The following is a 243,793-nucleotide window of genomic DNA, read 5'->3' as shown; positions in this document are numbered from 1 at the left end:
CAACCAGCAACTTTTTTAGGTGAGCTGAAACAAAAGGACTAACTAGTGAGTTATTGCATGCCACCCTGTTGGTAACCGTGCATATATGGTACATTTATTGCTTGCATTCGTTTTTATTTAGCGATTATTCAGATGAGCGCCCCCTGTAAAAGGTACCTGTAGAGGGGAAAAGTGGTAATAAATGCAATATACAAGTCATATAATGGCCAGATATTCTTCTGAATCCACAGGAACTCTTTAAAAACGACAGGAGACAAAACTCAAGGTAAGTATTTTATTATCAAAATTATTACATCTCTTCTGAAAGATCAAATGTTACATCGTTGTGTAAAAACTCCACGTGAGTGATGATAGCGGTAGGCTCCTTTCTCTGACCTCGGCCCACGGACCTATCTTTATAAATGTGCTGCCAAATGCAAAAACCATGTCAGCCATTATGAGGCATTTGGCCGCGTCACAAGGCCTAGCAGAAAGTGGAGGCTTGCAGTACAGACCCTGTGATGTTTATACACACATAATATACAGTATACAAGACCCAAAACAAGGGTGACGTGATTTCCATCCCTAACCAGTCTCACAGTTGTACAATTGTGGAAATAAAAACAGGCAGTTTTCAAATGAAACATTGGAAAAAAGAATAAAAAATTAAAAATCACCAAAAATTTCCTTAATTTTGCTTCAATTTTCTTATAAAATTTCATAGAAGGGAAACGTGATTGCTAATCCAATGGGCGATACTCTATAACAGTCACCAAATGAAACTGAAATAGGAAAAAAATAAAAAATAAAAGGACAACTGCTGATCAGAGACCTGGAAAGAGAGAAAAGAATGGATGGGGAAGGGAAGGGGGAATTGGAGAAGGTAAAGACTCACAGTATCATCTTATCGAAGAAGGAGTCCGTGTAGCACCGTAGATTATAAGTTCCGTATTTCTTGCTAGCATACAATGCTTAGAACCGAATAGAAAATTAAATAAAAGCATCTGCCAATTCTTAAAGTAAACGAGTCTGGGGGAGGGCGGTGTAACACGTCTTACTTGGTGGGGTGGCGTTACTGTACGGCTCTAGCTTATATCCACCCCAAAGCAGTAAAACAAGAGTACAGCAAAAAAAAATAAAATAAAACAAAACATAAGTTTTGAGTACAAATGTCTGACGCTTACATTAAGTTAGTATAGGGAACAGAAGCGGCAAAATAAAACCTTGATTACCGTATTTCCAATGTTTTTACACAATATTTCATTCCGCTTTTTGATTTTGAAACTGGAGGACTAATGTTTTTATTTTTTGACGCCGAAGCTTGAATATTTGCAAATCTAAAATACTTCAAGTAATTTACTCTTGTGTACATGATTAGGGAAGAAGATTGAGAATACCGAACTGCCTAAATATCTCTTCTGGCATGTCACAAGATAATGGTAGAAAACCGTTGAATTGAACCCTTGAGGCGCAGCTCCCTGTAGAAACAGAATCCCTCCATTGCTGCTCATTACTGTCACCTCAGTTAATGCTCCCATTAAAGCACTGCTGATATCTGGGGGGCTCTAGAGAAAGTGCTGTCAGTTTTCTAGTGACAAATTTCCAAGTGCAAAGCTCAACTCACAATGCAAGAAATTCATTGAAACTATCCAAGATGTTGCAGAGTATACACGAGTGATCCTAACCTTAGGTCCCGAATGTCAGTGTATACTATCTGCTCCATCTTATCAATATAAATAAGAGAACACACAGTACTCTCACTGTTAGCAGAGGTTTATAGGAGATAACATGCCATAGTAAGAACCTGGCATGCGAGTCTCTACTACTTGTAAGACATACACTGAATGGCCACTTTATTAGAGCCCCAGGATTGGAGCTTCCCTGTTTGGAAATTATCACGTGACTTCAGAGGGCTGAATGAATTAAAAAAAATAAAATAAAATCACGACAAGTTTTTCATGGATCAGTTTGTGTGAAAAATCCAGCGATCTGAGCAACTTCCAGCAAGGCCTGGTCATCGGTGCTAGACTAGCTGGGGCCAGAACTTCACTGCCTACCTTGTGGGGTTTTCTCGCGCAGCAGTGTGGAAACTACGGAGAGTGGTGTGATCAAGGAAAGACCTCCAACGAAATGGGATCCTGTAGAGGGAAACAACTCGTCACCGAAAAGGGTCAAAAGACTGTCAGGAATTGTTCCGCCCATTACGTGCTGCACAGTCAAGCAAACTGCAGCTGAATCCAAGACTGGTCTGAACGCACAACTTGTGGTTCCAACAGCAGACAACCAGGTCCAACACAAAAGCTGCTTAAGAAAAACGAGCGTCCAGAGGGCAAAAATTGTAAGCTCTGTTGCACCGTGCTGATGGGAGGGTCATAACTTGACGCAAGCAATGTGAATAGATGAACTCTTCCTGTCAGCTAGTCAGAATAAGCAGCAACTACAAGAAACTTCCTGTCCGCAGGGGCCAATATTCCTGCAGAACAATTACATTACCTAGTGGAATGAACACTCCAATGAATTGCTGCGATTCTGAAGGCCAAAGGAGGTCCAAAGTGCTACTAGATGGGGTCTTTAATATAGCGGCCATTCATTGTAAGTAAACGGTTACACGTTAAGAAAATCCGCAAAATAAAAGTGATCAGCATTTGCATTTGGTTAGAGCTACCTGACAGTTATGGGAAAACAAATCCAAATCAGTCAAAAGTGGCCGCCTACACTTGACTGAGGTGACCATAACCAGCAGTCAATGCAAATACTCAGCCACTGCCGATAAATGGTCTCCACATGTTACGCCGCTGGGCTCCCTGCCTTCTAAATGCACGATAGAAAACAAATATTTTGAAACAATAAAAACAAAACATTTTTTCTTTTTTTTTTCCATAGAAAAATATAGATATCATTATGGTGTCAATTACTATACAGCATAGTACAATGCAGCATTTACCTGGAACATGAAAATCCTGTGTACAGTTGTTACAAGAGAATCAAGCACATTTATGTACAGCTATCTGCCTACCGTCCATGCTCAGGGCTACGCAGTACAAGATGTAGCACTGCTTCTGGTTCATTCATGGCAGATCTGCTCTATATTTACAGCAGCTATGGTAACTGGCCCATCCAGAAGTTGGGATTAAAAATAATAAAAAAAATTTATAAACTCAACTCTGCAGAATCACTGGTGTACACGAAAATGACACAGAACAACTGTTGCCAGCACTGGAATGCCTACGAGAAAACATGGAAGCCAGATGTTACTGAGCAGCTGGATGCTGCCAATTTCATGCAGATTTCTGGATTTTTAACATTTTTTTTAAACATTTTTCAAGCTTATGAATCAGTGATTTATTTATGACACAGCACCTTACAGCAGCGTGCCCAAACCTTTAAGCCCGCGGCTTTCTGAGTACGCTGGGACCTGTAGTTTTGCCACAGGTAGAGAAAGACAGGTTAGGCAACGCTGCTCCAAAGCCAGTTACTACACTGCTCTGCCAAGATCTTACACTTCTCCTTACCTAAAAATATAAAGCTGGATCCGTAATCTAACTTCAGATATTCTCTTCAGATGTCGTCATTCCAATCTGTAGTGGTGGAACCAAAACAGGAATGGAAGGACAGATCTGCAGATGTTAGGAATGACTGGCCAGAGTATGAACGCAGCATTCCCCCTTCCTTAGGCTGAACTCTACCCCCTCCCTCTGCCTGCACAAAAAAAATAAAATCTGTTATAACCTGATGCTACAATTTTTTAGGTGCTTCTTTAAATCCCTCCCTTCTCCCCACCCTTATAATTCATCTTTAATTTTAACCATTTATCTTTTATAATTAAATCATATAAATGTTGTCCTTACTGCACAAGTGACTACAGGTGGTTTCTGGTGATACGGAGAGAGAGAAACCGAGTAATTGTATGATTATAGATCTACACAACTTTTTCATTAATTTTGTTGATTTCCCAAGACGTTTTTATTTTGCTTGCAAGGTGAGAGGTGTAGAGTGAGGGAAGCCGATGTGATCAGCAAATTTAACCTCCGCCTGTTTCAGTCCTAGACCGACACACACCGGGTCCCGTCAGGTGCAGGTCTGAGCCATCTCTAGGTCTAGGCATGGCTTAGGGATAGTGCTATCCTGTTCTTCCCTCTGTAGCAGTCCTAGGAAAGGCCAGTCTGAGTTTTTACTCCTGAGGCTTGCATTTGCTGCAGCCGGTATTGGTGAACGCCAGACCCGCGTTGTGAATAATGCTGCGGACTGGACACAGCAGTTATCCTGGAGCCTGACACGGTTATAGTTCTCGAGTCTGATCTCGACCCCTGTGGGGTGGAGGAATTCGTAGAAGCCCCAGTGCTGGCTTGTGAGTCTGAGGAAACAGAGTCTGTCCTGAGCAATTGGGCTGGACTTGCCTCCCGGCTGGGGCCTCGGTGTTGGAAGCTTTTCCTTGGCGGACATGTTCCAGCATTGCTTCCGTATTGTTGCTGGCTGTTGTAATACCCAGAGCTCTGAGCAGTGGGAGAGTCTGTGGAAGTAATATGGGGAGGACTTGAGAAAGAAGAGGAAATAACAGAGGACTCAGTGTGGCTGTGTCCGGTCCTCTGAGGTGTCCTATAGGTGTAGCCACTAGGCTGAGCTGTGGGTCCACGGAAAGGGGATGAATTCTGGGAGAGGACGCTGACTGGTTCTGATTGAGGACTGTCGCACTGTAGGAACTGAGGAGCAAAAAGACAATTGCATTACTAAAAAACCTAAAAGCACGAATTAAAAGTCTCTAAGGGTTCTTTTTATAATGAAACATAAGGATTCAGATTATTGCTGGATTGTGCAAAAGGATGCTAAGCACTGCCAATGATGAACGATGATTTGTTCGCTTATCGTTCGGCATTCAGTTTCAGCAGGCATGAAAATCCAACAACATTGGATTTTGAATGAATTACTCTTGTGTGAAAGCACAGGAGCGATAATCGCTGGGACAGCTTAAAGCCCCATATACACGCAACAATTATTGCTCAAAATTCATTCAAACAATGGCATATGAATGATAATCGTTGCGTGTAACACTGCCATTGTTTACTTTTTGGCTGAATGATGATTTTAAAGGCGAGCTTAAAATCCATTGTTCAGCCGGAGAGTAGATAACAGGGACTGCATGCTGTGTTCTCAGCAAAAGTCGGAGATTACATTGCCTTCAGATGACAGCCCATAGGAGAACAAAGGAGCTGTGTGCAGAGCTCAGACTACCTGCTGAGCTCTGCAAACAGCCCTGGGAGGCTCATTTAAATGCAAATGAAGATTATAAAGTGTTAATTAATCCACATTAGAGTCCATTAGCACTTTATGCAAAACGATCGCTAAAACAGTCAATCTTTCAATCGTTTGAAAGATGGTCTTTGCGTGTAAATGGACCTTAAGCATCCGACAATCGTACCATCTTAAAGGTCCCTAAAAGTGAATGCCACCAATTCGATTTACAAATGATATATTATGCATATAGAGGACTAAGTTACCGGATAATTATATCTAGATGGGCTGTAAACTGTTGGTCCTTTAGAAACAGCCATGTTCAGCATCTCAGGATCTCCATCTTCTGTACAAGAGAAAAAAATGTAAAAAGTTTTATGAAAATTTGATTAGATAAAAATGGTCCTACAGCAAAAGGAATATGTGAAGTTAGGGAAATCAGGTTTAAAAAGGTATGTTAACACCCAGACTTCCATTTTTATATCAATCCAGTTCTGTTAAAATAATGAAAGCAGTAGTACTTCCTCGTTCTCAGACCCGGTGATCCAGCACTGCAGCCCCGCAGTCCACTCGTTCTTTGCTCTGGCACCACCTGACCACTGCAGACTGAGGTAGCAGTGGTTGGGTGTCTTTCTCGTGGCATATCCAGACACGGCACCTGATCTTATACTCCAGGAGAATGGTATTTTACCGCTGCAAACTCTGACTGGTTGCAACTCAGGTGGTAGCAGTTCCACAACAACGATTGATCAAATTAAACAAAGTACCATAGGACTGCAACGCTGGAACCGAGTACAGGCAAGTACCTCTGCTTTTTCGCTGTGTTTGTGTACAGAGCTGGAAGCATAAAGCTCTGTACACTTTGCAGTGGCCCAGAATAGCATTGCAAACAGTTCCTGTGCTCTTAAATGGGAGCTGTGCCTGCAATACCATACTGAGCCACTGCACAGTATATATTGAGCTGTCCCGGCTTTCAGCTCTATACACAAACAACTGATCAGCGGTGGTCCCAGATGATGGAGCTCTGTTGATCAGATATTGATGACCTATCTGGAAGTCAAGTTATCAGTCATTCAGATTCAGACAATCCCATAATGCTGGGACTCTCAGGGATCATGAGAATGGCCCACTGGGGAGAATGGAGCAGCAGTGTGGATGTATGACCACTGCTCTATTCACTTCTATGCACCCAGGCAACAAGCCCAAGAGAGTTGAATGGTTTAGTGGTCATGCATGCACCTCACCATTCTCTCAGATGACTTGGGGGAGTGCTGTTCTGGTGATCCCTGGTGTTCCCAGGTACCAAACATTTTCACCTATTTCTGAACAGGTGATAAATGTTTTTTGTTGGATAACGCCTTTAAAAGGAGATTTACAATCTTACAAGGTCATTACATATTAGTTTATGCCATTAATTTACGAATGGTGGGAAACTGAACTCTAGGACCCCAACTAATGCTGAGGATGAAGGGGCCACAGCAGTGATTTACAGAGTCTCCTTCTAAATTCACAGCGGTTTGGGGCAATGCCCCATGGCAAAAATTTTTTTTTTAAAAAATCAGTAAAGGTGATGCATTGCTATAACAGTGCAAGGAACCCTTCATTGTCAGGATCGGTGGAGACCCTGGAGGTCAGACCCTCACTGCTCATAAAGTGATGACGTACATTAGCGTCATGCCATTACTTTAGAAGATGGTAACATCCCTTTAAACAGTAGTGATCAACTGAGGCCCAAAGATTTTAAAAGAACCTTTTACCTGACTCTCTGTCCAGACTGCTCTCCCTTGAAGGTGACACTTCCCCTCTTTGCAACACCTTAACTCCACTTCTCAAAACCCGCTCCAGGAATCCCTGCCCCTCACGTAGTCGCTCTACTGATGTTGGAACCATCCTGTTAATAAATAGGTTTACATAAAGTCATAAAATCAAAACACATTGCATTTTGTGTTTGCCAAAAGACCTGCAGAGGCATAAAAAATATCCTAAAAACAACACACTGCAGCCTTCCATCTTAATTAGACGATCAAATCAAGCACTTATGAATCTATATTGTCTACTGAATAATGGAATAGCCAGGATCTGCGGGAACACAAGGCTCAATGAGAGAAATCAGAGGCAAGCAATACGGTTTTGTCTCGTGTTAGTTTGTATATACATTCCCATAAAGCCTACACAAATCAAGTTATAGAATAACGTGACACTGTGTTGGTGCCAAGTAAAGCTTTCATTACCATCTGCTGCTGATGCTCTCCGTTTGCTTGCTGTGGGAAGAAGAGCTGACTGTTCTTTCCGTGGGGCTAACGTCCTCAATCTGAGGCATGGAGGGGTGAACAGGAGAAGAAAAGCCGCTTGGTGGGGAAGATGGAGCTTGAAGCTGCAAAGCACTTGGCAAGTCTGTATCAGAAATAGATCCATTACTACTCTGACGTGTTGGGGTCCCAGCACAGCGTATAATGTCCCCGCCTGGAGAAGACGTGACTTCCTTGGCTTCTTGTTTTCGCTTTCGATATTCTAACAACGACACCTTCTGCGAGGAGAAGAGAGAGTCATAAATCGAGGAATATAAGTGTGGTGCAACAAAATTCGTGATCTACTAGAATTCACATTGTAAGGGTTTTTTGCAAACTGAATTAAATGTGTTTCAATAATTAGAAAAATATGGCTGTCCACTTCGCTAAGCAGCCCATCTATTGGCTGTGCATGGTATTGCAGCTCAGGCCTCTTCATGTCAATGAAGCTGAGCTGCAATATCAGGTACAAACCATTGCTAGGTGTAGTGTGCTTTCTGGCGAAAGGAGCAATGTTTCTCTAATCCTGAACCACTCCTTCAAGGAAGCTGCCAGTGCTATGATAAATGATGGATAAAATAACGCATTCTGCAGGATCTAGTCCAGAAGAAATAACGCAACACAGGCATGAGAAGACAAACCAAAAAGGACTTGGGCTCCTGGGTTTTATGCAGCTAGAAGGGTGACTGCATTTGTCTTGGCCAATATATTCGCACCAAACCATTCAAGGGCTTATTTACAGGGAAGCTGAGGGAGCACTGTGCTCATACTGGAGCTCTCAGCTGGCTTCATATCTACAAAATTTAATTTCATCATGGATACCGCCACTCTTAAGCAGAACCTCAACAATGCTGCCAGAGTTTTTAAACACATGCGTTTCTGCCAGAGTTTAGCAAACAAAAAAAAAAGTCACAAAACTGGCGCATGTAAATATATCCTTACAGTAGAGCTCCTCAGCATAGTCCATTCTACACTTCCAGAAAAGCCACTTTTCTGTTGACAGTACTGCAGACACAGGGGCGCACACAAGCAGATCTGCAGTGTGAGAACCCCACAGAGGAACAGTCCAAAACACATGACCTGGGTTGCATTGTATAAATCCAAAAAAATAGTGTTACATTAGCATTCAAAGTAAAATCACAGCATTTTGTGTAAGATGAAATTAAAGCAACCCTCTGGGCCTGGACAAACAAAGATGGCCTACCAACTGCCTGATGCATACTGTGCATTAATATGCATTGGGAGTCCAAGGGCGGATCGGACCAGGATTCCCGCAGCGGAGTTCGACCTGGTGCCTGGCCGGCGACCCCAGCTTACATCCCTGCTAGTCGTCTCCCCTGTGGCGAATGTGCTGGCTGGAGCACATGTGCAGTACAGAGGACGTCGTGCCGGCGCTATGGTAATGACGTGGCTGCCGCAACTATTCTGCAATGAGGATTGCAGAATGGGCGCAGGATGGACAGCTTCCATTGACTTCAATGGAAGCCAGCTGTGCACAGCCAGCACAAAATGGCAGCATACTGCAATTTTTCCGTTACGAGCGGGAGAAGAAACAAAAAAAATTAAAAAAATAAATAAATTAAAAATTAAAAAAAAAATTAAAAAAAAAAAATCACAATCCATTTCTGCTCGTGGGCAGGAAATTGCATATTCTCATAGCATGCTATGGGCTGAATTTGCTGCAGAATCCAGAGGGGGAATTCTGCTCCCGATTTTGTAATGCAAATCCGCCCGTGTGCAGGAGGCTTAAGACACAACATACTGATTTGACTGGCCAGAACTAGTTATGTGGACAGCACTGGTTAATCAAGGCAGGTGTAATGTCTTAGACTAATGGTGCATACTAACACACAAGGGGCATCAGATAGTCAGACAAGCAGTGTAGCCATCTTTGTTTGTCCAGGCCCAGAGGGTTACTTTATACGGCCCAGCGATCTAGCACGAGTATTCATCCAAACCTTTGTTTGCCTGACTGCTGAGCCATTTAAATGTGCCAAAGAACAAACGACAAATGAGTAAATGTCTATTTGTCAGTTGATTGGCTCATTTTGGCGAGGACAAAAATGCTCACTGGTTGTCCGCATATCTCTAGCCATGAAACAGGAAGATGTGCAGCCAACCAATAGCAGCTGTGTAGGGACGAATGAAATTGGAAACAATCGTTGATCCCCATAATGCAAATCATCTGGCCATGTGAAACAGTCAAGCACTGACCAACATGCTCAGTGGTCGGAACTGGCTGCATGGGCAGGTGACCTGTGTGTGAAAGGACCTTTAAACATCAATATTAGCTAATAAAGTGAATATCAAAAACTGACCAGAGGTATAACTGTAAAAACAGACTGTACACATGACTGCCTTCTTCAATAACATGCCTGATCTCATGGATGACAAGATCATAAACTGGCATTCGTTGCCATGCAGACACTACTACTAGGGCAGCCACTTAGTGGCCAAGATAATATTGTGGCCAAAAACCACACAGGCATGCAGTTTTACTGCAATGCAGTTTTCAAATTAATGGCCTCACAGTTCCGCAGTTACAACTGCTGTTTATAAGGTCATTATCAATCACGCATGTCCGCACAGTTTTTGTCTGCATCTTAGAAATGCTGAGTGGCCACGGTCTCATAAAGGATGCGTAATTGCATTACTAGTAGATACATTATTTTTTATGTCTGTTACCTTTTTCCTTTGAGGTTGATTTTGAGGAGATGATCTGATCCCCTCACAAGTCCTTTCACTACAAGGAGACATAGATCCTTGTGCTGATTCTTTCAAAAGTCCAGGAACAGGCCTAGTATAATAGGCCTCTACAGGAGAGCCACAGTACATATCTGATTGGGAAGGCTTTCTTTCCCCCACTAGTGGGGACCCACGTAATGAGCCATCAGCCCGAGGCATTGCATTCAAAGGGGAGAAAGCATACATTAAATTGAACTCAGTCCGGAAAGTCTGTTCCGACGTTCTTAGCAGCGTTGACCCTTCCCCTCCTTTTCCTAAAACATTGACTTCTGATGCGCCACTGTATGGTAAAGACGTGCTTGGAGACTGAGAAGCAGGATCACTGAGAGCTGTGCCGATGGTAGATTGCTGTTCCTGGCAATTCTCAATGGATATATCCAATAAATTGGCTTTTGGCAGATCCGTATCAGTACGAAGACAAGGCTGGAAAACGAAACACAGACGGAACAAAATCATCTTTTAGGACTCAATAGGGGCAGTACTAATAAATAAAGTTATTCCCTATCCTTAGACCATGGGATAACAAGTTGATCCAGGGGGTGTTGGACTGCTAGGATCTTCACCGATGTCAAAGCTCCCTGCATGAATGCAGCGAGAGTGGGACATGCACACTGTCATTCCATTCATTTCAATGAGCCATCAGAGATAGTAGAGTTCAAGCGCTTGGCTATCTCTGGCAGTTCCTTTAAAATGAATGGAAAAGCTGTGTGCATACTTGACCACTAGTCATGCAAACACATTCGGGTCCCCTATTCTCAGGATTGGTGGGGCCCCAGAGGTCAGACCTCCCCACTGATCAATCATTCCCTATCCTGTGGGAAAAGACAATCTGATGAGACAGCCCCTTTAATCTAGTCTGACACTAAAGATGTAGAATAATATTATGGTATGCATCTTCACACACTACTGTCCTACACAGAAGTCATAAATGATCTGAACAAGAGATACGAGAAACACTGGGAGTCATGTATGGTATGACATGGAATAAAGAATCAAATCCTAGTCATTTACACAAGACCCCAGTGTGTCAGTGAAATCCATTTATCTACTGAAGACCCAAATGATCAACATCGGAGTGTGTTAGTGTTAGGGTAGTGGTCGGCACAGCCACCATGCTGTGGGGTTGTGCTAGCAATGTGGCCAACAACTCCACCGGTGATCTGGCATTGTGTGGCTGACTGATGAACTGAGTCTTCACTAGCTGTTAGTTGTTTCACTGCATGGTTTTAGGCAAACCGTACAGCTCTTAACAACTGACAGCTAGTAAAGTCTTAAAGAGGCTGTCCCTCCGAAAATATTGTTAAATCCAGCCCATAATTATCAGATTCTGTTTTGTATTTCTACTTATCACAAAATGTTTCTATCCCCAGATATTCCAAGACGAATGTGAGAAGAGCGCCACCTCCTGTTTCTATCCTGAGATGTTCCAGGACTAATGTGAGAACAGTGCCACCTGCTGTTTATCCACAGATATTTCAGGACTAATGTAAGAGGCACTGTTCGATCAACTAGCCTTATGTGAAGAAAACTTTAATACATGATTTCATTACCCCCCAGCTTCCTCACATATCCACTAAGTCACACATTGAGATAAGTACCTCGGGGGACAGAGACTCAGGCCTGTGCACCGGGGAGCTTTCAGGGGAGGAAATGTTCTAGAAGGAAAAAGCAAATTGTTATTAAAATTTTTAAAAACATTCACCGCAAAGGAAACAAATGTTTAGCCAAGTCATTTAAAACGTAGATCATCCAGCATCTATTAAGGGCCATTTACACGGGACGATTATTGTGCCAAAAAATGCACGATAATCGTTACGTCTAAATGTAAAACATCGTTGTCCATTAGCTGCTCACTTTCCACCAGCAAAAAAATCATCACAGGATCTCTGATGTCTCGCTACGTGGAAACACTCCCCGCTTCACATACAATGTGAAGCACTGAACGAGAAGCCACAAGAAGTCAGCGTTGCTCTGCCTGTCTCAACACTCTGCACGAGCGTCAGCTTAGCAGTGATGTCAGCACTCCTGCAGTCGTATAGCCGATAGTCGTCCCATCTAAATGAAGAATTAGGCTAGGGTCACACAGGGCGGATTTGCCGCGGTTTTGCCGCAGCAGATCCGCCCGCGGCAAAACCGCCCGCGGCCGCTAATCCCGGGATTAGCCAGCCGTGTGGATGAGATTTCGCAGAAATCTCGTCCACACGGGGACGGCTAATCTGCTGCGGTAAATCCGGTTGAAACCGCGGCTGCGGCCGCCGCAGCCGCGGTTTCAAAGGAAGCGGCATGTCCATTCTTTGCTGCGGCCGCGCTCTCCTCTATGGGAGCGCCGGCCGCAGCGCGGCCGCGCGCTTCAAAGCCGCCGCGGCTCTCCCGTCGGAAATCTCGCGGTTTTTGCTGCGGCCAAACCGCGAGATTTCCGACGAAAATCCGCCCTGTGTGACATTAGCCTTAGTGTACACCCTTCGCTGTGATAAACCACATGTTGCAGAGTTTCTCAGCCCGATATTTCGCTCCTCCATGTGCAGTTAGGCTTAGGCCCAATGTCCATGGGCGGATTTGATTTGCAAACATCTGCAGTTCAAGTCGCTCATAGGGAAGTATGGGTGTCCGCACTTCAATTTACACATGTGGATTTGTTTTCCGCATTCCGCATGCAGAAAATAAATCGCAGCATGCTCCATTTTAGTGCAGATTCCATGTGGTAGGCTTCCATTTTCCGCGGAAAAGCAGGAGTAAAAAAACAAAATAATAAAACGACCCTGTTCTATAACGTCCATATGCCCTAATGAAGTACCATCTTTAAAACACATGACTAAGCTTCAAGAACCTGCAGTTTAGAAAGTGTACAAGGACTTGGAACGGTTTGTTAGTTTCTGAACCTAACGTCTTATGACTAAAGCCTAATGTAATATCAGTCAGTCACAAGGAGTTCATCGCCTTAGGCCAATTTCACAGGGGTGAGTGCGATATCGGGGCTGTGAAACTCAGCCCAATATCAAGCTGGCCAACGTGCAACGTCCCCACGCATGCAAGGCGTTTGTGTGTTAATGCCTCGCATCCCTTCAAGGAAGTATCGATCTACCGGCGCGGCTTACGGCCATGCCGGAGGATCAACAACCATTTCCCATTGTTTTCAACACTTTTGCTGGCCCCATTGAAAACAATCGGCAAGGTGTTCTGAGGGACTGCCCAAAAGAGGGGACATGCCGTGATTGGTCCTGCACTGCGGGATAAAGATATGGGGGTGGGGTGTGTGAGAGGGGGTATAGTTCATGTAGACGACCCTATTGAAAAGCATGGGGTTCAGATTTGTGCGCCTTGCAATGCACAAATCTCACACGATTTTCTTGGCCACATGAAAGCAGCCTTAAAAGGCAATTCTGATACAAACCCTTTATCACCCATATGATACAAGTTTGTTTGGTGAGATTCTCTCCGACCAAATTCCCAGCGCTCCCGTGAACAGGGATTCCCCCCCCCCCCCTCCCCTCTCTTCCTGTCACTGTGAGGTCATTTCACCAGCCATTCCTCCACCACATAACAGTGATATCAGAAAGAATGAACAAGTGACTTAGTATGCATCGCCGCTGCTTCATTCATTTCAATGGGGCTGACAGAAATTGCCAAGCACTTGTACTCTATACACACTGAAGGTGAATTGAGCGGCACTGTGTTTGCATGACTGTCACCCCATTCAATCTCCTCCTCACTGTACTGGATAGGTGATGAGAGGTAATTCTGGTACAACTCCTTTAGAGAAATCAGGTTACAACAATCTAAAGCATACAGAACAATTTGTTCTTTACCTCAAACTGTAGTGGAGTATTACAACGACTAGTAGCAAGAGAAGGGATGGGAGAGAACATAAGTCCATACGGATATCGGGATTCCTCTTCACCAGGAAGGGAAGAGCTGGGTGTGGTCTGCATTGGGCTCAGAGAGTCTGTTGTCACCGAGTTAAGAAGCGCAGGGGGGAACTGCACAGGACTGGATAACATTGTCGAATTTTCTTCTAGGATGTATTTCATCTTCCATTTTTTAAAGGGAGCTGTAAGGTCTGTAAAACAGAAAAAAAAAATCATAAGAGAACCAGTAATATATTCCGGGTCAAATATGGGACAGAAATAAAACAGTATTAAATCAGTTTTCAGCTCTCCACCACTTGTATTACCCAACTACTGAAGGGATGACCCAACTATGCATTTTGCATAGAGATTATACGACCTCTAGACCTAGTAAGTTCTAGCCGGGTTTCCCTGACGTCCTAGTGCTACCGCTTTTCGGACACATTTTCTCATTTCCTAACATTCAGGGATATTGGGCTCGAAGTCTGAAGTTTTTCATCGACTATATGGGGGTGTCCATTCCTGATGATCCCAAACTATGTCTGTTGTATACAAAACACGATTTTCTTTCCTAGGAGAGCCGATAGTCCATTTATTACTGAGGTTTTGTTTTTAGCCAGGAAAGTTAATGCAAAATTCTGGTTGGCTGAAACAATTCCCTACCTGAGTGACTCCATGTCCTTAAAAAGGACAGCTTTTAAAAGTAGAAAAGCAGAAGCTAGATTTCATAAGATGAAATTTGCAGCAGCAAAATCTGTGTGTCTCATTAAATGGGAACATGCACTGTAAAACTATGTGTGACATCACTTCTTGATGCAGAATCCAAAGTGTTTGAGACTGCGCTGCATGTAAATCCACAGCTGCAGTGATGCTTAGATCAGTGCTTAAATGTAGATTTCTGCTGTGTCTATAGCAAGGGTGTACATATAGCCTGGAGGTCTTCTAAGGCCGGATACACACGACTATTTGGCTGCGAAAAACGCATTGAATAGAACCCATTGATTGCAATGGGTTCGTTCACAAGCATGTATTTTGCATGCGCAATTCCACTGCTCAAAAAATATTCAGCATGTTCTATTTTAATTTTAATTAAATTTTAATATTTGTGACCGTGGTTCTGGGTTCTGGGTTCTTTTGCATGCAAAATAAGTACAGTAAAAACGCAGCTGTCTGCGCATATACGCAATGCCCAAAAAAAACTGTGCAAATACGCATGTGAATTCGGCCTTAGGCTGAAAGTTGATCTGCTGTAATAAGGGTTATGAAAGCATGCTCGTCAGAGCTTGGCAGAGGATTGTTTGTACGTAGGGTGGTCGCAGGGCATATGGGAGAAAAAATTTCCTTGCAATGTCTTTTGGGGGACCCTTCTTAAAGTTGCCAAGTGGTAAGAAAATGAGGTTCCTAAAGTTTCAGATCAGTTGGATAACATTAACCCGTGCCTCACCAACCTTGAAGTCACGATTTCAGGGCATTTTTGTTTATATAGTGAAAAAAAAAAGTGGTAAACTTTGTCTAGTTTTTTCAGTTTTGACTTTCAATCAAAATGGATTTAGAACCTTTGTTTTCCAAAGCAGCAGCTAGCATGAGTTTTAGGCCCCCTATCCACGGGCGTTGCGGTATCCCGCCCGGGAGCAGGAGCCTGCAGACGGATCTCCGCAGTCAGTCTACCCAACAGATAGGCTGACCGCGGAGAATCGCGGCAATTCGCAGCATGCGGAGAATCGCTATGATTCTTCACTCGTGGACAGGGGAGCGGCGCTTTCCATAGCAACGCTATGGAAAGAGTGCGTTGCGTTCCCTGCGGCTGGATTATCACTGCAAGGAACGCAATGTAAAAACGCCTGTGGAGAGGCAGCCTAAGGCATAAAGACAAGATTTTTTTGTTTGGGTACGCATATCATCAAATTACTAGTAGTAAGTTACCATCGAATGTTCAAGTGTTGCAAAGTTTGTTTTATAATACGCGCCAAGTCAAACTGAGCATCAAAGAAGCTTCAAGACTTACTATCCAAGAAGTATTAAATTTCTGGGAGAAATCTAAGATTCCAACAAGACACTTAAAAGATTGTGTTGCAAAGCTTGAAAAACATTATGAACAGTGGAGAAAACTGCAAAAAAAAGATGCTGGCAGAACTTCAAGTGCAGCTCAAAATGAAAAGGTGGAAGCCTTCAAGACAACCCTTGATGACCTTTTCGATATTGCTCATCAGGATGCACTCATCAATACTACTGAAGTAGACAGGGCGTTGTTACTCCAGAGACAAAAGGGAGGTCCTGGCTGCATGGGAGGAGTTGACTTAAGATTTGTGCAAGTGGAAAAACTAAGAAGAGAGAAAAATCAGCTCAGATCGCAAGATTGGAAAAATCCCAACAAGTAGGTGCGTTTGCTCTCTTTTTAATTTTTCCTTTCCACTTTTTTAATCTGTACTTTAACACGTATTTCAGACATTTTTAATTGAATGTCGTTTTATTAGAGGGGAGATTCTAATAGGCTATTTTTGCGTTGTTTATTTTTCAGGCGACAAACAAGTAGACTTAGATTTTCTTCTGAGCAGCTCATCAGAAGACGAGGAGACAAGATAAATTTGAGGACATCCCAGGAACACATCAGGAAGAGTAGCCAAGTGCAAAGAAAATGAAATACTCGAGAGGAAGTAAAGAAATTACCACCAAAAAGTTGTCGTCATTGTTGGATAGATGTAATATGTCGGACAGGGACGCAGTGCGAATTATATCAGCTACTGCAGAGGCGTTAGGTGAAAATGTAGACATTTTAGCCTTAAGTAGGAGTATAGTGCAACTTCATAGACAACATTTTCTACAGGAAAGAGTCCAGCTAATTAAGGCCCCCTGTCCACGGCAGTGATTTCGCCGGCTATGGAAAGTGCCGGCCCCGTGTCCACGAGGAGGGAAAAATTGCGATTCTCCACTCGCGGCCAGCAATTCAATCCGATAGGCTGACCTGCGGAGAACCGCCTGCCGGCTCCCGCGGTTGAGATTTGCCGTGGGATACCGCAACGCCCGTGGACAGGGGGCCTGAAAGTAGGTTTAAAAATTCTGATTTAGAGGCTGTTTTACACTGGGATGGAAAATTGCTTCCAAATATTTTGAATAGAGAAAGTGTAGAGAGGCTAGCTATTCTCATTAGCTGTGGGAAGAAGATCAATTGATCGGACTACCTCGGCTTGAAAATAGCATGGGGATCACTCAGGCAAAAGCTGTATTCTCTGAAGTAGAAGAGTGGGGGCAGTTGAAAAAAATTTGAGGCGATGTGTTTGATACCACTGCTGTAAACACGGGTCGTATCAGAGGAACATGTGTTCTGTTAGTACAAGTGTATGGGAAAAATCTTGTATACCCTGGCATGTCGTCAGCACATTTTAGAAGTCTTGTTAAAGGCAGTGTTGGATTGCAAAATTGGCTCTACCACTGGCCCTCAACCAGATATTTTTAAGTTTCAAGCTAAGTGATCTTAGATAGACAAAAAAAATACAAAAGTGGTATTGACGATAAATATATTAAAAGCAATAAATGATCCTGATGAGATTCCAAGCTTTCTTTTAGAACTAAAAAACGGAGACTGGTTCATGGAAATCTGTTTTATTGGCCAGATAAATGACTGTGGCGACAAATGGAAACCACTGGATTGTTATATAAATTCTTTGTCAAAGAATATAATATTTTTTGAACCATAAAACAGCAGCAGCCCGGGGATGACTAAAGAATTTCTCGAATTAGGTTTAATTGTTTGGTAATGTACTACTGAAGAAGAAACGTCTTTCAAGGTACCTGGTGCCATTCATCTGGCTAGGTGGATGGCCAAAGCCATTTGTTCAGTAAAAATGTATATTTTTTGGGATCAGTTTCCTTTGAATTATGTGGAAAAGAATGGAATACGCCAAATTTGTTTGTTTTTGTTGACATTTACGTGAAAGCTTCGCTTAATGCCCCCAAGGCAGCTATGGCCCCCAACCAGGATTTGCAATTGTTAAAACTGATAAAGAGGTATCAGAGAAAGCAATAGGCAAATTTATAAAAATCACCTGTGGTATCTAAATTCAGAACAAATAGCATTTGGGTTTTTTGATGAAACTTTGAAGGATGAAGTTTGGGAAAAAATGGCTCTGAAAGGAGCTTCTTGAGAGCAGTAGGTTCAAAAGGAATTAATGACAGAAATGTAAGGACACAACTCAGCCTTGAAGAAGCACATTCACTGTTGATCAAGGAAATAGTTTTTTGTTTTTTTTTATTTCTCCTCAAACTTTAGTGTTTTTTGGGGTTTTTTTTTAAACAGTTCAAAATTGCAACTTCTTTCTTGGTAAGTGATCCGAGTGTTTGGTTTGAAAACCCTGATTACTTGAAAGGTAAAATGATAGTAGAAAAGTTAAAGGTTGTAAATGACACAGCAGAGAGGGGGGTCAAATTGATCCAAGATTTAAATTCAAAGTATTACCAAAAACTAAGAACGCCAGTTGTTGTTACAAGTCGTAGCAGAATGTAGGAAACATTACCCTGATACTGCAAAAGCCGCCCTCTCTAAACCTCTTTAAGTAAATATTCTATTTCTTTTATGTTTGTTAGTTAGTACAATACCCTTTAATACTCATATTCTTCTATTTTGTAATAAATCATTTTTTTGTGTAATTCACATTTCTTGTAATTAATCAGAGTTTTGTTGTTCTCATACTTTTTCATCATGGGTTTGTCAAAATTTTTATGAAAACACATTCAGTACCATACATTGGCTGTTTTTCGATTATAAACACAACAAAAGAAATTGACATTAAAATCAGAGATAACGGCATGTAGCCATGAACTTGAGTTTTCAGGACATATTGATTTTAAGAATCCAGAACACGACCAGCAGTGAAAATGTACTATCATCTTTAAATACATGAATCATAACTAAAAGGGGTTAAAGAAATACTTCTGGACAAGAGCATCATCAATAAAATGAGACCATGATCAGGTTTCTAGGACAAATTGTTTTCATTTTATGGGTGAAGAACTGATTTTTTTTAAATTTGGACATTGATTTTTGTGACCACCCTTCCAGACATTTTATGCTTGCCATTTAATGTATCTTCACATATCAGATATATTGATTTGTAGTACCGTTCCCCCCCCCCCCCCCCCCCATCAGCTTCAATCATATAAATGAAGTTTGACTTATTATATATAGATGATGCAGAAACTCCATTCAGATCTATAGAACAGACTTTCATTCCCAGAAATTGCAGCAAAAATCAGACGTCCGAGTAAGACCTTAGGTCCCCGATAGATGACCTGGCTTATTTGCTAGTATTCCTATGTGTAAAATACATTCCCATACCTGTATTGGTTCCACTAGGATCATTCGAAGAGGAGGTGTTCTCGTTGCTTTGGTATAAAGGTTGGGGGTTTTCCTGGACAGAGCTTTCAGGCTGTGAGAAGTCATCCTCCATGGCTTGCTTAATCCAGCGCTGGGGTCAGAAATTAAAAAAAAAAAAAAAAATGTAATGGTGTAACTGTGGCATGAAATAAATATTGCATCATGGAAATAATCCTTAAACTTTTACAAATTATAAAACAGCTTGATTTAAAAAAAAAAAAAAAACACAAACTTACACTTATATAGCAAGTTAGCTTCACACAGGACATCAAGTGATAATTTAAAGGCAAATTAAACTAAACAGATAGGAAAAGAACTACACTAACCTTCTTACATGATCCATAAGTGCCATCCACCTTTGGAGGTCTCCTTCGCCTTTCTGGCATATACGGAGACACAAAGCGTATGTAGTGTTTAGGAGCGGTGCAAATGGATGGGGAATGGGATAGTCCAGGGAGCATGTTAAGGGTGGTTGCTAAAACAGTTGGGTCTGTAGTAATCCGTAAAGGGTGATCAATGGGACAGTCCTGCTTCTCCACCTTATCATTTAACCACTCTGTAACTAGGTACTGGAGAAGAAAAAGATACGATCAATTTCCAAGTGGTAGTGGGGATACATTCTAATTAAGACATTTTAACATTACATTTAACCAACCTTTTTAGTTTTATGGTATTTAAGGCCAGAACGTGCTGGCTGTGTAACCGACTGCGTAGCTGCAGGGGACTCTGAGCCCTGCTGAGCATCACCTAATCCGAGATTTTCTGTGGTCCCAGGCTCTGTTGTGGCAGAACTTGTAGTCCCTTCCTCCGGCACTGGGGGTGCCAGCTCTACTTGCTGAGCCACCGCTTGTCTTTGTCTTCTTAACCTCTGTGCTGAGGCACTTCTGTATCTAGACATGCGGCTTTTGGGGCGAGGCCTGGTTGATTTTGGTGGAACTGGTTTAGGGGTGGGTTTCTCTGAATTGATGTCCTATGAAACCAAATACAACAGATTAATGTAAAATATGTAAATATATATTATGTAAAATATTCACAGTAAATCTTTTGATCTTGCATAAAAGTTTGGTTTATTAATTTAAACAAAAAGGAAACATTTTGTAAGCCCTAAACTCCATGTACACTCCTTGTCAAAGAAAATAAATAAATAAATCAAGCACTTAGAGAAAGTTTCAGTTGATTCCTAAAACTTTTTCTGTGTGATTGTAACAAAAGGATAGAATTTATTGTAGAAAACTGACCCCTTGAAGGGAGACTCTAGCTCCACATTGTACTACCTCTAGCTTGGATGTAAAATGTGATACGGGTGGGCATGGAGTTTCTAGTCCCTGTTGTACCGCCTCTAGCTTGGATACAAGATGTGATACGGGCGGGCATGCAGACTCTAGTACCCTGTTGGGCCACCTCTAGCTTGGATTCAAGATGTGATATGGGCAGGCATGGAGGCTCTAGTACCCTGTTGTACCGCCTCTAGCTTGGATACAAGATGTCATACGGGCGGGCATGGAGACTCTAGTACCCTGTTGTACCACCTCTAGCTTGGATACAAGATGTGATATGGGCAGGCATGGAGGCTCTAGTAGCCTGTTGGGCCACCTCTAGCTTGGATTCAAGATGTGATATGGGCAGGCATGGAGGCTCTAGTACCTTGTTGGGCCACCTCTAGCTTGGATGTAAAATGTGATACAGGTGGGCGGGCATGGAGGCTCTAGTACCCTGCTGTGCCACCTCTAGCTTGAATACAAGATACGATACAGGCGAGAATGGAGGCATACAGGCTCTGCATGGTTTCCTGCTGAACATCGCCTCACATTGGCTGTAACTGAGCCTTTAAATAGAGCAAACTCATAGGCTGTTGAAGTTGGCGTCCCAGATGATCCCACACATGTTCTATTGGTGATAAATCTTGTGTTCGGGCAGCCACAGAAGTGTGACAATGTTGTGTCACCCTTGTGTGTGTGGCTGAGCATTATCCTACTGGAAAATACCTCTTTGAAGTCGCCATGAGAGGAACACATGTGGCTGCAGGATGTCCTGTACATAATAATCTTTATTTGTATAGCGCCAACTTATTCCGCAGCACTTTCAGGCATGGATAAATGCAAAACAATACAACAATTACAATGTGAGGTACATGAGCTATCATTGTCCCTCGTACCACTACTAGGGGGGACCGACTGTCATATGCGATGCCCCCCAGATCTACACACCAGCAGTGGGGGCAGTGTGCCGCTCCACACAAGGCGGGATTGAGGCGTTTACCCCTAGGTCTCTAGAGTCCAACTCTGCCATTGTCCGTGCCTAAACTAAACCTGGATTCATCACTGAAGACAACCCGATTCCACTCCGTAGCGGTCCAGTTTCATGATTCACAACACAGCAAACTGAGGCGACAGTGGGTGGATGTCAAAGGCACAACATGTAATGATTGCCATAAGACCAAAAGGTACTTCAGCCAAGCGGTTGGAAATGGTTCGGAAGACACAGGGCTTGTAACGATGGTGCCACCTGTCTCTGGATGGTGGACAACGAAACAGTGAGCTGTTCGTGATTGTAAGATGATCCTCTCTACTGGTAGTTTGTTGAGGGCCTCCTGAAACTGATTGCTTTGTGTGCGCCCTCAGACATCTACTAGTCTCAAAGGCTTTTAACAGTCTGATCAGAGTGGCCCAGGTTGTGGGCAATTAGTCGATACGACCATCCAGCTTCTCACATACCCATAATGTGCCTCCTCAAACTGTTACATGGGCAAAATCTCTTGGATTGTGTCGTAAAGCCGTCTAGTGGTCAACAAGCTCTACACAAGCGGAAGAAGAGGTCACTATACACAAGGAGCCTCTGAGAGCCTTTTTATAGGCCAAGGGGGGGAACCACTTTTAGGGACTCGGGTGACAGGACCGTTCATCTAATCACCCCAACTCTAATCATTTACATATCTGCCTGCAATGTAAGTGCACGCCAAGTTTACAGCCAAACTACAACTTTTAGGGGCCGGATTTTTTTTTTAAAATGCTGTGCTATACATGAAGCAACAAATAAAACATCCTTACAATGAACTGTGCAATAAATTGTAACATGTAATGAACCAAGGATCCTTCTAGATGGGCTAACAAGTGGACTATTGCAACAAGCACTGGTTGAGAAAGCATGTAGATCAGTGTTCATTCACTACTGTTCACAAGGCAGAGCGTTGCATGTATGGGGATGAAAGACTGCTAATACAATGGTTTGTCCCCATACACGCACATCAATTGGCTGCAGTGCACATATTCCTGTTTAAATGTGGAGATGTGCAGTTGACCAAAGAGCATTTTTATGCTTGCTAAAATGACACGCTCAGCCGGTGAACGAACATATGTTTGTTTGTTCCCTGATCGTTGACCCTTCCACACGGACTGATAACCAGGCAAAAAGAACGTTCAGGTTAACGTTGATGCCCAGTTCGACTGCAGGGTCCCCCACTGATCCTGAGAACGAGGGTCCGGGTTGGTCACCAGGTGAATGGAGCAGAGATAACATGAGCATACCGCCATTCCATTCACTTCAATGACAGCGCTGTAGATTACCAAATTCTAGCACCTGCAATCTCCAACTGTCACAGTCGTGAATGGAGCAGCAGCAGCACACTTGTGCAACCTCTATTCCATGCACTTAAAGGCCATCTGGAACCCTGCTCTCCGGGTTGTTTAGGGTTTCAGCAGTAGGACCTCCACCAATCAAAGTTATCCCCAATACAGTGAATAGGGAATAAATTTCATAACTTGACACAAACCCCTCTAACACTGTCTAACCAAGTAGTACTGCTCCTGGCAGTTCCAGAAATCATTGTGCATTTACTAACCTGCGCCTGAGAAGATCTCCGAGTGTTAACACCCTGGGTAGGATTAGGTGCAGGTTCTACATCAATGGGACTTTCAGATCTTGGTTCTGGGTCATCTGCTTGAGATGTAGGATCCAATGCTGCTTGAACTTCAGGAACAGACGGCGCCTCCGGTTCAATAGCAGCTTGTTCTGCAGGCTGCTCTTTACGGCGTCTTCTTCTCTCCCCGCTGTCCGTTGTGTGCACAGGAAGTTCTGCTTTCTTCTCATCTCTTGACTACAAGAAAAATACGTTTAAGTATCCGGAATATGGGCAAAGGGACCCTCAGAAAGGTGGTTGTCCAGATGAATGGCGCAGAAAATTACTGTAAGATGCAAGTTCAAGTGTTCCCCCAAGTATACAGAGAAACTATTATAGTGCAGGAACATGCACAATGATGAGATTTTTGTACTTACCGTAAAATCTTTTTCTAGTCTTGTTCATTGGGGACACAGCTCGGACCATGGGTATAGCTACTGCCACTAGGAGGCAGACACTGGGTATAGCTACTGCCACTAGGAGGCGGACACTAAGTAGAAAAAGTGTTAGCTCCTCCTACTAGTTATACCTCTGTCCTACAGGCACCAGGCTAATCAGTTTGTATGCAAGCAGTAGGAGCAGCAGAATAGGATATGAAAAAGGTACAACAGGTAGTCTAAAAGTATAAAACATTAACAATTAAACTGTAACATAGTGGAGAACTATGTGTAACTCCCGGGAAAATGCCCAAACAAGGAGGAAGATATTGAACAAGTCTCAGCATAGAAACTGTTTCTCCTTTGGCAGGAAGGAGGAGCACAGGACGGAGGACCACCTTGTCCTGATGTGATACAGTGAAGGGAAAACGTGAAGCGTTTAGTACCGTTAGCCAGTAGAACAAAGTGTGATTGTTCTCAATAAGAGAAACCAAGTAATCTTGTAGATGACACCTTATAATGGCTAACAAAAATACGTGATGCTATTGCAAGCTTTCGAACCTACTTAGGGTTGTTCTTCAGGCATAATGAAACAAATCTACAGACGTATTTACATTAAAACCTATACACGATCACATGGAGGGTACCGACGTGGTGACCTTAATTTGCACTATATAAATACCAGAGACAGGATGAGAGGGCACAAACATTGTGATAAATAGAACTTAGATAAATATTAGGGAGAGATGATTAAAATAGTAAATAATTAGTCCAGTGACCAGCAATGTGAAAATTTATAGTCTCTACATTGCTGTTAGGGGGGTCAACACCAGGCCAAGCTGTTTCTCATATCTCACAATCTCCACTGGTGTAAACCCCCCTCCACACAGTTTCTGATAGTATCCAAGCTAGTAATAAACGTTTATATTCCTAAATTCTTCTGTTACGTTGGGACTTAAAGCTGCCTTTAAAGTATAAGGCCTGTTTCACACGGGCTACAAAACAGCATGCTTTGCAGCGATGCAACATCGCTACAAAACGCATGTATGTTAAGCCCATGGTATCCAATGGGTTCTTTCACATAAATGATGTTTTGTAGCCTGAAAGAACCCATTGGAAACCACGGCCTTCACATACATGCGGTGTGAAACAGGCCTAATACCACTTATGAGAAATACAACCAGCTACTTGCAGGCACCGAAAACCTACTGAACGGTCAACCGTTGGTCCCCTCCCTGATAGCGCCATCCTGGCCACCATGCATGTGGAATCACTATACTCCAACATCCCAAACAAACTGACTGTCTGCCAAGCACACCATAAGGCCAATGGGGTTGCCTTTGAATTGGTGTTGCAACTTACAAGATTCATCCTCGCACACAATTATTTCTCCTTTGGCAAAGAGATTCCTGCAACTCACCGGATCCGCCCTGGCAGTAAAATGCCACCACAATATGCTAACCTTTTCATGGCAAAACTGCAGAGTGACTTTCTGGCCTCCTGCTCCAACAAACCACTGGCCTACTTCCGCTACATTGATGACATCTTAATCATCTGGACCAACACTGAACAAGAGCTAGTAAAATTCCATGACCGATTCAATGCATTCCACCCCACCATAAACCTGACATTAAGCTACTCATACATTGAAATTTTAATGGTGGTGTCCAAAAAGTTTATTTCTAACAACTCAATACAGACATCCCTATACCGAAAACCAATTGATTGGCCCACATACCTCAGATGGGACAGTTCCCATGCTAAACACATAAAAAAGTCCATAGTCTACAGCCAGGCCATCAGATACAACCGGATCTGCTCCAACCCAACAGAGGAACATCTATACCATTTTAAAAGGACATTTTTAAACCGGGGTTACCCCTCTGTGCTCGAAACATTATGTATTTTTGTTACAAAACAAACACCGCCCATGCCTGAAGATCCTTTGACCTGGACACAAATTTTGTAATCTTGCAATCAATCCCAAATGCCATGTCAACATCTGTGTGATCCCATCTGTGGCACAGGTCTTGAAAGACATCGGGATGGAGTTCCCATTCTCCCGGGTCGACTTACTATTTGCTTAGGAATTCTGCTATCCAGCTATCTCGCCTGGTATGTGGACTGCCGAGATCACTGGGAGGAGTGCTTCTGCCCATGCTAAAAAATTTTCCGCTTCCTCCGTGACTGCTGAGCTGCAGACTCCCCCTTGACGATGTACATGACTGCCGTTGTGTTGCTTATCTGGACACGGCTTCGGAACCCCTTTAGCTGTAGCGCAAAATAACGGAGCGAGAATAGTATAGCCCGAAACTTTAACATATTTATTGCGGACGGAAGACTCTTGTACTGTCCACATCCTCTGCTTTGTGAAGTTGCGCAATGTTCCCCCTAAGGGGACTGGTAGTCTTGGTCAGCACCAACCACTGAAGTGTCAGAAAGGATTGTGTCCAGTGAACTAGAGAGGAATCCAGGCCCCCAGGACCAATAACCCCAGGACTCTCATGCAAGATTAAATGGAAATCAGAATTTGCAAGGAGCGCACCTGTTTCTGGAGTAACTGAAGTTTCTGTGATGGTAGCAGAACACATGCACTTATTGTGTCAGACCAGGCCCAAAAACTACAGAGGCTGAGATAGGAAGAGAGAGGACTTTGGGTAGTAGTTAATCCACCCAAAACAAGAGAGAGTGTCTAGAGTGATGTGGAGACACTCCAGAGCGGGCGAGTGGGAAGGTTTCTCTACTAGGATGTGGTCAAGATAGGGGATTGTGACAATCCCCCTGGAGTATAGTAGAGCCATCACTGCCGCTAGGACTTTCATGAACACCTGCGAAGCCGTGGCCAAAACGAATGGGGGAGCTACAACCTGGTAGTGCTCCAACCGAACGGTGAAGAGCAAAAACACTGATGAGTTGATACGCTCTGCAGATGGGAACATAGAGATAAGCTTCATGATATAGATGGACGACAAGAATTTGCCTCGTTCCATGGATGCGATGATTGACTTTAGGGACTTCATGCAGAAATGCCGGACTTTTATATATTGATTCAGTTTCCTCAAGTCTAGAACGGAGTGGACAGACATCCTTCTACGGAAGGAAAAAAGAGATTGGAATAAAACGCTGCGATACGCTCCACGAGTGGAATTAGGCTAATGACTGGGTAAGTAGCTGGCATATTGCTTGATCCAAATCGTGGACCCATGAAGGAGATGTCGATAGTGTGGACTTGAAGAAATGGTCCGGATGCTAGTTGACAAACCATGGCATACTCTGAGGAGAGTTGGTCCCAGACCCAGGCGTCAGAGATGTGGGAAAACCAGATGTCCCTGAAGTGGGAAAGTTGCTCACCCACCTGAGTGACTGGAGTGGGGGCCGCTCTTAATGCGGAGGAATTTGTGGAGAACAACTTTGGAGCCTGTGGATGGGGTCATCAGGAGGGTCAAGGTCTGAAGGAAGGTTTCTTTCTGTGATTCTGTGTGGTTTTCTTGCCATCCACGGACTGGAGCACCGAAATGAATGAAATCGATGGTGCTTCTGAGTAGACCTTGTTTGGCTAGACCTGTTCTGAGATAGGTGGGAGCTCTTACCGTCCATGACTTCCGAAATAATGTTGACTAGCCAAGCGCCGAAGGGGCAGCGAAGGGAAGTCCAGTTAAGGACCTTTTGGATGCTGCATCAGTATCACAGGATTTTAGCCACAAGGTCCTTTGTGTTGCTATGGAGGCCACAGAGGCCCGAGCCACTAGTTTGGCTGCATCTAGGGACGCTTCACAGTGGTATTTGTCTGACTGGCTGATATGCTGCGCAATATCTGATATGCTGTGCCTCCAGTGACGCTTAACAGTGGTATTCGTCTGTTGACTGATATGCTGCACAATATCTGCAAGTTCTTCCAGTGAGAATGCTGGGGCACAATTGCTTGTCCAACTCAGTAGCTGATCCAGGTAAAGGCAAAGAGAGGTCATAGGGCAGAGCCTACTGCCTTAACCCTTTCCAATCCAATTTGAATCTTGGTTTTCCTAGGGGGCTTACTCTTTTTCTGCCGTTATATAACGGCGCTATCTGCTGGCTAAAGCCAGTACTGCATGAGGTGACACGTTGGATAGGCTTCGATAGCAGAGAGGCTGCCAATATACTGTAAGAGAACCCTGACGGACGTCTTCCAACATCGGAGCTGTACAGCCTTAAATCATAATATCTTCAGAGGTATGACAGTGGATTGGAAAAGGGTTAAAGGATGCTTTGGCCAGCGATTCTAGCTTATCACGGGCCTTCGAAAAAGAAGAGGCTTCTGCCATAGATAGAGTGGTGTATTTTGCAAAGAGTGACACTGGAAGGTCTACCGCAGGAGATGATGCTCATTTCTTTATGGGCTCTTCCTGAAAGGGGTACATAATATCCGAGCACTCCAGTTTAGTAACACTTGTCAGGAAGATTCCATTCCCTGGACAGGAAAGTCTTCAAATTCCTTGGGGGAAGTGAAGATGTTAGGGGAATATTTTGGAAATCTGAAAGACTTTCTGAAAGAGACCTGCAGATGCTTCTGGATCCAGATCTTTTACCTGCAGAGTGTCCTTCACAGCAACTATCAAGCTATTGACTAAAGAGCATAGTTTGGACAATTGCTCCTTTTCCAGATCCAACTTTTAGGAAGACTCAGACGCCTCACCTTCTGAGCGAAGGTCATCCATGGACGAAAGCTCAGCATGTCCCAGTGAGAGGTGAAGAGCATGATGAGGCTGGCGATGAAGATTGTCCTGAGTGAGATGGTCTACACTGCTTCCTGGGTCTTCCATGGGAGGGGCTACGGGGGAAGGCATCTCCTCCATTAGACGTGTCTGGAAGCGGGTGACAGGGAAATCCTCCATCGTTGATTCATTATTAAGGTCCAGGACCGCACGAGACAGAGCATGCCATTCTGGTTCAGCGGCTGAAGGGGCTGTAGGTGGGAGAGGGCAAGTAGGAAGATTACTGGCAGCCTCCCTCGATTGGAGGCATTTAACGCAGAGCGGTTCAGACTGCCTGCATGAAAATTTGGTGTGCCAGCAAGAGCACACAAAGTGCGTAACTCTAGCTGTAACATTCTGCCCTGGGGTCAGACATGGTGCTAGGGCCTAGTTCGCTTGTTGCTAAGGGTGCAGCAGAAGGGGCACAGATAAAAAGGAGCTAGCCACCAGGTAGAGCTTACTCTATTCTGTGCTAGAGCCCCTAGATCTCGCTGCTGAGACAAGATCCATGAGAGGTACCACAGGTCGCAGCAGAGGAGAAGAGATGATGCTGAGATCAGGAGGAAGGCTTTAGCCCTGGGAAGCATGGGAGCCGATGGGAGCGCAGGAAAAGGGCACCCATAGCGGCGAATGGAGGATTCACAGGACGTACCTCCTCCTCCTGCAGGGCACCACGATGGGTTGGAGAGAGGCTATGGTGCAGGCTATTCATAGCTATGTGCAGTAGGAGATAGTGTCCTACTTTGTCTCCTTGGCTTCTGAATCCAGAAGGTAGCTAGAGCTGCAGATTTAGATTACATCCTCCAGCAATGGCTCCCCTACTGGATACGGGAGTCTAGGAAACAAAACAGGACTCCTAGTGCATAGATATGAGCTGCCTGCAATGTGGACCACAGCTGGTTATGCTATGCTGGCTATTTAGAAAAATATTTGTTGTGCATATTCCTGCACTATAATAATTTCTCTGTATAACTGGAGGTACACTTTAAGCAGAATTAAGAGAACAACGCACCCTTCTTGTCCTTGGTAGTATTCCCACCTCCTCCTCTTTAGTATCTTCACATTTAACTGCAATGTCCCCTTCCGCCTGTGAAGAACATAGCTTTATTAGACTTATTTGCAGGAACAGGAAGCATTTCATAAAATATGTTCTCTGAGAAAATATGCATATGGAGATTAGAGACCACGCACGGGAACATCAAAAGCACATCATTAAATAGTTACTGTGGAGATTAGCACTAGAATGTATTTTATTAAACACTACACAGAAGTTATAATTAGGGTTTACCTCATGGTCACCAGTTCCAGCATCTGTTGCAGGAGTTTCAGCCACTTCATCAGTCTGGTGATTGGTGCTTTCATCCACCACAAAACCCTGCTGTTCTAGCTCTCTTCGCCGAGCTTTGCGATGCCTCGTCTCTGCCCCTATGGACAGTGGAAGGGGAAGAGGAGGTGGAAGTTCTCCAGTAATTGGATTCCTCTTCTGAACGGGACAGTTTCGGTTGCCTTTGTGACACGCACAATCTACCTTGTAACTACTGCGATAAGCAAGAAGAGACATATCAAGTATTATTTTACCAGATCAAGATCAGAGAGCATTCTGTTATTCTTCACACATTACTGGCTACAACATGATGTCACGTATGCATACAAGTAATGGTAGCCTGTAACAGCTTATTTACTAAAGTCACCATATACCTTAGTGACAAAATGTGGTAAATTTCTACAAGTTGTTATCTCTGTACAAATATCGCTGTATATCAGGGGTGCACAACCTTTAACCCTTTCCAATCCACTGTCTGACGTCTGTAAACATTATGATTTAAAGGGGTTGTCCCACGCCGAAACGGGTTTTTTTGGACGCTGGCAGATCAGCTGATCGCGTGCCCCGCTGTCAGCACCACTACACACATTGCAAAACAAAAATAATTGGTCAGCACGCAAAGCTTCCATAAAACAACTTTTCTACATTTTTTTCAATACAATTAAACTGTTACAATATAACAGAGATGAGTCTCCAATGTGCAGCAGGCAGGCGGAACTTGATACAACATATCAAGTTCATAGAATATTATATAAGTTCAAAAATGCATGTATGCAAAACCATATATCAACAAACATTCAATCATATAGAATGACACATCAAGCATACAAAAGATTGAACCTACATACATAACAGTACAAAATGCATAAAGCCCACCTTACCACCTACACCACGACACGTTTCGCCCCGAGCTTCCTCATTGGGTTATATTGTAACATCTTTTTAATTGTAATAAATAAAAAACAAAACTGTTGTTTTATGGAAGCGTTGCCTGCTGACCTATTATTTTGTATTGACTGTGCTGCAGAGCATGTGCTGCTGGTTGTGGGATGCAACCGTGACTCATTATACCACTACACACAGGGCTACATAGTTTAAGCTGCTGCTCCAATCCCTGTGTAGTGCACGGCATTTGTAACTGCAGATGCAGCTCTGATTGGTTTTAATCAGAGCTGCGCCTGCAGTTACAAGCGATGGCAAATACACAGGGTTGAGGGCATCATCTTCCGCTCTGTACCCGTACATAGTGACAACAGCGGACACCTGATCAGCTGATTGGGTGAATTCCCAAGTGGTGGACTCCAGCCGATCAGCTATTAATGAGCTATCCTGAGGATAGGTCATCTATTATATTTCCCTGGAAAACCTCTTTATTAACCCCTTAGTGACCAAGCCTGTTTGCGCCTTAGTGACACATGTCAGATTTACAAAATATTGCCAGGTCATTAACACAGAATCACTCTTTAAAGGTTTTGCATACCCAAGTGATTATGATACTTTTTCGCTACATATTGTACTTCATTTAGGTTGTAAAAATAGACTAATAAAATTTGTGCATAATTATTAAAAGCACCAAAATTAGGAAGATTTTGAAAGCATTGAGATATTGCTGTTGAAAATGTGAACATATGGCAAATATGAGCAAACATACTGTACAAACTTTTGATTACACATATATTTCCATTTACTCTATTCTGGACGTACATTGGAAAAATGTGAGTTTTTTATTAACCATGTAGAAGATGTACAAATTTAACACTGATTAACATTTCGAGGAACACTTTGGTTTCCTGCTCCAAGCCAAGATTGCAAAGGCTCATAGGTGTCAGAATGAAAGATATCCCCACAAAGGACCCCATTTTAAAAACTGCACCCCTTTAATATATTCACTGAGGGGGGGGGGGGGGGTCAGGAGTATTTTGACCCAACAGTTTTTTTTTCCAGGAATTAATGCAATTTGGAGGAGAAAAAGTAAAATTTCATATTTTTGCAAAAATGTCATTTAAAGAGACAGGATTTTTGTATAGTGCACATGAAAATGAGGATTTGCACCCAAAATGAATACCACTTTGTTCTGCGTTCAAAAACATACCCATTGTGGCCCTAATCTTGTGTCTCTATGCACAAAACCGAAAGCAGTAACCAGTGGCTTTCAGAACAGACATTTTGCTTGAAGATGTTTTAGGCCCCATTGCACCCTTGTAGAGCCCTTGAGCGGCCAAAATGTTGGACAACCCCCAACAAATGACCCCATTTTGAAAACTAGATCCCTTAACAAATTCATCCAGGGGTGTACGGTATATTTTTACCCCACAGGTTTTGAATGAATCTGAGCAAAGCAGAAGAAAAAAAAAAAAAAAAAAATCACAATTTTTGTTTTTTTGGCAATTGTGTCATTTTTAAAAACATTATTTTGTACAAAACACATAGGAATGAAGACTTTCGCCCTAAAATGGTTCCGCCCCATTTGTCCCGTGTTCAGAAACATACCCATTGTGGCCCTAATATGTCTGTATGCACAACAGGGTGCAAACCGAAAAGAGCATTAAGCTTCAACTGTGTTTTAACTTTTACGTAATCGCCATTATCCATTGGATAACTGCGATCACGCGACATGAGACGCTCACCGCGGCCCTCGGTCACTGCTCCAGCCTTTCTGGTACCTTTAGTAGCCAGGAGCAAGGAGATCTTTAATTTCCCGGGCCCTCCTCAACTTCTGCGCTTGCGTCCGCCATTCTACCGATGGGCGCATTCACTGAAGTTGGGAAAAGTTCCGTGGATAAACGATCCCGTCAGGGGACATCGCCGAAGGCCTTAGATAAGCAATTTCACCTCCCCTCATGGATCAGATCCGTGATGGGAGGTGAAACTAACTTTTTTTTTTTTTTTTAACCTTCTATTTTTTATTGGAAAACAGCAATCACGTGACATGGGGACTGCGTACTGCAAGAGAATGTGGGTCCCCCTTTGGCCCAAATAAGCAATCCAGAGAGGAGATCATGCATGTGATTCTCTATTGTAGATGACTATTGTGGTAACACCCCAGCATTTCAAAACTCCCATAAAACTACAATGGAGAAAGCTATACGCATCTCTAACTCATATACTCCTTTCTGGAGTGTCAAACAAGGTCATGGCGCCTCATTATCCTAATAAATGGGGGTTTCAAGGATGACTATACAGCGCACTATTGGTACTTGCCCATCCCGTGTAAGGAAGTAGCATGGAAACTAGATATTAACAGCCACACAGACAAGTATTTCTGTGGACAGACAGTTGGGGGATGCAGAAAATAGGATCCTTGGACGCATAAGGCCCCTGACCACAGGTTGAGCCTCCCTGGAGTGTATGAAGTTGCAAGTAGATTTATGAATTAGACAGTGGACTTCTGAATGATATACACTTGTGCAGAATGGAGAGTGAATACATACCAGTTACTGTAGTCAAAATCAAAGGCAATGGTGACCTCTGTATCTTTTGCAATAGCAGCAATAGCATAAATGCACAGATGAACCATCCCATCCGCAATCACATGCCTGACCTGGATAACCCAAAGTGAGAGAAAATTAATTCCCCAGAGACAACACATTTTTACATCACTCTTTATACATGGAATTTAGGGAACTTTGCTAAACCCATGTCCTATTAGATTAGGGACCTCAATACACAGTCAAAAGTTGGAGATACCATTATCAATTGCACTGGCCTTTTGAAAACGCAAAATTGTAACTGCGAGATTACAATCAGCTGCTAGACAAATGGAGATGGCATATTACCAGCTTAGCATTTCTTTAAGATGTACATAAATGCATTTACCTCAGCGTTGGGTGTACAGGAACGTCTGATAAACCTGGCATCATTACCGAAGGTCCGCGCATCCACGCACATTTCCAAACCGTTAAATTTGGAGTAAAAGAGTACAAAGGGGTACGGTCTGCCAAAGAAAAAGATACACAATAAACAAACATAGAAAAGCCAGTGGTGGGGAAAAATGACAGTCATAATTTAGATAAATGGGGCTCACACTTTGTAGTAGGATCATTGTTCTAACACTCAGGTCCACTTTACGGGTTTTTTCAAATAATAGAAATAGAAATTGAGGAAGGTAAGCTATGATTCCTATGCAAAAACTTCTAATACAATTATCATAAACTTACTTTTTGAAGAAGTGCCCGTTGACTTCAAACTGCTGTCGTAACATAACTTTGCCCCGATATTCAATTACAAGAGTGTTCACCGGCAAGTCCTTGGAGGCACGCAATATTTTTCGATGTTTTTGCACTCTTGCAACCCTTCCCAGCTGAAACTGGAACAAAAGGTTTATCAGCTACCTTGCACATCATAACATACACGAAAAGCAAGAGAAAATATACATATAAGAACACCCGTAACTAATTCTAAAGGAGTCTTTGGACAAGGACCTTAGAGTCACAGAGCTGCCCGTGAGTCATGGCAAAATAGATGTACTAATGCGACTTGCAGGCGAGCTCAAGGTTACCATATGAGGTACATAGTCATCATAGATGTGAATTCTGATGATCTCAAGGATTCTCACCATATCTGAAATCTTAATTTTGTGTCACAACTTTTTCCTCATAGGAAGACACTGCAGTTGCCATAACTATATGAATTTATGGCCATTAAAAGACAGCTCAGAACGCCTCCGAAAGATCACCAATGGAGAGGATCTTCTGATCACTCAAGCATGAGCAGCTACAACTGTTGAGTGCAATAACGTAGGAATTTTATTTTCAACCTCAGAAATCACCATTGTAAGAAAAGTAACATATCTAACTGATTGTAAGCCCTTTGTCAAGCTCAAGCTGATGTGGTGCATTGAGTGGCCTTTTGACATTGCTGAGCAGCCACTCAGTGCACCGTATTAGTTTAACAAAAGGGATTAGTTTACATGGTGGAATTCATAATGAAAAATGTGATGTTGATCTGTCTCAATCAGTGACAATATTCAGTCGAAACTGCATGCAGCAGGGCGCCATTGCATACGACAGTCGGTTACCCCTAGTAGTGTCATAGGCGACAATGACAGCTCAGCAATATGTTCAGGACATCCCGCAGCCACATGTTGACTCATGGCTGCTTCCAAGAGGCATTTCCCAGCAGGATAATGCTCGGCTGCACACATAAGGGGGTCACAGGAGCCCCCACAACATTGTCCCTTTTATGTGACTGCCAGGTCGCCAGGTTTACCGCCAATATAAAATGTATGGTACCCTCCGGGATGCCCACTTTAACAGCCTACGTGTTTGCATGATCTAGAGGAGATTATATATGTCAATGTTACAATCACACAAAGTTTCATTTAGTTCCGACAACTCCTCCTAGCTGCTTGATTATTTTTTTTTGTCACCGAGTGTATAATAGAAAAAAAGTGTTTTGTTTTTTTTACTGAGTTCACACACAGCGATTTTGTTGCTGGTTTTAACTTCTTTCTTTTACAAAACACTCTTGTGTATGTCAAGGCACCTTAAAGATAACAACTGCAACATACAATGCTCAGTGGTTAGCACTGTTGGGATTCCGGAGTACAAATCCAATTAAGGACATCTCCTCCATAGGGATTTATATGTTCTTCCTGTCGTCGAGCCGCCTTTCCTCCAGAAGGGCCAATTTAAAATTTACATTAAGCCTAAATGGGGACTGTAGAATATGTTAACACTATTTAAATGAATGAAATAATAATCACCTGCATCTGAGATCCAACGACTGTATTGTTACACGACAGTTCTGTCTTCTTTATGGTTTCAGGCAGTTCTGCTTTTCCAACTAGGTCTTTGTTAGAGCGTACATGCCTCTCCAAAAGGTTCTGCATGTCTGCACTATACTGGTTAGTAAATGCCTCCTCATACTGGTCAGTCCAAAGCCGGATCCTGTTCTCCCAGCCCTCCGTGGTATTTTCGTCCAATGTGTGAGCATCTGAAGGAGAATTCTAGAGGGCAAAAAAAAAAAAACATAGCAAATTAAGTTTGATGGCGGTAATCCATAAATATAGTAAGATGTCATACTAATAGGTATTCGCTACTACTGTTTAAAAAGAAAAATATTCAAAAAATATGTATCAATGTATGCGTGAATATGAACTATAGAGAACACATTTCATTGGCCATTAACTAGTCAGCTCCAAGTAAATGAAAGGGCTATCCGGAGCCCAAAGTTAAACACAGAAAAATTGGGGCACGATACGAAACAAAATGAGAAGTACTCATCAGTTAGATGTCCCTCCACTTTAAAGCAACCATTTTGGTTCTTGCTGCTCTGGTCCCAAAGGCTCCTGCAATGGTCCACTGTTCACAGGACTGCTGCTGCCAATCACTGGCTTCAGTGGTCAAGTGTCATTTAAGACCGCACCACCACTGTAGCCAGTAACAACATTAACCGAGTGGCAGGTTACTGCTGCAGGAGCTTCCAGAGCAAAAATGGCTGTCGTAACAGCGGGACATTAACCAGCAAGTACTGCTTAGTTTATTTTGTCCCATTCCCTGCCCATAGTATATTTTTACTCTCAAAAATCCTCTACTTGAAGGTCAAAATATGCGATTAATGTTATCCAGAGGTTTATCTTTGTGATGCATACTGTAAGGTATATGTAGGTTTCCATTTCAGTAGGTGTCCTAATTGAAAGTCAAAAAGGTTCATAACAAAACCAAGCTCATAAAATATCTGGCTTTTTTACGGTTTTAAACACTAAGAAAATGGGGGACTCGCCTTCATTCGTAAGGACTTGCGGGAACCTTCCCGAAATGCCTAAGAAAATGAAAACATAGTATAAGTTACAAATATACCCGAGTATAATCGCCAAAAGTATACACCCATGAAGGAACACCAAACATAACCAGCTTGCCAGTCTGCAGAATTTGCTCCTCAGGCCTCCCTCACACAGGCGTTTGCATTAAACGCAGCATTTCTCAATGCTGCGTTTACCGCGACTTCAGCAGTGCTGGTAAGCATTATGCCAGCGTTTTGGCTGCTTTAGCACAGCTGATAATGCAGCCAAGGAAGCTGGAAAAAAAAATTAAATACTCACCTAGTAGGCGCCGTCTGCCGTCCCTGCAGGCACTTGCCTGTCGAGCATCCTTTGCTGGTAATGGGGTTTCAAGACCACAGCTCCAGCAAGAAATTGCTATGATTGGCTGAGCCACAAGCCATTCATTCATTGAATGGCTGTGATTGGCGCACCCAGCGCTGGCTGTAATTGGCGCTGGATTAGCCAATCAGAGCAATCTCTTGCTGGAGACGCGGCCTTCAAACCCCGTCACTAGCAAAAGATGCTCTGACAAGTGCCCACAGCCCCGGAAAGCAGCGCCAGGGACCAACGGCGGCAGCATCGGTGAGTATAACGTTTTTTTTATTGGTAGTGCAGCTAGCGCTGCTCAGAGCGCGGCACGCTTTCAGCAATGCTGCTAACGCTGCCCATTCATTTCAATGGGCGAAGCAGGGCTGAAAACGGCCAGAGATAGGACATGCAACGCTGTCAAAGCGCAGCATTGAAGATTCTGTGTTTTGTCGCTTGTGTGAACAGCCCCATTGAAATTAAGGGAGCCCTGTGCAAAGTTAAACGCTGCGCTGAAAAGGCAGCGCTACACGCTGTTAAAAAATAAGAAAAAGTCTGTGTGAGGGAGGCCTTAGGCCAAATGCACACTGCAGGTCTGGATTCCGCCTTGCAATCCGTCCCTGACCGCAGCGGGTGACCCTGTGCGTACAGGCAGCGTCCACGCAGACCTCTTCTTCCGGCTTCTCCATACTGCAGCAGGTCTGCAGTGCTCGCCGTTGGACATGCGCAGTACAGATTTTTTCTTAAACTCGTGCTTTTCCCGCAGAACCCACGGCCCATCCGCAATATCAATTGCGAACAGGCCACGGGTCAGACAGCTTTCATTGCTTTTAATGGTAGCAGTCAGTGCGGGAACTGCAGGAAAATGGAGCATGCGACGATTTTTCATCTGCCAGTAGAAACCGCAATTGGTTTACACTCGTATGCATGAAGAATCTTTTTTGCATTGCATGCTATGGAGGGTTATTGCTGCAGAATCCAGAGGCGGACGCCCGCTCCAGACTCTGCAGCAAAAATCCACCAGTGCAGCAGGCCTTAGTTAGATTCAAACCCTAGACCCACAGCAAAAGGGAAGCAACGCCAACCACTGAGCCAAAATAACACACACACACATATATATATATATATATATATATCACTTAGTTTTAAATTGTAACCTTAAACAGAACAGGCTCAAAAGGAGAAGAATAAAAGATTAACGGAGGAATTGTTGGGATATTTCATCTATTGTGCATTTTCTATGTGTGGTGTTCCTTTAAATTTTCCCAGTGTAGCAGGCCTTGGCATAAAATAGACAGTACATCTATCGCAAAACTATACTATACACTGTGCGGATCAGAGGATCCTGTCTATGACCGGCTTTAAACGGAACATATCATGTATTTTTGTATGCTCATTATTAAAGCCAGGTAGTGAAACATTTGCCATTTTTGTAATGCGTTTTTGTTTTTACATTGTTGATTTTATTGCCTGCACGACCATGGGCCTGACATCTTTTCTGAGTGCAGAGATCGGCTTTATAGCAACCACATGGGCCATTGACACAATGAACAGGAGGGGACCCATCGGCTTCTATAGGATAATGTTGTGGGCATACCCAGTGAACTGTGCCAAGAGGGAGAGGAGGTGAGCTGTGACCATCACATGTGAACGTTGGATCCTGTGTTATCTATATAGAAGTGTTACCTAGAGCAGAGACTATGGAAATCTCCGCCTGAGGCTTTATTCCCCCGAGCGCATATTTGCTGCGTTTTCATGCCCGGGTGCATAAACGATACCCATGTGAAGTGTTGGTGTCCAATGCAGTCGTTCATACGGGCGAATATATGGCGCGTAAATACGCCGGCAGCGTGAAAAATAGAACATATACGTGGCTGGTGCATATATGCTCAGCCAAAACATAGTTCTGGAACTACGTTTTGGCCAATATACACTGGTGGGTCCTATAGACTACAATGGAAGTAGGGAAAGAGAAGGGAGGGGGAGGCATTTTTGCAACGTCCAACACTGCGAAAAGCTTACAGGTGTTTCTATGTAGGCACTGGAAGGCATCCCGGGGATTTTGGCAGAGTGAGGGTTTTCCATGGTGCGGAGTGCTTTTTTTTTTGTTGCTAAAAACGATGCTTGCGGTCGTGTGAATGGACAAGAAAACGCTGGCTGTGATTGCTGAAAAACACCCATTCAGGCGCTTAAATAGAGCAGGCGTGAAAATGTAAAAACGCCATTGCCATTTATGCGCTCGTGTGAAAGAGCCCTAAGGTAGTGGTGATGGCGATCTCAATAAGAGTTTCAGAGGGGCCTGCATGCCTTTCTTGAGCGTTACAATATTTTATGTTATAGTCACTAACTACCTCAGGGTTGTTGATCCAGGGATTATTCTCTGCTGCCTTCAGTGACAAATCCAGGTTTAGTTTGTGTACAGATGATTGCTGCCTTCGTGTTTGGAAACCAAGACGTGAGCGCCTCAATCCTGCCTTTGCTGTGATGGTCTGCAGGACCATTACATATGACAGACGGCCTCCTCTAGTAGTGATACGCGGGACAATGACAGCTCAGTGATATGTTCAGGACATCCTGCAGTCACATGTGTTCCTCTCATGGCGGCTTCCAAGAGGCATTTCCCAGCAGGATAATGCTCGGCCACACACACAAGGGGGTCACAGGAATGTCCCCACAACATTGTCACACTTATGTGGCTGCCCGGTCGTCAGATTTATCACCAATAGAACATGTAAGAGATTACCTGGGTCGCCAACTTAAACAGCTTATGAGTTTGCCTGATCTAGAGGCTCAGTTAAAGCAAATGTGGAAGGATATGCCGCAGGTTACCATACGGAAGCTGTATGCCTCCATGCGACCCATATATCTTATATCCGAGCTGGAGGGGGCATAACAGGGTATTAGAGCCTCCATGCCTGCCCGTATCACATCTTGTATCCAAGCTAGAGGCGGTACATCAGGGTACTAGAGCCTCCCTTCAAGGGGGGGGGGGGGGGGGGGGGTGTCACACAATAAATTATCTTTTTGCTCTGATATTATAATCACTTATTTATATCAACATTACAAACAAACAGAGGTGGTTTCCTTCTAGGTGTTTGAGAGATTTATATATATTTTATTTTTTACAATGAGTGTACGTTTTGGGTTTTGTGGCAGTAACAAACTATAAACAAATAGAACCATTATCCATTATGAAGAAAGATCACTACATGGGATGACTGTCAGGCGCTTCAGGCCATTCTCCTACAGATGCTTTCTCTGCGTTTTCAGTGCAGCGCTAAACGCTGTCAATCGCTGCCATTTATTTCAATAGGGCTTCTCAGACCAGCATTAACAACGAAGAGTCTACAGGATTATGTGGTTTCTCTTACTAAGAACAATCACTCTTTGCTCCACTGGCTAACACGGTACCAAACCTTTTTTTTCCCGTTTAACGCAGGGTTTTTAATGCTGCATTTTTGAATTGCTCTCTGTTCTATTTTTATGCTTTTCAAAACGCGATGCTTTGCCCATTGAAATGAATGGAGTGCGTTTTCAGCTGAAAACGCAATTGAACGTGGTTACCGCATTTTTTAATGCGTTTTCAGTTCTGGCACTATTAGCTTGCTTGGCTGTGTTTATAACTCCTGTGTGAGACTGGCCTAACTGTCCAACAGTCGCCCCAAAAATTATCACTCCTGTGCCTTCAGTGAATGGAGTCAGGGCGTGTGAGAGGGCTCTTCCAGCTACCTGCCTCCATTGAGTCCGAACAGACAATTGTTCAAAGATGAACGACTGTTTACACTGAGCAAGAGTCTCACTAGTCTCCTTGTTTCAGAGAGTTGAAACGAAGAACCGAGCAACAGTGATTTCTCGCTCAGTACCCTGTTGGGGCTCATTTTTTACACAGGACAGCTTCTGCTGAAAATCGCTTGTTTGAGTGCATTTTTATCCCGACTGTTGTCCCCCAAAAGGCCACCCTAAACCGGATGTGTTATCCTACCTTGATTTTTTTGGTTTTTGGGGTATTACGGGCTTTTTCTGTACTTTTCTTCCTCTTTTTTGGTTTACTTCTCCGCACTCTGTTGACAGTGAGTGTGATGCTGGTTGGCGTGTGCTGGGTGGCTGTGTAGAGAACTGTTGATGGAGAAAGTTCCTCATCCCAACTCTCAGTGGCACTGCTCTCACCTCCTAAACAGAAGAAACACATAGGCATAAAGACTCAACGTATAATATAGAACAGTTAACTACAAAAGCTTTGTAAGCACTCCAATTGGCTTCCGTGGTCGCATGCTTAGATAACACGTACTCCGCTGTGCCCAGAAGTGACACCAGTTGGACTGGAGCAGCTGGGGGAAAGAAACGCGAGCATATACTTGTTTATTATTTTATGAACAGTGAATACATGGACAACCACCTTAAAAGTTTTAATCAACGTCTTTAGTAAAAAAAAAAAAAAAAAAAAAAAAATAGCTTGCAAAAATACCAATAGGAGTAATACTCCTCTGCTGATGCTTTGTGGGTCCCCATTGTTTTCATTTAGCAGGATCCAAGTGTACTGACACATGACAGTGGGTAATCACTGTCTTTAGTAGTGACATATTAGTGAAACCGTTGTCCTGCTGCAGTGATTACCTGCAGCAGTCACAAGTTGGAAACAGGATTAACAGACTGGTGGGACGACCAGGGAAGCTTTGGCATGGAAGCAGCAGCAGATTGGAGAGGCAAGTTTTATCCCTGTCAGCTCCTTGTAATCCATCTCAAACCCCCACAATTTTTATGCACATATAAACAGGAGACTGGTCTAGACCATTTGACCAAAGGTAGTCAAAGCCAACCGATTAGGATACTGGTTACTCCAACATAAACCACCTAAAAAGTATTTTAAAGGAGACGATTATAGTATGAAAGTTTGTAATATCACGTAAAAGTCTGGAATCATTGACTGGCATAAAACACACAAGTGTTTGCGCCATCAGCAAGAAATTGCCTGTTAATGGTTGATCAAAATTTGTAGGCTATCATAAAAGATACGGTTTTGTCACATGATTTCCCTTTGTGTAAAAATGGCATCTGCTAGTCATTAGCAGACGAGATAGGAAGACAGACAAGCAATCCTAAAAGTGAACGAAAATTATGAATAAAAACATACAATTATTGTTACATATAAATGAATGTCTTGAATGTTGACTCGCTTTATCATCAAGTGACGCTTGTTTTTTCCAATATATCTGCACATGTATAAAGGATCCTCATACTTAGCACTTCCAACAACCTGGTCTATTGGTATGCAAGTAGGGCTAGAGGCAGAACAAGAATGTGATAAATGAAACCAACTTAGGACTCTTCCACACAGGTTGATTGTCAGGTGCACACCAGCTATCCCGGCGATAATCGCTCCCATGCATCTACACAGGAGCGATCACTCACTGCATGGAGGCTGGACGGGCTGAAGATCGCTCCAAGATGCCGACCTCTATTCAAAGTAAACAGGCCATAACTCATAGATGGACAGCCTGTTTATACAGACCATCATTTTAGGCTGGGTTCACACAGGGCGGATTTTCCGCGGAATTTCGCCACGGCAAATCCGCCTGCGGCCACTAATCTCAGGATTAGCCAGCCATGTGGATGAGATTTCTCAGAAATCTCATCCACACGGGACGGCCAATCCGCTGCGGTAAGTCAGGCTGGAACCTCGGCTGCGGCGGCCGCGGTTTCAGAATATGCAGCATGTCTATTTATCTTTTCTTTCCACTGCGGCCGCACTCTCCTCTATGTGAGCGCCGGCCGCAGCGGAAAAGCGAGCGGCCGGGCCGCTTCAAAGCCGCCGCGGGTCTTTCCGTGGCAGTTCTCACGGCGGAAATCTTGCGGTTTTTGCTGCGGCCAAACCTCGGGATTTCCGGCGGGAATACGCCCCGTGTGAACCCAGCCTTATATTTATGCATGCATGATCCAAAATGACAAGAATTATCGTTCACGCATTTACACGAACCATTATTCAGATTTCCATGATCCAGCGAGAATCTCAACGATAATCGTTGTGTAAAAAGGACCCTTAAATAATGGTAAACTTACCAGAGACGTTGTCTTGTTTCCGACGATTCAGCTGAATAACTTTACCCCTGTTTACACCCCTGCAGTGGGAAGGAGACAAACAGTTGGTTAATTTATTACAACTACTATATTTAACACTGTACCAAAAAGTTGCAGCTCAGCCAATGGCAGAACAACTTCTTAAAGGGGTATTCCCAGAATCACAAGTTATCCCCCATTCTATGGAAAAGGTATAACTGGCTGATCAGTGCAGATCCAACCACTGGGAATTTCACAGAACCCATTCAACAATGAATGAAGTGGTGGCCACACATGTGCACCACTGCTTCACCCATTTTAGTGAGAACGCCGGAGACAGCCGTGTGCTTATACACTGCCATTTTTTGAGCTCCCATTGTTATTTTAGGTATATCCTTTTAATAGGAAATTTAATGACCCACCTGCATTTCTCACATTTTACAAGAAACCCATCTGCAGAGTTGTTGCAGTGGCACCAGTTGGGGATCCCCTCTCCTTCTGAGGAACTATCACTGTCTCCAGAATTCTCCTCGTCTTCAGGTGAGTGAACACCATTAAGTTCTGCACGTGGGATTATAGCCTGAACAGGTGGAGAGGCAGGTGGCGTTGGTGGTGGTGGAGCTCCATAATTGTGATCCTGTAAAGTGGGTGACTGGAGTTTAACCCAAAAGTTTACAATGTAAAAGAGGAAAATAAATGGACACGTTTCCTTTGTAATACTTTTGACGCATGTTAATTTTTCACAAACCGGCAAAGTAAACAGTCATGTCGGAGTAGGTAGGAGAAAATCACGCATACTGATTTTGATGCAGTTTTTTTTTTTTTTTTTTAAAGCGAAAGCCAGGAATGTTTTCAAAGAGAAATCTCAAGGACAGACCTATAGTAATTCTTGTTGGGTCCCCTTCTGGCTTTTGATTTAAAAAAAAAACCCAGCCTAAACCACATCTCAAACTGCATGTGTGAACTAACCTAAGGGAGAAACATACTGTATAGCTTCCTTTCAGCATGTATTTTGATTTGTGTGGAAAGTCCAGGTATTTAATTCCTATATAACCTGCACCCAAACTTCAATGTTTCACAAGTTATACACCAAGGGGCAGTTCAGCCATGCCTCCTCCTGTCCCATTTCAGTAGATGTATCATTTTGTACAGCTTTAGAGGTACTGCTGGCAGCATATTAAAAAAAAAAAAAAGTCTTTTGAAGAGGTTTTAAGAGAACAGGTCGCTATAACCTATTAAAATGTGGACATCTGTATGAAAACTACTAGTTAGGATACCCATATACAAGGCGGCTGATGCGCTCTAAACGCAGGTGATCACAGTCACCTGCCGGACAGCACTGGGAATTGCTATACAAGTCCAAGTGCCATTTGGCAATTAGTGGTCATCCATTTGCAGTTACAGCACATCAACTGCAATGTGTAGGGGCGGCCTCCTACTAGTAAGTGCAAATGATAACCAGCCCCTTAAAGTGTCAAACCATGGGTCTGAAGAGAGGCACTTGGTTTTCTGTGGAGTTACAGCATCGTTTTTTAACCTGTCAAGAACTCCAACAAAAAAACACGTGACATCTGCTCCTCAGACATCCGCTCCTCAGTAAAAGTGGCCAAAATCAATGTCAGCAAAAAAAAAAAAAAGCCAACGGTCAAATGTGTGGGAAGGAATCCTGATTATTTGCCCCCATGGCAGATGTCAGGAGGGGGGGGGGGGGGGGGGGGGGGGAGTGTCGGGCACGTTGGATTTCAAAATGTTAAAATTTGTTCTCACAGGAGATAAGCTGCAGCCAGAGATGTCCAACAGCAGCTTATTTCCCTCTCCTCACTGAGAAAACATGCATGTTGAGCAGGGCCATTTGTATGGTGGGGTCAGGAGGAATAGCAGACAGCTATCTAAGGTGTCCTGCCACCTTAAGACATCACATGATCCTTTACAGAGCTGGTAACCGACTGAGGTAGCATGTAACTCTTACATTCACTGGTATATTGCACTGATGCAATCTAAAGGCCGGTCATAGTGGAAGGTTCTGGCGCAATAAATAAGACATACATTTCTTACTCAACTGCGGCTTTATTCCCCTCAGGTTTCTTATCCTGTTATTTATATAAAATGCACATAAAGAAAATCCGAGTAGCTGCAGACAAAAGTGGTTCTCCAGGAGCCCCTCCACTAGTGAGATTGGCTCATTTGCTTTAACGAGTTGCTGCCCTTTATAACCCTCAACCCACCAAAAGAAAAAACAAACTGTTGATATATCACAGCAACACGTCGAAAGTTTTGATCAACATCCGATTGAGATGGATTCCTTAAAAGCAGTAATAATGGTGCAAAGTAAAAAGCAGGACGAGTCAGAGTTTTGCTACTTACAAGTCTTTACTAGCAGGTAACTTGAGTGCAAGTGGGTGAAACCCCATATAACCCTATAATTGCATCAGTTCCACATACTTGATCTTCAGGAATATTTTCTTAATATACACAGCATTACAGATTAAAAAGAGAGGGGAAAATGCTAGAAAACACTTAGATTTAAAACCATTTTCACACTTGTAGTTTTACCATTTTCCTGCTGCATGACCAAAGTCTCATATTGGGAAATCCAATACCCTACCGGGTGTCAGTCTGCATTTCCATACTGTTCAAACATCGCAAATTTTCATTGACATGAATTAGTGGCAGATCATGCTGTTGGCGACTGCTACTACCGTCATTTACTTACATAAGGGTCACTGCGGCAATCACTGAGCATGCGTGGGATTCGGACTGAAGAGGGGACAGGTACTGGGTATCCACCCAGCTGTTTCATCATCAACATTAGGCCTGCCATGGACGCTGCGGGCACAGGTAACAAACAAGCAGGGGCAGATAGTTTTCACGTGCAATCCCAATTCCTTTCTTATATACACTCTAGTATATCATTTGCAGTTTTTCTTGTGTTAACAGGTCCCCCACTTTAAAGCATTCAAGGCCTATGCAACTGGGTTCTTCTATGTTATATGCCACAGTCAAAGTATCAGACGTTCTGTGCTGGAGCCATGAGATCATGTTGGAACGGATAAGAGTTTTCAGGAATGATGTTTTAGTAACTGGATGACCGGTATCATTGTGAAAAGTGGAGTTTTGTACTTACTGCGTACGGCAGACCTCGATATCCGTGGCTCTGGCTGCCTGGGTAATTGTGAGTTGCATAGATGGTCTTTCCTGTAACTGCTGGGCTAGCTTCAACTGATTCAGGGCTAAGGAAATAAAATAAAAGCAATTAAAAGAAAAAATCAACTACATATTGAGACTTGTAAAGTTACTGCTCTTTTTTACTCAATAGCATAGAATAGCCCTCAAAGTTTTCGTCTGGGGAGTATTACATTTACCCAAATTAGACAAAAGAAAAAAACAACAAATTGTTGCAAGGTAAAAGGGGGGGTGATTATCACCTGAGAATTTGGGCAATACCCGTCCTGTGTATACGCTCACTTGTTGAGTTGCTTGGTTTTTAGCTCACCTAAAAGCTAAACTACTACCGGCCTGTGTAAACAGGCAGTTCATCAATGAACTGCCTGTTCCCAGTGAATGGAGTCGGGCAGCTGGAAGTGATGCCCAGCCGTCCCGCCTCCATTCTCTGAACGACTCTCGCTCCTGTGTTAGCGCACATGAGCGAACCAGTGGGACAGCTGTCTGGCGCTCGTGCACCCAACAGCTGTCCCGTGTAAAGTGGCCTTTAACACAAGCAAGTTGATAGACACAATAAAAGTTGACCAGTGCTTAATTAAAAGGTCTTTGCACAGCCCGATGCAATCTATATGGGGAACGAGTGTAGTTAATAGGATCTTTTGTCAGCAGCACCTGTTTATATGGCAAAATATGCTGCCCACAACTCAGATCTTTGCGGTTGTATAAAAGATACGATCAGATGACAAACAGCAATCGCTGTCCTGCAATCATCAGGAATTAACATTTTTCCATGCAAACATTGACTGCACTATCTGCCCATGTAAAAGAGCACTGAACGATATTGAAAATGTTGCTTATCAAAAGATAGTACAAATATCTTCTCTCCCAAAAAAGGCTTGCATATTAGAATAGATGTTGAAGTTCTACTCAAAGCTCATTAGGTGTTTGTCACCCACAGCTGGGTAGAAATGTCTCTGTAAGTAAACACTTTTGCAGAAGTGACAACAGGCACAGCAACCATACTGGTTGTCACCCCTGCAACAGCTTCTCAGCAACCGAAGACAAACGGACAGCATACTCGCTAAGAAAGTGACAGTTTGTGGTCAGGTGCTTTAAAACTACAGAAGGGACAAGTTCTATATCTTAAGACCTCCATAACCCACATGGGATAGTCTCTTGGCATTCAAAATACCTCTCCTCAACCCAAATCCACTTCTGATGATATTGGATTACAAGTACATACACTGAATTAATGGCCTGAGGCCACATGCTGCTCCTGTGCCACCAGCTGGTAGCTGCAGTTACTATTGTGCAATGGTGGCAATATAGATCTCATAGCATTACTAGAGCTCTGGGGTAAAGAATAGGTCCAGTAAACCGTTAATGGAAAAGACAGGCACAAATATAGCATATTAGGTGGTCACGACTGATCACAGGACTTCCACCTTTACTCCACTGACCAAGCCGTCATGTCAATAGGGTACAGGTCAATCATGCACAATTTATAAAATACAACGCACAGTGGCAAAATTAATCCAGCATTTAAATCACTTTATAATTACCACACATTATATTTGCTTCCATATTACATAAGATAACCATATAATATATGTAGCTATATTCTTTGCTAGAAATCAATGTTTATGGACACATAATTTTCACACAATCAAAACATTTCCACGTCTCGGCCAGATTTCCAGAAGTGTTAAATAATGTTCTCTCTGTTTGTAAAAAGGGGTCTATTTTATTTAGGATAAAATGCATATGTTCCATTTTGTTAGAAAGTGAAAACTGTAGGGGAAAAGCATGCATGCCAGTAGATGGCGCTGTTAGACCATAAGACTTATCGCCTATTAGACACAGCCCTTACTCTATTGGGGAATGGCAAGATCCCCAGCAGAAAATCCATTCTTAGAAATGAGGAAACACGGCTGTATTTACAACACAAATAAAATACTTTCTGACAGGCGGCCTATTACACAACATTAGCTTGGACAAAACATCTCCGGCCCACAGTAAGAAATATTGTCCAGTATGAAATTCTCCCTTGTCTCCAACATGCCATTTGGTCCATTGACCCAATCTTCACAAGCATCCCTATAGATATGAGCCAGGGTCCCTCTGGGACTTGGAATGACTACGGCAGACCACGCTGAAATGCTCTCAGACGAGTTGCACTTTTTGCATGGTAATATCTGTGCATCTTAAAAGTTAGTTTATTAATTTCGATTCTGACTGACTCTTGTCTGTCAAGCTCTTGAGCAGCACAAAGCATTTCTGCAGTTGTCCCACCATCCTCCGTATGCACCATCTGTGCATTGCTGCAGACATTCAAGGAGCTTTTGTTTCATACATTGAAAGCCTATAAAGTTGTACTGTGGATGTGACCTATAAGCTCACGTGTTTCTATCCCATCAAGTAACAAGATTATGCCAAGACAGAAGTAGACTTACTCTGATCCGGCGGCCATGTCTGAGTAGGATGTATCTGGTGTGGTGACTCCCAGAGGGATTACAATGCTCATGACGTCCGGCACTACGGTCGGAGAGAATCACGGGGTCGGAATCGCAGCGACTGACCACACCGAGGGCGGAGAGTCGCAAAGCGACTTGATATTCTTCACGGACATGAGGAAACCTAGAAAGAGAAAAGAAAAAGAAAAAAAAAAGTTACCGGAGGTGTTTTATAAGTAAAACTACCTGGGGGGAACTTTATTGTACTACTTCATAAGTAACGCTTACAAATGAGGGGTGGTTCGTCGCTTAAAGGGACTGTCACTACAGTTTTTATCTGAAATGCATCCCTGGCATGTCCCAAAATGTGCAGCAGCAAAGGACACACATGCGTGCTTCCACTCCATTCACTTTAATGAGGCCACTGAAAATAGCCAAGTGCTTGAACTCTGCTATCTAAAGTGGTCCCACAGGAGAAAATGGAGTGGAGGGGCGCACATGCGTCCGCCACTGCCCAACACTCCGGAATGTGCCAGTGCTGCATTCCAGATAAAGGCTTTGGCGAGACAACCCCTTTAACCCCAATATACAGTGGGATGTATGATGATATTTTTTCTGTGCGCAGTATTACGTAGACACTCACTCGCACTAAAAGTTCCGCCTCAGGAGATCTATATATTTATACACACTATATAATGTATTTTTCGGTGTTGAAATTTCCTGCGTTTGTTTTAGTGTTCATAAGCAACATAGCACTTTACATAGAGTGGAACAAAGTTACTTCATGTAGATATTGTTCTGACACTTCAAAGAAGCCATCTTGTGAGGACAAGGAGTGATGCCCAAAATACTTGTGCGCCACACAGAAGCTTTAAGAAAGGAAAAGAAAAAAAAAAACAGTAATCAAGCCTGCGCCCGCGGAGATTCCTGTGGTCTCAAGCCGCTCGATCTATGAGGCTGCCTTGTGCAGCAGACATTTAAGCATGACTGGTCTAGATCCCTAATAACATCCAGATAACTTCAAAGAGAAATATCCTCCACTCATCAGAATGTAAGCGGCAGCAAATATGTCTTACAGAAACCAGTAAGGTTCCCCATACATACGAGCTGTAATATGGACCGCTAGATGTGTGCCAGAGGCTTTACAAAATCCCTTATTTTATTTGTGCCCCTCTCCCCCCAAAAAGGAGCTGGTGCATCTGGCAGTCATTTCTTCTTCCTACATAAAGATTCATATGCACATTTATTTACTTGAGCCCAACATGGATGATAATGAGAAGGTGAATATTTTAGTAAGCGTCACAGTCTAAGAGTACCTTTTTTTTTCTTGTAAAAGTACAAATTAACGCAATCTGCTATTTTGCAACTATGTACATTCTGGGTGGCGACACCAAGACGGCCCTGCTTTAAGAAAATAATTGCAACATGCTTTGTGAAGACCGAAGGTGGAGTGTACAAGCCTCCAGCGAGGACTCCGTCCACCGCCATCTTTCACGCGGCTGGCTCATTAAAATGGAAGGTCTGAACAATTATGATCCGATCTGGAAGAACAGGGACAAGATCATTTCACTTCTACAATAGCCAAGGGACTGCTATCAGTTTCTCGCCAAAGCCTTAAGGAAGGGTCTGCGCATCTGCAACTGAGAATACTGCATACAACACAGGTGATCCATACATAAGCTACAAGGCCGTCTTCTTCTATAGCAAGTGAAAAACTATGTGACCATTCAGCGATGTCTACGAGAACCTACAAAACGGTATTCTGCTGTAAAACTGAAAACACTACCAGTGTCCACAGGCAAAAATAGAATTTGTAAATCGTCGCGGGGTGTCCCGCATGCGTGATCCACGCCCATAGGGAATCATTGGACACCTGCAGGTAATTAAATACCTTCGGATGTCATTCTTCCCCGGCGCAAGTACCGCACCTGCGGGAAAGCATCCGCAGAATGCTCCATTCTGTGCGGGTCTCCCGCAGCTTCCATTGAAGCCTATGGAAGCCGTTTGGTTCCACGGTACACCCTCGCAGCTGTATTTGTGCTATGCCGCGAGACCATGGGAAAGCAGAGGTTCAGGGGAAAAAAATGCGCACAGCGCGGCACGCTACCAGGCCGGGCCAAACTAAGAAGATCCAGCTGCGATGGAGGGAAGACCTGCAGCGTCCGGTAAGTAGATCTGATTTTCTGGCCTCATGTGCATGGGTAACTGCATGAGGAATCTGTGCGGACCCAAATTTCCCTGTGGACACGAGGCCTAAAAGAGCTTATTCCCACAGGAGCATGCAATTTTGGTCTATGAAAAAAGCGCTCTCAGGGTTTGCGTTTGTGTGGGGTTTTTCACATCTGTGTTGCATCAGTGTGAATCCGTTTTTCAAGCAAGCAAAAAAAAAACGCAAGCCCCAAGTAATGCCAGTTTTGTCACAACCCGCAGGAAACAAGGGGCGCAAAACATGCAGTGAATATGGATGCTAATGTGTACTCACTTTTTTTCAAAACACCCATAGAGATTTTAAATGGACAGTTTTGGTCGATGAATAAAGACGAGGATAGGACGCGCTGCCATTTTTTTAATGCAGAGCATTTGTAAGAGTAAAAACACACTTTGCAATACAGCAATTCAATAGGTCCATAATCTGTCCGAATGCAGTCCAAAAATATGGACTGAACATGGAAAGAAAATACGGCAGCCACCGCATACCGCCTCTATAAGGCCAGACTCCCATGGGAGAACACCTGCCTCCGTCACATAACATTAGAGGTACATTGAGATACAGTATGGGTCCCAATCAGGCAATAGGCACCATATTATACATCTATACAATATGGCGGCGTGCATGAGCCGATTCCCATTGCGCCGTTTCATGAAGTACTATGAGAACGGGCGTCCTTTCTCTGCGCCGATCTGCTTCACGGCCCTCTTCTCTGATTGACAGCTGTAAGGGTTCACTCATGACTGCGGTTTTTTTTCTAACCACGTAACACAAAGTGCTGAAACCCCATAGACTTGCATTGGGGGTATTCAAACGTGTTTTTTCACACGTGTGAAAACAAAATGTAGAGTTTACTATTTGAGTCCACATTAAGGCCCAAAATTGCCCATGCAAGTCAATGGAAGCATGACCAGTGAATACATATGTGCACATTCACAAGTTATGGAAGGAGGGAGAAATTTCCTGCACCTTCTTGCGCACGTAAATACGCAGCGATCACCGTGTATCCACGCATGCAAAAAACCCTGAAATATGCAGGGAAACTTCACATTACAGTTGCACAAATACACAGCCGAATACGCTATGCCCGTGTGAGCCAGCCTTAGGCCTGTCAGAGCTGCATGTAGTGTGTTATAGACTACCGATGCAAACTAATACACAGTGTGCATGAGGTAGGCAGAGAAGTGGTCCGACCATCTACGTCCAGGACTGGAGGGTTACTTTAGGCCTCCAGCAATACAACTAGTATTAGAGATGAAGCTAGCGCTACGGGAGGCCTAGGCCAATGCGCCTCGCTCAATGTAGTTCTATCAGTCACTGGTAGCTCATATTGCCTCACCTCCTCATACAGAGGACACACAATCCGGAGACACTCAATATGCAGATCATAAGCGTTGAGTAGGAATAATTAGTTCCAATTCAAAGAATTAAGGGAATAGACATGAAATACATGAAGTTCGCAATGGTCTGGTCAATTTAGTTTACATAAATAAAACCTATTGAAAGAAGAAATATATGCGCCGCAGTGTATAAGGGGACCAAATTAAATTGGTCACATGAGAGGAAATCCTGGGGGCAGAAGATGTACGGACATGAAGAGGTTATGCGACAAGACCCGAATGAAGCAGACATCTTTTTCCTTCTCCTTTGAGTGGTAGTCCCCCATTCAGTGCCTCAATGACTATGAAAGTTATCTCTACAACACAACTATTGCATATGATCAGCCTCCTACCACAGTAGTTAGGAACCCCAGACATTTCAAGTAAAAAAAAAACACTTCTTGAATAAAACTTAAACTGAGGATTGCTGTGCAGACAAAAGCTGCAGCTCTACATGGAAGAAGCAGGAACTTGTGAAGAATCAGCAGGACACACATTTTGCTGTAACTATAAATCTGTAAACCAGTTTGCCCGCAGGAATCTTGGCCTCAATGTTCCTTGCAGACATTTCTGATAACCTTTGCCTTGATTAGGCAAGATTATAGAAAAAAGAAGAAAAAAAAAAAACACAAGACAGACTTCAAGAATAAACATGTTGTAACTGTGATACACCCTTCTCTTCATTGCCTGTATACGGAGGCCTAGAACTTCATGACGCCAGGCCGAAGGTTTACTGCTCCACTTACAACAGGCTACAATGATTAACTAGGGAAAGGCAAAAAAAAAAGCAAAAACACAATGAAAGGAACGTTCACAATGCAAAGTAGTAAAACCGACACATTGCAGGACAGAAGATCTGATCTAGCTGTGCTACTCTGTCATTTCCTTCTAGATAAGGAGCGACCAGCACTGACGTCACATCTGGGACAATACTCCATCCAATGCAAGGAAATTCTTTTGATCAGGGAATACCGAAATGCTAACATGAACAATGTGCTGGACGCGGGTCGGCTCCACGCAACATGGAGGAAAAGCTGTGGATTATGTATTTTTAGGAGGTTCCCAGTCTCTGAAAACAAGATGTGCTGTACTTGCCACTTCTTGTACTTTAAGGTCATGGGAGGAGGGGGGGGGGGGGGGTTAGAATCACCAGATTACATTAAAGGGGTATACCCATTTTACAAAAGAATGGCATATTGCTAGGATTTGCTGTCACTTTCTTGAGTATAAATGGGGCAGCATCAGCGCTTTGGGCCATCCGCCATGTACTGAGCGCCATGATCCCTTCATTCTCTGGATCAGAGGGGAGGCAACCTTTGGAACCGTAGAGTGATGGCATAGCCCCTTTATTAGCAAAGTAGTATTCTTGAACCTGTGATTAACTGTTAAGACAGGTTCCCTTTTGATCAAGATATTATATGTCTTGTGGAACTAGTCAATGCCCAATAAAAAGAAGACCCCAGTCAAACAGCAATCAGGGGAGAGACAAAGCATTTCCCACCTATCTAATATTTTAGAAAGAACCACCCATCTTATCACCTGGTGAACGACCATTCTCTGTTCCCCAAGATGGGAATCTTACTTTCTGGACTGTAGTAATCGTCTTGTAAGGTACAGGGTGGGTCACGGAAAAGTAGTCTGCCTCAGACAATACTGCGACAGGAAGAACGAGCATGTGGATTGTTTTTTCCCAAGCTTTAGTGATTTACCCACATTACAGCAGGTGCAGGAAGTGTTCCCCATACACTTCTATGCACCTCTGGACACGTTGCAGCGTGTTGGCTGACACTGCGATAGTTTGTGATTTTTCTTGCTTGAGGTATACGGATTATTGATGTACACATAAGAGTCGCACGTGAACAAGTCCGGGGAATGCGATGGCCATAACCCCCTTGCTGACAATTCGCTCTTCCGTAAACAGTTCATGAACCCGTGCCAGCGAGGCGCGGGAGGTGTGGCATGTTGCCTCATCTTGTTGGATAAAGCAGTACATTCTTCTGCTGTTAGTTGTTTGTAAAACTATTCAAAAATATTAGATAATCCGAGGTATTTACAGTTGATTAGAAGAAAATCAACTTATTGTGTTAGTCGACTATTTGTTCGCTATTTGGGTTCCTGACAATACGAATCAAAAGCCAATTTTCTGGTCATGCGGTGGCATTTTGGGAGTCAGGTGGGGATTTTCAGTAAATCAGCACATTGTATTCGGTGAAGACCGGATGACAGAAACGCTTCGTCCATCATACAAGTACAGCAGTGATCCAAAAGTCCTCTAGCAATCATAGCAACCCCATACAGTGATTACGGTGTTTAGTTTTATTGCGCTCTTTCGGTTCCTGCAAACATTCAGTATGGATTCAGGTTCAGAGACTTCAGCGCCGACACGTCGGCCGGGATACACCAGCTTGCTGCGACAGTCTACGGCTGGGTTCACACGGGGCAAATTACCACGCTGGCTTTCCGTACGGAAATTCCACCTGCAATCTTAAGCCCGAGACTATGGAGCAAAGTAAAAAAAATTTGCAAAACTTTCATTTACACGCTGCGGGCGGGCAGTTCATTGTGGCTAATCCACGCTGAAACGGACATGCTGCACGGAATTCACATTCGTGGCATGTCAATTATATCGCACTTTCCGCTGCGGGCTCCCTCCTTTTTATGAGGAGAGATTCCTGCAGCGGAATACAGACGGACAAGCCGCTTCAAGTCCGCCCCGAACTATGCAGGTTTTGAAGCTGCCTTTCTGCTGCAGAAATCTCTCGGAATTGCAGAGCGGTCTCGCTGTGGACAATCCGCCCTGTGTGAACCCAGCCATAGAGTTGATTTTTGAGGGGTATTTGCAATCCTCTGCCAAATGTCACCAAACAAAATAGAAAAAAAAAAAACAACTTTAGACGTCTGGACCGGCAGAGCCTCTGTTTCGTGTTTGCGACAGACAGGCGCCATTTTCTGAACCAGGCTCGGAATACATTTAGCAGGCGGTTTCGTACCTGGGTATTTGCCAGCAAAGGCCTCTTACGTTTCTTTAAATGATCCGCTTAGCACGTAGTGTCTTCTATAACTATTCAGTGTGGCAGGAAGAACATTATCTTTCTGCTGCGGCGTGCACAGAAGGACTAAATAGAGTAAAATAAAGCCAGAACACTGTACATGGAGGTGACATAACTGCACCATTGTGCGAGGGGCTATGGCCTCTTACAAGGAGTGTGGTAGTGGAATCAGAGCCGGCTACTCCTCTGCAGCTTACCCTGTACTTAAGAGGAGCATGACAATTGCAGATTGTGCAAATCCTGACCAGAATTAATAAATTCATCACAGTGAGGCCAATATCATATAGGATTCTCTTCCTAATCAGATCTAGATCATTATCCTGACGAAGACCACTGGCCTGAATTTCTACAATCTTTTATTTCTAGCACAACATAGCCCTGCCACTCACCATTTACATTATACTACTATAGCGATAAGTATAGCAGCATATTTTGTTTTCTCTCAAACTGGATGTCTTGGAAAAGAAAAGTTTGGACAACTCCACTTCTCTATATTAAAAAAAAAAAAAAAAACACCTCCGTTTTGGGGTCCAATGAAGGCAAACGGCATAAGTGCCAAGAACTTTCTGAAGTCATATGATGAGCGTGTTCACAAAAGGTGTGGCGAATAGAACCTAAGCATCCTTTTACATACCGTAGGATGACTGCCATATTGCTACTTCCAGCCGCACACCTCCATCCAGAGTGAATGGGCAGACATTCAGAGATGGACAGCCTGTTTAAACGCGACGATCATCATTTGATTTTTGTGTGTGCATAAACTGAATGACAAACGATAACCAAATGAATGAGATCATTCGTCGTTCAGTTGCTGACAGTGTTGACACTGAACGATCACTCAATTTTGCATGGGCCGGGTCCGTGGAGATCAGACAAACACTAGCGCAACACAGATGTGTGAATATGGGCTTCCTTGTAGCGATTATAACCAGAATGCTACATGCTTGGTAAGAATGTGCAGATTTTTGAATTTGCGTTATGATTACTTGTTACAGTATAAATATTGACTTGACATATGTAGCATTGTCATTTACATACTGACAAAAAGGGTAATGCGGTTCTGCCTTGTGTTATTGGTTGCCAGGCACTGCAGCATAGTTTGAGGCCCAGAACAATGTGCTGCTGCATGCTAAAAGTCTGTGCGGCCTCCACACAACGGTAAGACAACACACTAAAAACAAACAGCCCACACAACAACAAAGTGAACATTAACCATTTAAAGGGGTTGTCCATGATGTCTTCCATAAATTGCAGCACACCTGTGCAGCCGTTGTGTGGGATACGGCAGCTAGGCTCCATTTACATCAACGCAGACAGCCCATGGACAGGTGTGGCGTCACTTCTGGAAGGAAGCAGACATTTTTTCTAACTCCAGATATCCCCTTTGTAATTCCATTCATAGCTAGAATAATTAAATAGATTTATTTCAGCCGTTTACTAGAAACAGACGCTCTATACCCTTTAGATGGGATATATAGGTTTCAAATATCAGAACACTATTACAGCACGGCAGACCCATCCACCCTTGCAGCAAATGTAGCACATGCTTTCTTTTTGCAGTTAGGCCAAGGATGGACAATATACTGTATACAAGCAAGTTGGACCAATTCAGGAGCCAATTTGCCCCCAAAAAACAAGGGTTCAAGTAGCATCATTCCAGTTACATGAACAGACTTCTTGGATGGGTCTGGCCTTAGAGGGAATCTGTCACCATCTTTTTGCAGTCCTCACAGAGCAGCATGAGGTACAGCCTGTCACCTGATTACAGAGATATGCCTGCTGTGCGGATCTCTCAAGTAGTTTACGAGAAAACTACATTTTGCTAGTAGTATTCATGAGCTGCAGTCTAGCCACGCCCACCCCGCCCTCCAGCCAATGATTGACAGCTCTATACGAGCTAAAGGACTGAATGCTGAGCGGAAAGCGAACGTACCCCAATTTAGGCAATGGGGTCCGTTCGGTGCTGCTTGGTTGTGTCATAATATGGAGCCATTCAGCCCAGAGATTCCCCTTTTCTTGTTCCGCTAATAAAGCAGGAAACCAGGACCCCTGACGCAGATGTGTAACCACCCCTCAGCAGTCCTCCTCGCACATGCTGCTAACATTCAAGTTTCTCCTAAATTACTACACAGATACAGTGTGCCATATCGCTGCAAGCAGTGACACATGCGCTACCTTATGCTGCCCTCAGAGACGGAGGCAAGAAGAGGATAGTCTCTTTAAGAACACCGGAGTCATCATCTAAAGGCCCCCTGTCCACTTCCACAGAAATCTTTGTCAAAGTCGGGCCTGTGACCCAAGCTGGTACACCAGGATTATGTACCAGGCAGGTACTGCATTAGAATACTGCGGACGCTCACCAATCGCAAGTTACTGTGGAAAGAAAGCAAGCCCAAATATTTTATTGTTCTGGGTTTCGCACTGAAATGTGTGTCAAATTTGTCTCAGAGCCTAGTCATACTGGCATATAATCTGGCCCATAGGCAGCCTATGAGGCGAATAGCATTGCATGCCCTATTCTTGCCCATTTTCACATATGAGAATAAGGGCATCCAATGTGCACATTCCATGCAGACCACACGGCACCTGGATGGGCGACTGTGCTGCCCGATATGAGTTGCACTTGTTTCTCAGGCGCAACTTGCATAATACAGCCATGTGCAACTGAGCAGAGACTTCTTCCAATATTTGGGCTTGTAGATAACACTGTGAATTGTTTATTCTTTCTGTATAGTCTATTGAAAAACACCTGAAAAGTGTCATATCTGGAGAACATGCTGCATTGAGAAACAGGCACCAAAAGGGTTAAAAAAAGGGGGGGGGGGGGAACCTGTACGGCTTGTAGTGCACCTAAAAACTACCTATTAACATACAGTTTACATTTGCCTACAGTAGTTTTTGGCAAAAAAAAAAAAAAAAAAGCCTCTGTATGAAGCAAGCCTCAACACCTTAGTGACCACAAATACGCCTTTTTACTGCGGTCACTAATGGGCTTTACACCTGCACATACAACATTTTAAGGTAGTGACTGCTCAGATGGAAGCGTATATCGGCCAGCCCATGATAGATATTACCACATTCATAATAACCCAAAAAAATCCAACTATTTTCTCATATGATGAATGGCGTAATAATTTAATTTAAAAAAAAAGTGCCAGAATAGCCATTTTCCAATTGTTTGCCTCCAAAAAAAAAGTCATAAAAAGTAATCCAAAAATCATATGTACCTCAAAACGCTACCAATAAATTCCTGCAAAAAACAAGACCACAGTTCGCTCCATTGCTTAAAAATAGTGGGGGTAGTACAGTGTTTATGCAATTTTTGGAGCCAGAATATAAAGGAAGTACTTTATTCTTCACGATGAATCCATTTCTGGTTTTGGTTCAAAAACTGCAGCTTTTTACCTAAAAACATTAAGAAACCAGACTTGGTGCAGTTATTTTAGGTCTATTTGCTGTAGAAAATCCGCAGCAAATTCACTCTGTGGGAACATGCTCCGTCTGATGCGAATCCATAGCAGATTTCCCTCCTTATTTGGTGCGGTTTGATGTGGATTTTGTTGCAAATCAGCAGCAGACGTCCTTCAGTTGAAGCGGTGAAATCTGCTGTAGATCCGCATCAAAGGCTACAAATTTACTGCAGGTTTTTTTTACAGCTGCAGAGAATTTGCGGCAAGTACACCGTGTGTGAACATACCATAGTAGTTCTTAACTGCTGCAAAACTAGTACTGCCACCAGCATACAGAGAGTGGTAGTGCCAGAACAGCTACAGAACTGCAAGCCGGAAAGCACTAGTCCACATATAACTTCTCCTGTACAAGAGCAGCATATACCAATGCATGAATGAAATGAATATTAAACTGAAAATGGCTTCTGATTAAACCAAATCGTCTCACTAGAAAAATACGTGTAATTTTGCATCTTATAATACATGGAAAAACGGAAGGAAAAAGAAAAAAAACCTAAAATGACAATATTAATGCCATTTCATTTCTTTGTTTAGTGCAGTGCATATAACGGAGCCATCTCTTAGGTCTGCTCCAATATGCACCAAATCACTTCTGCTCCCTCTATCGATTCCCCCTCCTCTGCTTCTGTCCACAGCTGGCACTCTGCAGCAAGGCTCCCAGCACTAACAAGGCGAGCACGTCCTAACCTCCCAGCTCCTTCTAAATCAATAGTGAGATTTGCAGCACTGCTGTCAGCCTGTGCTAATGGCAGACAGGCTGGACTACCTCCCTCATCCTGTGCCCAGGAGGCGCTGCGATTTATCAGACACTTTGGTGTGGCTGGAAATGCTATTGACCCCAAATCTTCCCGTGGAGGATTCTCTTGTCATCTATGTGGCTCAATTAGACAGAGCATCTCATTCCAGAAGAAAACTTGATCCTATATTAACCCGTGCAAGGCCTGTACCACCACATCATAGTGGGCAAATGACATGAAAAGAAGTCACAAATGGACAATTCAGAGTATTTACCTTTAGACTGGCCTTTGGCCGCGAGACTCCAATAATCTCTTCTCCCAGCGTTCTCTGGAAGTCTGCTATAAAGAGAAAGAAGTGACAGGTTACAAGGGGCGCAATGTAAATAACCAGCACACACTTTTTTTTTTTTAAAGCCTTTGCATTGATATTCAAGAATAACACAAAACAAGTCTTCTGGCTTATTTCACCTTCACGTACATGACAGGAAAATGATATTATTACACTGACTGCTTACTGTGATATATTAGAGATCAGAGTGAGCTAGCATTAATGTGACTACCAGAGGCGTCCCTTGGATTACCACGTAGAAAGATGTTCTCCCCGGCTCCGTCACACCCTCTTTTTCCTTGTGTGCGATCTCTTACTACCAAGATATACTCAAATGGTTTCATATCACAACACGTTCTCCAGCAGTGTGTGGGATTGGGGAAGAGGGAGGAAAAAAAAAAACTGCTGTGCAGTAGTGTGTTTAGGTCTGCCTATGGGGAAAAAGACGTCAAATGTATAGAGGGGATTCAATGTACAGCAACAGGAAGGAAGAGATGGTGACAGGCGGCAGGTGAGGATCATACAACTTATGTTCTAGTCAGAAGAGACACCTGCATAGGGAAAGGTGCAAGGACGAGGCACAATTCATTATCTATTGCTTTATTTTCCCACTGCAGAAGAGGAGCCTGGCACTTTAAAGAGATACCAATCCAAGGAGGAACGATTCCACATCAACCTGGATGGTAAAGGTCAGTAAATCCCTCTGTGGCTGAATATCAAGTGATGCACAGAGAAATGTGCAGAAAGCCCAGCGTTACAACAATACGGATGTTAATTGAAAAGTACGCACAATATATTGCGCACATACATATGAATGCACGGGACTGTCACATCAGCTACCTATAAGGAATACCTAAGCTGCTAATGTTTATAGGCTAACAGTTTCATGCATTGCATTCGTTATGAAATTACAAGATTGCACAGTTTGTTTTTTATTTAGGTGCATCACCAAAATGGGAAATGGAGATTACACAGAACACATGCAGTCGAGAGAAAACAAAAAAAAGCACATTTCATATGGTTTCAGTATGTATTCATATTTAACCACAACCCTTTTTAAATTGAAGCCTGGCGATCATCTGACCCCAGTGGATTGAGCCTGGTAACCGCAGGGAGCAGTTATGAAGCGGCTGTCAGCCATACATTTTCCCTGCGGTGGACACCGAGGGACTCCACCATGAAAAGTAGGGTCTGCTTTCGTTAGCAGCTCTCTGCTCCGACTGTTAGAGGCAGGTCTTGATTAGGGGACTCCCACTTATAAGTTCCATACCCTATAATATGGCATTGTCCAGTTGAGACAACCCTCATAATTGTAGAACAAGTTTACACTCAGTTCACACTTGTTTCCTCAGCGGTCTTACACAAAAAAAAAAACAACTGAATTCTACAAAATGGAAGTGAAACTGAAATGAATGGGGAACATTTCCGTTTTTTGCAGATCCATCAAACGGATCCTTCAAAAAATTAAATTAGAAAGCATGCATTCCGTTCACTTACGTTTTTCAGCATTTTAAAAAGGACCCATTTTTTGGCACCACTTGGCTTGTTTATCTTCCCCTCTGCACATGGTCAGAAATCAAAACCCCATAACACAGCCAGAAAAGAAAAATTAAACAATGTCCATCCGTCTCCTATTGACAACGTAAAATAAAATAATCTTTGTTTTGTTTTTTGAACTGAAAACAATAGTCCAGCAGTCTGCGCTTGTGGACTAGTATAACAATCGGAATGGAGATTGTAAATTGAGGGACAGACTGACACAGAAGGTCTTCAGTTTCAGGGCAGAAAACCAAACTTTCTTTCCATTTTGCTGCTCCCATGACAGAACAGCTAGACAAGACCTGAGCATGCAGGCCAAAAGAGGAGTTTTGGTGGCCTGCAGACTGTGACATGACTAGGATGTCAAGAGGCTAGTCGCTTGGCTTTTTCTTAGGCTGGGTTCACATGGGGCAGAAATCCAGGGGAATATTGGCAGAGGCACCGCACAGAAATTCCGTGAGATTTCCGCAGCTGAGGTCCTGAGCCATTTGGTGCGTGTTTGAAAGCGGCTTATTCCGCTGCAGCCATCTCTCTCCATAGAGAAAGGAGAGCCCGCAGCGATACACTTTACATACCGTGGCATCGAATTCTGCGCATGTCAGCTTAAACGCGGCTTGTCCGCAGCAGACTGTCCACAGCATGTGCATGAGATTTTTGCGAATCTCGTCCACTTTGCTGCTTAGTCTCAGGCTTAAGATTCAGGCGGGATTTTTTCGTGCAAAGTCCGCAGCAATTACTCCCTGTGTGAGCCCAGCCTTGGGCTCTTACGTGTACATATAGCGCAGCAGTGCGCACAATTATACATTTTTCTAAGAAACTTGCATACACATTGTGTCTATGGACGGGTTCACATGACTGAAAACCGCGTGCTCCTGTGTATTTCATCCGCTCCAGAAGGTTTTTCTTTGTGTGCAAATACACTATTTGCATATGCAAAAAAAGCGCACAAAATCACATTAATTTGGTGTGTAAGGACGCAACGAATATGCAGGTTTTCGGTGTGTTTCACGCATATTTACGCATGCCCACTAATTTCAATAGGCTTCTAAGGTGCATAATACACACTAAGTAGGACATGCTGCGTACTTTTTTTCGCATAAAAAATATGCTCATGTGAACGAACCCACTAAAATCTGTGGCTTTTATGGTATGCGGCACAAATCCATGTGTGAATGAGCCCTAAATAGCAGCACAAACTAAGGTCCATGCTCCTATCACTGGCCGCAGAGCATCCTGGAATTTGCAAAATAGTTAAATCATTAAATTATAGAATAGGTTTTTAGCTGCTTACTTATAAAGTGCGAAACTAAAACCTATTTGCAGCCCCAAGAGGTTTACGGATTTTAATTGTGGTCCCTAACTAGTGCCAAGGTGAGCAGGCCTGATATAGGCAGAACAAAACACTAGTGTGAAATGGCCCTTTGTTTCTATTCCTTTCAAGATGTGTTTGTTGTAAGTGAATGGAAACACACTAATCCACAATCCAGAAACTGAACCAGCATAAGGCCGGCCTCACAGGAACGGATTCTGAATTCCATATTACATGCGTATAATACGCGATAAATCACAGCAATTCAAATACAATAATTTTCGCTGTTCTACTCTCGTGTGCTTATAGTCATTGCAACCAAGGCTGTACACTGTAGCTCCAGTCCAGTGACGGTAGTGCAGAGTCTGTGATCGCGGATGTCACCGGTCACAAACACTGCACTGTGCCACCAAACTGGAGCTACACGCAGTGGGAGTAGAAGTCCCTTAACAGGGTTATCCAGGCAGCGCCCACTGATCTACATCAGGGTCAGAGCGGAAGCCACTGCTCCGACCCCTTCGTAGTGGCCAGTGCTTGTAATTGCAAGCGTGGGTCCCATTGATTTAAATAAGAGCTGGGCTTGCAATTTTGAGCACTGGCCACTACACAGGGGTTGGAGTAGCGGCTTCCCCTCTGACTCCAATGTACATAGGCGGGAGCTACCTGGTTATCCCTTATAAGGTTTAGTGTACGGCCATCGGGCCACATAAACTGAGGCGGTGGGCTGGATTGAGCCCGCAGGCCTTGTATTTGACGTGTGGTTTAGACTGAATGCCATTGTAGAAAAAACTAGCTTTCGTGTAAAACATGGAAGGGAATATACAGACAAGAAATATGTTGGTGTGAATACGACCATAGCTACAGTTTGTCATCAGCAACATGGTAGTTTCCTGGTTAGCACTGTTGCCTTGCAGCACTGGAGTCCAAGGACACCATCATCTTCATGGAGTTTGCAGGTTCTCCCAAGGTTTGTGCCAGTTTCCTCCCACACTCCAAAAAACGTTAGAGGTTATTTGGGAATACAGATTGTGAGCGCCAGACAATATCCGTATAGCGCTGCAGAATAAGTACGAACTATATAAACGGGTTTAAGAAAAACACGAAAAAGGGACACTAGTAGTAAGCCATAAAAATTTACATGTATAGGCCGCCTGCAGACGAGCGGGTCGGATCCGGCAGCGAGAAATCTCGCCGCGCGATCCGACCCCAGAGCCTGCAGGGGCGAGCGCGTACTCACCCGCGCCTGGCGGCCCCGGCTCTTTGATGTGCCGGCTGCCGCGCAGCCGGCGCATGCGCAGACCGGAGCCGGCGGCCGGGTGAGTGCGTGCTCCGCACAAAATTAGAACATGCCGCGGTTTGTTTGCCGCGCGAGATTTCGCGCGGCCAAACCGCGGCCGTCTGCATAGGAGTGTGTATTGTAATGCACTCCTATGCAGACTTTCAGCGGCGGAAATCCCGCGGGAAATCCCGCGGCGGGATTTCCGCTCGTCTGCAGGCGGCCTTAAGCTCCTGTACATACTAGAGTTTAGTTCGAACTCGCCCATTTCAGCAGGACTGGAGGACTCTGATCTGTACGTGGACCGCTCAACTCCCCCGACAGATGGTGGAAAATGAGGATTGGGGTTGTTGAATTTCAGCGTCACATCAAGCCGACGTTAGAGCCGACTAGCCGAAACGTACAGTCCTAAATACATGAGCACTCAGCCAAGCCGAATGCTCACGAGTATGGGAGAGCCGAGGAAAGCTGCTGTCAGACGCACAATCATTCAGCCAGCAGCTGGTGAAAGTGCATGGGCACCAGAAGTCTGTGCAAGCTAATGTATTGGGGACAAATACCGTAGACAGATTATTCACAGAGAGACAACTGTAATTTTGTAGTTAATTGCCAACAACGACTTACAATGACATTTGAAAGAAAAGGGCTGGCAGCCAAGTTCTAGATACAATGGTGAACTGACTTCTGGGTACTGGTCCATTTTTGATACTAGGTCCACAGTAAAGTTCAGACCACAGATGGCAACCGAGTGCTTATTCAGACAAGTCTTTCCCATTTTGATCTGTGAAAAATGGACCAATTTTAATCCATGTGTCTGTCTGTGCTGCATCCATATGCATCATGTCATCCATTTTTTATTTTGCCATCTTTTTTTCCTCATGTGCAAAATAGAAATGATAGGAGGCCCAATTTTTTGTCTAGCATTGCTAAAAACAAAGATCCATGAAAAATGGAGCACACACAGATGTCATCTGGGCATATTTTTTTGGCGCACCCACCGAATGGCTGACTGATGCGCTAGAAATGAGAGAAGAATAGGACGTGATGTGGTTGCTTTAGATGGACTATAAGTTTGCGTTAAAAACATATGTTTGTGTATCCCCACTGACATAAGTATCGGTGTGTTGTCCATATTAAGTGTTCCCAATAGTCAGAAAAATACAGTATTTCTGCAGTGTAATTAGCCGGAGAAAATGCGCAACATTTACAGTATACAGACTGGATCCACACGCTGCAGACAAAATCTGCTGTGCAAGTTGACCTGTGTTACAAATGTACACCAAGTCAATTTATGCTCAGTGTTTTCAGTGCACATTCCACTTCTTCCAATGAGGGTGTAAAATCCACACTAAGGCCCCCTGTCCATGGGCACTGCGGTATCCCGTGGCGGATCTCCGCCGCCCGGAAGCAGGCAGACGGATCTCCGCTATCAGCCTATCTAACAGATAGGCTGACCATGTAGAATCGCGGCAATTCGCAGCATGCTGAGAATTGCTGGCCACGAGCAGAGAATCGAAATGATTCTCCGCTCGTGGACAGGGGGCCAGCACTTTCCATAGCGACGCTATGGAAAGCTTTAGACGGCGTGATTCGTCTGCGATTTACCTCCGGCGAAATCACTCCCGTGGACAGGGAACCTAAAGGCTTACTTATACTAGATGAATGCCGGGCAAGCGATGGACGACACTCGTCCCTGTGTGTACTTGCTCCCATGCTGTTACACAGGAGGGAGTATCGCTCGCTCTCTGATAGAGCAGCCAGCAGGGGGCTTGGGGTGGCTGGAGGAGATTTCACTCCTCGCTCTGCCCCGCCCCTCTCCATTCACTTTAGCAGCGGACGTTCAGTACTGAATGACAGCATTTCTAACCCGTGGGAACATGCCATTATTGGCCCCCATTTTCCAAAAATCTCAGCAATATGCTGCAACTTCTGAACTCCCCTAAATAAAGCAGTAGTAGCGCTCCTACAACACCAGTGTCCTAGAGGTGCAGCCATGTTTATTCTGCCCCACCTATACACAATGATCACCTAAAAGCCACAAGAGGAAGCGTTTCTGAAATGTCTGCCAAATAGTAGCACCGGAGCCTTATAAAGTCAAATAGTATAACCTAACATGTAAAACATTTACTGAATTAATCATCCGGATGGTCTAGTTAATGGAAAAACAAGGAACTACATGTTAAAACCCACAAATTAGGGAGTACTACATATTAAAACAGTGTTGACTAGTCAGGCATGTTAGCAAAGACGTGTGAAAAAACCCTCCCCATGGCACCGTCCTGTTCCCTGTCTATCTAGAACCTGTTTTTGCCACCAATTTCTCTTTTTCCAATTACACACGCTATTAATGATTGCCAGCCCTGACCCTACTGTAAAATATTACACAAGTGCGAGCAGCAGACATTGCTAGACACATCAGTTAGTTATGATGCATTTTCTCTGTCGTGGACATGTGAGAAATTACTTTTGCTCAAGTCGATGTGAACATTAGCGAACACTGTGAGCAATTGAAGGAGATTCACCTTGTAAAGGAAAGGCCGCCCCATCACAGGCCAGTGACCAGACACATTCAATTTACTGCGCACACTTGTCAGCTTTCTGCACTGATGGTGGAATCTCATCCCTGGTAAAATACCCGCTGTGCCCAGTGCAGAGAACCACTGGTAAAGCAGATCTGAATTCACCAGAGTTTATGAAGGCGCCCACGCTGCATCTGCAAACATATTGGAGCAAATTTACTACTGAAAATTTACCAGAAATCTTTTTTTTTTTTTTTTAGAAACTTTTTCACCACAACTGAAAGGGGCCTGTCCTAAATACAGCACTGTATGCCAAAAATTACACCAAACCTGCGCCAAACTTTTGACACTAAATCTGACATATACCAAGTCAACTAATAGGTGATATAACTTAAAACTAAACAGTCTAAACAGTGGCTAGATTTACCATCCAGCAGAGTCACTGTGATAAATCTGGTACATTTTAAGATTGGCTAGTCCAAGTCTGCACTGTCCATTGGTAAATCTGCCCGATGTCCACAATTTTGTGTTTTTACCTCCGAACTTCATTCATTTTTTCATATCTGTGCAACAAAAACCACACAATCCTGCAACATGCCTCAACCTCTTAGCAACAGATCCGTGAAATCCAGACAGAACATGGTTGGCGTGTCTTGACAATTTTTTTTGCATCGCCATTGACTGGAATGGGAGAGTCTCATCCACAAAATCGGAGCAGAATAGCGTACACCGATTTTCACATAGACCATATGCTCTGTAAAAATAAAGATGTATGAATTGGCACATACTATGGGTCCATGTGATGTCTGACTCTAGTCTGTTGCAGGTCTCAGACAGCAAATGGACTGAAAACGTGTTGAGTGAAATAGCTTTTACAATCCAGGTGACCTTGCATGGAACCAGTCATCACCATTGAGCCCCATAGACTATGGGAGCAATGTCTTAAACTCACTGGGTACAGCCAGAGGCCACAGCAGTCAGGTGCCAGTCTCCTGGCATCACAGCTCCCAGCATCTGAGCTGTGACACCAAGAGAATGGCACCTGACTGGCAGTCAGGTAGTAGCCATTCAACAACAAAGACTGGGAGGATCGAAGGCTTCAGCACTGGATCACCGGGGCAGAGTATGGGTGAGTATCGCTGGTTTTGTTATTTTAATACGTAAACCTATAATTAATCACCTGGCAACCAAACAACCCCTTCAAATACCTCCAAGTGCTGAAACATGCTAGAGATTCCATTATTTACTGAAAAATATCATAAACCACCCTCATCTCTACGTTTAACCTTCCACGTTAAACAGAATTCAGGCAAGCAACCTACTACAGCCGTCCAGTTCCTACATTTAGCGGAAGCTCCACACTGTCACCACCCAATATGGATACAAAAGAATTTCTTTTCAGCCGGGTTCTGCATGAATCGGACAGGAAAAGAAACATTTGTATGCAATTGATGGCACAGAGAAGCACATATAGCCCCACAGTCATCTATAGTGCTGCATCTAGATTCTATATAACCCAAGCCATAATACTTGGCCTTAACATCAGATTTATTGTTTGCATACTATTAGGAGAAAAGAACTATAATGTTCCTGTAGGTTTCAAATTTGGCAAGCGTATGTCAAAAGTACCCCAATAGGAAGACAAAGCCAAAACATGGATATTCTGACAGATCCATTAAGCAGAACCATCACAGCAAAATCATAAGGCGGATGCCTACAATGTAGTTTACTATAAACACTAAAATAAATGCTTTCAGCCTATTAGAACAGTCGCCAAAGAGTTAACAGGAAATGAAAGATATGACATGGTTTGGGAGGAAGCAGATGGGGAGGAGGGGGCCTAGGAGAGCCTGAGAGAGGACTTCAGAACAAAGGTGACTATTAGGAAACGCCAGGCTTCAGTGAGGTTTCAGGAAGAGGCAGGAAGATGGGAGAAGCCTCTAAAGAGACACGGCCTTGTCTGCGTCCCTCTTTGTAGAGCGGAGAGGAGTTGGCAGCCCTGCTATGGATGATGCAATCCTGGTGTATAGCGGCAGACAGAAGAGCAGTATCAATAACCCAGCAGACTCTGGGGCTCCTCAGTGAAGCCTACTGAAACCTTTCCCCACCCGTGGGGGCCTGTTGAGTGCTGTGACATTATACATGCCGCAGTGATGTATAGCATGGCACTGTGTTAGCCAGAAAAGTCTATGTAATGTTAAATACTCTTCTATAAAAAGGACAGCAGTATTACGCAGACAATACCTTTATTAGCTAGCCAGAAAAATTATATGTGCAAGCCTTCAGATGATGCAGCCCCTGTGCCGGGCTGATAAATGAAGAGTATTTGTTATCTGCCTGATGAAAGGGCTGCGTGCCCTGAAAGCTTGCAAATATCATTTTTCTGGTTAGCTAAGGCCGCTTGCACACCTGCGTTATGGGTCAGTTCAGGGTTTCCACCTCGCTGTTCTGTTTTTTGGAGGAGAGAAACAAATAAAAACAGGAAAGCAAAAAAGACCGTTTCTTTTTACATTGATTTCAATGGGGTTTCAAGGGGGGGGGGTAAGAAGATGAAAAGGTTTTCGTTTGCTTCCATTTCATTAAAAAAAAATATTTTTTCTTTAACAAGGAAAATAGTCAACAGTGTTATTTTTCCGTAATAAAAGCCTTACAGAATGGAAGCAAACGGAAGCCTTTCTGTTTGGATTCTGTTTTTTTCAATCCCCATCAAAGTCAACGAACAGATCACTAATTTTGGTTTCTCTCCTCCAAAAACTGATCAGAGATATGGAAACCCTGAACCGAGCCCTAACACAGGCATGAAATCTGCCCAATACAGGCCTCACCTCTAGAATACTGTTGCCTTTTTATACAAGAGTATTTATCATCACATACATGCGGCAACATAAGGGTTACAATTTATTCTCTTCTTTCTGCCCCACCCTGTAAAAGTCCTCCCCAATACCTCATCACACAATAGATGCCCTGCTAGACCCCATGCAGATCCACCCTATGACTGTATGGTGGGCCTGTGGAGATGTGCAGGCACCGGCCTCAACCACAAATGCTGAAAATAGAGCCGTGTTCATTTTGATGTGTGACTGCAAAACGACAGGCTCATGTATTGTTGTACACGGCTCTGGAGCTTATAGCCAGCTTTTCAGAAGCAACTAATTTGCAGGCCGTCACTTTTAGACACCCATCTCCTTGTGACTTGCACCCGAAGGTCATTTCCACCATTAGGCGGCACTCCCTCCACCCCCTCCCAACAGGCTGTCAGTAAGCAGCACATGAACTTCTTCCTCCGCTAGACACTTCCCAGTTATACATGAACTGGGGACATGAGAAGTCTGACTGGCATGAACTGGTATTTGTGGCCTATTACAAGACAGGTCAGAACGGTCAATGAAACACTTTTAGTTGTCTCTTAGGGGACTTATTGCCATTTTCCCCAACAATTAAATACACAGGTTTTTTGCCAGTTCCCCGGAGGTGACGTCACGTTCACCAGTCAAGGCAAGGTCAGGCTGGAAGCTAAATATTACACTTTATTAAGGTCCTGTTCCCATGGCGGATTGGATATGTATTCTGTATCAAATCCATGGTAAGTCCATGTCATTAAAGGGCTCATGCACACGGGCCTATTTTTTTTACAGATGTATAAAGGACAGCCTACACCGCCATTGATTTACACTAGTGCACAAAAACGTGCATTTTATATGCGTAAAAGGATAAATTGCAGCACGTTTTATCTTTGGTACACAACATGAACTAAAATCGTCCGTTAAACTATGGGATTGCGTAGAAAAACACAGCAAATATGCAGCTGCACGGGTATTTACTGCATTTTTTTTACGCATGTTGCTAAAAGACACTGGGGAAATGAGCGACATCAAATGGGCCTTCTTGTGCGGGAAAACAGTTAATACAGATGTAACACGGACTTGAAAAATATGTGCATATGCACCAAAAAAAGCGCACATGCAGTGAAAAGTGTGCGTTTTTCACAGATCTAAACGGCATACGCCTGTGTTTATGAGGCTAAACGTCCTGTTCAGCTGACTTGTCGTACATACAGGGGAGACGGAGAAAAAAAGCACGTCGTGAAAGCAGAATTTGCGTCGTTTTCACGCATATGGATTAGCCTCATCGAGTAGCACTAAAATCTGCAAGCATATGAGCGGCAGACAGTCTAAAAATCTGCAGCTGTAATTTGTTCAAACCTGCACCAAATTTTTCCAAAGCAGATTTAATTGCCAGAATATACCCTTCCATTTCCAGGCACACTGGCTAATCCGGCTTCCAACAACTTGTCCAGTCCCTGCACACTGCATTACCTCCAACGGCTAGTTTAAAGGGGCTGACTAGCCATAGCAAAGAGATTTGTCCATGGAGAGCAATGATTCAGGCTGGGTCCACCAATAGCATTGTGTTTATAGAGGTGGACATATGATTGATGCCAGAAGACGAGGAATTGGATAAATCAGAATAAACTTAACTAGAGATGAGCGAGCGTACTCGGAAAAGCACTACTCGCTCGAGTAATTTGCTTTATCCGAGTATCGCTGTGCTCGTCCCTGAAGATTCGGGTGCCGGCACGGAGCGGGGAGCTGCAGGGGAGAGCGGGGAGGAACGGAGGGGAGATCTTTCTCTCCCTCTCTCCCGCCTGCTCTCCCCTGCTCCCCGCTGCGACTCACCTGTCAGCCGCAGCGGCACCCGAATCTTCAGGGACGAGCACAGCGATACTCGGATAAAGCAAATTACTCGAGCGAGTAGTGCTTTTCCGAGTACGCTCGCTCATCTCTAAACTTAACCAATCCCACTGTTTCACTTGAGACGAGTTGCGCCAGAGAAGTCTCGCAGACACTTATCTGCCCCAACCATAGAAGATAAAACATGCTTAAAGAGGTTGTCTCGTGAAATCAAGTGGGGTTCAGCACTTCTGTATGGCCATATTAATGCACTTTGTAATATACATCGTGCATTATGAGCCATACAGAAGTTATTCACTTACCTGCTCCGTTGCTAGCGTCCTCGTCGCCATGGATCCGTCTAAATTCGCTGTCTTCTGGCGTTTTTAGACACGCTTGCGCAGTCCGGTCTTCTCCCTGGTGAATGGGGCCGCTCGTGCCGGAGAGCTGGTCCTCGTAGCTCCGCCCCGTCACGTGTGCCGATTCCAGCCAATCAGGAGGCTGGAATCGGCAATGGACCGCACAGAGCCCACGGTGCATCGTGGGTGAAGATCCCGGCGGCCATCTTGGTAAAGGAAGAAAGAAGTCGCCGCAGCGCGGGGATTCGGGTAAGTAATAAACTTTTTAACCCATCCCTTGGGTTTGTCTCGCGCCGAACGGGGGGGCCTATTGAATTAAAAAAAAAACCGTTTCGGCGTGAGACAACCGCTTTAAGGTATGTTTACATGTAACAATCGAGTCAGTGTCAAAATCCGTATTAGGGGGGAAAAAAGCATCAAAAAGTTTGGATTTTGACAAGGATTCAACTGAAAGGGCGAAATCAATTTCGAATCTACATCAAAAACCTGTTGAGCAATTTTTCAACCAATGTTCTGTCTGTGGTCAACTTTCCAAATCAGAGTAGCAGCAGCAATCTCATGAACTTGTGATCAACTATTTCCCATTCTGATCATAAAGAGACCTCTAATTGGTGTGAAGCATGTTCCAATGTAGCCAAATGACAGTGCCACATGGTCGAGTCCTTGGCATTATTAGTGATAGCAATGAGAGATATTATTGTGGGTTACTAGGCCAACAGAAACCGGAGTCTACCCGGCCCTCAAAGAATCCCAGAATTTCATGAGAAACTAAAGACTCTGGACTAGAAGGGGAGAAAAGGCCCCCTTAGAGCAGACTATGATGGTATATATTGATTTTAAATCCTAATTAACGAATACATTCATTAGGAAACCCGCCATATAGTCTACCAGGAATAACAAAATCAGTAGCCAGTGCAGAATATGCAGCTGAGGGTAGAACTGAAAGTCAGTTTATGAAGAGCAGGGCTGAAGAACGATGGAGACCGCTCATTATAAAGTTTCAGAAACTTGAGCGCCTCTAATGCATCGCTGCAAATCAGCCCTTCTAGTAAACCTCAGTCAGATCTGTAAACAATTACAGCATTTTAATAGCTTTATAATACAGTATGTTCACTCCAGTTGGAAATGCTGCAGATTTAACACCGTGGAATCAGCTGGGAACAATCCACGACATTTACAGTACAAGCATTAAGAAATCCTATCTACATTATAGAGAAAATCTGCGTCGTAAATTGGCCTGAGCTGCGGATTTTATAACACAACATGTTAATTTGCATTGGAGATTTTCACTCCTCCAAATGAGGTGAAGTCCGTGGCCAATGCACTCCGTTTGGTGCAGAGATCAGATGTGGATCCTCTGCAGCAATACTGCTCTGTGTACACAAACCCCTATAGATCTCAAGGCAAGTAAAGCTGTATACGGGTGCATTCACAAATAGCTAATTTGTCGCAGGTCTGCAGCACATTTCATCCCTTCTGTTTGAATTCAACTGAATGGTTGAAATCTGCTGCAGATCTGAACCAAAATCTATGACAAAATCCACAGCAATTCAACGTCTTCTCATAGCTACTATAGGAACAGTATTTGGCCGGCATAACAAGGGCTTAAGCACATTTCAGCCGTGCAAATACGCCACGTTTGCCCACGTTTCTCAACAAAATTCCACCCCTGCGTAATTGTGTGCATATATGCGCAGCGAATATACAGGTTTTCTAAGTATGTTGTGCGTATTTACACAAGCCCATTGTTTTTAATGGGCTCTTGCGGTGCACAAGATAGGTCATGTTGCGTGAAAAAAATACATATGTGAATGAATTCATTAAAATAAACTGCATATTACGCCCGCAAAATTTGTGCATGTAATACGCTTGTGTTAATGAGCCCATACAAGATATCCAAGACAGAGAGCATTCATACAGGAAATGTTCATGCACAACGTCCGGCTGTGATATGGATGGAACTCATGAAAAGAACACATTAAATTTCATTCTGTTTATTCACGAGCGATTTTTTTCTCTCAGACCGATGGTCCAAGATAGAGAAATCGCAGGATGTCCGATTTTTGGGTGGCTTTGTTCAAGAACGGTTTGTTTCCTATGGAAGCAAGCCCCTCCCCCACCCAAAAACGCACCACACTCGCACGATTTTCATGCAAGTACGATTTCATATTTTTATTATTGAAACATGTCATTTTTACGCATGTGAAAATCATGTGCAATACAATTTTTTTTTACATATGAAAATCCACAGCATAAATTAAGGTGCTGCAATTTACAATCCTCACTGAGATTTCTAGAATCATCATCCACCTTGCCGTTTCCTGCTCTTCTCTATACCTTTCAATTGTTCTGCTGTTATAAAGGAACTGAAAGGCAGTGCCAGGCACCCGGTGGGCCCGCTGACTAGAATGGGGCGCATCAGGTTTCTGTTAGAAGCTATGCACGCTGCACTTTTTCATCTGGGCATTTTAAAAATCAGTAACAGAAGCTCCGAATGGAACCTCCGACGTAGATGTGAACAATTCCTAAGAATGATGTTGACAATGACAACCTACCCTGTAAATTTAGATAAGTGGAACATAATTTGCTCATTTTTTTCATCCAGTTTTCAGGTTTAAATCCACCAAATAGTTCAGTGCAGCAAACTTCTGCGCTCATGGATCACTGTCAGGCAACTTCTGGAATCATCCCTCTCCCCGCACTGCCCTATTTCTGTCCTAGATGCAGAAAACATTAATCTTATTTCCCAAGGAAAATGCAGCACGGACTCCAATGGTAAAGGTTCACTGGCTGCTTTCTGTTCCAAACACGTACAGAAATATAATGGATAACTGCTCTGGTGATCCCTTCTGCGACCTCAATCTAATCATCCCCCCGCCCTGTGCGACACGCAAGGCTATGCAGCCTCCTTCCCGAATAAGATGCATATTACATATATGCGTATATCTATACCATTCTACATATTTCAGCAACAATCGGCATAAACACTCTAGTCAAAGCAGCAGCTAATATCAGTCACACGCATGTAAAAGGTTTGTGGAGGTTTTTAACACTGGAGAAACATGTAATAAAATATCAATGCCACAGGAAAATCTCTGCCTTCCAGTCTACCGCAGACCATGACAGCCCTGAAGTGGTTGATAACAGTGAACAATAGGTATTAAAAGGAATGCAACTTTGCAGTACAATAACAGAATATTAATTTCAGAATGATACAATACCATCCGTGCAACCGCAAACTGGCATTTTTTTTTCATAACGAACCAAAATAAAGCTATAACCGATACCCGCCAACTTATAATTCTGTGCGCTATTTTAATTGATCAGGAGCGCTTTTCAAGTAGAGACAAAAAAAACACAACATTGTCGCTTTAAACCAAAAGCGTGTATATTTGTAGACTGTGTAAAGCGTTACACCTGTTACAAGCTCAGCTGATAATGTAAAATCATATTATGCAGAGGGACAGGGGATTTGTGTGGAGAGTCTCATCTACCCTGGAAATCAATGCAAAAAAAAAAAAAGGTGCAAGCTGAAGAGATTGCCAAGATTTGGTCTGCGTTGCCATGGAGACAGGACACTGAAGGCAGCGCTTGTCAGGGGGTTATTTGAACATACATGTAATCTCACTGTAGAGACAAACAGCCTTTCCATTTTCACAGCATCACCTGACAGCCCATCCTCCTCCTGCAAGGCATTTCCGACGAGCAGCCTTATCGTGGAGGCTCTGCGCCATACGTGACCTCTATAAAACGCAGGGAGACACACAGTTGGAGTCCTCGGGAACGAGGAGCAGGGGGGCGGGGAGGAATTTTAATCAATTGGATCTTTGCACATAACTGCAGAGCTGAACACTTCGACCTGTTTGTGTGACACCGCTGCATCTGTCCTGCCGCCAATTAAAAGGGCTGATCTGGGAATATTTAATAGATGGGGGAGGGGAATTACCTGCACGCATGGCACATAAACCCAGCAATATGTGTATTGATGCTTCGGGGAAAGCTCTCTGCTGGCAGCCTGTTCACGTAACAGATGTTATGCAAGAAATACAATTGGAGAAAATCAGAAGGTTCTCTCCGTTGATTTAGGCAGAGCTAAAAATCAGAGAATATAGAGCTAAAAAAAAAGATAAACCTGCATCTGGGTGCGCTTTGTATTATTATTGCACCCCCTTATAAAGGGCCAATGACAAACGAATATGAGCGATAATCGGTCAGTGTAAATGCGAAGGCCATGAGACATGGGTAGGGGTGAGGTGCAACTACATAACAGCTCAGATGTACTCGCTATGTAGTGGAAGAATCAGGACTCCAGACATACATACATAATATATCTCTATCTACACATTCTAACTAAGGCTGCCTGGCCATGGGCGTTGCCATAGCCCACGGCGGATCTCCGCCGCCCGGAAGCAGGAGTCGGCAGACGGATCTCTGCGGTCAGCTTGACAGCTCGAATTGCAGCGATTCTCCGGTGAGTCTAATGGGTTGGATTCCACATATGGGAGGCCCTGCAAGCAATTGTGGCTGTGAGCCTGGCCAGTCACCCTACGTACCCGATTTTCATGCATTGTGGATGACCGCTGTGGCTCGTCGTTGTTCATGCGCAGTACAGGTTTGTTTGTTTTTTTAAAGGTTTGTATTTCTCGCGCCGTCACACGGTTAATTGCGTATGGGCCGAGGGTCGGATGGCTTCCATAGTCTTCAATGCAGGCCATCCGCAGCTAAATAGAGTGTGCTGTATTTTTCTTACCCTCCCAGAATACGTATTTCGTATCCACAAGTGTGAAGGAAAAAGCAAAAGTTCATGCCTTTCAATGCCCACGGTTTGCAGTGGATTACACAATTAAAATAAATGTGTGTGAGACCCCAACCCCACCCCTAAATTAAAACTATACACCTCACGAGTGCCACCCTCTGAAATATAATGTACAAAGGCCACCCAAAGCACCTCTCTTCCCCAGTAATAGTCTACACTTGCACTAGTATACACATCCGGCACTCCCACATCGCAGCATACTCACATCTAGAGGGCCCCCTTCCCTACTGATAAGAGGACCGCCTCTTATGACCAACTTTCCCCAGAGCTCTGTTACAGGTAGTGCAGGTTTGTTTTGGGGGAGGATGGTCCCCGCACACCATCTTATTCGGGCCAGCATCTCATTTCCTGTTGGACAGCTTTGCCCCAACCGCATCCGCATAGCAGTGTTCTCAAAAGAGCCCTTAACATAGGAGCCCACAGTATGGGCACATGCCGCTTCTCTATTCACACAGCCACCACTGCTCCCACACACATCCTCCCAGCTACAATGTGTGAACAGCAGCCTTCTAGGGCACATTGTGCTGACCTGCAGTGGTGCTAGTTGGAAATGGCAACAAAACTGAAGAATCCATTTTGGTTACCATCTAAAGCCCGGAGAACCATAAAGGTAGCCACAAGTAGTCACACAGCAGACCAAGTTAATCTTACAAACTTTGCACATACAGAAAGCCTGAATGACTTTTGAGCAACTATACTCAATATTTCCGACTAAGAGATTCTGTGTGGCGCGACTCGAAGGAGGAGACGAGTTTTCCGCAAAATCTGTTTCCTGTTTTGCAAGCGATGGTCTCGGCTGTTAAAAACTGAAGTATCATTACGTTCCCCACGTGATCCAAAGTACATGGATGATGCAACACTACATGCAAAAGGGAAAGTAAGAGCTGCACCGCAGGAAGCTCTACATTGTGATTTCCATGAGTTTTCAAGCTTGGTATAAGACTAAAATGTGTGACTGGATCCCAACAACTCAATCTCGCATAAACATGTGCAAACTATTATCTGGATTAAGTAATTCTTAGCCAATAAATGGAAACATAAAAGACAAAAAGAGGCCGACTGGGTGTTTACTGCCCTTGGCAAAACAGAATCACCTTTCATTATAGCAGGAATCGTACTATAGCCAACAAATATTCCCAGTTGTAGTCCTGGACTTATTCCGAAGTGTCGTATTGCTGTAAAGAGGAATTAACAAGTTCCTCCTAAACATGGGATTCTTCCAGGCCCACTGGCCATGTGACTGCTGTACCAAGCGGATCCCTCATGTCTAGTTACACCAGGGCTCTATGGTGATCCAAGCTCAGGATCCGTCCGACACACTACATTTCAGAATTGTTAAGGTGTTTTCTGAGAGTTCTGACGCATTTACACAGAACAATTATACACAGACAGGAAATGGGTTATAATGAAAAAATAAGTTACTTAGTTGTGTGTCCTCACAGAGTCCCGTCACCTGGTCCTGGAAGGAGCTGCAGCAGCCACATAGAGTTCCTTGTACACCGACCGCCATGAAACCAGACAGGTATGTTGAGCGCATCTGTGTACGGTTTATTCTGAAATGCTGCCGCATTTCAAAACAAACATACTTTGAAGTCCAACTTTGAAGGGAGCTGGAACAGAGCTTCAAGCCGAAAGGGTGGTCTGTGCCGGCCTATCATCACCTGCAACATGTAAACGGAAAACACACACAAGGAAAGCAGGATATACGGGTGAGAAGAGGCCGCCGCAGCCTACCCTTCCAGCTCTGTTCCAGCTGCCTTGAAAGATGCTTTGGACGCTCTTCATCTCATGCAGCCGCCAATCTGTCGTGTTTACATGCATTACTTCTGCAGTAACAGCAACAGACTTACCTACAACTTCCATCATGTTTCACCCCCACAGCTGGCAGATCCTGCAGCTCCCCCCACAGCTCCTGTGTGAGGGAGGCCTTAGATTGGACATATAGCCTGGGGATATATTCAGGCCATGTGTTAACGTCTGAAAAATTCAGTATCAGTTTAAATTTCCATTTTTTTCTGCCTTACTTTTAAAATGACCATTAAAGGGGTTGTCCCACGCCGAAACAGGGTTTTTTTTTATTCAATAGGCCCCCCGTTCGGCGCGAGACAAACCCAAGGGATGGGTTTAAAAAAAAAAAAAAAAGGTTTAGTCCTTACCCGAATCCCCGCGCTGCGGCGACTTCTTACTTACCTTACCAAGATGGCCGCCGGGATCTTCACCCACGATGCACCGCGGGTCTTCTCCCATGGTGCACCGTGGGCTCTGTGCGGTCCATTGCCGATTCCAGCCTCCTGATTGGCTGGAATCGGCACACGTGACGGGGCGGAGCTACGAGGACCAGCTCTCCGGCACGAGCGGCCCCATTCACCAGGGAGAAGACCGGACTGCGCAAGCGCGTCTAATCAGGCGATTAGACGCTGAAATTAGACGGATCCATGGCGACGGGGACGCTAGCAACGGAACAGGTAAGTGAATAACTTCTGTATGGCTCATAATTAATGCACGATGTATATTACAAAGTGCATTAATATGGCCATACAGAAGTGCTGAACCCCACTTTCTTTCGCGGGACAACCCCTTTAAGACTTCTAGATCTATTAAGCTGTGATCTGGTCGAGAGAATTGGTTCTCCACGGGTGCTATTGTAGGTCTGCACAGATTCATCTTTCATACTTCAAAGTATGTTTATTCTACAACGCTGCAGCATTTCACAATAAAACATACAAGGACGTTTTGTGTATTTCTGTCTCGGTTTCATGCTGTCTGTGGTTCGAGGATCATGAACCCGATGACAGGCTCCCTTTAACCACTCAGCCAATCACAGGCTTCAACAGTGTCTATGCCAAGTACTGCATATGACTGCTGAAGCCTGTGATTGGCTGAGCTGTTGTGTATATAATAGACGTCATGTGACTATTCTGGGACCATAGTGGTGAGGACTGGGGCTACTGTGCTGGACCAGGGGCATCGGGGCACAGAAAGATTCTATACTCTCTGAAAACCCGTTTAAAAGCTGTATCCCACCAGTCTTGGTAATATATTGCTCTTTGCAATCAAAGCATTTTTTTATTTTTCACCATCAAAACAAGAAGTGGAACTTAAGGGAGCCATATAGACTCCTTCAGGTGCCGCATATTAAAGCACTGTTCCGTACAAGATAAAAGCTCCATACATGAGGCTCCATAACAAGAAGCAAAGAACTATGTTCAGACTGGCAGGTATCTGCATGTTCATTCACCTAAGACACAAAACTTGTGTGACTTTTTCACAGTAGAGGGTCTGCAAACATTTCTTTAAAAATTGTTAATTCTTTTAGGGAAAAAGAATGCAGCAATTTAAACGTGTGGTTATTAAAATATCTGGGTGGGAGAGACTTTCTGCAACAATGCTACTGAATATCTGACATGCCCTTAAACTTCCCCCAACACAAAGTGCTACATGCAGATTTATGGCTCATACACACGGGCGCATTGTCACCACGTATTACACACGCATTTTCCCGTGCGCAATACGAGGTGAATGGAGGCAATGAAAGTCTACTGTCTTTCATTCACACCTGTGTTGGAACTGCAAGGGGAAATGCGTATTAAATGCAGGAGAAATAAATCGCAGCATGCTTTATTTCTCTGCGTTCAATGGCACGCTTGTGCACTGAGCAGATTTCAGCAGGAAGCAGACAGCACCATTCCCTTTGCAGTAGCCAGGCAAAGCTCCCATTCAGTTCAATGCCTGTAATACCAAGCATGGCCAATGCAGTGGGAACAAAGCTGTCTGTTTCCTGCAGAAATTACTTCACTGCACAAGTGCATTTGCCCAGTGATCAGCAGGGGTCCCGGGAGGCAGATTGATCGCCAATCCTGCAGATAGGCCTCCAATGGTTTACAACTAAACAACCCCTTTAAATGCATTGCTGAACATATGATTATAGATGCATGTTCCCAATTATTCTAGTTCTATGTACTGTATTGTAGATGTTCCATCAGGTTGTTTATAACTGCAATGGAAACTTCGCTTGCGATACGAACCCTGACCATTGAAGTGAGAACGGAGCTGTCTGCTTCCTGCAGAAATAGCCTCAATGCACAAGCATGTCCGTAAAGCGAACTTTGATCAGCAGGGATCCCATGCAGCAGACCACTACCGATCTATAGATGATCTACCTTAAGAATAGGCCATCAATAGTTTACAACCCTTTTACAAATATATTTTTACTACAGCTAAATTACAAGATATCATACATGAACCATTTATGAAGGAGCTGGAGTGTAGTAAAATAGAGGAGTCAGAAGTTTGGCATACCAACTACACAGCCCTGGTGCCCGAGCGTCATTACATGCATAATAAAGAGAATAAAGCAGATAAGGAAGAATAATTCTACAGATAGGAGAGGGATTTGAACTGCAGCAGACACTGCATTGGAATTGTGGGAACCTAGGAAGGATTCATGATCTTATCAGTAAGCAATGCTGCACCCATGTGAAGGATTATGAAATTAATGTAAAGAGCTATGCACTGTGCTGGAGCTATACATTATATATATATCTGTGGACATTACATAACAAAAAAGCATGTAGCATTAGGGAAGCATCAGCAATGTAATTATGGTGGCAGTTTTGGAACAAGCAAGCGTAAGAAAGGCAAGTCAGAGCTGGACTAAAATGCAAAGCAGGAAGGAAGGTGGGTAGAGATCAGAGGACAGCCTTCTTGAAGAAGCTACACCTTGTTTCTGAGACTGTTGCAGAGCAGACCGTTTCACACAAGGCCTTTATTTAACTAAACAGACAGAAGCAGCGAGATCTAAACTTCAGTGTCACCTTTCACACAGTACCTGTTGCAATAACAAAGTCAACCTCTCACATTGGTGTGCCAAGGTCATTATGGACACAAACGCGCTGAAGTCTGCCTGTTACCAGCTAACGGACTATAAAGACAATGCAACACTGATGGTTATTGGCATGCATAGAGCTATGTAGTAAGATACAGGCTACTATCCATTATATACAATACCTGCCGTGCATCAGCACCGACCAGACCGATCAAATCATGGAAGTTTTTTCCGCAGTAGCCCAACAAATAAAATGTCCACTATATGCAGCTGAAACCGCTAAAATTGCCTCCAGCATAAAAACATGGCAAAATTTATGTATAATATCTCTTCAAGAAGCTATGTTAAAGGGACTTCATGTTATGACTTAATACAAAGCTGAATCTGCACTGGTAGGTCTGCATCCTCATCCAAATATTTCAGGCAAATATAAATCTGTGGTCTTTGATCTGTGGACCTCCAGCTCCTGTAAGACGACAACTCTTAATATTTCCATAGCAAAAGGGGGGAAATCCAGAGCAATTTTGCGATAAATTTTTCATCCAAGCAAGGCCGCATTTGAACCACCAATAGAGTTGCGTCTGAGATTTTGGGTGTAACCCACACTAAGCAGCAGAGACCCCCCCATCCGTGTGCTGTGTGACACACCGCACATTGCAAGTCCAATCCTCGTGCATGAAATGTATGAAAATAGGACCTGCTTCAGTTTCCGTCTCGCGCCATCAGTGAGAGAGAACAGCAGCCAGTGGAAGTTAACCCACTGAAGAATGGCACAGACCCCACCGCACAACTTGACACCATTACAAGGTGAAGTTCACACCTGTGTGACGATGCTTCATCATGGGTACAAGAGAACAAAGTCTCTGCCAGGAACAAATCCGCCAATGACAGGTCTGAAAGGTAATCTATGGCCCCTACTGACTATAATGGGGTCCTCCAGGCTTCCAGCATGTAGTCCAAACTTTTCCTGAATGCAACAGTGCAGCATACTGATGTGGACATAACCCAAGTGCCCTTTAAGGCTGGCTGTCCACGGAAGAGTTTTCATTACGAGATCTGTGGCAATAAGAGCCTTGTCAGTTAGCTTTTTCAGAATTTTTTGCAGACTCTCAGGTAAAATAGGCGATTGCAGAGCGCTCAGTATACAGCATTGTTAAATGGAGGATGAAATTAAAAGCTCACATAGCAAAATGCACCCAACACAGCCCCAACATGGTACAAAAAGGGCACGTTATTAACGAATAGTAAAGCAGGCACCGTATGACGAGGTGCCACAACAGTAAGCCGTTTGAGAGAAGCAACATGCTCTGTTTCCAAGGTAACAGTCATGTTGACAGTCTCATGTGACTACCTATGCGATCTCCTGTTTTATGCATTTGGTTCCTAAGCAAACCTTTAAAACCAGTCATCTCACTGCCATGGCCACATCTTGCTCTGACAGGGAACAGGGTGGCCAAGAGGTATTGAAAACTGGTACGTGGCACGCGCAGAACACGCCTGTAACCCGTATTCACGCGGACATATTTCACATATGAGTTCTGTCCGATTGCGATAAGCTAAAAATCATGTATGAAAAGGACCAATTCATGTCAATGTTTCAATGCACATGAGCGACATTTTTTTCTTGGAGCAACAGTTTGGGAGAAAAAAAAGGAAAAAAAGAATCGCTGGATGGCCTGTTTGAGGGTCCACCTTACCCATTAATTACGCATTCTATGTTTAAGTGTAAAAAAAAAAACAACACACCCCATATTGTACTCACGTGTGATTTGCATGCAATGTATTTTACAAGTATTTTACCACTGAAGCATGTGACTTCAGTCTCATGGGGGGGGGGGGGGGGGGCAGGGAAGGCTACCTACACACAGAAGAGCACGATATCAGGCAGAGAAACCCGGCCTGATAATGGGCTCTCCAGCGTGCGTTTTCACAACGATGAGTCAGTCTTCTTGCAAAACTGCCCCCATCACTTCTGTAAAGTACCGATCTCTCGGCGCAGCTTTCAGCCGCATTAGATCAGCAAGTGTCTTCCATTGCTTTCAATAGGAAACCTTGCATTACATGCCGTGCAAAGTTTTTTACTGTCCCATTGAAAACAATGGGTGATGCGTTCCGAGGAACGTGAAAACAGGACATGGAGTGGGAAATCATCGCTAGTGTAAATGACTCCATTCAAAAGACTGGGGTTCATAGTTGCGCAAGATTTCTGATTCTCACAATGAACATAGCTCATGCCAGTTTCACAGCTGCGTGAAACTGGCCTAAATGTGCTGCAAAAGGCATGTTTTTAATTGCAAAACACATTGCACATGCCTGAAAATCCCATGTAACATTGCACTGAAAATCGTTAGATTGTCACTGAGCTCCATTGTCACTGAGCTCTATTGCACTTGCCTATATGAATATACCGTAAACGCGCCTGGAACAACCACATCTGTGAAATTTGTAGGTACATGACCTGATAAAACCAGCAATGTGCACGGCCTGCACTAGAGAGTCATGTATTCGCTTATATTTTACAATAATGTCAACTTTAATTTTTATTTCGCATGCTCTATTTATACAGTGTATAAACACAGAAACACAGCAATCTGAATATACAAAAGCTGGTCATAAAACATTGCCCGTGTTTGCCCTCCTATGATAACATCTGTCGAAACCCCAATGTTGTTTCATAGTGAACATTAATGCTACATTTTGCAGATGGCAGATTTACTGCAAAGGACGACGAATACCAAAAGTCAGCCTGTAAATATTTGACTTTAAACTAAACTTTGGCACCATTTCCTCGCTTCTAGAGTCAGGGCGGACTATTTAAGCAGAGATACACGGAAGGAAATTACAAGATGGCTGCGCGCACACAAACGGAGCGCGAGGATGACTCACCAGCTTCAGGACGGGTCTGGGAAGCATTAGCCGAGACTATCACAGACCAGAGGAAACAAATGACATACAGTGTGCCGTGTGGCCTACAGGAACACAATACTTGGTGAATACAATGAGCAACAATTCTAGGAGGAATATCCTGTGTACAGTAATAGCATGTAATCAAAGCCTCGTGCCATTTGCTGCTCGGAAATATTACCGAATTTCATGTACATTATCAGTTAAAAACAAAGAGCGGTCATTCCATCTAGGTGAAAGCTACAGACATTGTTAGTGATGTAGGACACATCACCTTCAGTTGCAGACTTGGGATATTGTCACAGCATCTTGAAGGTAAAGCACAGATGTGCACACAGGAAGAAGGGTCACGGCTGATGGAGTTACGTGATTATATATAGTCATCGGAAGGATGTGACAACCCATGACCTTCACATGACGCCATATTATTCATGTGCATTTCCCAGTGTTCCCTGGAAGCAGGTTTAGTAAAGACTATATGTGTATTGTAGCTGTTGGCTAAACACTCATTTGGTTGACAGCCTTTCCTTCTAACTCCGTCATACACATGGCCACTCCCTTCAGTTGGGAGTTTGTGTGTTTTTCATGGGGAAAGTGGATAAAGTCAAAACTGTATCAATAAAAACTACAGGTTGTCACACAAAACAAACCCTTGTATGGCCGCCTGCAGACGGGTGGAAATTCCGCGGCGGGATTCCCTGCAGAATTTCCGCTGGTACACTCCTGCATAGAATAGCATTACCATACGCAATCCTATGCAGATGGCCGTGGGTTTAGGTTTATCTGCGCGAAATCACATGCAGAAAACAAACCGCGGCATTGCTTTATTTCTGTGCGGGGCTCGCAGAGCCCAGAAACATCACTCCCCGGCCGCCGGCTCCGCTCTGCGCATGCGCCGGCTGCCCGGCAGCCGGCACATGAAGGAGCCGCAGCTGCGGGAGTGGGCGAGTTCCATGCTGCTCTCTGCAGGCGCTCGGGTCGGGTCTCGCTGTGAGAATTCTCGCAGCCAGATCCGACCCGGCCGTCTGCAGGCAGCCTACAGCTCTAGCGAAGAAAAAAAAATACTCTGGTTCCGCAATCAGGTGACCAAAGTGTAAAATAAATTATATATATATATATATATATATATATATATATAAAATTATTTTTTTTACAATATGGTTTATTTTGTATAAAAGTAAAACACAAAACCTGTACATATTGGAATTTAATTAGAATTTGTACTGCAAAAATACAAGATGTCATTCAGCTACAAGAGTGTTATGAACACTGGAACACAAATTCAAAATCTACAACACAAGTAAAGGGACACTTCCAAGTGGACTTTTACAATCTCAACATGACTGTTACACCGGTGACGGAGGTGTGTATTCTGGAGGCATTTACAAGTCCGTAATACGGACGGGTGTCCCGGCCTCACCGTGGGGGGTTCTGACCCCATTTACTGGCACGATGTTCGTAGTTCGGGCCAGGATACCTGTCCGTATTATAGACTCAAATGCAGGCAGAACATGCTCGGCTGTGACCGGCCTTAGGGGGTTAATATAGCAGGGTCATGTTCAAGAAACATCAGATGCTGCAATGGTGCTGGAGCAACACTACTCTACAGGCTAAAGCCAGCAAAGTCCTCCCTGGAACAGAATACTTAGGCAGGGTTCACACAGGGCGGATTCCTGTCGGAAATCTCGCAGTTTGGCCGCAGCAAAAACCGCGAGATTTCCGCCGGGAGAACCGCCGCGGCTTAGACTGCTTTGAAGCGGCCCGGCCGCATGCTTTTCCGTTGCGGCCGGCTCTCCCCTAGAGGAGAGCGCGGCCGTGACATAAACAAAAAAACTAAAGTAAACAGACATGCTGCTTCTTTTGATACCGCGGCTGCGGCGGCCGCAGCCGCGGCTTCCACCGGATTTACCGCAGCGGATTAGCCGCCCCGTGTGGACGAGGTTTCTGAGAAACCTCATCCACATGGCTGGCTAATCCCGAGATTAGCAGCCGCGGGCGGATCTGCTGCGGCAGAACCGCGGCAAATCCGCCCAGTGTGAACCTAGGCTTACTCCACCACAAACGAATGGAACTACCGTATGAACAATGGAGGAGGTCTGAACAGTCAGACATGGTGGGCTTTTCTAACCACCTCAGGTCTGCAGCTAAATTTTAGTTTGCAAACTCATATTGCTCTCAATAACGCAGTTTTCAATGCAGGGATCACACATGGCTGAATCGCTGAAATGCAAGTCTAAATCTTGAAAAAAGATAAGCCAGCTTACTGCCGTCTGTAGGCCCCATTCAGCCGTTACAGGGAACAATGACTTCTATATTTTGATTTTCTGCTTGTGAAAGAACTAAACATGAAACATGTGTTCGCGTGTTTATGACACTACAGATATTTTCTACACAATGCTGCCTAAGTCCTTACAGACTTACATAATGAGCCAGTTTCTGAGGAAAATATTAAGTAAAATCCTGAAAGAAGAGCTGGTGGGAGCCGACTATACGTCACTACCAATAGGAACTCACTAGGATGGTGCTTTGCTAAAAGTGAAGTGGAAATCAAAGCCGTTGGGTGCATTATATTATATGGTAACATGATAATTAGAGATGAGCGAGCACCCAAATGCTCTGGTCTGCGTTATTCGAGTCGAGCTTTTCGTAAAATTCGAGAGCTCTACTCGAGTAACGAAGCCCATTGACTACAATGGGAGACTGGAGCATTTTTGTATGTGGGACGCTGGGCATCAAGCTCGGCGGAGTATGTTCGCTCAACTCTAACAATAATGTAACAAAGTACATAGACCAAACTGCCTGTCATCAACAAACATACAGAACCGACTAAGGCTGGGTTCACATAGGGCGTATTCCCTGCGGAAATCTGATTTCTGCCGGGAAAGCGGTGCTTTAAAACCCGCAACTTTTGGAGTGGCTCGGCCGCAAGCTTTTCTGTTGCAGACGGCGCTCCCATAGAGAAGAGCGCAGCCACAATGGGGGGGGGGGGGGGAATGGACATGCTTAGGTCATCAATATCAGATTGATAGGGGTCCAGCACTCGAGTGCTGCAACTGCTTCACTGCACACTAGGCATGGTGCCATACATTGTAAAGCAGCTCAATTACATTCGCTTGAGTGTGACCAAGCCGATAGCAGGCCATGTGATTAGAAGAGGCCACGGTGCTCACATAACCATGTCCTCCTCTTTAAACAGCTGATTGGTTGGGTCCTGAGCAACAGACCCCCAATAATCTGATATTGATTACCAATGCTGAGCAAGTAATCCGTACCTCAGTCCCAGAAAACACCTTTAACCCTTTCATTCAGATCCCAGCCTTCAAATCAAGTTACCAGGTTTTCAGTGCCATGGTCAGAAACTGGAAGAATCCTTTAAGTCAGTTCCGGGCACCTAGGAAGGACCCCAGGCTGTCTGTAAACGAAACCTAGTAGGGCACAGTGTTTCTCTAAAGATCAGCCTGCGTCAGAAGGATACAAATTACATTTATCATATCTCTGTATGCTAATACACTGAGCTTAGAATAGAGTAGTGAGAAAAGGAAGCACACACCACAAATATAAAACATGTCAGTTTCCCTTCCTCTTCTATGTAGCTTTGACACCCCTTGAGCTCACTCAATTTCCAACCTGTGCCTCGAAGAAATAAACCTTGAACCCACAAAGCTTTGGGTGGCTTTAAATGGACTGAATGTCAGACGCTTCTGTGCCCCACAGCCGCCCCAACGGTTCAACACACGAAAAATAGTTGTCCAGTGAATGTAGGTACAGCGCACCAGGGATTGCTTCTGGCCACCTACCTACCTTCAGAGTAAACAGGCAGTTCATAGATAAACGACTTGCCCATCTACAGGGGGGCCCCCGATAGTCACTTGGTTTTTAGGTTTGCTAAAAACCAAGCGACTGACAAGTGAGCAATTTACGCTCATTTGCCTTGATCTGAGCCTTGATCGTTCCTGTGTTTACATGGGAGCAACTTGTAATTGCTCTTTTGAGCTATTACTCTGGCAACTATCAGTCTTCGTAAAGCCACTTTTACGTTGCATTCACACGGGCAAGAGCAATAGCGGTCTGAGAAACTTGCAGCAATATCAAGCTTGTAAAAAATTGCTATGTTCTCCGCAAGTGTGTTGCAATTTGCGAGTATTGCATCGCTAAAACTCATTTATTTTCAGTAGGAACTTTTTTTTTCAAGAAATCACATTGCACACATTCATCCTGCATGTACATTTAAAGGGGATGCAATTCTTTTTTTCTCACCCATTGGAAACAGTGAGTGAGATCTGTGGTCTCGCAGAAAAATAGAACATGCTGCAATTTTTTTCTCACAGCATTGCTACAAGGGAGGGGGGGGGGGGGGGGGAATCTAACTAGGCCGACTGAAAACAATGGGGTCTATTAGTGTGAGTTGTGTATCTCCAGTGCTAGAAATCAGCTTGTATGAATGCACCTCAAGCTTGTATATTTATGGACAAGTCAGGCCTCACGTCCACAAACGGGTCGGATTCCGTGCAGGTAATTCCACACAGCATCCGCCCGTGCCCACCGCCAGTGAGCCATGTGTAGCTATGTCTTGCAGGCTGCAGTGTTTGCATGGACCTCACCACTTCCAGGTTCACTGCACTGTGCATGGCCCTTAAGCTTGCTGTCGGACAAGCGCAGTACAGTCTGTTTTCTTGTTTAGATTTTTTATTTTTTTTAATCTCCTGCTTTCCCACGGGATTCGCAGTCCATCCGCAGTGTCAGCTGCAGGAGGGCAGCAAATCGGACGGCTTTCATTGACTTCTATAGAAGCCATCCGTGCGGGAATCGCAGCAAAATGGAGCATGCTGCGATTTGTTTTCCGGACCAGAAGGTCTGTAAAACAAATCCACATGCTTTAATTAGGCTGCGGATGTCCATATCTTCCCATGTGCGGCTTGAATTGTGGATCGCCCACGCGGGTGCCCTGCACGGATTCTGCATATCAAGTCACCCAAGGACATGAGGCCTCAGGAGAACAATGAGAGTGCGCATGCACAGGCTGCACAGATGAGTCGGCTGCACTGTCCATGCATCAGCTTCCACGGGTAACAGCACGGGAAAGGGGAACCATGTAAGTATAAAAAGGACATCCTCAGACTCCTCGGGACCTGTCCTATGAGTACCATAACTTAGTTTATGGTGCTCGCAGCTGGTGACAGATTCCCTTTAATCTCCTACATTCTTCCAAGCACTGAATGCTTCAAGTTTAGCATTAAGGCCCTTTTATATAGGACGAGTGTCAGGCAAACGATGCCTGACACACGTCCCCATGTATACTCGCTCCCATGCTGTTACACAGGAGCGAGTATCGCCGGATCGCTCATAGCGCGGCTAGCAGGAAGGCACACGGCAGGAGGAGAGTTCTCTCCTCACTCTCCCCCACCCCTCTCCATTTACTGTAAGCAATGGCCGTTCAGTCTTAAGCATGCTTAAAATCCTGAACGGCTGCATGCTTTTTACACGGGACGATTATTGTTCAAACCCCTGTGGGAGCGCAGGGTTTTGACCGATCAGAACAATAATCAGCCAATGTAAAAAAGGGCCTTTAGTATTAGTAGCAGAAACAGCTCTAAAAGCTACATCCCCCCCCCCCCCAAAAAAAAATAAATAAATAAATAATTCTCCAATGCCACACAGACCATATGCTGACATGTGACAGATCTAAGGTGGGGTCCACATGGGGCGCAATTGCCATATTTCCATGTGGAAGGTCCACAAAATTTACAGTAACAGCAAAGTGCACAATATTTTGAAACGCTTGTCCACAAGCTGTGGAAAAACACGTGCGGAATTCAATAGCATGTCAATTATGTCGCCATCTCTGCTGCGGAATTCGCCCCCTCTCAATTTTGCAAGGGAGCTTGTGCCAAAAACCGCTTCAAAACTGGCACCAAATGGTGTGGGTGTGGAGGCAGGATTTCCACAGCTGATCTGCAGCAGAGTGCCTGCTGCAGACATTCTGCTGGAAATCAGCCCTGTGTGGACCTAGCCTAAACCATTTTTCTTTCACAATTTTCCCCCTAAGGTCTCATATGTTCACAGGCAGGTTGGATTCCACATGCAGGAGCCCGCAGTGAAATCTGGCCCTGCCTGCGGCCGAGTACCCTGCTTGCCTGTTCAGATCTTTTTTCTGTACTGCAGATGTGTGCGCAAGTGCCATACTGTTTTTTTTTTCTTCAAAACTCCAGAAGTCTCTAATATTTTGAGTTTGGATTTTATTTTTTATATTGCAAGCCCTGTTAAACACTGACTTCTAGGCCACCTACCCTCCAATACAATTAAGGATGGCTTATGTTACATTCATATAAAACAGCCTGATATAACATCTACAATACAGTGCATACAGCTAGAATCATTGGGAACATATCTATCATCATAACATGTGCAGCACTGCATTTGGAGGGGTTGTCCAGTTGTAAACCATTGGTGGCTTATCTGCAAGACCCTGCTGATCAGCTGTTCACTGGGCCAATGCACTTGTGCACCAAGCACAAGCCTGGCCACTGCAAAGGGTACGGAGGTGTCTGCTTACTGCAGAAATCAGCTCCTTACATGAGAACACCGGTCCAGCAAACAGTTGATCAGCAGAGCTCCCAAGCAGCAGACCCCCACCGATCTAAAACTGATGTCCTATCCTAAGGACATGCAATCAATAAGTTGCAACTTTAGGCCTCCCCTCCACGGGGAAAAGAACAATTAAAATCCACAGCAGATCACCCGCATGCGGATCCGCATCCCATAAGGATGCATTGACCACCCGCAGGTAGATAAATACCCGCGGATGGTCAATAAAAGTGAATTAAAAAGTTTCTGGAGCATGAAAAAAATGGACATGCTCCATTTAGGTGCGGGTCTCCCGCAGGCTTCTTTTGAAGCCTATGGAAGCCGTCCGGATCTGCAGGAGACCCGCGCCTGAATTAAACTCACCTGCTCCGGGCGATGCAGATCTTCCTTCCTTCGCGGCAGGATCTTCTTTCTTCAGCCCGGCGGATGTGCCCAGCGCATGCGCGCAGCACGCAGCCGGAGTATTGAGCACATCCGCCGGACCGAAGAAAGAAGATCCGGCCGCGAAGAAGGGAAGACACGCACAGCCCACAGCAGGTGAGTTATTTTCAGCCCTCATGTCCGCGGGGCAAGAGGGACCCGCTACGGATTCTCCATGGAGAATCCGTAGCGGGCCTGATTTTCCCCGTGGACATGAGGCTAAGCATCCTTTTAGTTAACATCTGGGCACACTAACTTTGGATGGAAGAATGTTCGCAACCTACCAGCAACTGTCTAAATATTAAAAATCACAGGCAAAACTCTCCCCCCAAAGGGAATAAATATTTTTTTAATGGAACTCCATCGCCTGATATGCACATTGAGTGCCTATAGCCCGCACTAGGTAAGTGTAATCACTGTGTTAAAGTATGATGCTTCTGTATGGCACTGTATCAGAGATAGCTTCACCTAGAAGCCAAGGGCAGAGTAGCTCAGTAATATGGCATCCAATGGAACGTGGCAGGTTTTCATTAAAACAGAGTTATAGATACAGTATGTCCTGACAGACTGCTAGGGATGCCACATTAAACCGAGCTCGTATGGAGCCGTAATACAAGCCTTACATAAGAATATTTTCTGACAAAATATCTTTCAACACAAGGCATTAAATTAATTCCTCAGTAACACCGGCCATAATAAATGATACAGTCAATAAACTTTGTGTTTGCACTCCAACTACATGCTTCATTTTCCACATTTCTCATACAGAACAGATTTTAATAAGTGACGAGCAAAAACAATGCAATCTGCATCCAGGAGGTTCATTTAAGAAAAGCTCTTCTGCACAACATAAGGTAATAATGTGAGGGACGGCAGGCGGCCGCTTGAGCTTTGTGGTATTCAATGCAAACATATAGATAGTTCTAGTAAACAGTTGACTGCACATATAATCTATAACAGGTTTCAATACCATCTAGTCAGGCAGTAATCTGTAAATATACATCTTAGATATTCTAAACACCAATAGAATTACTATTGCATGCTAATATGATGTGAAAAACACCACATTTCAACTAGAAATTAAATAATTTGTGAAGTGATACATTTCGCTTCCTTCACTGTCTCAACGTAAGAAACTAAAACTTACATTTCCCTAGAAACAAATAGACAATATGCTGCATACAACCAGTCATATTGAAGATAACATGGCACAAACATAAATAATCCAAGAAAATATGCAATGCAGCGTGTTTGTGAGCTATGAAGGCATTAACGAATCCAGAATGCAAGAACTACATGAAGTGAGATCCTTGACTTCATATTGCTATAGTAACAATGCAGTGAAAGAACTGAAGAGAGCCCTGACAGGTCATGTGAATACCACAGGCAGGCCCAGGAAACATCTCAGAAATCTATTTCTGCAGCAATTATTTCCAATAATTTATCAAGGATACCAGGGATGTCACTAGAATGGAGGTGTTAAATCCTAGGGGAGAGGCCGAGACCGTTACATAACAGCGCCAATTATTTGAGAACAGCAAAAATACGACAACAATTACGAGGCAAGGAGCATTAAAAAACAAGATAGTCATGCAGTAGGAAAATGGTCATCAGGGTGGGTTCATATATGCATCAGATTCCATTAGAAGCCTACATCACTGGCTTTTTAAAGTTTATCAGAGAAAAATAGCACAGCATGCAATACAATTGTTTCCCTGTAAAATGAACGATACCATGACAGAAGCCCGAAAGACCGCATTATAGTCAATGAGATCCATCGGGCATCATTTATGCTCATCATAACACGCTTTCAGCACTCCATTTTCATCACCCTACTCCTATAATGGCAACGTTCGACAACGAGGCCATGGAATGCGTACGAGACTTCATCTTCCTTGGTTCAAATATTGACCAGGCTGGAGAATCTATGTCAGAGATAAAACGTAGGATAGCATTGAGGCAAAGCGTAATGCTAAACATGGCCAAAATCTAGAAAAGTAGGGATATCGGTATAGCAACTAAATGCAGGATAAGGCAAACCAGAGAAGTCCGGAATCGTAAAGGAACCGATATATCACTGGAGGACAAGATGACCAGACTGTCAGATTTTGGCCATTCAATGGGAGCAGAATCGCTAGAAAAATCTATAATGCTTGGACAGATCAGTGGCAAAAGATGACCAGTGACCGCCAAAGAACACGATGGCATGGATATCACACAACTGAAAGCAGTGCAAAACCGAGAAACATGGAGGGAGCTCGCCTCTAGGGTCGCCGAGGGCCGTGAACGATTAAACGGCTAACACTCCTACAGAGCTAGACAATAGGAAAAAAAATAGCCCAGATGTGAGCAAGACGCAAAAACAGTAATTCATTTAAAAAAGAAAAAAAAAAATGATGACGGTTAGGCCATACAAGATTACAAGTTTTACAGGACACAATCACTAATTATTGAACATACAAAATGAGGAAACGTTTTAATGCTTAAAAAAAAAATTATATATATAGCACAAGACTTTGAAGTGGTTTTCTGGGGCTATCCCATTGATGACCCATCTTTAGGATAGCAGTTGAGAATGTGATGCCTGGCACCCTGATCATCAGCTCTTTGTGTAGTTGTCTGGCATAGTACTGCAGCTCTTCCTTTCAATGTATAGAGCTTTGCCTATTCCAGGGCACAACGGCTCCTACAAATAGCTGAGGGCACATTCACACCCGTTCCCAGGCTCCGGTGTCATGCCCATTGTTCGGCTCCATCCTCACAGTCGAACAATGAAAATGCTGGAACTGAGCGGCATCAGACAGACCCCAGTGACTATAAAGGGGTCCATCCAGCTTCCAACATGTCGGCTGAAATTTTCCAGTGTAAGCAGTGCATTATTTTGTCCAGGATTTTCTGATGGATCTGTGCCAGACGATCCAAATGCAGGTGTGAACGTAGCCTAATCTGTAGAGGCGCTGGGCATCAGATTCCCATCGATCAAATATTGATGACCCATCCTGAGGATATCGATTACCATCCTGGAAAACCCCTTGAAAGGGATTGTCCAAGTAAATAGAAAAAAGTTTTCATTTTTAAAATTAATGCTATAAAGAGTTGATTCTTGCCTCTCTGCTCCACCTGGGAAGCAGAGCAGCTATGGTGATCCTGCCGCTGTCAACGCTGGACAGAAGTCAGGTGGCCACTGCAACCAGAGGCCGCAGCACCCGATCCGAGCTCCTGGCATCATGGCACCCAGAATTTTGGAGTTTGTAGTAGGATGCTACGGCCTCCGGTTGGCTGCAGCAGTCATCTAACTTCTGGCCAGAACTAACAGCGAGAGATTCCAGGAGCCACTCCACCAATTCTGGGGTAGGGGTGGAGGGCAAATATATATTTTTTTAAATATATAAATAACCTGGCACGCTATAAAACAACTTTTATGTTCAGACAACTCCTTTAAATAACGAATGTTGCTCAAGCAGTTATAGTCCTATTTAGACATGACGACTGTCGTTTAAACGAGTGCCGACGTCACTGCTAGGGCAGTAAGCGCTCACAAAGAACATTTAAACAGGCAGGGAACCATACTGGATCGCGGGCTTATCGCTCAGTGCTTCACATTCTACGTGAACTGCTGAGTGGGGAGCGTTTAGATGCAGCAAGAAGCCAGCAATGTTTTTTATGCTGAGTCAGCGATAACGAAAAGTGAATAGTAAACAATGGTTTTTGCATTTACACGAGCGATAGTCATCCCATGTAAATGGCCTTCAAGACATACATCTGTCCTAAAAAACATACAACCAACAATACTGTTCCAAGTGAAGCAAAAAAAAAAAATCTAAATACCTGATGCATTTATAAATAGAAAAAAACGTTTATTAAAAAGGACGACAACAAAAGTCAAGGTTATCAAAAAGATCTTAAGAAAACAAGATTATGCTTATTAGTTGGAAAAATAAAGTCAAAAGTGGAAAAATTTCTGAATTCTCAGGGCATCCTATTACCAGTGTCAAAAAGAGATTTTGCAAGCACTGATATCCATCGCCTGTCCATGAGAATATAAGGGGCTTGTAAGATATTAGAAGAAAAGGTTGGCTTTTTTCCTGAACCAACGCCATGTTTGTCATGGTGTTACAGCTGAGCCCATTTCAATTGAAGCAAACTGAGCTGCAGTACTAGACTTAACCGATGGACATAATCTTATTACAGAGGTAGACGGAGGCTAAATATTGCCATTTACTGCAGTTTATCTACATATACCATACTATTTTTAAAAGGAGTTCTGAAAGGTGGCAATAAAATATACCAAAGGAGCCAGCCATTGTCAAGGCTTCCTTACCAATTATGGTCCAGTAACCACACATTCCCTTTTAAAATGGGTGTAAAATTCATAATATACCAGACCTGTTTGGACCTTTCACAAGGGACAGATTACACCGCAGGACGCTGCAAAAACTGCAGCTGTGGAATTCCGCACAGATAGACAACTTGAACTAAGATTTTGGTGTGGGATTTACCATGGCCTATTCCGTCCCGTGTGAAAGGTCCCTTAGACTTGATTATTGATGTTTTTCTAGGTAAATAGAACCTCACTAAACCTTTACAAAGCTTAAGCAGCTCTATATATAGGGAAAAATAGAGAAGTCGTGTTTCACCAATAGCCATCAGCAAAGACTGGCATCTCTCCCCATTAACAGACATGCTCTTTAAATTTAGGCACCAGCAGCTGCTTCAGCAGGCACATGCCCCTGGGAGTTGTACAATAGCAGTGCTTGCTTGAAAGCAAAAGCTGCCGAAATTAAAAGAGTCTAATGAAGTTCATAGATAGACAAAGTAATGTATAATTCAGGAGCCAACCGTATCTTTCAAGGACCCATGGAAGATGTGATTTCACTGACATCAACAGGGAGGACTCAAAGTAACTGGCTGGCACTAACAGTTTAGGTACATCTGGTACATAGTTCTGAAATTCATGTCACCAGGCATCGCCATTATGTTAGCAACAGACATTCAGGGAAATTAAAGTGTAAAGGAACAAACAAGAGGTAGTTGGAAAGAAATCAAGGAAGCCCCATAAGCTCCTTGACTAAAATAAAAGTGATAAGTTAAACTTGCTCCTTGTTTATGGGGTTAAATAAAAATGGCCCAATTTCATTGCAAAATACAGACAACTGAATGAAAATTGAAAAATGGGGTCAGTTGCTCACCTTAGCGCAGCACAAGCATTCAGCCCAACGCACCACTCAGTCTGGCAATCTTCATGCATTGTGCACTGCTGCTCTACTCACTACGTTGAACAAGGGGTTCCCAGTGTTTGGTCTCCGGTGAATGTACATTACCTATCCTATGGTTAGGAGAACTGCTTTTGGTGAGATAACCCCTCTATTCTTGTATTTTTAACCCTTTACTGACTGCCAATACACCTTTTTACTGACCTCATTAATTGGCTTTAAACCTGCACATAGATCTTTTTAAGGTGGTGGCTTAGCTGACTACTGACAGCCAGGAACCTGCTCTAACAGCCAGGAGAGTAGAAATCTAAGATCCTTTCATGCCACAATCAATAGCAGCTACAGTATGTAAAGCAGATGACAGGGAAGGGGCCTCTGACTGTCATCCTCCGGCACTCTACAGTGTGATGGCAAGGTACTAATGGGTTCCCATGTCAGCCAGATGTCTGACAAAGGCCTCTATGTTTGCCATGTAACATAGCTTATTTGGCCCCCTCTCCGACTGAGTCTGATAAGCCATCACAGACTTCGTAGAATGCACTACATAAGTAATGCAGTGTACTACCCTAATGATTGAATGAAAGCACCTTCAAGTTCACTTCAAGAACTAGAACAAAAAGTTCAATAAAGTTTAAATTCAAAGAAAAAAATCCAGATTAAACAAATACACATTTTTCCTCACAAAAATCCTTTTTAATTGCATAAAATACCAGGATAAATTTTGAAAACCAAAATAATTATCACATTTGTAACAACCCAAAGACAATATTTTGTTATTTATCGTTCATACTGAATGTTGTAAAAACAATTTTAAAAACTAATGACAATTACTATTTTTCTTTTGCTCTTCTCCCAAAAACCACAATAGAAAACAAACTAAAAAAGTCACATGTACCCCAAAACAGTACCAATGAAAACGGCAACTCTTCCTGCAAAAAAACAAGCCTTCACATAGCATTTGTATTTTTCCAGCAACAGAGCTGTGGGTCTTAGAACGAGCGATGCAGATTTATTCTTCTTTAATAACGGCAAATAGTTAAATATAAAAACATTCATATAAACATAGTATTGCAGCAATTCTGCTGATCTGGATAAGAAAATTGTTATTTTTGCTGAATAGTGAATGTCAAAACAAAACCAAAAAAACAATGACAGAATTTCTGGGGGGGGGGGGGGATGTTCCATCTCCCCTCCAAAAAAAAAGTTATACAACACTTATGAAACCCATAGTGGTGCTGTTAAAAGACATAACCCGTCCCAAGAAATAAAGTATAAAAAACAAACCCTCATATGGCTGTGTCAACTGGTTATGGTTCTTGCAATGAGACATTGAAAAAGCGATTGGTTCTTAAGGTGAAAAAAATAGACTCGTCACTAGGGGGGTTAATGTTCATGCACACGGGCATCTCTGTTCCATAACACCTCAGTTGAACGAATAACCCATGACAGCCTATGGTACGAACTGTACCTATGATTTCATATAAAGCCATAAAGTTATTTGTCACATTCTGACATGAATCTACTGAAAATACACTTACAATATGCTCTATCAGATACCCATTTCTAGAGACGTTGAATCTCAGTAATACATCACCCTACGGTGGCATCATATGGCTGCACAAGAAAAGCCAACGGTTGTGTAATACAAAGCAGTATAGACTCCATTTCTTAGGACCTTTTTACACGGAACGATTATCGTTCAGATTTTTGCTGGATCACGGAAATCTGAATGATAAAGGTTCAGTGTAAATGCCTGCGTTGTTCAGTTTCTGCAGGCATAAAAACCAAACAATGATCGGTCTATGAACGACTGCTTGTTTACTGTGAAAAGAGGTGGGCTGGTCTGTCCCGCTCTACCTCCATTCACTGGGCGATCATCATGAACGCACAGGAGTGATTATCGTGGAGAGCTTTAGTGCCCCCGTCATCCCTTACACTGGCTAGCACAATATTATGCTGCAATCCTGATAATCTGCTTCGGCCTTGTTCAGACAGTCGCCTTTTCCAGTTACAACCAGGAAGAAACAACATGAATAAGGATTTGTAATACAATTATGCGTAATAAGCCATAAAACCTTATAGGGCCCTTTCACACTGAACAATTCAGATTTTCGCTGAATCATGGGAATCTGAACGATAATCGTTTATTAGTGTTCAGAGGCTGGCAGCATTTACACTGAACGATATGTGACCGAAATATTGTTTTTCGCTCAGTTACAGCAGGTATATTAAAAAAAAAAAAAAAGGCAGACAATCGGCCGTGTAAACACTCAGCTGATCATCTATGAACTACTGCCTGTTTACTGTAAATGGAGGCGGGCGAGCAACCGAAGAGGTCTCCAGCCCATTCCATGAGCAATCATCGCTGCTGTGTAGAAGCACATGAGTTATCATTGCTGAGACGACTATCAGTCACTTTAGCACCCAACAATCGACCCATGCAAAAAAAATTAAAAATGCATGCAAAGAAAAAAAGTGATAAATCTGCACCATATGAACTAGGCCTATGCATTTTATGCTCTGGGCACATTTAGCTGCACCCCCAAGGGTTATGCATTAGCATACTTTTTTGTCAACTGGGCGACATATGCCTATACACTATACAGTGCATATATTGGAACCCTCCTGATGTGTACCTATGATAAAAAGCTCAGACACAATGTGCACTGAGCCTAAAGCCTGGTTTAGACAACGATTATCGCTCAAAAAAATCTTTTGAGCGTTTTTTGAGCAATAATCGCTGTGTTCTTTACAGCGCAGGGTGATCGCTCAAACATTGAGCAATCACCTTGCGCTCCGAGCGTGGGATGCAGAAGATAAGCGGGGCAGCTTGTCTTCTGCATCCAGCTGTTCCCCACTCAGAGCGCCCGGCTGTTATATGGAGCGCTCCGAGTGGACAGCTCTGTTCTTCATACCCCGCCTGTCTTCAGGGAGCAGGATACAGCTGAAACAATAGTATCAGTTGTATTCCACTGTGAAAGATCAGCGACAGCTTAACGAAAACTGCACAATGTCAGTGCAGTTAGACAACAATTATCGCTCAAGAGGATGGCTTTCAGCGATTTTTGAGTGTAGATCGTTGTGTCTAAAAAGGGTCTTAAAGCCCCCAGTCCACGGGTGAGCGATATTCCACCGCCGGGAGCAGAAGAGAGAACTGACAGGCTCACCATGGAGAGTCACAGCAAATCACAGCACGCTGCGATTTGAGTCCCACGAGCGGAGAATCGCTATGATTCTCCGCTCGTAGACACAAGGTAAACGATAATCGCTCAGTTTAAACACAAGCCAATGACCATACGAATGAGAATTGTTCACTTAATTTGTTGTGCAGTTTTAGCAGACATAAAAGTCACCGCTGGTTCGTGCACTTGGTTGGTTCGGCCGGCTGTACACAAACGCGTTGGACTATGCAGCGGAATCAGACCGTCCTCAGTCGGCGTCTGCACTTACCTGTATTTCTCAGTTTGCGAATGGTCCGTACGGCTCGCCATCAGACAAGCGCAGTGCAATTTTTTATTTACTTAATTTTTAAAAAAATCCCTTCTTTTCCCACGCCGTGGTTCAAGACGCAGGATCTGCGACCTTTCCGCAATGTCAATTGCGGAAGGGCCACGGGACAGACAGCTTCCATTGACACTCCCCCCTTACATAAAAATATGAAACACTGAACGAGAAGTGAATGATTCTGAACGATGATCTAAACAGGCTGAAGGAGTGCGAACGAGTTAGCGTCGACGTTACTCGCTCGTTCCAACGAGAATCGGCTCTTCTAAAAAGGGGCACAATACTCCCAAAACTGGGCTGAAATCTTATCACGTATAAATCGGTCCCCAACTGAATGTACCCACCGCCTATGCAGTGTAGAAACCACATAGCACAGTGCTGAGTCACACAGAGCCTGAAAAGGAGACAGTTTTTAAACAAAAGACTTATTTTTATAAGGGGGAAGGGCAAAGTTACAAAATATGCAATCAGGTTAATAAGTAGCATTACTCTCTAATCTTGGCTTAAAACCATTTTTTTCAGTGCTATGCAAGTAGAAAGGAACACACACAAGACTGAGCGACATGTTGTGCCGAACTGCATTGTCCTCCTAGAGCAACAAAAGGCCAAAGAAAAGTGAGACAAGTTCTAACCCTCCCCCTTCAGCAAGCCTGCAGGTTCTCTCTGAGGAGCCAGGACTAGTGATCTCATCAGACTGCTCTTGCTATGAATCAGGGTGGTGGTGGGGGTTGTGACACACAGTACAGGCCAGGAGGAGGGGAGTGGCAACAATTACAAGAGAGTTCAATACACAGGATAGAAAGTACAGTCCTGCTAAGGGAGGGGAGCGTGAGAGAAAAGCCGAGATGATGCAACAGCAAAACATGGCAGCCGCAGAACTAGAAACAGCAAAAGGCTGCAAACAAAACAGGGCATTACATTATATGTGACATGTTCCTGACACACCAGGAGTTACACAAAATGTGTTTGCAACAATTTGATCATTAAAAGGTGAGAGATCTAACTGAGCGAACAATGGAATACAGTGAAGCACATGAGTAGACACAGCAGTGGCTGATTGGTCCCCTTTCCCTCAGCATACCCAGAACACTTGGCCTGCTGGGACCTGTAGTTCCGCTCTAACAGCTTTGAACTACAGAGACAGTATCGCAAGCAATTAGTACCAACGACCTTCTTGGTCAGTCTGAATTTATCTGCAGTGAAGAGGAAACGGAAGCAACAAGGCTCTGTGATAACTTCATACAGTCATTTCTCCCTATCATGTGCACTTAGACAGAACATACACTGAATGGCCCCTCTATTAGAGACCCCCATCTAGTAGCGTCCTGGACCTCCTTTTGTCTTTAGAACTGTATCAATTCATTCTGGCACAGATTCTACTAGCATTGACATACTGCAGGAATATTGGCCCATGCGGACAGGAAGGTTCTTGTACTTAATGCAAATTAAATAGATGTGCTAACAGGAAGGGGTCATCGATTCATGCTGCTTGCACCAGATTCTGACCTCCCATCAGCACAGTGCAACAGAAATCTGGATTCATGTGACCGAGTAAAGTTTTTCCATTGCTCAGTAATACAATTTTTGCGCTCCTTTGCCCACTGGAGTTTCACTTTGCTGCTTCTCTCAGAGACAAATGGCGCTGGAACTGGTTGTCTGCTGTTCTAACCATCCGTGAGAAGTAACGACGAGTTGTGCGTTTTTGGACAAGTTAGATGGAGCATCAAGGTTGTATCCTGCTGCAACTATTCATCAGAACAATCCTTAATCCTTAAGGACCAGGCTGTTTTGTACCTTAAGGACTGGACACTTTTTAGGGATTTTACCCATGTGGCAGTTTTACTGTCCTATTTTGTTTCCTTTAGCTACCAAAATTATTTTTACTGCATTTTTCTTTTTCCGTGAGATAGGGCGATTTTTTAAATATCTTTTTCACTGATTTTTTCTTCGTCATTTTTTAGTTTTATTGGGTGTAAAATGCTAAAAAAAAACACTTATAGGTATTATTTAGCATATTTATGCCAAAATAAAGTATGGTAACGGGTTCCTTTATTTGTTTTGGACATTTTGATATATAATATGTATGGTTTTGATTTACAGGGCGCATACGGTGATGGCTTTGGTTGGCGTCAGCTTTGTGTTATTTTCTTATGTATTGTTGTTTTATTCTGGAATTTTGTTTTATATGTGTATGTAATTATGTTTTTTTACTATCTATGTCCCCATGACCTTATATAAGACCTCTGGGGGACATTCATTTTTTTTATTTATTTGACACTTTCCCACAGTAGCTGGGGCATCTATAGGAGCTCCAGTTACAGAGAAAAGCAACCCTTGTAGTGACATTAGTCACTGAAATGGCTGGCCAGGGTCTAGTATGACCCTCCAGCTCTGCTGTAGCAGGGAACCCTGGCAGTCACATGACCCCCCCCCCCCCCAGGCTCCCGTAGTGAAAGTTACATTGTACTTGAAAAGGCAGGAAGTGTTAAAAACCCCTCCTGCCTTCTCCTCCGAATTATCAGCTGTCACTGATTGCAGAGCAGGAAGCCTAAAGTGCTGCCGTAATTTTACATATGGCGGCGCTTTAAGCCCAAGACCAGGCGCCGTAAATTTACTGTGCTTGGTCCTTAATGGGTTAAAGGGATTCAATCTGAGAAAAAAAATATTTACCTATTCCTCCCCAGGCAGTCTCCTTACCACATCATCTCCTCCTGGCTCCTACAGTCCACTGCGTCACCTCTTTGAAAGCTGGCCAGATCCTCTTCTTCCTGTGACATAGCGCTGATTTGCAGCATTCTGCTTCCTGCATGCAGTGTTCACTGCCTAACAGGAAATGCAGAATCCTTGGCAGCAGTGTTACGCAGCAATAGCATGCGAACACTCGCAGTGAGACACAGCACATGCACAGTCGCAGCAAAAACCCGCGCCTGCACGCAAAAATAGGCTGACATGGATTCAGCATTTCCTGCTAGGCAGTGAACACTACGTCACTAGTGACCGTGTAAACTGACCTGCAGGAAATAGAATGCCGCAAATCGACGCTACATCACAGGAAGAAGAGGATACAGCCAGGTTGTGGTGAGGTGACAAAACACCTTCAACACCCTTCTTTGACCCCTTCCAGTGACAAGCTGTTTCCATCCATAGGATCTGCTTTTACTGGACATTTCCGATCATGCCATTTTCGATATATTCTCCACAAGGTTGGCAGTGAAATCCTGGCCCCAGCTAGTCTAGCACCGATGACCAGGACTCATAAGTCACTCAGATCGCTGGATTTTTTCCATCTAATGTACATTAAAACTGAAAATGATCCACTGAAAACTTGTCATGTGATTTTATGCTGCACTCCAGGGATCACAGCTCTCATTTCCATACGGGGAAGCTCCAATCATCAAAGGGTGTTGGCTCTAATAAAGCGTCTATTCAGTGGCCGATGTATTTTGCTGATGGCACAAGGTAAGGAAATCACAAGAAATTGTGCCACATTTTCTAATGCTTGCCAAGTTCGTTAGCCACATGACTCCAATAGCAGAAGTAATTTAAGACATTAGGTCAACTCTGAAAATGCAGTTTCCCAATCTATATGTAAAGGTTCACCAAAAGCCTAATAAACTTTCACCTGTTATTATTCAAAGATTAAAAAAAAGTTGGGGGACTCCCGACTCACATAGTTCTTCGTTATATCCAGTGTCACTTTTTCTGTGCACACTATACAGCTTAGACTTAAAGGAGTTTTTAAAAAAAAAAGTCTAACTAATTTGCAGTATAACAAGGACCGAGCCCACACACACCCATTTCATAAAGCAACAGGCAATCTCTATAAAAGACAGCAATGCAGACTGAAACCCAAACCAGACAACAATCGGATGACTTGACATGCATGTACACAGGCCTGATGGAGGAGGAGTATAAGAAATGTTGTGGAACTACAAGCTAACACGGTACCAAACTTTTTTCATTGGAACTACAGACAAACTGCATCTGTGAGGAACCAATTAGAGTGACGCTCCAGGCCTGGAGAAACAAAGATGGCAGTACTTCTCTGATTACTTGATGCACATTTTGCACTAGTATGTAATAGCAGTCCAAGATACTGCACGCCGGTCTGACTGGCTAGGACAACATGTAGTATCTTAAGGTCCATTTACATGGGACGAATGGCGGGAAAACCATGTCTGACACTCGAGCCTGTGTTTCCTCGCTCCCGTGCTCCTGCGAGCTGTCTCGCTCACGTAACAGCCATCAGGGGGGAAGGGCAGTGCAGGAGATTTCTCTCCTCTCACTCCTCAGCATCCCTCCATTGAGATAACACAGCGGTCGTTCACTACTGAACGGCCGCTGTTTAAACTGAACGATGAGCTCATCGATGATTTTTTGATGCTGCATAAACGATGAGCTCATCGTTCAGTTTAAACAGCGGTCATTCAGTAGTGAATGGCCGTGGTGTTATCTCAATGGAGAGGGGCGGGGGCTCGAGGCGAGAAAAATCTGCTGCACTGCCCCGCCCCCCCACGAGCGAGCTAGCTCCTGTGCAGGAGCACGAGAGCGAGGAAACACAGGGACGAGTGTCGGGCAAAGTTTGCTTGACATTCGTCCAGTGTAAATGGCCCTATGATGTAAACTAGGGGCCCTTTTACATGGAACGACCCGACAGATTGTTCCATTGATAATTGCATCTGTGCTTTTACACAGGAACATTGCTCAGTGAATGGAGGCGAAGTGGGCCAGGGATTATTCCAGACAGCCGCCTTCATTCACAGTAAATAGGCAGCCGTCCTTAGACGAACAGCTACCCGTTTACACGTTATTTCGTTTTCTGAAAGCAGAAACTGAATGACGAATGAGAAGCAAGCGAATTCCCAAGCATCGTCCAGTCAGACCATGTATTTACTCTAAGCGATAATCATTCAGATTCCTGCTGGATGCCAGAATCTGAGCAATTTATGGTCCAATGTAAAAGGCTCTTATGCACAGTGTACATCAGGTAGTCAAAGAAGCGGCTGCGACAATCTTTGTTTCTCCAGGCCTGGAGAGTTACTTTAAACAATAAGTTCTCCTGTCTGCAATAGCGATGAAATCTTACAACTCAGGCGTTGCATGTTAGAGATAGGAAACCATTTTGCCCTGGAAGTGCCCACGTGGAAAAACCACACACACAAACCGTGAACAACAGCCCCTAGAGGTCCACATTACAGACAGATGTGACAGCTTATGGAGTTAGGCCTCCTTCCCACGAACGGATTTCCGCCGCGTAATTCGCGGCGAAAATCCGCTGCGTTGCCCGCAGCTATTAGGTTCTATTGAACCTAATAGCACAATGCTCACGATGCGTAATTCCACCGCGGAATTACGCACCGCGATTTCTCCCGTCCTCACCCGCAGAATGCTCTATTTTCTGCGGGTGAGGACGGGCTGTACGCACTGACGGCTTCCATTGCAGTCAATGGAAGCCGTCCGTTCACGCTATCTCCCGCTGTAACCAGCGGGAGATAGCGTGAAAAAACGCTTTCCCGCCCACCGCCGCGCGTCATATGACGCCATATGACGCGGCCGGCCGCGTCACGTGACACGGCCGGTGACGCGGCGGCGGTGGGCGGTGACGGGCGGTGACGCGGCAGCGGTGGGCGGGGAAGCGATTTCACGCTATCTCCCGCAGGTAAGTATAGGGGCTCTGGGGGGCGCCGTGACGGGCTTCACAGCGTAATATTACGCGGCGGAGCCCGTCACGCTCGTGGGAAGGAGGCCTTACTGTGAAACATCATAACGTCACCCAAAAACAAACAAAAAAAGGTCTCCTGTGCACATCTACATAAGACCTGAGATGCACAGAGGGTGTGGATCGGCACCACATGGATTGACAGCGGTATGCACGACGCCTTTTTTTCAGTCCCCCCATGAGTATAGAGAGCCAGAAGAAAAAAATAATGGGGTACTTGTTCGGATGCCTTCAGACACACAGAATATTGTTGCAAGATGCATTGAAACACACAGAAAATTCCTTACCAAAATCCATCTGTAGACATGCAGATTAAGCTGCGGATTTCAGTGCGTCTTGCAGAAATCTTCTGCTCGTCCAAAATCACCCTTACACAGCTGCACCCCACTGACTCGGAGCACTATTTTATTGCAGTGAAGCAATATACACACATTTATGAATGAAAGATCTATAAGTGTTACAAGTGATTGAAAACACAAAAAAATTTTGAAATCTGAATTACAAAATGTGAAACATATCCTATTTAGACTTAGTATGCCTTCTGTTTGGGGGAAAAACAGAAAAAAGGGGTCATATTCTGCCATATACCTATGTCCTTATGTATCTTTCAGGTAATGGACCCAAATGAGATCTGTGCTTTTAATCGGCAGTGTGGTGCAATGCTACATGCATAACAATAATATTCCTACCATGAACAAGTAGGTGCAAAAACTGCCGTGTTAAAGTAAAAAAAAAAAACAAGACTTCTATGTACGGCATGTTGCATTAAATTTGTAAGGAGTTCCCCAAGACGCACCCCAGGGTAGGCCACTGCTCATGCATGCAACTCTTAAAACGTTTCAAAGCAGTCATACATAAGCAGATGCTTTGTAGACCCCCACCCCCCAATGTGCTGCAACTTGGCAGGGGTTCAATCCCCTTCCTTGTTATGATAAAAGGGAAGGATCAGGTCATCAATGGGAGATTTTCCAACTTGAGTGTGTATAGAGACATATTGAATGTTTCTTACTGAAACACACAGTGCAATTGTAGTATCACATTCATCCACACTCTTTCAAATCTTAAGTGTCTAAGACTTTTGGAAATAAGATTCTAGAGACTGCCATATGGCTGGAATCACACATGCAGTTTTTGATAGAGGGCTTTTTTTCCCCCAAGCCAAATACAGGAGAGGAAAAATAAAGACCCCACCTTAACCCCCAAACATATTAAAGGAATATCAGACAAACCTGCTGAATGCAGTGGGATGAAAATCATTTATTGCGTAAGTGCCCCCTGACATCAGAGATGAGGATTGGGCATGCTGAATTAGAAACCTGATGGATCCCTTGCAATTCTCAGGTTGCGGTTGCAGCAACATCCAAGTTGCAATACAGCCACATTAACTTACATCACAAGGCAATGTAGCAGGGCCATAGCACGATCGTTGGCCATGAGACATGTTGCTCCCAAAGCAGTGTTTCCCTAGCCTAAATGTGAAGAAACAAGAAATTGTGACGTTCCAAACATGTGCTGACAAATATTTCAATGCGAAATTTGACACTAGTATTATGCCATCCAAAGTGCCACAATTTGGTGATTGGGAGAGATTTGCAATAATTTCAATTCCAGTATATGTTGTCAGAACTGAGGACTCCCAAGATGAGCTACACAGCAAGGAGTCATAAGCCAACAGCTGGGAACCACAAGCATAGAAGCAGCAGCTAAGGGCCCTATTACACAGAACGATTATCGTTCAGGTTCTTGCAGGATCGTCTGAATCCGAATGATAACTTACAGAAACTGCTGCCAGCGACTGAATGGCAAACGATAACGATGAACGGTCTAAGTAAGCGGAGCGCGGAGACACCGGGACGAGTGTCTGGCATAGTTTGCCGGACACTCTTCCTGCGTAAATGGGTCTTTAGGAATGGTTCCTGACATATTTCGCTGCTGTGATCTTGTGAAAGCATACTTAATGTCCCAGTTCTCTCTCAATTGAATGTTCATTGTGAACGACTGCCTATTTACAGCGGGACGATCCGTCGTTCAGTTTTCCGCATGCAGAAACTAGACAAACAAAAAGCCGATGAATTCTCGTTCATCATTCAGTCGGGGCGTGCATTTACACTGAAACGAAACGCTCAGATTCCTGCTGGATACAGTAATCTAATAATTTATCAGCCTGTGTAAAAGGGCCCTAAACAGGCAGTTGTTCATCTATGATCTCCGACCCGATCAGCCTCCATCCACCAGATGATCATCGCTCCTGTGTGAAAAAAAGTAGCTACATGACTGTCGGGCACTTAATTGTCCCATGTAAAAGGACTCTTAGGCCTCATGTCCACGGGGAAAATAAGGCCCGCTACGGATTCTCCATGTAGAATCCGTAGCGGGTCCCTCCTGCCCCGCGGACATGAGGCATAAAAATAAGAATTAACTCCCCTCTCGCACGCTCCGGATCTTCCCTTCGCTGCGGCTTCATCTTCTTTCCGTCGCGGCCGGATCTTCTTTCTTCGGCCCGGCGGATGCGCAGGGCACGTCGGTTACGTGCCCGTGCATGCGCCGGCCCGAAGAAAAAAGATCCGGCCGCGATGGAGAGAAGATGAAGCCGCGGCGAAGGGAAGATCCGGAGCAGGTGAGTAAATTCCGATTTTGGAGCATGGTCCAGATTTTTTCATGCTCTATTTTTTTTTTTTTAAATCCCTTTTATTGACGATCCGCGGGTAGTTATCTACCCGCGGGTGGTCAATGCATCCCTATGGGATGCGGATCCGCGGGCAGGAGAAGAGTTAAAATCCGCTGCGGATTTTAATTCTTCTTTTGCCCGTGGACATGAGGCCATAGACCCTAAATTTTTATGCAAGTTAAGTCTCTCTCACACAACTGTACTGTAATCGTGTATTTACCTGTACGTATTTCGCGCATGCAATATGCTGTAGCAAGCAGCCATAGACTTACATTGTGCTGCTCACATATTGCCCAAAATACGTGCCCAAGATAAATTGCAGCGTATTACATGGGTATACACGCCAAAATAGTTCATAAGATTGGGGGCCCACAGCAAGTATGTAATGTTCATTGCGTACTTGCTGCGTGCCGCACGTGAGTATCTCGTGGGCGTCATGTGGCAAATTATGGCCATCTGAGCCCGGCCTTATTGATCTAGCCATTAATTAAAATTAAAAAAAATTAAAATTTGTAAAGCATCAAAGCTACCATGTTTTTATAAGGACTGTATCCTTTTGTACGCTTATACGAGCCAAACAAACCTTGGTAACCTCTATGTATTCTGCATAAGACCAGGTTCACGAGCGCAAGTTTACCGTGTATTACGAATGTGTAACGCACAGTAATTCACAGGCAATCTAATACATTACCTCATGCTGGGACGCTCATGTTTGCGTGTAAGAATTGTACGCAGGCACAAAAAACACAGCATGTTCAGTTTTGCCGCATATTACGCTTGCGAGTGCCCACTGTTCTCTATGGGTGCGTAATCAACACCACATACTGCCACACATGGGTGGCGTATATGTGTGCACTTACGAAGCATCAGCGCGGGAAACGGAGACTGGGCATGACAGCGTGTGAGATACGCTGTCATGTGCAGTACAATATCGCTGCCATACCCGGCAATAGGTCAGCTCACCGCCGGCTCCACAGCGGTAGAAAACGCAGTGTGACTCACGCAGCATTTTACACATATGGCCGTGTGAGCCCAGCGCTCGCTATAACAAAGTATTTTTGTTAGCCATTAAAAGGTATCATATCTACAAGATTACTTGGTTTCTCTTGCTGGGAACAATCACATTTTGCTCTACTGGCTAAAACAGTGCCAAACCCTTTGTTTTCATTAGCCCAGCCTAAGCAATATAGTGGTACAGATTTTTTTTCCCCAACACTAGTTCTGAAACAACCCATGAAGCATCTAATGTACATCTATGACGCTAGTTACGTGGGCACATTTTCATAGCCATGATTTGACAACGCAGCATGCACTAGTTTTTTTCCATACTGGGTGAAAAATATAGAAAGTGATAAAGTAGAGATGCAACCGTGAGACCCAAGTATCATCGTCAATACTTGATCTATATTTTCCGTATTTGCATTCATTAGTAGCATTTTCTATTGGGCAAACACCAATCTTCATTTGCCCAGTAAAAAATAAAAGCAATGACAGCAAATATGGTGGCAAACAGATGAAGATGACATTCGGTTACATTATAATCTGTAACTGATCTAAGTATTACAATCTGCTCAAGTGAAAGTGGCTTAAAACAGTAATATATTAAAACTAATAAACCACCGCAGTGTTTTGTATGCTGAATAAATTATGTAATACTAAGGGTTAAACAATAATGTTCAGCAGAAAAATGACGAAAAATAAGGATAGTAAAAATGGTTAAGAAGAAAAAGGAAACAGATGGCAAAAAACAAGACAGCCATCTCACAACTAGGGCTCAGCCACTGCCTTTCTCCAAGGAGCAAGCAGCCTTTGCTAATGGACGTGGTGTCTATCCCTGGAGATGGACAACACCACTTGAGAGTCTCACATAGCAACAGCAGCTCCGGGGCCGGGCACCAAGCCTTCTGCTCATTTATCAGAGAGACTCCCACCACACATCTCCCGGAGAAGCAGGTTATAGATTATAATGCACATTACATAGGACTGATCCTATATTCTACTCACATCCTATGCAAAACCACAATCATCATTCAATGGAGAGAGAACTAGGACATTAAATATGCTTTTACAATATTACAGCAGCAAAATATTTCAGGAACCATGCATAAGATTACTGCAACACATCAGCGGAAGGGGAGCAGAGCGAGAAAAAAAAAAACAACTTGATAATCAGACTAAGAGTTCAACAATTCATTCCTTAGATGCAATGACCCTTTAACAACTACATAATAGACAAAGGGAGAACAGAACCCAACAGCCAGCCAGCACAACTAATAACAGATAATCGGTTTCTATAAGGGCTCATTCACATCAGTGCTTCGTGTTCCGTTTTCCTGCTTTGGAGTAGGAAAACGGCGCAGTCACATGACAGAACACAATCGCCATCCTGCATGTTACAGGATGAAATAGCCCTACATGCACGCCATTTTTTTTTAACAGAATTCAGTGATGGAGACTCCCAAGGGTACATTCATACCACCAATCTTCCTGTGTAAGTTCTGTCCGATTGTGATATGGACAGAACTCGTATGAAAAAATAACCCATTGATGAGTAATATACATGAGCTTCATTCCACTTGCATGTCCTATTTTGGGGTGATTCTGCTCAAGAATCGCCCATTATTCCCTTTGGGATAAAAAAAAAAAAGACATTGTGCTCGCATGCAAATGCAATGCATTTTACTGGCAAAAGGCTTGCACTCACAGGTCAAAATCGCAGATTGAACAGTGCAATATGGGTCGTTTAGACCCATATAGCACTCACCTGTGTGAAAGCACACCAACAGAACCTCTGATAGGATGTGAAGGAACCCTAAAAACTATGCCAAATGTAACTCATTACTTTATGTATATAAACAGACAAAATATGTAACACTGGGGAAAACAATATTTAGCATTAATAAACAAACACCCTCTCCACCCCGAATAAAGCCAGTGATGCACTGCTGAGCTAGAAACACAGGATCCACAATAATTTGGGTGAGCAAGGAAGCCAAAATGCAGTAAGAGGCATAGAAATCAGTAGCTGTGCCCACATACAGGGGGACTGCAGTACATGGTCACAACCTACATCCCAGCCATTAGAAAGGGTTAACCTTAACCTACCAGTGAGATTCCTAAGGCACAGTTAATCACAACCAAAGTAAACTTCATTGCTTCATACAACCTAGGAAAAGGATATAGGTTTGTCCACAAGTAGATACATATAATTATATTCTGGGATCTAACAATTGACCAGAATGCAGACTTAGCGGCTGTTCTAAACAATTCTGAACTATGAATAGTTAACCCTGGATACCTCTCATGCGACCCCTTCTTTCTAATCCACCAGCAATGAAAAACACCTGGCTAGAAGAATCTACTTCGCACACATTAACCCCTGCACAGCCAAGACACTTATCTAGCAGCCAGGTCATGTATTCCCAGCACAGACAATCTGGGGGGGGGAGGGGCTCCAGCCTAGAATTGTGCATGAAGCATCCAACAATGTATTTCAGGAACACTTGTCTGACCTACCGAGACTAATAAAAACACATTTCCCCTTGGGTGATCAGTGCATCTAATTTACCCCCCAAAACTGAGTATTTTGACAAATTGTTTTTAAACGCACCCCTACATGTCAGTAAACGCCTGTTTACAACCAATACAAGAATCCCATACTTAAAGAGCTGTTCTCTGAGTCTTGGGGCTCCTCAGCTTGTAGCATGTCTGCAGTGCTACAGAGGGAGGCAACCAGGGGTTTGGAGGAAAGAAGACTAGAGTATTCCTTAAGCATACAGCAAACTCTTCTACTACAGTGTTAGAGAATCAACCATTGCACTACTGAGTTTCGATAGAATATAGCACAGACTGTAGCATGTAAACTGAGAAGGGAGAGCGAGCATGAAAGGAATTCCTAGGCTTGAGAGCTGGCTGGGAGGGGAGTGCAAGGGGGAACAGTGCACAGATTAAGGGTACAGGCACACAGGCGAGAAAAAAAACAAACCCAAAATCGTCAGGCGCAACTCGCACACATTCCGTCCGTGAGCTGAACACAGCCCATTGGCATGCGCTATTCTCCTCCGAAAATCTGACAAGAATAGGACATGCTGCGATTTTTTTATTTTTCTATCAGTCCAAGTAAAAAAAAAAAAGCTTGTGTGCATGCAGACATTCAAGTGAATGGGTGATATCATCCAATTTTATGACCAATTTTTCAGTCTAGAAAAAACTATTCTAAGAGGGAAAAGCTTAACTTCATACCTCAGAACCAAAAAAAACAGCCTTCAAATTTAGCAACTCTAGACTGACAATGTACAACTATACAGGTGACTTGTGATATAACGTTGCGAAACAGACAAGCAATTAAGAAACAATGTTGCATTCTCTTCTTTGCAGTACTTTAACTATGCAAATTACTTTCTTAAACAATATTGACTAAAAAGCCCAAAACTCCACCCTCCAACCCTGCTGCTATTACAATAGAAATTGTGGTTAAAATAAGCCGGAGGATCCTTCCTCCTGGATACTTGCAGTAAGAAAGGAGGGGGATGGGAGGAGGTGTGAATTCCCAACAGCCTCCAGGTACAGACAGGGAGACTAGTGATGATCACAATCATGGGGGAAGATGGGGATTAAGAACCAAGGTATATACAACAGTCAGGAAGGGTCCCCTTAGAGATACTCCCTCTACCATCTTGGGGGGGCAGGTAGGCCTCTGTACAATCGCCCCAGCATCCAAAATATTATACAACTAAAAATATAGATACTCTGTGATGCTAAATCCCCTCCTCAAGCCAAAATAGCATAGCCTGATGCAAAACCGAACTATGGAGGTGCTGAGAAATCCTTCTGATACAACTGCCAAACCTCCCTCGCCCCCAATATCTGTCTCTATGGTGGTAAACAACTTGTTCCACACCTACTAAAATCTTGTTGGATACTTTTGAACGTTTTTCTCGTCATTATCGTTACTATCGTTCCATCTGACGACAAAGAATCTCCCATCTGGGGCAAGGCAAACGCTAGCATTTAATCATCCTAATGTATGCTATAGCTCAAGGACTGCACAAGGAAACACCGTTCCTTCACAGCAATGTACATAAAGAGTCCCTACAACATATCTCAAGCATAAAAAAATAGATATCTGCAGAGTGTATCTGCTGGACGGTAAACCTATCTATGAACTAAGTAGGACTCAAAATCACGAGACCTACGGAGGTGTAAAGCCTCTAGCCTTCCTTATAATGTAGCTCCCAAGGCAAACCCACGCAGGGACCCTAAAATTAGTAAATGCAGCGACTATGCTTGTGAGACTGGAGGCTGATATACTTGTGATCATCGTTATAAACAACCCCCACCCCCTCCCAGCAGAATAAAATACCCCACCCCCATCTATATACAACTGCCTTATGGAGCAGCAGCTGCTATATGAAGGCAGACCTCACCAATGTTATAAGTATTACTGAACGCTCGTTCTGAAGCTCCCCCATGTTAATGCACAGCGCCCATCACCCACGTACAACTGCTTTATAAGAAAGACCCCTCACAAACACCGAGTATCTCCTACTAAACAACCCCTATGAGAGCAGAAGATTATCAACTACGCAGGAAGCCTAGAAAGTCAGAGAGCATATAATCAGAATGTCACAGGTCACCGTGTATAGGGTTAAAGGCAACTTATAGACTCGGTATTATACGTGATTCGACATGGACAACATGGGGGAAGGGTGGATCACCGACTAGAGCAGCCTTTGCATACACCCCACTGTCAGCCATCATGTTTACTGATATGTGGTCTCCTATTTAATAATTTTACAGGTTATTATGTGGGGTAGTAGTTGGGGATCTGCTGTCTTACAGGATCTTATACAATATTGTAATAAGGAATTTCCTTGGGGTGGGGGGTGTTAAGTTCCATGATGGAGGGGTATTAACTTCTATTGTGGTGGTTTTTAAGTGCATTACTGTACACAGTCGTTGATGACGTCTGGGACCCCAATTTCTGGTCTGTGACTTCCAGAGATCGATAAGCTTGATACCTCCTCCAATTTGCACTGAAATCTCTATGGTGGGGGGCATTATAATAAATAGTGAAGGGAGCATTAACTATATGGCAGGGATATTAACCTCCATGGTGGGTTACTGGTTTCTATGGAGGAGGGGGGAGTTGAAGTGCAGTAAAACTATGCATAGCAGTCACTAATGATGTCTGGAACCCTAATATTAGATCAATGACTTCCTGGGATCCCATTTAGTCCACAATCTTGATACCTTCTTCTGCACTGGAAGCTCCCCTCTGCATTGCCTCCACAGTGGGGGTATTAACATCTACAGCTGGGCTGTTCATTTCTATGGCAGAGGGGGAGTGGTAGTGTGATAATGCTGTACATATCTGCTGCTGCCGGGGACTCCAATGCAGGATCTGTGAGCTTGATATCTCCCATGAGTTGCACCTTCTCATGGCCTCCATGGTGGGGTTACTAACCTCTATGGCATGAGAAGAGGGGGGGGGGTGTAATACGGCACATAGCAGTCACTACTGATTTCTGGGACCCTCGTGAAGGAGAGTATGGCTTCCAAGGATCCTGTTCAGTCTGCAAGCTTGATATTTATAACTTGCACCCCCTTATTGCCTCCATGGTGGGGTATATTAACCTATATAGTCGGGTTACTCATTTCTATGGCAGGATGGGAGTGGTAGATTATACTGTGTATAGTAGCTGATGATGTCTGGGACCCTAATGTAGAGTCTTTGAGCTTGATATTTCCTGTGATTTGCACCCCCTCATTGCCTCCACGGTGGGGGTATACATTTCTATGGTATTAGGGGGTAATACGTCATACAGCACTCATTAATTTCTGGGACCCTCATGAAGAAAAGTGACTTCCAGGAATCTTGCTCCATCTGAATTTGATACCTGCTATGATTTGCACTCTCGTGCCCTTCATGGTGGGGATACTGACTTCTATGACATACGGGGGGTATGTCCATGACTTCTGGGATCCTAATCTAAGGTCAGAGCTTGATATCTCCTAACATTTGCACCTTCTGCATTGCCTCCATGGTGGGGTGTTATTGAGCTCTATGGACAGATCACCGATTTCTACGCAGAAGGGGGAGTGGTAGTGTGATAATACTATGTATAGTACCTGCTGATGTCTGGGACCCCAATGAGCCCCAGTGGACCCTAATGGAGGGTCTGTGAGCTTAATATTTCCAACAACTGCACACTATCAGCCATCATGGTTGGGATACTGAACTCTATGGCATATGAGGTGGATAATACGGTATATAACAGTCACTGATGGTCTTCTGGGACCCTCATGGAGAGTATGACTTCCAGGAACCCTGTTCAGTCTGTGATTTTGATGTCTGCTATAATTTGCAGGATCTCATTTCCTCAATGATGGGGGTACTAGCCTCTATGGTGGTGATACTATGTTCTTTGGCATGGGAGGATAATAGTTCATATAGCAGACACTGACGATTTATAAGCCCTCAGTGGGCCACAACCTAAGGTCTGTGAGCTGGCCATCTAGTAAGATTTGCACCCTCTGCATTGCCCCTGCAGTGGTGAAGGGGGTAAAGGGAAGGGGGTGGGTTGATTGAGATCTACGGATGGTTACACATTCCTATGGCAGAGGGGGGAGTGGTAGTGTAGTAGTGTGTATAGTAACTGATGAGGGTGTATCGGTGCCCAATGGGATGTAATGTAGGATCTGTGAGCCACCAATTGCACCCTCTGCATTGCCCCCATGGTGGTAGTACTCATTTCTAAGGTAGTATGAGGTAATAATACTGCATCTATAACAGTCACTCATGGTCTTCTGGGACCCTCATGGAGAGTCTAGGACTTCCAGGAACCCTGTTAAGTCTGATCTTGATGTCGGCTATTTGCACCCTCTCATTGCCTCAATGATGGAGGTACTAAGGTCTACAACATAGGGGACAAAACTGAATATAGCACTCACCTGCAATTTATAGGACCTCAATGAGCCCCCAGTGGAGCCCAGTGTAGGGTCTGTGAGCTTAATACCTGATGTGATCTGTATCAACCCATTGCTTATATGTTGGGGGCACTGCCCTCTGGGGTATTGGGGGGGGGGCACTACCCACAGTGGAGCCCAATGTAGGGTCTGCCAGCTTGCTAGCTGCTGTTTCCCATTGTGGGAGCGCTCACCCCTGGGGTATACTACTGTATATGGTGACTTCTGGGCTCCTGTCCGGCCCTGTGCCCCCTTTGCCCGGCCCCGGGTGGGCTCTCCCCCTCCTCAGCTGCCCCGCAGCTGCATTAGATTGGTAACCCCTCCACAGACCCCCGTGACCCTCCCCGCAGACCCCCGAGCAGTCCCACACAGCAGCCCCTCCAGCAGAGGCCCCGGGACGAAGCACGAAGAGAGGGCAAAAAAAACACCAAAAATGCTGGTAAATGTGGTCAGGAAGCCGCCTCCTGCACTTACCCGTCTCGGCAGGACCCGGCCTGCCCCCCTGGATGGAGCCCACAGCGCGTCCTCACGTCACAAAGTCCCCAAAACTACTAGGCCTCAACTGAAGCCGCGGCGTTTCCTGAGCGCGTCAGCCGAGAGCCTGACAGAAACTCCGGGAAAGACCTGCACTCGGCGACTTCCAGACTTTGTACATCCGCTGTAGGGGCCGGCGGCCGTGTCGGGGCTCTTCCCCCGTTCTTCTGTCTTGTTGCTCGGGACAGCACCGCTTCTTCCCCAGCCCCCCTTCAGTCCGCATAGACAGCGGCTCCACACGGCCTCCCCTCCCCCCACCGACTCGCTACCTCCACGGGCGGAAACGCGACTGACCACACGGGGATCCCCGGCTCCAGCGGCAGGGGCGGCGGGAACAGGGGGCGGGATGCACGGTCACGCCCACTAGCCTTCGTCCTATTGGTTGGACGGGAACCAGCTCACCGCCTACTGGGCGGTAGGTGGTGTCAATCATTACAGGGCTGTCACGCGATGCGGAGACTACCCGCGCACTGAGCTGTTTTCCCACAGTAGGAGGAGAGGCAGCGAGGAGAGCGGATAGATGTGGAGTGCTGCAGGCCCCCCGCCCCCGTGTATACTGCGGGGAGATCGCTATATATATATATATATATGTATATATATATATATATGTATATATATATATATATATATATATATATGTACATACATATGTACATACACACACATATATACAGACACACTTGTAATCTCCTCTATAATATATTGAGTACAGTATATAGAATCACTACAGTCCTGTTTCCCCGTATATGTGGTCTCACATCTGTGTTGGTAACTCTGCTCAGAGGTTCCATCATAGATCCGGCAGAAAATACCGAAAGAAAAAGCGTAAAAGGCGAGCGGCCGCCATTATAGTTATTGGGGTCTGTTTGGCCAAGGAATTCTCCTTTCCTGCTCCCATAATGGAGCAGGAATCCAGAACCCCCGATGTGAGACCCCCCAAGTATTAGTAGCCTTTCTACACTCTGCCACATGCAGAGGGATGTATTCCTCTTGCCTATATAGCACCCCCATACTCTGCTCACCGCACACATCTGTCCTCGTCTCCTGTGACAATCTAAGCCCTCCAGCACACTGGAGTATTTCGGCCCGTGTTCATTCACAGGCAGCCGACAGCCCCCTTATAGCTTATGGGGCTAGGAGGATTTTGTGCATGAAGAACCCTGATTGCGTGTCCTGTTCCTGTGGTAGACGAGAACTACGACGTGCCGCTGCATGTCTAGGCGCGCTGTGTACAGGTGTCCGTGTACTGCTCCTCAGGTGCGACTGGCACACGTGGCAAAGGGGCACCCGGCTGTGTTCACACCAGCACCAGGTTGTATTTACACGGCTGAGGGTGATATCAGTACGAGAAATGTTGTTTGAAGAGTAAAAATCAAAAAACGCATCATACTCACATGCGAATGCCGTTTACACGTGAGTACGGTACCATTATAGGACATGCTGCAATTTGTAGATCTCAGACCTCTGGTCCAAAAGAAAGATTACCTGTGTGTATAAACATATCCGAGTCCAGGCCATATTGCAATTGGATGGGACTCATGCGAGGAAATCGCCATGTAAATATGTCCTCACAGAAGCTAAACGAGCTCCTTACAGTCAGTACAGTGTGAGATAGATGAGTCTTGTGGGATAACCCCTGTTAAATCTATTTGTAAGGGTACATTCACACACAGCAATATTGTTGCAGAAATTTCTGCCCCTGACCCATTCATCTGAGACGGAGTTTGCAAAGATACACATGCCTGGCCTATTCATATGAATGGAACAGGTCTTCATTCACAGAAATGTTTGCAGCGAATCCACCATGTGTGAATATACCCTAAGGGTAGAGAAGCTTCTGGAAGAAGGAATGTCTCCAGATAGACAGGCTTGTTGAATTAAATCTATATACACACTGTATGCTATAGAAAGCATCAGTTTTATTTAAAGGAAGGCTATCCGCTCCATTTAACATATCCAAGTTACCATTATGCGATGTGCGAATAGCAGCTGAAATTACCGTTATCAATTACATAGTTCCGCTCACATTAGCGTGTTGGAATTGCGTAACCTGCTTGCGCAAAATAGAACGCAGCATGTTCTATTTTGCCACGTATATATGCAAGATAGAGGCCATTGTTCTCTATTGTTGTGTATGTACCCACAGCTTATACATTATTACATTGCGTATGGGCTGCGGATATACACATCATCGCTAAGCGACGGCGTAAGAAATATAAACAGCACAAAAACAGGTGTACTGCACATGATCGTCTACGTGAGTACGCGGTTATGCGCAGTACAGTTTCGCCATCATACGTAAGGTCACGGCCGGGTTCACAGCTGTGAAATGCTGCGGGAGACCTGCGGTGCTTTATACTTACGGCTGTGCGAGCCCACAATACTTTTATTCACTCAAAATATGATTTTTTGTGCTTCCTACATCATATGAAATTGGCATCAAACCGTTTAATAGGCGATTCCGCTGCCCAATTTGTCCGGGCTCTCTCTTCCCTGTTCATAGGTCAAACACGCCCTGCCGTTGATGGATGTCTCCAGCCAGTGTTGGACTGGGGTTCCCAGATCGCACCAGTTTAATTAGTTTCACGTTCGACACAAGGGCTGAATTGCTAATGTGAGGGAAACCTAAGGGCTAATTCACACAGGCGTATATACATCACATATTAGGCAGTGAATAGAACATTTACTTCACTGGGGTCGTTCACATATGGATATTTTTCACGCAGCGTGCCCTATTATGTGCATATTATGCATTGAAATAGGCCATAGATTTAAATGGCCCAGTGCAAATACGTAGTGAGTATGCAGGAAACCCGCGTATTCTCTGTGTATTTGTACAGCCAAACAATGAGCCCTTCTGCAAACGCTATTTCCTTACAAAGGCCAAAATACGCAGGGTGATGCAGGCTTCGGTCACATAAATGAGCAGTGACCCAAACCCACATATGGCCATGTGAATGAGCCCTTATAGTAATCCTGGATGGTGCCGTTAATCATCTTGTAGGTTGCAGACTTTCACATTCTATGAAAAAGGAAAAAAAAGTCTCTTTCACCCCAAATCTCAGATTGGACGGTCAAACCTGAACCTACTGATCTGTATGGTACACAAGTATTAGCGGTGACACAGTTTGCATTTCATTCATGTGTTTTTTGTTTGACATGATTACAATCTATGTTATTCCTCAGGACACAATGTAACATTTTGGACAATTATTTGTAAACAATATTCTAATTATTTGTAAACCATTGAAACAATTTCCAACCCCAGCACCAGGAGTTGAATACAACGTATAATAACGCACCTTTTTCTCCATAGAGCCTAATAAACTACAATGTGATCAAAAAGCAGCTGCATATGTGGCTATGACTTCAGAAAATACTGCAATCTCTGCCCTGCTCTAAAAAACATGAGACTTGACAGTCATGGATCTTATCATAAACCCCCAGACTGGGATTGCAAACTGCAAGATCTCACCCATCACCCCCTCCTTTATTTCCTGGTAGGGAGGGGGGGGGAAGGGTGACTAGAAAGGGAGGGGGGGATCTGAGAGGGAAGGTCTCATCTAACGCCTCCTCCTTCTCCAGTGCTGTGTTTTTCTCACACTTCCTCACAGCTCCCCCTCCCATGTTGGACGCAGGAGTGGGGGGCTCTGAAAGAGAACCTGCTGCAGGATGAGGACAAAGTGGGGTTCTGCATGGGGTCAGTGACCACCTCCCTCTACTGAGGATGGCCACTGTCCAGTCACCTTTATGGATATCATGACAGGTTGCTTTGAAACCTGCTTTGCTTGGCTTTTACATCATCCATCGGCATGGGGTTTCCGAGGCAGTACAGCAGGGGTAGGGGTAGGGAGGTTGCTTCTTTTTATTAGGGGTAACTGCATTTCTGCAGGTTGTTGCAACAGTAACCTTGTGGCGTGAATGCAGTAACTACAATGTAGCTTTTTATATCTGGGTGCAGAACCTCTCCTTACATCCTCATGAGGACGTGCTTGGCACAGCGCCGCCGCTCAAACCTCCCCCCTGGGTGGTGATAGACAGACGGACGGACCGACAGACCGCCAGTTTTCCTCCTCCTCCTCCTCTCTGTATGTTGGAATATCATCGTCCCCTCTATCACATTTTGGATATTGCTTTGCTTGCACTGTTGGTCTCCATATATCATTTTTATATATATATATCTATATATATTTATATCTATTTTGTCTACATACTGGGTTTGGAAATCCGGTTTTTGGTGACACAAGAAGGTCTACGTGGCAGGAAGAGGCATGGCTTCCACCGGGTGAGGCACCGTTAACCCCCACCCTACCACCTCCCCGGTCTGACCTGCAGTGTCCAGATCTTTCCTTCCCATAGCTACTACTGGGTCATCATCTTGTGTCAATGATTTGCCCTATTCCTTACATACAAAGACATCCCCTTCCCCCAGTATATCTGCGAGATATATATCCTATATTCGCCACCAATATGCAATAACCTTTAATTTAATTTCATGTACATATTTTATATGCAACCCTCGTAAATAAAATGTTTAATATGTTTATATTGTGTCACCTTTATTACACGCGCAGAGGAATATACCAGCATGTCAATTGCTTCCACATCATTTATATTCCACTATATCTACCCGTCCTACTGAATTTTGAGGGTTAGTTATGGATTTTTTACTTTCATAATCTAACCTTTTTTTTTATCAGTCCCATGTTCAATCATCCCCTAATGTTTGCCATATAAAAAAAGGTCAATAGTAGTAAGAAATTAAGAGACCTGATCCTTTTAAAGGTAACCATTCCAGTAAGATTGCACATATATATACATATGGATTTTGATATGTGTATATGCAGCTTTTCCCATTGCAATGGTATCATGTGCCATAAGGCTGTAGTCTCCTTTTGACTCTGCAGAGTCCGGAGCAGATGTCACAGCTTTTTTTTTTTTATTCTAAGGGGTTTCCCACTCTGGTTTGCAGGGAGTCGGCAAGAGAACAGAACCCTTTGTACCCTCCCCCGATGGCCACACTGTTATTCCGTGAAAAGGTGTCATTCATGAGTGCACAGGGATATGGAGCTGGATGTATAGCTGCTGCAGACCATAGATTTATTTTAGTGCCCCTCCTTCAATAAACAAATTCTTTTATGTATTTTTAGATTTTTTTTTTGTCTCTGTTATTTATATAGCACCAACATATTCCATCAAAATGTATACAGATTGTAATCAGTTCTTGCCTGCAGAGAAGCTTACAATCTAATCTGTTTATATCACATGCATACACTAAAAGGACTAAACAGTAGTATAGGAAACCTATTAACCTAATTCGACTATCCTTTTGCATTTTGTATGTTGCCTCATTCACACAGCAGTGACGTGTTCACAGAGAATGTATGGTGACACAAGTGCTTTTGGGTCCATATCACTCAGTGTGGTGATGCAATACTTATAGGGTAGAATATCTGTTGCATACTGCATGTAATAAGACATATTAGGGTGGTTTCACATCTGTGCTCGTGGTTCCTCTTTCCTGTTCCGTTTGGGGAGCAGGAAAGGGGAATCCCCGTGGCCGAATGGCAGAACTGAAACCGCACCGATAAGAACCCGTTTACTATAATGGGGTCTGTTCGGTTTCCCCTCAGTTACCCATCTTAAAGACAGAAGAAAAAGTGCTGCATGTAGTGCTTTTTCTTTCGGTATTTTGAGCTGGATCTGCAACGGAACCTTTGACCGGAGGTTCCAACGCAGATGTGAAACCACCCTTAAGAAATCCATGAGAAAAAAACCTCAGTGACCCTTTTTGTAAAGTCAGAGGCACACAGATATACAATATGGACCTAAAGTTTTCTGTAGGTGCTGCATTGCAGATCCATACAACCTGGATCTATAAAGTGGTTGTGGACATGCGGCCTAATGCCTGTTTCATACAGTTGCTGCACTTTTTCGGGTTTTTAAACAAGGATTAGGTCCCAAATAGATAAGTGAAAAGTTTCATCCACATGGCTATATAATTATCTTTATATAGCACCATCATGTTCCTTGACACTTTACAAATCGGAGGGCACATTCACAAAATAAGACATTATATACAGGCCGGTTTCACACAAGCGTATTGTAACACATCTGTAATACAGACATGTTATAGATGACATTGCAACCGTATGTCATCAGTATTGATTGATCTTTATTTGCTGTTTTTATTTTATTTTGGGCAAATATGGATCTGTATTTGCCCAATAGAAAATAACATCAACTAATGTAAGTAGGCAGAAATGGACAAAATTAGCACAAACTGCGTTTTTAAAACATGGTTGTGAAAAATATGGCCATGTGGATAGATACATAGATTTATATTAGCTCCGTATTATGGTCTGTAAAACACGGACCAAACAGAGGAAAAGTATTCAGACTTAATCATCTGCAGAATAGAGGTGAGGATCCTGCTCACAATAGCTTACAATCTATAAAGAAATGGGAGGGAGGCTCCTGCTCACAAGAGCTTACAATCTTTGATAAAACAGGGGTGAGGGTCCTGCTCAGAAGAGCTTACTATCTATGGGGAAATAGGGGTGAGGGTCCTGCTCAGAAGAGCTTACTATTTATGAGTAAATAGGGGTGAGAGCCTGCTCGCAAGAGCTTACAATCTATAAGGAAAGAAGAGTGAGGGTCCTGCTTTTAAAAGCTTGCAATCTACAAGGAAATAGGGGTGACACCAGAGGTAGCAGTGCTTACTCTGAACAATGGTTGGCCATCTTTTAGATAAATAGGATGCTGTACATAAAGCTGTATGAGCCACTTACCAGCTGGTATCTGTGTATATACACATATGAACTGCATTAGGGTATATGCGTGTGGGGGGATATAGTGAGATGAAGGGGGTTGGATTCTGAGGGAGAATGTAGAAGAGACGAAAACAGAGAAGAGTTAGATTAGGCAATGTGATAAGCATTCAAAAAAGGATGTGTTTTTACAGCCAGCTTAAAACTGGATATTGGTGATTAACCTGACTGTCTGGGGTAGCGCATTCCAGAGAACTGGTGCAGCGCAGCAAAAGTCTTGGAAACGGAGTGGGAGGTTCACATTAACATAGAATTTAGTGAAAGGTCATTTGCAGAATGGAGAGCACTGGTAAGGTGGTGGAGAGAGATGAGGGAGAAGATATAAGGTGGCACAGCACTGTGGACGAGAGTAATACATTAAGTTGTATTCTATACTGGATTGGCAGCTAGTGCAGATCCCTAGTAGAGCACCCATAGACTGATAACGCCCCTTCATGTAATACAGAGCCAAGGTCATGTGTAGTAGCATGACTGCACTGTATGACCCCCAGCTTTACTGCATCTATAGGATATGTAGGCTCCTAGAGATTATCTCTGTGTATAAAGTTCATTAAATATGGCTCTTATTACACCTATTCAGCCACTATGGTAATGTATAAGCGCTGATTGGGAGGCGAGAGGATTCCACGTGACGGGGGTTTCTTCTTCTGCCATAGGAACATTTTGTCTCCATCCTGGCAAAATATTTCTGCATGTAAAAGCAGAGCTCAGGCCAAATTAATAATCTGGACATCGGTCTGATGGAGGGAGAATTGCGACATGTAAACCTAGTTTATTAAATTAGGAATATAGATACAGAGGAATTGGATAGGTATGTATTATGCAGGAGGGGTGTGGGTAGCCCTAGGCTATGAGGGCATGTTGGGAGTTGTAGTTTCACAACAGATTTTTTTCTTCAGCACTGTATTATTACACTGCAGTATCACATACTGTATTATCCCTCATTTAGGCTGTATTCACATAAGCAATTGTTGCAATCGGTACAAATTTTTTTAATGGACCCATTGACTTGAATGGTCGATTTTCATCAGAAAATCAGACCAAAAAATAGTCAAATCAATGTGTTCTATTTTCGTACGATTTCGGTCTGATTTTTTTGGTTTGAAAATCATACATAAAAAAAATATGCGAATAAAGCCTTGAGATAAAAATCATCCTCTACCCCTCCAAATTCGTGCTAATTTATCATTAGAACCCCCTCCTCACTATGGGGTACTGGTGACACCATGTAATTAACAGTCTGCTCGATATCCCATTTTACAATGACACCTCATGCAATAGAGCTGAACGCTGCACCGTCAATTAATTCACTGATATCGGATGCAGTCGCAGGGTGCGATTTGCTTTAACTCTCATTGGATGAAATCAGCCAAGCGGTACGGATAGCATACATCAGCTGAATAGTGGCAGTGAGAGGGTTAAAAAGTCACTAGCACATAATAGAAGAATACTAGCAGAGCTTGTGGTTTATTGATCTGGTTTCAGCTAGAGCTTTTAAAGGGCCAGTAATCCTAACCTCATCCTCTTCTAGTAGTGCAGTAGTGCTATCAGACACACATATGTATGGAAATGTTCTTGAAGGTTCTTCAAAATGGAAATATGGGGATTAAATAGTGATTGTTGGCGCAGATTCCTATTAGTCATCTTACGGAGGAATGATAAAGTCAGCATTTCCCAATCCTGAAATGGCTGATAACAAAGAACAATAGATTATATTCAAGTGTCCAGCAAGGGTGCTTTTATACGGACCGAGAAATCGTTCAGATTCCCACCAGAATCTAACCAATTATCGTTCAGTCTAAATAAACGATAAATTTGCTCATTTTTCAGTTTCTGCATGCATAAAAACTAAACGATGGATTGGCCCGTGTAAACAGGCGGCCACTCGTCTATGAATGACTACGTTTTACTGTGAATGGGGGCGGGCGGGTGCGAACGATCTGTGCCTCGCTTCACCTCCATTCACTGAGATTTGATTGTTCCTGTGTAAAAGCGCAGGAACGGTCATCGCTAGGATGAGCTGTGGAGCATCTGCGCCCGCCAGGCCGTCCCGTGTAAAAGCACCCTGATGCTGGCAATAAACTGTTATTGTGGATACATCTATTGGTAAGTTAATAGTGTGAATAAGGGCTTATTCATGCGGATGTAATTCTCATCTGTGTGTGCAACTGACTGCACACGGACCATTACAGTCAATAGACCCATTCAGACATGTTTTTGGGGCCTGTTTAAAAAAAAATAAAAAATCATAGCATGTCTGATTCTGGTAGGGTTTCTCGGATGACAGTTACCCATTCAAGTCACAAAAAACGGAGAACACATGGATGATATATCTGTGTATGCTCCGTTTTTCACAGATTGTTGCTAAGCAATATTATAAAAAAAATTATTGGGTTTCTGTTTTTGGAATTCACAAGAAAAACAGTTGACACACAGAGCTAAAAAATGGACACATTCAGAGGAGACACGGACATACAAAGGGATTACAGGAAGTCTACATCTTGCTGACCATCTCATCTGAATAAGGCCAACGGCACACTAGTGTATTTGGTTCCAACTGCAGTCAGTGTTATTGCATGGACAGCCCACAGACCCATTATAGCCTATGGGGCTATGCACGTTTTCTTTTTTTTCAGATGTGAAAAAACTCATCACGTGTCCTATTGTTGTCCGTATCATGGATGGGAATTAAGATATAGAAATGTATGTCAAAGGGCGGTGTAGTGGCCCAGAGTTACGGGTCCCCTCCAGCACCTCAGAATACATGTTGTGTGTTTGTCTCGTGCTTTGGCTTGAATGTAGAGTGAGCCAAATTTATGTGTATTGGGTGTTTGCAGGCATGAATGGGTTAATGTCTGGTCATGTCTGAGGCTGTCTGAAAAATGTATCGTTTTGTCTTGCATGTGGTATAAAAGTGTGGTCATGTGATGGTTAGAAGAGTGAGAGAAGTCAGTCGGTGAAGTTGGAGGAAAAGAGCAGAGACTGGAGAACGGAGGAAGCAGAGAGGTGGTCTGCTGTTCTCACCAGGGCCTAGCCCTGCAGAGAGACTGCCTGTGACCTCCATCTCTAAGGCCGCCTGCAGGCGGCTGGGTCGGATCCGGCTGCGAGAATTCTCGCAGTGGGACCCGACCTGAGCGTCTGCAGAGAGCAGCGCGTCACTCACCTGCTCCCGTGGCCCCGGCTCTTTCATGTGTGCAGAGCGGAGCCGGCGGCCGATGAGTGACATTTTCGTGCAGGGCTCTGCGATCCCCGCACAGAAATAGAGCGTGCCGCGATTTGTTTGCCGCGTGAGATTTCGAGCGGCCAAATCGCGGCCGTCTGCATAGGATTGCGTTTGTTAACGCAATCCTATGGCAGCTTCCAGGGGCAGAAATTCTGCGGGAAATCCCGCCAAGGAATTTCCACCTGTCTGCAGGCGGCCTAAAGAGAATGAAAGCCCGGGTATGATAGAAACGTGTGGGTGTACAGCGCAGTTACGGCATGCATCCGGAGGAATGGAATACTGCTGCTAAGCGAGAGATACATGAGTGTATGACAGGAGAGGGAGAGTTTGCCCACAGAGAAATCTTACAGATAACATAGACTGTGGATTATGCAAATGCCTCGAGAATCCGCCCTGCCTCACCACTACCGTTTACTTCTGTACAAAGACTGTTTTACTTGGATATAAGTTTTTAAGTAAAGAACAGAATCAACAGTTCCTGTTCCCGCAGAGGATGGAACAGTGGCGTCACGAGTGACAAACAGGACTACAGGTAACCACGGTTACCCCGTTTTGTGATCTTCCCCTGTGGTAATGGGGTTGGCTCCCAAGCTACCCTTTGGGGAGGAGACAGTAGAGTCCCGTGACAAGGCCTTTCTCTACCCCGCTATCTCCTCGGCTGAGGGCCTGCTCCTCGGATGCTGCAGCGGTCCATCAGTATATTGGACGCTCAGCTTCCTGCAATGTAGTCATATGCATACGCCATCTCAAAGAACAAGTGGGCCCTGGCACATGTTGAAAAATGCTGCACGACTTGCCGAAACGCGTCTAGCTCCTTGACAACTTATCTTTCATGATGTCTGTTCCCTGAAAATAAAGAAGATTCTAGACGTAGAAGCCTACCTACCTCATTTTACATTTGCCTGCCACATGCCCAGTTTTGCTGGGTGCTGACGCTGGCTAAAGATTGTATTAACGAATGTTCATCCGCCTACCAGCAATCCTCCGTCTTGGGCCTTACTCACACAACGTGAAAAATTGTGACCATCTGAAGCATTGGATTCCAATGTATTAATTCAGATGGGCGATTTTTAGACGCATAAAAACATTGCGTTGGGAATAATAGGACATCGTCGACTGATTTTATACGGCGCGTGATAAGATAGGTCTTGGCCTATTTTTTGCCGAGATACGCTGGAAACCCCCATAGATGAAAAGAAAGAAGAGGGAGTTTAGCTGCGTCCAATGCTGGGAAAAGATCACAGCTGGCTCTATTTAACCAATGAAAGTCAATCTGTGGATTTCCGCGGTCCGAGGGACTTCCGCGCTGCGCGTATTTTATCACCAGTACGCCGCAGCCGCCCATGTGATTGGATGAGAAAACGCCAATTTAGATCAGGACTTGATCGCAGCTTTTCTTTATTCACGTGATTTTTAGCTGTTATCTAGCGAGACTAAAAATGCATACGGTCGTGTGAATAAGGTCTAAAGGCCCGTTTACACGGAGCGATGATCACAAAAACGACAGTGTGAGTGACAGCTTTGAGTGATCATTTTGCATAAACTATTAAGCAGCTACTCAGCTACTTCATAGCAATTAAGTGTGCAAATTAAGCCTTTAGCTGAAAGCACTTAATAGCCCAAGGTCTCTTATCTACTTTCAGTTCCTTTGTTCTCTGACGGGAAGCAATGCTATCAGCACTCCCCGTGGAGAACTACTGATAAGTCTGAACGACAATCTTTAGTTTGGCCTAAATTTATCGATCAGCTAGCAGCGCACAAAAAGTGCATGATGGGCGCGAGTTTAGATGCAACAATGATCGCTCAAACGATCGCTTTTTAGCGATTTTTGAGCGACGATCGTTCTGTGTAAATGGGCCTTTATGTGAACAGCAGAGCTAGTGCTAATTGACGCGCTACAGTATATTGTCAATTGGCGCTTGTTAAAACCAGCAGAGGATCGTCCCGTGCAAAAGGGCTTAACTGTAGTGTCCCTGAATGTGATGACTGACAGGAAGTTCAGGAGAATCCGACCCCATCCTGTGATCACTACTTTATCTCTTAGGACTCCCAGATATATTTACATACATAGGTGGGAATTATTTCAGCAGCTGTTTTACACGCTGCCAACCCTAGGTTTAGCTTTACTTTAAAAGTTCTGACTGTACTTCAGATTATGACCGTAATAAGTTATGACATCAACATTGACATTTAAGAATTGGCAGAAAATAATTATTAGGTCGTCTGAGGAAGCAGCTCAGAGGCCAAGTCTGTAAGTGGGCTCAGAAAATCCCAGTTTAGATTTATAGAGGAAGAACCTTGGAATGACAATTAGCATTCCTAGAGGACTCCTCTAAGGTCAGCATTATACGGGTCTCTAATGCGGATGCAGTGTCCGGACCCCTGTGATTGTACTGAAGCAAACTTTCATCACCATAGGTTTCTATAACATTATGTCCACAGGCTTTAAACTCCTCCTGATGTAATGCCTTCACAGATAAGGGGTTTATTGCAATTGTATGCAGTATAGACATTCTAATGTTGACTCTATGGCAAAAATCCATATGTGTTACTGTTAATGGTCCATATCACTATATACAGGGAAATATATAACTTATACCAGCTGTACATTAATAATTATATTTAGAAGATACCCAGGTTATATCAGCATGCTTCATATCACTATATACAGAAGATAGGTACTATTGTATCTTGTCTCCACCACAAGTATGGGTGGAGACAAGGGTAAGGCTGCTTGACAGCCAGGTGACACCCCCAGTCCCCGATTGGGTGCACAGTTCGCTCCTGTCCTTGGCTTCTTGGGTCCTGCTACTCACCATCTCGTTGTCCCTTCTCTGCTCACTCCCGTCCTTGGCCTCTCGGGTCCTGCCAATCAGCACCCTGGTCTCCCTTCTCCGCTCACGGCTCACTCGTCCTGCGCTGCTGATAGCTGCTCATGTCCTCTTACTGCGCTCATGAAGCGGGGGACGCTCTCTCAATGGCTGGATGGAGGGGCGTGGCCCTGGTAACAGCTTGGTGGCAGGGGTGGGGGGAGGACTGAAGGGGAGATGATATTAGATGGGCGGCAAGCTCCAAGCAGCATGGGGAATCCGTTTTTGATGGGATGGAGGGTTACGGTTAGTTTCAGTGTAAGGCTTACATTATTAGCTGTAAATGCTTCCATGTTAGGCTGCCTGTCAACGGGGCAGGTTTGAATTGCATTTCCCCGTGGCGATAACCCTGCCGTGGGGAATGCAGTGAACGCTCTCCATAGCGTTGCTATGGAGAGCGCAACCGCCCTGTCCATGAGTGGAGAATCATTGCGATTCTCCGCTGAGGGCCTGGCAAATCGCAGCATGCTGCGATTTGCCGCGACTCTCCGCAGTCAGCCTATCTGTCAGATAGGCTGACAGCGGACATCCGTCTGCCGACTCCTGCTCCTGGGCGGCGGCTGGGGAATCAGTTTTTGATGGGATGGAGGGTTAGGGTTAGTTTCAGTGTAAGGCCGCGGGATACTGCAACGCCCGTGGACAGGCAGTCTTAATGCGGGGCCGGTGTCAAATCCAAGCATTTAGAGCTAATAATGTAAGCCTAATCCTAACCCTCCATCCCAGCAAAAACTGATTCCCCATGCTGCTAGGAGCTTGCACCAGCCAGCCAATCACTAGCTGCTGGACGTACACTGGGCATATACAGCCCATCACTAGGTCTCCACCCATACCTGTGGTGGAGACAAGATACAGTAGAACCCAGAGCAATCTGGTTCCACTGTGTACCCCTGTGTTTTGCCGGTGACAGTGAGCATCCAAACATCTGATCGGTTAGGGTCCTGAGTGACAAGCCTAAGCCGATCAACTACTGATGATGACCTATTCAAAGGACAGGTCATCAATAAGAATAGCCTGGAAAGCTCCTTTAAAGGGAACATTTCATCAGAAAATGATCTCGTGTATTAATCAACTTTTATGTAAAATATATTTTATAAGAATTTTTAGTGATTTTTTAAATTTTCCATGTCACAATCCATATTTTAAAAAATCCTAAAATTCTGCAGTTCTCACACTGATCAGTAAGGGCCCATTTACACGGGACAATAAATCTAAAGGATTATCGCTCAGTGTAAATGTGTGCGCCAATTGAACTTTGTTTGCTTTTCGTTTGTCATTCAGTTTCTGCATGCAAAAAACTGTTGACTGACAGATCAGCCCGTATACACAGGCAGTTAATCTATGAAGGACTGTCTCTTTTGCAATAGGGGAGGCTTAGGCCGCCTGCACACGGGCGGAAATCCCGCCGCGGGATTTCCGCCACTGAAAGTTTGCATAGGAGTGCATTACAATACGCACTCCTATGCAGACAGCCGCGGTTTGGCCGCGCGAAATCTCGCGCGGCAAACAAACTGCGACATGTCATATTTTTGTGCGGGGCACGCACTCACCCGGCCACCAGCTCCAGTCTGCGCATGCGCCGGCTGCCGGCACATGAAAGAGCTGGGGCCGCCAGGCGCGGGAGAGTATGCGCTCGTCCCTGCAGGCTCTCGGGTCGGGTCCCGCAGCGAGAATTCTCGCTGCCGGATCCGACCCGCTCGTGTGCAGGCGGCCTTAGCCGAAATGATCCCCGGCCCGCTCCGCCTCCATTCACTAGCGATGATCATTCCTGTGTAAAAGCACAAAGGAATGATTATTGCTAGGATGACCTGTTGGGCATCTGCCCGACAGGTCATCCTGTATAAAAGGGCCCTAAGCCTAATAACAGTCTGACGCTTCCCGTTCTGAAGAGAAAACTGCTCAGCTGTCATCTCATTATCATCACGGACAGGATCACAATAAAAGATGACATATATATATATATATATATATATATATATATATATATATATATATTATATATATGTGTGTGTACAGGATCCACCATTCACAATAGGTGATGGTCACAGCTCACCTCCTCCCTTTCCCTGCACAAGTCACAGAGCATGTCCACAATACTCTCCTATAGAAGGCAATGCTGTAAAACATATCTTTGGAGCTCAGGTGAGACGACTAACCCATATTCATGTACTGACAATGGAATTAAAAAATCTAAAATTAAAAAATAAGAACAGATTAGAAAAATGGAAAATATTTCAGTATTCGTTTTTAATTTAATAAGAATACATACGTGATACCTTCCCTTTAAATCAGTTTTCTGGACAAAAACTATTGGTGATCTATCCTCAGAATAAATAATCAATAGTTGATCGCTTGGGATCCTTGCTGATCACCTGATCCAGTGCAGCAGGGCCGGACGTTGTCATTGGGGACAGGAGCGGAAATGCCCTAACAAGCTTCACTCCCATTGAAATCAATAGAAACTAAAGTGACACTTACACTTCCATGTCCGACCCCGGTATTGAAGACAGAAGTGCCAGAAATGTAATAGAGGCAGGGCTTCCATTGATTTCAATGGGAGCGAAGTCTGGTAAGGCACTTTAGTGCCAGTCCCTGATGACAACGTCTGGCTCCGCTGCACTTACAGTGAATCGGGTGATCAGGTGATCGCCGGGTCCCTGGAGATCCTGAGGATAGATCATCACTAGTTTTTGCCTGGAACACCCCTTTAACTCCTTAAGGACCAAGCTCTGTTATTGACTAGTATGCCTACATGGTATACAAATTATTATACATCCAAACATCTGACACAAAATGAAGAACCCATTTCCATACTTTACTTTAGCGTAATTATACTAATTTTAAAAATAAACAACTATAAATTAAAGAATTTTTTTTTAGCTTTTTACCCCCAATAAAAAAAATATTAAAAAATAGCTTTATATGTCATGAAAAAAATAAAGTATTTTAGTAAATCGTAGAATTTTTCCTTTTACACTATTTATTCAAATGTAACTAATGATTACAAAAGAGGGCCGTTTGGTGGGTAGCGCAGCAAGTAGTTGGCGATGTCTGCCTGGCCCTGGGTGACTGATAGCTTTGGATAATGAGAGTAGCGATGTGCGGGCTTCTGCCCAGCTGCAGATCACGTATCCCATTATATATAAGTATTCTGATCACATAGAGGGAGCAACATCCAGATCACTGCTGTACAAATGCTTCACATCTCAGTGACGCTGCTTCCTCCTGATGATCCAGTAGGCTGAATATCACTTTATCCTTGGAAATTCCAGGTTTTTCAGTGGCGCAAGGATTGAGAGCTCCGCACATTTAAGGATCATTGATGTATATACACAGGTGGGACGCACAGAAATATAACCCATTATTTTAAATGGGTCTAGTCACATGGCCGTTTTTTCACTCGCTGCGAGAAAGAAAGATCGCCATACGTTCTATTTTTCAGCAATTTTATTCCCCCTACGGCAAAGGTAAAAAATTTGCCTCACACTCGCCCGGACAAGCACATTTCATGCAACTTCAATGGGATTTTTTTCATGTTCCTATTGAAAAAACATGCAATTTTCAAGTGCGTGAAAAAAAACACATTTTCAATAATAGGATTTCGCATTTTGCAGTGAAAATCTCATTTTTAAAGTATATAGCGCTTGTCCATGTGAATACAGCCTCAGGGCTCACACGGTTGTATGTGGCCTGTGTATTATGCGCATATTTTTCATGCGTGTAATATGTAGTACACAAGAAATCCGATTGCAACATGCATACTTGCTGCGCATATTAAATCCGAATTGCCTATATTGGTGCATATAATGCACCACAATGGGACGTGTGGGCGGCCCAATAGAAATCAAAGGGCTTTTAGCAGGTGAAAAGCCGTGCCTGAAAGTCGCATTGTTGCAGAGAAGCAATGCGTTTTTTTTTCAAAATGAATTGTACTCTTAGGCCCCCTGTCCACGGGTGTTGCGATATCCTTCAGCGGATCTCCACCGCGGGAGCCGCCGCTGGGGAGCAGGAGCCAGCAGATGGATCTCCGCGGTGAGCCTGACAAATAGGCTGACCGCTGAGAATCGCGGCAATTCGCAACATCCTGCGATTTCCCGGCCGCGAGCGGAGAACTGCTATGATTCTCCGCTCGTGGACAGGGGGGCTGCGGTCCCCATAACAAGGCTTGGGGAGCGCAGATTATCGCTGTGGGGAACGCAGTGAAAATTTGCCCGTGGACAGGAGCCCTTAAGGGCTCCTGCACACTTGTGTTTTTCTTGCACGTTTTTTCACATGATATTGCTGCGTTTTTTTCACGCGATTGTCAATGGGACTTTCTCATGTTAAAAACGCATCACACAAAAATCGCAAACCACAAACTTGCGATGTGTTTTTAACATTAGAAAGTCTCATTGACAATCGAGTAAAAAAAACGCAGCGATATCACAGCGTTAAAAAAAACACAAGTGGGTAGGAGCCCTAAGGCCGCCTGCAGATGAGCGGGTCGGATCCGGCGGCAAGAAATTCTCGCCGCGGGACCCGACCTGAGCGCCTGCAGGGACGAGCGCGTACTCACCTGCGCCCGGCGGCCCCGGCCCTTTCATGTGCCGGCAGCCGGCGCATGCGCAGACCGGAGCCGGCGGCCGATGAGTGACGTTTCTGTGCGAGGCTCTGCGAGCCCCGCACAAAAATAGGACACGCCGCGGTTTGTTTGCCGCGCGACATTTCGCACGGCCAAACCGCGGCCGTCTGCATAGGAGTGCGTATTGTAACGCACTCCTATGCAGGCTTTGAGCGGTGGAAATCCCGCCGCGGGATTTCCGCCCGTGTGCAGGCGGCCTAACAGAGATCGAAGGATTGCAAATGCGATATCGGTGCTATTTTCTTATACTGATATCATACTCGCCGTGTGAATGCATCCTGACACATAACAAGACGGATTTACACACAAGCCTAAGGCCACTCTCACACCGGACACTTTTTACTGTGATTAGCGCGGTGTCCCGAGCGCCGCACTAATTCTGGTACAACACTCCCATTGATTTCAATGGGGCCCTGCGGACCTGAAAAAACTTGAACGCTGTCTGTTCTACCTTTCTGTGCTTTTGCCTTTTCTCAGCACACCTCATCATCCATCACAATAGTCGGGTGCGTTAAAAAGTGCTGTGACATGCTTTAAAAAACCATGGTAAAATACTGCGTTTTTTTCTGGGCAATTACGCAGCATTTCATGCATTGATTTCTATGGGGGGCCTTTGGTGTGCAAATACGCAGATAAATAGAGCATACTGTGTTTTTTTTGCGTGACCAAAATGCACATGCAAAATATGAAAATGTGAACGAACCCAATGAAATCAATGGGTTCTATTCTCTGCGTATTGTGCACGCAAATACACCTATGTGAAGCCGGCCTTAAAGTGCCCATCTGATAATTGCTTTCCCATCAGCATCATGGAAAGCTGGGTGGCGGCCCCAATGGAAGGTGTAATGGTGATCCAATCAACATGCTATCGTTAAAATACGTAGAACATATCTATAGAGATTGACCCTCCCTAAGTGTAAGCGATGACATCACTATTCACCATATACAATGAGGTTTTGATGTCATGTACAAGGCATATTCATGTCACATTGTGTAATGTATATTGTTGCTGTAGACTCTATGTTCCCGTTGTCTGTGCGAGGAGAGATAAGGAGCCGAGGATTCTGCCTCATGAATATTTGATCATTGGCGCTGGGGTTACAGACAAGCAGCAGCAGATTGTGTCAAGGTTGAGGTCACTGCAACCGGCACTAAGAAGCCAATATGGAAACAATGTCCCCACTGTGACTTATTACCGCGTGATTAGGCAACACGATTATTACAACATGTCCAGAAGGTGTTTATGACGACGGTAAGGCCGTGTGCAGACGCGCCATATTTGCAAGTCTGCAGTAATTTGCAGTACAGTATAAGTCGACGGGGTTTCCAAGACGCTATCTACATGTAGTTGGAAAATCTGCACGGAAATCAGAGCACGCTACGGATTTTTCAAAATTGCCGTAAGCTCATTCTTGTGCAGCAAAGTCACAGATTTTCCGGGTGAGTTTCACCCTTTACAAGGCATAGGGTGAAATCTGCAGTGAATGTATAGTGCAATCTTTTATAGCAGCTTCAGACGGACATATTCGCGTGTGTCAAATACACGTGCGCAATACTCAGAGAATAAAACCCATTGATGTCATAGTACACTGCAAATTCTGCTGGAAAAAGAACACATCTGGAACTTATTAGACTAAATAGCCATTTAATTGGGGCATATTTGCCACATGACAATGAACATGCCAAGCGGGCACAAGGTGTGTAATAAAATACACCAATGCACACGCAAAAAAACCCTAGTTCATTGTGCAAATACGCTGCCCTGTGGTGTGCGCAATTGCAGTAACCCCACAGTGAGGAGGACCCTCCATTGCAAACAGTGGGAAGAGGCGGAGAGGGGGCTCAGCACATTAGCTCTCGCCCATCCCACCTCCTCCCCTTGCAGAGAGGGGCAGCGTATATCGGCCGGGCGTGAAAACCCAACTGATATACGTCCATGTGAATAAGCCCTGAATCTGCCGCAGAATTTTCCACGTGAATTCCACCTGTAAAACAGTGGCAGAAATCCACAACTATTCTGCTGTGGTTTTTGCCACGGATCTGCGTGTGGATTTAGCCCTGTCAATGGCGTGTCACTTCTTTATGGCAATCTGCACAGAAACGCAGCAGAATTCCGCATGTGGATTTTGCCCGTTGCTACGGCTATATCCACATGTGGATCCGTGGCAGAATAACCATGGATTTCTGCTGACCTTTTAGAGGTGGAATCCACACAGCTACTTCTGCAGTAGATTCCATCCTGTGATCATAGCTCTAATTAATATAGGACAGTATAAGGCTGCCTTCATATGGGTCGTATCTGCTGCAAGCTTTCCACAACGGAAAACCTGCATCACATTCACAGCAAATATAGCGTGGATTTTGTACCAAGATTTCAAGTTATCCCCTGTTCACAGGATAGGGAATAACTTGCCGATCGGCAAGCGGAGGCCCCTGCTGATCGCGAGAATGGGGATCCCGTGTCCCCCGTCCTCCTCACTGTGGGGTTACTGCAAGTGAGGAGGAGACAGAATGGAGCGCTAGCCAGACAAGTGCGCTGGCGCTCTACTCACTGTCAATGGGACTGCAGAGATACCCGAGCACAATTCTGTCAGACCCATTGAAATAAATGAAGCACCAACCGTTTGGCCAGCGCTACCATTCATTCTGACGTCATTGTGGAGGGAGAAGCAACCCGCAGTGACAAGCAGAGGGGGACACATGTGCCATTGGAGAAGAGTCGGGAGGCAATCATTTAGAGTAGATGATCGACTGAACCCGCCGATTTATATTATCTAATGTGTATGGCCACCCTAATGGCCGATTGACAGGGGTGTATTTCCTAGCATGCATTCTATGGAAAGCTCACAGCCCCAAAATAGCCCATTCAGATGGACGATTCTTCACATGGACCAATGATCCGTGTGAAAAAAAATCGTTGCGTGTAATCATGGACAAGAATAGGATATCTAATGTGCAGGATCCGTGGAGATGGGACTGCACACAGAAGGCTGTCTGTATGCTGTCCAATATGAGTTGCGCCCGAGTTCCTTGGGAAAAACACACATACGACTGTATGAATTCAGTCTAAGGGCTCCTTCACATTGGTGCTGCGATTTTCCGCCGCCCACGTCACGGCTGCATCATCACTGAAAATTGCATGAAAGAAAGGTAGCTGCGACCAAGTCATGGCTACATCTCCCGTTTTGACGCCCATTCAGACACCCAGGTGCGGCATGTATACGCTGCAGCCGGAATACCGTAAGGGCAGGAGGAAAGAGATTATGAGGGCACTATGAGAGCTGCCGGAAAAGGGAGGTGGGAGGAAGTTAAGCAACGGCACTGTTAAACTCCCTCCCCCTCTCCACCACTTGCAGGCTGCCGGCAAAGGGAGGGGGCGGGAGCTAGTGTGTTAAACTCCCACCCCATTTCTGCCCCTTGCCGGGTTGTGCAGGAGCGTAGCAGAGCTAGTGTGCTAATCTCCCGCCCCGTCCTGCCCCCTATTTTTGCCAGCAGCCAGGAAAGGGTGAAGAGGGGGAGGGAGTTTAGCAGTTTCGGCAGCTCTAATAGGCTTCCATACCTACCTTTCCTGGTCAGCGTAAAAGCGGCCGGCTGAAATGCGCACCATGTGCGCTATCTTTTTCAGCCGGCCGATTTTACGCAACCAAAAAAATTACCCCTTTGAACAAGTGCTTTGGAATCCAATACTTCAGATAGTCGTGATTTTTGGCCCGCGTCTTATCGCAGCAAAACGCTTTTGTGAAGACAGCCTAAGGGTGCATTCAGTGTTTCACGCATCTCCTAGCGTGTTTGTGCAAAATAAATAGAGCATGCTGTGTTTTTTCTTGCAGGACCGAAATGCGCCGGCCTAACAGAGCTCACTTTGTAAGAGGTCATCGTGATAACATCTCACAGACAGCAAATACTGAGGCTGTTGATCTCATCACCTTATTACTCATTTCCAGGACATGCGTGTCTACGGCTGGGAGCACATACCAAGGAACACTTCATCGAAACCGACAGTAGCCTGATTCCTCAGGAATGCGTTAGTCACATCAGTAATCAATGAGGGTATTTAATTTAAAGTCACAGCTGAAATAATGAAAAAAGTGAAAGTAGCTGCGGAGATATGTCTAATAATCCCCGTTGGTCCTGGGAGCTCAGTACAGGTGGCATCTGGTGTGTCCTTTCTCTGTCACCGCTGTCTTAGTCACTTGATTTATTTATATTGGATGACCTCATAGCAGCCATTATGTGCGCCTGAGTGCGCTGATAACATCTACGCCGATGGAGCTGAGGTTTGCATTTCTCCATACACTCAGGTGCAGGGCACACTTTATATACAATGCACTCCATGTATACTCTCAATGCACCAACAGCCTTCTGCATTATATCTGATCACTAGTAACATCACGAATCAAAAATCAAGACAAAATCCTGATTTGTCCATAAACATGCACGCTCTGATCATCCCAGCATGTATGTGTAAGATCTGCACGGGCAATTAACTCCCCAGCGTGATGCCACCTTATTATCTGGTTCAGCAGACCATATGTTTGATCCTTTTGGATGTATCTGTTACTTGTTTGCACTGTCACTTTAAGAAATGACAAACTATATTGATTGCAATAGCACACAATTGTGTATGGCAGGGGCTTCTGTATGTGTGTAGATGAAGTGCTTTAACAGAATTAGTTTGGGGTATGGAAGAGCTGCATCTCCCGCATCCGAGGTGTGACACAGATGGTGGCTTCCTTAGTGCCGAGCCGTCCACATTGTGCAAACCTGAAGAATGGCCTGAGGAGCGTGACGTCCAATGACTATTGAGCCAGCATGACCAGTTGCCTGTGCCTTTTGCTCCCACCTGAGATTGTCTTTCATATGTTTACTGTCATAGGGAAAAACTCAGTGAGATTTCCAGGATAAGCGCAGCTGCAAAACTTGGCGGCGGGTTTTGGAGCAGCTACGTTGCATGCTTTTCCGTTGCAGCCAGCTCTCCCATAGAGAGGAGCGAGGCCGCAACAGAAAAAAAAAAGAATTGACATGCTGCGTCCCGGGAATCCACGCCGCAGTGCCAGCTAATGCTGGCTTTGCCGCAACGGATCGACCGCCCCGTGTGGATGAGATTTTTGACAAATCTCGTCCACATGGCTGGCTAAACACGGCAAACTTGTGATTTTTGTGCAATGCGTTTTAACATTAGAAAGTCCTATTGACATTCGCCTCAAAAAAACGCAGCAATATCGGGTGAAAAAAGCGCAAGAAAAAACGTAAGCGTGCAAGAGCCCTTAGGCTAGTAGTACATGGTGACTTTGATTACGAATTGGTCATGTGACCAAAGATGAATGTATAGCTCTGCGATCTCAGTCAATGTGAGTCACATTGCAAGTAGCCGTCACCCAGAGATCGCAAGAAGTGCGGGGAAGTTGCATTTTTGCAGTCTGTGGGTTGCAGTTGCTGCTACTCGTGAGTCGTAATGCAAACCACATTGCCTTCAATGAGATCATGGCAGTGTTTCCCAACACCAGTCCTCAAGGCACCCCAACAGCTCATGTTTTCAGGATATCCTATAATGAGAAAATCCTGAAAACATGACCCGTGGGAGTGGATTAGGAGATCACAGGGCTACATGTTAATCTTTGGTTGTGCAACCAGTGCTGCAGCCAATGTCACCATGTACCACTAGCCTGAGGCCCCCTTCACACCAGCGATGCGCATTTTGTTGTACTTTTTGCGCCTGCAAGGCATATTATTTGTGTGTGGCAAACAAAGACGCGCCAATTTAAATAGCTAATTAATCTAAGAAATTCTAATGTGTTCGTTTTCCTGCGCAATCATGCAATGTTTCACGCGTCTCCTAGCATGTTTCACGCACATCTGCGCGCCCCCCAACTTCCTTCTATAGGGTCCTATGTGCAGGAAAATAGAGGATGCTACGTTTTTTTTAGTACAGCCAAAATGCACAGGACAAATATGTGCATGTGAACGAACCCATTGAAATCAATGGGCTCTATTCTCTGCATATCGCACGAGTATATTTTGCGCACACAAATACGTCCATGTGAATCCAGCCGTTCTATAAAGGTTCCCTGCAAATTGCAGCTAATCGCATTTTACCGTGATTTCGAGCAGCGTTTTTGAACACATTGTACAGCGTTTGACAGCACTTCTTAATGCACTCCATCATTGTGATGGGCGAAGTGCTAAAACACGTGAAAATAGAGCAGACAACTCGTAAAAATTGCGGTGCTAGAAACACCACGTTTAAACGTAAGTCTGCAAAGCCTCATTGAAACCAATGGGAGCCTTGGACCGCGGTTAGCGGTTGAAAAGCGTCCAGTGTGACAGCGGCTCTGGCGATCCGTTTATTATGCAGTGATCCTCCTGACAAATGGGGATGGTCCAAAGTGGAGAACCCCTTTAAGAGTTAGGGCAGGGGTGTTTGTAGTCTACGCACATATCCCTCTTACAGGACATCCTTTATGTAAATGTATACATGTACGGCCTCATTAAAACGAGCGTTTTTGTGTGGCTCATTTAGCCGCAATATAAAATTGCGACCATCTGACGCATTGGATTGCACTGCATTCATTCAGATGAGCGATTTTTAGCCGCCTAAAAACATAATGTTGAGAATTATAGGGCATCGAATACCGAATACGGCGGCCGATTTTATACATGGCTGGAAAAGATAGGCCTTGCCCTGATTCTTATGGGAGCTGCAAAAAAAAGTGAAAGATTTCCGGCCTGCGGCATATATGTTCGCTAACACGCCTGTGTGTATTGGCGGAAAAAAAGCATCTTTTGGCTGCAACTTGTTTGCGGCTTTTTACCGCTCATGTGTCTTAGGCCGGGATGTGGTTAGTGTGAAAACACAATGCTCGTGTGTATAAGACCTAAGCGTGCTGTTACACGAGTGTCGGCGGCCATTACTAAAGCTTGCAATTAACTTCTCATTATGGGACTGACACGAGTGTATGATGGTGCATATTATATGCGTAATATGCATCATTATATACTATGGGTGCATATAATACGCAGTGATCACGCATGTTACATACGTACTCGCTGCGTACCGCGTATTACGCTCCAAAATACGCTTGTGTGAGCCCTAAAATTACGCATGCGCTACCCGATAGCACGTTCTGCGCATGCTCATAGGAAAAGTTTTACTTCCGCCGCTGACAAGGGGATTTCAGGCGCAGTTCAGCAGCGCTGCTGATTAGAGCTACCTGATTGGCTCTTCGGCACCACGTGACTACACTGCGTGCACGCGGATTGCCTTCAGCAGCCGTGCACTACACACTACACCTAAGCAGCCGTGCACAGACTCCTCTTTGGAGATGTGCACGAGTGCTACTTCATGAGACCCGTGGGGGGTTAGGGTTTAGGGTTACGGTTAGGTTTAGGGTTACGTTTAGGGTTAGCACGGCTGATCGTGCACGGCTGCTTAACTGTAGTGTGTAGTGCACGGCTGCTTAAGGCAATCCGCGTGCACGCTGTGTAGTCACATGGTGCCGAAGAGCCAATCAGGTGGCTCTAATCAGCAGCGCTGCTTAAGTGCAGCTGAAATCCCAAATATGCCAAGGGGGAGCTTTATTTCGGCTTTGGAGGTCACGTGAGGGCTGGGCCTGGGAGAAGCTTCCAGAAATAGGCGTCTACGAGGCGGACTGAGCCGAGCCCGGACCTCAAACCTATCCTCACCTGCCCTGTAATCCGCAGACAGGGCTGGGTCTGTACACAGCAGCTAATATAACACAGGCATGGTGGCGGGTTAACCCTTACTTGACTTTCTGCAGCGTTCAGTGGGTTTTGCATGTCTTGTGATGAAGGAAGTAGATAAATAGGCTGGAGATCTGTATTAAGGGCCTTAGTACTGCTGCTCATGCATAATCCGGGGGTCCTGAGCTGGGGGGCCCTATTCTCACCGTGGACTCAACATATGGACACTTTTTTCCCCCCACTTTGGAAATAAAAAATAAAGTGTTGTTTCTTTCCGCTGCCGTCTGAGGGTTTGTCTTTGCGGGATGAGTTGCATCTCTCCATGATACTTTATAATAAACCATATAATGTGCGGGAAGATGTAAAAAAATATTTCTAAGTGGAATGGAAAAACAAATGCAGGGGGTGTGTGTGTGTGTGTGTGTGTGTTCCATTACAGATTCGGCGCAGCGCTTTTTCTTCCGTCCAAAAACCAAGGTGGAAGCAGAATGGAGCAGCAAAGCTGAATCCAGCGCTGTAGAAATGGGGCAGACATGGGTCCCCTGGACACGGGCGGAAATTTCGCGTCGTGATTTCCCGCAGAATTTCCGCCCATGCCCGCCTGCATAGGATTGCATTACAATATGCAATCCTAGGCAGACAGGCGCAATTTGTCTGCGTGAAATCACTAGCGGAAAACAAATCGCGGCATGTTCTGTTTCTGTGCGGGTCTCGCAGAGGCCCGCACAGAAATATCAGTGGTGACGGGCCGGCTCTTCTCTGCGCATGCGCCGGCTGGGCGGCAGCCAGCACATCACAGAGCAGACACTGAAGCAGGTAAGTCAAACTGGTCATTGCAGGGGTGCGGGTCGGATCCTGCTTCTCTCCTTCCCTCCCCGCCAGAGTGGGCGTGACAGGGGTGAAGCTAAGCTTAGCTCCACCCCTCAATTGCAAATGCTGGAGTGGAGGAGAGAGGCAGAGAGCCGGTGTGGGGGAGGGAAGGGGGAAACTGCTCAGATGGAAGCATATATCAGGGGGCCGTGAAAACACTGGCCGATATATACGCTCGTGTAAATAAGCCCTTGGGGCTCATGTTGGTCACCTGCAAAACCCATTGACTTCTATTTGGCTGCTCACAACTGTGTTTTTTTTGTTTTTTTTTAATGTGCATGAAAAAAAAACATTTCAGTTTTTTATTCTGCTGAGATAGTGAGGGCTCATTTTTTGCAGCATGTTGCTCCTCCCCGCATGTGGTGGCCGACACTTGTCACTGCAGGCGCAGAAGACACTTTTAATTATCTATACGTTCATTTGGAGTTTCATTTATTAAAATCATCTTAGAAGAGCTTTACTGTAGTGACCGGTGCAGTTGTCAGTTGCGGAGCTTGCACAGGTGGCGCACGTTTTTAAAGTGTTTTATCTGTCCATGCCCCATTGTCAACTATGTCACAAAACCGCAGCAATTGGTGGGGTGCAGTACAAACCTCTATAGATAATGTGGCATCCATACATGGCAGACTCCTACTTCATACACACTTGCCATCCATCACGAAGCACAATGCATCATCCCGTCTACATTGGAGGAAGGAGCGTCGTCATTGGACAGTTGAGCAAGAACGTTCTATGGAGTGATGAATCCCACTACTCCATCTTCACATCAGATGGAGGTACCTGGGTGTGGAGGATGCTGGGAACACCGCCTGCCTGAGTGTGTTGTGCCAACAGGTAAGTACGGCGGAGATTCCGTTATGGTCTGGGGATGTTTTACGTGGCATGGTCTCGGTCCGTTGATTGTAGTGACAAGAACCATGGACACGGAGGTGAACCCTGACATTCTACACAATGTGCTGCCAGCAATGTGACAATACTCTGGGAATGGTCAGCCATACTTCCAACAATACAACGCGCCTTGTCACAGACCTAACGCTGTTGTACATTGGTTTGAGGATATGGATGTTCCACGATTGGACTGGCTGCACAGGGTCCCCACCTGAATAGCTTTGGGAAGAACAGTGTCCATCTTCTTTGAAAGAACTCGCCAGACATTTGCAGGATGAATGCAGGGAAATACCAGCTGAAGTGTATCAGACGTTAGTAGAAAGTATGTCACAGAGTGTATCCAATGTCATTAGGGACAAAGCAGCCCTACTAAGTAGTATTAAATAAATACTACTTCTGATTCTCACTCTGGTGTCCACTTACTGTTGATAGGGTAGTGTACATTGGCGCTGTATAAGCAACCTAAAAAGAATATCCTTGACTCTTGGCAGCTACGCGGTTAAAGGCAGCATTTTTTGTGTCAATTTCCTCATAAAATATAAAAAAGAGATTCTGCACAGGCCTGTCTGCTTTTCTTCTGCACTACGCCAACAGGTTTCCCAAGGTGCTTTACCTGTGGCATGACTTACACTTGGCCTTGGATTCTGCTGCAGTCACCGAGGACAGTCACATGACCAATACAGAACTAACACAGACTTGGTTTTCACTTGGGGTGGTTTCACACGGGTGATAAAATCACACAATGCGAGAATGAGTAGAAAAGCAGATTATGAAACCAATGATTTTCTTCCTATGAGCGATGTTCTCGCTGATGTGATGCTACAAGAACAAAAAATAAAAAAAAAAAATCGATGTGCGATATATATATATATATATATTTTTTTCTCTAAAGAACATTGTGACGCTCACAAATTGCGGAAACAAAGACGTGGTTTTCTCGAAGCAAAATTGCGATCACCCATGTGGAGCTAACCTTAAAGTGGTTCTCCATGGCTAAAATCTTGACTCTTCCTCGGGAAAGGTTATCACTATCAGATTGTTGGGGCCCAACACCCCCCTAATTAGTTGAACGATAGAGCCGCAGCTTTGTGATGGGCGCTGCAGCCTCTTCCTCGAACAGGAAGCACAGCTGTGTATTTTGTTACAAAAGTGCCCGTTATTGCCACTCAGACCCATTCAGTCAAATACAACTGATCTGCAGAAAGGCCGGGCCCATATAACTTAGCTCCACCCCCTCCCTTTGCACACAGCCGGACGGGAGGAGAGAGGATGCATTGTGGGCTCGGCGTGTATGTGCCGGGGCTTGTGCCGTCTGAACGGATGCACAAACGATAGATTTGTGTGCCCGTTCACTCATTTTTACAGTGCCAGCGGGCGCATGTAAAAACACCTACGGCTGTGTGAAAGAGCCCTAAGCCACACTGCTCACTAGAGACCCGTAGCCTGCTTAAGCAACTGATCAGCGGATGTGCCAGCTGTCGGACCCCACTGATCTGATATTGATGAACTATCCTATATTTAGGGCATCAGTATTTTATTCCCAGAAAACCACTTTTAATTCACGTTGCAGCCCTTTTTGTTTTTGCAGGTTTGCATGGAAAAAAGTATTTATTTGTTTTTTAGAAACGGCACCACTATTATCCACAGGTTCTGTTTGGTATTGCAGGATATAAGTAAGTGGAATTAAGCTGCAATACCTGAAGCAGCCTTAAGGCAAGAGTAGTGCTGTTTCTGGAAGAAAAAAAGACAGACCTATCCTCCTATGTAAAATATAAAGGTGAAAGCATCATTATTAGAGATGAGCGAACCTACTCGGCCACGCCCCTTTTTTGCCCCGAGCGCCGCGTGAGTGGGGGGTTGCTGCGGGAAGAGAGGGCTCCCTCCTGTCCCCCCCCCCCCCGCTCCACCACGACGCCCCCCGAATCTTTTCACCCGAGTACAGAAGTACTCGAAAATCGCGGTGCTCGATCGAGTAATTACTCGAAACGAGTATATTCGCTCATCTCTAATCATTATATGTCACCAAGACTCATGGGTAACAGTGCTGATCAAATAACAGCAGATACACTGGTCACTTTAGAGACCCCCATATAGTCAGAACTGTAGCAACTCATCATGGTGTAGACTCCACAAGGTGCTGAAATCCTTCTGCAGGAATATCGACCCCTGCGGACAGGGAGCTTCTTGTAGTTGCCACAAATTAGATGGAGGTGTTGACATGTTCTGACCAGCTGACAGGAAGGGGTCACCGATTCATGCTGCTTGTGCCAAATTCTGATCCTTCTATTCAATGTAAAAGAAATCTGGATCCATCTGACCAGGAGATGTTTTTCTACTGCTCAGTAATAGAATTTTTGCACTCTTTTATTCCCCTGACGTCTTGTCTTAAAAGTTTAATCTTGGACACAATGGCGCTGAAGCTGGCCGTCAGCTTCGGGGTTGTTTGCTGGTGGCTTCCAAGTTCTTGAGACCTTCTGTAATGATGTCCATGATAAGAGACTCCTGCAGCATCTATTGGATTATGTCCAAGCTGGTAAAAGGGTTGCTTGTGTAAAGTCCCAGTGGTTGAGTTCACTCTCCAGTCCCAGGTTCCCCATAAGTCTGTTCTCCACATCTGCGAACTTTACACACGATGACCAAACTTAAAGTTATCCATTGACTACACTGGTTTCGATACCGCACGCTCTTTACACACGAGTCAATGGCTTTCTTCAGTCTGATCCGGGCGCCGTCGCTCTTTGCCACATTTCCGTATCTCAGTAAAACTTTTTTCTTACAAGGAATCCTTGAACTTTTAAACAAAAACATTCCTCTCCGGGGATTTGTTTCCCTCCAGTTGTTTAGGATCTTTTCAGGATTGAACTTTCGCCACAGAGAAAATGTTGACTAAGGGTGGCGAACGGCGGCTGTTTATTGCTGTAACTCACAGGAACCGGAGCAGGAAATAAGCCAGCAAATATTTTATATGCATGAAAGGATCATGATCAGTTTTGGGAGCAGAGCAGCTGCAGTTGCAACAGAGCAAACAGGGATTGGAGCCTCTGTCGGTAATTAAAGGGCCAGTGAAACCTGAAGTCTGCAGCGAGTAAAAGCGTCGCTTGTGAATGTCATTGGAGGTTATCAGAACTGGAGATATGGAAGAAAATGTATTGGGCGTGGCAGGCAGGGAAATTTGGGATTTTTTTTTGTCCCTTATGTTATTGAAAAACATTATAGTCAGTAATTTCCAACTGGTAGCCCTTATGTGCCACCACTTTCTCCCCGGCAAGTACTGAACGCTCTGCCGATCTCTAAAGTAAAGCATAGAGGAGCTATATATGGGCTTTTCAAAGTATTTTTTCCATACCCGTCATCATGGAAAATATGGCTGTCTGAATAAAGGCTGAAACTAAGACCCCATTTACACTGACAGGTAATCGTCCAAACAACAGTTTGAGTGACAGTTTTCAGCGCTCATCTGTGCATAGTCTATAGTAGCTACTTAAGAGCTATGCAGGTGGAACAGGACACCACCGCCATCGCTCAGCGAACAATACAGCTGTGTTCTCTGTAATTACAGCTCACTTCCCGCTGTGAACTACAGGCGGGACGCAAGCTGAAAGAATCTTATCAGCGCTGCCGACTGTGATAACTGATCAGAGTTATCTAATGCTGATGAGAGTTTAGCGCTGAATTCAAGAAAACTAGAATTGAGCGAGGAAGGACTCGTGTACGAAAACCGCACAATGTCTGTGCATTTAGACCCAACGATTCGCACTCAAAAAGACGGCTTTGAGCAAATTTTGAGCAAGAATCGTTGGGTCTAAATGGTCTAATACGAAACATAAGACTGACGAAGTAGCCTGAGATCCCAAAACTAAATTTGCATGCGTCACATCCCGATTATTCCTCTTATCTGATCACAGTCTTCACTGATCAGAGCAATTGCTTTTACTGGGAGCATGAAATTGCGCACCACTCCAACTGTGAACGAGTTTGCTATCATATAGCTTAGGTCTCACAGTAGAAATGCCAGCACTCCGGCATAGTTTAAGGGTTAAAGCCGAAACTTGTTTAGGAACTCGCAGCTCGTATAAGAAACCTTTTACACGCAGCTGTGTAAGCCAAAGGTTCTGCCGAGTCATCCTTAAATAGAAAGGAATGCAGGCACGCTGCAGCGTGTGCTGCTGTAGACGTGGCCAGGCCTTTCCCTCGTACGTTCACGGAGACATTTCTTAGCATGCTCCAAGGATTTTCATGATCCGGTTGCTTTTCAGTATTCATCCTCCAGCTTTAGTCCAGCTGTAATATCCGTATATCACATCCATGCGAGAGGGTTCCTGTCCGCTCTACTGGGAGCTCCAGGAAATACAGCGACAGGATCCATTAAGGAAGCTGTATAATAACATATTATGACGTCTATGTGGTCACTGGATACATTGTAGCAGAAGGCTTTAGAGTTACATTTTCTGCACTGGCGCTTGCATTTATACTGGTTGGGCAGGAAGTGTTCTGGAAGGAATGTATTAGGGTTCTGCGGTAGGTGTGTTACTAGTGACCCTTCTATAATTCCACAATGACTTCATAGTCTTGTGACAGAAACACTACAGATCAGTCAGACTTGAAAATCCTAGCAAGTCTCTGGTGTAGGTAAGAGTGCCCTCTGCTGATCAGGCTTAGGTACTACAGTAACCAGTATACATTATTAAGAACTTATATTCACTGAATGGCTCCTTTCTCAGAGAACCCCCACTAGTACTGCGTTGGACTTCCTTTGGCCTTCATAACTGCAGCAGTTCTTTGTGCCGTAGATTGCACTAGGTGATTAAATAGTTCTGCAGGAATATCGGCCCCTGCGGACAGGAAGCTCCTTGTCTCTGTAGCAGATTGGATTAATTACTGACATGGTCTGACCAGCTGACAGGAAGGGGTCAGAGATTCATGCTGCTTGCGCAAAATTCTGACCTCTCATCAGCACAGTGCAACAAAAATCTGGATTCATCTCACCAGGTGATGTTTTTCCACTTCTTAGTAATGAGTTTTGCCCCCTGGAGACTCGCCTTTCCATTTCTCTTAGGTCTCATGTGCATGGGCGGATTAGATTTGCGGATCAAGACACCCATAGGGATGCATGGGCATCCACAAATTAATCAAAGCATCCAGATTTGATTTGCAAACCTCTTGGTTCAGAAAACAAATCGCTGCATGCTCCATTTTCTGCGGATCCCGTACTGACAGCTTCTATTGAAGTCAACGGAAGCTGTCCGATCCGCGGCTCACCTGCAGCTGACGGACGTGCCATGGCTCAGTGGGAAAGCAGATTTTAAAAGAAAGTACTGTGCATGTGGGTGGCACACCGGCACGCATCCGCCGTGCAGAAGATAAAAGATCCGTCCGAGACAGAGAAGGCCCACACTACATCCGGACAGGTAAGAAAATGGCCATGGCCAGGGTAGGAACCCGCTGTGGGCTCCCGCAGACGGAATCCGTCCCACCCGTGGATATGAGGCCTTAGACACAATAGAGCTGGAACTGGTCATCTGCTGTTATTGCTTATCTGTGCTAAGGAGTGACAAGCTGTGTGTTCAGACACGTTAGTTGGAGCACCAGCGTTGTATCGCTCTTCACTGTACAGAACCTGTTCAGCAGACCAATTCCTGACATCCTCCTCTGACCCCTTTCGTCTGAGTTGTTTCCATGCAGAGGCTCCCCTTTTGCTGGATGTTTTCTTTGATCATGGTATGGCTGCACACGAAAACACAAGGTAGTCAGTGAAATCCTGGCCCAGCTAGTCTAGCACTGATGACCAGGCCACGTTGGAAGTCGCTCAGATCGCTGGATTTTCGTACCTTTACATGAATTCACACTAAAGCAGATCCACAGAAAACTTTTCCCGTGATTTTATGCTGCACTTAAAAGGTCATGGATCTAAATTTCCCTACAGGGAAGCTCCAATAGTGAACGGGTCGTCTGCAGTGATAGCCCATTCGTGCTAAGGAATGGCAAGGTGTGCTTGCAGACACGTTAGTTGGAGCATTTCAGATTTTGACATGGATTTCCCTTATTTGCAGAGGTTAAATCTACATCGGAACTACGCAGCCTAAATTGACATGCTGCGGATTTAAAATCCACACTGAAAGCCACCTATAGGCCGCCTGCACACGGGCGGATTTCCCGCGGGATTTCCGCCACTGAAAGTTTGCATAGGAGTGCATTACAATACGCACTCCTATGCAGACGGCCGTGGTTTGGCCGCGCGAAACCTCGCGCGGCAAACAAACCGCGGCATGTCCTATTTTTGTGCCGGGCACACACTCACCCGGCCGCCGGCTCCGGTCTGCGCATGCGCCGGCTGCGCGTCAGCCGGCACATGAAAGAGCCGGGGCCGCCAGGCGCGGGTGAGTACGCGCTCGTCCCTGCAGGCTCTCGGGTCGGGTCCCGCGGCGAGAATTCTCGCTGCCGGATCCGACCCGCTCGTGTGCAGGCGGCCATAGGGATGCATGGGTATTTAGTGCAATATGTCGACACTAGAAGTATGGCTTGGGCAGAGTGAGTTAAAGGTAATGGCCAGGTCACGCCCAAAAACTTCCCATTGGCTGCAGGTAACACACCTCTGCACAGCCACACCCACCTGCAAGCTTTAAAGGGGTTGTCCCGCGGCAGCAAGTGGGTCTATACACTTCTGTATGGCCATATTAATGCACTTTGTAATATACATTGTGCATTAATTATGAGCCATACAGAAGTTATAAAAAGTTTTATACTTACCTGCTCCGTTGCTGGCGTCCTCGTCTCCATGGTTTCGGACTAATTTTCGGCCTCCGATGGCCAAATTAGCCGCACTTGCGCAGTCCGGGTCTTCTGCTTTCTTCAATGGAGCCTCTCGTGCAGGATGCCGGCTCCGTGTAGCTCCGCCCCATCACGTGCCGATTCCAGCCAATCAGGAGGCTGGAATCGGCAATGGACCGCACAGAAGAGCTGCGGTCCACGGAGGAAGAGGATCCCGGCAGCCATCTTCACCGGTAAGTATAGAAGTCACCGGAGCGCGGGGATTAAGGTAAGCGCTCCGGTAAGCTTTCTTTAGGTCCCTGCATCGGGGTTGTCTCGCGCCGAACGGGGGGAGAGGGGGGGGGGGGGGGTTTGAAAAAAAAAAAAACCCGTTTCGGCGCGGGACAACCCCTTTAAGCATTTCCATATGGAAAATCAGCAGCACTTATGCTGCATGTGAACATAGCCTAAGGCTTCAGGCTTTAGGCCGCCTGTCCACCAGCATCGCGATAGCCGCCGCTGGGGAGCATGGGCAATCTGACGGCTCACCACGGAGAATCGCAGCAATTCGCCACCCGCAAGCAAAGAATTACAGCGGGGCTGCACGGAAAGATTGCTCTGCGTTGCCCACAGGCAGATTATCGCCGCGCAGAACACAATGCAAGAACGCACATGGACAGGCAGCCTTACTCACATGTTGGTCATTTACATTTTTTTGCTGCAGTTTTCTGAAAAGCTTTGACATGACCACAGGGTGATGTAGATGCCATGGAATTTCCAAAATGGGAAATCTGCAGCCCTTACAGTACAAGCTAAGTGGAGGAAATTTTAACAGATCCCATTTGGCTTCCACACCAAGCTGTACGGGCACACATTTATAAAGCCTGTTCCAGACGCTGGTGCTGCTATATGTGGCACTGTATTCTTCCTAGCAATGCTCGAGATATAATGGGTGCTGTATCAGGGCTCTTTCACATAGGCAGAATTATTCCGCCAGGACGCAACTATTTGCTGCTGCAGAAATTCACACCAAAATCTACATGGGTAACTGTAGATTTTGATGCAGAATGGTAGGCAGACTTAGTTCTTGTCCCACCTTTTGCAGTTTTGCTGCAGGAAGCAGAAAGCTATGTACATTTCGCAGTACCCCCGGGTTAGTAATGCAGGTTGAGTCCTATTGAAGTGAGTGTGACTCAGCCTGCAGTACCAACCCACACCACTGTGTAATGTACAGAGCTTTCTGCTTCCTGCAGCAAAACTGCTAGAAGTGGGACTCTAACTTTAAGCCATTTTCAATACCACATCAAAATCCACAGATTAGCTGTGGATTCCATTGCGTCCTCATGGAATAATTCTGCTCATGTGAAAGAACCCGAAGGATATTTTCTCACGCTTCATTTTGGTGCATATTCTGTACCTTAATACTTACAATGCATATCCTAGTGATTTGTAGATGAAAGCCGTGTCCGGTTTTATTTTTTTTTTCTCTGCCGCCGTATATTTAAAATACGCATTATATAAAAAAAAAATAAAAGTGACATGACTTTTTCTCAGTTTCCACGTCAGTTTTTGTCATAGAAATACATGTAAAAAGTGGACCTAAAAGCAAGAAAGGTTTGTATTGTTTCTTTAAGTGGATTTTTTTTCCACCCAGTCAAATACACTGTGTGAATAAAGGCCAAGGATAGTCTGCAATGAAAAAGCTGAAGCAAAATCCACATTGGTGTGGATTTGGAAATGAAACCGCAGCCGATTTCACCCTTTCAATAGAAGAGGTGAAATCAGCTGCGGATCTACACCAATAGTGTGGATTATGATCCAGAATTTCCATTGCAGACAATTACCACCTTTTTCTGCTTACACGGGAACATGCCCTTATGCATCTGTAGAAGATAGTCCCTCTCCAGCGGTGATTTAAAGGAGTTGGCCAGTTGTAAACTACTAGTGGTCTTATGCATAGGATAAAGCATCAACAGTAGATCAGTAGAGGTCCAATACTCGGGAGCCCTGCTAATCAGCTGTTCACTGGGCTCATGGCAGGCATACACTGCAGAAAAGCAGACAGCTCCATTTTCTCTGCAGTGGCCAAGCTTGGTATTACAGGAAATGTTCCTATTCACTTTGATGCCAGGGTACTGCAGTGAGAACCGAGCTGTCTTCTGCTTCCTGCAGAAATCTCCTCAATGCACCAGGGACGCTTGTGTGGGAAACAGCTGATGAACAAGGATCGAACCTGGCTGGATCTGCTATTGATGGCCCATCACTAGTTTATAACTGGACAATCCCTTTAAGTCCACATCAGTAGAAGTGCAGGGGAACGAGGTCATAATACAGATGTTAATTTCAGCTGTGTTAATGCCATATAAAACCAGACCCATGTGTTTCAAGCCCTTTACTTGCGATGTGCCCAGAGTAGAATTTCAATGGAAGGATGGGGAAAAAAAAAAACCCCAATAAGGGACCGTTCACACGTGCGGAATATTTCCACTCCATAACTTCCACGTCTACATGCAGATTGGTGTGGAACTTCCTGCATCTTGCAGAAATATTCTGCATCAGTTCTACGATAGGGTAGAAAAACGAGTCCGTCTTGAGTTCTGCAGACATATCCTTCCTTTGTCAGTTTCCTGGTGATGCCCCCCTCCACCCCACCTTTATATCCTAGTCTTAACTTGAGGTGCAGGTTTCTCAAACCGCTGAAGGAGCCTTTGACAAAGGCCGGTTTCAATCAACGCACATGCATGCTTCCACTCCATGCACTTTAATGGAGCGGAATCGAGCACACACTTCAGGATGTACAAGATTGTAATCTCAACATTGGTTGGGGTATCAGCAGTTGGACCCCATGATCAGCGAATTATCTCCTATGCTGTGGCGAGGGCATAGCTTGATGTGATGGCAGGATGAGAGACCCCCCCCCCCCCCCTCACAGGAGGATTGGATCTCCAGGATGAGAGACCCCCCCTCACAGGAGGATTGGATCTCCAGGATGAGAGACCCCCCCCCACAGGAGCATTGGATCACTTCAGCATTATTCTCAGTGGTCAATGTTTCTGTGGGGGGGGGGGTCTCATCCTGGAGACCCCTTCCTAAGTAAGGGACTTTTTCTGCATCCACAATTGTGTACAATATATACGTCAATGGATAAATAAAGGGGTTAAGATAGGGGGGGGAGGAAAAAACAAAAATGGGGAAAAAAGCTTGATCACTAAGGGGTTAACTTAGTGATCATAGGTGCTGACTAGAGATGAGCGAGCGTACTCGCTAAGGCAAACTACTCGAGCGAGTAGTGCCATATTCGAGTACCTGCCCGCTCATCTCTAAAGATTCGGCTGCCGGCGGGAAGATCTCTCTCTCCCCCTTTCTCCTCCCCGCAACTCACCTCTCACCTGCGCCGGCAGCCAAATCTTTAGAGACGAGCGGGCAGGTACTCGAATAAGGCATTACTTGCTCGAGTAGTTTGCCTTAGCGAGTATGCTTGCTAATCTCTAGTGCTGACAGATTCCATGTAAAATGAATGGTTATCTTTGAGAATACTGTAGTTTCCAATAATCACAAACTTGGTGACTGTGGGTGAAAATGCATTAACCCCTCAAGGAGCAAACATGGTAAACATACAGCCCTTGATCCTGGGCTTTAATCCCATCCAATAGCAGATATACAGCGTAAGATTAAAGCCTCTGCTCCTGCAATCAAGCAGAGCAGGTCGGGTTCTCGGCTGTCAAGACACAGCAGAGGACTTGGAGGAGAAGGGTGAAGTGGTTTTTAACTGTAATAAAGAGAGAAAGTGGAAGTATTATTTCCACTATGCAAACCAGTGATCACGTGACCGCCAGGTTCCAAGCAGACCCTGAACAGTTTTGCCAGTAACTATTGTCACTACAGGGGCTGTTTCTCCCTGTAACTGGGCCTCCTATGGATGCTCCAGCTATAGTGAAAAAGCATAGAATTAAAAAAATAAATAAAAATACCATGTAAATGACCCCCACTGGTCTTACATGACGTAATGGGGAACATGGATGTTAAAAAAATAATAAAATAAATACAAAAAAAGGGATTAAAAAAAAACAAAAAACAAAAAAAGCCGCTGCAAACCAAAACAGTCGCTGAATACATCCTGTAATCCAAAACTATAACAATTATTAAATCAAAACGTCAGAAACAAAATGAAGAACCCATTTCCAATACATTGATTTACACCCCCCAAAAAACGGAAAAAAAGTCAGTGAAAAAAAACAAACAGTCCTATATGACACAAATAAAAAACAAAAAAAGAAAAAAAAACAGTAAAAATAATCTTAAAAAATATGAATAAAGAGAATGGGTAAAACCAGCACATGGGTAAAATCGCTTAAAATGTGGCTGATCCTGTAGGCCCAAAACAGCCTGGTCCTTAAAGGGGTTGTCCCGCAAAAGCAAGTGGGGTAAAGCACTTTGTAATATACATCGTGCATTAAATATTGGCCATACAGAAGTTATACACTTACCCCCTCCGCTGCTGGCGTCCGCGTCTCCATGGCGCCGACCGAAGCTGCCTTCTCCTTCCATTAGACGCGCTTGCGCTGTCTGCTCTTCTATTTTGTTCTGTTGAATGGGGCCGCTCCGGCGTGCTCATGCCGCACGTCTTCTGCGCATGCGCAGACCAGCTCTCCGGCGCGAGCACGCCAGAGCGGCCCCATTCAACAGAACAGAAGAGCAGACAGCGCAAGCGCGTCTAATGGAAGGAGAAGGCAGCTTCAGTCGGCGTCATGGAGACGCGGACGCCAGCACCGGAGGGGGTAAGTGTATAACTTCTGTATGGCCAATATTTAATGCACGATGTATATTACAAAGTGCATTAATATGGCCATACAGAAGTGTATACCCCAACTTGATTTTGCGGGACAACCCCTTTAAGGGCCTTTTAAACTGCCAGATAAATTCTAACAAGCATGTGGCCACCAGCGATGTACGCCCATATACCGTTCGCTCGGCATGCATTTACACTAAATAATTGGGTAGTTTCGGTTGGGCATTAGAACATTACCTCGCCTCTAGCAGCCCCTCGGTCACTGCTTTCTATTCCGTAAGTCATTACAATCCTGTTTATAGCAGCAGACGATGATTTTTACATCTGCATGAAAAAGCCAATCAGCGATAACTTAACGATTCATGGCTGATCATTTGGTCACCGCACACATTTACACCCAACAACCATCATGCACTCCATCTAACGGTTATTGGCAGGAATCGTTTTGTGTACAAGCACCCTTATCCTGAAGACGGTCCCGATCCCTGTGAACCCGGGTGGGAGGCGCTCAGATCACGATCTGATAATTACAGCACGACAGATATTGCCGCTGCTCTCATCCACGAAGTACAGGTTAAGCAGTGCAGCATTACAACACCGCTGCGGGCGCCCTTATATCACAGACATCTACAGAAATAATCAGAACAGCAATGAAATAATCCATTTACTGATAAGACAAAAAATAACCACAAGAACACAATCAATTTTGCGTTACAAAATGTCACTTTTTAAACAGTAAATGACTTCACTATGGAGGACAGCATGAGTAAACTATAAAAGCTGTGGACCCCGACCCATGGCTCCCTGCGGGTGGCAGCACTTAGTAGTAGCGCCCCCTGGTGGCACCAGGGAGGTCATCGTGTTACTGAAACTTTGTACTAAGCTGCATTACCAGACAATCCATGAAGCGCTGTTTCTGGAAGAAAACCGCCATATTTTTCTTATCCCGCTATACCTCTTAAAGCGACCCTCTAGGACGGAACATATGGCCAAACCGTTTCTAACTCCCCGATGCACACTGTACATTGTAGGCATTATTAGTCTGGGACACTACACCTGCTTTGATTGGCCAGTGCTGTCCACATGAGCAGCATGTGATATCTTACACTACTGATACATACTAATGCACAGGGTGCAATAGGCAGTCAGAGCCACGGTTCGGCCATCTTTCTTTGTCCAGGACCAGAGGGTTGCTTTAATATCCAGTTTGGCTCCTGTACATCTGAATGCAGCTTATGAGCCTAGGTGTATGCATAGGAAGCACAGCAAAATAGTACTGCAGCAGAAGCCGTATGCAGCTATATACAGTGTGGATCCCCCTAGTGGATGTCAATGGTATTACATGTAGGTTTGCAGGGAAATGGTGCTCTGGATCAAGCACACTGCCCCCCCCCCAAAAAAAATCCCCATTTCATCATATACTGAACAGCCCTTTCATTAGAGACATCTTCATGATTGGAGCTTCCCTGTATGGAAATTAAGAGTCATGACCCCGGAGTGCATTATAATTTCACACGACAAGATTTCCATAGATCGGTTTCAGTGGGAATCCACATTAAATGGGAAAATCCAGCGATTTACGAGGCCTGGTCATCGGTGCTAGACTAGTCGGCGCCAGGATTTCACTGCCAACCGCGTGGGGTTTTCTTATGCAGCAGTGTGGAGAATATACCGAGAATGGCGCGATCGAGGAAAAACATCCAGCGAAAGGGGATCATGTAGACAAAAAGAACTTGTCACTGAAACGCGTTCCTTAGCACAGATGGGCTATAACAGCAAACGATCAGTTCCAGCGCCCTTGTATCGAGGAGAGACAAAGGCGAGAGTACAGTGTGCAAAAATAGTTTTACCGAGCAGTCGATAGACAGCGCCGGGTCAGATGAATCCCGATTCCTGTTGGACCGTGCTGATCGATGACCCCATCTGGTCAGCAATTTCATCACCTAGTGGAATCTACGCCACGTTGAACTGCTGCCGATCTGAAGGCCAAAGGAGATCCATAGTGCTGCTAGATGGTGGTCTCTAATAAAGTGGCCATTCAGTATATGTTTTGCATGGCAGACCCACTGACTGCTAATGAACTACAAGGACTAATCACAATTCTACAGAAGTTTAATATAACACAGATGTCTCAGCAGTAAGGGCCATACATAACACTGTATTATCCCCCATTGCAACGGATGCGACCATGCTGTGACATGAACTGAGAACTTGTGACATCCGAGCCATGAAACATCTCAGCTTGGATTCAAGTCACTAAAGAAGCGCAGCGTCACAATTTCATGGAGTGAGATTTACTATTGGTCCTCATCTCCGTGTATTTGGGGACATTTTGCAGAGACGCCCGGCCCCATGTTCCCTCTTCTTGCCTCCGGATCACAAGTTGGTATAAGGAGGAGCAGGGAAGGTCTGTCCAACCATGTTCCCGGTTATCGGCCGTTTTCAGTGTTGGAAGCAGTTGACTGTACAGTTCACATTTACATACGTGTGATTGGCATTAGCGACTCTGCGTGTAGTTTAGTTTTAGTGCTTCTTCAAGGAGGATCCCCCACAGTATGGTGAATGGTGACATCACAGGATAGTACATATACAGGACAGGAATGAAGGAGTGGTCAGTATTCTGGTGCCGTCTGATGGCAGCAGCTCTAGGTACCTACATCTATCACCAACATAGTTTACATTGTGTGTATTAAGACTCGGCGTCTCCTTCCCGCATTGTTTGGTGATGGCTCTGATGGTTCGCACTCATCTTGTTCTCTATTCTCCCTCTCCACCGGTAAGGGTTACGTGGAGGACGTGTCCGGATGTCTCCTCAGCTGCCCCTCCATCACCTGCACTTTGATGCTTTCTGTCTGTCTCGGTCTCCTCAGTTCAGCAGTTTCAGCTTGCCCGTCACTTTATTCACCATTTCTTCTTCGCCCATGATGGCGAGGACTGTACGCGACCCAGCTGCGATCTGCAAACAGGATGAGACATCAGTTGTCTTGTCATCCTGACCACAGCAGACATTTCCTCTTTCTGTAATGAGAACAAAAGTGTGACTTACCTGGGTCCTGCCAGCATCCTGCACCAGGTATGTGGGTAAATCCAAACTTAACGCCAAGGCTTGTAATTCCAATAGGTGAGCAGAGCTGGAGCTCTGAAGGACGACCTTCTTAGCTCTATGGAAGTAAACAAAAAAAGTGAATCCACCAGCAGAATAGTGGATGCAGCTCTGGAGTCACTATGTACATACATTACTTATCCTGAGTTACATCCTGTATTATACTCCAGAGCCGCACTCACTATTCTGCTGGTGGAGTCACTGTGTGCATACATTACTTATCCTGTACTGATCCTGAGTTACATCCTGCATTATACTCCAGAGCTGCACTCACTGTTCTGCTGGTGGAGTCACTGTGTACATAGACTACTTATCCTGTACTGATCCGGAGTTACATCCTGCATTATACTCCAGAGCTGCGTTCACTATTCTGCTTTAACAAGTGTAGGCACTTTATATGCTCCTATTATAAATCCCATTTATACAAAGTTGAATCAAAAATGAATGCCTCCATGTCTAACCTCGTCTCAAGCAGGACACCGCAAAATTGCACATAAGCCGATGAGTAGCCGTCCGTCAACATCAGTCACCATGAGAACCAACACATTTATGAGTTGAGTGAAGGAGACAGCTGCAGTGTAGTTCAAGATGTTGCTGATGCATTGCACATGTCATTTCGTTCTGCACAAGTGATGATTATTGACTTGGGGTATCAAAAATTTGTGCTAAGTGCGTTTCCAAGCAGTGGATAATTGGAGGAGGCTTATGGAAGTCTGTCAAGAGCTCCTGGATGCCTCAGAAGCTGGAGTACAAAACTTCAAAAATGTGGTCACTGTGGACGAGACGTGAGCATACCTGTATGACCTGGAGAGGAAGGTTCAATCCAAGAAATAGCACCTTAGTGGTTCTCCAAGTCCCCAAAAATCTAAGGCTACCAGATCAACACAGATGGCGATGACAACGGTGTTTTGGCACACATTGTGTTATTCTCAGTGGGTAATGCCTAGTGGGAAAGTCGATCAACAGCAAATCCTTCCTAAGGAGACCATTAGGAAGAAAAAAAAAACCTTATAAAAGACACTTTCTTGCTCTACAGCTGCACCACGATAATGCAAGACCTCACACGTCACTCTTCACAACACAGACATGCCAAAACAGGGGTCTGCGGTGCCTCGTCCATCGTACAGTCCTGATTTGATCCCTTCTGATTCCTACCTGTTTGGGCCCATGAAGGATGGCCTCAGTGGTATGAAATTCAAAAACTTGGATGAAGTTAAGTCAGCTAACAAGTCATGGGTCAGAGAGCAAACTCCTCAATTTTTCCAAACTGTATTTCCTACTTAGGTTCAACTATGGCGTAAATGTACTGCATGTAGTGGTGACCATCTAGACCTCGGGCTACAATCTACATCACCTTAGCTTTCATCTGCTCATGATTAAAGTTGTCGGGCGGTGGAGGCATTACTTTTTGATTCACCCTCATATATAGTAGCCCGTTAAGAAACAAGGTCCTCTTGCATGAGGAATTATCGAGCGCCATCCAGACTTACCCGTATTCATCCCACTTATCCGCCATCTCTTTGGTCTTGGAGTCCTTTAACATAAGCTGATATAAGCCGACTGCTCCATGTCCCACCTGTGCAGCAATCTGAGAACAGAGGGTCGGTCGGGGTTAACGTCTTGGTGAGGCTATAAATGCTCTATTCATGTTACACACTACAGACATCTGCTGGGATTTCAGGGTTAGGTGGAGCCGCTTTAGCATGTCCGCAAATTCTAAGACGTTTCCAGGGGAAGATTAGCAGCGTGCAGCTGGGACCGCTGGTACATAATATCTTAGCAGAGATAGTTGGTGGCATAATGTATTCAACCAGCACAGGCTTTGGGTCAGGCGCCCCCTTAGGTAACTTGAGTAACTATAGGGGATTACACAACGACCTGTATTACCAGAGCAGCCGCCCCCCCGCTCTATAGGACCAGGTGCATCACTCCATTATATAGCCACCTGATAACTGCAGCAGGTGCTGTGTAACATCTCATATCCTATGCAACCGCCTGCTAGTGATAAATGACAATCATTGGGGGTCTCATTGGAATAAACTTATTGTCAGAAGGTCTTTCATATGACATGGGGGTTCCTTGAGCCAAAAGAGCAATGTATGGAGCACAGCATGCAATGTAATTACAGTTACTTAGGGCCCTTCACAGATATAGATTTAAAAGATAAACTTTATTAGAAAAATACTTAAAGCCGTGGGCAAACATAAAGACACTTACAAACATAGAACGACAGGACAAAAAGAGTTTCGACCCTCATGTGGGGACCACTCACTACCACCCGTCCTCCTATGATGTAACCAGGAGAAAACGGGGGCTATGATGCAAAAAGTGTTTGTCCCCTTTCCGGTGTGACTTAGAAACAAATCTCGATCGTCTAGCTGAGGGTTATGTCTGAAACTGATGATAATCCACTAGACTTGTGTCAAAGGCACTTGTCTACTTTGTAATGATATATTACTGGGGTAACTAACTAATATTCCTTAATGGTTAGTGCCTTCACTATAACCCAGTAGCCTTCAAAATCGATACTTTGGTAAGTGCTCATAGGTCAATCGATTTTCTAAACTTATTCAATGCTCATTCTATGCTCGACGCGTTTCCCTGTCTTAATATAAGACAGTTCATCAGGAGCGGGGCATCGAATAGCCCAGAGGTATATTTGATCAAATCTAAGATTGCAAGGCTGTGGATTCGCCTGTCAGGTCTAGACAAGCACTATCGGAGCCCCGTTGAGGGTATCCGTATGCTTGACTCAATTAGGATGCCAACTCTTGGTCGCCAGATATCACAATTGTGCCCTGATAATGTGTCCAATTGTGTACTCGGTTACTAATATCTTTTCGACCGAGCGGTATCGTACAGATAGCAAGACCGTCCGGTACTATATCAAGTAAATAGTCATTATTCTGGGCAGTAGTGCCAGCGATGTGCTATACAGTCTGAGCAGGGCACTATGCCGTAATGACCGAATCGTAATTACAGTTACTTATTATCATGGTCATTAAAGAGTGTTCCCAGCTTGGCCAAACAGGACTGCGACGGGAACACAGCTGTCTATAAGGTGGCCAGGAGGATAGCGTAGCTGGGCTATACCGTTTCTGTAACGCCCATAGACAAGAATAGGAGTTATGGAAATAGTGAGCTAAACTATTTCCATAACTTGGGAGATCCTCAAACACCAAAAGTTTACAAAAGAAACTTTACAAAAAAAAAACAAACGCTTTTGTACGAGAAATCTGAAAAAGAAAAGTGTAAGGCCGTTTCTGTAATCTCTTTCCAAAACAAAGACCGGTAGGCCCACGGGACTGCAGCACTCGATCACCAGCGCTGAGGAGCAGGTATCGCTCGTTTTGCTATTTTAAGCTCTGTTATATTGTAACTAGACGACCCCTTTAATTACACTAATCACAGCGATCAAATGGCTCAACGGCCAGGATCAGAGTCCGCTAATCCCAACCAGTAGAGCAGGAGCTGGGTTACTATTATTCAGCCAATCGTCCACTTTAGGGTCTGTTCCCACACAGCAGAAAGTATGTGGAGTCTCTGCACAAAAATCCACAGCAAATTGTAAAGCAAAAACAGTGACAAAATCCGGATTATTGATGAGGATATTGACACGGAAATTGTCACGGATCCGCAGCAGATTTCATCCCTTCAACTAAAAAGGGTGAAACCTGCTGCGGATCTGCAGGAGAAAGAAAAAAAGTCTACATTTGCAACGAAGGGTGCGAATTTTGATGCAGATCCACACCAAAATATGCTACCTCTGAAGGCGCCCTTAGGGATTATTCTGCAGTGCCATATAATATGGAGCGGTAGAGTGAAATTCATTTATGGTCAAGGAAAAAGCATGTTGGCGGTCGGTAAGGAATTTTCCCATACTTCTCTACATAAACTCATTCTAACACATTTGTGGTCTCTCTGGTAATGAATTCTTACCTTCCCCACACCCATAGACAGCTCCATGTTCACCACAAACACCATCTTGTAGTAAAAGTCGTCATCATCCGTGTCCTAAACAAAAATCAGAACGTAAGGATTGTATTAGGAGTTTAGAAAGATATACAGGGAGTCATCTGGGAGTAGCCAAAGAGTTAAATTATACTGGAAAATAAAGTGCTGCCCATTCAGCTTCTGCTCCATCTACTAATGGACTCACTGTCATAGCGACATCTATGTGTGTGGCTTTATCTGGTACTGCAGCTCACACTTATTCAAAGGACTGTGCTGCAGTACTGGACATAATCTCCAGGACAAGAGCAGCACTGCGTCAGTACTGCCACTCTCCTGCATCCCCTTCTGCAGACCGGTTTGGAGATGATGCAGCAGCTTACAGGAGCAGTTGAAGAAGATAGTTGGTATAAAGAATTGGTAAGTTGTGGGGTGAAAAAGGTCTATTGGGTGAGACCTACTTTTGGTGGCAGGATTGCAGCATTTGACACACATGGAGTTGGTAACTATGGGCCACGGCGAGGTATTCACAAGTTTCTTCTCTGTGAAGGGACACAAGCTACACAACTGGTCCTTGGTTTGGATGGGCAAACAAGGAGGATGGTTTAGGGTGGAACAACATTTGCTGAGGAGTAGCCAGTGAAGGTGTGTAAGCACCGCAGGCTCCTAGTCAGTGGGAGGGACGAAAATTAAACACCTGGTCTACGATTCAAATGGACTGGAGCAACGAGAAAGTTTGCCCAGGATGAACCTTCGGTTGCTCGGGAGGAGATAGTGGAGGTGTTGAGCATTACTGCCTCCAAGTCCTAATTGGTAGGGCAGCCGAGAGGCAGGCATGCCCTGGCCCATGACGTGAGATACTGCAATCCCAACTGTGTTTTATTATGGTGTTGCAAATAAAGAGTGGCTAAGGCCAACATTTTGGTGCAGTTATTTTTGTTAGATGAGCGGAGGTTTAACATGTGCACTCCTTAAGTGATATGAAAAATCTGTACACACATCTTACAAAGTCACTGCAGAAAATGGTGATGCACTTATCCGTATTTTTTTTTTTTACACTGAGTTTTCCTTATCATGCATTTAAAAAGCCTCATACTGGGTTTGTAGATCAGCTGATATCTCTCATGAATGCACAGAAGCTCAACTCCCTCTTCCCTCTCGTCTTTCAGAGGGTGTGTGGCATAACCAGGCCCACTCAATACTACAAAGCTATCTCTCGCTATAGCTCCTCTGCTCTCACTGCTGATAAGAGCAGAAAATTCACTAGGAGTGAATTACAGCCCTCTGTAATAGTAGCTGTCTCTGCTCTCTATCCACCTGATCTCCTCCATATCCCCAGGACTGTCAGATAGCTCAATGGAAAGGCAGTGAATGTACATTCACTACAGGAAAACAGACATGGGTAGGAGCTAAGAAACATCCCATAAGTTTACTTTGACAGAATTTGCTAAGATTCCAGCCCTCCGGTCTGCAGCGCCTTGGAAAACAATACAAGCATAGAAATCACAAAATCAGAAATGTTTTATGAAATCCAATGACAAAAAGGCTTAATTTCCAAAAACACAGCCTTTAAGGGAGATGAATGGGCAATTTGCCATAAGGAGCACGATATTTCCCCCAGGAGCAATGGATAGTAGTGGACTCAGTCAGGTTAGAGGCTCCTTTGACAGTTGGCCACATCTACTAACTGATAAGGAGTCCCAGAGGTCTGTGCCAAACCAATCACACACTGATGATAAAACATGAAAAACCCCTTACACAGTCTTGCACCTTGATTTAAATTCCACTTACCGCATTCTGGTTTTCCAAGCTGTCAAAGTAAAATATGGCAGCTTCTTCAGCGGATACGTTCCCAGTAAGAATAAGAGCCTACAGCGAACAAGGAGAGAGAATATTAGTAATGTCTACTGTGCAAATCCAGGGCCGTCACCCAGCTTTCCCAGAGCCCTGGAATGAGAATCTACTCTGTTATGCTCTGAGCCTCTGCTCCTATATCCATGAAAGCGGTGTGATAACTCCTATGGGAGGTTTAATAACAGCCATAGTGCTCATTGTGGAAGCTGTGCAGAAAAACCGCAGCGGATACTTTCACCATTAAAGCAAATCCTGTTGACACGTACAGGAAACAAAATGCTGCGGACTTCAACTCTAACCTGCGTTTTGCTGTGGATCTGCTGCAGAAATTCCGCAAAAAATCCACAGCACTTCCACAGCGTGTGAACGCACCCTAAAAGTGGTTGTTTCACCAAAGTAAAGAGGGGATGACTTAATGATCGGTGGGAATCCGACTGCTGGGACATCCACCAATCCTGAGAGCGTCCCTGAATGACTAGAGCAGCGGTCACACACGCGCATTACCGCTCCATTCATTCTAATGAAGTGCCCGAGATTGCAGAGTTTAAGCTTTACACTTTTCAGACCGCATAAAAAAATAATATTATATGTGTGTGCATATACATACATTTAACTCTTCCAAGGTCCCGACACTCACCGTGTGTTCTGGCCCCGACAGAAGTTCCGCTAGATGCCTTGGAGGAAACACTGCCCTCCTGCAAGGCATCTAAGAAAGCAGTCCTGTCGGATTCGGAGTACCCCTGCGCTGGGGCATGTGGATAAGGGTTCATGATGAAGTGAACAATACCTTTTAGGCATACAGGGCACAGAGATGTGGTTTCACGTACTTATAAGAAATAGTGAGCGATTCTTGAACAAGAATTGTCCAAGTATATGTAGGAATGCTGGGATCTTACTATCTCGGACCATTGGTCCAAGAGGGGGAAAAAAAAAAAAAAAAAAAAAAAATCGCTCATGTAAACAGACCGAAATTAACGTGTTCTCTTAAAGTGCAACTTCTGTCCATATCGAATATAGAAAAGCCTACAGGCTTTCTCTTGCACCGCACTTTGACCCCTTTGCGCGACGTTTGGTGGATGATTTTGGTGTCAGAATTGTGACATCCTCACCACCACCATAAAATCATCCAACTTGAGTTTGATACATTAAGTGACTGTCAGGCCAGGTCAAAGTTCCTATGTTAAGTCTAGCGGCGCTGTTGTGCTTCAGCCAACAGCGGCGCTAGGGAGAGTCAGGGCTCCTTCACACTGGCGAGGGCGATATTACGGCCCAGTGTCGCCCTCACAATCCATGTGTAAACCCCTGGATGCGAGGAGTTTTCACATGGAAACAGCCTTGCATCCCTCCAGGGCTGAAGGAATCTGCTGGCTCCATTGAAAACAAATGGGCAATTTCACAAAAAGATAGAACATGCTGTGATTTTTTCCCTGCATAGCATCGCAACGCACTCAAACAAACCTATTTCATGTTGGCGTAGTGAATATCGCGTCAATCTAGTTGTATAAATACACCCATAGGCCTCCTTCACATAACCGTATAATAACATGAATAATTGCTGCGAGTGAGATCTTTAGCCGTGTGTTTTCAGCCATTCACATGGGCCATCAGCAAACAAAATACGCAGAAGCGATGAAAACCATTGATCTGTCAAATACTCGGAACGACTAATAATGCTTAAAGCGGGCCAGCTGTCTTTTCCCAGCGCAATGCGCAGAGCGTAGGACCCATTGCTTTAAATAGAATCGATTTTCTTCTCTTATTTTGTGTGCACGGAAAAAAATAGAACCTGCCCTATTTTTGTGCGTATTTGGCACAAAGGGCCCCATACAAGTCTACAGGAGGTATATGCAATATGCGCGCAAATGGGCCACACAATTTCGTGAAAAAAATAACACATTCTCACCGCCGCCGTAAAATCATACAACTTCTGGACCTCATTATGCTAAATAGCCTTTTAAATCAGACAGGGATGTGCGATTGTGGTGGGGTGGTTTGTGTTGTGCACATTTGAACAGGTCCTGCATGCGCACAAAGTGCAGTACTACATGCACAAATCTACCTCATCAAACCTCATTCTCGGCGCAAATTGCACCAGTAAACTGTCTTACAGGTTTGCGCCACATTCACTATGTTTATTTATTTTTTTAGACACTTTCCTGACAAGTCCAACTAAAGGGTGTGGCCTAAACTGCACCAAAAAAAATAGCAACAAATGTCACTAATATTTAAGCGCCAAACTACAATTTGACAGATTTACCATCCAGCTGTGACCAATCTGGCACATTTTAAGACTGACTAGTTTAAGTGTCCTTTTACATGGGACGACTGTTGGGCACTAAATTGCCTGAGAGTCGCCCCAGGGATTATTGCTGCTGTGCTGAGTGATGATCGCACAGTGAATGGATCTGGAGCAGGCCAGAGATCATTCCAGCCGGCCTGCCTGCCTTCATTCATTCATTCATTCATTCATTGTAAATTATGAACACCTGATTACACAGGTCGATCGTATTTTGATTATTACGCCTGCTGTTGCTGGCAGCGTTTGTACTGAACGATCATTCAGATTCCTGTCATCCAGCGAGAATCTGAACTATTATCGTTCAGTTTAAAAGGCCCCCAAGGCCGGGTCCATATGGGACTGATTTCAAGCGGATCAGCTACAGAAAGCATGCCTCCAAGCATGTACCATTTTGTGTGGGTTTAGAAGCAAGTTTTATCGCAAATTCCTGTGAAGAATTCCTCCCGCCTCATTGAGAAGAGGTGAATTCCGCAGAGACTGCGATGAAATTGACATGCTGCGGAATTGAATTCTACACAGGTTTTTGCGGATTATTTCTGCAGCTTAGTTTGCAATTCCACCTTGTGTGAACCCCACCTTAGGCCGAATGCACACGGACAGGTCGGATTCCGCAAGCGGGATCCAGAAGTGGTTCTTCTGTAATGCAGATGTGCCGGCTGGCACATGCGTAGTACAGAGGATGCCGGGTTGTCGCTAGGCGATTCCGCAGCCCGTTCGCAGCTGCCACTTTGAGTGAGCTGCGGATCGGACGGCTTCCACTGACTTCAATGGAAGTCGTCCGCTCGGGAATCGCGTCCAAATACAGCATGCTGCGATTTTCCCTCCACGAGTGGAAGATCCCTATTGATTTCCGCTCGTGTGCAGGGAAAAGCGATTTTCTATTGCATGCTATGGGCAGTATTTGCTGCAGAATCCAAAGGCAGACGCATTGGGCTTTAGTTTGCATTGTATAACTGTTAGTAAATAGGCCCCTCTGACTCTACACGTTGGACATTCCTCTAAACAGATGTTGCATTCTTTGCTTGTTCTATTATCTGCGGTCTAGAAGAGGAAGTTTTACCTTCCTGGCTTCATCTTCAGGAATATCCAGGTCCTTGAGCTGCTGTAAATACTGTGGATTGACCTCCGCGACATCCTGGACGACATCAGCCGCTTCCTGCTCACCCGTGTCCATTGTACTAGGAGGAAGGAAGATTCCGTATTAATTCTCACCAATCATCTGTCATTATCAGATAAAGGTCCAGATCGTAGCAGGCAGTGAGGAGTCTGTGCCACAGACTTGAAAGGGCGATTTTGGTCTGTAAATACAAACCAACATAGGACATGCAATTTTGTTCACGTGTGTAAGAAACACAACTGTGAATACAGCAATGCAAAGCAATGGCGAACGCTGTCTATATTACATACGTAAAAATATAGACGCAACGTGGACAGAAAATTCACAGTAGCATATTTGGAGTCTGCGTACCGCTGGGCCTACAACGGACTAGACCCGGACATCATGATGTAGTCCATGTGCCTAATACTGAGTGTTCAAGGCCCAGAGTTTACACTACAAATCACATTGGACTCGCAGTGAAAAGTCACATTTTTACAAGCGGTTTTTACATGTTCTATTATAAGGCGTATCATGCGTGACAGAGCCCTATTGTTCTTTATGGGTGCGTACGAAATGCTGTACATATGCACTTACATTGCATATGTGCGGCGTTTATACGCAATGTCGCTAAGCGATAGAGCGGGAAATTACAAAAAAAGAAACCAGGAAGACTGTATGGCAGCGTGCGTGAGATACGCTGTCACGCGCAGTCAAAAATTGCTGCCATATGTGGCGATACGCCGGCCCACATGGCGGTAAAACGCTGCGTTATGTGCACAGCATTTTACCGCAGGCTCGTGGGAGCCGGCCTAAGGCTGTGCACACAGGGCGGCGAGTCCACAGAGAAGTTTCGCTGCAATTCTGCTGCAAAATCCACAAATAATCCTCAGCGGAATAAGTTTGTGTTATAAGAGGATTTTCCCCCGGTTTTGCCGCATCACAGGTCCGCTGAAGATCAGGCACGGATCGTTACTGCACCGTGTAGAGATCAGCAAGAATCACCCCAAACGCTCGGGCTGCCGGTGACTGCAGACAATATACAGTATTTATGCTACATGTGAACATTCCTGTGCAAATTCCACCGCAAATCTGAACCCCATTACGAGGGGCGTTCATTACAGATTTCACCTGACCCACAGCGCAGGATGCTGAAACTGTGCATGTGTAATGATATACGTCTCGCTGAACTGATAACGGTCTTTCACAGGTGCTGAAGTGGTGCGAGGCCTGATAGCAAACCCAGTGGAATACAGAGCAGTCAGCAAGTTCCTCTACTTGAAAGGCCGCACAGCAAGGGAGACGTCCGATGAGATGAAGAGCTTTACAGGGAGGATTCCCCATCATATGATGTAGTCAAGAACTGGCATTGTCAATTCAAGTGTGGTCAGACTTTGGTGGAAACGGCTCCAATTCCAGGGCAACCCCATTCCACTATCGATGAACACACCATCCGGCAAGTGGAGGCCGCCATTTGGTAAATCTCAGTGTAACCATTCACGACCTAGCCCAAAATGTGAAGATTAGTGTGGGGTCTGTTGAGCATCTGCATATGCATAAGGTATCCGCTTGCTGGGTTCCACAGACGTTCACACCTTTCCAGAAGCAGGAACGAGTCGAATGCTCCTAGGCTCTTTTGGCAACGGGCAATGGAAACCAACTGACCGATCGCACAGGATGAAAGCCGGGTCCATCACTATGACCCGGAGACTAAAGTCCAGTCGATGCAATGGAAGCATGCGGACTCACTGCCTCCATTCCTCGGCAGGCAAGGTCATGTTCACAGTCTTTTGGGACCAGTACGGAGGAGTCTGGATGGATTTCCTAGCCAAGGGTACCATGATTACTGGGGCATACTATGCTTCACCGCTGCGGGGAACTGTGGGAGGCTATCGAAACCAAGAGACGTGGCATGCTCACCATCTGGAAGAAAATGCCCCAGTTCACAACTCATTCCCAGATGACAGCACGCTGCGGGTATGAAGTTCTACCGCATCCCCCTTATTCACCCGACCTCACACCATCGGACTTTCGCCTTTTTCCAACAACGAGGGCAAACATTTTCCAGATGATGAGACTCTGATTTCCGAAGTCACAACGTGGCTTTTGGAGGAACCTGTCCACTTCTACAGGCGAGGTGTTTGCAGTTACATAAAGAGATGGGAGAAGCGTGTCCCTGGGTGGCACCTACGTAGAGAAGGACTAATAACTGGGCCACGTTTGGTTGCTCTCAGTCCACGGGACGTGGGTCATGTAAAATCTTTAATGAACGCCCCTCGTGGGTTCAATGAGAATTCCTGCCATAGTTTTAAAAAAAAAAACCACAAACATGTCACTTCTTGCCAAGGATTCTGCGCCATATCCACGCCAGGAATCGCACACGCAGATTTTTTCATTGAAAAGGGCTAAACTGGCATGCGGATCCCCGGGTATACAGCTGTGGATCGCTGCCACGTGTTTAGAGGCAGCACCTATACAGAAATATCCACACTGCATCCACGTGTGAACACACCTTAATAGTACGCTCACATAGCAGATTTTGGCGCAGATTCCGCAACAAATCTGAATGAGGTTCCAGACGGTCCCAACGAGGGTATGAACCCTGCACTGCGGGGAAAAAATTAGCGATAATGTCACATCTTAACGCGCTTAATTCGCAACAGAAATTCTGTAATCGGATTTTGCCATTTAAAGGGCTAAATCCATGTGATTATCTGCACCAGAGCGCACAGGCTCCTTCACACGGGCGAACGCAATTTCAGTAAGTTAAAACCGCGCCATTTTCACTGTGTGTAGGTACGTTACATGCGCTTTTGCTGCATATGTGCGTTTTTTACAACCGCATCGCATCTGTGTTTTCCGTTTTTTATGAACACGAACTAAACGAAAAGGGCCGAGTGATGTCAGTTGTCACAACCCAAAAAACACGGAAAACAGATCTGTGAATACGGACCAGAATAGGACGTTGAGATTTTTTTACCTTTTCATGCGCGACATCAGTCTGTGTAAACAACGCACATCGGAATACATCAATCTAAATAACGCGGTCCGCGTACTCGCCGCAGTCAGGAAAAAATATGACCAGCACACGGACAGAAAATACCGCTGTGTGACGGCAGCCTGAGGCCGAATGCCCACAAACGGATTATCGCTGTGGAATTCATGGTCAGACTCCCGCCACAATGTCCGTCCATAGGCATGCTGTGGTTAACGATTCTCCCATGCCCACGAGCGGAAATCAACTGCGATTTTCCGCTCGCAGGGAAGAATCGCAGCATGTTCTGTGTGGAAAATTGCGCAGAGGGCTTCCATTGCAGTCAATGGAAGCCATCCGTCCCATGATACTTCCACTGTGAGCATTGCAGAAGTATTGCAGGAATTCATGCCACAGCCTAGTGCGCCATGCGCTGCGCCTCGCCGGCCCGAGACCATTGCGGTGGATCCAGAGAGGTGAGTATGGGGTCTCTGGGGGGCGCCATAATTCTGCTTACACCCGTGTTACACCGGCCTATGGATACAAGGTGGCTTCCTTCCCAGAATCTGTGGCTTTCCTGTGCGGATCCACATAAATGTAGCGCTGTCATTTCTGCACAGATCCATGTTGAAAATTGCGCACGTTCCTTTTTTTTTATTTTTACCATTGACGGAGCTACATCTGCATGCAGATCTGTGGCCTAAAAAAACATGGATTTCTGCCGCAGTCTTACAGGCCGCCGTGTGAACATACTGCAGCGCTCCATTCATCGTGTTCACCGCATGTGATTTTTGCTGTGGACTTTTTCAAAAACGCATCAGATCTGCCGTGCGAATGAAGTGCAGCCGCTGTTACCTAGGAAACCGTAGGGTGAGCCTATGCAAAATGTACCACAATGTCTATGGACCCTGCAAATCTAGCAGGCTCCGCTATTCCATGCATTACGGTAAGTGTATGCATCAGCCACTGCACAGCGGCGGGAAGGCTGCCTCTCACATCTCCGCCATCAGCGGCTGCTCACCTCCCGCCGCCTCTAAACGCTGCACCGGCCAATAGCTAATGTCTCCTCGGTCCCCGGGTCCTCCAGCTGCCTCCTCCTCTCACACAGCGCACAGCGCAGACTGCGGGGTCATGTGACCGGAAACGCTAAAGGAAGCTGATGACCATAGAGTTGCTTACTGAGCGAGAACGCGCGCCCTCTGCTGGCCGGCGGAGAGTGTTACCTTTCTAGTGAAGCGTAAATCGAAGTATGGAAAGAGAGGCCAGTAGGGGGCAGAGTGTGATTTACAGTTATATAACAGTCCTGGAATATATGGAATATAATAGTCGTATCCAGTAAACATGAGGAGGAGGAGTCATCAGGGGGAAGAGTCTAAAGGCAAAATTGTCTGTTTGTAGCTAGTGACATATAAGCCTATTCTGCCCTGATTCATGCGTCAATAAGGGATTATTCACGCGAGTGTCATCTCACATTTTACGTTGCGTTTTGTGCATTCCCCCTATTGTATTTCGCCCAATTCAGCGTGTGTTTGTGCGGACAAATGCACCGCAGTGCGAATTCTGCGTATGTCGTCAGCATTTAAGCAAGCTCATTAATTTCAATGGGTTCTTGCGGTGCGTGTATTTTTTTCACGCGATTGCATAATCACATTTTAAAAAACGCTTAAGTGAAAAAACTCATTGAAATCGATGGATTCTCTTCACTGTGTGTCTGCGCACATTATACGCTGCGCAAATACGCTGGTGTGAATGAGCCCTAACACCAGTATCCCAGCCTGACCGCGGGGCTCCCAACACAAACTGCGAGCACCAAAGGAATCTATGACTCCCGGCATCCTTGTCAGGCTGGACACCTGGCTGCAGTATGGAGCTATAAATGAGGTGAGCATACGCTCGTGTTTCACCGGCCTGAGGGATCAGTCACGCGGGCGCATGCAGTTTCAGTCAGTTTCTTACGTCCATGGGTCGTCTGTTTTTCATGCCTGCAAAAGAAAAAACCCAAGAAGGCCCAACGGATGTTAGTTTATGTTTTCACAGTCTGCTGGCAACGTCTGCTGCTCGTGTTCCTGTGAGAGTCCAGGTTTCTCCCAACTTCCTCGCACACATGCGCCAGCAATTTGGCCGAGCGTTCATGTGTTTCCAATGGAGACAGTGGAGGAAGCTACAATCAGACAATTCTGGAGGTGGTTTCTCTCCAAGGGGGACAAATGGATTGGGTGTTACTGTTAACCCCTTAAGGACTGCCCCCTTTTTTCACTTTCGTTTATTCCTGCCCACTTTTAGAAAACCATAATTCTTATATATCCATCTATGTTGCTGCATGAGGGCTTGGTTTTTGCAGGACGAGTTGTACTTTTCAATGATACTATGTAACGTACCATATAATGTACTGAAAAAGTTTTACAAAAATTCTAAATAGAGTAAAACGGGGGAGAAAAAATTAATTCTGCCTTATAGTGTGTGTGTGTGTGTGTGTGTGGGGGGGGGGGGGGGTCTTGTTTCTACATTGTACACCCCAAAGTAAACATTATCTGATAGCTTTTGGACCGCTTATTATTATATTTTTTCTTGGAGATGCGTTGACCAAAAAAGTGCAATTCCTGATGGTGTGGTTTTTTTTCTGACCACGTTCACCAGTCGGGATAAATAATGCGTTACTTTGATAGATCAGACTGGACGCTGCAATATCAAATATGTTTTTGTTTTTTATTTAGATTTTTTTACTATGAATACGGGAAAGTTTTTTAAAAAACTTTTATAACTTTTTTTTTTTAATAATTAATAAAACTTTTTAAAACTGATATCTAAATTTTTTAGTCCCCATTGGGGGACACGAACTTGTGATGGTTTGATCGCTCCTGCAGAATGATAGTGTGATACCATGGTATTACATTATACTACGATCTGAGAGGCAATCTATCAAGCCACGCCAAAATCATGACTTGATAGGCAATCCGCAATGGCAGTCCTGGGGGACTTCAGAAGGCCCCGAACTGGCATGGCAACCAAATGGACCCTCATGATCTCATCATGGGGGGGGGGGGGCTATCGGGACATTTAAAGGGTTTAACAGCCTTGCTCAGTGGCAGTGGTTATACAGCTATTGCGGGTGGGTGTCAGCTTTAAGAAACAGCGGCACCCTCACTGTATGGAGTGGGATCGGCTCCTGATCCCCCTCCATACAAACCTCGAACCTCCATGATATATCTGTACATCAGCGTTAAGGGGATTAAATTCAATACATCCGATCGTTCTTTCTCCCTACATCTGTCAGAGGCCAACCTGGGCCACTGAGATACGGGCAGCACTTTCTGCTTCCTGCTCTGACCACAGTGACAGCAGCTGATCAGCGGGTACCCACCAATCATCTTTTGGTCAATAGAGGTCCTGGAATACCCCTTTAAAAGCCTATGGGTCACAGCCATACTATTAGAATAGGCAGATCTGCAGTGGAAGCGTCAGATTATCGGATTCGCTGCTTTACGGGATGCCGGATTATAGGAACTTCACACTAATAACGATGACAACAATCAGTGTAATCTCCAGGATTTCTATCTGAGTCCTGGATTTACATAGAACATTTTATTACCATTTCTCCAGCTTCTCAGCTATTTCCCGTCATATAAACCCTAACAATGAAAAACAATATAAAGTATAAAAATAGAAACAAAGTGGCGACTCGTTGCCGGGATCTGTCAGGACTGTAACCAGGGATGTTCCAGACACTTCTCAGCCGACGCTCGCTTCTCTGGATAATATTCCAGCATCGGTAGGAGGAAACTGGCAAATACCATCGCCGCGTTCATCTGCCACTTGTGTCGGTTCACCAGATTGTCGTACATGCCACAGGGGTACAAATACGGGATCCGTAGGAGGTCGCCTGTAGTGGAGCCAACAGGAAACTGCTTGGAATAAAACTGGTATCGTTCACACGTCACATTAGACACATTGGGGCACAGTTACTTAGACCAGCATTTCATATGTCGGTCTAAGGCACACGTGACAAACACCAAATCCACGGGACGAATTCGGCCCACGGCCTCATGTTCTGTGAGTCAAACCTAACAGGAATTCTACTCACCCAGCCTGAAGCTTCAGTCCAGGGGCAGTGCAGTCTGCGACCGCTGACTTCTCCCCCCTGCATCTGCATGCGCCGTCCTGTATGCAGCGCATACGCTGAGGAGAGAGGTCAGTGGTCACAGACTTGGCAGCGGGTGCCACATCCACCAGACCGGAGCTGCAGGCTGGTTGAGTGGAAAGCCTGTAGGGATGCTGCCTGGCCAGAGCCCAATAGGGGGGTTACTATTACTACAGGGACTACTAGGGGGGGGGTCATTAAACACTGGGGCAAATATAGGGAACACTATTACTATTGGGTCCACTATGCTGGGTTCACTGTTACTACTGGTGCCACTATGGGTCGATCACTATTACTACTGAGGCCGCTATAGGGTCAAAATTAGGGCTTGTTCACACAGGCATAAGCCCACTTCGGGTGTGAAAATACGCTACGTATTTGCGCAACCAAAAATCGCTTACCCTCGCGGTTTTCAGCTCTTCCAGAGTGTTTTTACTAATAGGAAGAACGGAGCAGTTGCTTAAAGCAACCAATCAGTTTTCAGAATTGTAATTTTTCAGAAATATAAGGGTCAATATTGCAATTTTTCTAAAATAACACAAAAACTGCAACATTCTGCTTTGATTTCTGAAAAATGGCTACAAAAAATGTGTTTCTACAGCTGTGTGCGGATAACATGTTACTTTCTTTGGATTTTAGAATATAAGAAATGATATGGTTCATGGACACATTTGTCGCTCTCGTACCTTGTTTATTAAAAAAGGTTGCAGATTTTTTCCCGGAAAAGGCGATTTTTGGTGGTATGCGGCCGAGCAGTTCTATAATGCAGGCGATATGATCTGAAATATCAAAAAATCATGATTACCATTATTATTTATTGTTACTTCATATATTGTCCTTTTCTAAATGCCAGGTTAGGGCACATGAAGGTTATAGAGAGGAGCCCCCTACTGTATACCGCCCTCTACTGGCCAGGTGAGAACTGTTCTGAATGAGCAAGTTTGTGGCTGTGAACCACTGTTCCTCAACTCCAGTCCTCAGTTATAACCCAACTGGTCATGTTTTAGGTATGTCCTCAGTACCGCATAGGAGGCATAAGTACTGTCAGTGCGTCACACATTACCACCGGTGTTCAGTCTATATGCTTAAGGTATGGTCCCATGATGCAGTAAACCATATGAAGCCAAAGCCTTCCTGCAGTGGCCGATGGCTGCAGATTTTGCCAATAATACTGCCCTCTTGCTATCAAAATCTTCCAGTCATTGATCACCATAGGTGGACAAGGTTTCAGCCGCATGCAGTTACCACACTGCGGGATCGTGCCCTTGTGGCTAAGTTAACACATTGGGGTAGTGTGCTGGTGTAAGAGGGGGAGCGATGCCTGCTCTCCTCTTACTACAGCGGCTCACTCTGATGAGCGTCCGCTTCGGGCCATGGTAAGCCTCATCCCCGTCATATAGGGCAGGGTAGCGGAGAGTAAGAGAAAACACCAAGAAAGTTACAACACTTTTCAGCGCCAAAGAGTTAAGCCCTGCACCCTCGAGGAGTGGGCCCAAATATTCTCAGTGTGACAGGCACCCTATAAAAATGAATTCTTGCTGTGCCACTAATAGAGAGCAGGGACTGTTGCAGTGAGCAGATGTGCTGTTGTGAATGCTGAGGTGCAACAGACTGCTGAGGAGCTGCCATGAGAGGCGCAATAGTCTGTGAAGGGTGCAGGCTGCTCCAGAGATTGAGGGAGAAAGCAGAGAGGACTGAGTTTGAGAAGCGCTAAGGAGTGCAACAGCGGAAGACAGTGTGGACCTCTAAAGGAGAGAGCCTGCACTGCAGTCCTGAATTGGAGGAAGCAACTGGACTGCAACATGAAGCACAGAGAGTTGTTGGTAGAGTCACATTCCTGACCCCCGACAGTCTTGGATTGGTAGAAGCAATGACTTCCGCCCAATGGAACTGTAAGTGAGATCGGCCTCAGTAAAACCACTAGATATGCACACCACTAGGAACAGTACATTAGCAGGCTCGCTGTGAGAAAGACTAATATTGCAGACACAAACATTGTGCAAGTTATTGGCGCTCGAATCTGGGTATAGACTGTGTTATTTAAAGAGACATTGTACTTAAAGACTGTAATGGGGTGGTGATCACAGAAGTGACGGTATGTGTTGTATTTGGCCATATGGACTTGTTAAATATCAAGTGTAATTGACATAATCCACGAAGTGTTACCTTTATTATATACTGTGAATAAAGTATTATTAATCCTAGGATTTAGTTAGCTGTAGCTAGTGACAGGTGAATTTATGGTAAAGGTTGTTAACTTGTTCATATACTATTATCAGATTGCATTTCTTAGTTTGTAAATAAATATTGCACATTTCTGTAACTCCTTCTGCTGCATCCTATTTTGAATTAGCATTGCGATGCCAACACTGCGACACTGGTACCACATGCATTTTATCACTAAGTGACACAATTTTGCAATGTTGATACTGACAGCATTGTTTTTACAGGTAAAACATGTTTCAAAATGTAGTTAACCTGTAAAAACCACACAGCCAATAAATATATTGCCAAACCTTGGCAATTTGAGGTATAATATATACAGCTGCGGCATACTACTGCAACGTGTGAACCCAACCCTAATTGTGATCTCTTGGAGGTGTTTGTGGACTGAAGTTGAAGAACATTGCTGTATATGGGCTTGTTGTATACTTTGCTAAACCCTCTATCACAACATGTTGAGAGTTGTAGTAGCCCATCGTTCGAGAGTCACCTGTTGAGAACCACAGCTGTGCAGTCTGTAGTTTCCCATACAGGGATTGGGGCGGAGGTATGACATGATCCCAGGGGCTTAGCTAAAGGCTCATGGGCCCGGGTGCAAAAGTTTATCTTGGGGCCCCCAACTTTTCTTAACCCTTTAACGCAAAGGCGTAACTTGAAGCTTCGGGGTCCCAATGCATAATCTGTAACAGGGTCCCCAACTATAATGCTTTATTCATAGTACTGGGCTACCTATATGGAGAAGAGAGGCCTTATGGCCCCCTAAGGCTCCTGGGCCCGGGTGCAACCGCATGCCCTATAGTTCTGCCAGTGCATGATCCTGTAGCAGGAACTGAGGAACCTCTGGGAGCATTAAGAGTAAAGCCAGTTCACACGAGAGTAATGCAGGTACATTTGTGTGCCTGTATTATGTCTGCGAGTCCCGGTCCAACTGTGAGTCCAATGCTCCAGAAATGACAACATCTCCATGATGCTGTCAGCTCTGGAATATCAGACCAACAGTCAGTCCAGGCATTGTGACCATAACAGGAGCACACAAATGCACCCATTTTACACTCATGTAAAATTGGCCTGAGCAAGAATCTCCTCCATGTACACTATGGTGGATAAATAGTAAGGTGGGAGGTTCATGGTTATATACCTCAATTCTCCAAAAAGGTAGGTGAAGGTAAAGTCGCTTGGTGCAAGCACTGAGTCATGACTGACTCCCAGGGTGATGTCACATTGTGACATTTTCTTGGCAGACTGTTTTTGTTGGGGTGGTTTGCCATTGCCTTCCTCAGTCATCTTTTACCCCCCAGGAAGCTGGGTGCTCATTTTACCGACCTCAGAAGGATGGAAAGCTGAGTCAACCTTAAGCCGGCTACCTGAACCACACAGGGATTGAACCCATAACTTTCAGGTCGTGAGCGAGAGCTTAGGACTGCATTTCTGCTGTCTTAACACTATGCGTCCCCAAAAATAGCTGCCCAAATTATTTTCAACCCATGAGAAAACCCATTAAGAAGCAAGTTCCTACCGTCATCTCTTGAGAAGTTTTCTCCAGCTTGTGGTGCAAACAGGTAGTAGGAAGTTGCCATTTCAAATGCCTAGAGTAACAAACCACATTGTAAAATACCCCAATATACACTCATTGTCAAAAAAAATCCATCACCTAGAAGGAGTATGAAACTTTCTCTGTGATTGTAACGTTGTTATAAGTAAGTGATTACAATATCAGAGCAAAAGGGTTGTTTATAATAGAAAACTGACCCCTTGGAGGGAGGCTCTAGTACCCTGTTGTACCGCCTCTAGCTTGGATACAAAATTTGATATGGGCGAGCATGGAGGCTCTAGTACCCTGTTGTACCGCCCCTAGCTTGGATACAAGATTTGATATGGGCAAGCATGGAGACTCTAGTACCCTGTTGTGCCACCCTAGCTTGGATACAAGATGTGATACGGGCAGGCATGAAGGCTCTAGTACCTTGTTGTACCGCCCCTAGCTTGGATACAAGATGTGATATAGTTGGGCATGGAGGCATACAGGTTCCGTATGGTAACCCACAGACGCAGACCAGGACAACAGGTGCCGAAGGGTTAACTCCTTCAACTACGGATTAACCCTTCGCGCACCAGGTAAGTCCTATACAAAATAAGATACTAATAAGTATTTTTATAAAGCATTAGAGGCGCATTGAATACTTTTATTATTTTTTATATCCCACAGCTTATCGCTCCGCCTTTGCTTTAATTGAGTCTCCAGATTGTGCAAATTCATAAGCTGTCAAAGTTGGTGAGCCAGATAGTCCCATACATGTTCTATTGGTGATAAATCTGGTGACCGGGCAGCCACAGAAGTATGACAATGTTGTGGGGACATTCCTGTGACCCCCTTGTGTGTGCGGCCGAACATTATCCTGCTGCCTCTTGGAAGCCGCCATGAGAGGAACACATGTGGCTGCAAGATGTCCTGAACATATCGCTGAGCTGTCGTTGTACTTGTACCACGGTGGGTGTTAAAGTCAGTACATATAATGGGCGCTGTGAGACCAAATGTCCTTCAGCCAAGTGCTTGGAAATGGTTCTGACAGACACAGGGGTGTAACAATGGTGCCACCTGTCTCTGGATGGCAGACAACAAAACAGTTGGAGCTGCTCGTGCTTGTCAGACGATGCTCTCTACTGGTGGTCTGTCGAGGGTGTCCTGAGCCCAGTCGCCTTGCAAGCGTACCCTTATGCATCCACTGGTCCAAACATCTCCTAACAGTCTGGATAGAATGATCCAGTTAATGAGCAATTCATTGATGCAACTATCCAGCTTCTCGCATTCCAATAATGCGCCCCTCTCAAACTCTGTTAACTGGGCGAAATCTCTTGTATTGTGTCGTAGAGACGTCTAGTGGTCAACAAGCTCTACACAAGTGGAGAAAGAGGTCACTGCACACAAGGAGCCTCTGAGAGCCTTTTATAGGCCAAAGGGGGAACCACTTTTAAGGCCTCAGGTGACAAGACCGTTCATCTAATCACCACAACAATAATCATTTACATATCTGCCTGAGATGTAACTGCATGCCGGGTTTTGCAGCAGAACGACAACTCTTTCTAGGGGGCTTAATTTTTTTTACAAAAGAATATATATCAGACCCCATAATCAATTCCATCTTCTCTATCCATGTGGATATACCAATAAACATTTACACAAGGGCCTTGAAGGCAAGATGGCTCATCACTGTCTTAAATGGAAAATGTCAAAGCATCCTACTTTCTACTACTGTAGATTGAATGTAAGGAGTTGCAGAAAATGAACTCAAATTACCATTGGATTCCACCAGAGGGTATTTTAACCCTTTAATAACCACTTCACTCAGTGGCTTATTGCATACAGATTTATTATTAAGTTCAATATATAATCAGTATTCAGTAAGCTCATGAGCTCCCTCTAGTGGTGGCTGCTAGCAGCCAAAGTATAATCATTTAGCTCTATGACTATGCAGGGAATTTGGTGCTTTGAATAAGAATGATGTTCAAGGAGAAACATTCACTGCTTGGTCACATGTCTGACAGCAGGGTGGAGCTAAATCAATATCCGTTTCCAAAGGTAACTTGCAGAAATTTGAAAGCAGCCATGTATGTGAATGGAGAAAGTGACAAAGCAACTTACAAATTGGTACAAAAATTGCATCACTTCATCAAAGTCACTCAATTACATAGAAATAGCTTTCATTTTAAAGAAGAGAAGAGTCAGTGGATAATACCATACACGCAGTACTCCATATATCGGCCGGGGTATTGTACCCAGAACCCAGCAGGACCTCCAACGCCCTGTATTGTTGTGTTTGGATCTCTTCAGAGAATGGCTTATACTGTAGAATAGAAACAGATTAGTTAATTCTGCACTGTGCATAAAATAAATGTCACTAAATATCAGGGTTTACAATTAGATATAGATTTTAATTACTTAAAGGGGTATAGACTTTAACTACTGATGACCTATCCTCAGGATGTCCGGTCCTGACAGCAATGAAGAGGCAGAAGTATAATAGGAGGCATCACTCCCATTCAATGAGAGTGAAGTCGGCTAATACACGTCTGGCACTGAACAGCGATGATAACATCCGGCTTGCTGCAATGACAGTGGGCCAGATGATCAGCTGATCATTGGGAATCCAGAGTGGTGGGCCCCCGTCAATTAATTAATAATAATAATATTTATTTATATAGCGCCAACATATTCCGCAGCGCTTACAGAACAGGGGAGAACAGATACAAAAAACAAAGATACAAAAACCACAGTTACATGCATTAATTGACTGATGGAAACAGTAGGGGATAGGGTCCTGCTCCAACGAGCTTACATACTACAGATATAGCGGTGAAACAGAAGGTAAAGGGCTGGAGGTGTGCGCGGTATGGCAAGGTGGAGAGTGTGGGATGCTATACACACAGACCAGAGGTGTAACTTGAAGCTCCTGGGCCCCAGTACAAAACCTGTAACAGGGCCCCCAACTATAATGCTTTATTCATAATACTGGGCTCCCTATATGAAGAAGAGAGGCCTTATGGGCCCCCTAAGGCTCCTGGGCCCGGGTGCAACCGCATCCCCTGCATCCTCTATAGTTACGCCCCTGACACATACAATGGTCAGACTTAAGCCGTGTGATGGCTAAATCGGTATGACTGCAAGGGGCGGTTAATTGCGGTTAGCAGGGATTGCAGTCAATAGGACAGGGAGCATGTAATCAGGTTGAGTACAGAGGGGTTTGGTTTAGGAGATGTGGTATGCCTCCCTTAGGAGGTACATTTTTAGAGCACGCCTGAAGTTTTGTGTGTCGGGGATTGCCCAGATAGCTTTGGGTAGTGCATTCCAGAGGACTGGTGCTGCTCTGGAGAAGTCTTGGAGACGGGAGAGAGAGGTTGAATTAAAGGGGCGCTTAATCTGGTTTCGTTAGCAGAGCGGAGGGCGCAGGCTGGGTGGTGGATTGAGATGAGAGACGCAATGTAGGGCGGCGCGGTGTTATGGAGAGCTTTATGGATGAGGGTAGTGAGTTTGAATTGAATTCTATATTTGACAGGCAGCCAGTGCAGTGACTGGCACAGGGCAGAGGCGTCTGAGTAACGGCTGGACAGGAAGATGAGCGCATTCGGGATGGATTGGAGAGGGTAGAGTCTGGTGCAGGGAGGTCAATCAGCAACGAGTTGCAATAATCGAGCCGTGAGTGGATGAGGGCAACAGTGAGCGTTTTTAGCATGTCCACGTTGAGAAAAGGGCTGATTCTTGCGATGTTCTTGAGGTGCGGCTGACAGGTTCGGGCCAGAGATTGGATGTAGGGGGTAAAGGAGAGATCAGAGTCGAATATAACCCCAAGGCAGCGGGCATGCTGTCTGGGAGTTATGGTTGTGCCACACACTGAGATGGAGACGCCAGGATGAGGTCGGTTAGTGAAGGGCAGAAACACCAGTAGGTCAGTTTCTGAGAGGTTCAGTTTTAAGAAGAGAGAGGACATAGTGTTAGAGACAGCAGACAGACAGTCAGTGGCGTTCTGGAGGAATGTTGCTGTGATGTTAACGGAAGAGGTGTATAACTGGGTGTCATCAGCATAGAGATGGCACTGAAAGCCAAATCTCCTGATGGTTTGTCCAACAGGGGCTGTGTAGATGGAGAAGAGGAGGGGGCCAAGGAACGAAGCCCTGTGGGACCCCAACAGCAAGGGGAAGAGAAGGTGGAGCCAGCAAAGGAGACGCTGAATGAGCGGTCGGCTAGGTAGGAGGAGAACCAGGGGACAGCAGTGTCCTTTAGTCCAATGGAGCGAAGCATACTGAGGAGGAGTTTGTGGTCAATAGTGTCAAATGCTGCGGAGAGGTCGAGGAGGATCAGTAGGAAGTAGTGACCCCTCAATTTGCTGTCAGGAGGTCGTTGATGATTTACCCTTAGGATAGGTCATCAGTAGCTAAAGTCCTGGAAAAGCCCTTTAAAATGTACAGTAGCAACACTGTACACTACTTGCTGATGACAGCCGAAGAAGCACAGAGATTGGCTGAATGTTTTTGCCTCTTCATTTTAGCAATCTGTGGGAGTCTGTTGACCAGAGGATCTGCTGATCAGTGGGGATCCTGAGCAGTGGCTCTCCATTGATCTACTATTTATGACCTACCCTTAGGATAGGTCATCACTAGTAAAAAATGAGAAAACACCTTTGAGGAAACTCACCTTAAAGTAGTCTTTTGACATACTATAGAATCAATATTGAAGTCTATGAATGATTTCCAGTCATAGAGAACTCCATATGCACTATCTAGAGAAGTCAATCCCTGGAACAGTCTATGGGAGTGAGTATTTTCCATGACACTTGTGACACATGACACAACACCAAAGGGGTTTCGACAAGGTACACAACATCACAGTCACATGGAAACCATTGATGTATGTATGACATATGTCCCCTTTGAAGACCATCACCTCCATTCAGTAGACCTTTATTCATGAATGAACCATAACAATGGAAAACTTACCGTCCAACATGCACTACCCAAATCTGCAATTTTCACCCCAAGCATGTCTGCATTTCCACTTTCAAAAAGATGAGTTAAGAAGTTGTCATCAATCCCTGGAACGATACATGAATGGTTGGAAACCAGTATAATCAACCTGGCCAGTCTTTGTGAAGGACATCCTTTAAAAAGTCTGACCTATACCAAACTAATTTTCAACAAGGGTCACATCAGCCTTATGGTTGCCTATAAAGGGCCAATTGTAATTATATAGTAAGGACTCCTTTCATATGAGTGTATTTGCGCAGCGTATTACTTGTACAGTTTCTGTGCACGTAATATGCAGTAAATAGAGACCATTGATTTCAATGGGTTTTTTCACATAAGCATATTTTTTCACGCAATGTGCGATCGCATGAAAAATATGCGACATGACCTATTTTTGTATATAGTACACACCGCAATAGGCCATTGAATAGAATGTGCACGCACACATATGCCGTGAATATGCAGGAACCCTGCGTATTTGTGCACCGCTTCAATAGGGCCTATCTGCATTTTTTGTGTGAGCGCAAAAATGCAGTGTATTTGTGCACATAAAAAACATGCTGGAGCGTCTGAAAACGTAGGAGTAAGATATTCTCTGTCAAGCAAATACACAGCATATATGCAGGAATGAAATGCCCTGATGCTCCCTGTGTAAACGAGCCCTAATAGTAACTCCCATAGTGGCCGCAGTAGTAATAGTGACTCCCATAGTGGCCTCAGTAGTAATAATGACCACCCATAATAGCCTCAGTAGTAACAGTGACCCCTATAATGGCCCCAGTAGTAATGATGTCCCCATAGTAGTCCCAATAGTTATAGCAACCCATTTATTGGCCTCTGGCAGGGCTGCATCCCGAGGCATTCCACTCACCCAGCTGCAGCTCCGGCCCGCTGCTGTATCTTTGACTGCTAACCTCCCACCTTGGCATCTGCACTGCATACAGAACGGCTCACGCAGACCCCAAGAGGGAGAGGTCAGCGGTCACTGACTGCACTGCCACCACCGGACCACTGCTACAGGTTGGGTGAGTAGAATTCCTGCCTTTTATGATGCATGGCCGGTGGGTCACATAAAATGAGGCAGTGTGCCAGATTTTCCCCTGTGGGCCTTGTGTTTGACATGCATGATGTATACTATCAGTAGACATGTTCATACCATTGCCTCCATGGGTCCTGTTGTGGTTCCAGACTTCTGCCTGTGCCATGTACTGCTGGAAGTTGTCCGCCTTTACACAAACTAGTATGTTTTCTGGCTTAATATCAGTGTGAATGATACGACATTTCTTGTGAAGAAAGTTCAGACCTTGAAGCACCTTAAACACCAGAGATTCTGTATTTAGAACATAAGGACTAGATGTATGCGGTGATTCAAAAGTCAAGGACACTCATAGTTCTTCTGAACATAAATACAAGTAAGAAACTTTTTAGATGGGTGGGGGAAATTATTTTGGCACTGTGGTGGTGTCTATTGGCCATCTTTGTGCAGACACTTTCGATTCAGCTCAAAAAACTTCAATAGAAAGGGGAACACGGAATACAGCATTTGAGGGCAGAATTAATTGGTGCAGTCATTTTTGCAATACTTGAAACCATTTTCGAGTTATGGATGATGTCATGTTGAGTATACATAAAGTTGTTATGTTGAATTATGTGGTATGAAAAATACCGAGCACATTTCTTTTAAGGCACTAGAAGATATCGTTAACAATCCAGAACAGAAGTAAGATCATCCTGCTGGCCGGTAACAGAAGCTCACATGAGGTGGTCAAAACTTTCAATCAAGACCACCCAGGAAGGTGGCCAGTGAGTTCACGAATGACACCTTGGGATCAGAAAGACTGCTCTCATGACCAGTTCTCGGTTTGTCCTAGATGCTACGAGTTTTCCTGAACTTCTTCATCATTTCCTGACTGTTTGTGCACTCACTGGCCGTCTTCTTGGGTGTTCTTGATGTAAGAGGTGTCCATCACAGCCTTGGTGGTGATGTAGTACTCAACCTATTGGTCCTCCTGGAGAATACACCATATCAGGAAGTAAAGTATTAGTTTCAGGGGTATTATGAGAAATTTTAAAGGCCAAAAATGATATGTTTTAAGCTTTCACCCCTCCAAGTGTTAGAGCGGAAAATAAGCAAATGGAATTGATCTCTAATATATTATACATGATAACATAATATCCTTTATATCATAATGGATCCTCAACTGCTGAAAGTCATTCTTCCATGCTATCATGTGATAGATGAGAATATGAGAAACTACGATTGAGAACTTTGCTAAGGTGAATTGTGATATGTGAAGCCAAATCATGCCATCACATCACCAAGTATAAGTCCCCAATTGCACCCAATAAAGCAGATCACAGTTCAAGGTAGTTTGATTTCCATCTGGGCATGGAGAGCATTCCTACCCCTTATTTCTGAGTGTGGGGAGACAAGTGACAACTTCAAAGTGGCTCAATAAGCAGTTGTCTAATTAATTAACTAAGACGTGTAGGCCACTCTAGCCATGAACACACGGCCCCTGTGCATACGTCCAAATGGTGAGTCCGCACCACAAGACATGCAAGTATACAGACCTGCTGCAGGATCCGCTTCACACACATCAGTGGGAGACCCTTTGGTCCATAGTTTTTCATCAGATGTAGAAGAGAAGGTCCCAGGAGCTCAAACACCAGACAGACATGTAGAGCTGAGTTATGGATCCATTAACATGAAAAGTGGCACAAAGACATATGTTCTTATACTATTCTACACTGATCTAGTGCTATATCTCAGTACTGGTGTTCTATAATGAAATAACGAGCATACTTGAATAGGAAGGCATGGATGTACTATATGATGGATTTCAATTTGGTGTTGTGGCCCCTGTAAAAGAGAGAGTAAAACCCAATTTTAAAGCTGAAGAGTAGCATGTGAGAAGGAGATCGTTGCTATGACTGAAGTATGGAAACGTAAGGTCTGGTAGAACAGTCAATACGAAAGTGTACTCAACGTGGCCTCCTTCTGCTACGATCACAGAGGACAGTATGAAGTATTGCCTGCCACACTGATTGCAGTAATATGCATGTTGTGTGGATCTCTGCAGTACTTTGGTAGAAACTTACATTTCATTAGTAGTGGCACATTAATAGAGGACTACTCAAAGTAGTCCTTGATATTCATTTGCTGCAATTAGTTACACACACACCGCCCTCCAATCCCTGATTGGCAGCTGTCTGCCTGTTATTATGCATAGTTAGAGAGCTGTCAATCATTGGCTTGAGAGTGGGGTGGGTGTGGCTAGTCTGCAGCTCTTGAATATGCAGGACTAGTTCTGGGTCTGGCTGCTACTAATTAAATGTAAGTTTCTCCCGAACTACTGCACAGATACACACAGCAGACATATCAATGTGATCGGCGTGACAGGTACTACCTCATGCTGTGCTCAGTGAGGACTGAAAAAAGATGGTGACAGATTCCCTTTAACTACCATAGAAGAGAATAGATGTGACAGAAACAGCATGGCACAACGAACTTTGCTGTTTCTGTAACTCTACAGGAGTTACGTGAAGAGCATAAAACAGCCTGCTCAGCTATTTTCCGGGCCATGAGAGGCAGATCTCAATACAGGTGCATGTCCCAAAGATTCGGACATGTATCTATGAGATTTTTATGGCAAATCTGTTTGTCAGAGCTGAATTCTGTTACTGTGTATATGCTACAATGAGAAGGATATGAAGGCCATTTTCGCCAATCAGTTTAAAGTCCTGTAAAAAGTGTATGATGTTCTCTCCTTGGGATTCCTTTTTTCGTGCTCCGTTTACCTAAGCGTATAAAAATAGTAGAACATTAACAATAAGTCAGACACAGTCACATCACAGCTATATTCATATTTTACTGCCTCACAGTTAGCTCTCAGGCTGCATGTCCTCACATCTCCTAGTATCTCCCTGCTAGTCAGTGTTTCCACATAGGATGTCTTATGTGTTGTTATGACACATTTACAGGAACTCAGCTACATTGGTAGAAATGAGTCCATCAGCTCATTGCTGACAGATCCCAAGTGATAGTCAACAGAATTCTGAATGCAGCTCTGATTGTGACTAGTCGTCCTGACATGTCATGTGGTAAGTTATTACACAGTTCAGCAGTGCTATTTCATCCAGCGCAGCATCATTAAATTTCTTTCCACTCTTTGATATTTTCACTGCAACATACTTCTTCTTCCTATCATTACAAAACCAGAAAAAATCATCAGCATATGGATGCAGCAGAAGGAGTTACAAAAATATGCATCATTTGCTTATTAATAAAGTAATGGAAACGAGTTATATTATAACAAAGCAAACAGTTAACGTTTAGAATAACCTATTTCTAGTAACAGCTAACTACATCTTAGGATCAATAATACTCTATGTACAATATCAATAACGCCGTAAAGAGATCAGTCCTATTGAAAAGAAATTTAAATCACACAGTTTGTACTTTTAAGGGGTTAATGCTCTACTATTAGAATACTGTCCACTTTAAACACAGCGTTTAAACCTCAGCCGATATATTTCTTATGTGAAGGCTCGCGGACCTGTGGACTTATCTCAATTGGTTAGGGCGAGTCATATAGAGCAATTCTAGTCCTATACAACAGGCATGTTGTTCAACCATTTAAATCTCTAATGGTATGCACAACTACTGTTTTTTTTAAGACCGGCCTCACTTACAGTCAGTCAGTACTCACTTTCTTTAATGCAGCGACGTGCTAGATGCATCATCAGTGACATTATCGGGGGCTGAGCCTCTTCCTAGCACTGGAAGTGCTCCAAGTCTCATTTTTCCCTTTCACAGGAAGGGAGCAGGGCTTAATCCAAGTGCTTAGAGCACTGTGTCAAACTCTATCCCACTCTCCTGTGCAGGTCACTGGCAGGGAGCGGGGCTCAGCGGTGGCAGCCTGGGAGGCAGAGCAGTCCTATCCCCTCTTACAAGTGAGCAGCTATTTCGGTATTTCCTAACAGTTTCCCTCTTAAAGTGATGATCTTTTGTATAGGGATAAATTAGTTTGGGTATGTCAATAAGCAAAATGTAGTAAGTGATTCTAATGTATGGTTATTAATGGCACTTTCACATGGGAGAGAATATTCCACTGGATGCACAAAAAAATCCACACCAAAATCCGCATGTCTAATGGGTGGATTTTGCTAAGGAATTGAAAATGGCAGAATTTTGCTGTCAATTCCGCATCAAAATGAATGTTCTACCACGACTCCTCTATCTGTTCAGGTGCCTCCTAATTAGAATCCCCCACCAGACTTAAGGGCTATGCAACGGGCCATCTCACAATTTATCTGGAACAACAAGAGACCTTGGATTAAACAAAAAATAATGTATCATAGAATATTAGGTGGACTATCTGTTACTAATCTACAAAAGTACAACTCAGCAGCACAGATGGCCCAGATACCTCCCATCTTTTCAGGCCCGGGAGCTTTCCTTTGGGTGGAGATTGAAGCCTCCTTGGTGTCCCTGCCTAGTCACCCCTCCAGCCAGGGACAATTTCTCTCCTATATACAATACTCTGAACCAACCCTTGAGTGATGGCAAAGCCCCGTTCATGAGACGCTGGAAGGCGGACCTGAACATATTGGTGTCTATGGCAAGATGGCACCACTGCTGTGCATTTGTTGCCAAAGGTAGCCACCAGGTGACCCTGTCTGAAACCTCCTACAAGATATTACATAGAACCCACTATGTCCTCACAACCATAAACAAGTTCTCCCCTTCAACTTTTCCTAATTGTTTTAGAGGTTGTGGGACACTGGGCACTGTCTTACATATCTGGTGGACATGTCCAACGGTGAGATCCTTGTGGAGAAAGGTAGCCAACCTGGTCTTGAGAGTATTGGGTCCCACATTCCACCTCACTCCTTGGATTTGCCTGCTGGCAGACAAGCCGACCGGGTATAGTAACCAACAACACAAACTCTCCCAGTATATTTGCGTGGCAACCAAGATCCACATGGCATCCCAATGGTTAAAACCCTCCTTTGATTTGAACCCCATCGTAGACAGAATTTCCAAAATGATGATCTATGAAAAACTTTCTGCTATGAGAGATGATTGTATGGAGGGTTTCGTTAAGACTTGGCAACCATGGTCTGACTATCTAGATATTCTGAATATGCTGCAATTCCTGACCTCATAGGAAAAAATTCCCCGAGACACACCAGACATTGTTATCCAAAATGCCTATTATATAAACAAGAGTTAATTAATCAAAGGCCCATTTACACGGAGCAATAATCGCTCAAAGATCTCTCAAATGACAGTTTGAGCGATCATTTTGCATAAACTAATAAGTAGCTAGTCAGATACTTAATAGCAATTAAGTGAGCAAATGAAGCCTTTAGCTGATAGCAGTTAATAGTTGGAGGGCTCTTAGTTCCTTTGTTCTCAGACGGGAAACAATGCTGTCAGCACTCCCCGTGGAGAACTCCTGATAAGGCTGGAGGATGATTTTTAGGTTGGCCTGAACTTAACAATCAGCTAGCAGCGCCCGAAAAGTGCACGATGGTTGCGCATTTAGACGCAACGATTATCGTCAAACGATCGCTTTTTTGCGATTTTTGAGCGATCATCACTCTGTGTAAATGGGCCTTTACACATACAGTAATGAGTGGAGACTTATTTCTTATGTTGTTTGTTTACTTGCTTGTTTGACAAATGTTTACAAAACTTTGATTAATATCTCTAAGCCTGGGTTCACACGGGGCAGATTTGCTGCGGTTTTGCTGTGGTTTGCCGTTGCATATCTGCACTGCGGTAAAACCGCTGCATTTGCAGTGTAATGCAGTGCAAATGTGTTAGGGCAAAAAGCTGTTCTCACAGGACGGATTTTTTCCGCACAGCCGCAGTGCGGAAATGCAGCTGCGGTGCGGTTTTTCAAGATGCAGCATGTCAATTCTTTTGACTTTTCCACAGCGCTTTTTTGTCCATAGACCTCTATGGGCGCAGCAAAATCTGCACCAAAATACGCTGCAAAAGTAAAAAAGCGCTGCGGAAAAAAACGCTTGCGGATTTTTTATGCCGAAAAAGCGCAAGAAAATACGCAAGACAAAAATAACCTTTGAAGCGATTTTGCCGCAGAAGCAGTTCTTCTGCGACAAAACTGCAACGGAAAAACTGCAGCACATCTGCCCCGTGTGATCCTAGCCTAAAGATCCCCTAAAGGGGTAATTTTCAGTTTTTCATCATGCACAAATATATAAAAACCATGTAAAACCTTTTGAAACTAAAATCTGTCTTTAGACGTACAGATTGTGGTGCGGATTTTGATTTGTGTCCTGTGTGAAGGCGCCCTAAAGGGATTGTTTGGTTTGCAAAACCGATTCTCAAAATACCTTATAAGGGAATTCTGAATTAACAGTAAAGAGACCCCTATTCAGGATCCTTATTTATAAGCCATAAAGTAAAACACGCTCTGGAGGACCCAACACAGCCCTGTACTGCACAGACAACACATTGATTTCACTAATATTTGTGTAATACGTTATGTGTCCTGTGGGAGTGCTGCATTGAAATTGAACTGTCAGATTTCCCCAGAGTACAGCTGATCGCAGGAGCAAGAAAACCTGTGATCTGCTTCTTGTCAGAGGACCCCTGAAATAATAATAAGAAATGCCACTTACTGTAAATCACGGCAGAGCCATACGGTGGAGAAATAACCCCAGCCAACTTTGTGAATGACTTGGTATCTTCTGTTCAGGATCTCCTCTGTTTGTACCGGATGGTATCCTCCTACAAGCAGACATATGGAAATATGAACATGGCAGATGTAGTTGGAAAAAAAGGAGGTTCCAGTCAAAGCTGGCAATGAATAGGTTGAATTACTTTCTTCATCTGCCTAAATAAGTTTCTGAAGCATATTCAGGAAAACCCATGTAACAATCATACTGGCAATGGAGGAGGGGGCTAAAAAGTGACAAATAAAGGAGTTGTCTAGGGTTAGAAAAACGTGGCTAGGTTCTTCCAAACACAGTGCCACCCCTTGTCCCTGGGTTATGTCTAGTATTGCAGCTCAGCTCCCATTCACTTCAATGGAGCTGACCTGCAATACCACACACAACCCTATGGACAAGGGTGGTGCTGTGTTCGGAAGAAACCAGGCAAATTTTTCTAACCCTGGACAACCCCTATAACTTGGATCTTTAGAAAAAAATCCAAGTTAGTTGTCATTCCATAGACCCCTCCTTGCAGGGCAATCCTAAATGTTGTGACAGCACTAGAAAGGCCTGTCATGGAATTCTGATTTGCCCTGCAAGCCATGATGGTCCTGTTTTTTTGAGTTGCGCCTAATAGAGTCTTTGTGAATTGATACTGATTATATAATTCAATTAGTCATTAAAGGGTATTTCATTTTAAAACTCAGAGCCGAATTCACAATTCTACTGCTTTCCATTGGCAACACCTATCAGCATAGCTTATAATGCAAGGGGACAGTTAGTTTTGATGGACATAAGATTGTTAGTACAGTGTCTAGTGTAATGCTGGGAGGTTTAAGCTCTGAAGGCTATAGAATTATGAATTCAGCTCTGGACTAAAATACAGGCTGTAATTGAGGATCAGCACAAGTGAGGAAAATATATGTATACAGGGATTTCATCAGCAGAATAGTGAGTGCAGCTCTGGAATATAATACAGGATGTAACTCAGGATCAGTACAGGATAAGTAATGTATGCACACAGTGACTCCACCAGCTGAATAGTGAGTACAGCTCTTAAGTATAATACAGGATGTTACTCTGGATCAGTACAGGATAAATAATGTGTGTACACAGTGACTCCAGCAGCTGAATAATGAGTGCAGCTCTGGGGTATAATACCGGATGTAATTGAGAATTAGTACAGGATATGTAATCCTGTAATCCAATGACCCCACCAGCTGAATAGTGAGTGCAGCTCTGGACTACAATACAGGATAAGTAATGTTACTATAGGTCCTACCACTGGGACTATATTTTTTTTGTATAGGACTTATCCTATCTAGGTACTCAAACGTATAGGGGTGAGTTAATGGATCTGCACAGTGCCAGGCTGGGTGTGGCACTGTGTAAGGAGAAAAAAAAGTTGACAAAAGTTAAAGGGGCCTTATGATCTGTGGGAACCCCAGTGGTCAGACCTCCACCAATCAGAAGTGATGACAAGGACTTCTGACTGGATGCTATGGGCTTCTACATGCACTGTAAATTTATATTCCATTATTACACTCACCTGGACAGTACTCTGCAGGGTTTTCCTGGGCACCATCTTTATCAGACATGTTATAAGCTGCTTTTGTATTTAGGCAGGAAGCTTACCCCTGAAATATAATCACACGCAGCGTATTACTATGTACATACATAGATTATATATATCATGCAATATTAGATTTGCTATCACCGTCTGCAGCTGCCTTACTGCTGTCCTCGCGAACCCTTTCACCCTCTTCTCAGGTCCTTGTCAACTCAGAAGACTGCCAAGACTGTTCAGGGTCTGGCATTTCATTCTGGCATGGTGGAGCTCAGTTGATATAGTGAGGATAATGCTAATGGAAGAAGCAGTAATGCCAGGCTGATCCATGTGCCCCTCTGCTCCGAGTGATAAGAGTGTGCAAGAGAAGGCAGTGGACAGGTGTCAGGATCTATGGGGACACGTGGCAGTGCCCAGACAAAACTACTACAATAAAGCCCCTACCACAATGAAATCTATCAATCTGGTTTAAAAAAAACAAACAAACAAAAAAAACATTTTCAATTACCCTATCAGGCAATTTAATAAAGGGTAGTCCCGTTCTAGGCGCTCTTTCTGTATTCATATAGTACATTATTTTCAATAGGCACCATGTAATACTTAATTTCCCATGTGGCAGTGCTGCAATGAAACTGAACACTTACTACTTGGTTCTACTGCAGTTAACAGCCAATTTTGGGGTCCAATTAGCAGTATTCATTTGGGGACCCTCACTTCCTAGTGTGTACTGCAAACTATTCCTCCAGTAGAGAGCACATTATTAACTGCTCAGTCTCCACAAGATTAATATAAGAGGAATATCCAACACTGTCTATTATAATACTTAAAGGGGCATTCCGGACACTTAACCCCTTGCAGTATTGATGACCTTATCTCAGATTGGGTCATAAATAGTTGATTGGCAGGGGTCCTCTGCTCATGGCCCCCGGCAATCAGGTGATCTCAGCCACTGCAGTGGGCTGGATGCTGACAGCTCCATCCACATTGGGTGTGGAACCTTCTATTGCACGTTCGACTCTGACCCCAATGTGCGACACCCAATGCGACTGCGGTAAGTGTAGGGGTTGAGACCAGCTGATTGCTGGGGGAAATCATAGAATAGTAGAGTTGGAAGGGACCTCCAGGGTCATCGGGTCCAACCCCCTGCTCAGTGCAGGATTCACTAAATCATCCCAGACAGATATTTGTCCAGCCTTCGATGCAATAACATAACTGCAGCAATCACTGAGGAATTGTTTGCTGAAGGCTGCGACAGACAATTCTTTACAAGGTGACAGATGAACTGAGTATCTGCAACTTTCACGTCTTTCCCGCTGCTGAACTCAGGAGACCTGGGTTGGGCATTTGTGGCCTTAAGGGGGTTGTGCAGGGTTAGAAACACATAGCCGTTTTCTTCCAAACACAGAGTCACTTTTGTCCATAGGGTTGTGTCTGGTATTGCATCTCAGCTCCTGTGCAGTTAAATGGAACAGAGTTGCAATACCACAAACAATCCAATGGACAAGGGTGGCACTGAGTTTCAAAAAAAAAGAAGCAGCCATGTTTTTCTAACCCTGGCAAACCCCTTTTATCATGAAGCTGAGGCCTGCTCTGGCACTGTGGACCATCTGTTTCTGTCCATTGTGCGCCTCACACTGGCACCACTTTCGCCTCTCAGTGGACCGCCCATCACAAAATCCATGCTGGTAAGTAATGTAAACACACAAACATATATATATATCAAACTTATGAAACATTAAAGTAAAATCCCCTGGTGCAAGCACCGAGTCATGACTGACTCCTTAGGTTATGTCACATCGTAAAATTTTCTAGGCATACTGTTTTGGTGGGGTGGTTTGCCATTGCCTTTCCCAGTCATCTTTTTACACCCCGAGCAACCTTAGTACTCATTTTACCGACCTCGGAAGGATGGAAGGCTGAGTCAACCTTGAGCCGGCTACCTGAACCACATGGGAATTGAACCTGCAACCTTCAGGTCATGAGCGATAGCTTAGGACAGCATTTCTGCTGCCTTAGGGCTCTTTCCCACGAGCACATATCGGCCGGCCATTTTGGATTCCAATGCATCAGATCACATGGGCATATTTATGAGACATAAAAACACCCAGCAAAGCCAATATAGCACCTGGCGTTTTTACGTCGGGCCCAAAACATAGTCCTGGAATACGTCAGCCGATGCATGGGCTCCTATGGGAGCCCATGGCAGAGGCCATAGGTGGGAGGGAGTTTAGCAGCGTGGCTGCTAAACTCCCTCCCTCTGTTTTCGACCCCCCCTGCAGGCTCACCTCGGTTCCTCCCTGCTCGTTCTGTGCACTGGGAGGGGGCGGGATGAGGGCGGAGCCATCCGCTGGTCTGCCTCACCTCCTCTCATTGATGGCTATGGACAAGGGGTGGGATGTGGGCGGAGCTAAGTGTCCACATTCTTCCCGCACCTTGTCCATAGCCATCAATGGGAGGAGGCGGGGCACACCGGCGCTTTGCTCTGCCTCCATCCCACCCCTTGCATATAGCCATCAATGGGAGGAGGCGGGGCAGACCATTGGTGGCTCCACCCCCAACCCGCCCCCTCCCAGTGCACAGAACGAGCAGGGAGGAACAGAGGTGAGCCTGCGATGGGAAGGGAGGGGAAATGGAAATAGCCTGGTGAGATCGGCGCATTTGCGCCGGGCTCACCAGACCATCTGAACGGGCGCACAAACGTTTGATTTGTGCACCCGTTCAACAGATTTTCCTCTCCCATCGTAGCGTATAAACGGTGAAAACGGCGGCCAATATGTGCTCATGGGAATAAAGCCTTAACACTAAAGATCCATAAAGGGGGCAAGACAGAAAAAGATGTCTTCCCTCTACATCCTGAGTGGTAGACCCCTGCTAGTCACCTGAGGGTATGTCATCAATATTGAAAGGGGTTAAATGCCCAGAATACCCCTTTAAAGGGGATGTCTAGTTTAGAAAACTTATTTTCAAATACTCTATTAAGAAATTTTAAATTAACAGATGGTAGTCAGGGCTCTCATATGTTAGCCAGAACAGACGATGGTTACAAAGAGAATCTCTAAATTGGAGGATCTGTTCCATAGACGACCTATTGATTTAAATGGAAACTGTGTAATACTTCATGTCTACTGTGGGGGTGCTGTAGAGGAATTAAACACTTGCTACCAGTTTTCCCCACGGATTATAGTTGATTGCTGAACTATAGCACAGATTATAGCAGAATGCATAGTGATCACCTTATCATAGGGTGACCCTTTAATCAAAAGTGATTGTCCAAATCCCATTAATATAATATTACTTCCCTCAGTGGGCAGAATATGATGTGGATGAGTAGAAGAGTATTCCTATCTGACTAGTACAACAAATATTAGAAAAATTCCAGTGAAGTCTGGAGTGCATTGCGAAGAGGTATAGTCAGTGTCAGACCTCATCGTATCCCTTTAAATCTCTATCCATATGTTACAAGATAGGACAGCGCAGATTGCGGTATTATCTTTAAATTGCTTAAAGCTGCCTGCATTCTGTGGGGTTAATCAGCGAATATTACATGTAATCCAGACAGATCAGTGAGGCTGTCTAGTATCCTGCAAATCCACCTATGATGTAGAACAGTCTTGTTTAATACAAGTATGTGCCAAGGCTTAGAGGCTGGCGGGTAGAGTTACATTGTAGAGACTTAACGTGGCAAAATGAGAACATCTGATCCCCCATTACTGTCACACTGCGTTACAGACAGTTAATTGATGATATATCATGAGCAGAAAACAGAGATTTAAAGGGGTTTCCGGGTTTTACCTTAATGGCCTATTCTATGGACAGGCTATCTATGTGTGATCGCTGGGGGTCCCTCTTCACTGCAGTATCAGCATAGCGACAAATGTATCCATACTGTAGTCTCTGGCACTGGAGCTCACCTCTACTTACTTGAATAGACTGAGTTGCAGTACCTGACGCACCCATATGGACTTATGGTGCTTATTACCTAATGGATTCTACACCACAACACAATTGCTGCAATTCTGGGGGTCCCTAAAAAAGTGCTGCTCATTCAGTGTATGTGGCAGTATTACAGACTCTTTAAGAGACTATGATTGGAATAGTGCTTATTATTTGGCCCCTCTTTTGGCACTATATGGCACTATTATGTGGATTCAAATTCTGAGAAAAAGAACGTGTAAAACTGGCAAGCAAGCAGAGGAAGGTCCTACTTTGCTTGTTGCTACTGGCCCTGTCTACCTACAGACCTTTGATATTTCTTCATACTTTACCTTATATTTAAGATGTGGTCATAAAGGGGTTTGGGAAGATTGGCAGTATAGATTCAATAGTTGATTGACGGAGGGTCCGAGGCAGGAAGCTCTAAACATTGTGTAGTGCCCACCACCATATTGCAGGCACCATTCCCATTCACTTCAGTGGGAGCTGTGACTGCAATACCATGTAAAGCCACTGCACAATGTATGGAGCTATCTGCTTTCTGTTCTGTATACTGTGACAGCGGCCCGAGATATATCCCAGAACTCAGACCCCTCACGATCAACTATTGATAACCTATCCCGGGGATAGGTCATCATCAATCTTTTAGAGCGTAATAACCCTTTTAATAATTAAGGTTAATATTTTATTTTGAGTTCATGTTTTTACCTCTCTTTTTCTACACTCTTATATTGTATTTGCTGTTGCAGCTGCTGCTTGGCATTGAGCGCTGCTAAGCTTACTTGGAACCACATTTGCTGACATTTTATAGCATTTTCAAGTGCAACAAAGTGTTGGAAATATATGATACAAGTAGTGAGTTGGGAAATGCTCTTTAAACAGCCAGCTTTAGAGACACATGGCAACTTTCCACAAGTGAGTTCAAATGATTAAAGTGACCCTGCGGGCCTGGAGAAACAAAGATGGCCGAACCGCTTCTCTGACTACCTGATGCACAGTGTGCATGCATTGGTAGTCTAAGATCTGACTGGCAGCACTGCTCATATGGACGGCACTGGTTAATCAAAGCAGGTGGAGTGTCTTAGACACATACTAATGTACAGTATGCATCAGGTAGTCATAGAAGCTGGTGTAACCATCTTGGTTTCTCCAGGCTTGAAGGGTTGCTTTAAATCAATGAAACAGACACAGATGTAGCAGAGCTGAAGTTGTCCTTTAAAGGGGTTGTCCCGCGCCGAAACGTTTTTTTTTTTTTTAAACCCCCCCCCCGTTCGGCGCGAGACAACCCCGATGCAGGGGTTAAAAAAACCACCCGCACAGCGCTTACCTGAATCCCGGCGGTCCGGCGTCTTCATACTCACCTGCTGAAGATGGCCGCCGGGATCCTCTGTCTTCATGGACCGCAGGGCTTCTGTGCGGTCCATTGCCGATTCCAGCCTCCTGATTGGCTGGAATCGGCACGTGACGGGGCGGAGCTACACGGAGCTACACGGAGCCCCATTCAGAAAAGAAGAAGACCCGGACTGCGCAAGCGCGGCTAATTTGGCCATCGGAGGGCGAAAATTAGTCGGCACCATGGAGACGAGGACGCCAGCAACGGAGCAGGTAAGTATAAAACTTTTTATAACTTCTGTATGGCTCATAATTAATGCACAATGTACATTACAAAGTGCATTATTATGGCCATGCAGAAGTGTATAGACCCACTTGCTGCCTCGGGACAACCCCTTTAAGGCCGGGTTCACAAGGGTGTAATTGTACGCATAAGGCCTCATGTCCACGGGCACGCATGGATTCCCAGTGCAGAATCCCGCAGAGGATTCCAGCCGTGCCCGCAGCCATGAGGCCTTAAAAGATATTTACTCACTTGTCCGGCTGCCATGTGGGTCTTTTCCATCGCGGCCGAATCTTCTTCCTTCTGCACGGAGGAGGCGCTCTGCAAGCCGTGGTTTTTGAAAAAAAATCTCTTACTTACCCGCGGATCTGCAGCACGGATGCAGTGTCAGCAGCGTTGGTGCCGCGGATCTGACGGCTTCCATTGAAGTCAAGTGCAGGGAAACCGTAGAAAATGGAGCATGCTGCGTTATTTTTCCACACGCTGGGAGAAAATGACATCTGCAGGTATTTAATTCCCAGCAGCTCCCCAATGAATGTCTATGGGCATATTGAACTGCGGATGACCCGTGGACATAGAATAGAATCCATTGATTTTAACGGGTTTGATCACATGCATATATATTTTCTACACATTTAGCTCTCATAAAAAAAAATACACAGCATGCTACATTTACCAGCGCATTTGCGCAACGAAAGTCTCAATAGAGGTCAATGTGGATGCGCAAATGTCTACGCAATACGCTAGGGGGTGCGTAATACACATGCGCAAAACCCAGCAAAATATACGCCGATGCAGGTGCAAAAAAGCATACGCTTGTGTGAAGCCGGCCCCTCACTTTTGTAAAACGTGATAAGATCATGCCGTGCATTTAGCTACAGAAACCCAGCTCTGCTACATCTAGGTAGTCATGTTACTGTTCCTCGCAGTAACGCACACGGACATGCTGACATTGGTTTGTTGGACGCCCTCTGTTATTTTGTCAGTAGTTAAGGTCGCTGACGTTTGCTGGTGACAGTTCAGAATTTGGCACTCGGATGTTATGTGCACACGGCCGTGTAACCCAAGTATAACAACAACTTGGAAATGTTGATTGATTCCATAAAATTCCAAGAAGGGTAATTATTATTGCTCAGAACACCAAAGCTCAGATTTTCCTGGAAGGTCCAGAACAAAACCATCAAGAAGTACTGTGGAAGGTGAGATAAGAGCTAACCGCAGCTAAAAAGTTCATGACCTGTCCTTAAGATAGGCACTTGGGCAAGTGCTGCAGCCTCTTCTTCGGCCTCCGATATCAAGTTCAGTGATCACATGACCATTCTGCAGCTCAGTCCCATTCAAGTGAATGGAAGTGAATTGCATGAAGGGAACACTTAAGCATCAACGAATAACCTGAAGGGCCCTTTTACATGGGACAACCTGTCAGGTGCAGATGCCCAACAGGTCGTCACAGCGATGATCATTCTTGGGCACAGGAACGATCATCACTCAGTGAATAGAAGCGGAGCAGACCGGAGATCATTCCAGCTGCCCGCCTCCATTCACAATAAACAGGCAGTCATTCATAAGTGATAACTGCCTGTTTATCCGATCCGTCTTTAGTTTTCTTCATACAGAGACTGAACGACTACTGAGAAGTGAACAAATTCTCGCTTGTCATTCAGTCATTCATGCATTTACACTGAATGATAATTTTCCAGATTCCCGCTTGATAATTAGAACGATTTATCGGCTCGCGTTAAAGGGCGCTAAGTCACTTAGAGCCCTTAAACAAGGTGGAAGTATTTCCGCATTCTATAGCTAAAAACAGAGGAAATTCTGCACCAAAATCCCCTTTTATACATGAAGGTAATGGGAGTGGAAATGCACAGCAGCAGATTTAGCTGCAGAATATGGAAATATCCCGCCCGTGTGAAAGGGCCCTTATGCTTCAGGGATATCAATACGTGATAAATGGAGTCCATGAAAGTCAATGGACTTTCATTGATCCATGTACAACAGGGTGTAAACACTGTGTATCGATGTACAAGAGAAATAAATTGCAGCATGCCCTATATCTCTGCGTAGCATACAGCATGATCCCTATACATTTATATGGGCTGTGTATGGTAAGCTGAACGTACATGATACATGCCCACTCTGTTTAAAAAGAACACTTAAAAAAAATCCCACTGCACATGTTCGTGTGCGTCTGATACGCTGGAATACGCGGTCTTGGCCGGCAGAGCATACGGCTGCAAAATGTGTAAATGTTGAGGGGGGACCTGCAGCATTTTACACATACAGCAGTGGGCATTAGTCCTTAAAAAGGTGAAGATTCATTTTACGGCACGCAGTGGCATGCATACAGCTGCAATCCAAATTATTCAACCTGCATTGCAGTTTTATTTACCAGATTTTCACATTTTCAGTTGTTCGGAGAAAAAAAAAAGCAAAAAAAACAGACAAGAACTCTGTGGTGAATTTAGAGAAACCACTTGTTAGGCTGCCTGCACACGAACGGATTTGCATTGCGGAATTTGCAGTCGGCGTCCACAGTAAATGCCATTCGTAACATGCTATGTAAAAGCGCTTCTTCCTGCACACTCGTGGAAACTTGCGATTTCCGCGATCAGAGGGAAAATCGCAGCATGTTCTATTTTAGTGTGGACTCCACATGGACAGCTTCCATTGAAGACACCACCCCCCACAGCGGCTCCCAGCAGTGACAGTGCCCCCCACAGCGGCCCCCAGCAGTGACAGTGCCCCCCGAGACCCGTATACCTACCCCCTCCACCTCGTGGAAGCTCTGCTCCTCCTCTGCCCGGCGCGCCGCTAGCAGCGATGATCTCCGGCACACACTGTGACGTCAGTGTGCTGCCAGACGCCTCCTCCCCCTGCTCTCGCGGAACCAAGTACTAGGAGACGTCAGGGGAGGGGGGAGGAGAATTCCGGCTGCACACTGACATCATGATGTGTACCGGATCAGCGCTGCTATTAGCGTGGCTTGGTGAATACCGGCAGGGGAGCCGCGGCCCCTGTCGGTATTCATCACTAACTTGGTGAACGGCCGTGTGTCAGCGACTATGGCTACGCGTGTCAGTGCTGGAGGAGTATGAAACTTTCTCTGTGATTGTAACGTTGTTATAAGTAAGTGATTACAATATCAGAGCAAAAGGATCATTTATTGCAGAAAACTGACCCCTTGATAGGAGGCTCTGGTACCCTGTTGTACCGTCTCTTGCTTGTATACAAAATTTGATATGGGCGAGCATGGAGGCTTTAGTACCCTGTTGTATCGCCTCTAGCTTGGATACAAGATGTGATATGGGTGGGCATGGAGGCTCTGGTACCCTTTTGTACCGTCTCTAGCTTGGATACAACATGTGATATGGGTGGGCATGGAGGCTCTGGTACCCTGTTGTACCACCTCTAGCTTGGATACAAGATGTGATATGGGTGGGCATAGAGGCTCTAGTACCCTGTTGTACCGCCTCTAGCTTGGATACAAGATGTGATATGGGTGAGCATGGAGGCTCTAGTACCCTGTTGTACCACCTCTAGCTTGTATACAAGATGTGATACAGGTGAGCATGGAGGCTCTAGTACTCTGTTGTACTGCCTCCAACTTGGATACAAGATGTGTTATGGGTGGGCATGTAGGCATACAGGTTCTGTATGGTACCCTGTGGCATATTGCTCAACATTTGCTGTAACTGAGTCTCTAAATCATGGAAAGTCATAGGCTGTCGAAGTTGGTGTCCCAGAAGGTCTGGTACATGTTCTATTGGTGATAAATCTGGTGACCGGGTAGCCACAGACGTGTGGTAATGTTGTCGAGACATTCCTGTGACCCCCTTGTGTGTGCGGCCGAGCATTAGCCTGCTGGAAGATGCCTCTTGGAAGCTGCTATTAGAGAAACGCATATGGCTGCAGGATGTCCTGAACATATCAAAGAGCTGCTATTGTACTTATACCACGGTGGGTGTTGAAGTCACGTAATGGGCGCTGCGAGACCAAATGTACTTTAGCCAAGTGCTTGGAAATGGTTCTGCCAGATACAGGGGTGTAACAATAGTGCCACCTGTCTCTGGATGGCGGATAACAAAACAGTTGGAGCTGCTCATGCTTGTCAGACTATCAGACCATCTTCTCTACTGGTGGTCTGTCGAGGGCTCCTGAGCCCAGTTGTCTTGCAAGCGTGCCCTCATGCATCCACTCGTCCCAACACCTGCTAATATTCTGGACAGAACGGCCCAGGTGGGGGGCAATTTGTTGATGCAACCGTCCAGCTTTTCACATTTCAATAATGCGCCCCCTCGTACCGCTACTAGGGGTGACCGACTGTCATATATAATGCCCCCCAGACCATCACTCCAGCAGGGGGCAGTGTGCTACTCCACAGCAAAGGCAGAATTGAGCCGCTCACTCTGAGGTTCAGACATGAACATCACCGTCATCAGTGCCCAAACTAAACCTGGACTCGTTGTTGAAGACAACCCGGTTCCACTCTGTAGCAGTCCAGTTTCGTAGTTCACAACACCACTGCAAATTGAGGTGACGATGGGTGGGTGTCAAAGTCAGTACACGTAATGGGCGCCGTGAGACCAAATGTCCTTCAGCCAAGTGCCTGGAAATGGTTCAGACAGACACAGGAGTGTAATGATGGTGCCACCTGTCTCTGGAGGGAGGACAATGAAACAAGTGGAGCTGCTTGTGCTTGTAGGATGATCAGATGATCCTCTCTACTGGCAGTCTGTCGAGGACATCCTGAGCCCAGTCGCCTTTTGTGTGTGCCCTTACACATCCACTGATCCCAACACCTTCTACCAGTCTGGTCAGAACGGCCCAGGTGGCGGCAATTCGTCGATATGACCATCCAGCTTCTCACATCCCAATAATGTGCCCCTCTCAGACTCTGTTAACTGGGTGAAATCTCTTGGATGGTGTTGTAGAGGCGTCTAGTGGTCAACAAGCTCTACACAAGCAGAAAAAGAGGTCACTACACACAAGGAGCCTCTGAGAGATGTTAGGTTTTGCTCCTGGTACCTAGAGTTCTATGAGGTTCCAGGAGCACACTTCCACAGTTGTTAAATGTTTGAGCTGGCTGTGGATTTCTCCAGCCAGCCAATCTCCCTGGTCTGCTGCACATAAATACCAGCCCCTCTGGATAGAGAATGATGGTTTCCCTACACCCTGGTGTTTGCAGTAATGGATGTTGTTGTGTAGGTGTGAACAGTGTTATGTTCTGTGTGTCTGTGCAGGTGGCTGGACATGTGGTATGAACAGTCCTGTTCTCTGTGGTATGCATTTTGTTGTGTGTTAGAGTGAATTCTGTCCTGTTCACTAGGGCGAGCTAGGTCCTTAGGTTCCAGTGTGGGGTCGTCCCTATTGGGACGATTGCCCCGCTTGCAGACAAGATTCATGGGGAGGTTATCTTCTGAGAGTAGGGACGCACAAGACAACGAGGACCCTTGTCATGGGCTTAGTATGTTAGCCAAAATTCGAACCAATATCGCTTATGTACTGTAGCAATTCCATCTGTTTATGCATGCAGGTATGCTAGGTAAGTGTTTTGGGTGTTTGCCAGTTGTTGGGTTATGTATGCGTGCGAGTTCTGTTTGAGTGCTTTAGTTTCTGTGTGAACTAGATGTAACAGAACGCATAAGTGTCAGTAGGAGATGTAACGAACCTTCTTATAGGCCAAGGTTAGAACTACTTTTAGGGCCTCAGATGACAAGACCGTTCATCTAATCACACCACAACTTGAATCATTTGCATGTCTGCCTGAGATGTAACTGCATGCTGAGTCTTGCAGCCAAACCACAACTCCTTCTAGGTGCCTGATTTTTTTTAAAGAGTGTATATACAATGATAAACCAACATATCTAGACCCACAGTTAGTAGCCATTAAGATCCCAGTGGCTGCTTTAACATGAAATGAAGATTGCAAAATACAGGATGTAGTCAAAAATCCTGCTCCAGCACTATATCTCCGTTTTTGTGTTCTATAGTCAAATAACAATAGTGTACTTCAATAGGAAGGCAGGGATGTACTATATGATGGTACGGGCCCCTGGGGCCGTGGAACACAGATTTCAATTTGGTGTTGTGGCCCATGTAAAAGAGAGTTAAGCCGAATTGCAAAGTTGAAGAGTAGCATTTGAGAAGCAGAAATCCACCTTCCACATCACTCTGAGTCCTGTCAGAAACGCTCTTTTCTCCTTAGGGAGAGCAACTATATACTATACACTAAGTGAGGAGACTCAAATGGCCACGCACGCTCCTCTGGGTAATATGCAAATATTATAAAAAGTATAAAAAGTATAAAAAGTCCCACTTTGACTCGAAGGAATGCTGCCTTTCAATAGGTGGCACTGTGGAGGATTTATTCCATCTCCCTTATTTGCATATTACCCAGAGGAGCGTGCGTGGCCATTTGAGTCTCCTCACTTAGTGTATAGTATATAGTTGCTCTCCCTAAGGAGAAAAGAGCGTTTCTGACCCCTGTCCCAGGCCTCTCACTAGCAAAAGCCAGACTCCTACTGTACACTGATGATGGGCCAATAACCCGGAAACAGCTGTATGTACATGGAGTCTGGCTTTGCTTTTGATTCCCAGTCATTGTAACAAGACTTGTATAAAAAGTCCCACTTTGACTCGAAGGAATGCTGCCTTTCAATAGGTGGCACTGTGGAGGATTTATTCCATCTCCCTTATCTGAGTCCTGTGGGACCACCGCTATGACTGAAGTAAAGAAAGCGTACTGGAAGTGATCTCCTGTTACAATACAGCTACGGAGCCGTCATCGGACCAGTGTTCATTCCAGGGACTCTCATTGTGGATCGGTACCTGAGTCTGCTTAAGACGGTGTATGACGTCCTGGATGATCTATCGTAGCAGATGGGGACCACTTCCAGTACGCTTTCCTTACATCAGTCATAGCAGCGGTCCCACAGGACTTAGAGAGATGCAAAAAGCGGATGCTACTCACATGCTACTCTTCAATTTTGCAATTGGGTTTTACTCTCTCTTACAGAGCCACGACACCAAATTCAGATCCATGTCCTGGGGCCCCGGGGTCCCATGCGCCATACCATTCTGTAGTGCATCCATGCCTTCCTATTCAAGTACGCTATTGTAACATAAATATAGGACACCAGTACCGAGATATAGCATTGGAGCAGGATTATGGCTAAACCCCATATAAGCAATCATTATGACAATCTATCAGCAGAATTCTCAGAGGGAAACATTGAATATGCCAAAAATGTCTGATATCTGAAATTCCCATCATCGATCCCCTGTTTCCAGAGGCTAGAACTATCAAAGCACACATTATGCATGAGACATTTACCTCGCCCCCAAAAAACTTCTATAAGTACCGTACTTTGTCTTCCGACAGGTGCAGCTGCTGAGAAATCCTATAACCCTTCACCTTCAGTACTGCGGACTCACAATTAGCAGATTATGAGGATGAGACCCGGCTCCTTGGGCCCAGTAGGAATGTTCCTTATTGCTGCTGGTGCCTTTGATTTGCAAAGTCTGGGAGTGCAGAATATACCCCGGATTGTAGGAGCAAAAGGCAAAGCTGGAATTAAGAGACCACTGGGTTCATCAAAGGCTAGTGACAGGGACTTCCTCCAAAGCCGAGGAAGAATGCGGCAAGGAAAGAGAGGTGGGATCAGTTTCAAATCATGTTAGGTCCTTTAGAAAGTCCATTGGTAGGAAAACTTGAGGGGAAGGGGGGGGGGGGGTGTCAAAAACTAGGACAGCTGGGGAATGATCAGGTTACTGTCTGCTTAAAAGTGCACCTGCTTAACCCTTTCAGATATTCCTTATGTTGCTATACTATATCAATACTAGCATGGTTACCGTATCCTTATGAAGGTGTCGTGGTTAGTTGGTATCGCGACACAGATTCATGATACAATGCAGCAGAAGGAGTCACAAAAATGTGCAATGTTTATTTTACAACATAATGCAAATGAAGAATGGAATACTAACGAGTAAGCAATTCAACTTTTACTCTAGATCTGCCTATCACTTGCTATGGCTAACTAAAATCCTAGGATTATTAATACTCTATTCACAAGAAAAAAAACCAATAATACTTTGTATTTAGCAAAAAATAATAACAGAAGCACTTTGTGGAAAATATCAAGTACACTCAATAATTAATGAGGCTGTATGACCAAATACAATGCACAACTTCATTATGTGCTAATCAACCTCCGGCTGGACGTTCCGTTGCAGATCTGGCTGCAAATACCACACAGTACTTTTTCTTCTGCCCCAAAGCAGGGCAGCTTGATGGAAAATGGGCAGACCCCATTATACTCAATGGCGTCCGCCAAGCACTGTTCTGTTCCGTCCTGCCGTGGTGATTCCCCTTTCCTGCTCCCCGAACAGAGCAGGAAAGCAGAATCCCCAGTGCGAGTGGAAACCACCCTAACACAGTCCTTCAGAAAGGCTACTTCTCGTATCCAAGTACAATGTCTCTTTAAAAACCACATTCAAGCACCCGGAATTTAAACAATAAAGCATAGAATTTCAAGTAAGTAAAAAAAACCTGGCACTCCAGGGATTACAGCCAATTCATACAGAGAAGTCAATTAGTTTACTTCTCCGTTCAGAACACTCCCTTTAATCCTGGTCTGCAGAATGTCACAGTGATGCTCTCCAGAGGTCCCAATCAGTGGTCCACAATGGGGATATGTAGAAAATATATGATTTATTAATGAAGCTAAATTAACACTAGTCAATAAATATGTACTATGAAAAAAAACAACAGGTGGGTAGTGCAGTAGTAGGTGTGCAATGCGTTTCGGAGGAAACTCTGCCTCCTTTGTCAGGCATGTGCATCCCTCTCTGGCAGCAGCAGCCTCCAGCAGAACCTCATTGTACACAGTCCCTGCGCTCACTCTGTGGTGCAGCAGAAATTCCTTTAATAATGCTGGCACTAGAAAGTTCCCAGGGAGCATGCTCAGTTCTGTTTGGAGTCGCCATCTTGATGCTCCACTCAATATCTGCGCAATTGCACAATACCACATGAAAAAAAAACGAATTTGGAACTAATTAGGCTAAATAGCCTTTTAATCACAGCGCGGGTATATCCTGCGCTAATGTGAAATGGCCCTACAGGCGCAAAAAGTACAGTAATATGAGCAGAAACATGCGCAAAAGCACATTGTTCATGGTGCAAATGTGCTGTGCTTGCGCAAGCATTTTGGTGCAAACTCTTGTGTGAGTTAGCTCTTACATGCGTAATACGCAGTAAAAAGAACCCATTGATTTCAAGGGTTCATTCACAGCTGTGTTTTTCATGCAGCTTTTGGTGCACCGTAACAACTCTTTGACATCAAAGGGTTGCGTAAATATGCAGGAAATATGAGAGGATCATTCCGCAGCAGAAACAGTGTCAAAATTGACATGCTGCGAAATTGAATTCTGCACCACGTGTCAATTTCTGCACGGGTTTTGTGCAGATTATTTCCGCAACTTGTTTACGAGATTTTCAAAATCTCACCCACTTTGCTGCTTCTGTTAGTGCCATGGAATTTCAGTGCGGGGTATCTGCAAGGAAATTCCGCAGCAAATCTGCCTCATGTGAACCTAGCCTTAGGGAAACCCCTGACAAAAGCTGTCAAAATACTAACAACCACCTGTCCGTGAGTGAGTTACATGCTCCGTCCCTGATCACATGACTGTGATATCATCAAAGGTCCTAAAACATGAAATATGCAGAGTCTGACAGCAGCCGTGTGCTTACAGGACCTGTAAGGATGTCAATGTCATGTGTTCAGTCACCTGGGCTCTGCGTCCGTGAATGAGTTACATGCTCCACCCCTGATCATATGACAGTGACGTCATCACAGGTCCTTCATCCCTGTTCACATTATAGGCGGACTACATCCCCTTCAAACCCCCGTGGCCTCAGTTGCTATGGAATACTAATGACCACCTAGCCAGACAGCAGCCGTGTGCTTACAGGACCTGTGATGATGTCACCGTCCTGTGATCAGTCACCTGTGTGTGAGAAGTCTGGTGTCACATGACCAGGGGGTGATCAGTGTGTGCAGGACTCTGCTGTGCTGGTTGTGATCCCTGTTGTATAGGATGAAAAATGTATGCAGCAGAGCTATGTGTGTGTGTGACGTGCATGTAGCAGAGCTGTGTATGTGTGACGTGCATGTAGCAGAACTGTGTGGCGCATTGCACCATTAGAAATACGTGCAGGTTTTTTTATGTCGGTGTGTTATTTGTTTTTCATGCATGCAAAAAAAATGATCCAATTGATGTCACTTTTTTGTTTCAACTGTTTCATGGCAGCATATGTAAAAATGCAGCACATATGCATGTAACATCTGAGTTTGCTGTTTTTTTTTAACACTCCTATAGACTTTCAAGCGTGATTTTGGTTCATGAATGCGGACTTAAATAAGGCATGCTGCAATTTTTTTACACGCAACATCTACCCACTTGAAAAAGAAATGCACACCATACACCATTCTAATGGGTCCATGTGCTATCCGTTTTCAGTCAGTAAATAATATGGACACCACACGGACAGAAAATACACCCATGTGAATGGGCCCCCAGGGTTCAATTTTAAAGGGGCTGTCTAGGATTAGAAAAAAAAACTAACAGTTTTTTGTTGTTGTAAGAAATAGTGCCACCTCTATCCACCAGGCTGTATCGGGTATTGCAGATGATCCCTATTCAAGTAAATGAGGCTGAGTTGCAATACCAGACACAGTTCAGGGATGCCTATATACATGAGAAAAGTCACCTGAAATGGTTGATTTTGACTGAACACCGGTTAGAAAATTAACCAATAGCAGACTTCAGTTGGCCATGTTGGAAAACGTCAGCTGCAGGCGGATGAAAGAACATGTGTATGTCATGATCAACCAATTGCTGACCATTTTGTGACTTTGCTTGTTTGCATTAGTCTCCAATGTTGCTGATGAGATTGGTTGTATGAACGATCTCATGGATGATTGACTGGCTGCATTGCAGTTGATAATGATTTTATGTGTATGGTCAGCAAAAGAGTGGTGCCCCTTTAATATTGTGGGTAATTGGATAGAGTTGAACACCTTGTTAATGCATCCTAACATAGCAGTGCAGTGTTAGGATGCATTAAAGAATTGTGGCGGTATTGTCACGGTACTGCATGGTTGCTGGTACATGTTCAAAGTGATGTCACTACGTCAGCTCCAAACCATGTGATGCGCCAGGTGGCATATGCATGGTGTCATTCCTGCACTGGATACCGAGAAAATAACATCTCCCTTTGGTTCCAGTACTGATAGGTTGGGTGGGATGTCTTACCATGTAAGGGCATTTAAATTGGCCCCTTGGTGCAAAGGGTGTTTGTTATATGTCCTGTTTTCTGGGGTTGCCCTTTTCAGGGTGGGTGCTCTGCTTGAGGGGCCGATCCGGTTCAGTCTGTTCTGGTAAATTAGGTCAGCCTTTTCACATTTCTTTATTGCAGTTCACTAAAGTCTTCTTTGTTAGACAGGAAAGATCCGGGTTACCTGCCCACCAGTTTGATTCTGCGTTCTAATCCAGAACTTTTCACCTCTGGTAATTCTAACTAGTCATACCAGTCGTGACAGGTATCTCTTAATCTCACAATGCTTCTTTGCCGGCACTGGCATGTATATGAGATTAATATGTCAGCCTTATCTGGTGACCTTAGAGTGTCCATGAAATGGAGCTGCTCTGAAGTCAAGCAGTTTTGAAGCGCTATGAAAGGACTGTTCGTTAATTGTCATCATGGGAGAGTGTCAGTAAAGCAAGTTGGAGCCAAGTCAGCAGCTGGCTATAGGACGTCAGCTCAGGCTTTCTCACCTGCACCCCCCAAGTGTTGGGAAAGTGAGAACAGAGATGCACTTAGTGCACACATACACGTATATATTTCCATGTGATAGCCAAAAATGGAACACAATGGGAACTGATGCCCAAGTGAGTGCTGTCCGACTAACATGCCATCATGTGCTGCACTGCAGTGTGAAAAAGAAGGGTGAGCCTTTAATGGCACCCTTTTGTAAAACAATTAAGAATCCAATGGGAAACTTGACATTTGCCATGGGAGGGGGGTCGTATATGGATTATTAGTAGAGACTTGGAGATGTTGAGAGGGAAGCAAAAGTGAATAGTTGGTGTGACAATGACTAGTTTTTTATCGACTTCCTAATTGTCTCAGAAACTAGCGACATTAAAGACCCTTCTCTCTTCTTTATATGGCATTATCTATACCACGCTGAACTGTTGGCCACTGGAGGAGATAATTTTGACCCTCCTGCAATGCAAAAAGTGCTTTGAGAGTTGTGCCTTATCTAGCAATAGATAGAGGAGTCCTATGCTAAACTTGCCCCAAAGGAATATTGCACATGCAGCTATATTATTATTATTATAGTGTACATGCTCCGTTAAAAAAAAAATATCTGAAGAGGCTGCATCGGTGGCTCGGAGTAAGAAAGTATTTGAGGCGCCATCTTTGTGGTGCAGTTGACACTAGCTATTTGAGTAAGTAGACATGTAGCGTGGACTTCTGAGTAGGAGGCAACTATGCTTAGGTTGTTTCTGTAACCTATTATACCAGGTTGCAGCAGATCCAGGTGAAAATCATTGTACAATACCGGATTATTGACCGGATTAAAATCGGACCTTAAAGGGGTTGCAGCAAGATTGCAAGTTATCCCATATCCACAGGGGATATGTGATCAGTGGGGGTCTTACCACTTAGACCCCTGCCTATCTCGGGATCGGAAGTGTGTCCCGTGTCCCCTATCTCACTGCGGAGGCTACAGAATGGAGCACTATAACTGGGACCACAGAAGGGGGCACTATAACTGGGGCCACAGAAGTAAGGACTATTACTGGGTTCACAGAAGGGAATACTATCCTGGTGCCACAGAAGAAGGCAGTATAACTAGAAACACAGAACGGGGCACCATAACTGAAGCCACAGAATGAGGCACTATAACTGGAGCCACAGAAGGGGTGACTATAAGTGGAATCACAGTAGGAAGCACTATAACTGGGTACATAGCAGGGGGTATTGAAACTAACTACAGCAATAAAGGAGGTACAGAGGAAACGCTATAAATAAATGGGACCTCTAGACGGTACATTACTTTGTGGGTCCACATAGAGAGCACTAGTATTTTAGGGTGGGGTTACTAAGAGTTTCATTGGGCGTGGTGGCAGAATTGGTAAAGTGTGCAGAGATGGGTCATAGCTGGTCATGGCAGTCTGGACCCAGACAGAAAAGAAAAATGGAGGTTACCAATCAGGAGACATCACCTATGAGCAATGAAGGTAACTGCACTGTAATCACTGTGTAGAATTAGTTACTGGCTATTATTGTAAGGTGGTCACTAATGGGCACTATTACTGTGAGGAGATACAAAGTGCATGGCCTAACAAAAGGAATGTGCAAAATTTCTTTCTTTTTTTGTCATGTTACGTTCGTGTGGGCAAATAAGCACAAGGCCCAGACGAACAGGCCCAAAAAGGGCAGGGATAAAGCAAAGAAGGGAACCTTAAATGGAATTCAGACTGGACGTGCTGACAGAAACATCAACTGGACAGAAAACTGCATATTGCGGACTGGACTCACGGACAGCCATAGCATAGGACAAACGACCAACACATTCACCAAACATCCCCGCACACAAAAGCAGATGGAATTGCTGTTATAAAAATACGAGGGATTAGTTTGTGCATTGGCCAATGAGCTTAAGCCGCAAGCCCAATGATCAAGGGTCCTCATCTCTGGCGGTCCTTACTCTAAGAAGACACATGATCCAGCAGCACCAGACAGAGTTCATACAGCAAGCAGCAACAGCACAGACAACAGGACACAAGGCACACTGCAAGCTGTACAGAACAGACAACATTACACCAGTCACACAGCAAGCTGCAACACAGAAATAACAGGATGCAAGTCACACGGCAAGCTGCTCAGAATAGACAACATGGTTTAAACCACTTTTACTTGATTTTCAGGGAAGGGCTTATATTTAAAGCACTTCCCTGAAATCAATTGCCGGCAGCAGAATCCTCTACCGCAGCTGACATGTGACAGCTGCGGTAGAGAATTGAGGAATTCCTCTGCTGCATCTGTCACAGATGTGGCAGATGTAGCAGCAGGAAATTATTTTTACTAGCGGGGATGAAAGAAACATCTGCCGCATGCGGCAGATGTGTTCGTCATCCCTGCGGGGGTCACGGCAGCGGCGGACAGGTAGGTATATTTTATATTTTATTTTTCTTTTACACTAAAATTTTTCTTTTTTAGGGAAGGGCTTATATGTAAAGCCCTTCCCTGAAAAAGAATGCAGGGAGCCGGCAGAGCATTGTTTTCAATGGAGCCGACGGCAGCAGCCGCGGCTCCATTGAAAACAATGCGTGCATTCCCTATGGTGCACGCATGTCCTATCTTTGCAGGCACACACCTGTAAAACACGGACATGTGAACACACCATAGGGAATGCATTGTTGCAAATAGAAGCGTGTTTTTGTGCGTGCGTATGCACGCACAAAAACACGCTTGTGTGAAGCCACCCTAATAGTATGGTTGATGCTAGAGTGTAGAAGGAAGCATGGTGACACAGTGTGTACATGTCCTACAGGGAGCTGAGCCTGTGAGCTCCCACGGACAGTCGCAGTGGGCAAGAAGGGATGGAACTGGCATTGTAGAGATTGCTCTTAAAAGTGCTAACCATTACTGAGTACTGCTCAAGTTCCCCGAAGTATTGAATGCCGAGGGAACAGAAGTTGCCTAAGTAGTGAATGATAAGTGAACTGACTGGAGTAAGCACCTGGCCAGTGCCAAGCCATTAAGTCCAGTCTGCTATCTCCTCCATATCTGTAACCTGTTGTTCCAGTTTGTGTTACGGCTTGCTCCCGCCACGGTTCACCACTGGAGAAGCGGTCAGGGCAGACGTTGCTGACTTTACACGCAGGGCTTTATCCACTCTACACTTGGCTTCTACTGCCTACTTCGATGTCTCAGCCCGTAGGGCTCCCGTGTGCTCCAGTCCACTTTCTTAAAGGGACAGTTGATGCTCCCTAATTCTTTTCCCAGCCAATTCTGCCCTACTTCTAACTATTTTAGGCATGCTCCCTATAGGACAAGCTTCTCCTGCTAAGTAGAGGTGTTCCCACTGGAGTTCTTTAACCCCTTAAAGCGGCAGAACATCAGTTTATGTCCTGGCAGGGTGGCAGTTAATGTAACAGGACATAAAGGACATATGTCATTGCGTTCTTGGACCAAAATAGGTTGCGCTAAAGAGGTTTTCCCACCATTTAAAATTTTATTTTTTTTGGTGCTCTTTTGCCCCCTGAAGTCTCACCTTTCTGTTTTTCTTAGACAGCAATGGTGCTGGAACTGGTCGTCAGCTGTTATATCCCATCGGTGCTCAGAAATGACAAAGTATGCGAACACAATAACTGAAGCGCCAGTTTTGTATTCAACTTTCCACACCACTGCATGAGAAAACCCCACGCGGTTGGCAGTGACATCCCGGCCTCGGCTAGTCTAGCACCGATGACCAGGCTTTGCTAGAGATCGCGCAGATCGTTGGATTTCCCCATCTAATGTGGATTCACACTGAAACTGATCCACGGAAAACTTGTCCCGTGATTTTATGCTGCACGGCTCTAATTTCCATATAGTGAAGCTCCAATTGTGAAAGGGCCGGGGTCTCTAATAAAGCAGCCATCCAGTGTATTTATAAGTGTCAGTAATATAAGGCTGGGAAGATATGCACTAAAGCTTAGCACGGATCTGATCATGTTGCTTTTAGTGTACTGATCGTCTTTTCTTCCTTGGTAACAGAGCTGAAGACCTTCTCTGCGGCTTGCTCTATAGGGGTCTCTTTGCTTTAAAAATCCATTAGCATTAGCTATCCGGTATTACAGAAGAGGCCGCCAGGACCCGTGTGATTTAAGGTCTCTCCCTGCAGATCCGTGCTAAGAGCGAGCGCCAGCAGAGTATTTCTTACCCTGCCAGCTGCCCCTACACTAACCTTTCCTCTCCCACAGCTAATAATAGTCGCTGATTTCTATAACCGGCTGCGCAGACACTCGCCTTTTTCAATTCATAAGCAATCACATATCATTCCCATCGCATCTATATTTGGCCAGGCGCATATATGTACAGTGCTGGCTTTAGGTTAGAGGGCACCCTGGGAGAAATTATTTTTAACCCCCCCTTCATCATAAGAAAAAATAACTATATACTGTATATTGCACTGATAGGCAGTCTGCCTGCATTCTGCTATGCACAAAGCAGCAAAGTAACAGATTACCCAAACCAGAAAAGCTCTGTGAATAAATACTGTACCAAAGCCAAGATTTTAATATAACTACAGCGCTAGAACTAAGCTAATATCTTAAATTCAGTAACAAACTAGCTCAGTACATAAATACAGCACCAGAACCAAGCTCATAACATAAATGGAGCACCAGAACCAAGATCATAACATAAATACAGCACCAGAATGAAATGAATAAAAAATACAACACCAGAACTAAGCTCAGTAACTAAATATAATACCAGAATCAAACTAATAACTTAAATAAAGCACCAAAACCAACCTCATCAATATAGAACCAGAACCAAGCTTATAACATAAATACAACATGGACAAACCTCAGTACATAGATACAATACCAGAATCAAGCTCGTAACATAAATACTGCACTAGAACCAAGCTCATAACATAAATACAGTCCCAGAACCGAACTCAGTACATAAACAATACCAGAATCAAGCTCACAATATAAATACAGCACTAAATGATTGGCTAGTGATTGGCTGCAGCAGTCACATGTCCTGGACTGCAACAACCCAGAGAGACAGAGTGGTTGTGAAGCAATTTTAACGTAAGTCTGTCATCTAATTTTTGCGCTATCAGCAGAATATACTGTTAGATAAGTGCCGCTATAAGGAATCCATAGTTACCTTTTCTCTTTCTATTGTGTCTCCACTACCAAGATATCTCTCCTGAACTGGGTCGTATGCCATATGCAAATTAGCTTTGGACCATCCAATGGGCGGTCCATCTCTGCCTGCAGTCCGGGCTCTCTCTCTGCCCATTGTCTCAAAAACAGCCCCATTCTGTGCTTAGTGACGTCTACAGCTCCGCCTGCTGGAGACCTCATGCATTCCACCATTCATGTACTCGTGCCACTTTGAGCGATCAACTGCATGCGAGGTGAATGCTTCTTGGCCTGACTGATATCACCACACTTGTGCCTGTTCGCGCAAAAGTGGGCCACCCATTGGATGGTCCAAAGATAATTTGCATATGGTGTGCGACACAATTCAGGAGGCATACCTCTGTAGTGGGGACACAATGGAAAGAGATAAAGATAACTATGAATTCCTCATAGTAACGCTCATTTAACAGTACCTCTTAGCTCAAAAATTAAGTGACAGACTTCCTTCAAGTCGTGGGAAAACCCCTTTCAGCTTGCCCAATCGCAGGTCACCCAACCACTATGTACTTATTTTCAATGCACTTATCTGCATTTGTCCTAGTGGCATGCTCATTGTCTCAAGTTTAGAAGCCTTTTCCTTGAAGATGCTGCTCATAGTGACAGGTGCTCAGGTGCATGTACTGAGGCCTGATCTAATGGTCTCAGGCGTGCGGATTCATCCCCGGAGATACGGTTGCCTGGGATATCGCTCATCTATATAAATAGCTTTCTCTCGGGACCCTAATAACGCAGTCAGACTGAAAGTATTCATGTCAAAACATTGCAGCACTTTCACACAGCGAGATGCTTAAAAGTTTATATTAGTGGCTAAAGGTGTGGCCTAAGCACAAAATTACATTATTTCCTGAAAAGAAAAATTCAACACATACAGAGTTTATACATATGACTTAGGGCACCTTCATACGTAACCCTAAAATATGTAACCCATTCTTTTGAATGGATTCATTCACATCCGCAATGTTCTCCTTCATGGCACCACGTTGCAATGCAATGCAGAAAACAAATCGCAGCATATTCATTCTTTTGCCGATATCGCTCATTGTTTTCCATAGGGTCGGCAGCAGCATCGCTGGCCCCTTTAAAACCAATGGGAGACCATCACAATCCCCTGCTGCGGCTGTGACTGCTGCAGCAGGGGATTCCTTCAGCGATCTCCTTCTACTGATTTCAATGGGGCCAGCGCTGCCCCATTGAACACAGACCTGCTGCGGCTGTGACAGCTGCAGCAGGGGATTCCTTCAGCCCTGTTCCACATGTTTTCAATGGGAAAACACGTCATCTGCTACCGCGGCTGTGACAGCCACAGTGGAGATACAAAGAAACCCCGCAGGAATATGAGGCTGTTTCCTTGTGAAAAAATGCCTTGCATCCGGAGGGTTTCAGAAGGACTACAATGGCGATATAGGGCCGTGAATCACAGCTCGATATCACCCTCGCCGGTGTGCAGGAGCCCATAGGACGGGCTCACGTCACCATATGTGCATATTACCTGTGCAGTTTTTGCCTAACACGAAGTAGTAAAATCTCATATACTTTAATGATGCCGATCACATGAGCAGTGCAAAATACACATGCAAAAAAATCGTATGGATGCCAAAAGAGTCCATGGGCATTGGTGACGCATAGCTAATTACGGCCTTGTGAGCCAGTATCTATATGCCCATATCATCATTAAATCACTAAAAATGGAGAAATCAAAAATATGTCTCTGTCCCAGTTTTGCTTCCCAAAGAGCATGCACATGTTGTAGTCTTAAAGGGCCATTCTGTGTCCTGCTAATCTGTATCCTGCTAATCATGAAGCACTACTGGTTATATCAGGCACCTTAAGGAAGGTTCCTAAGCTTTTGGTCTTTTTTGTCCAGCTGAAGGTGCTATCTATTTGTGCTGACTTCCCAGTTTCTGACTTTGCTGCATTCTGCACTCATGACCTCTGCTTGTTGTGTTGACCATTCTCCTGCCTGCTCCCTCCCGACTCCTGGCCTGTTTGTACCATGCTGATACTGTTCTGTATGCCTTGACCTTTGGACTGTCTCTTGTTTTGAAGTTACAAGGCCTTCTCTGACTACAGCTCTGTTCACAGGCTCAGCTGAGGTACCTGGTCTATAATAGCATCAGCTGAGACCACTTCCAGTGTAACAGCTTGGGGACCCCATAGCAAAGCCCAGATTCCAATTGGTGGGCTGAAAGGGTGAAGCCTGGGGTTCCTCAGTTGTCACCTCTGGATTAAGCCCAAAGTCAAACCAGTGTGTGGCATAGTAGATTCACATCCACTGATCTTGATACCTTGACTACTGAAGTGTCACTCCACATACATGTAAGACATACGTCCTTGGCAGGAAAAGGCTTAAGGAGTTGTCAAAATTTTTTCTTCTAAAGGCAGGAAATGTTCTAGGATAAAAATGGAAGCTATATTCACTGGTTTGGTCTGCTGACATCATCATATGTTGCTGTATGTGACTTCAACGGTAATCGGGTGGAGGACTGAGGTCTGGAATATATTTGTGTGAATGGCTTTAAGGCCTCTTTCACACGGGCTATAAAATACATGCGTTTTGTAGTGATGCAACATGGCTACAAAACGCATGTATGTGAAGCCCATGGTGTCCAATGGGCTCTTTCACATGAGCAATGTTTTGTAGCCTGAAATGTCCATGGGTGGAATTAAATCCACCCAATGTCCACCCAATGTCCATGGGTGGATTTAATTTGTGGGAGATTCGAAAAGCCAGCCGTCCATAGGGATGGATTAGTATCCGCCAAACAATTAAAAGCATGAGGATGTCATTTTTTCCCAGTGTGCAGATCCCACGTGCGGAAAAAAAATCGCAGCATGCTCCATTTTCTGTGGATTCCCGCATGGACGGCTTCCATTGAAGTCAATGGAAGACATCCGATCCGCAGCACAGCTGACACTGCGGACGTGCTGCAGATCCATGGGAAAGCAGGAGATTTTGAAAATAAATAATGCACTGTGCATGCTGGCCGGCGTGCCCGCACGCTTACGCCATGCAGAGGAAAGAAGATCTGGCTGGGACTCATGAGACCCGCACCGCATCAGGACAGGTAAGAAATTTGTCCATGGCCACAGGCACGAGCGGAATCTGTTCGGGATTTCGCACTCAGAATCTGTGCGTACCATGGACATGAGGCCTAAGAATCACATGACATTTATAGCGCCAGGGTCCGGGGTGCAACTGCTACTTCATTACTCCCTATAGTTATGCCCCTGATCCAGGTGTAGGTTTTGCTACAATAATAAACCCCTAAAAACACTACACAGATGACATCATCACGAAAGTGAACAAAATGAATCGCCAAAATGAACACAGATACCAAGTGATCCATAAAAAATGTTTATTAAAAAACCCAAAAAACGAATATTGATCATGCCTCATTTGTCGTTTAAATCTCCAAAGGGGTTTCTGGATTTACAATATAGATGGCCTGTTCATAGTATATATCAATATCAGATCAGTGGCGGGTCAGTGCAGCTGATCGTCGGGGTGCTGAGAAGTTGGACCGCCATGGATCTGATATAAGCCATTATATAGTAATCCCAGCAAACCTCTTTCATTTATGTAGCCTAAATTACTTTTTTAGCATTGAAATCCAAAATTTAATTATTCTGGGTTTATAAATAATGAGCTTTTTTTCATTGGTCATTTGCCCTCTTAGCTTTTGGGCTTGAGATTTGGATGGCAACTGCTTAAAAGAGCGGTCTTACAAAAGACATTGCCAGCATATTGATAGGTGGGTGTCCAACTGTTGGAACGAAGTGACAGTGGTGCTATGAAAGAAAAGTTCTACTTTAGCTTCTATCGATTCCACTTGGCTTTTTTTAGAAGGTGTCATGCTAGGTCCATGGTTGGTCAATACAGCATCAAGAGAGAAGCTGAGCTAAGTAGACGGGAGCTGAACGAATGCTGCTCTTTCCTAGTACCACTGCCACTTTCTTCTAACGAGTAATGAGAGTTATAGCTATAAGACCACCTCCGATTAGATATTGATGGCTATTTACCATCTCCATGGCTATATACCAACTCCTTTATATTACCTTACTTTTGAAGTACAAGTTTTGGCTGAAAGTTTTGAAATTGACACAAATTTTGGGTTTCACAAAGTTTGCTGCTTCAGTTTTTATAGCGGCAATTTGCATTAACTCTAGATTGTTAAGAAGAATGATCAAATGAATTGCAATAAGTGCAGAGCTTGCTTATGAATGTCAGCAGGCAGGACAGTGCAGAAGACCGTGGAGGCCGGCCTGGTGTCAAAAAGGGCAGCAAAATGGCCACTTTTCTCCAAGAAAAATATGAAGGACAAGCTGACATTCTGCAGGAAGTACAGGGCTTGGACTGCAGGGGACTGGGGTAAATTTATTTTCTCTGATGAAGCCCCTTTCAGACTGTTTGGGACATCTGAAAGAACGATTGTCTGAAGTAGAAAAGGTGAGCGCTACCATGAGTCTTGTGTCATGCTGGCAGTAAAGCATCCTGAGACCATTCATGTGGGGGGTTACTTTCATCTGAATAAGTGGGCTCACTCACAATTTTGCCTAAGAACACCACTGCCATGAATACAGAATGATATCTAAGCATCCTCCAAGACCAACTTCTGCCAACCATCCATGAGCTATTTGGTGATGAGCAATGGTTTTTCAGCATGATGGCGCACTGTGTCAAAAAGTAAAAGAGATAACTAAATTACTCGGAGAACAACACATTGAAATTTTGGGTCCATGGTCGGGAAACTCCCCAGATCTTAATTCCATAGAGAACCTGTGGTCAGTCCTCAAAAATCAGGTGGACAAACAAAAACACAGAAACTGTGAAAATCTCCAAATATTGACTAGACAAGAATAGCTTGCTATCAGTCAGGATTTGGCGCAGAGGCTGAAAACCAGCATGTCTGGGGAAATTGCAGAAGATTTTAATATTGGGTCTTTGCTTAAACTTGATGCATTGGTCAATAAAAGTTTAAAAACTTTTGAAATGCTTAGAATGAAACGTCACTATACCATAGAAACATCTGACTTAGGGCTTTTTCACATGGGCGAGACGCACAAAACGCGCATGAATATGAACTCATTCTTTTGAATGGACTTACTCACATGAGTGATATTTTACCCTCGCAGCAAAGCTGCAGGGATAAATATTGCTGCATATTCTATCTTTTAGGTATGCCTTGGAACACCTCACCCGCCCGTTATATTCATTGGCACCTTAAAAGACATTGCAAGTGAATGTAGCCTAAAAGATTTAAAAACGCTGAAGCAAACTTTGTGCAACCCAAAATTTGTGTCAGTTTCAAAACTTTTGACCATGACTATATGTAAAGGGAAAAGGACTAACATGGCTGCCTCTTGGTTGATCCTTCACTCAGTCAATGGGTGGCTGTAGAAAGATAGATATCCCAATGGTAGATGACACAAATACCCATCTGGGGCCTCTTGTGTGGTAACCACCAGGTTTCCTGGCCCTCATAGACCAAAGGTGTCCATTATCTTCTCAGAAAAATTCCCAGCTCATTTTCCCAGGCAACGTTCTTCACTAGTTCTCACTACCCAATAGCAGAGGGAACGTGACCAACCAGGGCTGGGCCCTCTCTTTCTTTCTTCAAGCCCCCATAGCATCAGCGGGGTCTGCCTCTATGGTCCATACACCCTTGGCTGAAGGACTATTGAAAACCCGTCATGTGTTTGCATGTAGAATCATGTTGATGTGGTTTGCATTTATGTGCTGGATGCTTTGGACCACAATAGTCTTGCTGTCTGACAACTTTTGTGACGCCCAGTATCACTGTTTTGGCCTATATACCATATTTGCCCAAAATAAATTGTGAAGTAAAGAAAAATACTTTCTAACCACAAGGGCCAGACTGCACATATTATAAGAAATGGAAGCTCACAAAGATCGAGTGCTTAGAGTGAGTCTTTGTTCCCCACTGTTGTGTTGTTTGTGGTTACTTCACCACTAATGGATACGAGAAAGAACTTTCCACTGTACGGAGAAGAGCAAGGACACGGGATAATGCACGACAATACATGTTATATGTCACAGAGGTTCCTGCAGCACCAGGTCCTCAAACATAAGGTAGCACTTCAGTGATTGTGGCAAGTTAAAGGTCCTCACTGCTCGGAGCCTCTGGGGCCCAAGGCTGGATCGTATTCGTAGACGGCTTAAGTGTTTTAATGAGCGAGGCTGATGAGAGAAGGACTCAATCCAGGCAATAAATCCAACTTGGGAAGCAAGGCGCTTGGGAGGCAGGCCAGTTTTCTAGGGCAAAAACAAGCAATTACTTAAAGTAACATACTTTATATAAAAAAGATGCAATGAAGGAACTTTGTCCTGTACTGTACTGATCTTGAATTACATCTCATATTATACTTAAGAGCTGTACTCACTATTCTGCTAGAGGAGTCACTGCATTATTACATACATTACTTATCCTCTACTGATCCAGAGTTACATCCTGTATTATACTCCAGAGCTGTACTCATTGTTCTGCTGGTGGAGTCACTGTGTACATACATTACTTATCCTGTACTGATCCTGAGTTACATCCTGTATTATACTCCAGAGCTGCACTCACTATTCTGCTGGTGGAGTCACTGTGTACATACATTACTTATCCTGTACTGATCCTGAGTTACATCCTGTATTATACTCCACAGCTGCACTCACTATTCTGCTGGTGGAGTCACTGTGTACATACATTACTTATCCTGTACTGATCCTCAGTTGCATCCATGTATTATACCCCAGAGCTGCACTCACTATTCTGCTGGTGGAGTCACTGTATACATACATTACTTATCCTGTACTGATCCAGAGTAACATCCTGTATTATACTCCAGAGCTGCACTCACTATTCTGCTGGTGGAGTCACTGTGTACATACATTACTTATCCTGTACTGATCCTGAGTTACATCCTGTATTATACTCCACAGCTGCACTCACTATTCTGCTGGTGGAGTCACTGTGTACATACATTACTTATCCTGTATTGATTCTGATTTACATTCTGTATTATACTCCAGAGCTGCACTCGCTATTCTGCTGGTTTAGTCACTGTGTACATACATTACTTATCCTGTACTGATCCTCAGTTACATCCATGTATTACACCCCAGAGCTGCACTCGCTATTCTGCTGGTTTAGTTACTGTGTGCATACATTGCTTATTCTGTACTGATATTAGCATTTTTAAACTTTATATCTGTTTATATTATCATCCTACCTTTTTCACCTGCATCCCATACTACATGAGGATTGATCTATAAACTGATACCTGTGGACAAGTGAGAAAGGTAATCTATTCTATTTTCTCTGGTTATTGCATCCACTTACCTTGTTCTTATATGTGATGTCAGCGCCTGCCTGCACAAGGAGGCGAATACACTCCAGCTGCCCACTGCATGCCGCCAGGTACATTGGCGTCACTCCCCAGTTGTCCTGCAGATTGACATCGGCACCATGCTGTGCAAAAAACCAGAAGTCACTGATATGTACATGACATTACTCACCTCATACCAGTATCATGATGGAACTATTATATTCATCCCACTACACAAACTACATGCAAACTCCCTTTAACAGGGCTGTTCCAAGGTATGCACTTATCCTCGACCCACAGCTGTCTGATTAGTGGTACCACTACTGATCACGAAAATAGAGATCCCGTGTCCCTCCCATATGAATGGAGCAGGGACAGAACACGCATGCTGCATTCATCTCTATGGGACTGCCAGGCATAAATTGTCTTCAGGAGTTGCATAAAGAAGAATGGAGGAACAGTGCACATGCTTGACCTTTGCTCCATTTATATGAATGGTATGGAACCTCACTCTTGTGATTGGTGGGGGTCCCAGAGGTCAGACCAATCAGACACTTATTCCCTGTCCATAAGGTTGCCATCTATGTCACAAGAAAATAGCGCTCAAGATAAAATGGGACATGGTTTGGGGTATGATTAGGGGGTGGCTTGCTACAAGGTATACGTTTACCTCCATTTTTGTAGCGGCCCCAACTGCTAAGTGTGCCCCCCTCAGTGGCCCCAATAGTAATAGTAAGCCCCTTAATGGTCCCAGTAGTAATAGTTCACCCGCAGAGGCCCCAATAGTAATAGTACTCCCTTAGTGACCCCAGTAGTATTAGTATCCCCCTTAGTGGCCCCAATATTAATAGCGTTCCCATTAGTGACCCCAATAGTAATAGTGCCCATTTAGTAGTCCCAGTAGTAACAGTTTCCCGCTTCATGTCCCCCAATAATAATGACCTCCTTAGGAGTCCCAGCAGTAATAGTGATTCCATAGTGCCCCTTATTTGTGCCCTCGCCACAGTTAATCTCCAGTCGGGCAGCAACCATCAAGTATTTCACTCACTCCATAGCTCCAGTCTGACCGTCGCTGCTATAATCAGGGACTGTAACCCTTGACCTCTCCTCCTGGCATCTACGTTCCTGCTCATCCGGTATGCGCACAGACACCGGGGAAACACAGTCTATACGCTAGGGAATACATAAAACTGTGCAATACCGCTGGAAAAAGAAAACATCTGGAGCTCTTTAGGCTAAATAGCCATTTAGTTCGGGGTGTGATCGTCTGCAGCGTGTAAATGAACCTGCTGTGTGTGCGCAATCAACACAGTTCCAGATGTGTTCTTTCTTCATGCAGTTGCGCACCTCCCATAGACTTCTATGGGGACTTTTGGCGCAGAAATACGCACAAAATAGGGCAAGTTCTATTTTTTGTACGCGTGGGAAATGCATGTGTAAAAATGGAAACTGTGTACGAAACCATTGAGCTCAATGGGTTCTATTCTCTGCGGATTGTGTACGCAATCATACCCGGGTGATGGAGCCCTTCTGTATAGGAAACAAAATCTGCGTGCGCAAAACACAGAAAATAGCCCCATTGATTTCAATAGGTTTGCCATCAGGAGCGCATTTCGCACGCAGATAAAAAAGTAGGCTCCATTTTCCTGTGTTTTGCACAGCAAGGCCCCCTAGAAATCTATGCGGGTGTGTAAATATGCAAGGGGATGTGTACTGCGCAAAACATGGGAAAAAGAATACGTTTGGACCTCATTAGGCTAATTAGCCTTTCATTCCACGGAAAGGGCGCCTGTATGAACTGGCTCTGTGTGTGCAGTAATATGTGCAGAAAATGAAAGCTGCGCTGTGATTGGTTGCTATGGACTTGCAAATAAACTCTGAGGTAGAATGAAAGCTGCGCTGTGATTGGTTTTCCTAGTGAATCACCCTGTAAAACTTCCTGTAGCCCAGTCACCACTAACAGGCAACCATGCTTCCACTCATTGAAATAGGCAATAGAGTTAATTAATTCAATTTCTGCTATCTTTGTGTGCAAATGTCCTTGAGAATAGAGCATGCTGCAAAATTTTCGTAGAAAATACGCGCCTGTAAACGTACCCGTTTAAGTCAATGAGTTCTATTCCCTGCTTGCTGCATGCACAATATGCATTTAATAGAACCCTTTGATCCCAATGGGTTTTTTCCACAAAGCGGATTTTGTATGCGCAATTCCGTTGCGCAAAAAAATATGCAGCATCTTGTATTTTCCTACACATTTCCCCACTGATTTAAAAGTCTATTTAGCCTAATGAGGTCCAGATGGCTTCTATTTTTCACAGAACTAGATTGACCCGCTGCTCGCTACGCGAACATAAAATGTTTGGAGGAATGGTTGTAAATGGGTTAGGAACTGTGGAGCCGAGGATTTGGCTTGAACTGTTCCCCATTCACGGCTCGGTCTTCCACGTTTTCGGGACATGACAACAGTCAGACTGGTAAGCACTTGGTATGAACGTCACTCAGCAACGCTTGACTCTCCCTAAGGGCTGTAGCACAACAGCGGCGCTAGACCTAACATAGGGACTTTGACCCTTACTGACAGTCACTTAAATTTTAATGATTTTATGGTGGTGGTGAGGATGTCACAAATCTAATGACACCAAAATCCTCCACCAAAGGTCACACAATGGGGTCAAAGTGTGGTGTAAGAGAAAGCCTATAGACTTTTTTATATTAGATTGCGCAGTGTATTGCGGATTTGCACGCGCATTTGCGCACCTTCCATAGTCTTCTATGGGAAATTTTGCTGTGTAAATACCCTAAAGAGAAGGTCCTTTTTTGGACATTGCAAGCGTATATTTTACGTGCAAAAAAGGCGCACACATCCAGTTGTCTGAATAAGCCCCAAGTGTCTTTTGCTATTTTAGGTGTTGATCATCTTAACCATTAAGGACTAAGCGCGGTAAATATGGGGCGCTGGGTCCTGGGCTTAGGCTTATTTACACGAGCAAATATTGGCTGGCGTTTGCCCCCTTCCCCCAACCTCACCGGCTCTCTGCCTCTCTCCTCCCCTCCGAGCGGTTTGCAATGGTTGTGGGCGGAATGGGGCGGAGCTAAGTTCCCGCCCCCTCCCCGACCCTTGTCCATAGCCAGCAATAGGAGTGGGTGGGACAGAGCGGCGCTTAGCTCTGCTCCCATCCCACCCACTCCCATTGCAAATGCAGGACTGGAGGAGAGAGGCAGAGAGGGGGGGGGGGAACTGCTCAGATCAAAGCGAATATCGGTCAGCGTATATCGGCTGTGAAAATGCCAGCCGATATACGCTCGTGGGAATAAGCCCTAAAGCCCAGCCGATAGTAAAATTACGGTGGGGATTTAAGCCTCTTGCCTCTGTAATCAATCCAAGGCAGGATGGGTTGTCAGCTGTTAGTAACAGCTGATAACCCAGAGGAGAAGGCAGGAGGGGTTTTTAAGCCTTTCTGCCTTTTCCTTCCCAGAGTACACACTGTTCAATGAGCACTGTGCACTGAAAAGTGAAAGTGGAACTTCCACTACGGGAGCTGGAGGGATTTCATGCTATAGCAGAGCTGCAGGGTTGTACTAGACCCTGGCCAGCTCTGCCAGTGACTAACGTCACTACAGGGGTTGTTTTCCGCCTAAACTGGGGCTCCTATGGATACCCCAGCTACTGTGGGAAAGTGTAAAAAACAAACAAACATGTGAATATCCCCCAGAGGTCTTATATGACGTCATGGAGGACATACATAGTAAAAAATATAATTACATACACAAAGAAAATAATATTACAGAATAAAACAACAATACATAAGAAAGAAAATAATACAAAAGCGACGCCAACCAAAACCATCGCCATATGCGCCCTGTAATCCAAAACAATACATATTATATATCAAAACGTCCGAAACAAATAGAGGAACCCATTCCCATACTTTATTTTAGCATAAATATAATAACTTAAAAAATTAAGTATGAATGTTAAAAAAAATCTTTTTTTTAGCTTTTTACCCCCAATAAAACAAAAAAAAATGGAAAAAAAAGTCAATAAAAAAGATATTTTAAAAATCGCCCTATATGTCATGGAAAAAAATGCAGCAAAAATAATTTTGGTAGCTGAAGGAAAAAAAAATAGGGCAGTAAAACCACCACATGGGTAAAATCCCTAAAAAGTGTCTGGTCCTTAAGGTACATAAGCTTAGCTGATAGAGCTAAAGGTAGGCGACAGATTCCCTTAAAGGAGAGGAGCTGCGGGCGCCAGCAGGAAGCCGTGATTACTTCCTCCTCAGCGTAGTTGTGTGCCATCCAAGACAGATATGTGCTGCCTCTTCTCCTCAGGTGCGGCGACTCCGGTGGTTTCTGGAGCTTCAGTACTAACGCACTGCCCAGCGGTGTGACATTCAGCCAGTAAGGTCCTGGCAGTTAGCACTTGGCCTACCGCTTTCCAGATAAGTGTGCTTCCCATCTAACGCTGGCAGTGTCAACTCCTCCACCTCTGCCACACAGAAGGTAAAACTTCCATGCCAGGTGCTCCCCTGGCTCACGGCTTTAATACACCAATTCAGCTACGGAGAAGATGTCTGAAAGCCTGGCCAGTCTGTAACTCTAGTACGTTTGTTTCTGGACCGTGCCCAAAGTTTCCGGAGATAAGAAGTGCTGCTTTCGGTCTCATTAAACATTCAGTTGTTAGCATGGACCCTGCGTTCCCCGGTAGTGTTTCCAGCACTACTCTCCAAGACTTAGATATCCATGCTAGGATTTTCTCTTGTCCCACATCAACCCGCAGACATGGTCGGACCCTGGAGATGCTATTGGAGCCTGCACCCTCTCTCCCAAGGCCCACATCACCTAGAGCAGGGGGTCGCGTCCAGTTACATCACAAACCGCTAGATTACCATCTTTTGCAGGTCTCATCACCACCTCTGCCTTTCCCAGTTACACATGATGTATCCATAAAAAGTGGATTTTTTTCCACCCGTGTGCAGTTCCGTATGGCATTTGTATGCAGTTTGTGTGTCCATTTTTGACTTCCATATGCCATTCATTTTTAACGGCTGCAAAAAAATCCTGAAACAGGCTCACTTTTTTCATTTTGCATGTCTTAAAGAAAACGGATGGCACACAGACAGCACATGGATAACATCTGAGTGCTGCACATTTTTTTTCGAGGCCCATAGACTTCAATGGGTGAGTTTTGCAATTTTTTAAGTGGACTACACATGGATGAAATATACGCTGGTGTGATGCAGGCCTAAGTCTACATACATGCTAGTGCTCGAAAGACTCAGGTGCTACTCGCATCACACAGCACACGGACACTGCTGCATATGCCGCCCAAAATACAATGATAAATACTGGCATGTCCTAATCCTTCGGTGAACCAGGGACAAGAATAGGACATGCCATGAATTTTTTCACAATGACCATAGGTCCATGTGAAAATCATCCATGTGTATAGCCTTATAGGCCTATAATGGATTTACATGGACAGCACATGGTCCAAAATGCACTGGAAGTTTACTGGGAAGGAGCAAACAAAGCAAATACTGTAGTGGTGTTAGGATTTAATCCAACATACTAAGAAATGTAGAATGAACTAGATTGTAACCCACCTGTATGAGCAAGAGGGCGCAGTCTGGAAACAATCCGATGGCAGCGTGTAAGGGGGTGCCCCCATGCTTGCAGCAGCTGTTCACATTGGCTCCGTGCTGCAAGAGTAACTCCATTGAAATCCTTTGTCCTTTATAAGCTGCCCAGTATAATGGTGTCTTCCCATAATAGTCCTTCCGATCCACCAACTCTTTATCTAGAAGAGACAATGAAGAAATAATCTAATGGAAGTATCTTTCTGACTTGGAGGATGGAAAAAGCCAAGTGCGGCTGTGCTACACTGTCTCTAAAATCTCCATTTGCTTGGTAGTCACAGAAACAGTATGCGCAGCTGTTTCCGTAAATTCCTGACCGCTCACGGCTACCGCATTCAGCCATGCTAAGAGCAATGTGGGCCTAAACTGGAGGTAGGTGCAGGTTGTAGAGGTGAGAACAGCATCTAACAGACTTTTATGGCATTTCCCTTTCATACCTACCAAGCCAGTCTCAGTTCTCATGCACTTTCTTATGTTTTCATACCTGAGGTGGTCAGTAGTGCTCGCAGCTTCTCCACGTTGCCTCTGCTGGCTTCGTAGTGGATGTCTGTCCATTTGTAGTTGTAGCTGGGGGCCACTTGGTAATGTCGCACCTGAGTCTTGGTGCAGGGACTTCTGGACAAGGAACTTATGTAGAAACCCATCTGTCTCATGGGTCAAGGTCTTCATCCAGCAAGATCTAAGAACAGAAAAAGAAGATGTAGAAGATGTTAAAGGGGTTGTCCCATGAAATGATGTCATCCCCTAGCAAGAGAAAGGGGAATAACTATCTGATTGGTTGGGGTCCTACTTCTGAGACTTCCACTGATCACAAGAATGGGGGACCCGAAGGTCACTGAATGAATGGAGTAGTGGTCAAGCATGAACACCACTGTGGTTAGACACCAGCGATCACATAGTTATTCTGTGGACGGGGAATAACTTCTTTTGGTAGGACAACCCCTTTTAGAGGGAATGACTCCATTAGATAGCAAGAGGTTCAGACCCTTAAAGAGAATGTATCATCTATACGTTTTTACTAATTAAAATGAGATACTGATAAATATTTTTTTGTCCTAATCTGTTTTTTTCCCCATTTTCTCTACAGAACAGGAAGTGTCAGACTATTATTAGGCTTAGTGATCAGTGTGAGAACTGCAGGATTTCAGGATTTTTTAAAATACAGATCATGACATCAAGAAAATAAAAAAAAAAAACAATCAAAAAGTCTTTCAAAATATGTTCAACATAAAAACCTGATTTATACAAGCATGAATAATGAAGCCAAGCTAAAAACCACCGAACTATTGACTGGACAAATTTATTACAGCTGAATATTAAGAAGGAGGGAATGTCCAGGAGCCATGGTAAAAGGTAAAAAATCCATCTTTCATATGAATTGGCCTTTAAAGAGGTTTCCCCTACTAATTGCAAGATAGGTGTTAAATGTCTGATTACTGGGAGCTTCACTGCTGGGACTCCCAGCAATTCTGACATCTCCATACCCCCAGTTCCCAATGTCAACGGAACATCGGTTTTCATGCGTGACCATGGCTCCATTCACTACTATGGAATGCAGGGCGATCGATGTGCCCGGCGATCTTCCTCTTTCCCAAAGGATATATTGGTAATCACTGTCACTTCATTCACATGGGGCATTCAGGGTGTGCAGATGTGGGGAATGCTGAAGGTCCCAGCAGTTGGCCCCCCAGCGCTGTCATTTATTTCCCGATCATGTAGATAGGATCCCCGCTGTTAACCCCTCAATGTAGATCACAGCATGCAAAGGGTTCACACAGGGAACTCGCACACTTTTCCTTTTTTGGTATAAAAAAAGATAAAGCAAAAACCCCACATATTTGGTATCATTGTATCCGCAATTACCTGTACAATAAAAAAAGGGGTTTATATTGTGCAAAAGTGGAAGAATCTAAAAAATATATAATTTTTGTATTGTCATAATCGTACCAACTAACAGAAAAAAATTATATGTCATTTAGGCCGGCTTCACATGGGCGTATTTGCATGCACAATACACAGAGAATAGAACCCATTAATTTCAATGGGTTCGTTCATATTTCTGGATTTTGTGTGCAAAAAAAATAGAATATTTTCTATTTTTCTGCGTACTTACGCACCAAAGATCCCATGTAAGTCAAAGGGGGTACGCAAATGCGTGCACAATATGCAAGGCAGGAGCGTAACTATAGAGGATGCAGGGGATGCGGTTGCACCCGGACCCAGGAGCCTTGGGGGCCCATAAGGCCTCTCTTCTCCATATAGGGAGCCCAGTACTATGAATAAAGCATTATAGTTGGGGGCCCTGTTACAGATTTTGCATTGGGGCCCAGGAGCTTCAAGTTACGCCTCTGATGCAAAGAGATGTGTGAAACACTGCATAAGGGCTTATTCCGACGTGTGTACATCGGGCTGGCCGATATACGCTGTCCCTCTCTGGAGGGGGAGGAGGCGGGCTGGGCCGGGAGCAGCGCACTGAGTTCCTGCCCTCTCTCTGCCCCTCACCACTGTTCACAATGGGAGGGCGAGACTGGGGTGGAGCAACGTTTCGCCCCGCCCATCCCATTGCAAATAATGGCGAGGGGCGGAGAGATGGTGGAGAGGGGGCAGAAAGAGGGGGCGGGAGCTCAGTGCACAAGCTCAGAGGCTGCTTTGTTACTGAGAATGGGGGGTCGTGAATGATGGGAAACAGCTGAATCTGAGCGCTCAGGAATAAAGCACCACAACACCACTAATGGGACTTGTTAGGCCTTTGCTCTTCTTACACCTTTTATAAAGGGGATTTTAAAAAGTATCATACAATCCCATTCATGACACTGGTGAGAATGTACCATAGAGATGTACCATAGAGGACCGTGTCAGGATAAATGCAAAACATTAGAAATCAGAACATCAATAATAGTAGCATGAGCAGTAATACAAGGTGACAATAACTACAGAGAGCTGAAGTTATGGCCAGTCATTATTATTATTGCTCCCTGCTAATTATCACAGTGGCCGCTCCTCACTGCTTATTACACATTTGTCAAACTCAAGGCCCGCGGACCACCATGTGACTTTATGTGGCTTATGCAAAAGAGCTTCTTCTAGATTGGAGGGTCCTGGGCTATATCAGAAAGACCCTCTGGACCACTTGTTTGTGGATGCCACTGGGCACCAAGATCATAGCCATTCTTTTGGTCCAACACTGCGATGTTGGGGGCATGCGGACTGAGCGCTGTTGCTGTATCCCTGAAGCCTTTGATGTGCCCTCCCTGTCTGCTTCTCCCGCTGATTCTATCCTGCAGTACAGTGCTGCTCGCTGGACTTCAGACCATGATGCACCTTGTACATGCCGGCTGTCCCACGCTACCATCCTGCAGAGGAGAGTCCGTTCCAGCCTGCCTGTCCATATCCTGTGAGCCCGTGGCACGGATCGGACAGGACATTGTGTTATACTGCTGCTTAACCCAGTAAGTAAGGACTCTGTTGCACGGAATTTTGATTTGCGCAAGCGGTGGAAAAATCGCAGCATGCTCTACTTTTGAGTGGTGTCCATACAGACACCACTGAAGTCAATGGAAGCCGTCCAACCTGCGGCCCATCCGCAATTGACATTGCGGATAGGTCGTGGATATCCGTGTCATCGCCTAGCGACAGCGTGGGAAAAGCAAACATTGAAAAAAAATCTGTACTGCACATGACCGACGGCGGCTTTCGACCATAAGCTGTACAGAAAAAGAAGATAAATGACAGGTACGCTGGGTCTCACGCCGGGCACAGGGTCGGATGCCGCTGTGGGCTCCTACATGCAGAATACGACCTGTTCGTGAGCAGGCGGCTTATCATTGTTTCCAGTATCTTGGAGAATAACGTTTGTTCACATTGTATGGTAAGATATTGCGGTACATCATTTGGGAAATTCTCATGTCATCCCAAACTGTTGTAGCACTGACAGTGATGAAAGCCATAGTGACCAACCGCAAAAGTCATCGTAAGGACAGAGCAATAATGACTAGTGACCAGAATGGTAATGATCTATAGCCAGCGACATAGCGATGGGGAGTACAGGTAGCAGTCACACCCGGTCCTGGTGCCTCAGGAGGCAAAAATGCCCCTCTGTCACATAAGCATTATAAATGGCACAGGTAGGGGGACCCTGTTACAGATTTTACATTGGGGTCCGGAGCTTCAAGTTACATCCATGTGGCTACATTGGATGTCGACCAATATTGTGGTTTAACATTGCAATAATAGGCTGACCTGGATGTATGGATGGCTTTCTCAGCCTTACAAACTATAAGCATATTCATCATTGCACTCTCAGGTCACTCCCTGAATATCGCATGACGTAAAAGAGCAAAGCATGTGATGTTAGACAAGATACTGGACACAATGTTGCAGATATTCCTCCTGTGCTTCACCCTCCATGACGAAATGCTACAACAGTAACGTTTCTTACTACCAGCTGATAAGAATATTGTGCTGCAGCTCCAATAACGCTTATAATATCACCAACGTAACAATCATTTCGCTGTCATTGGGATGGTTATTGATGAATGCTAGATCTATAGCGCAGGTCTGCATATCACAATGTGCATCAGGGTCATTGGGGCATTGTGGTTCATGCATCGGTAAAGTGTGCACTAGTGTGACGAATGTGTTAAGAGGCGCAAGCATTTAAATACATCAGTTGCACCAGACAGATTAACAGCAGCTCCGAGCAGTTTTGTAATGTAAATTATAATAAATCTGACAATGACGCCCCTTAACATTAGGCCCCGCCCACCTTTAAAAAACCTGGTGGTGGCTGGAGTAAACAATCAAATAGACGCAATTTTGGCGCTTTTGTGCCTGTGTCAGAGGCTTTATCTACAAATGCAGCAAATGTTACTTTGAATGTGATAGCACAGCGCACAAAGCTAACTCTAGGCCGCTCTCACAATGGCCGCTTTTTATCGCAATTTGTGCAGCATCCCGAAATCCGCGCTAATCACGGTACAATGCTCCCATTAATTTCAATGGGGCCTTGCAGACCTGCGCTTGAATGTGGCATTTCCAACACCGTGATTTTCAAGGGCTGTCTGTTCTATTTTTCAGGATTTTCACATTTTTAATGCACCACAATGGGGTGTGTTACGAACCTATACCATGTGTTCAAATATGCCGCTCAAAATCGCGGTAAAATGCCACAGTTTCGAGCAGGGTTTATCTGAACACGTGTGTGAGAGTGGCCTAGCGCTTTAAAAAGCTCTTGTTCTCTTAACACAACAAAACCCATCATAACGCAGTTCAAAGTGTAAATAAACCACCCCAATATCACGGCACACCGCCATATCACGCCTCAATAAGAGTCAAGATAAAGAATCTGTATCTGTCTATCTATCTATCTATCCCATATATCTATCTATATAATATCTATCTATCTATCTATCTATCTCATATCTATCTATCTATCTATCTATCTATCTAATATCTATCCATCTATCTATCTCATATCTATGTATCTCATATCTATCTATCTATCTATCTATCTATCTATCTATCTATCTATCTATCTATCTATCTATCTATCTCATATCTATCTATCTCATATCTATCTATCTCATATCTATCTATCTCATGTCTATCTTTCTATCTATCTCATATCTATCTATCTATCTATCTCATATCTATCTATCTATCTCATGTCTATCTATCTATCTATCTATCTCATATCTATCTATCTATCTATCTATCTATGTCACATATATCCCATATATCTATCTATATATCTATCTCATATCTACCTATATAATATCTATCTATCGCATATCTTTCTTATATCTATCTATACATCTATCTGTATCTATCACATATCTATCTGTATCTATCACATGTCTATCTATCACATATCTATCTATCTATCTATCTATCTATCTATCTATCTATCTATCTATCTATCTATCTATCTATCTATTTATCTATCTACACAGCTCAGTAGGCATGCTCAGGGTCTCACCATGCTTGTGTTAGCTCAGTAGGGGGCGCTGTCCTCTCCTCTCTGTCATCAGATCAGTTATTGTTCTGCCCAAGTTGCCTATTGTGTTATAGAGGAAGGTTGGCAGTGTGAGTGGCACAGCTCTTTGATCAGTAATGAGCCCACACTGGGGGGCATGGTGAGGGTCCTCCTGCCCTCATAGCTGCGGAAGTGGCAGTGTGCAGGGGGTAGGAGGCTGCTGCCCCTGGTGTCAGTGCAGCTGCTTCACAAGGATGGCATCAGGGCTGTAGATGTGCCTGGGTGGCTCTCCCGGTGCAGCCGGATGAGGGGGCTCCGGGTCTCTGATGGGTGGAGGGGCTCAGATGGCAGGTAGCTGTGATGTGCAGATGATTCACAGGGCACAGCAGGCTGCTATGATGGGTGGGCGGCTGCTGTACCACCAGGCGCGGCTGTATGAGGGTCCTCCTGGCATTAGGACTGTAGTGCCCCTGTCCCTGGTGCAGCTGGTCCTCCCTCCGGCCTGCGTGTAAAGCCGGCAGCGCTGATCCCCAGGCGGCACAGCGGGTCACACACCCGATTATCCCTGCTGTTGTGCTGAGGGCGCAGCCGCCGCTCTCCAAGGTGCTGACAACAGAGGCGTCCGCGCATGCGTAGGAGACACTACCAGGACAGCTAATGCTGGGAGAGGTGCAGCACTGGAGGCTGGGGGAGAGGTAAAGCTGCTCAGTCACCGCCCTGCTCCAAGCACACGTCTGCTGGAGAGGGAATCACTGCAACTACGGAGTGTGTGTATATCTATCTAGAGGGTAGAAAACGTGTATATCAAGTCCCTGTGTATGCACAGAGTATTCATGTACATTGTATCATAAGCAATTCAGTGTATAATATACGTACTTAACATGATGTGTGTATAACATGGATATAGTATATGTGCAATACATAGGTATGGTGGATGTATAACATGGGTACAGTACATGTGTGCAAAAGGCCCATTTACACTGAAAGATAATCGCTCAAAAATCACTCAAATGACAGTTTGAGTGACAGTTTTGAGCGATCATCTTTGCATAACTCTAAGTAACTAGTTAGTTAATGCAGGCGGAGCGGGACACTCCTGAGATAGCTCTGAGAACAAAGCAGCTGTTTTGTATATGCAAACAGCTGAATTGTTCTCAGAGCTTTCAGCTGGTGTCCCACTGAGAACTGCCAGCAGGATACTAGCTGAAAGAATATTATCAGCGCTGCCCACTGAGAAAATCAGTGCGATGCTGATAACAGTCATAGGAGATTTCTAGCTTGCTAGAAATCACCAATGAATGAATAGTGCACGAACACGGCATGATGGCCGCGCATTTAAACACAACAGTAATAGCTTAAAAGATAGCTTTTGAGCGATAATTGTTATTTCTAAATGCGCCATAAGAATGCTCTCACGAATACAAGTGTTAATAGTTTATTTTCTTAGCAATTAGCAAATGTAAAGTGACTGAACCATGGAGAAATCTATATCTCATCAATATTTGGTGTAACCGCCCTTTGTCTTCAAAACAGCATCACTTCTTCTAGATACACATGTACAAAATCAGGGATTATAGTCCAGTGTAAGATTAACCAATTATACTAAACAGGTGATAATGATCATCATTTTCATATGTAGGTTGAAATACAGTCATTAACTTTAACAGAATCAGCTGTGTAGGAGACTTAAAACTGGGTGAGGAACAGCCAGACTTTGCTACAAAGGTGGGGTTGTGGAAGACAGTTTTCTATCACAGGTCATATACCATGGCAAGATTGAGCACAGCAACAAGACAACAGGTAGATACACTGCATCAGCAAGGTCTCTCCCAGGCAAAGATTCCAAAACAGACTCAGGTTTTAAGATGTATTGTTCAAGCTCATATGAAGAAGTGCAAAGAAACGGCAATGTTGAGGACCGTAGATGCAATGGTTGGCCAAGGAAACTTAGTGCAAATGGAGATGAAAGACATATTATGCTTACTTCCCATCCAAATCAGAAGATATGCTGCAGTGCTATCAGCTCAGAACTGGCAGAAACCAGTGGGGACCAGGTACACCCATCTACTGTTCAGAGACATCTGGCCAGAAGTGATCTTCATGGAAGAATTGCGACCAAAAAGCCATACCATCAATGTAGAAGCAAGGTTAAGTGACTCATACATGCACAAAACATAGAAACTGGGGTGCAGAAAAAGGACTGATGAAATGTGAAATATTTTGCTGTAAGAGAAGGGAGTTTACATAGTAACATAGTCTGGTAGGCTGAATGGAGATAATGTCCAGCTAGTTCTGCCTGATTCCCCCCCCCCCCCTTTGTTGATCCAGAGGAAGGCACAATAATGAAGGCCTGGAGGGCGGTACGATAATGAGTGTGTGCAGGCAGCAGTGAAGTATGGTGGAGAGCAGTACAATAATGAGTGTCTGCAGGCAGCAGTGAAGTATGGTGGAGAGTGATACAATAATGAGTGTCCGCAGGCAGCAGTGAAGCATGGTGGAGAGCGGTACAATAATGAATGTCTGCAGGCAGCAGTGAAGTATGGTGGAGAGTGATACAATGAGTGTCTGCAGGTAGCAGTGAAGTATGGTGGAGAGTGATACAATGAGTGTCTGCAGGTAGCAGTGAAGCATGGTGGACAGTAGTGCAATAATGAGTGTCTGCAGACAGCAGTGAAGTATGGTGGAGAGTGATACAATGAGTGTCTGCAGGCAGCAGTGAAACATGTTGGAGGTTCCTTGCAAATATGGGGCTGCATTTCAGCAAATAGAGTTGGGATTTGGTAAGGATTATTGATTTTCTCAGTGCTGAAAAATATAGGCAGATACTTTTCCATCCTGCAACACCATCACGGAGGCATCTGATTGGCTCCAAATTTATTTTGCAGCAGGAGAATGATGTCAGACATCCAGTCAATGTCAGGGCTCAGTCACATGGGCGCATCCGGGCGCCGATGCGCCCGTCTTTCTGCAGGATAAGACGGACGCACTGCAGGTACGGACAATTCTCCGCACCGCCGGCAAAAAGAACACATGACCGGCTCCATTGTCGGTCATGTGTTCTTTCTTCCGGCGCTGCAGAGTCATCCGCACTGCAGGTGCAGCCGTCTTCTTCGTGCAGGAAGATGAGTGCATCGGCGCTCGGATGCGCCCATGTGACTATGATGAAGATAATTCTTAATGAGGGCTCAACAAAAACAAGGGAACAAGGAATCCTGGAAGTGATGCTATGGCCCCACAGAGCCTGATCTAATCACCATCCCATCTGTCTGGGATTAGAGGAGGAGACAGAAGGATTGGAGCAAGCCGACATCCACAGAAGCACAGATCTGTTCTTAGTTCTCCAAGACGTTTGGAACCATCTCTTTGCCGAGTTCTTTCAAAAACTTTGTGTAAGTGTATCTAGAAGACCTGATGCTGTTGTGAAGATAAAAGCCGGTCACACCAAATACTGATGGGATTTAGATTTCTCTTTTGTTCAGTCACTCTTACATTCTGTTAACTGACAAAAATAAAGTATTAAGGCCTTAATCGCACGACCGTATTTACGCAGGTATTTAGCTGCGTTAAAAAATCACCCAAAAATTGTGACCGTCCTAAGCATTGGATTCCAATGTATTCATTCAGATGAATTATTTTCGGGTGCGTAAAAATTTGCGCCAGGAAAAATAGTACATACGCGACTGTTCTTGGTCATCGATTTTATACGCCACGTCAAAAGATAGGTCTTGCCCTATCTTTTGCCGAAATACGGAGGAATCTCCCAAAGACTTCAGTGGAAGCGTACAACCCTGGGACAAGAACACAGCTGGCTCTATTTAAGTGTTATTAGTCATTCCGAGAATTCGACAGCGATCGATGGTTTTCCGCGCTTCTGCATATTGTTTTGCCGATACGCAGCAGCGCCCCATGTGAATGGCTGAAAATATGCGGCTAAAGTTCGGGACTTGATCGTGGCAATTATTCATTCATGCAATTTTATGGCGCATACGGGCAAACGTGAAAATGCATATAGTCGTGTGAAGGAGGTCTCAAACCCTTCTATGTTTGAAAACATTCTTGCTTCATAGCATTTTTTCCCTCACCTGCCTAAAACTTTTGCACAGTACTGTGTATAACAGGTATAGTGCATGTATAACATGGCTGTAGTATATGTGTATGTCATACAAATATACAGTGGTCTTCCCTGCAGCAGTGTAACTTGAATCTGCATCCAATCTTCTATAGCACAGACAGCGCCCATCTGTGGTAAGGGGTCTTTTACATGGTTAGCATTAAAAAATCGTTGTATCATGTGAATTTGAACGATAATTGTTCAGTGTAAACACGGCCAATGGATGAAAGATGAGCGACAATTTATTCACTTATTCATTTTATGCAGGCATAGAAATTATTGTCCACTCATTCGCAACTCGTTACGTGTAAACCACAATCGTTCACATTCAGCCTTGAATGACTGAACAATCGAGCGAACGAAAAATGTAAAAGGTTTATCTGCATGTATAAACTAGCTGTATGAGCGAATTGGTGCGTCCTGTGTAAAAAGGACCCTATGTATGAGTAACTTCAGGATCCAATCAGCATGGGCATTTCACTGGTACAACACCTGTATTACAGAAGTGCATGCACCAATTAGTTCTACCGTGTTTCCCCGAAAATAAGGCACCCCCTGAAATTTGCAGAAGTCCCAAATATAAGGCACCCCCCGATAGTAAGGCATAGTAAAGTCTGCAGGCAAGTCAAGAGGCCTGTCCCCTGCTGCCATCTCCGTTGTCTCCTACCTTCAGATGTATAGGTAAATCTGCAGACAGTCTGCTGTTATCCTGTCCCTGCTGTGCTGTACGAGTGTGCTGTTGTGAGCTCCCCTTGCTGGCTGGAAAAGTCCATACTGTACATTCTGTTCCTGCTGTACATGTCTGCTGTGATGAGCTGCCCCTGGTTGCCGCAAGCTGCAATACCATCCCTACTTACAAGTGGTACAGGAACTTCTGTCTGCAGACAGGTACGTTACTTTACAGCCCTTATTTTTTTATGGCTCGGTGTGTGAGTCAGGCAACCTGTGTGTGATTCTTCAGGCTGGGTTCTCACAGAGCGTATTTCCAGCGGAAATCTCGCAGTTTGGCCACAGCCGCTTGTTTTGAAGCAACCTGGCTCCACGCTTCTCCGTTTCTGTGGCCGGTGAATCCGCACCACAACACTGGCTTCTCCCAGCTTTGCGGTGACAGATTTGCTGTCCCATGTGGACGAGATTTCTGAGAAATTTCATCCACAAAGCTGGCCAATTGAGGGATTAGCGGCCACAGACGGATTTGCCGCGGCAAAATAAGACACCCCCTGAAAATAAGACATAACGCATATTTGGGAGCAAAAATTAATATAAGACGCATCTTATTTTCGGGGAAACAGGGTAGTAGTTCCTCTCTACAGTGCAGTGTAGTACTGCATGTCCTGTTCTTCTCTTTACCTGTGCCAGGATGAGAAGCTCCTTTGGAAATTAGATAAGGGCGGCTCTGGTTATTTTCTGGAACACTGTTTTCTGTACCCGAGAAAGCTGCTGTCCTCACCATAGAAAGTTTCAATCACAGTGGTTGAATCACAGCCATTCATTGAGCACTGGCTGTGATTGGCTAAGCGTCCACCAATCACAGCCAGGGCTTCCAGGAGGCGGCGATTTTTCGATCCCCGGCCAGAAGATGAAGAAGAGAAACAGTTCCGGGACCCGGGGAGAAGCTGTGGCGGATTGCGCATCTAAGGTAATGTATGTGTTTTTAAAATTTTGGTCTTCAGCTAGGGCTTAGATTTGGCTTTGACAGTAGGATTTCCTACTGTCAAAGTTGCATGGCACCGACGAAAACCGCATCTTCATTCGATGCAACAGAGAGGAAAGCTCCATAGGGAAACATGGGCTTCAAACCTCGGGAGTCGTGTGCATATGTGAATGTTGCATGCTACAAAACATCGCATGTGTGAAGGAACCCATAAGAAAGCATGGGCTTCACATACATGCGATTTGTAGCATTATAGCGACGCGACTTTGTCGCCCGTGTGAAGGAGGCCTAACATGTAATATTTCACTTAAGACAGACATCCAGGCCAACTTTTTATTCTTGCACTTGCAGTATGCAAATCAGTGCTTTAAACTCATGAGGCCGGTGATGGAAGCTTTCCTAGAAACCAAGTCACAGCTCTATCTGTGCCCACCCTGGCTCGTAACATCAGCACAACTCATTCAGAAATCTCACGCACGCTCCGTTCATCTTCTTGTAACTTTACATTGCACCCAAGTAATTTATCCTTAGCAAGTCCGCAAGCTGTTAACCACAAAAGTCCATCCACATGTAGTTTCCAGCGCATTTCCTATGAAGCCAAGATGGATACACCTTAGTTCACTGCACTTAGTTAGAGGAAGGCAGATTAAGCATGTGCATGATTTCAGTGTGGCTGGAGCTGACATAAGGAACTGGGGGAGAGATCAATCAACCTGGACTGGCACGAGAATCGGGAAGCCTTTGGCGCCACCCAGATGACTTAAGGAAGTGATTTGCATCTTGCACTTATTGGGACGGCACCTGCAATATGAAGCTGGACTGCTGCGAAGTGGACAGAGCTGTCTGCTTCCAGCTGCATACACTAGACAGCCCCCCCCCCCCCGGTGAACAGCTGATCAATGAGGGTCGTAAGCGCAGGAATAGTTAGAACCTGGAAACCCCTTTCAGTCCCCCCCCCCTTCCACATTTGGCGGTATAATCAGTGCACACACCGGCGCTTGGAACATATTGACTTTTATTGAGTAGTTGTGTAAGGACTACTTTTGTTTCTCGTTATTTTGTGTCGTGTTTTACATTCACAAACAATTTATCACTTCACAGATTGAACAGCTTTCCGACCGCCGTCTAACGTGTTATTAGGATCTCGTAAGATTCACTTTCAAGTTTACTTCTTTATATTAGGTTAACCACAAATTCTAATCATTTTACGACAAGGCAGCACAAGTGAAAGCTGGGAGCCGTACGCGGGAATGCATCATCGTAAAAACTAGTACGAAAGAAATCCAAAAAGAAACATAAAAACTAGATGTGAGTATCCCAGTGCCGCCTTAAAAATAAATTACAATCCTCCTTTAGTATTTAAATATCTTCTTTCATAGCTACGGTATATACACATCCAGTTCAGAGCAGCAAATCGATAGCCAAAAGAAATGGAATCTAATAGAGCGCTTCTGTGTCTCGTACTGAAACTAATAAATAAGCATCTACCATGAGGTTTAGTGCAGTAATGTACCGTCTGCAGCCCAGGCGCAGCCAACCAGATTCGACTTAAAGGTGATGTCCACGTCAGAGCCATTTTTATTGCTCCATTGCATCGAAAATGATGCAACTTTGCAAATAGTCTCCATTTAAAATGTCCTACTCTTTTAAGTCCTATGCAGACTTATGGGTCTCCATGGTTACAGACTACAAACAACCCTGTGCAGTCTGATCCTGCACTCATACTCTAGTCTGTTCTCGATTTCTTCCCTACATACATAAATTTGATAGTTTAGCAAGAAATAAAGAACAACTGTTACTATAGGATCAGACTACAGTAGGGTTCTTTGTAGTCTGGAGATACATAGGTCTGCAGAGGAGTTGTATACACAAAACGGTAGGATGTTTTAATGATGAATATTTGCAAAGTTGGTTCATTTTTCATCTTCGATGCACTGCAGAAATAAAATTAGATGCACTGGAGAACATATCCTTTAAAAAGGGTTATTACCGAAGATTATACCCAGTCCACAGTATAAGGGATAACTAGCTGATCGTTGGAGGGGTGACCACTGAGATTCCTACCAAATTGAAGATGGGGGCCCAAAGGTTACTGAATGAAGCGGCGGTTGAGCATGCTTGCTGTTGCTCCATTGAACCTGGCTATCTCCAGCAGTCCCACTGAAATGAATGGAGCACCGGTACGCATGCTAGACCGGCACTCCATTCACTCAGGGACATTCAAGACCCCTGTTCTCGGGATCAGTGAGGCTCCCAGTGGTCAGACACCCACAGATCAGCCAGTTATCCTCCGATCCTGTGAATGGGGGATAACTTCTTTTGGTGGAACATCCCCTTTAAGGAAGAACTACCAATATAAAAGACAATTCTCCACACCTTAATAAACATGTGAAAAACGTTTTTCTCACAACTTTTTTTCCTGTGCAGAGAGAAGTTGAAGTTACGAGCCGAATTTTTGCACCTCCTCTTCAACACTGCCCCTAGGACAAACACTTCTTGTCCTATGCTCAGGTCAATTGTGTATATACTATAAAGGCCAATGATGCAGCTACTATGAGGTCCTTGGAAAGATGAGGTCAGGCCCCGCTTGGTTAAGTGCCTATTGCTACAGGGGGGTGGTGACAATATGTGCATGAATCCCCTCTGTAGATAAACTCTGTTGTTAGCAAGCAAGGCGAGGAAAAAGAAAACACCATGTTCTTTGCCATGTTGGGGTAAAGCCCTGCAAGGTAATGGGGACCTATATTGTTCAGAGCCCCCTGTCTTGGTACTGGTGGTTCACGCTTGTCATATGGACTGTCATGTGATTGCAAATCACGATCCACATGAATGTCAATGGCTTAAATCATTGATGTAGATAGAGTTTTGAATCCAAATAATGTCTTTATGACAAGACCAAACTTCCAGAATATGGGGCAGGAAGAGTTGTCATAGGGCCCCTGCAGAATTTGAGTCTTTCAAAGTCTTTTTAAATAACACTTTTGGTAGTTCTTTAAGATCTGATGTGGGAGTTGCCAGAAGAAATGCTGTTGGGCTGCTAGAACTCAACAAAGGAAGACGTTTGTATGTTTAGGAAAAGACGAACGATTCTCAACAGGCGAATAAAAATATGGCGGCTACAAAGTAATAAAATTATACTCCTCTGATAGAATTAGCTTTACAATCGTTAACAAATAAAATAATGTTCTAGGTGGAAAAAAAGGCAGGAATGATGGAGAAGTGTGAGCCGGAGACCTCTCAGGTTAGTCACGTTCATGTTGGTCGTATGTTGGGTGATGCAATATGTCCATATAGAGGTCCATTGTTCAATCAGTGCGGACCACGACCGGAACAGTCAACGCACCGGCAAGTTCACCAATCCATTCTCAGAATGCTAGTGAAGAAAACATGCTAGAAATCAAGTCTGCCTTGTTTCATCCTTGTGTCTCCTTCCACTGAAGATGATGGACTTGGCACGTGGGACGATAAAACCTGCTCCTCTGTAACATGCAGGATGGCAGGACGACCCCATTGATGGGGGTCAAAATCTTCTATATCAAAGTTCTGTGTGTAAAAAAAAAAAGTTTCATAGAAAAAATATTCTTTCTCACCATCGGTTGCCTTTGGCGTCAATTGGGAATGCGATAACGAGACGCGACGCAGAGGCAAGACGTTAAAGTGACGGTGATTTTATAAAAATCTTTCCTCTCCTGTTTTGCTCGGTTTAAGGAAGACCGTCCATGTGTCTCGGTCACAAGTCAGTGACTTTATTCTCAACAGCAGCCGCGATCTGTTGAAGTCTGTAGCCGAGCTGCATCTTTTGGGCAGTCGAGTCTTCTTCCAGTGCTGTAATAATCTGCAGGAGAGAAAAAAAAAGTTCATTACCGACCTTAAAGGGCGTCTCTAAAGGTGCATTTAGACACAAAGATCATCACTCAAAAGATGGCTTTTGAGTGATCATTTCTGCATAAACTACTACTTGGTACTAATGCATATTAGTACCAATTAGCAGTGTGTGAGCCGCTGGGAGCTGAATTCAGGGAACAGAACACCCACTGTTCTCTGAATACATACCCTTTATTCT

General features: G+C 44.6%; 5 protein-coding genes across 13 annotated transcripts in view; all 5 read right to left on the bottom strand.

Annotated features, from left to right (window-relative positions):
- Positions 1-260: 260 nt before the first annotated feature.
- Positions 261-116,786, bottom strand: SETD5 (SET domain containing 5). Of its 5 annotated transcripts, none has more exons than XM_066596730.1 (25): positions 116,463-116,786; positions 59,641-59,705; positions 48,522-48,705; positions 46,031-46,136; positions 43,329-43,558; positions 42,910-42,968; positions 40,835-41,022; positions 36,507-36,545; positions 35,488-35,730; positions 33,941-34,083; positions 33,600-33,717; positions 33,215-33,324; positions 29,748-29,997; positions 29,472-29,546; positions 23,296-23,550; positions 20,113-20,427; positions 19,784-20,026; positions 19,419-19,548; positions 14,048-14,298; positions 11,840-11,896; positions 10,182-10,664; positions 7,440-7,735; positions 6,966-7,099; positions 5,475-5,554; positions 261-4,679 (listed from the first exon to the last, which is right to left on the bottom strand). In XM_066596730.1, the coding sequence occupies exons 3-25, from the start codon at positions 48,590-48,592 to the stop codon at positions 4,128-4,130; spliced, it is 4,428 nt and encodes a 1,475-aa protein (XP_066452827.1). In that variant the 5' UTR covers positions 48,593-48,705; positions 59,641-59,705; positions 116,463-116,786; the 3' UTR covers positions 261-4,127. The 5 variants fall into 5 exon arrangements, with proteins under 5 accessions (XP_066452827.1, XP_066452826.1, XP_066452828.1 ...); XM_066596729.1 differs by having other exon boundaries at positions 33,941-34,089; positions 116,463-116,785; XM_066596731.1 differs by having other exon boundaries at positions 33,941-34,089; positions 43,329-43,543; positions 116,463-116,785.
- A 38,923-nt stretch (positions 116,787-155,709) lies between these two features.
- LOC136621308 (probable peptidyl-tRNA hydrolase 2) lies at positions 155,710-171,559 on the bottom strand. The gene is made up of 7 exons (XM_066596728.1): positions 171,357-171,559; positions 167,326-167,443; positions 163,904-163,981; positions 162,101-162,175; positions 159,652-159,749; positions 158,105-158,219; positions 155,710-158,014 (listed from the first exon to the last, which is right to left on the bottom strand). The coding sequence occupies exons 2-7, from the start codon at positions 167,437-167,439 to the stop codon at positions 157,925-157,927; spliced, it is 570 nt and encodes a 189-aa protein (XP_066452825.1). The 5' UTR covers positions 167,440-167,443; positions 171,357-171,559; the 3' UTR covers positions 155,710-157,924.
- Positions 171,560-173,073: 1,514 nt separating this feature from the next.
- Positions 173,074-205,667, bottom strand: LOC136621307 (SRSF protein kinase 3-like). Of its 5 annotated transcripts, none has more exons than XM_066596727.1 (12): positions 205,353-205,667; positions 192,451-192,538; positions 190,869-190,977; positions 187,329-187,416; positions 186,927-187,013; positions 185,787-185,894; positions 184,369-184,525; positions 183,186-183,280; positions 180,431-180,538; positions 178,213-178,282; positions 175,160-175,252; positions 173,074-174,237 (listed from the first exon to the last, which is right to left on the bottom strand). In XM_066596727.1, the coding sequence occupies exons 2-12, from the start codon at positions 192,497-192,499 to the stop codon at positions 174,065-174,067; spliced, it is 1,137 nt and encodes a 378-aa protein (XP_066452824.1). In that variant the 5' UTR covers positions 192,500-192,538; positions 205,353-205,667; the 3' UTR covers positions 173,074-174,064. The 5 variants fall into 5 exon arrangements, with proteins under 5 accessions (XP_066452824.1, XP_066452819.1, XP_066452820.1 ...); XM_066596722.1 differs by having other exon boundaries at positions 173,074-174,215; XM_066596723.1 differs by having other exon boundaries at positions 173,074-174,215; positions 205,381-205,667.
- A 12,692-nt stretch (positions 205,668-218,359) lies between these two features.
- Positions 218,360-234,553, bottom strand: LOC136621306 (ankyrin repeat domain-containing protein 10-like). Its single transcript, XM_066596721.1, has 5 exons — positions 233,969-234,553; positions 228,476-228,670; positions 227,959-228,152; positions 222,367-222,495; positions 218,360-221,291 (listed from the first exon to the last, which is right to left on the bottom strand). The coding sequence occupies exons 2-5, from the start codon at positions 228,642-228,644 to the stop codon at positions 221,070-221,072; spliced, it is 714 nt and encodes a 237-aa protein (XP_066452818.1). The 5' UTR covers positions 228,645-228,670; positions 233,969-234,553; the 3' UTR covers positions 218,360-221,069.
- Positions 234,554-240,727: 6,174 nt separating this feature from the next.
- PLXNB1 (plexin B1) overlaps positions 240,728-243,793 on the bottom strand; it is a 180,697-nt gene continuing 177,631 nt past the window's right edge. The window contains exon 38 of the mRNA XM_066596720.1: positions 240,728-243,565. Within this exon, the coding sequence (XP_066452817.1) occupies positions 243,461-243,565 (105 nt within the window). The 3' untranslated portion in view covers positions 240,728-243,460. The remainder of the gene's footprint in view (positions 243,566-243,793) is intronic.

This window comes from Eleutherodactylus coqui, chromosome 3 (genome assembly GCF_035609145.1).
Source record: "Eleutherodactylus coqui strain aEleCoq1 chromosome 3, aEleCoq1.hap1, whole genome shotgun sequence".
In the NCBI taxonomy this organism is placed as follows: Eukaryota; Metazoa; Chordata; class Amphibia; order Anura; family Eleutherodactylidae; genus Eleutherodactylus; species Eleutherodactylus coqui.
Note: the sequence above shows the minus strand (reverse complement) of the source record. Positions and strands in the feature narration are given on the sequence as shown.

Bases quoted from the DNA above. Each gene is read 5' to 3' on its own strand.
- LOC136621308 (XM_066596728.1), bottom strand. From the start codon at position 167,439: ATGGACACGGGTGAGCAGGAAGCGGCTGATGTCGTCCAGGATGTCGCG. The intron at 162,176-163,903 runs GTAAGTGGAATT...ATTTTTGTTTAG, and splicing joins GCTTGGAAAACCAGAATGCG to GACACGGATGATGACGACTT. The intron at 158,015-158,104 runs GTAAGTCACACT...TCCTGTTTGCAG, and splicing joins AGGATGCTGGCAGGACCCAG to ATCGCAGCTGGGTCGCGTAC.
- SETD5 (XM_066596729.1), bottom strand. From the start codon at position 48,592: ATGAGCATTGTAATCCCTCTGGGAGTCACCACACCAGATACATCCTAC. The intron at 34,090-35,487 runs GTGATTATTATT...CTTTTGTTCCAG, and splicing joins TCGTTGGATCTCAGATGCAG to TTTCAGCTGGGAAGGGTTGC. The intron at 20,027-20,112 runs GTTGGTTAAATG...TTTCTTCTCCAG, and splicing joins AATACCATAAAACTAAAAAG to TACCTAGTTACAGAGTGGTT.
- LOC136621306 (XM_066596721.1), bottom strand. From the start codon at position 228,644: ATGAGACAGATGGGTTTCTACATAAGTTCCTTGTCCAGAAGTCCCTGC. The intron at 222,496-227,958 runs GTGGGTTACAAT...TTTTTTGCACAG, and splicing joins GCGCCCTCTTGCTCATACAG to CATGGTGCCGATGTCAATCT. The intron at 221,292-222,366 runs GTAAGTGGATGC...TTTTTGCCCTAG, and splicing joins ACATCACATATAAGAACAAG to AAAACTGGCCTGCCTCCCAA.
- LOC136621307 (XM_066596722.1), bottom strand. From the start codon at position 192,499: ATGTCTGATAAAGATGGTGCCCAGGAAAACCCTGCAGAGTACTGTCCA. The intron at 187,417-190,868 runs GTAAGTGGCATT...TTGTAATGATAG, and splicing joins TGGCTCTGCCGTGATTTACA to GAAGAAGAAGTATGTTGCAG. The intron at 184,526-185,786 runs GTCTGTATACTT...CTGGTGTTTAAG, and splicing joins TGAAGCGGATCCTGCAGCAG to GTGCTTCAAGGTCTGAACTT.